This window comes from Pinus tabuliformis, chromosome 4_1 (genome assembly GCF_031772625.1).
Source record: "Pinus tabuliformis cultivar Carrire ecotype Pingquan chromosome 4_1, CPIR1, whole genome shotgun sequence".
NCBI lineage: Eukaryota > Viridiplantae > Streptophyta > Pinopsida > Pinales > Pinaceae > Pinus > Pinus tabuliformis.
The window spans coordinates 36408831-36697188 of record NC_142303.1 but is presented as its reverse complement, the minus strand read 5'-3'; the positions used below and the strand labels follow the sequence as shown (position 1 = coordinate 36697188).

Sequence of the window (288358 nt, the reverse complement as noted above, 5' to 3'; positions counted from 1 at the left end):
CAGTAGCCTTTGGAATAAAAAGACTTACCCTGGTTGACAATTAATGTGGTACTTGAATGTTTAATTCATAAACAATTCAACTAGCCAACATTTTGGCGCCGTTGCCGGGGAAGGCAACTAAAGAATTCTAAAAGCATTAATGGTTTCTTTGTGAAAATAACAGGTGTATGAGAGGACGCAAGAAACCTAATTTTACAGGCGGCAAAGGAGGAAGGAAGACTTACATCGACGAAATCATCTCTAAGGCCGAAGCGTCACAGAGGATGAGTTCCCGGAGACCCCAGATCCAGTACTCCTCACAAACAGACCAGCAGACGGAGGAAGTAATAGGACCTGAGAGGAAGCTGGAAGCACCAGAGTACACTGAGGAACCGGTAGAGGAACCTGAAGAAACAGAAGACACAGAAGATAAAGCGAGTGATTCAGGGAAAATACCGATGGAGGATAACAGAACAGAAGGGAGAGGGGAAAACTCGCTCTCTACCCTGGAATTCCCTATTGGGGAGCTCCCGAGAGGAACAACCCCCATGAAAAATATTCCACTCTCGGCATTACCCAATTTCCATGGGTTGTCCTCCGAAGACCCGGACGAATTCCTCTTTGAATTCGACATACTGTGTAGAAGCTATGATTACATAAGTTCTAATCAGAAGCTGAAATTGTTTCCAGCAACGCTAAAAGGGAACGCATTGAGGTGGTTTATGAGCTTAGGAGCTCAGGCAATTACCACCTGGGACCAGATGAAAGAGGGATTTCTGGCTAAGTATCAAGACTACTGCCGGACAAGAGAAAGAAAGGAAGAATTGTTTAAAATGGTCCAGAAAGAGGACGAGAATTTGGAAGATTTCGTGGAAAGATTACAGTATAATCTATAGCGGTCTGATCATCCTAATATGAGCAAGGATATTTTGAAGACCATACTGCTGAAAGGGGTAAGAGATGATTGCCTGGACATGCTGAACATGCTTGGAAAAGGGGATATTTCTAAAGAACCTTTTGATGAGATTATTAGGCTCTGTATGCGGTGTTCAAGGGGAGCGGCAGGCAGATCAAAAAGCAGAGATAATGTGTATTCAAGGGTTCAGAAGTCAGCCAGTGGAGGAGCAACAAGACCTGAGATAGGTAACTTATTAGAAGAATTTAAGACTGAAATGCTAAGTTCCTTTGCTTCACAAATTGATGCTCTGCAGGTCAAGAAGAAACAGGAAGAAGCAGAAGCTGCTCTGGCAATTTTCTGTTCAAAATGCAGAGAAAAACATCCACTTAGAGAATGTCCACTGGATAGGATGCCTATATGCACAATCTGCGAGAAGGATCATGAAACACAGCAATGCCCCTGTCTGCCTGGAATCAAAGCAGCACTGCAGACAACTGAAGAAGAAGCTGAAGCAGTGTACCTAATGACACAGAGGAGGCAATGGCCGCAAAGACAAGGTACGAGCTCTAATACAACATTCAATCGTTGGAATAATAATTCTCCTTTTTACCCACCCATGAATCAAATGCAATACCCACCCTTCAACACAATGAACTTTCCACTTATGCAGCAACCAAATATCCCTTTTCCTGACCCTACTATGTGGAATCCTTGGGCTCCCCAGCAACCATACTTTAATCAATGGAACCCAAACTGGGCAGCTCAACAGATACCCTTTCCTCAACAACAACAATCTCTTTCCTTACCATCTAACAATCCTCCGAATAATCAGACAATGAGACCATAGCTGCCTGTACAACCTAACCCTAATCCAAACAATAATAAGGCCCTGCAAGTTATTGACATTCAAAATCAGCCTATTTCTCCCCTGCAATGTAATGATATTCACCTTCGCTCAGGGAGAATAGTCGAACCTATTATAGATGATATCACGGACTCTGACAAAGAGGAGACTAGAAAAGAGAAACCAGCTAACCATAGTGCTGAAACAGTAGAATCAGCACCTAACAGTAATGACCAAGTGGTAGATCCACCATTCCCTGAAAGGCTGACTCTCACTAAAACACCTGAACAACCTACCTTCAATCTTTTAGGAGAGTTACAGAACTTGTATGTCAAAATTCCATTATTGCAAGCACTAAGGGATGTTCCTATATATGCTAGAACTATTAGAGACATTTGTGTAAAGAAACTTGGAAGGAAGGCTAAAGACCCCCTCACAGTTCATGTGATGGGGGAATTAACTGCCTTAATGACTGAAAAATATTATCCTGTCAAGTATGGTGACCCTGGTCACCCTACAGTAACAGTCCAGGTCGGAAAAACCTTTATCTCTAAAGTCTTAGTAGACTTAGGAGCTGCAATAAATATCATGACACTCGAAACAGCTCAATTGCTCCAGCTAAAAAACTTTATCAGGGAAACTCCTACTATCTTAGAATTAGCTGACCATTCTACGATCAAACCTGAAGGGGTCATTGAAGACCTTATAATCTCTGTAGAATCCTGGAACTACCCGGTTGAATTTGTGGTCTTACAAACTAAAACAAAGTTGGGGGGTCATCCGTTGATTCTAGGGAGACCTTGGTTGGCTACAGCAGATGCTTTCATCAGCTGTAGATCTGGATCAATGACCATCTCCAATGGACAAGAGACTAAACAGCTGACCCTCTATCCCATGCCACTCCCATGATTAACAGTGAAAATTCTATATGGATGGACTATGAGGATGAGGAAACCCAACTGATATTAACTATTGGGCAAGCTTTGACTTTTAAAGACTCCACCGAAGATGAACTAATTAGAAGTTTTATCTCTGAACCCTCTTCGGTTAATCCAGAAACATTTAATCACTTCGCTGCAATCCTAGAACCTGAATCCCAGCAGAATATGAAAGATGAAAATTTATGCCAGACAGCATTAGGCAACTCTTCCAAGAGCACAACAGTTGAAATTGAACCTGGTAAAACGTTGAACATAAATCCTGATTTGACTGATGATGAAAAACAGAAATTAATAAGGTTACTCCAAGCAAACAAAGAGGCATTTGCATGGGACTACACAGACATGAAAGGGATCTCCCCTGAATTATGTACTCACTGTATATATATTAAGGAGGGATCCCGGCCAGTCTGTCAACCCCAGCGAAGAATGAACCCTAACCTTAGAGAAATTGTGAAGGAGGAACTCCAAAAACTTTTAAATGCAGGATTCATATATCCAATATCTGACAGTGAGTGGGTTTCTCCACTCATAATTGTACCAAAGAAGAATGGGAAATGGCGAGTATGTGTAGACTATAGATCATTAAATAAAGCAACTCAGAAAGATCATTTCCCTTTACCTTTTATTTATCAAGTATTGGATAATTTAGCAGGTAAGAAATTCTTCTCATTCTTGGATGGGTTTAATGGATACAACCAAATCAGGATTGCACCCCATGATCAGGACAAAACCACATTTACCAGCCCATGGGGAACCTTTGCCTATAGAGTACTTCCATTTGGGCTGTGTGACGCTCCAGCGACATTTCAAAGAGCGGTGATAGGAATATTTTCTGATATGTTAAATGATTCATTAGAAATATTCATGGAAGACTTTACTCCTTATGGAGTGACCTTTGAAGATGCTCTGCAAAACCTTGAAAAAGTACTTAAGCGGTGCATAGAAGCACATCTCGCTTTAAGCACTGAAAAGTGCCACATGATGATGAATCAGGGCATTGTATTAGGTCATTTCATTTCATTTTTAGGAATCCAAGTCGACCCAGCTAAGATTCAGGTGATTCAGAACCTTCCTATCCCCAAAACACAAACAGAGGTGAGAAGTTTTTTAGGACATGCCGGATATTACAGAAGATTTATTAAGGATTTTTCTAAAATAGCTTCTCCTTTGTTTGTGTTATTAATGAAAAATGCTGAATTCAAATGGACTGATGACTGTGAGACTGCATTCAATAAACTTAAGCATCAGTTGTCCACAGCTCCTATTTTGAGAGGACCTGATTGGGCATTACCCTTTCATATTTCCTCTGATGCCTCAGATACGGCAATTGGAGCTGTCCTGGGTCAGGAAGAAAATAATCTCCCCTATGCTATCTATTTCATCAGCAAAAACATGACACCAGCTGAGTTAAATTATACAGTAACTGAGAAAGAATTTTTAGCAGTTATTTATGCTATTAATAAATTTCGGCATTATATCACTGGCTATACTACCTTTGTGCATACTGACCACTCGGCTATCAAGTATTTAATGAATAAATCAATTACAAATGCTCGAGTCACCAGGTGGTTATTACTATTACAGGAATTTGATATCACAATTGTAGATAGGCTAGGAAAAGAAAATGTAGTTGCTGATTTTCTTTCTCGTTTAAAAACTGATGAAAATGTTCCAGTAGATGATTCTTTTCCTGATGAGTATCTATTTGCAGTCTCTGCTCACTCACCTTGGTGTGCAGACATTGCCAATTACCTAGTTGCAGGAAAATTACCATCACACCTATCACACAGGGAAAGAAGGAAGATCATCCAGCAAAGTGCTAGGTACAGCTGGATAAGCGGGTGTCTGTTCCACACAGGAATAGACCAAGAAATCAGGAGATGCGTTGGGGAAGATGAGATTTATGACATATTGAAAGCTTGTCACGATGGTCCTTGTGGAGGACATTTTGCAGATAAAAGAACAGCTCACAAGGTACTTAGAATGGGTTATTACTAGCCATCACTTTTTAAAGATGCTAGAAAATATGTGAAGGCTTGTGACAACTGTCAAAGAATGGGCCAGCCCAACCATAGGGATGAAATGCCACTCAACCCTCAGGTAACTCTCGAACCCTTTGAGAAATGGGCATTAGATTTTGTAGGTCCCATTAATCCTCCATCTAATCAAAGAGTTTATATTTTAGTATGCACAGATTACATGACTAAATGGGTAGAGGCCAAAGCATTCATTAGAGCTAATGAAGAAGCAGTACTAACATTTTTATTTGAGGAAATCTTTGTTAGATTTGGACTACCCAGAGAATTAGTCACTGATGGAGGACCTCCTTTCAATTCTCATGGTTTCAAAGATACGCTCCAAAAATATCATATCAAGCATAAGATGACCACACCTTACCACCCCCAAGCAAATGGGCAGGTGGAAAGCACAAATAAGGTCATAGAAGCTATCTTAACAAAAACAGTAAAGGAGAATAGAAGGGACTGGTTCCAACGCTTGCCCGAGGCCCTTTGGGCCTACAGAACTACTTGGAGAAACACAACAGGATTTTCACCCTATGAATTGGTTTTTGGAAAGAATTCTATTTTTCCTGTAGAATTTGAAATTAAAACCTTAAGAACTGCCTTAGCTGTTAACCTTGATTTAACTGATGCACAGACAGCCAGGTTGCAGCAGTTGCAGGAATTGGACGAGAAAAGACTGGATGCCGTCCACCAAACAACTATGATACAGCAACAAAGGAGCAGATGGCATGACAGAACCATTAAGCAGAAGCAGTTCCAGAAAGGTAACTGGGCTCTCCTTTATGACTCACGTTTCGAAAATTTTCAAGGGAAGCTGAGAACAAGATGGCTAGGGCCGTATGAAGTGGATACTGTTTTCCCAAATGGAACGGTTAGATTATTAACAATTGATGGAAGCAGAACACCACTGTTAGTGAATGGCTACCGACTTCGGCTATACCAGCGACCGGTTTCCAAAGAGGACTTTAAAGCCACTTGCATGGCAATAAAACAGTATTCTTTTCCAGGGGAACTTGCTGTCCCTCAAAGCACTTGAACTTTTATTATGCAATATTCTTAGGTTAGATATTCTTGTTTTTTTTCTTACTAATAAATCCTGCCAAAAGGATTGCAGTATTATATGTCAGTATTTTGCAGGTGTTAGTTTGGGGAAGTAGCTGAAGAACAAGAAGTCTCAAGGGAATTATTATGCGGGCTCGGAATCTCTGTTGCTGCAACACCATTTTCTGTTGCTGCAACACCATTTTCTGTTGCTGCAACACCATTTTCTGTTGCTGCAACACCATTTCCTGTTGCTGCAACACCATTCTCTGTTGCTGCAACACCATTCCCTGTTGCTGCAACACCATCCCTGTTGCTGCAACACCATCCCTGTTGCTGCAACACCATTTTTCCACTCCTGCAACACCACTCTTGTTGCTGCAACACCCTTCCCCTGTTATGACAGCACCATTTCCGTTATTCCAACATTATTTTCCTGTTGCTGCAGCACCATTATCCCTGTTGCTGCAACACCGTTTTCCCATTACCGCAATACTACTTCCATCACTCCGACAAATTCTCCGTTCCTACAACCATCTTTCTCCTAATATTTGTTCACCCAACGGAAAATTTCTGTTGCTGCAACACCCATCCCGGTGCCACGACATTGCTTACCAATCACGTAATATCCTTCCCCGCAAAACTTCCTGGCGTACGACAACCTCCGTCGTACCACTTCAGCCCTAAAAGTACAAATCTCGATAAAATATATCACTCTCTGTCATGATTACACTACCCAGCCATCACTTTCCGTCGCCATCATTACAAATTACTTATATTTCCCATGCTTTTGGATCTGCGGTAATTATAACGATCTGGCAGAAGACAAGAAGGGACTTTTTGGCGCAGCGATCAAAAGAGGTAAGTACGAAGGTACGCACGTTTATGAATGAGCATTAAATAGTAGATAACGCGGAAAAGTTGACAGGACTATTGAATGATTGCATTCCCAATCATATCATGTACACGTAGGAAAGGGGGGGGATTACCGAAACAATTCCCATAATGATATACCACGCCAATTACTGCCACCCTCAATTCTCCCGGTTGTATGTAAAAGCCATAGCATGGTACCATTCGCGATGTATGCTCTGAGTTGAAATCGGTAGCTTGGGTCTGAATTCTGAAGATTTACTGAGGCAACAGCCATGGGAGGAACCCTCATCACTCATGAACCAGGCACAACAGCAGTCTTGGAGCTCTTTCCGGAAATCTATCAAATTTTCTCGCAAGCCGGATGGATAGAATATTTTAGGAGGCTGCCGGAATTTGATGAGCAGCAAGTTCTGGAATTCGCATGCAATCTAACAGAAGGTTTCTCTGTTGTCCAAGGAATTCAAGTCCCGGTCACAGAAGAAATTATAGCCGAAGTCACCGGACTGCCAGCCATTGGCACACGCTGGTTCAGCAGAAAACATCTGATTCTGAATGCACAGCAAGATTTTCTCCGTCCGGGTGAGAGAGTAGAGACCAAGGGCAGAGGTGTAGCATTGCGGTCGTTACCCCCACCATGGCCGAGAATCGCCGAATTCGTCAAGCAGTATTTGACGTGCGAAGGTCGCTACCAGGTAATCTATCAGCATGACTTTGTCCTGTTAAATCACTTAAGGAATGGTCAATTATTAAACATGCCTTACTATCTGATGGGTTGTCTTAAAAACATGGCACGATATGCTATCAAAGCGAAGCATCCAGTTCTCTCCTTAAAACATCATCGCCTAGCCCAATTGCTGATCAACAGAGCTTTCGCTCTAAATCCTCCACCCCTTATCAATCCTCATCCGGAGGAAGGGACTTCACAACCACAGCATGAGAGCCCTCATCAAGAAGAGCTTCCTCAGCAAAAGGATGACATGCGTGAACAAACCCCTGTGGAAAATCCTCAGCAAGCAGAACATACCCCAGAACAACCAGCAGCAGAATTAACCTCGTCCCCAAGAAAAACTAATCCTTCCGCTCCCATACTCAGTATTTCGACTGATGATTCCGACGATAACGTCCCAATCTCTCTGCTTAAACGAAAAAGGCCGCAGGTAAAGAGAACCCCAGCAAAAAGAAAAAGAACTAGGGTTCCAACTAAAGCCCCTGCTACCCCGACTACCGTTCCTACCCTAAAGGCTAGCAGGAAGAGAAAAACACCTGAATTCCCTGCTTCTCTACCAAAACGAAAGTCGGTAATAGTCGAATCCCCTAACTCCTCCAGTTCACCGCCCATCGCTTTAAGAATCCGCACCCCAACCACTCCTCCAAACTCTTCTCCCTCACCCACAGAGGCTGAGATGCAGAAAGTTCATAGCTTCGTGACATCATATCTTAAGACAGCTGATACACAAGAACCAGCTGCCGACACCCAGAGTGATAGTGACCAAGTGGCTGCAACACAAGAAACAGCCACTACCCCAGGTGATACACAAGAACCACCTGTGGGGAATTTTGACCACTTTGACGAAGCACAACCTCTGTCTCCACTGGAATCTACTGTTCCACAAGATCAGCCCACTATATCTGCCTTACAAGAAGAAATTGAGTTCCTGAAATCTCAGATTCAGGACTATCAGGAAGAGATAATAAGGGTTAAAGAAGCATATGAGAAAGAATTCAGCCTGCATATTTTAGCACAAGTAGCGACTGCAGCAGAGAAAAGTAGAAATAATGAATACATGTGTGCAAATTGTGGTGAAATATTTGCTCAGGCAGGATATAAGGTAGTAGAAGAACCGATAAAGGAAGCCTCCGATGCTGAAAATGAAACAAAGGAGTCCGCTGATGCTGAAGTAGAAATCCCACAATTCTCTGTTGAGACAGAAAAACCTGTTGCTACACAAGAACCAACAGGATCTTCAGAAGAAGTGCAGACAGAAAAACCTGTTGCTACACAAGAACCAACAGGTCATCCAGAGAACACACAAGAACCAGTGAGTTCATCTGAAACTGCACAAGACCAGGAGCTTACTGACACACAAGAACCAGTAAGTTCCTCAGAGACTGCACAGGAACAAACAGAGAAGCTTCCCGACACTATGCAGGAAGAAAAGAAAGAAGAAAACAAAGATTCACCACGGCCTGCCCAGACTATTATGGAAGAAGAAATAATCTCAGGAGAAAATGAAGAGAAACCGGACTCACCTAGCCCTGTTCAAGTTGCTAAGGAGCTAGAAGAAGAAGAAAAAGGGACAGATTCATCACAGCCCACCCAAATCACCATTGAGCAAAATGAATTAGCACAACAGGAGAAAGAGATGCAAGTTAGAAATGAAGAAGAAGATGCTGGAATGTCCCAGCCCATTTTAACAGAACAGATCATCTTGGTTGATGCTTATATGCAAACAGAACCCCCCACTGCTAGTGATGCATGCATACAAACAGAAAGTTTCCAGGAAATAAAAAGGAAGTGGTGGAGGGAATATCAACAGTCTCAAGGCAGGGCATTCGAGCAACAGAAGGGAACCTGGTTTGATCATGCTTATAGGAACTGGGAGGCACTGGAGCAGTGTAGGGCCCAGTATAAAGAAATCAAGGAACTGAAGGCCAGACTCTCTCAGATGTTTGAATTGTGTCAAAGAACGCTTGCCACAAGGAAGCCTTCATTTAATTATGCTACATTTTTTAGGGAAAGGCTTGCATTTATACAACTAAAGGCTCTCAAAGAAGGGAGGCCTCATCAAGTGATCACAGCAGAGCAGTTTATGCAGACTTTTGCACAAGCACCTAAAAACGACCAGAACCTGCTATGTGAACTATACCTTCATAATGAGGCTGTTTCAGAAGAAAGAAGCATGAACATGATACCTGTAGTCGGCGATATACAGTTGAGAGCCTTTGTCTCCTTTTTGGCTAATCAACTTACTTGGCAGAATGCCTTTGTCTCAGCCGACCAGAATGAGCAGAATTGTCTTCTGTGGATTCGAGCCGAACCACAGAACGCTGCTACTTTCATTGCCCAACACTTAAAAATAGTAAGCAACAATGATATGAAGGATCATGTCATAAAATTGCAAGCAGAGGTTCTAACAGACTGTCAGCAGTATGTGAAAACTAAAGCAGCCTTGGCTGTTAAAGCAAATAAATTCTTTTGGGACAACTGCCCCACAGAAAGGCAAGAGTATCACCCATATAACCCATCAAATCTGCAAGTAGCACTCTCAAGGGTACCCCAGTATGTCAAATGCGTGCAGCGTTGTGCTGAAAATTGGATGGGTTACAAATTCAAGTTTCCACTTTTATGGTTGTCTGGTGATCAGTATAAGGGCCAGTTTGGTTTATCCAACAGGGAAGAAGCAGCAGCATGGAAGCACATACAAACTGTTTTTGGATTCAGGGATAAGTTTGAGGCCACTCCCTACAGCTATTGTCTTAGTAATCTGCATTGTTCGTCCCAGTTCTCCGACTCAGACTCGGAGTAGCCATTGCATGGGGACATGCAATCTCCTCAGTTGGGGGGGATGTTGAGACTCAGTATTGACCTATTTTGACCCTATCTTTTTGTCGTATTATTATCCTTTTGCAGTCATAAGTTGAAGCTTTTGATTTTATAATGACATAATTACCCCAAGGTACAAACTAACTCTCCGCATATCTATGTTTAATCGTTCATTGCATATTCGTGAATATCTTTGTATTTATCCTTGGAAAAAGCTGACTAAACTGTCAAGTAATTGTCATAAGCTTGCAGGAAATGTAAAGTATAGTTGCTGTAACACCAGAAACAGCAACTACGCAGTTGCTGCAACACCAGAAGCAGCAACTCCGTAGTTGCTACAGTCAGCAACAATAATCAGCTAAAGCAAGCCATTTTGTAACAGCCGCTAGCAACTATTTAAAGAACCATGACGCGGCGTAATTAAGCGGAAGTCTAAAGCAGGAAGCGCACAGTCAGCATTGTCTAAAGCAGAACAGCATGGGGAAGCGGCAAAGGAATGTGAAGATCCCGAGAATATGGTCAAAGTCAGTTAATCGGCTGTGTAACAGCCAGAACTTAAGAAAGAATATAATGCCATACTGTTGTAACAGCACTCTGTAATTTTTATCTTTGATTAACTGAATGAGCTGTAATACGCTATTGTAATAGATGTCTCCTCTATAAAGAGGAGACATCTACATAAGAAAGGGGATTGATCAGGCTGATCAGAAATCAATTTGTAAAGGGAGATTTTGAGAGCTTCAGCGAAGCTGAACTTATTGTACTTGGATCTTTTTGGCAGATGAATATAAAGCTGTTTTGAGCACTTAATTCAGTCTTCTCGTTCCTGGGGAATCTTGTGAGAGGGACTGGGCCCACCTTCCTCACAAGATTCACCCATTTACTTTCTTGTCAGTGTGTGAGTTTGCAATAGTTTCTTTCTGGTACTCTGCTTGGATTTGATAGCATTACCTCTGGTATTCTTTGTTTTGCTAGTACTCTGTTTCATTTGAGTTTGTTTCTCACCGGTGAATGAGAGTGCAGTGTGCATTAGTAAATCTGATTACAGGGGCAGGTGCTGAACGTCCCCATCTGGAGGATAGGGTCCTGATCCTCTACCAACAGAGCATCCGTCATTTTGCTTTCCAAAATCGTAGTTTTAATTAATTGCTTTTACTTTAACAAGTACTGTAATGACATAGCGTAATAATTACGGCTTTTCAATGCTTTTAGATTTTGAGTACATACAGTACGCAGTAGCCTTTGGAATAAAAAGACTTACCCTGGTTGACAATTAATGTGGTACTTGAATGTTTAATTCATAAACAATTCAACTAGCCAACAGTCATCTACCGTCTCCACCAACCTTTGGTTCTGCAACACCAACTCATTTTGCTGCAAGCTAAGCTGCTCCATATTGGTCTTCTGTTCACTAAGAACTTGGATCATGCGGTTCTCCCTGGCGCGCAGCTCTGTTGTGATCCCATCCTGGAGCTAATAGAGCGTTTCCCTTGGAAAGGTAGCTAGATTAAAGGCCTTTCATCATGCTAACTATCATTCGGTCCATCGCATCTAATGATACTATTGCTCCCTCTGACAACACTATTATGTTGGCCATCCTCGCGCACAACATCTGTTTTGCTGCTGAAGTACCTGCTCCGACACGGGTAGACAGGGTACCTTCCTGAAGGGGCCACACCTGTAACTCCTGCAGCTACGCCGTGAGGGTCCCCAACACACTCTGGTGCTCCGTCATAAACTCTTGGAGCACTTCATTGGTGACATCGCGAACCGTTACGCTGATGTCATGGAGATCACCTTCGGTCAAGGTGATCGGGTCAATGGCCCGCTTCAAAGCCTTAACCTTTTTCCTTGGACCCGATCTCTCTACGATGCGCGGTCGTTTGAGTTGTGTAGACATGGTCCTTGGGTCTACGCTCCCTTCTGCTATTTTACTGTCCTTTGGCTCCTATCCTGAGGACGTTGCTTGGCCCTCCTCTGTTGCTACCTCTGTTGTCTATGCTGTTGATGCTGCTTCTGCGGCCTTCTTTTGCTCCACGAATTTCTGTGCCACTTCGCGTACTGCCCTTACCTCAGCTGCTGCTTTTTCATTCCACCTTCTCTCGGTCAGTTGGGTGACGCGCAAGTTGGCATCATGCTTCTGTTTCTGGGCTGCTTCTTTCTCTAGCTCCACCAAATCTAGGGCGCGCAACTCGGGAGGCCATGTCTCCAATACTGTAAAGATCGCGTCATCAGTGGCTACAAATCGTAGCTTTGTCCACTCCTACGCCGGATCCTTTTGTGCCCTGATGTATATGTTGTGCATGTCCACCTTAAAGTCTAGAAAACTCTGTAGACTGTTGTGCACCATAGGTGACAGGTGCAACCTCCTATTGATCCACATTCGGATGCTCGCCTCCATGAGCACCTAGAAAATTTTAGTATCGAAAATCCATTTCGCGTCCTTGGTGGCTCAGAGCGAAGCATGCTTTGTGGCCTCTGGTAAGTCTCGGTCAATGTTCGGGAACTGACTATCCTCCGGTAGTTCTCCCACTACCATTAAAATTGATAAGAGCAACCATGCGTAGTGGAAGGTCTTACCCTACTCTTGGGCCTCGCAACAGTTTAACAAAAACTCCTCATAGAGGAACTCGACCCAGTTGAACTGGACCTCCTCCACGCACTATTCGTCCAACGTGACCACCGGTGTTGGTACCTCATCGGCACGGAATTTTCTCATTACTTTACCGACCAGGAGTTGAGTTGCTACACGAACCCCCTTATCCTTGATGCTGAATATGGCATAGCCCCTCTTCTTTTTCTCCAGTTTATAATTTGCCTTCATGGCTTCCGCGAGACCCAAATCGTTTCCTTTTCTGGCTATAGTCACGGGGTCCTTTCCCTGACAAGGGAGTTGGGAATACTGTGGATGAGGTCTGTCGTGATGGGAATAGGCTCCTCCAGCCATAGATACCCATCATGCACCAAGCAGAGCAGCTGCCTGATGACGAAAATGGTGATGGGTGAGCGGTGGAAATATGGTATCCATAACAAATGTAGCAACCCAGCCTTTTCCACACTGCGCAACCATTTTCGCGGCTCTAATGTTATCATTGTTCCTTTCGTATTCTGCTTCATTAGATTTTCCATCTCTAGGTACAGAATCTTCTCGCTGTCCGCGAGGTCCCAATCTTTAAATTTCATGGTGGGCATGCGGCCTAGGTGCAAGCCCTCAAAAACAATTCCATCGGGGAGGAGCGGGGTTTGGAGTGCACTATTCGTTGCATCCAGATCCTTCGGTATTTTGGTCTTCCCTCTCTATGGAGGGACATACGCAGGAAGTTTCGCTGCAGAGCGCAACGGTTGGATGTCTTCCTCCACGTCTTCTTATTCTTCTGCAGTGGCAATTCGGGCCTGCAAGTCTTCTTCCTCCTCATCTATTTCAATGGTGATTGCCTTCCCTTTTTCTTCCATTGATAAGTTGTTGTGCCGCGGATTCCTCGAGGACATGTGTACTGGTCCCATTGCCTGCTTGTCTTTCTTTAGCCTCGGCGTCCGTGGTGATTTGGGGATTTCTGTCACAACCCCAGCACCTTCGGGAACATCTTGTACCATGGGGGTCTGCGCGACCTCATCGGTAGTTCCTTCTTCAATGCCCAACCCATCCTAAGTGGTCGTCATCATTTCTACACTATATGTTATCTTTCACAAACTCAGGGGCTCTATTCTCGCTCGGCTCTCAACACTCTGTGCTCTGCTCAACTGCTCAATTCTCAAATGACTAAGTGTTGTCTGCTGGCTAGCCCTTTGAGTTTTATAGTGCCTTTTGAATTCAAATTTGACCGTTCCCCCCAATTCCAGGCCATCAATGCTCTCTTGGCGGCATATTTTCCCAAATCTTTCTCATAAATCACATCTTAAATGCACGCCGCCTACTCCATTTGGCCTCAAATCGGATGTCCCGTCACGAAAAATGATACCAATGGTCACTTCCCAGCCAACTCACATGGTAGCACAGCCCTTCATGCGTGGTCGCGAACCCTGTGACATTCTGCTCCTGCGCGCACTTCTCAGAGCACATAGCTCCCAGACAGAATAATTTATAGTCCCACGCTCCCTTTCAACTGCCTGGAGCACTAAGACTGTGCTTCCTATGGCTAGTCAGGTGGTTGCACCACCTGTGCGGGGCTCCATCCCAACCTCCAGCATAGTATGCAGAAAATCCTCATCTGTCATTGTGGCAATCGACGCCGCGTGTTCTACTATTTGCAATGCGCTTCCCTGGTTACTGCATTTGGTGATATGTCGTCCTAGCCATGGCAACAGACTAACCAATTCCCAGCGATAGTCCTCTAAATCATTAGAATGATCATATGCACCTTGCCTTGTTGTCCTTGGTCTGTTGACGAGAAATTCTCCCTTTATTTCGTTTTCCAGCCGCATGACCTCTGCATCCGGTAAAACTCCTTTCTTCCTTAGCCATACGCGGTCCTTTTCAAGTTCACGAAGTCTAAAGTTTCCCCTTCATATTTCTTCCTAAAGTCTTATATGTTCTGCTTTGCATAGCTATGTGATTTCTTCGTTTCGAGCTTCGCGCATGGTCAAATCTATGGTTGTTGTTACATGTAGACTCAGCTTCGCATGCTCTTCAGAGATTACAACCCCTGCTTCATACCACGGCTTTGAAATTTCTCTCGCACTCAGGGTTTTGCACATGGTCATATAGGCCCATCAAACCACTGGTACGTGCAAGTCCCATTCAATGCGTTTCACATGGTGGACCCTGTTCAGCACTTCACACACCTTGTGAAAGGCTTCCCTGCTGATAATCCTTGGTGCGCTTCATCTTCGTTGCTTCTGCGTTTTGTTCCTGTTTTCTATTAGGAGAGCGGTGTGCGTTGGTGTGGGCTGCGTACCACATGCCTGTATCCATCTAGAAAGGTGGGCATGAAAACTGTTTCACCCCTCAAAACTGGCTCTCATCTGTAGCTGAGGTTTTCCAAATCGTGTAAGCATCACCTTTCTGCAGTGGCGCCAATCCCCGAAACTCTCCTGGTGTGTACCCCACAACCTTGCGGGCGTAGCGCGCAGTGCCCATTTTAGAGCATCGAACTGTTGTTGTTCTGGTACTTCACTTTCAAATTTGTTTAGGAATTCCTCCACGGATGTCAATCCATCATACATGGGCAGATCCCTTGCCTTTGTTGCTACATAGCATAATGACCAGTTCTACCATCATTCTATTGTCTCGTCTGAATCCGAAGTACAGGAGTTGTCACACTCCCACGAAATCCTACCATCTGCTGTCGGATTCACTCAATCCTGATCTCACGCGGTTATCTTGTAGATACAATCGAGATTGTCATCACTATTGTCGCTGCGCACCGGTTCTGTATATCGCACTCCTTCGGCAGGATCTAGCGGTACTACTACGTGTAGTGACTTTTTTTTCAAAAACCATTTTGCGCTTCTTCAGGTTTATGACTCCATCCATATCAGTGGCCCAATCTATGCCCAGCATCGTGGGATAGGGATTGCTATCGTCAACAATATCTATCACTTCGAATCCGCCAGCGTGATCATGCCTTCAATATCGACCGTTACTCCTTGCAATCTTCCCATGGGTAAGAACGTTTGTTGGTTCGCCATTTGCAATTGAATAGGAGACCATTGCAACACGGGCCTGCCCATGCATTCCCATGTCTGCTTTGGTAGTACATTCGTGTCTAATCCTAGATCCAAAATTACTTGATCCATTTCATACTCTTCGATTTGCGCAGTCAACCTCATTTCCCTTCCTGTTCGTGATATATGTTTTCCGAGCTTTTGTACTACGCATGGCTCTCCTAACCCAGCACACCTAGTGATAAGTTCCTGCAGTCCCTTCATAGCCCTGCTATCATGCAACAGCTTCATACATGTCTCCAGAAAGGTAGTGAGCATTGAAGGATCCATATCTAGTTCTAGTTGATTCTTACTACCTGAAGTGGAGGCCTCCGTGAAGCTCTTCTTAGCTTCCATGAATGTCTCCTTCGCGCACTCCAAATCAAATTCAGGTTCCTTTGTAGGAGCCTTGCGAACCCACGTACTTTCTTCAGGCTACTTACCTTTTTCATCTCTTGTTGTGATACTTCTCCGAAGCACAATGTTCACATTCGGATCCTCTTCGCGCGTCTCGGCCCTCATCATTTGTAGATTCTGAGTTGGGGGAGGCTGGATTATTCCCTTATCGCGCAACCTCGCTATCAGGGTAGGGAAATCCTCTATCTCATGGTCGAACTGAGTAAAATATAAACATGATGCTCTTGTCAGATTTTTACAATCACGAGCATAGTGTCGCGACCCTCCGCAATTGTAACAAATCAGTTGTCTGCGACCTCTTCCTGGGCCCATTCCACCTCGACCTCAGTCGCACCCCTGAAATCCAGCGCGCACCATTCCTGCATTTTGATCGAGGGCTCGTGTTTCAGTCTGCACCCTATAGGTAGGGGTTTGATCCATCATTAGCTCATAACTTCTGCAGGTGCACTCGTCATGGCCTACCGACCTGCAAAAATTATAGAACAATTGTTGGGACGTCTGCGTATACTTCTGTAAGAGATGACAATTGTCAGTAGCATGTTTTCCTCCTATTTGACAGATCGCGCACCATAATGCAGGCGCTGTGCTCAGCCCTGCTTGTGCCTCCGGTCTTAATGGCATCGACCCTCCTGCCGCCAAATAGGTCGCGAAGCCTAGACAGTGATCTTTGTCAGGTCCCTATCCCTTGCATTTGATGCACCATACCTCCTCACACACCTCGGGGCAAAGTGTCCTGTCCTGTTTTAGACTCTGCATTTCTAGACATAAATTTTTCAGTTGTGCGTGGATTTGTTGAACTCCTAGGCTAGGATCTTGTATAGGGGTTTCGTGTAGTCTCATTGCAATCTCCAATGCTTCAGCCTGGGTGGATAACTTCTACTACGACAGCGTTGTCCTTAGATGCAACGTTAGGGATGTTACAAACCATGCGCAGTGCTATGCATCCGTCAAGGTCATGTTGGCTTCGTGAATCATTCCCTTCAACCTCTGATCCAGTTCCCAGGGAGTCTCACCTGGAAGCATCGCGATCTCCTTGAACCCAATAATCGATTGTGTCTCGGATTTTGGCTTGCTAAACTCCCTATTCAGCACGGCTTGGATTTCTGCGATCCCTGCGTTTGGATTGTTATTAGAGGCTTTAATGTACCACGTCAGTGTGTGGTCCTGCAACATTCTCACCAGTGTTGCCTTCATTATGTTTTCATCCGCGACTCCGTGCGCTTCCAATGCTACCTTTACCACTAACCAAAATTGGTCTGGATCTTCATTTCCTACTCCTTTGAATACCGGTAATTTTTTTGCAGTCGCCATACTGAACTGGGTGGGCGGCAGAGGTGGTGTGGGCGGAGATGGAAGTGATGATGGTGAAACCGGTGGTGGTGTAGGTGGGGGTGGTATGTGCGGAATTCGCTGCCTTATCAGACTGATAGCGCTTCTCGAAGAAACTTTCGCGAGCTCCTCCTCACTCTCTCGCGAGGGTGAAATCAAGGGAGTAGTCTCTAATTCTTTGCTACTTCCGTTTCTATAGATCTTTCCACTTTGCGTAGTCCCAAACCTTAATTTATTTGCATAACCCGCATTTCGCACAGTAGCATTTTAATCCAGGTATTCAAATATTTAATGTACTTACCTCGCAGTCCTTTGAGGAAACGTCGTTCTACCTCGATGTAGTTGATTGATGTGTCTATCGCGAACTCGGTGATGAACCCTCCTATAATCCGATCGAGCCAATGGTCCATAGCGTGCGCGATCTTATCTTCCGATGCATCTAGTCTGCGCACCAATTCCAAAGTCCACACGATTGGTTTGTCGAGCCTACACCTCCCTTAAATGTCTGCTAGCTTTGCGATCCATTAATACAACTCAGAAGGGAAGGATGCAAAGAAAATCTCGTGGATTTCCGTATACACATAGCGCTCTAACCACTGTTCCTTTGATACTTGCAGATTCCTATTTTCCTGCACCACGAACTCGTGAATTTTTTTGTCCAACCACTTTTCAATTTCTTTCATGGTCGAATTCTAGTGGCACGACATCAGACATCCCTTATGCAGATCCCAGTCCCGGCAACGAAACCATTTGTTGGCTTAGTGGGGCCTGACCCAAGTTCAGAAGTGATTTAGCCAAACAAATCTCGGTACTACTGGCCCTTTCAGCAATAGTCTGTGGAACGCAGACTAAGGTCTCACCCGAAGTAGTATGGGAGGGTGCTAGAACCAAGTTTCTATACCCTGGGGATGTATGATGATTTCAAGTGGTCCACGGTTTTATCCAGCACGCACATCGCTAAGCGCACTTACCCTGGGGATGTATGATGATTTCAAGTGGTCCACAGTTTGATCCAGCGCGCACGTCGCTAAGCACACTTACTCGTACCTTGCAGCCTGAGATGTCGCCTTCGCGCAGCCCTATTCAGGGGCCGAACAGTGTTATTACCCAAGTCCCTACTCACCATCCGATATTAGTTGATTTACTTAACTTACTTGTATGCTTTCAGTTACACTTAACAATATTCACAATACAAGTGTGCGCAATAACTAAACAATATAATTGCAAGTAACATAAAACATGTAATAACTTAGAACAGATACACATAATTGGTAACAGAACTTCTCTTTATTATTCTCTTCCTTTAGTTACAGACTTGACTCTACCCTGCACACTCAGCTGCAGGGGTCCGCGCACTCAGCTGCAGAGCCTCTTCCTACTACTACGACCCAAGACACTTATACTTTTCCTCTACACTTCGCTAACCATCAGATTCCATCCATTCATTCAATTCTTATTTTCTTCTCTACTTTACAACTTAGAGCCTCGCTCTATTTATACAATCCCATTGTTTGCGGACCATGGGTAAGTCGACACTACATCCAAAACTTAGGGCGGACGACCCTATGACTCTAACATACAATCTGCGCTCCGCACCCACAATTCGCGGAGCTTTACAATAATATTCCTCAAAACTTGGGCATTGAACCCCAAAACATGCTGTGAGGGGATTCCATGCCCAACACAAGGGGCAACATAATGATGTGTGCATGTCGTAGGGCCATCCAAAGGCTCAATAACATCTTGAAGTGCCATATTGAGGAATAAATTCCTCATAATATGATGGGCAAGGGGGTGGCCCCTTGTTTTCCAAGTAGAAGACATGTCGTGCTCTCAATGGGTCCAAAGACACATCAATGACTCCATGGGTCTCCATATGAATCGGAGATGCCTGTAGATCCTCCACAATGGTCCAAGTGGTGGAATGAATGCTACCATAACATCGTACAAGTGTTGAGATGATCCGGACTTAAACAGGAATGCAACAAATTACAGAGATAACCATAAACACAGATATGTAGCGGAAATAATACTTCATTTCATTAATGTAAAATATTGAAATATGCTTACAAACAGTAATGGAAAGAAACTAGCTAGGGCGATGGTAGCTTATCTCTGAGAAGAGATGTGGTGGCTACATGTCTCTGAACTGTATTACAATGAGGCTCAAAGGCCTATTTATTGTTGAGAAACAATGGAAAACCCTTAACATTCCAAAACCTAACCCTAGAAGATGAAACGCCAAACTGTGGGCCCCGTTTTGGTAAATTGGTACACCAACTTCCCGGGGTCGTAACTTTGGCATACGATCTCTGTTTGACTCGTACAATAGCTCGTTAGAAATATCTATCAGAGCACTAGCACTTTGGGAGGCAACATCGGTCTAAGGACCCATGTTGCCCCAGATTTCCCAAAAAACGTCGTTTAGGGCCTCAAAACGGCTCCGGAAGTTCAGGACCCGAAAAACTGCTGAAAATAGTAAGTTGTGCTACAATTAAGGAAACTTAAAATGCTGAGAGAAACAATGGTGGGGTCCAGGTGGACTTGACAGGTGGCCACCAATATCCACCTGGATCATTCCTCCCCCCTTAGGAAGCAATGGTCCCCATTGCGTTGAGTTCCTCCATGAGATGAGGAAACTTATGCTGAACTTGTTCCCTGGTGAGCCACTTGCCTTGGTGAAGGAGTTGGCCTGCTTTGACAACTCGATACAGTTGGATATTCTGTTGGCGAGTGTACTTGATCTGTGTGTCCATGATCCGATTAGTTGCAGCTTGTTCCATGCAATCTGGATTTAATTCTGTGGGTGTGAGCTGTTCTGCAATGTCGGATGTGTCTAGCAATGGTGGAAAGTATGGCCGAAGGCGGTCCACATTGAACACTGGGTGCAGGCCATGGAATGGGGGAATACTGAGCTCAAATGCATTGTCTCCCATAGCCTTAGTAATGGTGTAAGGACCATATCGGAGTGGTATCAGTTTCCGATAGGCTCCAGTAAGGCGTTCCTTTTGCAAATGCAACCAGACTTTGTTGCCCACCTGAAACTTGTGTGGCACCCGATGTTGATCATGTCGCTGCTTGTACTTGGCATTTGATTTCTCCATAATTTCATGGACCTGCTGGCGAATATGTTGGATGCGCTCAATGAAGCTGGTGGCCTTATCTGTTTCGGACTGGACATGAGCTGAATTTATGTGAGTAGCTGCAAGTGGCATGGCCACATCAATGGGGCATAATGGCTGGAATCCCAAACCCACTTGAAAAGGGCTATGGCCAGTGGAGCTGTGAAGAGCTCGGTTGTAGCTGTTCTGAACATAGGGGAGGCTCTCATCCCATGTGCGTGGATGCTTTGAGTTATACATGCACAGAATGTGCACAATCATCCTATTGACAACCTCTGTCTGGCCATCAGTTTGAGGATGGAAGGCTGTGGACTTCGTGAGTTTGGTGTCCAGCATTGACCAGAGACTGGACCAAAATGTGCTGAGGAACTGACTGTCCCGATCTGAGATGATAGACTGTGGGATCCCAAAGTGTACCCACACTCGTTCAAAGAAGAGTTTAGCAGTGGCTTCTGCTGTGATATTCTTCTTGCAGGCCGCCATAATGGCCATCTTCGAGAACCTGTCGACGACCACAAAAACACAGTCATTTCCATGCTTAGTGGAAGGAAGGCCTGACATGTAATCCATGGACATGGATTCCCAAGTTCGACTAGGGGTAGGCAACGGGGTGTAGAGGCCATGCTTCTTGATGGTCGGTTTGGCAATGGCACAAGCAGTACATGATCTGATGTACTTCCCAACATCCTGTCGAAGATTCGGCCAATAGAAATAATTTTGCAGTACTGCCACTGTTTTCTCAACCCCAAAATGCCCAGCAGCCCGACTATAGTGTGCTTCCCAAATCATCTTGGCACGCTCGCTTGAAGGAACACAAAGGTGACCCAGGTGGCATAACAGGGCATCTTGGAGGTGAAAATCTAGAACATGCCGACCCTCCAAGAGTGTCTGGTATGTGTGGCCGAATTCTGGGTCGCTTTTGTAGAGAAGTGGCCAATCAAAAGTCTCGTGCCCACAAGAGTTGAGCATGGTGGTTAACGCCATGATCGACGGTTGACTGAGTCAATCTGCAACATTATTGGTGCTGCCCTTCTTATACTTGATATTCAAGTGGAACTGTTGTAGGTATGTAGACCACTTCTGATGGCAATCATTCTGCAATTTCCCTTGGGTCTGTATGAACTGCACAGGTCAGTGGTCTGTGTGGATGACCGTTTCCTTCCCCAAAATGTAATGCTTCCATTGTCGGCAGGTCTGCATAATTGAATACATCTCTTTATCATAAGTGGGGTACTTCCGGACTGTGTCTGAAAGTGTTTCACTGTGATATGCCACTGGATGTCCATGTTGAGTAAGGACTGCCCCAATAGCATAGTCAGAGGCATCTGTCTCGACCTCAAATGGTTGTTGTAGATCTGGTAACGCGAGCACTGGTGCCGTGCAGAGGCGATCCTTCAACTCTACGAATGCCTTCTGTTGAGATTCAGACCAAAAGAATTTTGCTTTCGCCCCTCCCTTGGTGACTTGACTCAAGGGCCAAGTAATATGAGAAAACCCCAACACAAACCTGCGGTAGAAGTTGGCAAGACCTAGAAAGCTACGGAGCTCTGTTAGAGTGGTTGGAGATGGCCAATCCCGAATGACTTGGATCTTGGCTGGGTCCACATGCACCCCCTGTTCATCAATGATGTATCACAGATACTGAACCTGGGTCATGCCAAAAGTGCATTTCTCCAAATTGGCACATAGCTTGTGTTGCCGCAGTGTTTGGAGAACCTGTCGGATGTGGTGGAGGTGCTCTTCCCAACTCTGGCTGAAGATCAAAATGTCATCCAAGTATACTACTACAAATGAGTTGGTGAATGGCCACAAGATGTCATCCATTAGCCTCATGAAGGTTGCAGGAGCATTCGTCAATCCGAAAGGCATAACCAACCATTCGAAAAGGCCCTCCTTGGATTTGAAGGCAGTCTTCCACACATCAGAGGGTTCGATTGGTACCTGGTGATATCCTGACTTCAGATCGATCTTGCTGAAATATTTCGGCCCCTTTAGTTGGTCCAGGAGGTCATCAATCCGAGGGATCGGGTACCTATTACGGACAGTGATCTTGTTCAGCGCCCGATAGTCAATACAGAGTCTCCACGTCCCATCCTTCAACACGATCGAGCTCCGACAAGGCGATGAACTCAGACGGATGTGACCTTTCTGCAGGATCTCCTGAATCTGCCTCTTGATTTCATCATTCTCCAAAACGGAGCGCCGATAAATTGGTCCATTGGGTAGCAGTGCACCTGGGGTCAGATCGATGTAGTGCTTGACCTGACAGTGCAAAGGAACCCCTGTGGGGGAGGTGAAGATGTCCTCGTACTCCTCCACGACCTTGTCCATCTGTAGTTGTCGTGCAGAGGGGCCCTGTCTGGAGGCCGCAGCCACCGTCTTCTTCTTTCCTTGAGGGCGTATCATCAGAAAAACAAATTTCCTGGTTTTGGAAATGAGCTTACTGCATTATTTTGCAGTAATCAAAGAGATGGCAGTAGGTGGTGCTACCTCTGGTATCTTGTACAACTTATTTCCCAATGTAATAATAACAGCACGGGGCCTTGATTCATACACAGCATGTCGCTTCCACAAGTATGGCTGTCCTAATAATACATCACAAACTTCAAGGGGAGCAATGTCACACAATACCTCATCCGTGAAGGGCTTGATGTTGTATGGAAGGTGACACTGCTGGCTCACGCGAAGATCTCGTCCTTGGTGAAGCCACCCAATGGTGTACGGTTGTGGATGTGCTGTGGTTGGTAAGCCCAACTGCTTCACGACCTCTGCCGAAATGAGGTTCTTTTGGCTCCCGCTGTCAACAATGAACTGTATCGAGGAGCCCTTTACCCACATCTAGGAGTGGAAGAGACGCTCCTCCTCTTCTGGATCTTCGGGTTCATTTTTCATCAAACCCTCATTCCCTGGTGAGCCTGCTCCCATTTGGCATACAATCTCTTCAATGATTGAAATGGATCTTGGGTCGTAACTTTGGCATACTGATCCAGATCTTGGGGGAGACCCCAAGATCTGAAAACTTGGATTGCCAGAAGAAAAATAAGGAGAATGCCCAATCAACAAAACCACAAAGAAACTTTTATTTAAAATAGTAATGGAAATAAACCAGCTAGGGCGATGGTAGCTTATCTCTAAGAAGAGATGTGTGGCTACATGCCTCTGAACTGTAAAGGCTACATTGTGGCGAACAATCTGTCCTTTTACAAAATGTGACATGTTACTTATAGTATTTTTCAGTTACAATACCACGGGTCAATTCCATGGGTGAATGAATACCATGGGTTGATGCCATTTTCCATTCGGATCATTCCTCCCTCCTTAAGAAGCAATGGTCCCCATTGTGTAAAGTTCCCTCCTGCGAAGCCTTTGTAGAATATGAAGAGCCACTAAAGATAAGGGTTTTATGTGGTTAACCAAAAACCCTGATAAACGAAGATCCGAGGATAAAGATACCCTGTAATGCTTGTGACCAACTGTGATTCTGACAGTGTGCGGCCTAGCAAATGGACTTCGATGACAAGGATTTTATGCGGTTGACCCATAACCATGATGTTGGTTGCTGATGAAGTAGCAGGTGCCTACATAGCCTGGGGTGGGAGGGCACATCTCCAAATAACCCAAGCCGAATGATACTATGTTGAAACTGATGAATGTGAAGTAGGTGCCTACTAAAGTGGGGTGGGAGGGCACATCTCCAATGGAAACCCACTCCGAATGCTGCTCTAGATTAAAATGGACATAACTCAGCCAATATAACTCAGAATATTTATTATAACCCGTTTTTAGAAGCAGAAGGATCATTTTGCATCTTTCCATGAGTTGGAAATCCTTATCTAGACACTCTAAGATCTCAGATTCGCGCTACAACAATTCTGTCATCACAAAAATTCTGATAAAATAGCTTATTTTAAATCAGCGATATCTCCCACATCTAAACTCCGATTCGACCCATTTTTTTTTTGAAATTGGGTGATTTTTCGAGAGGAATCCAGATCTGGTATTTGTTTTTGTAAATTTTGTACCAAATGTTTCAGATCTGATCTGCAAAGTCGCCGCCCAAAAAAATTCTTGCAAAAAAATGAAAAAAGAAAAATTCTTCCTGCTTGACCCAAGAAAGTGCTCTGTGGAGGTTGTAGCACATGCCTGAAGTTTGTTGAATATTGCTGCAAAATTTGAAACTGAAATATGCATCAAACCCTCATTCCCATGGAATCATAACCTGCTCTGATACCACTGATCCAGATCTTGGGGGAGACCCCCAAGATCTGAAAACTTCGATTGCTAGAAGAAAAATAAGGAGAATGCCCAATCAACAAAACCACAAAGAAACTTTTATTTAAAATAGTAATGGAAATAAACCAGCTAGGGCGATGGTAGCTTATCTCTGAGAAGAGATGTGTGGCTACATGCCTCTGAACTGTAAAGGCTACATTGTGGCGAACAATCTGTCCTTTTACAAAATGTGACTTGTTACTTATAGTATTTTTCAGTTACAATACCACGGGTCAATTCCATGGGTGAATGAATACCATGGGTTGATGCCATTTTCCATTCGGATCATTCCTCCCTCCTTAAGAAGCAATGGTCCCCATTGCGTAAAGTTTCCTCTTGCGAAGCCTTTGTAGAATATGAAGAGCCACTGAAGATAAGGGTTTTATGTGGTTAACCAAAAACCCTGATAAACGAAGATCCGAGGATAGAGATACCTTGTAATGCTTGTGACCAACTATGATTCTGACAGTGTGCGGCCTAGCAAATGGACTTCGATGACAAGGATTTTATGCGGTTGACCCATAACCATGATGTTGGTTGTTGATGAAGTAGCAGGTGCTTACATAGCCTGGGGTGGGAGGGCACATCTCCAAATAACCCAAGCCGAATGTTGCTATGTTGAAACTGATGAATGTGAAGTAGGTGCCTACTAAAGTGGGGTGGGAGGGCACGTCTCCAATGGAAACCCATTCCGAATGCTGCTCCAGATTAAAATGGACATAACTCAGCCAATATAACTCAGAATATTTATTATAACCTGTTTTTAGAAGCAGAATGATCATTTTGCATCTTCCCATGAGTTGGAAATCCTTATCTAGACACTCTGAGATCTCAGATTCGCGCTACAACAGTTCTGCCATTACAAAAATTCTGATAAAATAGCTGATTTTAAATCAGCGATATCTCCCACATCCGAACTCCGATTAGACCCATTTTTTTTTTAAATTGGGTGATTTTTCGAGAGGAATCCAAATCTGGTATTTGTTTTTGTAAATTTTGTACCAAATGTTTCAGATCTGATCTGCAAAGTCGCCGCCCAAAAAAAATTCTTGCAAAAAAATGAAAAAAGAAAAATTCTTCCTGCTTGACCCAAGAAAGAGCTTTGTGGAGGTTTTAGCACATGCCTGAAGTTTGTTGAATATTGCTGCAAAATTTGAAACTGAAATATGCATCAAACCCTCATTCCCATGGAATCATAACCTGCTCTGATACCATTGATCCAGATCTTGGGGGAGACCCCCAAGATCTGAAAACTTGGATTGCCAGAAGAAAAATAAGGAGAATGCCCAATCAACAAAACCACAAAGAAACTTTTATTTAAAATAGTAATGGAAATAAACCAGCTAGGGCGATGGTAGCTTATCTTTGAGAAGAGATGTGTGGCTACATGCCTCTGAACTGTAAAGGCTACATTGTGGCGAACAATCTGTCCTTTTACAACATGTGACTTGTTACTTATAGTATTTTTCAGTTACAATACCACGGGTCAATTCCATGGGTGAATGAATACCATGGGTTGATGCCATTTTCCATTCGGATCATTCCTCCCTCCTTAAGAAGCAATGGTCCCCATTGCGTAAAGTTCCCTCCTGCGAAGCCTTTGTAGAATATGAAGAGCCACTGAAGATAAGGGTTTTATGTGGTTAACCAAAAACCCTGATAAACGAAGATTCGAGGATAGAGATACCCTGTAATTCTTGTGACCAACTGTGATTCTGACAGTGTGCGGCCTAGCAAATGGACTTCGATGACAAGGATTTTATGCGGTTGACCCATAACCATGATGTTGGTTGCTGATGAAGTAGCAGGTGCCTACATAGCCTGAGGCGGGAGGGCACATCTCCAAATAACCCAAGCCGAATGCTGCTATGTTGAAACTGATGAATGTGAAGTAGGTGCCTACTAAAGTAGGGTGGGAGGGCACGTCTCTAATAGAAACCCACTCCGAATGCTGCTCCAGATTAAAATGGACATAACTCAGCCAATATAACTCAGAATATTTATTATAACCCGTTTTTAGAAATAGAATGATCATTTTGCATCTTCCCATGAGTTGGAAATCCTTATCTAGACACTCTGAGATCTCAGATTCGCGCTACAACAGGTCTGCCGTCACAAAAATTTTGATAAAATAGCTGATTTTAAATCAGCGATATCTCCCACATCTGAACTCCGATTCGACCCATTTTTTTTTTGAAATTGGGTGATTTTTCGAGAGGAATCAAAATCTGGTATTTGCTTTTGTAAATTTTGTACCAAATATTTCAGATCTGATCTACAAAGTCGCCGCCCAAAAAAATTTCTTGCAAAAAAATGAAAAAAGAAAAATTCTTCGTGCTTGACCCAAGAAAGTGCTCTGTGGAGGTTGTAGCACATGCCTGAAGTTTGTTGAATATTGCTGCAAATTTGAAACTGAAATATGCATCAAACCCTCATTCCCATGGAATCATTACCTGCTCTGATACCACTGATCCAGATCTTGGGGGAGACCCCCAAGATCTGAAAACTTGGATTGCCAGAAGAAAAATAAGGAGAATGCCCAATCAACAAAACCACAAAGAAACTTTTATTTAAAATAGTAATGGAAATAAACCAGCTAGGGCGATGGTAGCTTATCTCTGAGAAGAGATGTGTGGCTACATGCCTTTGAACTGTAAAGGCTACATTGTGGCGAACAATCTGTCCTTTTACAAAATGTGACTTGTTACTTATAGTATTTTTCAGTTACAATACCACGGGTCAATTCCATGGGTGAATGAATACCATGGGTTGATGCCATTTTCCATTCGGATCATTCCCCCCTCCGAGTGGTATCAGAGCAGGTTATGATTCCATGGGAATGAGGGTTTGATGCATATTTCAGTTTCATATTTTGCAACAATATTCAACAAACTTCAGGCATGTGCTACAACCTCCACAGAGCACTTTCTTGGGTCAAGCAGGAAGAATTTTTCTTTTCTCATTTTTTTGCAGGAATTTTTTTTGGCGGTGACTTTGCAGATCAGATCTGAAACATTTGGTACAAAATTTACAAAAAAAATAATAGATCTGGATTCCTCTCGAAAAATCACCCAATTTCAAAAAAAAAATGGGCCGAATTGGAGTTCGGATGTGGGAGATATCGCTGATTTAAAATCAACTATTTTATCAGAATTTTTGTGACGACGGAACTGTTGCAGCACGAATCTGAGATGTCAGAGTATCCAGATAAGGATTGCCAACTCATGGGAAGATGCAAAATGATCCTTCTGCTTTTAAAAATAGGTTATAATAAATATTCTGAGTTATATTGGCCGAGTTATGTCCATTTTAATTCTGGAGCAGCATTCGGAGTGGGTTTCCATTGGAGATGTGCCCTCCCACCCCACTTTAGTAGGCACCTGCTTCACATTCATCAGTTTCAGCATAGCATCATTCGGTTTGGGTTATTTGGAGATGTGCCCTCCCACCCCAGGCTATGTAGGCACCTGCTACTTCATCAGCAACCAACATCATGGTTATGGGTCAACTGCATAAAATCCTTGTCATTGAAGTCCATTTGCTAGGCCGCACTCTGTCAGAATCACAGTTGGTCACAAGCATTACAGGGTATCTCTATCCTCGGATCTTCGTTTATCAGGGCTTTGGGTTAACCACATAAAACCCTTATCTTCAATGGCTCTTCATATTCAACAAAGGCTTCATAGGAGGGAACTTTACGCAATGGGGACCATTGCTTCTTAAGGAGGGAGGAATGATCCGAATGGAAAATGGCATCAACCCATGGTACTCATCCACCCATATTATTCATCGACCCATGGAATTTACCCATGGTATTGTAAATGGCATCTGCCCGTGGTACTATAAAATCCACCCATGGTATTCATTTACCCATGGAATTGACCCGTGGTATTGTAACTGAAAAATACTATAAGTAACAAGTCACATTTTGTAAAAGGACAGATTGTTCGCCACAATGTAGCCTTTATAGTTCAGAGGCATGTAGCCACACATCTCTTCTCAGAGATAAGCTACCATCGCCCTAGCTGGTTTATTTTCATTACTATTTTAAATAAAAATTTCTTTGTGGTTTTGTTTATTGGGAATTCTCCTATTTCTCTTCTGGCAATGCAAGTTTTCAGATCTTGGGGGTCTCTCCTCCCAAGATCCATTTCAATCTTTTAGATCTTGGGGGCCTCCCCCCAAGATCCGGATCAGTGGTATCAGAGCAGGTTACGATTCCATGGGAATGAGGGTTTCATGCATATTTCAGTCTAGGAAATTTTTTTGGGCGGCGACTTTGCAGATCAGATCTGAAACATTTGGTACAAAATTTACAAAAACAAATACCAGATCTGGATTCTTATCGAAAAATCACCCAATTTCAAAAAAGAAATGGGTCGAATCGGAGTTCAGATGTGGGAGATATCGCTGATTTAAAATCAGCTATTTTATCAGAATTTTTGTGACGGCAGAACTGTTGCAGCGTGAATCTGAGATCTCAGAGTCTCCAGATAAGGATTTCCATCACATGGGAAGATGAAAAATGATTCTTCTGCTTCTAAAAACAAGTTATAATAAATATTCTGAGTTATATTGGCCGAGTTATGTCCATTTTAACTTTGGAGCAGCATTCGGAGTGGGTTCCAATTGGAGACGTGCCCTCTCACCCCACTTTAGTAGGCACCTGCTTCACATTCATCAGTTTCAACATAGCAGCATTCGACTTGGGTTATTTGGAGACGTGCCCTCCCACCCCAGGTTATGTAGGCACCTGCTACTTCATCAGCAACCAACATCATGGTTATGGGTCAACCGCATAAAATCCTTGTCATCGAAGTCCATTTGCTAGGCCGCACACTGTCAGAATCACAGTTGGTCACAAGCATTACAGGGTATCTCTATCCTCGGATCTTCATTTATCAGGGTTTTGGGTTAACCACATAAAACCCTTATCTTCAGTGAATCTTCATATTCCACAAAGGCTTTGCAGGAGGGAACTTTACGCAATGGGGACCATTGCTTCTTAAGGAGGGAGGAATGATCCGAATGGAAAATGGCATCAACCCATGGTACTCATCCACCCATATTATTCATCGAACCATGGAATTTACCCATGGTATTGTAAATGGCATCCACCCGTGGTATTGTAATATCCACCCATGGTACTCATCCACCCATATTATTCATCGACGCATGGAATTTACCCATGGTATTGTAAATGGCATCCGCCCGTGTTATTGTAAAATCCACCCATGGTATTCATTCAGCCATGGAATTGACCCGTGGTATTGTAACTGAAAAATACTATAAGTAGCAAGTCACATTTTGTAAAAGGGCAGATTGTCCACCACAATGTAGCCTTTACAGTTCAGAGGCATGTAGCCACCACATCTCTTCTCAGAGATAAGCTACCATCGCCCTAGCTAGTTTCTTTCCATTACTGTTTGTAAGCATATTTCATTATTTTACATTAATGAAATGAAGTATTATTTCCGCTGCATATCTGTCTTTATGGTTATCTCTATATTTTATTGCGTTCCTGTTTAAATCCGAATCAGTCAGTTTTAATAAAAAGTTTCTTTGTGGTGTTGCTTTTTGGGCATTCTCCTCTTTTTCTTCCAGCAATTCAAGTTTTCAGATCTTGGGGGTCTCTCCTCCCAAGATCCATTTCAATCTATTAAATCTTGGTGGCTCCTCCCAAGATCCAGATCAGTGGTGGAGGGTCTCTCCTCCCAAGATCCATTTCAATCACTGAAGAGATCGTATGCCAAAGTTACGACCCCGGGAAGTTGGTATACCAATTTACCCAAACGGGGCCCACAGTTTGGCGTTTCATCTTCTAGGGCTAGGTTTTGGAATGTTAAGGGTTTTCCATTGTTTCTCAACAATAAATAGGCCTTCGAGCCTCATTGTAACACTGTTCAGAGGCATGTAGCCACCACATCTCTTCTCAGAGATAAGCTACCATCGCCCTAGCTAGTTTCTTTCCATCACTGTTTGTAAGCATATTTCAGTATTTTACATTAATGAAATGAAGTATTATTTCCACTGCATATCTGTGTTTATGGTTAAGACAATTGGGATCGCTCTGCAAAAAAAAACCCATGTCGCGGGTTTTTAAATTCCTACTCCATTTGTTCAGAATGTTCACTTAAAACTCGCTGTCTGAATAAATCTGCGTTTTTTTAAAATGCTTCATTTTCCATGACATGAAGTTCATAAATAACGTTATGATCCTTGTTTGAAATCTCAGTCAACAAAGTAGTCTCTACAACTGTCTCTACAACTGTACCAGAAATATTGACAACCTACAGTTGGACAGACTACACATTTGATAAGGAATAAAAGATCTTTTTGCAAGTGCAGGTTTATATTAAGCTGACAAGCAGGTCTAAGAGAAGTTCTGAAATTTCAGGCTTACAAGATTCAGTTACAACACCAGTCCTGGTGCCCCTACGGCTGTCCATGGCCTCGTCCCTGCCATAATAGTGCCCCTACGGCTGTCCATGGCCTCGTCCCTGCCATAATAGTGGCGAAAAACATTGAAACCACACACAGGCAATTAAGGAGAACCAAATCTCCTTCACAGTCCATACCTCCTATGTCATAAATGAGATCTGAGATGTGTTACATAGCATTAATTTCTTCAAGCAATCAATTGGTTGCTAGTAGTGGACAATTAATGACACAAATCGTTAGTCAGAGGTCGAGTTCTTTGTATATAGAAAATCATATGAAAATATTTAGATTTGATAGGTGTATTGTTTAATAATTGTTATGAGATTTGGTAATATATATATATATATATATATATATATATATATATATATATCTATATATATATATATATTATTTTTAAATAAATAAAAAAATTTGAACATTCAATTTTAAATTACATAAAATTAATTATTTAATGTAAATGAACCAATCAGAAAATAGAAATTTAAATTTTAAAAATTTAAAAATTAATTTGTAATTTTGAAAATATTTAGTTTCATGTTTATTTTTTTTCAAAACTTTAAAATTAAAAGTCAAAATTTTTTAACCAAAAACAAAAATACAACCAGACTGGGATGCATTCATAGTGGATCTAACTTTGTTGTTCATGTTTGTATGTAATTAACAACAACGATTTATGCACAGTATAAAAAAAGAGATATAAGATTCAAATTACTTCATGGTTTAGCTACACAACTACCAGTTTGTTACAATAGACTAAGATGTTGAAGAACTTTGACCTTCACAAATGCTGTTGACAATAGTGCTTGTACTACCCAGCAAATGTGTTATATTTTATTGAAATTTGGGAATGACATGTAATCAACAACAACAATTTATGTACAAAGAAGGAAATGGAAATAAGATTCAAATTACTTCATGGCTTAGCTACACAACTACAAGTTTATTACAATAGACTAAGATGTTGAAGAACTTTGACCTTCACAAATGTTGTTGAGAGTAGTGCTTGTACTACCCAATAAATGTGTTATATTTTATTGCAATTTGGGAATGGCACCAGGGCTCAAAAAAGTGTCTCTAATGTTTTGCAGCATGCGTAGAATGACCATCATAGTAGGTCGTCCTTCAGGAGATTCATTTGTGCAAAGCAATCCCACATTTATTAATGAACTAAGACAATTGAGATTATTATCTTCCTCAGTACAACTAGCCGTCCCACTTAGTAAACCCAAGTCCACCACATCCATTAGTCGGTTTGGAAAACTATTACCCACCCATTTTTGCAAGTTCATTCCTTCTACAAACATGTCGTGGGTGGGCTTCTTTCCAGTGAGCATTTCCAATAGCACTATTCCATAACTATAAACATCACCATTTGTTGTGACTTGTCCACCCACTCCATATTCTGCATTCATAGATCATCATCTTAAGGTTTTTAATTCACAATGGTTAATAAAGATTTAGAAAAAAAAATCACAAGATTAATTAAAATATTGTATTTAGTTTAAATAATACCTGGAGGAATGTAGCCTGTAGATCCTTTGAGTGCATTTGTAGAAGTGATATCCTCATCTTCATTATTTGCAAAACATACAGTAGCAATGCCAAAGTCTATTAAATATGCAGTCATATCTTCACCCAACAACACATTGTTGGGTTTCAAATCACAATGAATCACTTGCACAAAACAATGGTGATGGAGATATGTCATGCCTTGGGCGACATCTATTGCTATATTCAACCTTTGAATCAAATTCAAACCACTTTGTTCTCCATCATCGGGATATAACCACTTTTCTAAGCTTCCATTTGGCATTAATGGAAATATCAAAGCTTTGATTTGGAGATCTGAATAACAAGTTATGACCCGAATCAAATTTCGGTGTCTAACTCTACCCAAAACTTTGCACTCTTTATCGAAACTCTTTTGAGCCCCTTCATTTTGTAGATTGAGAAGCTTGACAGCGACCATTGTGCCATCATTCAAAAGTCCTTTGTACACTTTCCCAAAACTACCAATGCCTAACAAGTTGGCATCACTAAATTCATTTGTTGCAGTGATGAGTTCTTCATAGGAAATTCTTTGATGCCCCACATTTAATGATGGACCAATCTCTCTCTGAATATTTCTCCTGCAATTCCGTCTCCACAAGATTGCAAGAAACAAACACAATACAACAATTGCTACAACAACAACAGGTATGATAACTCTTTTGAGATTCGAAACACTTTTATGTTTATGAGCATAGCATGGTGGTAGATTTACCCAAGGTCCACATAGACCAAGATTTCTCATAAACGCTGTGGCGCCAATCTTTTTGAAAACTCCACCTTTAGGGACTTCTCGTGATAGCTTGTTGAAAGAAAAATTCAAGTGTTGGAGCATTTTGAGATTTGCTAGTGATATAGGTATTCCACCTGACAAATTGTTGGAGGAGAGGTCTAGGTCTTGAAGACTTAGAAGTTCACTGATTGACACTGGAATCGGACCTTCAAGTGCGTTATGAGAAAGATTCAGATATTCTACTTCTTGGCAGCTTCCAAGACTATTTGGAATGTAGCTAGTTATTTGATTTGCAGAAATATCTATGGCTTGAAGCTTATTGAACTTTCCTAATTCTAAAGGTACATGGCCACTTAATAAATTGTTTGACAAGTTGAAATAGAAGGCTAAATTTGCAAGGCCTGCAAGCTCTTCAGGTATGTGCCCACTAAGCTTGTTGTATGATAGATCTAGCAGTAGTAAGTTCACACATTTCCCTAAACTTGCAGGTATGTTTCTTGAAAACTGGTTATGGTTAAGATCTAAATATCTTAATTGTTGGAGGTTAGCCATAGAATCAGGGATTTTTCCAGACAAATTATTTCCAAAAATAGATAAGAGACCTAAACCCTTTAGCTGCCCAATTTCCATTGGGATGTTCCCTTGTAAATTATTGGAATCCATATATAACCTCTCCAACTTCTGAAGCATACCAACTGAAGATGGGATTGACCCGGTAAAAGAATTACCATCTAAACCCAGGAATATTAAGCTACTTAAATTTCCAATAGCAGGAGGTATTTCTCCAGCTAATTCGTTCAAACCCAAGTCTAAGAAGTAGAGTTTTGTAGAGAGGTGGCCTATAAAAAACGGCAATTGCCCAGTGAAGTTATTCTCAACTAAGTCTACATCTTGCAGATCGGAACAGTTACCAAGAGTAGTAAGAATGGAGCATGTCGTGGTGTTGCCGCTAATAAGGTAATTGCCGCCCAAGTAAAGCAGCCGGAGATGTGTCAATTTACCCAACTCCATAGGCACTATTCCACTGAGCTGATTCACTGATAAGTCAATCGATTGTAACTTGGTACAATTGAAGAGGGATGAAGGAACGCTGCCACTCAGCTGATTAGCACCCAAATAGAGTCCCTTTAACTGGGCGGTCTTCTTGCTACACAATTCCGACGGAATGTGGCCAACTAATCGGTTAAGAGATATGTGCAATACTTCAAGATTGGTGCAGTTAGACAACGAAGAAGGAACACTGCCCTGAAGGTTGTTTTGATTCAAGTCTAAGTATTGCAAAGAGGATATGTTTCCCAAGCAGCCCGGTATTGTTCCCATCAAATTGTTAACTCCCAAGTACATGGTTATTAGGTTGGGGAGAAGGCATAGTTGTGGGGGAATGTTTCCTGTCAGATTGTTATAGGAGAGAGTCAAGTTCCGTAAACTGCGGCAGCTACCGAGAGTGGGCGGAATGGAACCCTGGAGTTGATTATAAGACAGGCGAAGCATCTTTAAGCGAGATAAGGTTCCCAATTGATAGGGAATGTTACCGTGGAAACTGTTATTCTTTAGGCTGAGTACTCTAAGAAAGGAGAGATTGGCGAGAAGGGGAGAGATTGTACCTTGTAATCCCATGCTTGAAACATTTAAGGAAACGACTCTCTGTCTGCGCCTGCTGCATATGATGCCCCTCCACTGGCAGAATGAAACATTTGGCATCCAAGACGTGGCTAAGGACTGGAAGGGATCATATGTGATTGCAGACTTGAATGCAAGCAGAGCGTTTTGATCGGAAGCATTGGTGAGACGAGGAGGATGGTGAGGGAAATGGGCGATGGGTGTGGAAAAGACAAAAGGAGAATTGAGAAAGAGAATGGAATAAAAGAGGCAATTACCTAATTACTCAATTTAATGGCAAAAATTATGATTATTGGGCTATTACAATGAAGGTCCTAAATTCTTCTAAGACATTTGGGATTTGGTGGAGAATGGTTTTCAAGAACCAACAGATGCAACAGCATACAATGCCTTATCTCAACAAGAAAAATATGTGTTAAGGGACAAAAGGAAGAAGGATTCAAAAGTCCTGTTTTATATTTTCCAAGCAGTTCATGAAAGTATTTTCCCAAGGGTTGTAGCAGCAATGAAGTCCAAGCAAGCATGGGACACCCTCCAGACAGCCTACCAAGGCATGGCAAAAGTCAAGACATCAAAGCTGCAAATGTTAAGGTGAAATTTTGAAACACTTTGTATGAAAGAGTCTGAAAATATAGACTCGTTTTTTACACATATAAGTGGGTTGGTTACTCAAATCAGGTCTCATGGTGAGATACTTGAGGAAAGAAGAATAGTTGAGAAATTTTTGATAAATTTTCTAGCAAGGTTTGAGGCCATTATTGTGGCCATAGAAGAGACAAAGGATCTCTCATAGTTCTTAGTGGATGAGCTTAATGCATCACTGATTTCTCATGAACATAAATTGAATAGAGCAGCAAGCTCCTCATTGGAGCATTCCTTCAAGACACAAGTATCATTTGGTCAAGGATGAGGCAGAAGAAAATCATATGCTAGAGGAAGAGGAAGAAGCCCACATAGAGGTGGAAGAAGCAACCCTTCAAGCTCAAATGGAAGAGGCAGCAATCAAAATCCAAGTCAAGGCCCAAGCCAAAATCAAGCACAAGGTCAGAGGTATGATAAATCTCAAGTTCAATGTCATTACTGTAAGAAGTATGGTCATTATGCAAATGAATGTAAAAAGAAGCGATATGATATTAGTAACAAACCAAGTGTAAATTTCACAAGAGAAAATCACAACCATGATAGCATGTTTTTAGCTTGTAATGTAGCACAAAAAAAACAGAGTGATATATGGTATCTAGATTCAGGGTGTAGCAACCACGTGTCAGGAAACATAGAAATGTTTTCTGATCTAGATGAAGTGTGAAATTTGAAGTGACATTAGGTATTGATAGCAAAGTATCTATCATGGGAAAAGGAAGAGTTAATATCCTAACAAAGAAGGGGGAGAAGAAATACATCTCAGATGTTTACTTTGTCCCCGGTTTGAAACATAATCTCATGAGCATTGGACAACTCATGCAAAAGGGCTACAATGTCTTCTTTAAGAATGATGTATGCACAATTTTGGATAGGCCTCCAAGCAGATAGTTGATTGCAAAGGTTCAGATGACAATCAATAGAATGTTTCCCTTAAAAATAATATCAGATTTGCAAAAAGAAGGTGCACAAGCACAACTCTCAATGAACTCACAAGAAGCTACGCGAAAAGAGGCAGTTTTCATACAAGTAAACTTTCAAGCAGAGGTAAAAGATGAAAACTGGTTATGGCATTTGAGATTTGGACACCTCAACTTTGGGGGTTGAATTTGCTGCATAGGAAAGGCATGGTGAAGGGTTTACCACTCATAGAAAAACCAGATAACATATGTGAAGGATGTATCTTGGGCAAGCAACATAGAGAGACATTTCCAGCAGGAAAGTCAGTGAGGGAAAAGGCACCTTTGGAGATTGTCCACTCAGATTTATGTGGACCAATGCAGACACCATCAATTGGTGGCAGTCACTATGTATTGACCTTCATAGATGACTACACAAGGAAGACATGGGTCTTTTTCCTAAAACAGAAAAGTGAAGTGTTTGAGCGCTTTCGACAATACAAGGCTCTTGTTGAGAAGCAAAGCAGACATTACATCAAAATACTTAGGATTGACAGAGGTGGAGAATACATCTCAAATGATTTCCTTCGTTTTTGTAGGGAGCATGGAATTCATAAGCAATTTACAACAAGATATACATTGCAACAAAATGGTGTGGTAGAAAGAAAGAATAGGACCATTATGGAAATGGCAAGGAGTATGTTGAAGGCAAAACATTTGCCAAATGATTATTAGGCTAAATCTGTCGCTTGTGCAGTGTATATCTTGAATAGATGTCCAACCAGAAGTGTCCAGAACATAGTTCCTGAAGAAGCATGGAGTGGAAGAAAGCATAGTGTCACTCACATTAGAATTTTTGGATGTGCGGCTTATGCACATGTCCCGGATGAGTTGAGAAAGAAGTTGGACAACAAGGGGGAGAAATGCATATTTTTTGGATATAGTGATGAGTCCAAGGCATAAAAACTCTACAATCCATTAACCAAGAAAGTCATAATCAACAAAGATGTGCAGTTCGTAGAAGAGGAAGCATGGGATGGAAGTTTAGAAAAGACAATCAATGTCAAAGCATGTATACCACATGAGGATAAAGAGGAATTAACAGCAGCAAGTAATTCCTCAACAGTGACTCCCTCTACTCGTATTCAAGCACAACAAAGCAGGTAGCAAGCAACGCCATCAACAAATAATAGGACAGTTTCGTGCAGCCAAGCAAGTGCTTCTCCAAGAACACTGCGAAGCGCGACACCAAGTGACATGTCAAGCCCATCTTCAACAAGCAGAAGAAGACCAAAATTCATAAATTTAAATGAGATTTATGAGCATGATGAAGTTTATAGTAGCGCAGGTCTAAATTCCTTATTTGCATTATTTTGTCATGTAGATGATCCAATACACTTTGAACATGTGTTTTTCTAGTTTATAACTGTCATGGAACACCAAGGATGGTGTTCCCCCAAGGGGGAGGGGTTTGCAACAACCCCTAATTGATTTTTCATGTAAATAAAATAAGACCAAGGTCATGGGACACGTATTCCAAGATGAATGTTGGGCACATCATGATGAGTATCACTTGTGATTAATTTATAGCTATGGAAATTGGCGAAGGAAAAGTGGCAATAATTGGTATTTTATTTATGAAAATAGAGAAAAATAAGATAAAAGGGAGATGAAGGGTCACAAATTTGCATTAGAGGAAAATTTAGGGAAAATGGAGAAAAAAGAGGCCTCAATGATAAAAAGGCTTATGAGGATCAGTTCACAACCTTTTTCCAGTTCATTTTTGGAGATCTCTTCTATTCTCTAATTATCTCATACTCTTGCACACTTAGAGCATTCTGGGAGCATGCTTGGAGCACTCTAGTATTCTCTTGGATTTGGAAAAATAAGGCAAAGGAAAGAAGGAAGGTGTAAGAGAACAATTGGATCAATAGCTACAACTGGATTGCTTTGTAGGTAACATGTTGCATGTGTGATGAATGGTATATTTATGTGATTATCTGGTTATGTGTTTTCATTGGCATATAGATTTTCTTCAATTGACAATGGTTTTATCCTTGACTTTCCATTTCCTAGATAGCTATGGTGTTGTGGGTTTTCCACTTGATTATTTTCTGATTGGTGCTCATAATTCCTTATGGTTGTGGGTTAGAACAAACCCTCTGGAATCCCTGTAACAAATTAGGTTGAGCTACTAGTCCTAAAGCCTAGGTTGGGACAAACACTTTGGATCCCTTGGTTTTTTGAGTTACTATTCCATGGAGTCGGGTTGGACAAACACTCTAGAAGTCCTAGAAGGTTGTGGGTTGAGTTTATTGTTTTGAGATCCCTAGACAACTTGGGTAGAGAATGATAAGGTTGGTGTTAAAGATGTCTAACCCTAAGGTGGAATCCCTGGTTGTGGGTTGAGGTGGTTTGGCCTTTGGAAGCCCTAGTTTGGTTTGTCTTAGTTTATTCCATGATATCCCACATTCATGCTTGGAATATGGCATGGGGGTGATTGGTTGAAGGAAAGATTTTGTTCAACAAAATCTATGGTCGAGTGGTATGCAGAAGTCCTTAACTTGGTTGACATTTTCCTATGATGATCTATGAGTTTATGTATTGATTATGACGATAATCTTATGCCTATTCTGCCATGGTTTATATGTTGGTTATTTTCTGGTTATAAGTTGGTTTATGATGTGTAACATTTATGTCTCTTGTCATGAATTGTTTAGATATTGCTCGATTGATGAATATATGGACTAATAAATGTTATTACAACAATTTGGAGAGGACATAGGGCCTTCTCGGTGATTCTCAGATGAATCCTAGACTTTTATGATCAGATATGCATTCATGACCTGTAGCTTACATGTTTGCCATGTGTTTGACGAAATTCTTAGTATGTTCTGGTTAGTCTAAGTCACATTTTTTATTTGAGATGAATTTTTAGCATTGTTTTCATGTAATTAATGACTCCGAGAAGTCTCAAGAAGTTTTGGACAGTGGTTTGGAGGTTGACCTAGAATTATGGCTTAGATTTCGTGACTGCACCCTTTGAACTAGACAATTTGGGTCACAACTGCACTTAGGAAGTGTTGTGAATGTGTTCGGAGGCCTATAACCATATGGATGCCTTGTCATGCATGTGGTTGGGGATTAAATTGTGAGAAATGTAGACCCAGCTCAAGGCTTGGTCAGTTGGGGTGGTCCTTTGGCTCCTGAGTTTCTTGTATCGCTAAGGGATGTTGTGAGTTGTCAATTTGGGGTTAATATATAGGTCCCACTTCCTTAACTTGAGCTAGGATGTCAGGCCATGTCATAGTAACTCTTTGTCTCATTTTTACCCTCGCGAGCTTGTTATACGAAATCTACAGCTGTAGACATAAGTATATTCCCTAGGCCTGGTGGACTAACCTAGAACAACATAAATACAAAGGAACTAATTTTTTCCTTAAAGTAAATAGATAACGGGATGAATCCTACCTAGAATTTGTCGTATGCTTCTCTCCTTCCTTGGCTTGTATGGTCCAATCCTAGCTCTGATTGCTATAATGAGAACCTACACAGTCAGACAATGCCAACCAATGATCTACAAAATCTATGTAGCATCATCTAATCACTTTGTTCAATAGATTAACATAGTATTGAAATACATGAAACCATAACATAATGTATAGGAAAACAAGGAACTCTTTGCATTAATAGAAATGGAGTGAGTTATAACCAAAAATAGGTGTTGATCTTGTACAATAACTCATCCAAGTTGACTTGTCCTTTCCTTGCCACAAAGTGCACCTCTAAGAACCCTAATGCATGGAATGCTATCTCTCACATCAGCTTCATAAGTGTAGAATCACTCTCCAAAAGCCAACCACTTTCTTATGGATGGCAGTAAATATATAGGCAAAGGAGGTAGTTCATGAATTCTTATCCTCTTACCAATATGGGCTTGAGATCCACTCTTGATGGGAGGATGAGCTCAAGGGATAAGGGATGAAAACTCCAAGGTAGGATAGGATAGGATTCAAGACTTTTATATGAGGTAAATGGTTACAACAAACCTTGGAATCTTCTCGAAGAGGAAATTTCAAGATTCTTTTTTGTTTTCCTGAATTTTTAGAATCAATGCACCCCCAACACTCAAAAACCTGTTGGTGATCATTGTAGGTGCAGAGTAGGGAAACCTGGTAGTCAACACTGGCTTGTAAGGGGCCAGGGTGCGTTGGCCCTAAAAATGATTGAAACAAGGTGCTTTCAAGCAGAAACTTAGGGATTGGGAAGAGTTATACTTAGGGCTTTGTGCAAGGATGTTGAAAATGGGTGAAGGATGTTGATTGATCTAGTTGAAGGTCTATTGACCAGATGTGACAAAATGGCCTGTAACTGGGCTTATGAAATTGGGTAAAAGTGGGAGGAGGTAGTTACAAAGGACCCCTTGGTTTTCAGCTAATATATTTTGCATAGAGATGCCAACAATCCTGGTTTTCATATCTATGCTTTTACTTTTTTTAAAGAAAAGAAATTATAATTCTTTTAGTTATAAGGAAGAAGAATCTTCCCTTTTCACTAACTTCATATCATAATTTTCTTGAAAATATTTGACAAATTCTTCTCTTGTCAAGGGATTATGATATAACTTTAACCTATGACCATTAACAAGGAAAGTAATATTTTCTTCATCAATAGTCTTGATTCTAACCGCTCCATTATAATATATATATATATATATATCTATATATATATATATATATATATATATATATATATATATATATATATATATATATATAGATATAGATATATATATATATATATAGATATATAGATATATATTTCATAGGGACCAAGCCAATGTGTTTAAAATTTTCCTTGAAAATCCTTAAACTTAGAATTAAAAATAAAATCTAAGTCACCTGGCTTGAATTTCTTGACTTTGATGAAAATTTTATGCAATTTGGGTCTTTATTGCTCGAGTATGTTTGTTCTTTGTATGGCATCATGACGGATCTCATATAGGACGTTCAATTGTGCCAGTCTTTCTTTTTGAGCTTCAGATATATCAAACCCCAATTTTGTTGTCGTTCTAAAGGTCTCCACTTGGAATCCAATTTGAAGAAAAACTTGCTTCCCATAGGCAAGCTCATAGGGAGTATGTCCAGTAGTATTTTTCCATGTGGTACGATATGCCTAAAGTGCCTTTGGAATCCTGATCTCTTTTGTGCAAGTGTAAAATCTTGGTTAGGATTGCTTCAAGTAATTTATTGATGGATTCCACTTGCCCATTGGCTTGTGGATGATATGGAGTAAATTTTTGATGTTTGATCTTGTATTGCTCCATAATGTTTTGCACCAACTTGGATGTGAATTGAGCACCTTGATTTGTCACAATTTCCCTTGGGACACCAAAACGAGTGAAAATATCTTCAAAAATAAATGTAACTACAAAATTTTCAGTAGCAGAAGGAAGTGACTTATCTTCTACCCATTTTGTAAAATAATTTGTGCAAACAAGAATATACCTTTTTGTTTAGATGGAGGGTTGATTAGACCAACAAAATCTAGAGCCCATTTTTCAAAAGGATTTATAAGTACGTGAGGGTGTAGAGGCATTTCATCTAATTGAATAGGCTTTCCCATTCTTTGAAAACTATCACATCTTTTAACATATTCCTTGGCATCTCTGAAAAGAGAAGGCTATTAGTATCCTAAAATAAGTGCTTTGAATGTAGTTCTTCTATTAGTGAAGTGTCCTCCACATGGTTCATCATGGAAAGATTTTAATATCTCTAATACTTCATCTTCTCGAACACATCCTCAGATAATCAGATCAGGTTTGGTTCAATACAATTCTCCCTCTATTCGTTAGTAGGGTGCATTAGTCTTAATAACTTTCTGTCTTTCTTTGGCTGATAACTATGGAGGAAACTTTCCTAAGCCAAATGGTTAGCAATATTTACAAACTAAGGAATTTTAGTAGATACTACAAAGAGATATTCATCAGGAAAATTATCCTTCACATGGGTATTAATATTATCATTATGCATCCTCAAAAAGAAATCAACAACGGTGTTTTCCTTTCCTGGCCTATCTAGAATGGTAATATTGAATTCTTGTAGCAATAACAACCATCTAGTAATCCTGCCATTAAGAAGGGGTTGGGTGTTAACGAGATGAGTTAGGCGCAAATAAAGAGACTATGCCCCATGGTGGACAAAGATGAGAGACGAGTGCACCAAAATTTGGATTTGGCCACATCGCACAATACTGCATGATAGAACTACATGATTGAGATGCACATAATCGAGAGAAATGGTCGAGACAAGTTAGCCAAGACTAGGAGCGAGAGGGCATGGTGCAGTGAGACCACATGGCAACATGGTAAATGGAATGATGCAACAACTAAGAGGTTAGCTCGAGGATCTGGAGGGTTGTGACCCTTTGCATTACACCATGGGCCACATATATATAGCCAAGAGGTGAATGAGCATAGAACACAATTGAACAATCAAAGAACCAAATGGGGGATCAAACCAAGAAGACAAGAATGAATAGAGTTGAAGAAACAAAGGGGCAAGGGATTCGCATGGCTGAAGTCAAGAATCAAATGTGTATGGGGGTCGAGTCATTCCTACCCACCTAGGGTAAGATGACGGGCATAACTTTGCCAAGAGACATGGGTTCATTGACAAGGAAAGCGAAGAGTGTTGCATGTTCAAGGAAAGGCTTAGGAGTAGGTCCATGGTGCATGTATGAGTTGCAGGTCTTAGACGTGTGTTTTTGAGTCTATCCTGCCACTTGATGGGTGGATAGGTCGAGTAGGACTCACCTTGGAGATGAATGGAGTTCAATTTTGAAGTTATTTTTGTATTGTTTCTTGGTGACGTAGAGTATGGGAGTGACTCTAGCCTTGTGCCATGTTGTATCAAAGAGCATTGTATATTGAGTTTATAATTAAAGGATTATAAAAGCATTCAAAGGTTACAACCCTCCATCCCATATATATTGTGTGTATTTGTTGTTACATGATTATATGGTTGATATATATGATGTGAATTGTATAACTAGATGATAAATTTTCATGTGGTACTTGTGATTTGGTTACTTTTATTTCTGCTACAAGAATTAACTAAACACATAATAAGTATAAAGAAGAGGTGGTCATGTCATCGTAAGGAAACATGTTGGTGTTGTACTCTTAGAGGGCATGATGCATCTTGACTCATGGGAACACTCTAGGGGTATGATAAGGGAGGATACCAATCATTCCTCCCAAAGACCCAAAATAAGATGAATTGACATTTCTCACTTCAATACATACATAGGTATGCATTTATTTATTTTTACTTAAATAATTTTCAAAATCTATTTTTATTTCTATTTTTTAAGAAGATAAATTGAATTAGAAAGCATTGGTTTCCCCTTGAACTTTGAATAAACAAGACAAACTTTAAGCAATAATGCTAAATACCTATTTTTTCTTAAAATTAAGAAAAGTGTAGCACTTTAATTATAATTAATAGATAAAAAGATTACATGAAAAAGCATCCTCTATTATAATTAAATAACAGTTTGTTTTATTTTGTTTTTGTTTTTTGTTTAAGTTAATAGTGAAATTTGAGAAGAACATGATAAACAACAAGAATGAAATGATAATTTTGAAAACTATCCATAACCATTAGTGGTGAAAATTGTTTCTAACTCCAACCATAACACAAATAAAACTGGTATCAAAATTCTAATTCTTAATTAAAAAAAAATAAAATGTTATAAAATATTATTACATTGAAATTCAAAACAAAATTACCACAGAATAAAAACTTTTTCTATATATATATAAAATAAAAAAATTTAATAAAAAAACATTTTTTTTAATTTATTTATATATTATATTAAATTAATTTTATTCTATTACTTATTAAGTGATATAAGTGTCATTCTCAATAATTTGATATATATAAATTTTTTATACACATTTTTATCCTAAGCATATTTATATTATTTTTAATATATATATGAAAACAGTGTTTAAAGTTCGAAGTCCGAAGTCACTTGATACGATTAATGTGTTTCGGGAACACGATCCAACAGTATTTGATTCTGAAGATTTTTCCAAATCTCCGTGAAAAGTGTGGTGAGAAAAGAACCACTTATATTAAATTAATTTAAGTGTTTTACATCTCCATTAGGTATATATTTCAGATTTTTTTATATCAAATTTCAGTAACATAGACATTAAATGGATCACGTCTCAAATAAAAACTGGGGAAAGCCCTAAAACTGTAGAAAGCCATGACATAGTAGAAAAAAGAAATAAAGCCAATACTTTCTCCATTGGAAATTTCCAGGTTCGACTCCAATAAGTCAAAAACAAAAAGAAATAAAGCCAATACTTTCTCCATTGGAAATTTCCTCACGTAAATGTGTCCAAGTTCAAATAAATATGGATCAAATAAATATTTAGTATAGTATAGTTACACATCATATTGATGAGTCTTTTTATTCTATCATAGTCTTATTTATTCAAACTTAAAATAGATGGTATTTTTTTTGGAAAGCTAAATAATTTTATTGAAATTGTGTCTTTAGTAAAAAAAAATTGGAAGCTTTTCTGGTGGGTTTTTCCCATAATTACCAAGTTCGAATTCGAATTGAATATAATAAAAATTTGGATTAAAATTTTTCAATTCGAACAAAATTTGAAAATATACATCATAAACATTTAAATATATATACATTTTTGTCAGTTTCTTCCCATTCATTTTGAAATTTAAATCACTTTTAATAATTTTAAACAATATAAACAATTTTAAAACTGCAATTTAAAAACCAAAACTACAACCACACTTATTTATTATCTACAAAATCTCTTAACTTTTCAAAACTCAAAACTTCCTTCCCTACTTTCAAATTTTATCTAAAATCCTTTTGTATTTAATATTTATTTAAAAATTAAATATTCAAAACTCAAAACTACATCCCTCCTTACTTTCAAATTTTATGTAAAAGACATTTTGTAATTAATTCTTCAGGATTGTTATTGTATATTGTATAATATGTAATTAGTTTTACATTCTGTTTTTACAGTTAATAAGTTATTGAGATACAACTGTCTTGTACTTAGATTTCACGTGTATAAATAAGTAATTTTATCATTAATATGACGCTCTTTCATTGTGGAGTTTATTTGGACTTGTACAGTGGTATCAGAGCCCTAGTTGGGTTGTTCCTAAAATACATGTATTTGAAGTCTATAGTAAAGGAGACGCGGTGTGTGAAGACTGTGAAGATAGAGTGATTATGAAGACAGAGTGCAACAGAAGGTTAATCCATTGGAGCAATGCAGTGGGATGCCCAAACTATTGACTCTCTGTAAGTTTCATATCTTTCAGTCATAATGAAAGATGATTGGAGAAATTGAGTGGCATAAACCTAGCTCTTTGCTAGGCTATTTTTGAAACTTACCACTAAACCACAAAGCCAACTTTGTTAAAATAAGAGGAGAAACAAATTTATATCTTGAAGAATATTTGGCTACATAACAATTATGACTTCAATAGTTTCCATAGTTGGAGTTGTTCTTAATGGAAAGGAAAATTATCAAGAGTGGTTTAGAAAGCTTAAAAGCACCCTTAATATGAAATTATCATATGTTAAAACGGATGTAGAATTGATTAACCATTAATGAACAAAATGTTAACTGAAAGTGCTAAAACCGTGAGAACTGCTCAAGAAAAAGACTTTATGACAGATGAGAAAACATAAATAAGATGCAAAACAGTAATAAAAATAGCAAATACACAACGATACCAAACAAAAAAATTGATTACAGAGTTCGTCCTTGATGGACTACGTCTCCGGGTCCGCTTTTAAGATGGGCGGCCACTTTATTAGGATTGAAACCAAGGAGGTCGATTACACAGAAATTTGACCAAACTGAATATGCATGCAGGCACTTCTAGTCACTGTTAAAGGATAGCTCTCTGAACCAGATTTCCAACACCTATCATGGTTCCCAATTCCGACTCCGAATGCTCCTGTTACACTGAAAACAAAATCAACTATAACCTCCAGAACCTGCACATGAAACTCAAAACCACTCGTCCCTTCTTTCAATGAACAAACTGCCTCTTAAAACCCACCAGGTGCATTCAAACTCCCTCCACTGAGTTTAAGAATGCATTTGTTCCAATTTGGGTTACAAAAAGTCTCAGTCTAGTCATAATTTTCCACCTAGGGATAAGGTACATGGTGGTTGAATTAGTTTTAAATGTCAAACTTAACAAAACCCACAAATAGACTTTGTATTAAAGCCAAAACTGTTGGCAGTTTTGTTGACTAGGCAGAGGGGAGACAATGCATGTGAACACTGTTAATATCCTACGGTTACAGTCTGGTGGTTCTGTTCTGCCGTTTGAAAACCTGATGGTTAACATCTCTGTTCACATGTTACAGTTGTGACTTCTCCGTTGTGGTTTAGTTTTGGTGTAGTTTAGAAACCCTGATGGTTAACATCTGCTTTTTTCACATGCCAACCAATCTCCACCGTAGTTTAGAGATTGTAACCTCTACCCGACTGTTCACATGGCTGCTGCCATGGTCTCCATACCCGCGTAGTTTAAGGCCCGCGGTTAAGCTCCGACATCCTGCTTGTTCACATGGATAACGGTCCCCGCACGGTTTAGTCCAACGGTTAGGGGACTGTTATGATATTTACAATGTTTTTGTAATGTTTAACATAGGCCGAGGGTTATACAACTTAGGGTTTATGCATTTGATACATGGTTTTGATAGGTGAAGGACTTATGCATGGTGTAGCCTTAGGTTTGATGTATTAGGTGTTAGGTCTTAGGTCTTTAGACATAGGTTCTAGGGTTTATGTTTTAGGATCCAACATTTAGAATAGGAGTATTATAATGTTGTAAAACCAGAAACCATCACCATGTCAGAAGAACCTGAAGAAGTTCATGACAACCATGACAACCATGAAGACCACATCAACCACTTACATCAAATTGTCACAAAGTGACATTTGCGACAAACATCATATGATGACGAACCCATATCAAACCCCTGCAACAGACGACACACCCATGTCGATGATCAACCCTGGCAGAACTGACAATGAACACTTGTCGACAACCAGGTACAACACCATATCAACTGAACACCATGAAAAACCATAAACATCACCTGAACAACCTGATCCATAACCAACACTGTCGAAACTGAACGACACGAATGAATGTTGTCGATGACACTGAACCTATGTAACTGATCTGACGAGATCCTCCTGGATCAATCCTCTTCACTTGAAAGCTTTTGGACCACAAAAGTTTGACTAAAGAAATAGTCAATGAGGGTAGAGCTCCCTCACTTTCCACCTTGCCCTGATGATGTACCAATACATTCGATCAACCACCTGACAGTGATGACCATGATGATGCCGACCATGGCACATTTTGAATTGGTGACCTGTTCCATCCATCTACAGTATGTACAACTTGCGACGATGGTCAAACAACCTGTTATGAACATGGAAATTGATTTCTTTCCATGAAATACCATGAGTTAGTGATTCATAATCATCTTTGAAAATAGTCTCTACAGGATATTGTTCAATACCATGGACCTGTATTAACAATCTATATTGAAAAATAACAGAGACAATCAAATATATTCTTGACATCAAACCAACTACTTGACTTGATATGTTGTCCTGATTCTTGATTACTAAGTGAACTTGCTGCAAGGAACCCATAAAACTGTAATTTGAAAATTGCTGCAACTTAGTTTGTCTTTGAAAGTATTGAATTAGCTATTGATTTGTTTGAATCACTGTTTCTTCATTTATTAAATGATGTTTCCATTGATTAGCACTTTCCCCTAATGCATAAGTTTCCCTTAAATGCTTTGACACTGTTTTAGGAAAGGCTTTGATATGAAAACAAATAGATTTCCTCTCCACTTGAAGAGAGTCTTCCAAACTGTTTGAAACATGAATTGGTGAAACAATACAAGAGAATTTTAACATTGACTTTCCCCAATACTGACCTGCATCCTTGTAACTGTTAATTTCCAAACTTGGACTGAATTGATTCATTCTGACATTAGGAAGAGGAGCTTTAGGCATCAATTGTAATTCATGTTGTATTCCTTGCTTATGAGTAAGATGTTTGATTTCTTTAAATAGAACTAGAAAAGTTTCTACTTCTTTGATCAAACTATGTTTAAGCAGAGACTCATAACTTGAAAAAACATCATGTTGATTCTTATGTTGTTCCTTTACACACATGATTATAAATATTTTATTTGAACTTATTAATCACTTCATCTGATTAGAAACAACTAAATTCAAATGATTTTTACTTTTATGTGCCCTGACAATAAATTTAACCCCACCTTTCTTAAGGTGATATTTATGCTCTCTTCTGTAAAATACTGCATTACGATCATAAAGATAAGGACTTCCTAAGACAACTTCACATATGTCTACTAGAACCACATCTAATTCCACTTCATCAATGTAATTAGTTGTAATGGAAAATCTTAATTGACATTGTTTTGTGACTTTTATCTGAGTTGATTTATTTAGCCATCCTAATGGGTAAGGTCTTGGATGATTCTGTGTTTCCAAACCCAAAATCTTAACTAAATATTCAGATATTAAATTGGCCTGTGATCCACTATCAAACATTGTATCTATCTTTGTATGCTTAGAAGTTATCCTTATTTTAAACAATTCAACTCTTTTATCCTCATTTGAAGGATTTATGTTTGATGAAGATGCAATAGTATTCGAACTTGAACTAGTGTCAGAAGTTTTACCTACCGTAACCATAGCAGTTATCCTCCTTTCATCACCTGAATCTAAACCTAGATCTTGCTAGATTGCTGCAATTGCCTTCTTTTCATCCTTCTCCTTAAGGAACTTTTTGGGCTTAAGTTCTGGATGAAGTTTCCAACACTTAGATTCATCATGACCGATTCTCTGGCAATGAGAACAAGTAGGTCTTTCCTTCTGAGCTATCGCTGATTTCTTTCTCTTTGAATTGTTCTTCCCCTTATTGTCATTGGAATCTTTGATTTCCATCTCTTTTGATGATTGTGATGAAAACTTGAATCATTTGCCACCTAATTCAATATGTATGACCTGAACACACACTTCATCAAAATCATCAAGATTAAACATCAATAATGTATTCTGCAAATATGAATGTAAACTGCCGATGTATTTTAATAAAGTTTCACGTGTATCCAATGAAATATTCTGAACTCCTAAGTAAAATCTTGAACACTCTGTCCTTTACCTTGCCTCAGATGCTGCCAATTAATAACAGCTTGCTGCATGTATCCTAAAGGATAGAATTTTTTCCTAAGAGCTTTTAAAAACTTAGACCATGAAGAGATGACTTTCCCTTTTTGCTTTACATCTATCTGAGTTTTACTTTCCCACGAGATTAAAGTTGTTCCCCCCATTCTAAGTGTAGCTAACTGAATTCTCGTTTTATTATCAGAGATGTTTTGAATACGACAATACATTTCTAACCTCTTAATCCAGTTATCTAACTTTTCAGGATTCATTTCACCATCATAAATAGGTAACTCAAATTTTACATCAACTTTCAAAAGAGATGTTTTCTTAGGTTTATTTTTTGTTTCAAATTCGACACTGGAAGAATAAGAAGAAGAAGAAGATGATGATGGAGATGATGGAGGTGAAGGTGGTTTATCAGCCTTGCCTTTACCTTTGTCCTTCTTTGATGTCTTTGAAGAAGAAGCTACATCTCTCACCTTCTTGTCTTCGTAGATTTCTCCCAACATCTGATGCATAGTCAAGAATGCTTACTGAAACTGTTCATCACTCATCTTAGTTTTTAGTATTTTCACCTGCATCAAATCCTATCATGGTCGAATTATGAACGACTCGTCACTTTCCAATCTCTGGATCAATCTGCTCAAGGATTCCTTCTCCACGTTACGACTTTGACCTGGTTAACATTCAATGGAGAATTATACAAACGCAACCTACTCTGATACAAAATGATATGATCTGAGATTATCATATGATAAAACTGATGTAAAATTGATTAACCATTAATGAACAAAATGTTAACTGAAAGTGTCGATACCGTGAGAACTGCTCAAGAAGAAGACTTTACGACAGATGAGAAAACATAAATAAGATGAAAAACAGTAATGAAAACAACAAATACACAGCGATACCAGACAACAAGATTTATTACGGAGTTCATCCCTAATGGACTACGTCTCCGGGTATGTTTTCAAGATGGGCGACCGGTTTATTAGGATTGAAACCAAGGAGGTCGATTACACAAAAATTTGACTAGACTGAATGTGCACGTAGGCGCTTCTGGACATTATCAAAGGACAACTCTCTGAACCAAATTTCCAAACCCATGTCATGGTTCCCAATTCAGACTCCGGATGCTCTTGTTACACTGAAAACAAAATCGACTATAACCTCCAGAACCTACACATGAAACTCGAGACCACTCATCCCTTCCTTCAATGAACAAACTACCTCTTAAAACCCACCAGGTGCATTTGAACTCCCTCCACCAAGTTTAGGAATGCATTTGTTCCAATTTGGGTCACAAAAAGTCTCGGTCTAGTCATAATTTTCCACCTAGGGATAAGGTACATGGTGGTTGAATTAGTTTTAAATTTCAAACTTAACAAAACCCACAAATAGACTTTGTATTAAAGCCAAAGCCATTGGCGGTTTTGCTGACCGGGCGAAGGGGATGTAGCGCATGTGAACGCTGCTAATATCCCGTGGTTATAGCCTGGGGATTCCGGTCTGTCATTCGAAAACCTGACGGTTAAAATCTCTGTTCACATGTTACAGTTGTGACTTCTCCGTTGCAGTTTAGTTCTGGTGCAGTTTAGAAACCCCGATGGTTAACATCCGCTCTGTTCACATGCCAACCAATCTCCGCCACGGTTTAGAGACTGTAACCTCCACCTGACTATTCACATGGCCGCTGCCATGGTCTCCATACCCGCGCGGTTTAAGGCCCGCAGTTAGGGACTGCATTTAGGCTCTGATATCCCACTTGTTCACATCGATAACAGTCCCCGCACAGTTTAGTCCAGTGGTCTGGGGACTGTTATGATATTTAGAATTCTTTTGTAATGTTTAACATAGGTCGAGGGTTATACAACTTAGGGTTTATGCATTTGATACATGGCTTTGATAGGTGAAGGACTTATGCATGGTGTAGCCTTAGGTTTGATGTATTAGGTGTTAGGTCTTAGGTCTTTAGACATAGGTTCTAGGGTTTATGTTTTAGGATCCAACATTTAGAATAGGTGTATTATAATGTTGTAAAACCAGAAACCATCACCATGTCAGAAGAACCTGAAGAAGGTCGTGATGACCATGAAGACCACATCAACCACTTACATCAAATTGTCACAAAGTGACATTTGTGACAAACATCATATGATGACGAACCCATATCAAACCCCTACAATAGACGACACACCCATGTCGATGATCAACCCTAGCAGAACTGACGATGAACACTTGTCGACAACCAGGTACAACACCATATCAACTGAACACCATGAAAAACCATTAACATCACCTAAACAACCTGATCCATAACCAACACTATCGAAACTGAACGACACTGGACTGAATGTTGTCAACGACACTGAACCTGTGTAACTGATCTGACGAGATCCTCCTGGATCAACCCTTGTTTTTAACGATTTGTGGTAAGTTTTTCAAGGCAAGAAGGATAGTGATGGAAAGTAAATTACACTAGAGCCGCCTGATAATGAGAATCAGCGTGCAATTTGGGAGACAAAAGACAACAAGGCATATGCATTAATAACTACATCGGTGATAGAAGAGGTAATCAGATATATCATTTCTTGTGGTAATGCATTCGAAGCACTAAAGAAGTTGAAATAATTGTATGATTCAGACACAGAACTCGAAATTATTCAGTTATTGTTAAAGTTGTTTAATTTGGAGATGAAGGATAATGATCCTTTGAAGAGTGCCTATGAAATAAAAACCATTTTTCATGATATAGAAGCCACTGGAATTAAAGTAGATTTACAACTTACAACTTTTATAAAAGTTCTTCACCCTGTCTATTCAAACTATTTGGAATCTCTCCAAGCTAGTGGGCAGCTAAAAGACATTACATTTGATAAACTAGTAAGAAAAATATGTTGGGTGTGGAGCCTGATTATCTTCTTTATTTTGAGGTATCGCCACATTGGACCCCAGTTCGTAATGTGGCAGAAACGTCGCTGTTGGGTCCCTATAATACTAGTGATTACCCCATTACTATTGTAGTTATACCCCTTATTTATATTGTTGTGCCCCTATTACCCCCATGTTGTTATTTCTGTGCCCCATAGAATCCCTCTATTGTTATTTTTGTGGCTTTATATTATTATTGTTAGGTCGGTTGGATTATATTGTGACTCCTTAGACTCCTATATATAGAAAGGAGGTTTTGTCATTTGTATCATCCAAGAATTGTTCATTTATGTAATGTAAAGGAGGTTTCCCCCTCGAAGAGGCTGAATTCTAAGGCGTGGATCTCTCTTTTCTATCTTTTTGTGAGCTGGTTTCATAACATTTGGTATCAGAGCTTTGGATTCTAGGGTTTCGCTGCTCCAAACAGGTCATCGTGGCATTTTCGCTATAACTTTTTTTCTGTGACGTTTCAGAAGTCGCAAAAAAAACCCATTTGAGAAGAAATCGTGTTGAACCTTGGGTCCAAATTTCAAAGCTTTTAGCGCGATATTGGCGGAGATATGATCTGAGGAAGTTGGTCTTTTTGCAGACTCCTGAATTACATTCAAAACAGGTGACCTGGGGAAAATCGTCATAACTTTCTCTCTGGGGATCAGATTGAAATTTCGTAAGAAGTTACAGAAAGAGGACAGACTGTAGTTTCTGTATGTGTGTTTCAGATTCAAAGGTTGAAACAGTGACTCGTGGCACGTCGTACAAGTTCGCTCTACTGAACTAGTCTAAAAGCAAGTCACTGTGGGAGATTTCACATAACTCTTCCTTGGAGAATCCAATTTGGGTCAGACTTGTGGCATTGGAAAGAGGACACAGAAGGCTACTACAGGTCACAATTTCAAAACTGGATGATCTGAAATTACAGAGATACATCAGATTCAATATCAGGCTTCTATAAAGTAAAAAAAAGGTGTGTAGTTTTTTTTTAAATTTTTGTGTAAGCTTGGTTTAATGGAATTCAAAGGGCATAGTAAAGCATTATTATCGGTAACTGATGCCCCGAGGAAAGAAAATGCAAACACCTAGTAAGGAACCTGAAAGCTCTAGCATGACTCATGAAGAAGAGGAAGAAATGCTACATGATATATCAAAATTACAAGAACAAGTGCAACAAATGTCACGCTCACAAAAGCTAACAGAAGCTAAGATAAGTGGCGTGGAATCTAAGATAAATGGTGTGGAATCTAAGATAAATGGCATGGAAGCTAAGATGGATGATTTGAAGATAGATTTGAAGACAGATTTGAAGAAAGACATGGCAAATTTGAAGATAGATTTGAAGACAGACATGGCAGATTTGAAGACAGATTTGACAAATTTTCTACAAGAGATACTTACTAATGGTGAAAAGGTTGTAAAGGAAACTCATGATGTGAACAAAAGTAATGTTAATCATGATTCCATAGATTCTAATGTTGGATCGAAGACCCACCATATTCCAAAAATCGATATGAGGAAGTTTGATGGCAAGGATCCCGCCACATGGATATTACAGATGGAGCAGTTCTTCGATCTCAATAATGTGCAAAACACACAAAAGGTACGTATGGCAACTGTATATTTGGAACCAAATCAGTTTGTAATGGCTTTTCTCTCGTAAAAAATTTATCACTTGGGCAATTTTTACGGAAGAATTGATAGCACATTATGAAGATACAAAAAGCAACACTTTTTTTAGCCAATTGATAAGTCTCAAACAAAAGGGTTCAGTAATGGAGCACATTGAGGAGTTCCAAAAATTGAACATAAGGGTAAAAGATATTCCAGAGGAGCATAGGATTGATGTGTTCATAGGGTCTTTAAAGGATAATATCCAACATGATGTTCACCTTTGGGAACCTGATTCATTCGAGAAGGCATTCAGGTTAGCAAGAAAAATGGAAAGCAAAATTATGGCAACCAGGAAGCATACCACTCACAACTATAAAGACGGAAGTGTTGTTGCCCCTAGTCTTCCACAACCTATAAGGTTGACACCACAACAATTGGAAGAAAAAAGAGCAAAAGGGCTTTGTTACAGTTGTGATAGCAAATACACTAAAGGTCATAAGTGTGCTGAGAAGAAATTATTCTACATAGATTGTGAAGAGGAAGAAGAAAAGGAGCAAGAAAGGTCAAAAGAAGAGATATACTCCAGGAACAAAGCCTAGATGAAGAACAAATAAATCCGACCATATCTTGTAATGCATTGGCGGGAATTACCACTCCTCAAACCATCAAGATAGAAGGACAAATCAAGAAGAAAAAGGTAATAGTGTTGATTGATTCAGGAAGCACCCACAATTTTATTCATTGTAGGGTAGCAAAAGAATTGAATTGCTTCCTATATCCAGCACCAGAGTGTCAAGTGATGATTGCAAATGGAGGAACAATAAATTGCTCTGGAAAGTGCCATAATATCAAGCTATCCATGGGAGAATATGTATTGACTAGCCCAATGCTTTCCATTCCAATGGGAGGTGCTGATGTTGTACTAGGAGTCCAATGGCTACAATCCTTGGGTACAATAGCTTTTAATTTTCAAGAACTTTTCATCAAATTTTCTATGGAAGGAAAGGAAGTTGAATTAAGGGGTATTGCAGGGAAACCAGGAAAGATAATCAGCTCTAATGGTATGACAAAGCTTCTAAAAAAGGAGCAAAGAGGTGTAATTGCACAATTATGTTCGCTAGATGTTTCCACATTGGAATCATCTATTTCTCCAGATCTCCAAAAAGTCCTGGACAATCATTCCAAGGTATTTGAGACTCCCAAAGGTCTCCCACCTATGCGTGATCATGATCATGCTATTCATCTGATTCCAGGAAGTGTTCCTCCAAACATCAGGCCGTACAGATATCCCTATGTCCAAAAAAGTGAAATTGAACGTATGGTTGCAGAAATGCTAGAGGCTGGTATAATTCAACCAAGTCAAAGTTCTTTCTCTGCTCCAGTAGTATTGGTGCACAAGAAGGATGGATCATGGCGCATGTGTCCGGATTATAGGGAGCTCAACAAGCTCACTATTAAAGATAAGTTCCCCATTCCTGTCATTGATGAATTACTGGATGAATTGCATGGATCAATTTACTTCACCAAGTTGGATCTTCGTTCGGGATATCATCAAATCAGAATGAAGATTGAAGACATTCCGAAAACGGCATTTAGAACTCATGAGGGTCATTATGAATTTTTGGTCATGCCTTTTGGCCTTACCAATGCACCTTCAACATTTCAAGGTTTGATGAATTCAATTTTCAAACCATTCCTTAGAAAATTTGTGTTAGTATTTTTTGATGATATACTAATCTACAGCAAGTCTTGGAAGGATCATGTTGAACATGTTGACAGGGTGCTACAACTATTGGAGGAGAAACAATTATATGCAAAAAGATCCAAATGTTTCTTTGGAGTCCAGGAGGTGGAATATTTGGGTCATATTGTATCTCATGAAGGAGTTAAGGTAGACCCTAGCAAAATTAAAGCCATTAAGGAATGGAAAATCCCCACATCCATAAAGCATCTGCGAGGATTTCTTGGGTTGACAGGGTATTATCGCAAGTTTGTTAAGAATTATGGGAGAATAGCAGCACCTCTAACAACATTATTGAAGAAAGATGCATTTTCATGGACTCCGGAAGCAACAAAGGCCTTTGAACATCTTAAAGAGGCAATGTGCCAAGCACCGGTCTTAGCTACACCGGACTTCACAAAAACCTTTATTGTGGAATGTGATGCTTCAGGAAATGGAATTGGTGCTGTTCTAATGCAAGATGAAAGACCCATTGCTTTTGAAAGTCGTCCAATCAAGGGAAAGTTTTTAAGCAAAGCTATTTATGAGAAGGAAATGTTGGCAATACTCCATGCACTTAAGAAATGGCGACCCTACCTAATGGGAAGACACTTCAAGGTAAAAACGGATCATGATAGCCTTAAATACTTTTTAGAACAAAGATTATCCTCTGAAGAGCAACAAAAGTGGGTCACAAAGATGTTGGGTTATGACTTTGAAATCATCTACAAAAAAGGGAAGCAAAATGTGGTGGCAGATGCACTCTCAAGAAAGGATGAGGATGTGGAAGCATTGTTGTGCGCCATTTCTATTATCCAACCAGATTGGATAAACGAAGCAAGGGAGGAATGGAAGAATGATGAAGAAGTGTGGGCACTTATTCAAAAGCTACAACAAGATTCCAGTACGTCTGATACATTTAGCTGGAAAAATGATTCGTTATGGTACAAAGATCGCTTATACCTCTGTAAGAATTCCCAGCTAAAACAAAAGATTCTTATGGAATTGCACACTTCTCCCTTAGGAGGGCACTCAGGATTTTTAAAAACTTACCACAGGGTTAAGAAGGAATTTTTTTGGGATGGCCTTAAATCAGATATTCAAAAGTTTGTGGCGGAATGTTTGGTTTGCCAACAAAATAAAGTTGAAACAATTAAGACACCGGGTCTATTACAACCTTTATCCATTCCAAGCCAACGTTGGGAGGAGGTTTCAATGGATTTTATCACAGGTTTACCCAAGTCTGAGGGAAAGAGTGTCATCATGGTGGTAGTTGACAGACTTACCAAGTATGCACACTTTTGTGCATTATCACATCCATTTAAAGCCAGTACAGTTTCTACTGCATTTATGGAAACAATTCAAAAGCTACATGGAAACCCAAAGATTATTGTAAGTGACAGAGATCCCATTTTCACTGGAAATTTTTGGACATAATTATTTTCTTGTCTTGGTACTCAGTTAGCTCATAGCTCATCTTATCATCCTCAATCTGATGGGCAAACTGAGATAGTAAACAAATGTTTGGAAGGATATCTTCGTTGCTTTGTATCTGATAAACAGACACAATGGGTCAAATGGTTGCCTCTGGCTGAATGGTGGTATAACACTTCCTTCCATACAGCAACAAAAATGACCCCATTTATGGCACTTTATGGGTATCAACCACCATCCATCACATCATATTTAAGAGAAAATTCTAAGGTTCAGGCAGTGGAACATCACATCGAACATCAACAACAAGTCCTCCAACTCTTAAAGGATAACCTCGTGTTGGCACAAAATAGAATGAAACAACAGGCAGATCAACATCGCAGTGAAAGAAGTTTTGATGTAGGTGATTGGGTATTCCTACGGCTACAACCATATAAGCAAATGTCCCTAAAGCAAGCTAAGAAGGATAATAAATTATCACCAAAGTATTATGGTCCATACAAGGTGTTGCAAAAGATTGGTACTATGGCATACAAATTGGAGCTTCCTGCAGCTTCTCGATTGCACCCAGTTTTCCATGTTTCATGTTTAAAGAAGGTTATAGGCGACAAGCTCCCAGTTCAAACAATATTGCCAGAACTTGACGAGGAAGGAAAAATTATATTGGAACCGAAAGCAGTCACAGAAACAAGAACTCGACAGCTACGAAATCGATCAATTTCAGAGTATCTTATCAAGTGGAAGAACTTATCCGCTGAAGATTCCACATGGGAGGATGAGAATTTTATGCAGAAGTATCCAGAACTACTCAAGCGTTGAGGACAACACTTTTTTGAAGGAGAGGGGCATGTTGGGTCCCTATAATACTAGTGATTACCCCATTACTATTGTAGTTATACCCCTTATTTATATTGTTTTGCCCCTATTACCCCCATGTTGTTATTTCTGTGCCCCATAGAATCCCTCTATTGTTATTTTTGTGGCTTTATATTATTATTGTTAGGTCGGCTAGATTATATTGTGACTCCTTAGACTCCTATATATAGAAAGGAGGTTTTGTCATTTGTATCATCCAAGAATTGTTCATTTATGTAATGTAAAGGAGGTTGCCCCCTCGAAGAGGCTGAATTCTAAGGCGTGGATCTCTCTTTTCTATCTTTTTGTGAGCTGGTTTCATAACAGTCGCCCATAAAATATACGCTGCAGAGCGGGTCCAGGGGGGGGCCACCTACGACCTTTAGGAGCCCCCCCCCGGCGGGGGATTCAGGTGTAGCACCCCTGAAGCTAAAAATAGATGTAAAATTGCCTTGTAAAATGTTGTAATTTCGTAGTCAGTTTGAGTTGTTCATTAGGCGGAGATCTAACGGTAGAAGTCATGTTTAATTTAGGGTTTTTTTTGCCCTAGAAGGAAACCCCTCGCTATATATGAGGGAATTGTATTGCATCTATGTATATCTGTATTTTGAGTGAGGAAGAGAGAGGAGATTGAGCGAGAGAGAAGAGGGAATTACAATGGATTTGTTGTAGGTTATATCTCTTCAGTTTGCTGGATAATATAAAAGGAAGGACTTGATGTTTCTCCATGGATGTAGCCCAAATTGGGTGAACCACATATATCTGTGTCTCTCTTGTTTTATGTGTTTTTTGTGTTTGTATTTTTGAAATATATTTTATGTGTTCCATTGCTCTATAATATATAGTTTTCTATCAAAATAGCTGAGAGAGAAAAAGCCTTTGGGAAGAAAGAGGCTCCACCTAACTCTAATGTAGAAACTTTGTGCCTTGCACAAAAGAATCAGAAGTTTCATGCTGAAACTTCTAGAGGTGATAAAAGTAGTAGAGGTCATGGTAGGAGAAATTATAGAGGAGGGGGGGAAATATAATCAAGGAGACAGAAAACAAAATGATAAACAAAAAAGGAATTTTAGTGATAGACCAGCTATCAAATATTTTAGATGTGGTAAAATTGGTCATACTTCTACTAACTGTAAAATTCCTTGGGAGAAAGTCAGTGAAAGGAGAGAACAATTAAATGAAAAGAAAGATCAACCACCTCCAAATAAGGGAAAATCATCAGAGTCTACACATTACATTGTTTCTCACTATAATTTTAATATCAATGATGTTTTCAAAACTACATTTTCTTCATGGAAAGATACTTGGATTTTAGATTGAGGAGCCACTTGTCACATGACATTTAAGCGATATTTTTTTGAAACTTTTAGTGACGATATTGATGGTGTTATTTACTTTGCTGACAAGTCTCAAATTAAACCATCTGGCATTGGGTCTATTCGTTTGAAGATACCGAATTTTGCAGATTATGTTCTACAGGATGTACTTTATATTCCATAGTTTCAGCGAAATTTGATGTCTCTTATCCATATTCGGCAGCAGGGGAATTCTATTCATATATTTGATGGCATCATCGAGATAAGAAGAGCATCTGATCATGCAGTTGTTATGACCGGTGTGGAAGAAGGTACGCTTTTAAAATTAAATGGTACTTCATCTACTAATTCTCATGAAAATTCTGTTCTTTTGGCACAACAAAGTGATATCCTGTCTCCCAGCTTATTGTGGCATGCTTGATTTTGTCACATCAATTATGGCAACATCAAAATTATGAAAAAGAAAGGTATTAAAGGTCTTCCGATAGTTCCAAGAAATATTATACCTTGTGATGCTTGTATTATAGGAAAGAATTGTAAACAACCTTTCATAGTTCTTCTTTCATATCTTCACAAAAATTAGGTCTCATACATTCAGATTTATGTGGACCTATGCCTGTTGCAACTGCAAATGGAAATAAATATGTGCTGACATTTATTGATGATTACTCGAGAATGTGTTGGGTGTATTTGTTGAAGAATAAGTCACAAGTATTTTATGTTTTTAAAAATTTTCATTTGATGATTAAAAATGAAACTCAACAGAATATAGGCATTCTCAGAATTGATAATGGTGGCGAGTACACTTCTCATGTTTTTGAACAATATTTGAAGCACAATGGAATCAAACATCAGACTACCATACCTTATAATCCACAACAGAATGGCGTCGCAAAATGTATGAATAGAACTTTGCTTAATATGGTTAGATCTATGATGTTCTTTATGAATGTTAAGTTGATGTTTTGGGGAGAAGCAATGCTTTGTGCAGCTTATATTCGCAATCATTGTCCTTCTATCATCAATAATAAATCTGCTTATGAAATGTGGTATAATCGTCTTCTTGTTGTTCAACACATTAGAGTCTTTGGTTCTCTATGCTATGCATTAATTGCTAAACATCAGCTCCTTATGAAATGTGGTATAATCATCTTCTTGTTGTTCAACATTTTAGAGTCTTTGGTTCTCTATGCTATGCATTAATTGCTAAACATTAGCGCAACAAGTTGGGTGCTAGGAATCACAAATGTATTTTCTTGGGATATTCTACTACTTCCAAAGCTTATAGATTATATGATGAGGAGAATAAGAAGTTCATTCTTTCCAAAGATGTTATTTTCCTTGAATCAGATAAAAGTAATTCCACTGTTGATAAGCAACTGGATCATTTGGAGAAATTTGCATCTAAGAAGTTCTATTTTGAATCTAATAATGTTGTTCCACACACTGAAGGGGGGGTTCCCATTCCGGATAATTTTGTGGTTCTTCCATATTTGACTCATGAGAATTTTATTGCTAAAGAAAATTTTGATGATAGTAATGTTTCTGCAGGACCAGAAATTTCTCTTGAAGAGCCCATTCTTGAGCCTGTTTTTCAAGATGAGCAACCATCACAACCACTTCAACAACCTTTACGAAGATCTATACATGCTCGAAAATTTCCAAGCAAGTATGACGATTTCTAAAGGTGATTCAGGTAATGTTTCTCATGACTGTGAATTCAATCATTGTACAATTAGCGAACCTAATTGTTTTAAAGAAGTTGCAAATTATGATGAATGGAGGGATGCAATGCAAAATGAATATGATGCACTTATTAAGAATGGAACTTGGAGGTTAGTGGATCCTCCTGCAGGTGTCAAACCCATTGGTTGCAAATGGGTCTATAAGATCAAATATAAAGCAGATGGTTCACTTGATAAATACAAGGAAATACTTGTAGCAAAAGGCTACGCTCAGAAGGAAGGCATTGACTACACAGAGACATTTGCTCCTATAGCAAAATGGGGCACAATTGGAACTCTGTTTTCTCTTGCACCTCAGAATAGTTGGAAGATACACCACATGGATGTTAAAACAACTTTTTTGATGGAAATTTGGAGGATGTTTATATGTTTCAGCCTGAAGGTTTTGTTGTTAAAGGAAAAGAGAAAAAGGTATGCAAATTGGTTGAGGCTTTGAATGGACTGGAACAAGCATCTCGTGCATGGTATGAAAATTTAATTGAACACCTACTCAAGTTGAATTATAAGTTATTTGATCTGGATGATGCAACTCTTTTTGTTAAGAAAATTGGAAAGCCAGTTGTATACTTGGTTGTGTATGTAGATGATTTGATGATCACAGGAAACAATGATGACTATATAACGTCCATTAAAAGAGAATTCTTGAAAGTTTTTGACATGATATATTTGGGTTTATTACATTATTATTTAGGGATTGAAGTTGACCAGAAACCCAAATATATTTTCATTTCTCAAAAAAAGTATATTGGACAACTATTGGATAGATTTGGGATGCAGGATTGTAATCCTGTCGCTACTCCTATGGGACAGAATTTGAAACTTACTTCCACTGAAGGAAGTATGTTTGAAGATCCAACAAAGTATACGAAACTTGTTGGAATAAAAGAGGAGAAGGTCGCAACACCAGAAAAGAGAAGGGACGTAACATGTATCCATCATTTCCTTCTCTGAAACGCAACAATCACAATGCTTCAGAAAACCAAATTGTGATTGTTTATATAGACGCATAGGTACATTAGAATTCATCGAAATTAGAACTTGGAATAAAGTTGTCTCGAAATCGTCGAGTCCGTTGAATTTTTGGATCAACAATGATGGTAAATACCCAGTTTTGTGTGGAAGTTTGAATAAAGTAGGCACTGACTTATAAACAATGATGGTAAATACCCAGTTTCCGCGAAAGTAAGAAAGAATATCACTAATAAAATAAAATTAATCAAAATGCATTGGTTGCATACACCACGGGAGTAAATTTAGTGACGAAAAGACCGTCCTTGCATTATCAAAAATCTTTCCGAGATTTTCTCCGCTGCTAATTTTAAAAAAGAAAGACCGCACTCACATTAATTAAATCTTTCCGTTTGTTTGAAGTTTGAATAAGTGAAAAAGCATTTTCATTTTCAAAAAGAAAGACCTCACTTAAATTAATTAAATCTTGTCACCTGTTTGAAGTTTGAATAAATGAAAAAGCATTCTCATTTTCAAAAAGAAAGACCGCACTCAAGATTAATTAAATCTTGTCGTCTTTTTGAAGTTTGAATAAAGTAGGCACTGACTTATAAACAATGATGGTAAATACCTAGTTTCCGCAAAAGTAAGAAAGAACATCACTAATAAAATAAAATTAAAAGAACATCACTAATTGGTTGCATACACCACGGGAGTAAATTTAGTGACGCAAAGACCGTCCTTGCATTATCAAAAATCTTTCTGAGATTTTCACCGTTGGTAATTTTAAAAAAGAAAGACCGCACTCATATTAATTAAATCTTTCCCTTTGTTTGAAGTTTAAATAAGTGTAAAAGCATTTTCATTTTCAAAAAGAAAGACCTCACTTAGATTAATTAAATCTTGTCACTTGTTTGAAGTTTGAATAAATGAAAAAGCAATCTCATTTTCAAAAAGAAAGACCGCACTCGAGATTAATTAAATCTTGCCGTCTTTTTGAAGTTTGAATAAAGTAGGCACTGACTTATAAACAATGATGGTAAATACCCAGTTTCCGCAAAAGTAAGAAAGAACATCACTAATAAAATAAAATTAATCAAAATGCATTGGTTGCATACCACGGGAGTAAATTTAGTGATGAAAAGACCGTCCTTGCATTATCAAAAATCTTTCCAAGATTTTCGCCGTTGGTAATTTTAAAAAAGAAAGACCAGTCACCACACTCACATTAATTAAATCTTTCCCTTTGTTTGAAGTTTAAATAAGTGAAAAAGTATTTTCATTTTCAAAAAGAAAGACCTCACTTAGATTAATTAAATCTTGTCACCTTTTTGGAGTTTGAATAAATGAAAAAGCAATCTCATTTTCAAAAAGAAAGAGATTAATTAAATCTTGCCGTCTTTTTGAAGTTTGAATAAATTAAAAAGCATTCTCAGAAGTAGTGAGCAAAAAGATTGCTTTTTAGGAAAATCAATTAAAAGTAATTTTATAGTTTTCTAGAAATTTATCAATTACATTAATAATTATTAGATATATAGTGTTAATTTGCTTATTAGAAAATGAATATTCATACTTATTAATAATTATATAAATAGTAACAACCTTTATATATATATAAACATTTATATATTTAACAATAACAAAATTAACATAATATAATAATAGTATACAGTTATTACTAATAGTACTTATTTATTTCTCATCATTATCCTAATGATTAATATACATTTATTAACATATTAATATAACTATCAATATTCTTTATATATACTTAGATTATAATCACAATGTTAATAATATTGACCCATATATAAATAATATAGTATATTAATAACATTAATAGAGATTAATAAACCAAAGGCTCAACATATTAATATTATAAACCCTGTTGGAAATAATAATCCCAACAACCACAATAAACAGCCTAACAACAGCCATACTTGAGAGACGTATTTTTGCAGGGTGCGTCTCTCTTTGAAGATGGAAGGACTGAAGCCAGACTTGAGCCATTCTGAAAAGCAGCAAAGAATTTAAAGCAGCCAATATATGGACAAGCATTCATTCAGAGACTATTGCCCAAACTCCAGAAACCCCTGCGTGATTCTAATCACACTCAACGACAACATCATATTAATTTCGCTCTGTCATGAATTAAATGTAAACTTGTATGTTGAGTTAAATATGAATGTAAAAATTCATTTTGACAGGTTAGAGAGTAAGAGAGTTGGAAAAAAAAAAGAGTTCAAGGCTGTAAGAAGAGAATCATGGAACAAATTTTGGTGGGCACGTGAAAACAACACTTACTGTGTGTTATTTCGTGTGAAATTTTTGTTTTTACTTGGTGAATGAGCTGCAACCTTATATGAATGTATTTTCATGTTTTAGAATTCAATACTAAGTTTTTATTGTGTTGCTCCAACCTTATCTTGTTTATCTTTGAGTCTGTGTAATAGCTCTGCGAAATCCAGGTCCGCGAAATCCAAGTCTATGAAATAGCTCCACGTGCACGAAGGTAGCTAGGTGAAATCAGCTACGCATTGCGCCAAGTTAGTTGCACGAAAGTAGCTTCGCGAAAATCATAACTCTCTGCCCCTCTACGAAAATTAAATTTCCTAAATATTTCTAACATGGTATTTCTAACATGGTATCTGTTATCTCAAAATCAGGCCCTGGAAGGCTGCTGACCAGGAAGACTTCAGGTAACTATTGCAGACCTACTTTAGGCTGAGGCTTAGCCTCCTCAACCTGAGAGGGCTCTCTCTAGATGGGTTAATGATATTGATCAAGATAAGATGGCTAACTCTTTGTGAAATAACTGTGACAAATATAGATGCTGGAAAAACATTAAACAAGTTTCCATTGGGCCTATGGAGTCAACAACACTTCAATAAACAATGATCTTGACTTTACATAGAAGTCAGGGCACTCTGCATTTGAATATTCAGAACATAACTCATATAGAACCACAGTTTATAAATGCATACAGGAAATCAGAGCACAATCAGTGAATTCTGAGTGATTATGCATCTATACAACTGTAAAAAACATTAAGGAAAGGATGAAATCACACATTCTGAACATAGAAATCCTTCATGAATCCTGAGAAGTAAAGCAGCCAAATTATATTACTGAAACTCTGTCTTTACATAAGCCAAATACAAGTTGTGTCATAAAAATTTCCAACCCTCATTACATTGCTCTTTCAGCTATATATAGAGTCCTTATTCTAACTGATTCGAGCTTCCTCCTGCAGCATGAGGGGAGCTCGAAAACTACTTCTAATGACACCTATCAACCATTTAACTAACTAATAAATACAATAAAGTGCTGACTGGAGTTTTTTTTTACAGTTCTAAATCAACTATGACTCTAACTCCATATTACATGCATGATGACTTTAATTACAATGATCCTCGTTCTTTGACGCTTGCTCCCCTTTAGTTTGGCTGTAATGGATGTTCAACGCTCCATGTTTGATCTTTAATGACACATCCTTTCCAATACCCTGAAAAATATGAAACTGTCCCTGTGTATCGGTCTTTAGTCTGCCTTAACATGTCCGGATCCAACGAAGTATATCCTTTATCTTTTAATTACCCCAAAATGGAGCAAACTGCCACGTCCTTGATGTGTTGTAAGCCTTTCCCATGTACCTGTGTGATGACAAAACCTTTCAAAAAGATTTGCTGCTTTGTCAATCATAATTGATAAACTCAATTGTAACATGCAGCTACAGCAGTTTCGTAGCACGCTACGAAACTGCTGTGTAATTTCAAAAACACAGTCTTAGACTCTACTCTGTTTGTATACCTTATTTTCAATTTCATTGCCTGAAAAAGGAGCACCAGATTTGTCTTGTCTTTTAATATCTGAATTAGAAGTGACACAGCTACCATTGCCAAAAACCTGTTCAAGTAAATTGAAAAGGTCCTTATCATGCTTGTTGAATTCTTGGATATCACTCTGCTTAATACTCAAGTTCCTGTACTTCATGCTCCTGCCTTTAAAAATTCACTTCACACAGCTGGTGCAGAATGTTCATTCCATGGCATGTGTTTATCATTACTTTCATTCTGGAAACCTTTCTTCTATTATACACCTGTGTGCTTTCCTTGCTATGATTGGCACTTTTTTCAAAAGCCACAGGATTAGTGGTGTTAATGATGAACTTGGAACAGCACTGATTTTTACACGGGCACCGTGTTTGGTTTTTGGATATTGATATTAAGACATTATCAACCTTCTCAATTCCATATTGGCAAATATGGTTATCTTTTGAGCTTAACAATCCATTCCATTTAACATGTTGAAACATGTCTACCTTTTGTCCACTGTCTTCTTTTCCATTTAATGACTTCAAATTGGACTCCAAAGAAAACATCTGGTCATAAACTAGTATTTTATCTAAAAATTCTCTTGCAACATTCACAGAACCCTTTTCAGAGTCTTCAACTAATTCTGGAGGATTTTCCACTGAAACGCCTTTCTCTGGTAAGCTACCTTCTGCAACCAACCCTGGAGTCACAAATTTCTGCTTTAACTCCTTACAATCCTCTCCTTTTGCACTTGCAGTAGAGGTCTGTTTCCCTTCACACTTGGTTGTTGAAGTTATGGGTGAACATGATGAGCTGGAACTATGCCCTGCTGATTTTTTATTTATGAATTTTCCACAAAGATCCACCTCTGACTTATCCTTCAAACTATTCTGAAGCATCATCTTGCCCATATTTTCATCATTTCTAACACCAATGTCTGAAGCAAAATTTCTCTGTCAACTATCCAATTCGAAAATCCTTCCCCTCAAGCTTTTCTGCATCATTAAATTGCCTTCCCTTTTCATTTTCTATCAATAATTCCTCTGGCCCAATAACGTTAATGCTACTCACTAGACTTTGATCATATACTGGAGGACCAGTGGAGCTTATGTTATTGCTTCTTGGATGTGAAGAAGATAACGCAGATGAGAAGACTTGAAGTGATGTTGAAAGAGTAAGGCTATCGGGTAAGAAGAGCCTTGGTGTGGTTCCAGGATGAGAACAAGCATTGTTAGACATAGTTTCATTCTTTTCCAAATTAACAAATGGATCAGGAGCCTGTTTCGTAAGGATTCTGGACTGCCTAGGCATCTGATGATGAGATGGAACAGTGATGTTTGAGCTCAAATCTTTATTAAATTCTTTCTAAACGCTTTGTATTTTCTCCATTAAGCCACATTCCAGAGGAAAGAGGCTTATTCCACGATGGTTGGAGGAAAACCACAAATGTTTCTCAGCTTACATCTGCTCTTTCTGAAGGTCTGCAAACACAATGAACTGTGGCACGAAGCTTCCCATCTGACAAAATTTGTGCTGCCTCGCCAACTTGGATGATCAGACCACCTGAAGCGGCACTTGCAAACATTTCCTTTCCATTAACAGTGTTGAGGATCTTCAAATATGTATGACCATCGGGAGAGGAACACTCTCGAGCATCTTGATTCGTTATAGTACAACCATTTTCAATATTTCTAGTAGAAAGCTCAAAGGTTGAAAGAAACAAAGGTGCAGTAAGCAAAGTAAAAATTCCGTAATCATAGTGCCACTGTTGCCAGAGATCACACGCGGGAGGGCTGGGCAATATGTCAGTCTGCTTATGAAATGAAGCATTCTTTTCAAGCACAGCGTGGTGACCTTTCCCTTCGATATTTTGGTCTGAACTCACTGGCAAACAGTTTCTTGAATGTGCACATCCCAATTGAAATCCAACATCCTTAGCAGAAAGCCCTTTTTTTAGTTCTCTTTGTATTTACAGAGTTCATCAACAGAATTCTTTCACTGAGTGAATGATAGTGGATGAGACGACCCTTTGCTGTGGAAGATTCCAATATTGTGTTCTCCAGATCTATGCCACCAATAGCCCGATCACATAGTCGAGCCAATAAAAGTCCAACCTCTACCATGCAAAATCCCAGTTGCCTGAAACTATTCCCAAGCTTTTCAAAGTCACCACCGTGAGGTCTTTGTGAAAAAACTACCTCAGCATATTCTCGATCAATTACCTTGGGTTTTGAATTCCCTTCTGGTGGCGAGGCTGGCCTTTTCTTATGATCTATATCACCTTTCGGTGATTCATTTTCACGTTCCAATTTAGAACAAAGATTTCTGAAAGCAACCCCTCAATTTTCGAGCTACTGCAATCTCTGTAATGTGGAGGTGGTACGGCCTCTGTATCTGCTCCAAGCATTGTGCCTTTTCGATCTTTCTGTTCTTCAAGACATTTTGCAAATTAGAAACAAAGGAAAGTGACAAGAGCCCATTCTTCCCAGAAGTCATACTGCCAGATTGATCACAAATCGAAACCAGAATCAGAAGTTTCGGTCTTAATAGAGAATTTTCAAATTTGGTTTTGGATGGAAATCTCGATTTGAATAGTACAGGCAAGAATCAAATTTGAAGGCTACAGAACACGTGTCAAGACCGACATGTAAGACCTTGCACATGTTATCCCCGTAAAATTCTTGCAGAAAATATGACAGCTGTGGTGAGATGTGCTATGGATCAGCACGAATTCCCCATTTCGTAGCGCTGTTAGTGCAAAATTGGTGTTTTCCGCTACGAAATCACCTAAACCGAGGTTTCTGCGCTATGAACTTTGAAATAGGATTGGCATATGGAGCTTAGGTGCGGTGTGAGACCAGTGATGGACTACAACAGAGAATTGACCCCTTTATACATACCAACAATACTCTTAACAAGACTCCTATTCAAACTATTTAGACTCTAAAACCAGATGAAAAGACTAGACCCGAAATTGACACCAACCCTTTGACAAACAATCGAACTGATGTGAAAAATTTAGAATTTTTTCTTGAGTGATAACAGTATCAGAGAGGGTTAAATATTGTTAGTGTAAAAACAAGTGTTTTTACTAGCAATAAGAATTGTTTTGAGGGCAGACTGTTTTTAGCATATTTACCAACAAGTAGAAAGTTTTTTTTTTACGCTCAGAAATGGCAACATCAAGTACAAGCTTGACTAATCCTCAAATAACTCAGTTTAATGGAAAAAATTATGATTATTGGGCTATTACAATGAAGGTCCTGTTTTCTTCTAAGATATTTGGGATTTGGTGGAGAATGGTTTTCAAGAACCAACAGATGCAACAGCATACAATGCCTTATCTCAACAAGAAAAATATGTGTTAAGGGACAACAGGAAGAAGGATTCAAAAATCATGTTTTATATTTTCCAAGCAGTTCATGAAAGTATTTTCCCAAGGGTTGCAGCAGCAACAAAGTCCAAGAAAGCATGGGACAACCTCTAGACAGCCTACCAAGGCATGGCAAAAGTCAAGACATCAAAGCTGCAAATGTTAAGGAGAAAATTTGAAACATTTTGTATGAAAGAGTTTGAAAATATAGACTTGTTTTTTACACATATAAGTGGGTTGGTTACTCAAATCAGGTCTCATGGTGAGATACTTGAGGAAAGAAGAATAGTTGAGAAATTTTTGATAAGTTTTCCAGCAAGGTTTGAGGCCATTGTTGTGGCCATAGAAGAGACAAAGGATATCTCATAGTTCTCAGTGGATGAGCTTAATGCATCACTGATTTCTCATGAACATAGATTGAATAGAGCAGCAAGCTCCTCATTGGAGCATTCCTTCAAGACACAAGTATCATTTGGTCAAGGATGAGGCAGAGGAAAGTCATATGCTAGAGGAAGAGGAAGAAGCCCACACAAAGGTGGAAGAAGCAGCCCTTCAAGCACAAATGGAAGAGGCAGCAATCAAAATCCAAGTCAAGGCCCAAGCCAAAATCAAGCACAAAGTCAGAGGTATGATAAATCTCAAGTTCAATGTCATTACTGTAAGAAGTATGGTCATTATGCAAATGAATGTAAAAAGAAGAAATATGATATTAGTAACAAACCAAGTGTAAATTTCACAAGAGAAAATCAGAACCATGATAGCATGTTTTTAGCTTGTAATGTAGCACAAAAAAAACAGAGTGATATATGGTATCTAGATTCAGGGTGTAGCAACCACATGTCAGGAAACATAGAAATGTTTTCTGATCTATATGAAAGTGTGAAATCTGAAGTGACATTAGGGACTGATAGCAAAGTATCTGTCATGGGAAAAGGAAGAGTTAATATCCTAAAAAAGAAGGGGGAGAAGAAATACATCTTAGATGTTTACTTCATCCCCGGTCTAAAGCATAATCTCATGAGCATTGGATAACTCATGCAAAAGGGCTACAATGTCTTCTTTAAGAATGATGTATGCACAATTTTGGATAGGCCTCCAAGCAGATAGTTGATTGCAAAGGTTCAGATGACAATCAATAGAATGTTTTCCTTAAAAATAATATCAGATTTGCATAAAGAAGGTGCATAAGCACAACTCTCAATGAACTCACAAGAAGCTGCGTGAAAAGAGGCAGTTGTCATACAAGTAAACTTTAAAGCAGAGGTAAAAGATGAAGACTGGTTTGGCATTTGAGATTTGGAAACCTCAACTTTGGGGGTTTGAATTTGCTGCATAGGAAAGGCATGGTAAATGGTTTACCACTCATAGAAAAACCAGACAACATATGTGAAGGATGTATCTTGGGCAAGCAACATAGAGAGACATTTCCAGCAGGAAAGTCAGTGAGGGAAAAGGCACCTTTGGAGATTGTCCACTCAGATTTATGTGGACCAATGCAGACACCATCAATTGGTGGCAGTCACTATGTATTGACCTTCATAGATGACTACACAAGGAAGTCATGGGTCTTTCTCCTAAAATAGAAAAGTGAAGTGTTTGAGCGTTGTTGAGAAGCAAAGCGGACATTACATCAAAGAACTAACAGAGGTTGTGAATACATCTCAAATGATTTCCTTCGTTTTTGTAGGGAGCATGGAATTCATAAGCAATTTACAACAAGATATACACTGCAAAAAAATGGTGTGGCAGAAAGAGAGAATAGGACCATTATGGAAATGGCAAGGAATATGTTGAAGGCAAAGCATTTTCCAAATGATTATTGGGCTAAATCTGTCGCTTGTGTAGCGTATATCTTGAATAGATGTCCAACCAGAAGTGTCCAGTACATAGTTTCTGAAGAAGCATGGAGTGGAAGAAAGCATAGTGTCACTCACATTAGAATTTTTGGATGTGTGGCTTATGCACATGTCCCGGATGAGTTGAGAAAGAAGTTGGACAACAAGGGGGAGAAATGCATATTTGTTGGATATAGTGATGAGTCCAAGGCATACAAACTCTACAATCCATTAACCAAGAAAGTCATAATCAACAGAGATGTGCAGTTCGTAGAAGAGGAAGCATGGGATGGAAGTTTAGAAAAGACAGTCAAAGTCAAAGCATGTATACCACATGAGGACAAAGAGCAATTAACAACAGCAAGTAATTCCTCAACAGTGACTCCCTCTACTCCTATTCAAGCACAGCAAAGCAGGCAGTAAGCAACGCCATCAACAAATAATAGGACAGTTTTGTGCAGCCAAGCAAGTGCTTCTCCAAGAACACTGCGAAGCGCGACACCAAGTGACATGTCAAGCCCATCTTCAACAAGCACAAGAAGACCAAAATTCAGAAATTTAAATAAAATTTATGAGCATGATGAAGTTGATAGTAGCGCAGGTCTGAATTATTATTTGCATTATTTTGTCATGTAGATGATCCAATCCACTTTGAATATGCAGTCAAAGAAGAAAAATGGGTTGCGGCAATGGAGGAAGAAATAGAAGCAATAGAAAGGAATGACACATGGGAGTTAGTGAGCCTTTCGAAAGGAAAACATGTCATTGGAGTGAAGTGGGTCTATAAGACCAAAAGCAACATTGAGGGAAAGATTGAAAGGCACAACGAAAGACTAGTTATCAAAGGATACAAGCAACAACATGGAAGAGATTACGCAGAGACGTTCGCGCCAATCATGGGTATGGAGACAGTGCGCACAGTTGTGGCGATTGTCGCGCAGCATAAATTGACAGTGTATCAGATGGACGTAAAATCAGTGTTCTTGAATGGAGAGCTGAAAGAGGAAGTGTATGTCGCACAACCGCCTGGTTATGAGGTTGAAGGCCAAGAAGACAAAGTGTATCGGTTGAGGAAAGATCTTTATGGATTGAAGCAAGCACCGCGTGCATGGTACAACAGGATAGATGCCTACTTGTTGGACAATGGTTTCGACAAATGTGACGGTGAGCCTACTCTCTACATCAAAGAGAGTGAAGGTAAGATTCTCATTATCGTCTTATATGTAGATGATTTGATTTTTACAGGCAGTGATGATTTCCTCATCATTGATTTCAAACAAGTCATGAAGAGTGAATTTGAAATGACTGACTTGGGGCTGTTAAGATATTTTTTGGGCATAAAAGTGAAGCAAATGGAAAATGGCATTTTTATCTCTCAAGTGAAGTATGTGGCAGACATTTTGGAGAGTTTTAAAATGTAGAACAACAATTCCGCACCAACTCCAACTGTCATAGGGTTGAAGTTGAGCAAAGAAGATTCTAGTAGCAATGTCAATCCGACATTATACAAAAGTGTGATAGGCTACTTGATGTATTTGACCGCCACTAGACCAGATATAATGTATGCAATAAGTTTGGTGTCAAGGTTCATGGAGACACCCAAGGAGACACATTGGCAAGCAACGAAAAGGATTCTGAGGTATGTCAATGGGACAAAACAGTATGGTGTTTTGTACACAACAACAAGTGATTTCAGGCTGGTTGGTTACACTGACAGTGATTGGGCAGGCAATGTCAATGACAGAAAGAGCACGTCAGGATATGTTTTTAATTTGGGTTCTGGAGCCATTTCATGGGCCTCCAAGAAGCAGCCAATAGTGTCACTGTCAACAACAGAAGCTGAATATGTCGCAGCAACAATAGCAGCATGTGAGGCAGTTTGGATGAGAAGGATGTTGAGGGATCTTCGTCATGACCAAGAGGGAGCGACAACTATTTTCTGCGACAACACCTCAGCAATTGCATTTTCAAAGAATTCTGTCTTCCACAAGAGGACCAAGAATATTGATGCTAAATATAATTTTATTAGAGAGTTGATTAACAATGATGAAATTGTGTTGCAGCACTACAGGTCACAAGAACAATTTGCTGACATCTTCACAAAGCCATTGGCATGTGAAAGTTTTGTTTATCTTAGAAACTGTTTTGGAATTGTCAATGGCGCAATTGTAATTAAGGCGAAGTGTTGGAAATAATAATCCCAACCACTGCAATAAACAGCTTGACAACAGCCATACTTGTTAGACGTATTTTTGTAGGTTGCGTTTCTGTTTGAAGATGGAACAACTGAAGCCAGACGTGAACCATTCTAAAACTCAACAAGGAATTTAAAGCAGTCAATGTACTTTGGTAAATAGATATGGGCAAGCATTCATTCAAAGACTATTTCCCACACTCTAGAAACACCTATGCGATTCTGATCACACTCAACAACAACATCATATTAATTTCGCTCTATCATGAATTAAATGTAAAATTATATGTTGAGTTAAATATGAATGTAAAAATTCCTTTTGACAGGTTAGAGAGTAAGAGAGTTGGAAAAAAAAGAGTGCAAGTCTCTAAGGAGAAAATGGCGGAGCAAATTTTGGTGGTCGTGTGAAAACAACAGTTACTGTATTTTACTGTTTGTTATTTCGCATGAAATTTTTGCTTTTACTTGGTGAATGAGCCGCAACCTCATATGAATGTATTTTCATGTTTTAGAATTCAATACTAAGTTTTTATTGTGTTGCTCCAACCTTATCTTGTTTATCTTTGAGTTTGTGTAATAGCTCCACGAACTCCAAGTCTGTGAAATAACTCCACGGTGCGCGAAGGTAGCCGCACGAAATTAGCTCCGCGGTGTGCGAAAGTAGCTTCGGGAAAATCATATCTCTTTGCCCCTCCATGAAAATTAATTTTCCTAAATATTTCTAACAAACCCAAGGGAACAATATTAAACCCTAAGATTTATATTGTAAGCACAAATCATTATAAACTTTAGCAATAATATTATAAATCCAAGAGATTAAAAACCCTAGGATTACTATTATAAACCCTACAATTATAAACCTTAAGATTATAAACCTAAGGGATTAATATTTGAAATCCAAGGGACTAATATATAAACCCTATGATTATAAGCCTTAAGAGAATATTGAACCTTAAGATTAATAAAAAATAAACCCTTGGGAAGACCCAATGGGTTAATATTATAAACCCAAGGGATAAATATTATAAACCTTTAGGATTAGTAAATCCAATAGATTAATAAACCTAAAGGATTAATATTAATATTAATATTATAAACCCTAAAATTATAAAATTTAATATTATAAACCCTAGTATTAAAAATCCAACATTTGAAACCCTTACACTAGAAGCGATATTATAAATCCAATATTAAAAACCCAAATATTATAAACTCAAAGGATTAATACTATAAACCCAAGGGGAAATAAACTCAAGGAATTAATATTATAGACCCAAGATTATAAACCCTAGTGTCAGATCCAAGATTAGTATTATAAATCCTACTATTATAAACCGAAGGAATTAATTTTATAAATGCGATAATCTGACATTGGTATTAATCACCTAAATATAAATATAAATATTTATAATTAAAACTAAAAAAATAAAAAATAGTATAAATATTGATATTAAAAATGAATAATCCTAAAATTAATATTATTAATTATTAATTATTAATTATTAATTATCAATAATTATTAATTATTAAATATTTATTATCAATAATTACTATAATTATTGTTCGTAAAAGGGATAAATATTATAAACCAAATGGATTGATACTATAAACCCAAAGATGAATATTATAAAACAAAGGGATTAATAAACTCAAGGGATTATTCATATTAAAAACCAAACATATTTAAAACCCAATGGATTAATATTAAAAGCCTAAGGGAATAATAAACACAAGGATTGAAATTATAAACTTTGGGGATTATGAACACAAGCGATCAATAAACCCAAGGGATTAACATTATAAACCCAAGGGATTAATAACCCCAACTAATTGTTAATGGTAGAAACCCAAGGGATTAATATTATAAACCCTAGGGATTAAAAACCCAAGGGATTAATGAACTCAACTAATTATTAGCATTATAAACTGAAGGGATTAATAAAATCAACATATTAATATTATAAACCCAATGGATTAGTATTATAAACCCTAATATTAGAAATTATAAATCCAAGAGATTAATATTACAAATTATAAACCCAAGGGATTTATATTAAACTTTAGGATTAATATATAAACCCTATCATAATATTATACCATAAGAATATGAACCTTCATATTAATAAACCCTAGGGATTGATATTATAAACCCAAGGTATATAAACCTTAAGGTAACTATTATAAACCCTAAAACAAGCATGGTTGACCATGATTGATTTTCATATTGACACAATATTTGTCACAATGCAATGTTGGACCATGGTTGATCATAATTGATTTTCATATTGAAAGAATCATTGTTACAATGTGACATTGTACCATGGTTGACCATGATTGACCAAGGTTGGTTTTAGTATTGACAATATTTGTCACAATGCGATGTTGGACCATGGTTGACATAACATTAAACTTTAGGTTTAATATTGAATCCAAGGAACATAAACACTAGGATCAATAAACCGAAGGGATTAATATTATAAACCCAAGGGGCTAAAAACTAAAGGGATTAATATTATAAACCATAGGCTTAATATTAAACCCTTAGAATATAAACCCTATGATTAATATTGGAGACACTAGGATCAATATTATAAACCTAAGAGATTAATAAATCCATTGGATTAATATTAAAAACCCAGGGGATTATAAATCCAATGGAATAACATTAGAGCCTACAATTAATATTAAATCCTAGGACTATAAACCATAAGATTAATATTATAAACATTAGGATTAATATTATAAACCCAAGAGATTCATATTATAAATCCAACGAATTTATAAACATAAGGGATTAATATTATAAACTCAATTGATTATAATCCGAGGGGAATAATTTTAAACGCAAGGGATTAATATTATAAACCTAAGGGAATAATTTTAAGCCCATGGGATTTTAAATCCAAGGGGATAATATTAAACCCTAGGAATATAAACTCTAAAACTAATAAACCCAAGGGATTAATATTGTAAACCCTAAGCTTAATATTAAACCCTAAGAATGCAAACCCTAGGAATTTATAAACATAAGGGATTAATATTATAATTTCAATGGATTATAAACCAAGAGGAATAATTTTTAAACCCAGGGGAATAATTTTTAAACCCAAGGGATTAATATTATAAACCTAAGGGAATAATTTTAAACCCAAAGGAGTAATATTGTAAACCCTAGGCTTGATATTAAACCCTAGGAATATAAACCATATGATTAATATTGTAAACCCTAATAATTTATATTATAAACCCAATGGATTATAAACCTAAGGGATTTATATTAAACCTTAGGATTAATATATAAACCCTATCATAATATTCTACCCTAGGAATATGAACCCTTAGATAAATAAACCCAACGGATTGATATTATAAACACAAGGCATTAATATTAAAACACTAAGGGATTAATATTAAAAACCCAAAGAATTTTAAATACAAGGGAATAACATTAAAACTTAGGATTAATATTAAATCCTAGGAATATAAACCCTAATATTAATAAACCTAAGGGATTAATAATATAAACCAAAGGGGTTTTAAACTAGAAGGATTAATATTAAGCCCTAAGATTAATATTATAATCCATAGATTAATATTGAACTTGTTGACACCTAATCATTGGGATTGTGTGAACACTTGTAAATAATGTAAATAGTAAATAATGGAAAATGAAGAGTCATCGGGAGGTGAAGCCCAAGAGTCACTCCCTCATATATATAACCATGCGTAATCTTAATGAATACACATAATTCATTTGAGGATTTACCTCCTCGCCTAACATGGTATCAGAGCCAACTCCTAAAATGATCTTTTGTGTAACTCATGGGATCAGTTTCTGGCCATATTTTGTCCCTATATTCTCTACCGCTCTGTGCGATCTCTGTCATACTGTCCCTATGGTATTTTTTTAATAACTGTCGTATTATATTTTCACTATCTGTTGTGGCCTGAACGCACCATGACCCAAGAATTAAAGAATAGATGTCCATTTAATGCTACTAGAAACAAGACTCCTTATGAAATGTGCTATGGCCACATTCCTTCAGTAAAGCATCTCAAGGCCTTTGGTTCCACCTATTATGCCTTGATACCAAAGGTACATAGAAACAAACTTGGTGCAAGGAGTCGTAAGTGTATCTTCTTGGGGTATTCAAATACCTCCAAAGCATAAAATCTCTGTGATGAAGTTAATAAAAGGTTTGTTGTATCTAGAGATGTAATCTTTCTTGAATATCCCAAAGATGACAATGTTATTGAGCGAAAAATTGATCGCTTGGATAGATTCGGACATGAAAAATCATTTCAAGAATTTGATAATCAGATTCCACATCTTGAAGGGGGGATTTCTATAATAGATCAATATGTGGAATCTTCTTTTGAAGCACTCTCTCCCCCACATGAAACTCCAACCACTGATGATACTTTGAGTGATGTGATTGACATAATTGGGAGACTCAATCTTGATTCAGTCCCAACTTTGTCAACTGAGCAACCTAGACCATCTCAGAAAGGTCCCCCACAGTGGCTGACAAAGACACTTGAAAGTCTTCATCTTGATGAGGTTGGAAAGACAAGAACAAGAAATTCAACTAGGCAAAATGGAGGTGATGTAGATGATTCTGATTCACCTATTGATATGGATGTTTCTTATGATTGTGAATTGAATTTGTCTACAGATTTTGAACCAAATTCTTTCAAAGAAGCCACTTCTCATGATGAATGGAAAGAAGTGATGCAAAAGGAGTATGATCCCTTCATAAAGAATGGCACTTGGAAGTTGGTTGATCCTCCACTGGGAGCCAAACCAATTGGCTGCAAGTGGGTCTACAAGAACAAGAATAAAGCTGATGGCTCACTTGACAAGCACAAAGCCAGGCTTGTGGAAAATCATTTTGCACATAAGGAAGGGGTCAATTATGAGGAGACTTTTCCCCTATAGAAAAATGGGCTACCATTCAGACACTCATTACTTTAGCATCTCAAAACGGTTGGAAAGTCCATCAAATGGATGTAGACACTGCTTTCTTGAATGGAGATCTGAAAGAAAATGTTTTTATGTCCCAGCAAGAAGGATTTGTTGTGAAGGGACATGAACATAAAGTATGAAAACTTGTGAAATCCTTGTATGGCTTCAAGTAAGCATTGCGAGCCTGGTATGAAAATTTAATTGAGCATCTTCTGAAAGTCAACTTCAAACATTATGATCTTAATGATGCAACTTCGTTTGTCAATAAAGTTGGGAAAATAGCTGTATATATTTTGGTATATGTAGATGATATTTTGATGACAGGGAATAATTAGAGCTACATTTCATCCATAAAAAAGGAATTGAGGAAAGGCTTTGAAATGACTGACTTGGGCTATGTTCACTACTATCTTGGTATTGAAGTAACTCAACATTTGGAGTCTATATTCCTCTCTCAAAAGAAGTACATTGGAGATCTTCTGAATAGGTGTGGCATTGCTGAGTACAATTCTCTGACTACTCCAACAGAAAAAAACTTAAAGCTCACATCCATTGAAGAAAAAGAATTTGAGGATGCAACAAAGTATAGACAACTTGTAGGAAGTCTCAATTCCCTGACTACTACAAGACCAGACATTTTGTTTGTTGTTGAAATCCCCCTTATGATTCATCTATGTTTCCTAATAGAACCAGGCATATTACTACTATCCTATCCTATTTTCTTGGTTATCACTCTGATCAGTCTGTTAATGAAGCCATCCTTGATTTCTTATCCATGTTTTCTTCTGATTCTAAGCCTATTGTTACTTATGATTTTGGTAATTTCATAGCTGAAACCATACATCAACAGTTTGTCAAATTTAACACTGAAGAAGTATTCAAGTATGCTTCAGTACTTGTGTATCTGTTTATATATTTTCAGGGGGACAAATTCTCATTTTATTTGCAGAAAATTGATGAAGAAGGATCACCACAATAAGTGATTTTCTGAACTTCAATGGGGATGAAGGATAAAGAAGAATTCACATATAAGTAGTTCATAGAACTGTTTATTCATCCAGCCCTCAACCTTATGAGCAACACACCATTACCAAGGATCAGTGAACAGATTGTCAAAGAACTTTAGTTCATAGATCAAGCTGCAACAGGAGATTGGCATTGCTACCAGAAGTACACAAAAATCAGGGATTTTGGTTGTGAGCTTCCACCCTACAAACTTCCAAAGTACCTCCCTGTTAGAATCTTTGCACTGGATTACTTGAGGCAAATATTGAATGCAGATGAAGTAAATTTTGTAGCTGCCAAAAAGAAATCGTAATTTAAGCTCAAAGCTCAAGTTGGTCCCTTCATTTGTAATACCAGGGCAGCAGGGGAGGAAGCTGATAAGTTTTTAAAAGAAGTGAAATTTGCTCTCAGTTTTTCTTGGTCATATGATCCATTGGGAGTCATCTCCAAACTCAGGGTGGAAAATAAGTTCACACCATATCATCATACAACTAGGCCTGAGATATAACAGTTCAAGAATCAGTTGGAATGGACAGATAATACCCTCCAGGAGGCTGAGGAGTAGGTAGTCTCTACATCAAATATGCAAACTCCAATTGCACAAGAAAAGACAACCAAGAGAGGGAGGGAAGAAAAATATTCACCTGTAACAGAGGAAACAAGCCAAGGCTTCAAGGTTTTTCACAGGAAAAAGAAACAAAGAGTCTCTATGAATGTTGATTCACAGTCTGGTGAATAGTCTATACAATCTCCAACTCAATCTATCACTTCTCATGAACAGCAGATAGTCCAAGTTGTTGGACGCATTCTAGAGAATAAAGAGGAAGACATATTCCATGTCTTTAGTGAAATCAAAAGAAAGAATGAGGAATTGAAGTTGAATAATTACATCTAGTTCTGGAAGCATTCTTCCAGCTCTCAAGCAAGGCTTCTCTCAGTCTTTGACTCTGAGAAGGGTAAGATGCAAATGGCCTTCTTGCAGGCCCAAGTTCCCCAGCCCAGGACTGCAGCACAATATCAGAAACACACTTCTTTTGAGTTCAATGTTCAGGATGTGCATCCAATTGATCAAATTGAGATGCACAAACAAACCAGACAAAAGATTGCTTCAACCTTGACAAACACTGCTATGAGTTTGTCAAAATTGCAGGTTACATTGGCCAACATTCAGTCACAATTAAAGTTGGAGAAGGTCTCCTCATTAGAAAAGGATAGCAAGATTCAGTCCCTAGAAAATCTAGTGCTAAGGATGGGATATGATCCATTAAACATAAATGTTGTAGAGGAGCTCATTAAGAAAAAGAACACTGAAGTTGCAGCACTAAAGAAATAGTTGAAACTACCAGTATCTAAGGATCCAATGGCCAAAGAAATCGAGGAGACAGAGACTCAAAAGTCAGACATGATGAAGCTCATCATAGAACATAATTTGCAAATAAAACAAATGGAGGAGAAGATGGAGAACTTGGTTAAGGAGAAGGAGGAAGCTATCAAGAACATTCAAACTTCAATAGATGTATTTTCTCTTGCAGTAGCTACCATCACTATAGTTTCTACTACAACCACTACATCAGCAACAAGTACAGTAGAAGGAGCTGAATAGCTTACTGAAGCTGTTCAGAACCTGTCTATCCAGATAGGAGAAATCAATAAATTAAAGGATGAACTCAAAGAGTTATGGCTTATGAAGTCTATATAGACAATTCACACACAACTGAAACAAACAGACTCAAAGGCCAAGTGGAAATGTTGAAGAAAGAACTCACATATTCTTTCATAGGAAACAAGTTGGGTTTAGTAAAAGAAATTTTGTGGGAAGAAATCACAGAGGCAATCAAGGAGATTTGGCCCTCCATTAAGATAATATTCAATCAAAAAGATCTCTTAGAGAAAGCTTAGGAAGCAGTGGAATCCATAACTAGGCAGCTGGAGGATATGCCATAGACTACCTCTAATATAATCAAGTTTCTGAATTCCAAGGATGACTATGAGCTTAAGGAGTTAAGGATAAGTGACAGAACTGCAAAAATATTAGAAGTAAAGAAGATTATCACTAAGAGAAATCTCAACCTTTAGCTACAACAAAAATGTTGCAATGTTAACAACATGGTTCAAAGATTCTTCAACAAAATTGAACCTTTGATCAACAAAGTTTTACCTTCTATGATGGTTATTTATTAATGGTAAATTGATGCCAATTGAGGATTATGTCAAAACGTTAATAGGGGTGGGCACCCATGCAGCTTCAGTAGCCAATATCAAAGGATCAACAACACCATCTCTCATAGTAAAAACACTTGGGGATTCTTTCTTCATCCTGGATGAAATCAAGCATATATTTTTGGTAAAACCCACTTTTACTAAATACACCGAGATGGATGAAATCTACAGGAGGGTAACAAAGATTCCTATCCGAGATAAGAAACGTTGGGAAGAATTAACAGATTTACTTGATTAAGGATTACTGAACAACATTCAGCTTTTGAGGGAACAATCAGCCAGCTTTAACCACTTTTCAACATTTTCAGTGATAGTCATCAAACAACACAACACCAAAGCAGTGCCAAATCATTAGATAGTTTTATTTTTGATTGTGTAAATAATATATTTTTGTAAAAGCAGTTTAGGATATTTTTCGTCCTACCGTTGTATAAATAACTCTCTTCACGAGTTATCAAGGGTTGCACCCTTAAAGAAGCATTTATAGACATCTGATGTAATTGATCTTTCTGGATCATTAATACGAAGCAAAGGATTCTGAATTCTCTTTTGCACAGTTTGTGTTTCCAGTGTCATTCATTATGTTTTTCTTCATATACTTGTGTCTTGCAGAGATAACTAGGTAGAAGTAATTGTATTTCAATCTATTCCTATAAGCTTTCTAAAGTGATAATCTATAAAGAGAATGAATTAATGGACTATTTGTTTAATTATTTCCCTCAAAATTAATAAATCATCAACATATTTTGTAAGCTCATGTATATTTTCTCAAACCTGTAAACGTAGTTTAAAGGTTTTTATACTTATGATTATCTAGCTTTCTATTTGAAAATTGTGGCAATCATATTAATTTTCTGTTTCTACTCATCATCATAAAATCTATTTCACTTTGTAAATATTTATAGCAGCCCTTTGCTGAGATATTGATATTATTAAAAAGGATAGGCACATCAGTTCTATATCTGTTTCATCCATTGGTCCCCCAAATTAAAACAAAACCCCCAAAACATTTATCTTAGATGCTCTGGCATAATAGTTGATCATTATTATCTCAGAGGTACAACATCAAACTGGCATCGTTGTTAGGGGCTCGAATTTCATTAAGTTTTCCTAGGGCAATGATATGTATTATATTCCTTTAAGGTGATTAAAGGTCTAGAAAGGTTATAATCCTTCACCTGGTGACTCCACTCTCCCAAACTGGCACCTTTTAAGCACACTAGATCTCGTTCAGAGGGTAACTTAGTTGATCCTTTGTCAGACCCTGGAAAAATTCCGAGGAACACCAGTTCTAAAAGGGGACATCAACCCTCTTCTTCTTCCTCTTCAGTCTTGTAGTCTGAAGATTTACCATCATTTGATCCTTATAGTAACATTCCATCCAATCCAGATTACTCCCACCTATCACCTAGGGTTGTTGAACTCTTAAACAGGGGAGTTGATTTTAATCAGCATTCCTCATCCATTCATTTGAAACTCATCCAGAACCCTCACTACCATTAGGATCACCTAAAACTGAGTCTGACTTGGGCGTTAATTTACCAGAACACAAACCAACAGATTTCATATCCCCTACCACTTATTCATTTCCTCCCACTTTTGGGCAACCTGAAGCTTCTAATTCTGAACAACCCAAAGAGACCTTCTCTGTGTATTCAAATCCACTCTTTGAAATAGAGGAAGGTATTCATCCATAGGGCCAGAATTTAGTTCTTAAGACTCCTTTGAAATCATTCAGGAGATCCTCTCCTTCCTCAACTCCAACTAGTTCTTCACCCCCTCAACCACCTTCTTCAACTCCTTCTTCATATTCTTCGACTTCTTCATCCACACAAACACCTCATACACCACCTCCCATTATGGCTTTCCAACCTATTGTACAGATTAGATACGCAGCTTTAGTCTTACCTCTTAATCTCGATGCATTCCCAGCTGGATACTTGAAATACCTTCCCAGGTATAATGGAGAAACCAGTCCTTCTGCTGAAGGCCATCTTCAATCCTTTCTAGACTTTGTAGATAACATCAATATTGAACAATAAAATGTTTACATGAGGTTGTTTGTACAATCACTTGAAGGAAATGTAAGAATTTGGTTTAGGCATTTACCTACAAATACCATTAGAAATTGGGAAGAACTTACAAATATATTTAAAAACTAGTGGGGTGTCAAAAAAGATCCTCTTTACTTTCTCACTGAGTTTGATGAACTTAAAATAAATTTTGGTGAACCTATATCAGACTTTATCAAAAGATTCAATAAGCTTTATCATAAAATGCTCATTGATTGTAAACCCCGTGTTGCAGTAGCAAAGTCTAGATTTTCTAAAGCCTTTGATGATGATTTTGTTGTTATGATGAGAGAGAGAACTTCAAGAACTCTTGAAGATATGCAAACAAATGCTATTGAAGTAGAAGCAAACAGGGTTGCTTCAACTTCTTTGAAAGCTAAAGAGGAAAATGCCCAAAGAAAACTCAAATCGACACCAGAGGCTTCTAGTTCCTCTAAGACTAAAACTGAAGATTCTAAAATAGATTAAATAAATTCTCTTCTTAGAAATCTATCTAATAGAATTTCCAATATTGAGACTCAACCTAGGACAATTCAACAAACAATTTCCAGGCCCCAAAATCAAAATCAAGGTCAGTATAAAAGAAACCCACAATTACAAATTCTTTAGAGACCTAATAATGATCAGCAAATTCCCACTCCTTTGTTTATAGATGATCAACAACCTAATGATAATATTATGACCATCACTGAAGATATAAATAATATGGATACTTCCTCTCATCAAACAGTTATTATTCCTCTTACACAACAAAATCAGGTTCAAGAAGATCAAGAATCTTCACAGGTTTCTAAATACCATTCCTTCTCTGAATTTTTAATTGCAGAGTTGAACAAAAGATATGACCTTAGACCTAGGCCTGGCCCTGGAAGACCTCCTAAGGAAACTCTAGTAATTGAACCTTGTGCCAAAACTGCTCAAACTCAAACAAATTTTATTCGACCATTAGAACAGCCAATTGATATTCCTCAAAATGACAAAAATACATTGACTACATTTAATGTTGAAAAAGAGTTAAAATCCCAATTCCTCTTTCAGAACTTTCTAAAAACCCTGGTGTTGCACAAAAATTGTCACCTTGACATTCTGCAAGCTATGTGAGTCTATCACCACTCATACTTTCCTCCTTTGCAAGTCTTAAGCCTCAGTTCTTCATATCAAGCCTTGAAAATAAGAGAAAGCCCTTAAAAGTCTCTAAAACTCTAGTTTCACACTTTCTCTTAGCATTAACTGCAGTCCCGCAACTAATGGTCATGTCCCTTGCGTGCCTGACCGCTCTGTCTCTGTGTTATGGGTGCGGACCCATGTAAAAGTTAAAAACACGCAAGTATATTCTTAAAAACTCACTTTGAGTCATTTTTGGAAGCTTCTAGAGGGAATCTTGAGGTGGCAAGTTCGCTCCTTTAAGGTTCATGCATCCCATACCTTAAGGAGCTAACCCCTTGATGTGAGGAGCTTATCCCTTTGAAGGAGGACTCTATCCCTTCATAGGTGGACCTTAACCTCCTTCCTTTGCACTATAAAATGAAGCATTGGGCTGGTTATTGGGGAAGTTAAAAGCTGAATATTTTTGAGGTGAAATGTTGTTGGAACTTAGTCTTCCTAATTGAGCTTTTGTGAGGAAAGATTACATACCTCTTGATCTCATTTGGAAGAGTGTGAGGCTTGTCAAAGTAGAGGAGATTTCTGTTTCGGACCCTGGGAAGAGCTAGTACAACATCAAGGCACCAAAGGTTGTAAAGTTCTTCTATTTCAAAGTTAATACAATCAAGTTTATTTTTCTCAATAAGCTGTGTTTTATGGTTTATTTTATGGATTCCTTGATCACCATGATGAACATGATTTATTATATTAGCTATGCAGGTGTTATTTGATGTGTGCTTATTTGTGATTGCAGGTTCTCAAAAGGAAACTCTTTCAGACGGTTGAAGCATGGCTGCCATAAACTAGCGTTGGTCTTAAGGTAGGGTCTGAACACCTCTTTAGTTTTTATTAATAAATTGCAGTATGTTTATAGAAAGGTAGATTTGCTAGTCCTGCTTGTTGCTAGATATCTGTTGATACTAGGGAGATCGGCCCTGTCCGCAAGATCGATTTATCCGACCAACACCTGGGTATAAAAATCAAGTCTCCAAATGGATACAAAATACCTCAGTTGATGCTAAAGGTGATATCATCAGTCTGCAAGATGAAAAACCAACAGTTGTTTTTGGCCCAAGCTCAGATATGATAAATGAAATAGTCCCTCCTTTCTATGTAACTCTTAAGACAAATGATTCCATGTTGTATAATTGTATGCTTGATTCTGGAGCATCACATAACCTCATGCCAAAAACTATCATGGATCATTTGAAACATGACATAACTAGATCCTATCATGACTTTTACACCTTTGATTCTAAAAGGGTGCCTTGCATAGGATTGATTAAGGATTTAGTAGTCACCCTTGCCCAAATTCTAGTGAAAAGTGTAGTACTTGATATAGTTCTCACAGATATCCCTCCCAAATTTGGAATGCTCCTTTCAAGGTCTTGCTATGCCAAACTAGGGGGAACTCTTCATATGGATATGTCTTATGCTACTATTCCAGTTTATGGGGGAGAACAACTAATATTTTATAGGGAGGTGAGATTTGTGCACACTGTTTGCAAAACAGACCAACCAAGGAACCATCCCATTTATGCAATTGACCAAGATTTTGGTTGCTTTCAACTCTCTTCAAACCAAGTGCATGAATCTCAAATTAAAATTGAAGATGTAATTGAAAGTCCAGTACCAAATCAAACTGATATATGGAAACTATTCTTTTATGGCTCCTGTACAAAAGATGGATAAGGCGCTGGAGTAGTTTTAATATCACCAGAAAAAGAAAACATTACCCAATTATGTAAGCTCAACTTCAAATTTACAAATAATGTGGCTGAATATGAATCTTTCCTTTTGGGATTGCAATTAGCCAAAAGCTTAAAGGTTCAAAACTTAAGTGTTTTTACTGATTCAGAACTTATTGTCAAACAAGTGAGAAATATTTGCCAGACTAAACACCATAGACTTAGGTCTTACCGAAATTAAGTATGGGGTTCAGTTGAAAACTTCTTTGATGCTTTTAATTTGACTTATATTCCAAGAGATCAAAATATGCATGCAGATGCCTTAGCTGTTTCTGCTAGTTCATTTAAAATTCCAGATCAGACTAATTTACTCTACCAAATACAAGTCAAGTATAGACCATCTATCCCAGACAATCTGAAACACTGGTAGATATTTGAAGATGATGAACACTTGAAATCTTTTCTGCAAGTTGTAGATCAATTTTATGTTCTACAAATTGATGAAGATAGATCCGAAATAAATGAAAATACAAATGAGAATGATACTTCAGATTTTAGTTCAAAAATTGTTGATCATGATATTATTCAATTGTCTAACAATTTTATTCCCAAAGGCTTGATACCTTTAGAAAAATTGTTTGATCAAAATGATTTCCTCCGAAATCCTCAGTCCATTTCTTTAGAAGAGGACATAGAAGAAATTAACATTGGAACAAATGATGATGTTAAAAGCATCAAAATCTGTGTATCTCTAGACCCTGAGATTAAAACTCAATATCTTAAGTTACTTCAAAATTATAAGGATGTTTTTGCTTGGACTTATGCTGATCTAAAATATTATGATACTTCATTAATACAACATAAGATCCCTTTGAAGCCAGAAGAAGTACCTTATCAACAAAAACTTGGAGGATTAATCCAACCCTTCTACCAACTGTTGAAAAGGAAATTAAGAAAATGCTAGATGCCCAGATCATTCTCCCTCTTAGATATTCTAATTGGGTTGCAAATTTAGTTCCTGTTAGGAAAAGGAATGGAGAAATCAGACTTTGTGTGGACTTTAGAAATTTGAACAATGCATCATTAAAGGATAATTACCCTTTGCCCAAAATGGATCGGTTACTTCAAATGGTTTCAGAAGCAAAAATACTTTCTATGCTTGATGGTTTTTCAGGTTATAATCAGGTGAATGTTGATCCAGCAGACAGGGAAAAGAAAACCTTCGCTACACCCTGGGGTACATTTATGTACACTAGAATGCCATTTGGCTTATCAAATGCTAGAGCAACATTTCAGAGAGACATGGATGTAGCTTTCATGGGTCAAGTAAATAAATTTGTGGTTATTTGTCTTGATGACATTACTGTTTTTTCTAAATCTGATCAGAAACATGTAAAGCACTTGATCAAGGTTTTTGACAGGTGTAGGAAATTTGGGATATCATTGAACCCTAAAAAGTCTTTGTTTGCTATCAAAGAAGGAAAACTATTGGGCCATATAATTTCAAAGGAAGGAGTGGTAATTGATCCCAAGCATGTGTCTTCCATTGAAACATTGACCTTACCTAGAAACAAGAAAGAAATTCAAGCTTTTCTGGGTAAGATTAATTTTTTAAGGAGATTCATCCCGAATTATGCAGAGATTGTAAAAGATATAACTGACATGCTCTGAAAGGATCATGAAGTTAAATGGACTATCTCTTCCAGGCATGCATTTGAACAGATCAAGAAAGCTATTTCTGAAGCTCCCACCTTGGCTAGCCCTGATTATACTAAACCATTCAGTATCTTTTCTTTTGCCTCATAAACAACCCTTGCTGTTGTTCTATTACAAAAGAATGAAGATTCCCATGACCAGCCCATAGCCTTTTTCAGTAAGGTTATGAGAGATGCTAAGCTTAAGTATGACATAATCGAGAAGAAAGCCTATGCCCTCATTCAAGCCCTGAAATATTTCAGGAGGTATGTCCTACATTCACCTATTATTGCTTATGTTCCTAATGGTGCTGTAAAAATAGTTTCAACTCAACTTGACACTGATGGGAAAAGAGGTAGGTGGATCACTCAAATACTTGAGTTTGATCTAACTATCAAAACTACAAAGCTAGTAAAAGGCCAAGGATTAGCCAAGATTCTAGCAGAATCCAATTGCAAAGTGCTTGGAATCAATTCTATTTTAGAAGTACAAGGGAAGAATCCACAAGAACCTTCCATCATTGTACAAGGGAAGAATCCACAAGAACCTTCTCTTCAACCTGAAGAAAAGAATCCACAAGAACCTTTACCTTCAGATTAGATTAGCCCTTTACATATTGATGACAAATTTCTATTATCAGATTGGTATCAAGAAATTGTAAATTTTCTGCTCCATTTTGAATGCCCCGCATCATTTTCCAAAGCCCAGTGTAAAAATCTTAAATTGAAAGTGGTCAAGTACTGCATCATAAATGCAAATTTGTACTGGAAAGATCCACTGAATATTTTTTTATTATGTTTAAAAGAATAAAAAACTGAAGGAATCATTAATCAATTCCATACAAGATTTTGTGGAGGACATTATGCTTGGAGAGCAACAACATACAAGATTTTAATGGGAGGGTTTTATTAGACAACATTGTTCTTACAAGTGGGGGCAAAGGTCAGAAGTTTTGTTCCTTGTCAAATGTTTGTTGGTAAGTAGAAACTAGTAGCTCTTCCACTAGTACCATCAATAATCTCAGCACCTTTCCTTCAATGGGGATTAGATTTTGTTGGAGAAATCCATCCCACTTCAAGTAATTAGCATAGATGGATCCTCACAACAACAGATTACTTCACTAAATGGGTAGAAGCAGTTCTGGTAAGAAATGCTACCGATTTGGTAGTAATTAAATTCATTGAAGAAAATATCTTATATAGGTTTGGTTTCCCAACTCAAATTGTCACAGATAATGCAGCAGCATTCTCTAGTGTTAAAATGATTGAGTTTTGCTAGAAATATCAGATTCTGATACATCATTGAACTCCATACTACCCTCAAGGTAATGGCCTCACAGAATCCTCAAATAAAAGTTTGGTAAAGGTAATAAAAAAGACCCTAGCAGATCATAAAAAGAGTTGGGACTCTCATTTAATTTATGCGGTATGGGAAAACAGAAAACTCCAAAAATATCTACTGGGAAATCTCCTTTTCAGTTAGTCTATGGGAAAGATGCAATTTTTCCCACCAATTTGGCTTTCGTAGTTTTAAAATTCTTGCAGGACTCAACAGGTGAACCTAATTATTTTTCAAGAAGGGTAAATCAGATTATTGAACTAAATGAAAATAGAGATGAAGTTCAATACAAATTGAAGAAATATCAAAATAAGATGAAAAGCATGTTTGACAGAAGAGCTAGAGAAAGGGACTTCAGGGAAGGTGACCTAGTTCTAAGATGGGACTCCAAGAGGGAGGAAAAGTGAAAGCATGGTAAGTTTGATAACCTATGGTTTGGTCCTTTAGAAATTGCTGAAGTAAAGGATAACAACACTTTTGTGCTACAAAATCTTGAGGGACTATATTCCGCTTATCTTGTAAATGGAAGGTTTCTCAAACATTTCATTCAGTACTAAGAATTTGGGGTACATTTCATTGTAAAAACTCTGGTTTCTTTTACTTTTTAAGCTATCAGTGAGATTTTTTACAGCAAAGGACACCATAGCCTGAGAAGGCACATGGATCTGCAGGTTCTCTGCATTCTACAAGAGAAAGCAGTCCCCTGTTGGAGCCAATGTTGTAGAATTTTTTGGTTTTGATAAGTTAGAATAAATTAGACAAAAAATGAAAATGTGTTTACAAAATGTTAAGATAGGATATGGACAAAAAGAATATTGAATAAAAAAATGTTAGGAAAATATTTTGATAAATATGTCCATATCAAAGAAAATGTTAGGGTAGATGCCCTAAAAAATAAAGGCAAAATAAAATGTTAGGTTAGATAGAAAGGATAAAGAAATCAACTCTGAAAGTGTTGCAAATCTAAATGCCACTATTTTGTTCTAAATTCAGTTTGAAAAATAATAGTGGTGTGTAGTTTGTTTAGATGCCACACTAGGTTATTTTATCTGATTATACAGTTGCATCATAATTGGATTTGTTTTAAATTAATTATCATAGGTAGAAAATAAATTGGTTCAACAGTTTAATCTGAGCCAATGGAAGAAATAAGGTATAGAGATAGATTGTTCATAAAAATAAAATATTGGGTTGCTAGTTCAAATGCACTCTGGAAGGATAAGTAAAAATGTTAGGAATAGAAGGGTAGGTAGAAATGTGAAAGTTTGAGAGGCTAAAATTGTTTTTTCCTATTGATCAATATTGCATCTCATCATTCATGAGTGAATGGACGTTGGGCAAAAGAAAGTGCGATTTTCAATTCATATCCTATCACTTCATTCATTAAAACACCTGGACCCATAGCCAGCGCGTCTGCCTATCATATAGCGACCCCACTGTTCATTCCCCACTCACACGTTAAACTCCCTCCAACTCACCTCTCATCCTGCACACTCCTCCGCAAGCATACAACCCACACTCCCTTTCAGCCCTCATTCACCATCTGAAGTTTATCAGTGAGGGAGGGGGCGAAATGGACAGTCTTTGATACCACCTATATAAACCACAAAAGTACCTTTTAGTCTTTCAGGACTAAAAATCCCAAAACCACAAACTGCTCTGTCTTACCCCTGAACGCGGTATCCTTCATAGTCGTTACCACCACCCCCCAACACCTTAGTTCATTTCATCCGTGTACCTCCCTCACCCGAATGTTGTCCGATCACCATCCCCCTCATCCGACGGTCCACAGCCATATCGGTCATGCCCAATGGCCAAACGATACCCACCTGATAAAGTGGTTTTCCCCGACCCCCTTAAGGCTACGTGTCAAGCTATGGACTATATCGGGTGACCCCTCCTGAAAATCACTCGACCCTCATAAGTGATGCGATGGCTTGGAAAACCGCCTCCCTGCATAAGACAAGACCGTCATGTTCACTTCATATTTTCCGTCCAATCATCTGCCGCCTATCTGTTGCCCATTCATTTTTGCTCCCGCACATTTATAACCAAATGACCATTAATTAACCCGTTGGATAACTAATGAACTTTCAAACTTTCGGCACCACCTTCCTGTTAACACCCAGGTTGTTCCCTTTGACTCCCAAGGGAATACGGCCGAGGTAACCACTAACCAAGCTTTGGATTACAGGTTCTAGCCAACCTGTAATCAGAGAGGGCTCTCTCTTTTACTGTTTAACTTTGTTCTTAAGAATCTTAGGCTAGATATGAGGTGAGGGTTTGGTTTGAAATTTTGGTTGAATGATGTCTTTCAGTACCTAAGATGAGATCTTCAGACAGTTTTAGTCCATTGGGCAATGGAGTCTATGGCTGTAGGTTGTTTGAAATGTTGAGTGGGATTGTTTAAACTGCAGGGCCATTTAAATATTCCATGAAACAAACTTAAAATTGTGGTGATGAAATATGATTAGCCAGTGGAAGGCAATTAAGAGTTTTCCACTAAACTGGTGGTGTGAGAATGAGATATATTGCACAGGAGCAGGCTTGAATTCCTGAACAATGATCACTGTGAAAATTATAGTCTGAAGGTGCAGCAATTAAGAATTACACTATCATAACTATAACTGAGGAAAACATTCATAACAGCATAGATTGAGTTCAGGGTATTCCATGAATAAATCCTGAAGCTATTCTTTTTCTTTGCTGTCAAACTGTAGAACATAGAACATGAATGGATTATGAAGGAATGAAATACATAATGAAAAGGTTAAAGAAAACTTATTGTGTCATGAAATATACAGGAATCCTGTAACATTCGGCAAGCACACCACAACGCATCAAACAACCCAGAACTTTCGAAATTCCATCAGCTCTTTGTATTAAACTCTGAACATTTACAACATAGGATGTCTTCAAGAGAAAATCAACAACCTCTGCAAACTTATGCGAGGGGATATATATACAATGAGTTTAACAAAATATCTAAACGCTGAGTCAATTACTCAATAAATGCGTTCACCAACTTTCAGAACAGCAGATAAAAGAGTTATTGCTACTCTAAATATACAATAAATGGCTTTCCAGTTCTGTCAGAGATCTTTTTTACCTTTGGTGGCCACTGAGTCGGTTGAGTGCTTCTGCGTTAATACTGAATGATATGCTTTTAATGTTCTGTCGAGCTGTAGCTTTCTCGGCCCTGTCATCTGTATCTGTCAATTTTGCTCTTAGTGGCCGAATTGGTTTGCTGAGTTGGCTCAGTCCACTCTTTTACTGTCATAGTGAATGTGTCCACTGTCTGAACACAATGACTTGTTTTTAATGCAAAAACTTGGTGAAAACCTGTTTGTTCACAACAATGTTTGTATCATGCTAGTCCACCACTCCTGTGTAGGCAATTGATGCCTCAAAATTGCACCTAAGGTTTCATCTGCCTCTGTATATTTATAGAAATTGGGAGGCACTTCAAACAAATGTCTGATCTCATTCATGATAAAAAATAAGTTCTCTACTCTGTCATAGAGACTTTTCCCAGATGCTGGCCCTGTTTCCTCTGAGGTACTTGATCCTGCAGTGATCTGATTTGTAGCAAAAGTATTCACCCTTTTGGCATAATTTTCATGTGATAGTAGCCTCCCTGCGTTGTTCAGTAAGCCAGGAAGGCCTCTGCTCTGTAATGCTGCAAACTTATCCATGAATTTGTTTACTTCTGTTTGCATTTCTTGGCCTCTTCTATCCAATGTTTGCACTAGGCTTCTCAATGTGAGGACCCTCTTTATCATCAGGATGGTTTCAGTTCTATTGGGAATTCCCATTGCTGCTAGCTGAGGACCTATGCGGTTATTGAGAACATTGATCATTCTATTGGCTATCTCAGGCATATTGCCTAGAGATGCCCTTGCTCTTTGGACTTCCTTGTGTGCTTTGCCTATAAGCTCCATGTGCTCATGAATAGTCTCTATATACTGCCATTGGTCTGTTATAGATTGGCCAATGTTGGCCCATAAAACTTTCTTGATCTCAGTCACCACTTTGTCAAGGGTGAGCTCTTTCTCCAGCTCCTTTATCTTCTCCTTAAGAGCCTTTATTTCTCTTCCTTTTTCAGCTACACTTTGCTTAGATTTGTCATATTTTTCATTAAGGGTAGCTAATTTCTCCTTGGCTTGATTCAGCTCTGCCATCTGGGCTTCTAGGGCTTGAATCTCATTCATCAACTTCTGCATGTCAAGGCTTGGAGCCTGCTCTGATGTTGGTGTTGGTGCTGATGTTGATGGAGCTGTCTCAACTGTCTGCACTGTGGGAGGAGTAACAATTTGAGGGGGTTCCTCAAGGTTGATTACTTGTGGAGGGGGCTGAGATGTTTGGCCTCCTTCTTTCTACTGTAGGGCTGCCTGCAATGCAGCCTCTGTCTCTACTAATTTTCCTTCAGTCTGCACCAATTGTTTGTGCAGTGTTACCAGCAATGTTGCTACATCCTGGTCCTTTCTTTGCTGGGCAACCTCCTCTGTTTGAGGGTGAAGGGTTGCTGGGATTTTCACCATCTTTCTTAGAGCTGCAATATCTGCATCTCTTACTTTCAGCAGCGCTTGTATAGCTTTTGGATCCTTTGGGTCATGCCCAAGCTCTATGATTATATCCTCCAAAGACCTGATCCTGTTGTCTTTGGCCTGAGAGGATGCCTTCTCCAACTCAAGTTGGGCAGTTGTATTGTTCAGGCTGTTTTCCAACCTATGTGCCAAGAAGGTTTTGTCTGCAAGTGTCGAATAAACCATCTCACCCGTCTGCTTGTGAAGTTCTATTTGGTCCATAGGGTGGATGTCTTTTGCAAGAACCTCAAGGTTGGTTCTTATATAGTCTGCAGCTGACTGTGGCTGCAGCATTGTTGGCATGAAATGACTCATGGTCATCTTCCCCTCTGTTATGTCATAAGCTGACATAAGCCTCTGTTGGTTGGTAGGGGCCATCTTAAGCAACTGATTGTAGAGCTGGAGCCTGAGTGGATCATTTCTCTTTTTGATGTCAATGAATTGTTGCTTGATGCCTGTTTCAACTCTCCTTTGCTAACTTGAGGAGCTGACCTCTCCTCCAAGGGTTCTTTCTTGTTCCTGTTGAAAGGAACTGGCAGATGCCTCCATGCTCGCTGGGCCCATGCCCAATGATTTCCCAATAGGCATTTCTTCTTCGGAGAGGGGATTTAGTCTCTGCCTTTTCTCCCCTTGATTTGTGGATGTGGTGAGGGGAGTCTCCTGTTCTCTATCCCTCTTCCGGTTTCTTTCTTCATTCTGTGGAGTTTGGAGCACCGAGGCCTCCACTGTCGTTTCTTGCCTAGGAGGCACATTCTCTTGAGCCTGTTGCTCAGTGGATATTTGGGCCTCAGCTGTTTGTTCTTGCTGCATTGGCTGCTCTTCTTTTTGCTGTTCTTTTTGTTGTTCTGCTGTAGGAGGTGGTTGTTCCTGCTCCATCTGCTTTTCTTTACCCTTGCTGGCTACTTGTTGAGTTGTTTGAGCTTCTTGCTGGTGGGCTGTAGAGGATGAGGCAGCTGCTCCAAGTTGCCTTTGATAGGAAGAGGAAACTTGCCCACAAGTTTCCAAGTCAGCCTCTTTCTCAATATTCTTTGCCTCTCTTTGTAGCATTTTCTCTCTAGTAATTGCCTCTTCTAGAGTGCCCTCTTTCCAACTTAACAAATTGGCATATTTCTCAATATGAGGCAATCTGATGTGACCATAGCCACCCAATTTATATTTCACCCTCCTGAGAGAAATGAAATGATTAGGGTCATAAGGTACCCAGCGGAAACTAGTTTGCAATTGGAGGGTCTCTAGGATCCTATCTGCTTCCTTCCATCCCTCCTCCCTTTGGTTGTAAAGAAATGGGCCTAGCTGGTTCCTGACTTTTAGTTGCACCTTCTTGTTTTTACTGTGGAAATGGACCTGGTCTGCATTTCCAAACTGCCTGAAATACTCTAAGGCAAAGAGTCTCATAGGGGCATATCAATTCTAATTCCATCCTTTGAAATGATGTGACCTAACAGCTTACCTTCTTCCAAACCAAATAGAGACTTCTTAGGATTTAAGGAAATCCCATATTTTCTACATGTTATGAATATCTGTCTCAAGTGTTTCAGATGTTCTTGGTCAGATTTTGAGAAAGGTGTGAGGTCATCTAAGTAAATGACAAGAAAGTCATGGATCTCCTTAGCAAAAGCAATATCCATTGCTCTTTGAAATGTAGCTCCCACATTTTTCAGTCCAAAAGGCATTTTGACATATTTGAAAGTTCCCCATGGGGTTGTGAATGCTGTTTTATCTTGATCATCAGGGTGGACTAGGATCTGATTGAAACCTGAAAATCCATCAAGTAATGAAATTCTTGAAGCCCCCACCACTCTTTGGAGAATTTGATCCATTTTGGGTAAGGGATAATTGTCTTTAAGGGACACTTGATTCAAATTCCTTAGGTCAACACAAAGCCTAATCTCCCCATTTTTCTTTCTTGTAGGGACCAAGTTTGAAATCCAATCTGAGAACCTGATTGGTGCTATGATACCAACTTTAAACATTATTTGTACCTCTTTTTCAATTGAAGGGAGAAGCATAGGATTGATTCTTCTCAATTTTTGATTAAATGGCTTTTGATTAGGCTTGAGAGGGATAGTATGTTGAATAACAGAGGTGTCATAGGATTTCAAATCCTCGTAACTCCATGCAAACACATCTTGGAACTCTTTAAAGAGATCAATGTATTTAGGCTTCTGGCCAGGAGGTAAAGATGCAGACAATTTTATTATCTTGGGTTTTTCATTAGTTCCAATGTTGCATTCTTCAATGGCAGCATTAAGGGGTTGCATTTTTGGTTTTCTAGGAACATCATTTGAGTCAAAAATATCCTCTAATGGAGTTAGGCCTGTTGGTAGAAAGTTGTCTTTTAGCTCTATAATTTCAGCCTCTGTACCAGGCACTTCATCAAAATGCAATTGTTCAAGTTGCAGCATATTTTCCTTGTCAAAGTTTGTTAGACAAAGGATTTGATTAGCTGTTTTGAGCGACACTGCTGTTTGGTCCTGTTCATTTAGTGGCTGTGTGTCTTTCACAGAATCAACATCAATGTTTAAGCCTGAAAATTCATGTTGTAAGGTTAAGAAACTGTTTATTTGTGTGTCATCCTCAAACACCTGCCAATCTTTGACATTGTTTGGGACCGAAGGTCTGTGTTTTATCTCAGTTGTAAAACAATGATTGGGTTCAAAAGGCAATTTGCATGTGCTAGCGAATGTAGCCAAACTGTGTGCATGAAGATTGTGGGTTCTAGCTATTTTGGTTATTTGAAATTCAGTGAAGGTTTTAAGCATTTCAATAGCAGCAGACCTGTATGACCTTAGTCTTTTGTCATTGGTGACAAAATTGCCTTTCACTTGTTGGATAATAAGGTTTGAATCTCCCATGATTGAAAGTTTTGTGGCCTGTAATGATTTTACCAGTTTGAGGCCTAGCAAAAGAGCCTCATATTCTGCCATATTGTTGGTACATCTGAAATTAAGCCTATAGGCCCGACCTTGTGCATGATTGCTTTGTTTGTTATGAATCCACACTCCAGCTCCTGTCCCTAATTTGTTGACTGATCCATCAAACTCAAGAAACCATAATATCTCCTGATTTAAGGGATTTTCAACATCCTTTCTGTAACTTGGGATTATAAGTTGGAGTTCTTGTCTTTCATCTGGTTTATCTTCTAGGACTGATTCATCAATTGGTTTCTCAATCTTGATTTCTTGGGGACTTGGTTGCTCACTCTCATGCATATTTTGTTCAAGTGTGACAGATTTATTATCACTCTCTGGACTTGTATCATCATTGAACAGAATAAAGGAATCCATATCTGAATGGACTGCATAAATGGGGAAATTTTGAGGTTTTTCTTCACTGCTCACCATGTATTTCATAAGTGACTCTCTATATAGCCTCTTGGGTTGGCCAAAGACTGAGATGGTGGCATATGACATGTCTAATTGCAGGGAACCTTGGAGTTTAGCCCCCCATGATCTTGATAACAACATTCCATATTTGGGTGGGATATCAGCAACTACAACATCCATTAAGATTGTTTTGTTTGGATACTGGACAAGGGATACACATAGATCTTTTATCAAACCTAAACACTTGACTTGGCTGGAGTCAAATGAAAATAGGTCCTTATATGGTCTTGTAATGTCTAGGTTGAGTCTCTCCATCACTGATTTAGGCATAAGGTTATGAGAGGCGCCTGAATCAAACATTGCATTGTGTATGTTGGTGGCCACCCACCTATTCCATTTGGATAATAAGGTGGCCACCCACCTATCCCATTTGGACCCCCACAACTGTCTCTTTTAGTTTTTCAGTTTCCTTAATTATAGCATAGTTTACTATTTTTCGCAGTTTTTTAGGTCCTAAACTTCTGGAGCCGTTTTGAGGCCCTAAACGACGTTTTTTGGGAAATCCACCGCCAGCGATTTTTCTGATAAAAATCGTCTTTTCCGTCGTAGTCCTCGGAGAGATCTTTCCAACGGGCTATCATGCGCGTCAAATGGAGATAGTACGACCAATTCGCGACCCCGGGAAGTTGATGTACCAACTTACCCAAAAACGGGGCCCACAATTTGGCGTTTCATCTTCTAGGGTTAGGTTTTGGAATGTGAAGGGTTTTCCATTGTTTCTCAACAATAAATAGGCCCTCGAGCCTCATTGTAACACAGTTCGAAACAGTTCAGAGGCATGTAGCCGACACATCTCTTCTCAGAGATAAGCTACCATCGCCCTAGCTGGGTTATTTCTATTTGTAAGCATATTTCAGTATTCTCCATTAATGAAATGAAGTATTATTTCCGCTGCATCTCTGTTTTTTATGGTTATCGCATCTCTGTATTTATGGTTATCTCTGTAATCTATTGCGTTCCTGCTTAAATCCGGATCAGTGGTATCAAAGCGGTCTGCTTTTTCTCTGTTTTTCTTTGCATGTCCCCAACGAGGTCGGGATATAAGGAGTTAGGGCTTGAATTGGTCGAACCTTTGCAAGACCAGCCTCGCAAATCTCGACGACTTCCCATGGCGGATGAGAAGAAAGACGAGGGGACAGGAGATCCTATCAGAATATTGCTCGAAGAAGCCCTCGAGCGACAAAGGAACGTGATGATGGACAACTTTGCCCAAATCCTTCAGCGGCTACCTAGAGGTGACGCATCGGCTTCCAACAGCTACTCTGGAAACGCCACACCGTTTAAGGTACAAGTTAATTTTGAAATCCCCATCTTCGAGGGTCAAATAGACGCAGATGCCGTAGATAAATGGTTAAATTTGCTAGATGGGTATTTTTCTGTTCACGAATTTTCAAGTCGGGAAAAGATTGTTTTCGCTCTTCTCAAAGCAGCCCCCCACGTCAAGGACTGGTGGGAAACCTACTGCGAACAGAAGGATGAAAGTACAGGCTCACTGTTTTCAGCCGCACCCACTTGGAATGACTTCCGGGATGCCATCAAGGAGCAGTACTACCCTGTCAAAAGCTATGAGGACAAATACATCAAATGGACCACCCTACGGCAGGGACGAGACCAAGATGTGCCGGAGTTCACAAACATTTTTCATACCCTTCGCACACAATTGGGTATCAAAGGTTCTGAGTTGCATCTGGTACTCAAATACCGCAGCTGCCTACACAGATACATCCAGGAAGAGATGGAGTTCTTGAACATCTCCTCACTCGGCACAACATACCGATACGCTGTCAAAATCGAGCAAAAGTTCAAACAGAAGAAGCGAGACTTTGGATCTGCAAATCCAAAGCCCAAAGGACAAAGCCAAGGCGGGGTGACCCAAGACAACCCGTTAGAAAAGAACAACACCACGAAGCCGAAGAAGGACATAGGAAAGTCGTGTGAGTTCCACAAGAGTCCCACTCATAACACAAGTGAGTGTCGGACCAAGCAGTCGCTGGTGGCCGAGTTGAAGGCTTTCGAACCAGATGCATGTTCCGACTCTGAGTCAGAACCCGACAAGGGGAATGACAAAGAAAAGCAGATCATTGATGCAGATCCCAGCACCACTATTGCTACTGCCAAGATCCAAAAAAATGAGCCCGAAGATCCAGAGGAGGGGGAACGTCTTTTCCACTCACAGATGTGGGTGAAGGGTTCGCCACTGTAATTCATTGTCGACAGTGGCAGCCAAAAGAACCTCATTTCAGCAGAGGTCGTGAAGCGGTTGGGCCTACCAACTACAACACACCCACAGCCATACAGTATCGGTTGGCTTCACGAAGGACGAGATCTCAAAGTTCGCCAGCAGTGCCGCCTTCCCTATAGCATCAAGCCCTTCACAGACGAGGTATTGTGTGATGTTACACCTCTGGATGTTTGTGATGTACTATTAGGCCAACCATACTTGTGGAGGTGACATGCTGTGTATGAGTCAAGGCCTCGCACTGTCATCATTTCTTTGGATAATTCATTATACAGGATACCGGAGGTAGCCCCACCTACCATCACCTCTTTGATTACTGCTAAGAAAGGCAGCAAGCTCATCTCACAGACTAGGAAATTTATTTTCTGTCTAGTTCGCTCCCAAAGTAAGGGGAAGATCGTTGCTACATCCATGACCCCCGCCAAGGGTTCCTCCACACAGCAGTAGCAACAGAGAGATACAGTCGTGACAGAACACAGGAACAACTTCTCCTTACCTGGAGGGGTACCACACAAGTTTCAGGTGGACGACAAAGTTTGGTTACATTTGCAGAGGGAGCGCCTTACCAGAACCCATCAGAAACTTAGACCACTTCGACATGGTCCTTACACCAGTAACAAGGCTACGGGAAACAATGCTTTGAAGCACAATGTTTCTCCATTCCTTCGTTTGCCCCGAGTGTTCAATGTGGACCATCGCCGACCATGCTCCCCACCATTTCTAGACACATCAGAGATTGTAGAACAGCTCACCAGAGACCCAGCTCAGCAGAAGCTTGCTCATCTCAGGGAGGAACTCAACGCAATGGGGACCATTGCTTCCTAAGGGGGGAGGAATGATCCAGGTGGATGTTGGTGGCCACCCACCTATCCCATTTGGACCCCCACAACTGTCTCTTTTAGTTTTTCAGTTTCCTTAATTATAGCATAGTTTACTATTTTTCGCAGTTTTTTGGGTCCTAAACTTCTGGAGCCGTTTTGAGGCCCTAAACGACGTTTTTTGGGAAATCCACCGCCAGCGATTTTTCTAATAAAAATCATCTTTTCCGTCGTAGTCCTCGGAGAGATCTTTCCAATGGGCTATCATGCGCATCAAACGGAGATAGTACGACCAATTCGCGACCCCGGGAAGTTGATGTACCAACTTACCCAAAAACGGGGCCCACAATTTGGCGTTTCATCTTCTAGGGTTAGGTTTTGGAATGTGAAGGGTTTTCCATTGTTTCTCAACAATAAATAGGCCCTCGAGCCTCATTGTAACACAGTTCGAAACAGTTCAGAGGCATGTAGCCGACACATCTCTTCTCAGAGATAAGCTACCATCGCCCTAGCTGGGTTATTTCTATTTGTAAGCATATTTCAGTATTCTCCATTAATGAAATGAAGTATTATTTCCGCTGCATCTCTGTTTTTTATGGTTATCGCATCTCTGTATTTATGGTTATCTCTGTAATCTATTGCGTTCCTACTTAAATCCGGATCACTCCATCACTTATTTAGGCATAAGGTTATGAGAGGCACCTGAATCAAACATTGCATTGTGTAATATTTTATCATGAACATGCAAGCTGACATAAAAAGGTAAGATCCCTGTAACTGCTGTCTTTCCATCAACCTCTGGACCAAAAAGCAATTCTGGGGTGTCATCCAACACATTAACATCATCTTTATTATGGGTAAGTTGAAGGGACTTCTTGATTTGTTGTTTGTAAATGTCATGCTTGGCTAGCTCTGAAAGAGGAATGGCTATCTTCAATTTACCAATTTCAGCTTCTAAGTCAAAGGGTTTTTCAGATTGGACCTTGGTATTGTGATTGACAACCTTTTCTTTGTTATTTAAGTTTTCTTCTTGGTTTTCAGTCTGATCTTGAGGCTTGTCCTTTTTACTGATCTTTTGGGAAGTAATGCTTGGATTAGGCTGCAAGAGTGATGTAGCCCTTGGTTGTTGATTTGAGGGAGATGCTTCAGTTATTTCTTCAACTGTTATTTCATTTGTAATTGAATCAGTTTTGTCAATTGGCTCTGTGACAATGGTTTTCTTAGGCAGTGGAGTGTCGCTCGTTTTCTCAGGCTGTGTCACATTTATAGTTCTGCTCCTTAGCTTGTATTGCTTATGAACTTCATACACAGCTGTGTCATAGCCTTGTTTAAAGTCAAATGACTCACCTGACTTGGTTTGGAACTACTTAATGTCATCATCCTTATGATCTTCTTGACTCAGAAAAACTTGTTGATCATCATTCAGGACCATTAGGTTAATGTGGGTGTCATCTATATGTTCATTAGAAGTGGATGCTTCTATATAATTTTCTTGGAACGGAGGTCTAATCTCTTGTTCAAAATTTGCTTTACTAACATTAGGACTTTGGTTTCTTCTGAAATTGGGCTTCCTGATAGGATTATTCTGTGGTGCTTCCCATGATGACTTCATTTCAACTGATTCCACTCTGTCACCTAATCTATGCATCCCAGTGATTATTGCATCTAATTTCTGATCCCAACCTGAAGGCTCTTCTTTGAAGGTGGTTTTTCTTTCTATTCTAGTCCTGTTCCTCTTGGCTATCAGGTTGGCTTCCACACTTACTGCTATGTCTTGCATTTTGGCTAAAGTCCGAGGAGCTCTTTCTCTTAATTGGTGTGGAGCGATAAAAAGGTGTCTTGTGAACTCCTAATTACCTCACATTAATTATCAACCCAGGGACGACTTTTTATTTCAAGAGTGTACTCTGTCTGAGGCGGCTATTTTCTTAAGAGTAATGTTTCGCAGTATAGTGCTTAAAACCCAAAATTAAATGAATGCTTGAAAAAGAAATCTAATTGAAACAACAAGAAACTAAATCATTCATTCAAACAACCATCAATCGAGGATATGGTAGCAATAACTCAGTCCTCTAGAAATCGATGAAAAAAGAATTAGAGTATGGATCATGGATCTGGGAGCATAATAGCGTCTGTTGTGTCTCACGACAACCTTGATCCTCCTCCCACACCAAACCAATGAATGCAAGTAAAAAGGAACAGCAAGAAAGCAGAATGGAATGGCAATTCAGAAATGGAACAGCAGTAAAAAGGAACGGTAGGAAAGAAACTAAATCTCGCGAGTTCAACACTCTCAATTCTCGGCATCAATTTACATACATTCGACAATAAAATAACAATCTTCAAAAGTAATTTCAATGAACTTTACTTTATGAGACAATATTTACAAATGGATTTTAGAACAGCAGTTCATTGTAAAACAAGAACATCAATCATATATACAAAACACACTAATAGAACAGCAACCCTCAACCGTATGTACACGTTCTACAGCAATATGAGAGTAATGGATGATATGACTATGTTTCTGAACGAAGTAATATTGCTTTCAAGTCTTACAAATACTATTTCACATGGATCTGATAACAATAGCATTCATACCAACATTCCGCTACAAAAATAGCTGAAAGATGCAATTCGAATAAATGCAGAGACATGAGACAAGGAACTCATTCAGATTCAGATATCAATTATGAAGCATAGCATATCACATAAAAGATATATCAGATTACTATGTAAGAAAGATAAACAATCCACACGCAATTTACCATATAACAATACAACGACAAGTGTCTGTCGGAGCTGGGCCCTTGGCTACCGATGGTACACTGCCGTAAGTTACTCCAGATGCAACAACAGAATGAACGCTAAGTCTTTATATTAATCGCATAAGCAAAAGTATAACAAAGTCAGGTCTTCAGCAAGACTCTACGATCACCATTGGTTCTGAAACTATAATTATAAAAACAGTCGTTCTCCATCCCCCGTCTCTGATCTTGGGTTTCATTTAAATAAAGAAGATCAGAGCATAGATAATTACAATCATGATTTCTCTTACAAATTTAAGTTGATTCTAACCCATTGATCAACAAGAACAAGGAGGATTTGGGTTTGCAGCTAAGATTTGGAGGGCGGCCGCAACAGCAAATCTCAGAAAATCGTGCTCAAAGAACCCTGCGTTTCTCCCTGTACAAGCCGAATTTGGGCAAACTGTTCTTTTGGAAGATAATTGGGCCCGTTCTGGACAAAACCCATGTTCCGGATTTTCCAAATTCGTCTTCATTTTCTCAGAATCTTAACCGCAAAACTGTCACTCCTTAAACCAGCGAATTTCTGAGTTGGCTGATTTAAAAATCAAATCTTCAATCTGGAAGTTACTTTGGAGGCTAAAAATGGTAGATAAGGTTACAACCAACTTATTAGAACTATCATTGGTAAAATAATGCATAATAATCAATTTATTAAAAATAAAAGAGAATAAATAACATTCATCCATGAGAGCATAAATTATTTATAAAATGGGTTTAAATGATAAATTATAATAAATGTCATGATGAAGAATGGTGGAAATGGGTGGAATAAACCTTCTCAAGTGAGAATAATCATGGCATATTAACGACCCCACACACCCCCACACTCAATATGTTGCATGTCCTCATGCAACGAAAACTGAATATATTGCATGTCCTCATGCAACCCAAAGACAAAAACCATGTGTTAACCAAGCAATAAAAAATATGTTCCTCTCAGCTCATGAAATGGATAGAACAAATGAATTCTTCCTTCACTTTTAGTAATCTTGATGAAGGCATAACAATTTTTACATTGACATTCAACTATATGTATGAAGTTGCAGCAAAATATGATATAGATAACAGCAAACTTCATTAAGCATTTTCTCAAAACTACAAACCAGATTTTGTTGAAATGTTGCAAGTAAATTTACAATACATGAATGTCTCTATGATCCAAAAATCAAATCGTTTTGATGCACGGATCATGGAATATAAACAAAATGGCTGTAGGTGAGAGTTCATGATTTCCGAAATTTTATGAACCAATATTTCTTGAAATTATCTAGGTATGTGTATTTTAATAGTATGTTTGTGTTTCCTAGAGATCACACGAATTGAGTTCATAGTTTTTTAAAAATATGTGGAAATCAAAAAAATGAAATTGTATGCCTTAAATAAGGAAGAAAGTAGAAAATATCCATCATGCATAGCAATTCCTCCCCCTCTTTGAAAAATTAGCATGCCCTCATGCGATGCTAGAAAACAAATTGAGGTGGTTGCTACTATCTGTTGAAGTCTATGCTTGGTGTAAAACAACATGGAATAAGGGAGGCGTCGAGAATGCATAAGAATAGCAATGGATGATAAAGAATATGAATGACATGGTCATAAGAGAGAAATGAAGGAACACTCCCCCATACTCGGAAATGATATGCTGCTGAAAAAGGGAAAGTGGTAAAGATGTGGAATGAAGGATGACAAATAATTCTCAAAATGAATTTTCAGTAGATTCTCCTAAATTTATAATAAATTAGAAAACTATGCAATTTTACCTCAAGTTTTACCTCCAAAAAATGTGGAACGACATATAAATACTGGCAGTTGTTGAAGCTGATGTAGGCAGAGTTGGTGCTGAAAGTGATGCAAAAGGTGGAATCCAGGTAAGCACATAATGTCTGAAGAGTTGTTCATGTTCGCAAGTTGCTCAAGCCACATCTGTTAGTTGCAATAGTGCGGTCATGCTGTGAATAGAATTTTTCCCATACTTGTTGTTCTCCTGTAAACAAAGCATACTTGTGCATACAATGTTCTTGAAGCCATAGGGTTAGCTTTGAATAGCAATAGATAAAATGCATGCAAAATTTCAATGAGAAAAACTTATGTATACATGCAATACTAGTATGTTGTCAAATCAACAAGGTATGGCAAAGTGTAGTAAGCATATCGCATGCAATCCCATAATGCATACATTCCCCCCTCCAATTGGAAAATGGGTTCCATAACCATAAAGCATATGAAAGGGGTGGTGCTGACGGCAAGGCAATGGAATGAACAATATATCAGTAAGGGAAGCAGAGTACACGTATTAATGATAGGACGGTGAAATTATGGTGATATTGAGAGCAAAGTGTGTAAAGAGAGTTATGAATAAGAGATAGGACGCTTTGGATTGATGATAGTTTATACAAAACGAAAAAGGACAACAATATGCTAAAAAGATGCTTTGCTGATAGTATTCTAGCTGAAAATGATGCGGTTGATCATAAAACAATTGCTCATGCATAAAGGTTCAAAACAGGGAAAAAGTTAAGGAAATAACTTCTCTGATAAAAAGAAAATAAGAAAAGGGTATTATAATAATAATTGACGAAAAGATATAACTTCAATACCATAAGCAGAGCCGCTGCTGCCAGCAGGCGTCCATAGCCTCGGCAGGGTTGCTTTTTAACCCATATGAGCCAGAATCCTCAATTTATAACTAGAGAGTTTCAATGTTGTTCTACAGAAGAGATCAATGTGCTGGCATGGTAACCAGATAACCACACTGCCATTCACTAGGATGTAGCAAAAGTGATCAGGCCGGCTCGTGATGAGACCTCCTGTTCCATGGATAATTTGGCTATCCAATGGATCATAACCCTGGTGTGGTGGCCATAATGGGAATGTCACTTTCTTACAACCTTATGAACATGGTAGGCTGGCTCGTAATGAGACCCCCTATCCTCCATCTGCGAACAAAATTTTGTTGTTATTACATATTTTTATGATAAAAAGAGGGAGGCTCAGTACTCCTTAAGAGCAGGGATGGCGGAAGAAGTTGAACATGTCAATATAAAAAAATATACCCATAATCTCATTCATTACAGATAGAGAAGATTATAACCAGGAAGGGTGGAACCAGCATGGTATTAAGATGATCAATCAGTATCATGTACAGCAGAAAACAATGCAGTAAAAGAATATATAAATAATTGTGTCCCTTTTAAAAAAGAATCTATCATCAAGGAGCTGTCATTTTTAAAGATCATAACGTGAATAATATTAACTTTGCTTCAAAAGAATCCATAATTCCTGTCCTCATAAAAGTAGTGTACTTCATGCCGTGAAAGAGAATCAGGAGAATGTGGTTGAGCTGAACTATGAATAATCCCACAAGAGAAAAGAAAGGGTTGCCCTCAAAAATATTCTCAAAGTGTTGCTCTTTTGAATGAACAGCAAAAACACTCAAAAGGTGGTGTTCCAAAGAAAATGCACACCAAAAAACAAAAATACACACAGAAAGCGCGAAAATGCAAATGTCGTTCCTTTTGAAAGAGAAGAATCCATGCAAGCAAAAACTCGAACTGCTGTTCCTTTTGAAAAAGGAACAACAAAAACTCAAACTGTTGTTCCTTTTGAAAAAGGAACAGCAAAAACTCAAATTGTTGTTCCTTTTGAAAAAGGAACAGTAAAAAACTCAAACTGCTGTTCCTTTTTCAAAAAAACTCAAACTGCTGTTCCTTTTGAAAAAGGAACAGCAAAAAACTCAAACTGTTGTTCCTTTTGAAAAAGGAACAGCAAAAACTCAAACTGCTGTTCCTTTTTCAAAAGGAACAGCAAAAAAACTCAAACTGTTGTTCCTTTTGAAAAAGGAACATCAAAAAAACTCAAACTGTTGTTCCTTTTGAAAAAGGAACAGCAAAAAAACTCAAACTGCTGTTCCTTTTGAAAAAGGAACAGCAAAAACACGTACTGTTGTTTCTTTTGAAAAAGGAACAGTAAAAACTCAAACTGCTGTTCCTTTTGAAAAAGGAACAGCAAAAACACACCAAATGTTGTTCCTTTTGAAAAAGGAATAGCAAAAACACGCACTGCTGTTCCTTTTGAAAAAGAAACAGCAAAAACTCAAACTGTTGTTCCTTTTGAAAAAGGAACAGCAAAAACACACCAAATGTTGTTCCTTTTGAAAAAGGAACAGCAAAAACACGCACTGCTGTTCCTTTTGAAAAAGAAACAGCAAAAACTCAAACTGCTGTTCCTTTTGAAAAAGGAACAGCAAAAACACACCAAATGTTGTTCTTTTTGAAAAAGGAACAGCAAAAACACGCACTGCTGTTCCTTTTGAAAAAGGAACAGCAAAAACACACCAAATGCTGTTCCTTTTGAAAAAGGAACAGCAAAAACACACCCAACGTGAAAGTGCAGAAGTGCTGTTCCATTTCGAAAAGGAACAACAAAATGTAAAAGTGCAAAAAGTGTTGTTCCATTTCGAAAAGGAACAGCAAAATGTGAAAGTGCAAAAAGTGTTGTTCCATTTCGAAAAGGAACAGCAAAATGTGAAAGTGCAAAAAGTGCTGTTCCATTTCGAAAAGGAACAGCAAAATGTGAAAGTGCAAAAAGTGCTGTTCCATTTCGGAAAGGAACAGCAGCTGTTCCATTTCGAAAAGGAACAGCAAAATGCACTGTGAAAAAGGAACAACAAAATGAATGGCTGATCAAAAAAGTGTTATTCCTTTAGAAAATAAAAAACGAAAATGATGTTCCTTTGAAAAAGGAACAGCAGGAACGACAAAAATGCACACAAACGCTGTCCCTTCAGAAAAGGAACAGCAAAATACAGGACCATAAAATGCAAACACGCAAAGAGTGAATTAGCTGTTCACTGCAGTGATGCTGAGGATGAGTTGCACTTTGAATGAAGCGACACCTGAAACACAAAATATAAGAGAAATTAGAAAAGAAACAACAAAAAGCAGTATGTAAATAAATAAATTGAGTTGCAACAGCTATGATGTTATGTCAAAAAAAATGATCTATTTGAAAAATGTTTTGGCAGCAGTGACAAGACATGAATCTTGAAATTGAAATCAATTCTTCATTTGTTCTATTATGAATCCGTTGGGTAATGATTTGGATAAAATTCCTTTGTTTTATAAAAATTTCTTTGAAAAATCACTCGTCCATAAGTTGACCTTCTTTATTTTCCCAGGACCTGTAAAAAACGAGTATCTTCCTGCAATAAAACATTAAATCATGGATAAAGAGAGGTGATCAGGCTCCCCTAATCCAAGAATTATGCAAAAAATAGCAAGTAGTTATTCTGTATAACAAATCCATAGAGAAAATAACAAAGTAAAATTTATTTGTTACCTGCGGGAGAGCAGTGGCCAATCATACTAACCTGCAGTGTTTTAATCACAACTTCTTTGTTTTTCGTCGAAATTGAGTGATTCCAAAGCCAAATGAGAGCTAATTCAAAGGTGTATCTCCAATAGAAACAGGTTTTAAAAATTCAATGATATGATATGTCAATTTTAGTTAGAACAACCTGCATAACATAGTCATTTTCGATTACCCGGCTTAAACCAACAGTTGATATTTCAAGCGTAACTTTTTCGTTTGATGTCGGATTCGAATGATTCAAATTGGAAATGAAAATAGATTCATTTATTGATCTCCAATAGAAACAGGTTTTGAAGAAAAGAAGAATTGATAGGTCAAATATTGTAAGGAACAGCCGGAAAAACATAGTTTTAAGGGTGCTGATTTACGATAGACAGTCAGTATTTTGATCATAACTTCCCCATACGATATCGAAAATGAGTGATTCCAATTGCATTGTAAACTAGATTCATAGGGGAATCTACCATAGAAACAGGTTTTAAAAATTAATTCATTTAGGCCTCCAAAAACTGACTGTCCCAACTCTGTTCCTGAACTGCCCGCTAGACATCCGGTCAATGTTTTGGCTCTAACTTTTTCGTTTCAAATCCAAATTGAGTGATTCAAATTGGGTTAGAAAGTAGACATCAAGGGCTACCTAGGGTAGAAACAGGTTTTAAAAATATTCTCTTTGGGTCCCTCAAAACATGACTGTCCCGACTGTTTTTCCCGAAAGTTCATCAAGCCCGCAAGCCAAAAAAATGAAATTCAAGCATTTTTTCAAATTGGTGATAAAAATGAAAATGAGTGTTTGTAGAACTTATTATTTCCATTATGATTCATCTACATACACAAATTATAAAAAAAATTATCACCGATGTTGATTTGCATAGCATGTTGCAAAAAAAACCCTAGTTTTACATGGAAAAACAAAATGCATTTATTTATTCCCTTATTTATTTTATTTTCTACCCTAACCTATTTTGATTTGAAAAATGAATATAACTACGTGTATGAGTACTTCCAGTGAAGCCATTTTCGACATAAGGCTTCATGTATACGCATACCCAAATTTGAAAAATGGATGTTAATGAAAATTAGGGTATGAGAAGGTGGCTTCCCTTGAAAAAATGATATCAAAAATTGTTGAAGCATAGAGTGATGTTGCAAACAAATGATGGAGTGAAACCAATCTTCAATGTATGCGTTACTTTGTTGATTTCTCATATCCATCAGATCATGAAGTCCTTGGTCTTTTAAAATAACTTGTTGATGCATCCTACAAGAAACCTCATTTCCTTCCATAGCTTCTACAATTTTTGCATTTGAAACATTCTGAATCTCATTGTAGGTTTTCTCTAATAACACATGTGAGATAGAATGGGTGGGAAGGGTGGGTAAATTTGCCAGCTCAACATTGTAAGCACGTTGTACTGGTTTATTATGGTGAGGGTGTGGAATTAGTTGAGCAGGAAAATGTGTATGGAATGGAGCATTTTGATGATGTGGTTGATTGGGTTGTGTGAATGGTTTTGATGGGCAAGCAAGATATTGTGGAAGAGCTGGTGGAGAATATGGAGAATGTGCTTGTGCTACAAGATGAGGGAGAGTAGTCATGCCATCATAAGATGAACCATGCCCAACTTGTAAACAAGATAGGTGGTTATATTGAAATTGACATGGCTGCCCTAACACATTAGCATTCGATAATGGATTATGCAGGTATGACAATGGAGAAGAAGTGTTTTGAACCATACCTGTAGGCCATGATTTCTGTGGTTTTGACCTTGTTACAGCTTCCTTACCTCTTTGATATGCTACTTCCATCCTAGATAAGGAAGAGTGAGTATCTATGAGATGCTCCTTTCGGTCATGAGAACAAAACACTTCATCAAATTCTTCATTTTTATGAACCTGCAAAATATCCAATTTTTCATTTAGAGAGCTAATAAAATCAACTTTAAAATTTTCAAATAAAACATTGATTTCAGCTCTTATGTCTCCTATTCTCGTCGCTGATTTGGAGAACAAAGAAAAAACATCTCTAGGATTCTTACCAGCCTTGGAGATTCCTCTTGAATACCTTATGCACAACTCACAAACATCATCATATGATAACTGAAAAACATCACCTTTTCCTATCAGATTTAGGGTTTCTAAACATTTATCTTTGATTCCTTTAAGAAGGCGTGTTTTTAAGATCTCTTTTTCCAAATGCTTATATTTTGATTTTTGAAGGTTATAATGAAATCGATCTACATAGTCCTCCAAACTTTCATCTTCCCCTTGTATCATACTGAAAATATCTTCATTAGATTTGCAATAGTCCTGGTACTTCTTCAAGAATATGTTCTTCATGTCCTCCCATGTTTGGATGCAATTCCCACCTAGGCTCATGAACCATCGGAAAGCTGCTCCTTTTAGAGTAAGAGGAAACACTTTCAATCTTTGATCATTAGTACAATAATCATATCCTCTACAAAGTATTTCAAACTCAAACAAGAATGTATGTGGATCTTCATTTGCTAAACCATGAAAATTTGGTAAAGATGGGGGAATTATGTGCATTTGTGTCACTCCTAGATCTTTGATAGGAAATTCAAAAGTAGAAACGTGAGCCATTTCTTACCATAATAGAAGATGTTCTTCATGTGTTTCTTCAAAGCTCCTTCTTCAAATGTTCCTGTCAATTAGTTAGTGAAATGGGTGGTGCTTACATCACCACTTAAGTGAAATCATGTGATTCATTTTTTTTTTTTTAAATTTCTATTTTTCCTAATAATTCACACAAAAATTCAAACATCTATTTCTACTCTAGGTTCTTTAAGAGTCCTGCTGGAAAGCGGACGGTGGAGCAGGGCTTTTACATGCTCCGTACGCAGGTTCTTACCTTCCGTTTTTAAGATCCAACTCTTCCCTAGCAGGCACTCATCAGGTTCACACTACTCTTTAGAAATGGCTACACTCTCCCCGGCAACGGCGCCAAAATGTGGAGTGATGAAAAGGTGTCTTGTGAACTCCTAATTACCTCACATTAATTATCAACCCAGGGACGACTTTTTATTTCAAGAGTGTACTCTGTCTGAGGCGGCTATTTTCTTAAGAGTAATGTTTCGCAGTATAGTGCTTAAAACCCAAAATTAAATGAATGCTTGAAAAAGAAATCTAATTGAAACAACAAGAAACTAAATCATTCATTCAAACAACCATCAATCGAGGATATGGTAGCAATAACTCAGTCCTCTAGAAATCGATGAAAAAAGAATTAGAGTATGGATCATGGATCTGGGAGCATAATAGCGTCTGCTGTGTCTCACGACAGCCTTGATCCTCCTCCCACACCAAACCAATGAATGCAAGTAAAAAGGAACAGCAAGAAAGCAGAATGGAATGGCAATTCAGAAATGGAACAGCAGTAAAAAGGAACGGTAGGAAAGAAACTAAATCTCGCGAGTTCAACACTCTCAATTCTCGGCATCAACTTACATACATTCGGCAATAAAATAACAATCTTCAAAAGTAATTTCAATGAACTTTACTTTATGAGACAATATTTACAAATGGATTTTAGAACAGCAGTTCATTGTAAAACAAGAACGTCAATCATATATACAAAACACACTAATAGAACAGCAACCCTCAACTGTATGTACACATTCTATAGCAATATGAGAGTAATGGATGATATGACTATGTTTCTGAACGAAGTAATATTGCTTTCAAGTTTTACAAATACGATTTCACATGGATCTGATAACAATAGCATTCATACCAACATTCCGCTACAAAAATAGCTGAAAGATGCAATTCGAATAAATGCAGAGACATGAGACAAGGAACTCATTCAGATTCAGATATCAATTATGAAGCATAGCATATCACATAAAAGATATATCAGATTACTATGTAAGAAAGATAAACAATCCACACACAATTTACCATATAACAATACAACGGCAAGTGTCTGTCAGAGCTGGGCCCTTGGCTACCGATGGTACACTGCCGTAAGTTACTCCAGATGCAACAACGGAATGAACGCTAAGTCTTTATATTAATCGCATCAGCAAAAGTATAACAAAGTCAGGTCTTCAGAAGGACTCTACGATCACCATTGGTTCTGAAACTAGAATTATAAAAACAGTCGTTCTCCATCCCCCGTCTCTGATCTTGGGTTTCATTTAAATAAAGAAGATCAGAGCATAGATAATTACAATCATGATTTCTCTTACAAATTTAGGTTGATTCTAACCCATTGATCAACAAGAACAAGGCGGATTTGGGTTTGCAGCTAAGATTTGGAGGGCAGCCGCAACAGCAAATCTGAGAAAATCGTGCTCAAAGACCCCTGCGTTTCTCCCTGTACAAGCTGAATTTGGGCAAACTGTTCTGTTTGAAGATAATTGGGCCCGTTCTGGACAAAACCCATGTTCCGGATTTTCCAAATTCGTCTTCATTTGCTCAGAATCTTAACCGCAAAACTATCACTCCTTAAACCAGCGAATTTCTGAGTTGGCTGATTTAAAATCAAATCTTCAATCTGGAAGTTACTTTGGAGGCTAAAAATGGTAGATAAGGTTACAACCAACTTATTAGAACTATCATTGGTAAAATAATGCATAATAATCAATTTATTAGAAATAAAAGAGAATAAATAACATTCATCCATGAGAGCATAAATTATTTATAAAATGGATTTAAATGATAAATTATAATAAATGTCATGATGAAGAATGGTGGAAATGGGTGGAATAAACCTTCTCAAGTGAGAATAATCATGGCATATTAACGACCCCACATACCCCCACACTCAATATGTTGCATGTCCTCATGCAACGAAAACTGAATATATTGCATGTCCTCATGCAACCCAAAGACAAAAACCATGTGTTAACCAAGCAATAAAAAATATGTTCCTCTCAGCTCATGAAATGGATAGAACAAATGAATTCTTCCTTCACTTTTAGTAATCTTGATGAAGGCATAACAATTTTTACATTGACATTCAACTATATGTATGAAGTTGCAGCAAAATATGATATAGATAACAGCAAACTTCATTAAGCATTTTCTCAAAACTACAAACCAGATTTTGTTGAAATGTTGCAAGTAAATTTACAATACATGAATGTCTCTATGATCCAAAAATCAAATCGTTTTGATGCACGGATCATGGGATATAAACAAAATGGCTGTAGGTGAGAGTTCATGATTTTCGAAATTTTATGAACCAATATTTCTTGAAATTATCTAGGTATGTGTATTTTAATAGTATGTTTGTGTTTCCTAGAGATCACACGAATTGAGTTCATAGTTTTTTAAAAATATGTGGAAATCAAAAAAATGAAATTGTATGCCTTAAATAAGGAAGAAAGTAGAAAATATCCATCATGCATAGCAATTCCTCCCCCTCTTTGAAAAATTAGCATGCCCTCATGCGATGCTAGCAAACAAATTGAGGTGGTTGCTACTATCTGTTGAAGTCTATGCTTGATGTAAAACAACATGGAATAAGGGAGGCGTCGAGAATGAATAAGAATAGCAATGGATGATAAAGAATATGAATGACATGGTCATAAGAGAGAAATGAAGGAACACTCCCCCATACTCGGAAATGATATGCTGCTGAAAAAGGGAAAGTGGTAAAGATGTGGAATGAAGGATGACAAATAATTCTCAAAATGAATTTTCAGTAGATTCTCCTAAATCTATAATAAATTAGAAAACTATGCAATTTTACCTCAAGTTTTACCTCCAAAAAATGTGGAACGACATATAAATACTGGCAGTTGTTGAAGCTGATGTAGGCAGAGTTGGTGCTGAAAGTGATGCAAAAGGTGGAATCCAGGTAAGCACATAATGTCTGAAGAGTTGTTCCTGTTCGCAAGTTGCTCGAGCCACATCTGTTAGTTGCAATAGTGTGGTCATGCTGTGAATAGAATTTTTCCCATACTTGTTGTTCTCCTGTAAACAAAGCATACTTGTGCATACAATGTTCTTGAAGCCATAGGGTTAGCTTTGAATAGCAATAGATAAAATGCATGCAAAATTTCAATGAGAAAAACTTATGTATACATGCAATACTAGTATGTTGTCAAATCAACAAGGTATGGCAAAGTGTAGTAAGCATATCGCATGCAATCCCATAATGCATACATTCCCCCCTCCAATTGGAAAATGGGTTCCATAACCATAAAGCATATGAAAGGGGTGGTGCTGACGGCAAGGCAATGGAATGAACAATATATCAGTAAGGGAAGCAGAGTACACGTATTAATGATAGGACGGTGAAATTATGGGGATATTGAGAGCAAAGTGTGTAAAGAGAGTTATGAATAAGAGATAGGACGTTTTGGATTGCTGATAGTTTATACAAAACGAAAAAGGACAACAATATGCTAAAAAGATGCTTTGCTGATAGTATTCTAGCTGAAAATGATGCGGTTGATCATAAAACAATTGCTCATGCATAAAGGTTCAAAACAGGGAAAAAGTTAAGGAAATAACTTCTCTGATAAAAAGAAAATAAGAAAAGGGTATTATAATAATAATTGACGAAAAGATATAACTTCAATACCATAAGCAGAGCCGCTGCTGCCAACAGGCGTCCATAGCCTCGGCAGGGTTGTTTTTTAACCCATATGAGCCAGAATCTTCAATTTATAACTAGAGAGTTTCAATGTTGTTCTACAGAAGAGATCAATGTGCTGGCATGGTAACCAGATAACCACACTGCCATTCACTAGGATGTAGCAAAAGTGATCAGGCCGGCTCGTGATGAGACCTCCTGTTCCATGGATAATTTGGCTATCCAATGGATCATAACCCTGGTGTGGTGGCCATAATGGGAATGTCACTTTCTTACAACCTTATGAACATGGTAGGCTGGCTCGTAATGAGACCCCCTATCCTCCATCTGCGAACAAAATTTTGTTGTTATTACATATTTTTATGATAAAAAGAGGGAGGCTCAGTACTCCTTAAGAGCAGGGATGGCGGAAGAAGTTGAACATGTCAATATAAAAAAATATACCCATAATCTCATTCATTACAGATAGAGAAGATTATAACCAGGAAGGGTGGAACCAGCATGGTATTAAGATGATCAATCAGTATCATGTACAGCAGAAAACAATGCAGTAAAGGAATATATAAATAATTGTGTCCCTTTTAAAAAAGAATCTATCATCAAGGAGCTGTCATTTTTAAAGATCATAACGTGAATAATATTAACTTTGCTTCAAAAGAATCCATAATTCCTGTTCTCATAAAAGTAGTGTACTTCATGCCGTGAAAGAGAATCAGGAGAATGTGGTTGAGCTGAACTATGAATAATCCCACAAGAGAAAAGAAAGGGTTGCCCTCAAAAATATTCTCAAAGTGTTGCTCTTTTGAATGAACAGCAAAAACACTCAAAAGGTGGTGTTCCAAAGAAAATGCATACCAAAAAACAAAAATACACACAGAAAACGCGAAAATGCAAATGTCGTTCCTTTTGAAAGAGAAGAATCCATGCAAGCAAAAACTCGAACTGTTGTTCCTTTTGAAAAAGGAACAACAAAAACTCAAACTGCTGTTCCTTTTAAAAAAGAAACAGCAAAAACTCAAACTGTTGTTCCTTTTGAAAAAGGAACAGCAAAAAACTCAAACTGCTGTTCCTTTTTCAAAAAAACTCAAACTGCTGTTCCTTTTGAAAAAGGAACAGCAAAAAACTCAAACTGCTGTTCCTTTTGAAAAAGGAACAGCAAAAACTCAAACTGCTGTTCCTTTTGATTCAAAAGGAACAGCAAAAAAACTCAAACTGTTGTTCCTTTTGAAAAAGGAACATCAAAAAAACTCAAACTGTTGTTCCTTTTGAAAAAGGAACAGCAAAAAAACTCAAACTGCTGTTCCTTTTGAAAAAGGAACAGCAAAAACACGTACTGTTGTTTCTTTTGAAAAAAGAACAGTAAAAACTCAAACTGTTGTTCCTTTTGAAAAAGGAACAGCAAAAACACACCAAATGTTGTTCCTTTTGAAAAAGGAACAGCAAAAACACGCACTGCTGTTCCTTTTGAAAAAGAAATAGCGAAAACTCAAATTGCTGTTCCTTTTGAAAAAGGAACAGCAAAAACACACCAAATGTTGTTCCTTTTGAAAAAGGAACAACAAAAACACGCACTGCTGTTCCTTTTGAAAAAGAAACAACAAAAACTCAAACTGTTGTTCCTTTTGAAAAAGGAACAGCAAAAACACACCAAATGTTGTTCTTTTTGAAAAAGGAACAGCAAAAACACGCACTGCTGTTCCTTTTTCTTCCTTTTGAAAAAGGAACAGCAAAAACACACCAAATGCTGTTCCTTTTAAAAAAGGAACAGCAAAAACACACCCAACGTGAAAGTGCAGAAGTGCTATTCCATTTCGAAAAGGAACAGCAAAATGTGAAAGTGCAAAAAGTGTTGTTCCATTTCGAAAAGGAACAGCAAAATGTGAAAGTGCAAAAAGTGCTGTTCCATTTCGAAAAGGAACAGCAAAATGTGAAAGTGCAAAAAATGCTGTTCCATTTCGGAAAGGAACAGCAAAATGTGAAAGTGCAAAAAGTGCTGTTCCATTTCGAAAAGGAACAGCAAAATGTGAAAGTGCAAAAAATGCTGTTCCATTTCGGAAAGGAACAGCAGCTGTTCCATTTCGAAAAGGAACAGCAAAATGCACTGTGAAAAAGGAACAACAAAATGAATGGCTGATCAAAAAAGTGTTATTCCTTTAGAAAATAAAAAACGAAAATGATGTTCCTTTGAAAAAAGAACAGCAGGAACGACAAAAATGCACACAAATGCTGTCCCTTCAGAAAAGGAACAGCAAAATACACAACCATAAAATGCAAACACGCAAAGACTGAATTAGCTGTTCACTGCAGTGATGCTGAGGATGAGTTGCACTTTGAATGAAGCGACACCTGAAACACAAAATATAAGAGAAATTAGAAAAGAAACAACAAAAAGCAGTATGTAAATAAATAAATTGAGTTGCAACAGCTATGATGTTATGTCAAAAAAAATGATCTATTTGAAAAATGTTTTGGCAGCAGTGACAAGACATGAATCTTGAAATTGAAATCAATTCTTCATTTGTTCTATTATGAATCCGTTGGGTAATGATTTGGATAAAATTCCTTTGTTTTATAAAAATTTCTTTGAAAAATCACTCGTCCATAAGTTGACCTTCTTTATTTTCCCAGGACCTGTAAAAAAATGAGTATCTTCCTGCAATAAAACATTAAATCATGGATAAAGAGAGGTGATCGGGCTCCCCTAATCCAAGAATTATGCAAAAAATAGCAAGTAGTTATTCTGTATAACAAATCCATAGAGAAAATAACAAAGTAAAATTTATTTGTTACCTGCGGGAGAGCAGTGGCCAATCATACTAACCTGCAGTGTTTTAATCACAACTTCTTTATTTTTCGTCGAAATTGAGTGATTCCAAAGCCAAATGAGAGCTAATTCAAAGGTGTATCTCCGATAGAAACAGGTTTTAAAAATTCAATGATATGATATGTCAATTTTAGTTAGAACAACCTGCATAACATAGTCATTTTCGATTACCCGGCTTAAACCAACAGTTGATATTTCAAGCGTAACTTTTTCGTTTGATGTCGGATTCGAATGATTCAAATTGGAAATGAAAATAGATTCATTTATTGATCTCCAATAGAAACAGGTTTTGAAGAAAAGAAGAATTGATAGGTCAAATATTGTAAGGAACAGCCGGAAAAACATAGTTTTAAGGGTGCTGATTTACGATAGACAGTCAGTATTTTGATCATAACTTCCCCATACGATATTGAAAATGAGTGATTCCAATTGCATTGTAAACTAGATTTATAGGGGAATCTACCATAGAAACAGGTTTTAAAAATTAATTCATTTAGGCCTCCAAAAACTGACTGTCCCAACTCTGTTCCTGAGCTGCCCGCTAGACATCCGGTCAATGTTTTGGCTCTAACTTTTTCGTTTCAAATCCAAATTGAGTGATTCAAATTGGGTTAGAAAGTAGACATCAAGGGCTACCTAGGGTAGAAACAGGTTTTAAAAATATTCTCTTTTGGTCCCTCAAAACATGACTGTCCCGACTGTTTTTCCCGAAAGTTCATCAAGCCCGCAAGCCAAAAAAAATGAAATTCAAGCATTTTTTCAAATTGGTGATAAAAATGAAAATGAGTGTTTGTAGAACTTATTATTTCCATTATGATTCATCTACATATACAAATTATAAAAAAAATTATCACCGATGTTGATTTGCATAGCATGTTGCAAAAAAACCCTAGTTTTACATGGAAAAACAAAATGCATTTATTTATTCCCTTATTTATTTTATTTTCTACCCTAACCTATTTTGATTTGAAAAATGAATATAACTACGTGTATGAGTACTTCCAGTGAAGCCATTTTCGACATAAGGCTTCATGTATACGCATACCCAAATTTGAAAAATGGATGTTAATGAAAATTAGGGTATGAGAAGGTGGCTTCCCTTGAAAAAATGATATCAAAAATTGTTGAAGCATAGAGTGATGTTGCAAACAAATGATGGAGTGAAACCAATCTTCAATGTATGCGTTACTTTGTTGATTTCTCATATTCATCAGATCATGAGGTCCTTGGTCTTTTAAAATAACTTGTTGATGCATCCTACAAGAAACCTCATTTCCTTCCATAGCTTCTACAATTTTTGCATTTGAAACATTCTGAATCTCATTGTAGGTTTTCTCTAATAACACATGTGAGATAGAATGGGTGGGAAGGGTGGGTAAATTTGCCAGCTCAACATTGTAAGCACGTTGTACTGGTTTATTATGGTGAGGGTGTGGAATTAGTTGAGCAGGAAAATGTGTATGGAATGGAGCATTTTGATGATGTGGTTGATTGGGTTGTGTGAATGGTTTTGATGGGCAAGCAAGATATTGTGGAAGAGCTGGTGGAGAATATAGAGAATGTGCTTGTGCTACAAGATGAGGGAGAGTAGTCATGCCATCATAAGATGAACCATGCCCAACTTGTAAACAAGATAGGTGGTTATATTGAAATTGACATGGCTGCCCTAACACATTAGCATTCCATAATGGATTATGCAAGTATGACAATGGAGAAGAAGTGTTTTGAACCATACCTGTAGGCCATGATTTCTGTGGTTTTGACCTTGTTACAGCTTCCTTACCTCTTTGATATGCTACTTCCATCCTAGATAAGGAAGAGTGAGTATCTATGAGATGCTCCTTTCGGTCATGAGAACAAAACACTTCATCAAATTCTTCATTTTTATGAACCTGCAAAATATCCAATTTTTCATTTAGAGAGCTAATAAAATCAACTTTAAAATTTTCAAATAAAACATTGATTTCAGCTCTTATGTCTCCTATTCTTGTAGCTGATTTGGAGAACAAAGAAAAAACATCTCTAGGATTCTTACCAGCCTTGGAGATTCCTCTTGAATACCTTATGCACAACTCACAAACATCATCATATGATAACTGAAAAACATCACCTTTTCCTATCAGATTTAGGGTTTCTAAACATTTATCTTTGATTCCTTTAAGAAGGCGTGTTTTTAAGATCTCTTTTTCCAAATGCTTATATTTTGATTTTTGAAGGTTATAATGAAATCGATCTACATAGTCCTCCAAACTTTCATCTTCCCCTTGTATCATACTGAAAATATCTTCATTAGATTTGCAATAGTCCTGGTACTTCTTCAAGAATATGTTCTTCATGTCCTCCCATGTTTGGATGCAATTCCCACCTAGGCTCATGAACCATCGGAAAGCTGCTCCTTTTAGAGTAAGAGGAAACACTTTCAATCTTTGATCATTAGTACAATAATCATATCCTCTACAAAGTATTTCAAACTCAAACAAGAATGTATGTGGATCTTCATTTGCTAAACCATGAAAATTTGGTAAAGATGGGGGAATTATGTGCATTTGTGTCACTCCTAGATCTTTGATAGGAAATTCAAAAGTAGAAACGTGAGCCATTTCTTACCACAATAGAAGATGTTCTTCATGTGTTTCTTCAAAGCTCCTTCTTCAAATGTTCCTGTCAATTAGTTAGTGAAATGGGTGGTGCTTACATCACCACTTAAGTGAAATCATGTGATTCATTTTTTTTTTTTTTAATTTCTATTTTTCCTAATAATTCACACAAAAATTCAAACATCTATTTCTACTCTAGGTTCTTTAAGAGTCCTGCTGGAAAGCGGACGGTGGAGCAGGGCTTTTACATGCTCCGTACGCAGGTTCTTACCTTCCGTTTTTAAGATCCAACTCTTCCCTAGCAGGCACTCATCAGGTTCACACTACTCTTTAGAAATGGCTACACTCTCCCCGGCAACGGCGCCAAAATGTGGAGCGATAAAAAGGTGTCTTGTGAACTCCTAATTACCTCACATTAATTATCAACCCAGGGACGACTTTTTATTTCAAGAGTGTACTCTGTCTGAGGCGGCTATTTTCTTAAGAGTAATGTTTCGCAGTATAGTGCTTAAAACCCAAAATTAAATGAATGCTTGAAAAAGAAATCTAATTGAAACAACAAGAAACTAAATCATTCATTCAAACAACCATCAATCGAGGATATGGTAGCAATAACTCAGTCCTTTAGAAATCGATGAAAAAAGAATTAGAGTATGGATCATGGATCTGGGAGCATAATAGCGTCTGCTGTGTCTCACGACAGCCTTGATCCTCCTCCCACACCAAACCAATGAATGCAAGTAAAAAGGAACAGCAAGAAAACAGAATGGAATGGCAATTCAGAAATGGAACAGCAGTAAAAAGGAACGGTAGGAAAGAAACTAAATCTCGCGAGTTCAACACTCTCAATTCTCGGCATCAACTTACATACATTCGGCAATAAAATAACAATCTTCAAAAGTAATTTCAATGAACTTTACTTTATGAGACAATATTTACAAATGGATTTTAGAACAGCAGTTCATTGTAAAACAAGAACGTCAATCATATATACAAAACACACTAATAGAACAGCAACCCTCAACCGTATGTACACGTTCTACAGCAATATGAGAGTAATCGATGATATGACTATGTTTCTGAACGAAGTAATATTGCTTTCAAGTCTTACAAATACGATTTCACATGGATCTGATAACAATAGCATTCATACCAACATTCCGCTACAAAAATAGCTGAAAGATGCAATTCGAATAAATGCAGAGACATGAGACAAGGAACTCATTCAGATTCAGATATCAATTATGAAGCATAGCATATCACATAAAAGATATATCAGATTACTATGTAAGAAAGATAAACAATCCATACGCAATTTACCATATAACAATACAACGGCAAGTGTCTGTCGGAGCTGGGCCCTTGGCTACCGATGGTACACTGCCGTAAGTTACTCCAGATGCAACAACGGAATGAACGCTAAGTCTTTATATTAATCGCATCAGCAAAAGTATAACAAAGTCAGGTCTTCAGCAAGACTTTACGATCACCATTGGTTCTGAAACTAGAATTATAAAAACAGTCGTTCTCCATCCCCCGTCTCTGATCTTGGGTTTCATTTAAATAAAGAAGATCAGAGCATAGATAATTACAATCATGATTTCTCTTACAAATTTAGGTTGATTCTAACCCATTGATCAACAAGAACAAGGCGGATTTGGGTTTGCAGCTAAGATTTGGAGGGCGGCCGCAACAGCAAATCTCAGAAAATCGTGCTCAAAGAACCCTGCGTTTCTCCCTGTACAAGCCGAATTTGGGCAAACTGTTCTTTTGGAAGATAATTGGGCCCGTTCTAGACAAAACCCATGTTCCGGATTTTCCAAATTCGTCTTCGTTTGCTCAGAATCTTAACTGCAAAACTATCACTCCTTAAACCAGCGAATTTCTGAGTTGGCTGATTTAAAAATCAAATCTTCAATCTGGAAGTTACTTTGGAGGCTAAAAATGGTAGATAAGGTTACAACCAACTTATTAGAACTATCATTGGTAAAATAATGCATAATAATCAATTTATTAAAAATAAAAGAGAATAAATAACATTCATCCATGAGAGCATAAATTATTTATAAAATGGATTTAAATGATAAATTATAATAAATGTCATGATGAAGAATGGTGGAAATGGGTGGAATAAACCTTCTCAAGTGAGAATAATCATGGCATATTAACGACCCCACACACCCCCACACTCAATATGTTGCATGTCCTCATGCAACGAAAACTGAATATATTGCATGTCCTCATGCAACCCAAAGACAAAAACCATGTGTTAACCAAGCAATAAAAAATATGTTCCTCTCAGCTCATGAAATGGATAGAACAAATGAATTCTTCCTTCACTTTTAGTAATCTTGATGAAGGCATAACAATTTTTACATTGACATTCAACTATATGTATAAAGTTGCAGCAAAATATGATATAGATAACAGCAAACTTCATTAAGCATTTTCTCAAAACTACAAACCAGATTTTGTTGAAATGTTGCAAGTAAATTTACAATACATGAATGTTTCTATGATCCAAAAATCAAATCGTTTTGATGCACGGATCATGGGATATAAACAAAATGGCTGTAGGTGAGAGTTCATGATTTCCGAAATTTTATGAACCAATATTTCTTGAAATTATCTAGGTATGTGTATTTTAATAGTATGTTTGTGTTTCCTAGAGATCACACGAATTGAGTTCATAGTTTTTTAAAAATATGTGGAAATCAAAAAAATGAAATTGTATGCCTTAAATAAGGAAGAAAGTAGAAAATATCCATCATGCATAGCAATTCCTCCCCCTCTTTGAAAAATTAGCATGCCCTCATGCGATGCTAGAAAACAAATTGAGGTGGTTGCTACTATCTGTTGAAGTCTATGCTTGGTGTAAAACAACATGGAATAAGGGAGGCGTTGAGAATGAATAAGAATAGCAATGGATGATAAAGAATATGAATGACATGGTCATAAGAGAGAAATGAAGGAACACTCCCCCATACTCGGAAATGATATGCTGCTGAAAAAGGGAAAGTGGTAAAGATGTGGAATGAAGGATGACAAATAATTCTCAAAATGGATTTTCAGTAGATTCTCCTAAATTTATAATAAATTAGAAAACTATGCAATTTTACCTCAAGTTTTACCTCCAAAAAATGTGGAATGACATATAAATACTGGCAGTTGTTGAAGCTGATGTAGGCAGAGTTGGTGCTGAAAGTGATGCAAAAGGTGGAATCCAGGTAAGCACATAATGTCTGAAGAGTTGTTCATGTTCGCAAGTTGCTCGAGCCACATCTGTTAGTTGCAATAGTGCGGTCATGCTGTGAATAGAATTTTTTCCATACTTGTTGTTCTCCTGTAAACAAAGCATACTTGTGCATACAATGTTCTTGAAGCCATAGGGTTAGCTTTGAATAGCGATAGATAAAATGCATGCAAAATTTCAATGAGAAAAACTTATGTATACATGCAATACTAATATGTTGTCAAATCAACAAGGTATGGCAAAGTGTAGTAAGCATATCGCATGCAATCCCATAATGCATACATTCCCCCCTCCAATTGGAAAATGGGTTCCATAACCATAAAGCATATGAAAGGGGTGGTGTTGACGGCAAGGCAATGGAATGAACAATATATCAGTAAGGGAAGCAGAGTACACGTATTAATGATAGGACGGTGAAATTATGGTGATATTGAGAGCAAAGTGTGTAAAGAGAGTTATGAATAAGAGATAGGACGCTTTGGATTGATGATAGTTTATACAAAACGAAAAAGAACAACAATATGCTAAAAAGATGCTTTGCTGATAGTATTCTAGCTGAAAATGATGCGGTTGATCATAAAACAATTGCTCATGCATAAAGGTTCAAAACATTGAAAAAGTTAAGGAAATAACTTCTCTGATAAAAAGAAAATAAGAAAAGGGTATTATAATAATAATTGACGAAAATATATAACTTCAATACCATAAGCAGAGCCGCTGCTGCCAGCAGGCGTCCATAGCCTCGGCAGGGTTGCTTTTTAACCCATATGAGCCAGAATCCTCAATTTATAACTAGAGAGTTTCAATGTTGTTCTACAGAAGAGATCAATGTGCTGGCATGGTAACCAGATAACCACACTGCCATTCACTAGGATGTAGCAAAAGTGATCAGGCCGGCTCGTGATGAGACCTCCTGTTCCATGGATAATTTGGCTATCCAATGGATCATAACCCTGGTGTGGTGGCCATAATGGGAATGTCACTTTCTTACAACCTTATGAACATGGTAGGCTGGCTCGTAATGAGACCCCCTATCCTCCATCTGCGAACAAAATTTTGTTGTTATTACATATTTTTATGATAAAAAGAGGGAGGCTCAGTACTCCTTAAGAGCAGGGATGGCGGAAGAAGTTGAACATGTCAATATAAAAAAATATACCCATAATCTCATTCATTACAGATAGAGAAGATTATAACCAGGAAGGGTGGAACCAGCATGGTATTAAGATGATCAATCAGTATCATGTACAGCAGAAAACAATGCAGTAAAGGAATATATAAATAATTGTGTCCCTTTTAAAAAAGAATCTATCATCAAGGAGTTGTCATTTTTAAAGATCATAACGTGAATAATATTAACTTTGCTTCAAAAGAATCCATAATTCCTGTCCTCATAAAAGTAGTGTACTTCATGCCGTGAAAGAGAATCAGGAGAATGTGGTTGAGCTGAACTATGAATAATCCCACAAGAGAAAAGAAAGGGTTGCCCTCAAAAATATTCTCAAAGTGTTGCTCTTTTGAATGAACAGCAAAAACACTCAAAAGGTGGTGTTCCAAAGAAAATGCACACCAAAAAACAAAAATACACACAGAAAACGCGAAAATGCAAATGTCGTTCATTTTGAAAGAGAAGAATCCATGCAAGCAAAAACTCGAACTGCTGTTCCTTTTGAAAAAGGAACAACAAAAACTCAAACTGTTGTTCCTTTTGAAAAAGGAACAGCAAAAAACTCAAACTGTTGTTCCTTTTGAAAAAGGAACAGCAAAAAACTCAAACTGAACAGCAAAAACTCAAACTGCTGTTCCTTTTGAAAAAGGAACAGCAAAAAAACTCAAACTGTTGTTCCTTTTGAAAAAGGAACATCAAAAAAACTCAAACTGCTGTTCCTTTTGAAAAAGGAACAGCAAAAAAACTCAAACTGCTGTTCCTTTTGAAAAAGGAACAGCAAAAACACGTACTGTTGTTTCTTTTGAAAAAGGAACAGTAAAAACTCAAACTGCTGTTCCTTTTGAAAAAGGAACAGCAAAAACACACCAAATGTTGTTCCTTTTGAAAAAGGAACAGCAAAAACACGCACTGCTGTTCCTTTTGAAAAAGAAACAGCAAAAACTCAAACTGCTGTTCCTTTTCAAAAAGGAACAGCAAAAACACACCAAATGTTGTTCCTTTTGAAAAAGGAACAGCAAAAACACACACTGTTGTTCCTTTTGAAAAAGAAACAGCAAAAACTCAAACTGCTGTTTCTTTTGAAAAAGGAACAGCAAAAACACACCAAATGTTGTTCCTTTTGAAAAAAGAACAGCAAAAACACGCACTGTTGTTCCTTTTGAAAAAGGAATAGCAAAAACACACCAAATGCTGTTCCTTTTGAAAAAGGAACAGCAAAAACACACCCAACGTGAAAGTGCAGAAGTGTTGTTCCATTTCGAAAAGGAACAGCAAAATGTAAAAGTGCAAAAAGTGTTGTTCCATTTCGAAAAGGAACAGCAAAATGTGAAAGTGCAAAAAGTGCTGTTCCATTTCAAAAAGGAACAGCAAAATGTGAAAGTGCAAAAAGTGCTGTTCCATTTCGAAAAGGAACAGCAAAATGTGAAAGTGCAAAAAGTGCTGTTCCATTTCGGAAAGGAATGGTAGCTGTTCCATTTCGAAAAGGAACAGCAAAATGCACTGTGAAAAAGGAATAACAAAATGAATGGCTGATCAAAAAAGTGTTATTCCTTTAGAAAATAAAAAACGAAAATGATGTTCCTTTGAAAAAGGAACAGCAGGAACGACAAAAATGCACACAAATGCTGTCCCTTCAGAAAAGGAACAGCAAAATACACAACCATAAAATGCAAACACGCAAAGAGTGAATTAGCTGTTCACTGCAGTGATGCTGAGGATGAGTTGCACTTTGAATGAAGCGACACCTGAAACAAAAAATATAAGAGAAATTAGAAAAGAAACAACAAAAAGCAGTATGTAAATAAATAAATTGAGTTGCAACAGCTATGATGTTATGTCAAAAAAAATGATCTATTTGAAAAATGTTTTGGCAGCAGTGACAAGACATGAATCTTGAAATTGAAATCAATTCTTCATTTGTTCTATTATGAATCCGTTGGGTAATGATTTGGATAAAATTCCTTTGTTTTATAAAAATTTCTTTGAAAAATCACTCGTCCATAAGTTGACCTTCTTTATTTTCCCAGGACCTGTAAAAAACGAGTATCTTTCTGCAATAAAACATTAAATCATGGATAAAGAGAGGTGATCGGGCTCCCCTAATCCAAGAATTATGCAAAAAATAGCAAGTAGTTATTCTGTATAACAAATCCATAGAGAAAATAACAAAGTAAAATTTATTTGTTACCTGCGGGAGAGCAGTGGCCAATCATACTAACCTGCAGTGGTTTAATCACAACTTCTTTGTTTTTCGTCGAAATTGAGTGATTCCAAAGCCAAATGAGAGCTAATTCAAAGGTGTATCTCCGATAGAAACAGGTTTTAAAAATTCAATGATATGATATGTCAATTTTAGTTAGAACAACCTGCATAACATAGTCATTTTCGATTACCCGGCTTAAACAAACAGTTGATATTTCAAGCGTAACTTTTTCGTTTGATGTCGGATTTGAATGATTCAAATTGGAAATGAAAATAGATTCATTTATTGATCTCCAATAGAAACAGGTTTTGAAGAAAAGAAGAATTGATAGGTCAAATATTGTAAGGAACAGCCGGAAAAACATAGTTTTAAGGGTGCTGATTTACGATAGACAGTCAGTATTTTGATCATAACTTCCCCATACGATATCGAAAATGAGTGATTCCAATTGCATTGTAAACTAGATTCATAGGGGAATCTACCATAGAAACAGGTTTTAAAAATTAATTCATTTAGGCCTCCAAAAACTAACTGTCCCAACTCTGTTCCTGAGCTGCCCGCTAGACATCCGGTCAATGTTTTGGCTCTAACTTTTTCGTTTCAAATCCAAATTGAGTGATTCAAATTGGGTTAGAAAGTAGAAATCAAGGGCTACCTAGGGTAGAAACAGGTTTTAAAAATATTCTCTTTTGGTCCCTCAAAACATGACTGTCCCGACTGTTTTTCCCAAAAGTTCATCAAGCCCGCAAGCCAAAAAAAATGAAATTCAAGCATTTTTTCAAATTGGTGATAAAAATGAAAATGAGTGTTTGTAGAACTTATTATTTCCATTATGATTCATCTACATATACAAATTATAAAAAAAATTATCACCGATGTTGATTTGCATAGCATGTTGCAAAAAAACCCTAGTTTTACATGGAAAAACAAAATGCATTTATTTATTCCCTTATTTATTTTATTTTCTACCCTAACCTATTTTGATTTGAAAAATGAATATAACTACGTGTATGACTACTTTCAGTGAAGCCATTTTCGACATAAGGCTTCATGTATACGCATACCCAAATTTGAAAAATGGATGTTAATGAAAATTAGGGTATGAGAAGGTGGCTTCCCTTGAAAAAATGATATCAAAAATTGTTGAAGCATAGAGTGATGTTGCAAACAAATGATGGAGTGAAACCAATCTTCAATGTATGTGTTACTTTGTTGATTTCTCATATCCATCAGATCATGAAGTCCTTGGTCTTTTAAAATAACTTGTTGATGCATCCTACAAGAAACCTCATTTCCTTCCATAGCTTCTACAATTTTTGCATTTGAAACATTCTGAATCTCATTGTAGGTTTTCTCTAATAACACATGTGAGAACCACAACGCATCAAACAACCCAGAACTTTCGAAATTCCATCAGCTCTTTGTATTAAACTCTGAACATTTACAACATAGGATGTCTTCAAGAGAAAATCAACAACCTCTGCAAACTTATGCGAGGGGATATATATACAATGAGTTTAACAAAATATCTAAACGCTGAGTCAATTACTCAATAAATGCGTTCACCAACTTTCAGAACAGCAGATAAAAGAGTTATTGCTACTCTAAATATACAATAAATGGCTTTTCAGTTCTGTCAGAGATCTTTTTGACCTTTGGAGGCCACTGAGTCGGTTGAGTGCTTCTGCGTTAATACTGAATGATATGCTTTTAATGTTCTGTCGAGCTGTAGCTTTCTTGGCCGTGTCATCTGTATATGCCAATTTTGCTCTTAGTGGCCGAATTGGTTTGCTGAGTTGGATCATTTCACTCTTTTGCTGTCATAGTGAATGTGTCCACTGTCTGAACACAATGACTTGTTTTTAATGCAAAAACTTGGTGAAAACCTGTTTGTTTACAGCAATGTCTGTATCATGCTGGTCCACCACTCCTGTGTAGGCAACTGATGCCTCAAAATTGCACCTAAGGTTTCATCTGCCTCTGTATATTTATAGAAATTGGGAGGCACTTCAAACAAATGTTTGATCTCATTCATGATAAAAAATAAGTTCTCTACTCTGTCATAGAGACTTTGCCCAGATGTTGGCCCTGTTTCCTCTGAGGTACTTGATCCTGTAGTGATCTGATTTGTAGCAAAAGTATTCACCCTTTTGGCATAATTTTCAAGTGATAGTAGCCTCCCTGCGCTGTTTAGTAAGCCAGGAAAGCCTCTGCTCTGTAATGCTGCAAACTTATCCATGAATTTGTTTACTTCTGTTTGCATTTCTTGGCCTCTTCTATCCAATGTTTGCACTAGGCTTCTCAATGTGAGGACCCTCTTTATCATCAGGATGGTTTTAGTTCTATTGGGAATTCCCATTGCTGCTAGCTGAGGACCTGTGCGGTTATTGAGAACATTGATCATTCTATTGGCTATCTCAGGCATATTGCCTAGAGATGCCCTTGCTCTTTGGACTTCCTTGTGTGCTTTGCCTATAAGCTCCATGTGCTCATGAATAGTCTCTATATACTGCCATTGGTCTGTTATAGATTGGCCAATGTTGGCCCATAAAACTTTCTTGATCTCAGTCACCACTTTTTCAAGGGTGAGCTCTTTCTCCAGCTCCTTTATCTTCTCCTTAAGAGCCTTTATTTCTCTTCCTTTTTCAGCTACACTTTGCTTAGATTTGTCATATTTTTCATTAAGGGTAGCTAATTTCTCCTTGACTTGATTCAGCTCTGCCATCTGGGCTTCTAGGGCTTGAATCTCATTCATCAACTTCTGCATGTCAAGGCTTGGAGCCTGCTCTGATGTTGGTGCTGGTGCTGATGTTGATGGAGCTGTCTCAACTGTCTGCACTGTGGGAGGAGTAACAATTTGAGGGGGTTCCTCAAGGTTGATTACTTGTGGAGGGGGTTGAGATGTTTGGCCTCCTTCTTTCTGCTGTAGGGTTGCCTGCAATGCAGCCTCTGTCTCTACTAATTTTCCTTCAGTCTGCACCAACTGTTTGTGTAGTGTTACCAGCAATGTTGCTACATCCTGGTCCTTTCTTCGCTGGGCAACCTCCTCTGTTTGAGGGTGAAGGGTTGTTGGGATTTTCACCATCTTTCTTAGAGCTGCAATATCTGCATCTCTTACTTTCAGCAGCACTTGTATAGCTTTTGGATCCTTTGGGTCATGCCCAAGCTCTATGATTATATCCTCCAAAGACCTGATCCTGTTGTCTTTGGCCTGAGAGGATTCCTTCTCCAACTCAAGTTGGGCAGTTGTATTGTTCAGGCTGTTTTCCGACCTATGTGCCAAGAAGGTTTTTTCTGCAAGTGTCGAATAAACCATCTCACCCGTCTGCTTGTGAAGTTCTATTTGGTCCATAGGGTGGATGTCTTTTGCAAGAACCTCAAGGTTGGTTCTTATATAGTCTGCAGCTGACTGTGGTTGCAGCATTGTTGGCATGAAATGACTCATGGTCATCTTCCCCTCTGTTATGTCATAAGCTGACATAAGCCTCTGCTGGTTGGTAGGGGCCATCTTAAGCAACTGATTGTAGAGCAGGAGCCTGAGTGGCTCATTTCTCTTTTTGATGTCAATGAATTGTTGCTTGATGCCTGTTTCAACTCTCCTTTGCTGACTTGAGGAGCTGACCTCTCCTCCAAGGGTTCTTTCTTGTTCCTACTGAAAGGAACTGGCAGATGCCTCCATGCTCGGTGGACCCATGCCCAATGATTGCCCAATAGGCATTTCTTCTTCGGAGAGGGGATTTAGTCTCTGCCTTTTCTCCCCTTGATTTGTGGATGTGGTGAGGGGAGTCTCCTGTTCTCTATCCCTCTTCCGGTTTCTTTCTTCATTCTGTGGAGTTTGGAGCACCGAGGCCTCCACTGTCATTTCTTGCCTAGGAGGCACATTCTCTTGATCCTGTTGCTTAGAGGATATTGGGGCCTCAGCTGTTTGTTCTTGCTGCATTGGCTGCTGTTCTTTTTGTTGTTCTTTTTGCTGTTCTGCTGTAGGAGGTGGTTGTTCCTGCTCCATCTGCTTTTCTTTACCCTTTTTGGCTGCTTGTTGAGTTGTTTGAGCTTCTTGCTGGTGGGTTGTAGAGGATGAGGTAGCTACTCCAAGTTGCCTTTGATAGGAATAGGAAACCTGCCCACAAGTTTCCAAGTCAGCCTCTTTCTCAATATTCTTTGCCTCTCTTTGTAGCATTTTCTCTCTAGTAATTGCCTCTTCTAGAGTGCCCTCTTTCCAACTTAACAAATTGGCATATTTCTCAATATGAGGCAATCTGATGTGACCATAGCCACCCAATTTATATTTTACCCTCCTAAGAGAAATGAAATGATTAGGGTCATAAGGTACCCAGCGGAAACTGGTTTGCAATTGGAGGGTCTTTAGGATCCTATCTGCTTCCTTCCATCCCTCCTCCCTTTGGTTGTAAAGAAATGGGCCTAGCTGGTTCCTAACTTTTAGTTACACCTTCTTGTTTTTACTGTGGAAATGGACCTGGTCTGCATTTCCAAACTGCCTGAAATACTCTAAGGCAAAGAGTCTCATAGGGACATATCTTGGCAGCCTATAAGGGTCCAACTCACAGCCATATATTCTGATTACTGTATGATGTTGGTAAAAGTACCAATCACCAATGCTGTAGGCCTTTGAGAGCTAGAGTATTCTTTGCATGTCATCGGTCTATCTTGGAGGAGGGACACCCAATAACAAGGTCATAGCTGGATGGATAAAAAGGTCTATGAATTCACAGTAGGTGTATGGTGAACAGGAGGTGTGATGAAAAATTGAAGTCCAAAATACCACAGACCTTGGGTTTCCCTGAGCATCAAGCTTCTTTAGAGGAATAGGGAAACTGTCAGGCTGATAAAATAAGAACAAGTGATAGATGTATGAAGTGTATCTAAACACCTTTTCCCTTTCTAGATTCATCAATTGCTCATGAATCTTATTGGCAATATATGTAGCATAATCATAGTGCACAACAAGAGGCATTCCAGGGGAAAATATGGACAGCATGGCCATAATGGTGTCATCAACATCCTCACATGACCTGTACCCCAGGACATAACTGATCAAGTCCACCAGCATTTTGCCTAGGTCATTGAGATATGGATTTCCAATAGGAGGTGTTCTCACAGCTTCAGAGCTTGGCTGGACAAATAATTGATTAATCTTGATGATCTGGGAACTGGACAGCTTGCCCCCTTTCTTTAACAAGTCCATCATGGAAAGAGGAGTTAGTGCCTTTGCAGTGTGAAAGTGCAACATCTCATTTATGGCTTCAGGGGTGATATGGAACAGAACTGATCCTGAGGGGCTGAGAACAGCTCTTTGACATGGATCATAGTTGGCACATCATCTATGGATCAAGTCTGGAAGGACATTGACTTGAGGAAGGTTGAAAATGGGCAAACTGGAGTCCCAAATCCCTAAAATATCAGCTCCACTGAGGTGTTGAGCCTTTAACTCATTTAGCATATGAATGTTAAACTTGGAATTCATTGAGAATATCTCTAGCATTTGGTAGTCTCTGTCACCCAGGGCCTTCCATTATAGCTCTCTTTGTGGGGCATTCAAGGGTGGAATGTTCAATGCAACTGGTGTCTCCATGGTTAATTAGTACTATGATTTGTACTAGAACTTGTTTCAGTGGGCAGAACAACACAGAGGGGTATTTTTGCAAAAGTAAGGCAAATTGCAGGGGAAAACATGGTAGATTGTGGTGAGAGCAATTGAAATGCTCCAAAGAGAGTTGAATGAGCGAATGCTGGGACTAGTAACATTGTTTTCCTGGTGAATTAGTGCAGCTCAGGTTTTAAGTCCACGAATGCGCGGACTGACTGTAAGTTTTATGAAAACTTGGCTAAATGTGGATTGTGCAGGTGAATTTCGACCCTACAACTGAAAATGAATGCTGGTCACCAGGGATTTGCTGGTAAATACACTGTTCTTCACTCTTTTTAAGCTAGCTTTGGAGAATTATGGACACAACCAAGCGCGGAGGGAATGATTTGGATAAATACCTGGTGAATTACCGGCAATGGTTACAAATGCAGGTGGATTGGAAGTGCCCACGGTCTTTGGATTGATTTCTGCAGGTTGGCGACGGAATGGTCGTAATTCGCATGCAGAGGGGAGCAATAGTTCTTTAGGCAAAAGTGACAAAAACACGAATTTTGGCGAAAATATGGACTTTTTGGGTTATTGGCGCTTTTTTTGGATGACGTCAGCATGACGTCATCGGGTGGGGTCGGGTACGGAAAGGTGACGTGGCGGCCTGCGAGTGGTCCACGGGGACTGGTGAGGTGGCGGACAGGTTGGAACAGTGGCGGGCCGGGCGCTGATGCGATGCTGCGTTAGCACGACGTGGGGATGACGTAGCGGTTACGTGGGCAGGTGGTATAAAAATGGTGGTAAGCGGTTCCATCGGACCGCTTATGGTACGGTGGTGGTATTGGCAGGCGGCCTCCCGATAAGACGTGGGAGCGATGCGTGGCAAAGGCCTGACGTCACCCTCTAACAATTTCTCGGGAGGTAACGTCCGGTCATCGGGGGCGACCCGATATGGATGTGGGCCGTCGGATGGGAAAGCCCAGATCCGACGGTCGACGGGTCGATAAGGTGGCAGGACAATACGACAGCGGGGCGCGAATATTTTATTGTTTTTCTGGAAATGTGCGCCCATACTGAACTTTGAAACTTTGGCGGATTTGCGGGTTTTTCCATGTTTTTGCATTCAAACGCGCATCGCACCAAAACTTTGGATAAAGCGGAAAAATGGGTTTTTTAGTGTATTTTGCAAATAGCGCGGGTTAGGGGTAATAGTGGGTTTTTACAAGGCTGCTTGCAAAATAAAGTGGATAAATGATTTCAGAGGGTTGTAGAGGGAAAAAGGGGTAGGGCTTAGGTTATTAAACTAACATGGGGTTAGTCTAATCCCTGACTTTGGACATATGGCTATAATGCCAGGGGGAAGGGAATATACATATTGCTGGGGTTTTATACACCATGGTGTTATAGTAATAGGGAAAGGGGAACATAGGGAATTAAGTATAGATAGAGTTAGTAGTTAGTTTTGGAGGGGAATAGGAATGGGAAGTGATAGATACTAAGTTTTAAGGAAACAAACTTAGTTAGGAAGTAGATCAAAATGAAAAGAATTTTACACAAGAAATGTGGCTCTTAAAGAAACAAGAACCAAAAAAAGACTTTGACTTCTTTCATGAACATAGGTAGTATTGGGATGTTAGTAATGAATGTAATGGGGGATACTCAGGGAGTTAGACATGCTTCATTGTATTGCTGCAAAAACTGTTGAATAAGAGACCTGCACTGGCACCATGTTTTTCCTTTGCTTGGGCCAGTGACATAAAGGAAATCATGCTTCTGCAACCCCATCTACCTACCCACTCTATTGCCTAGCATTTTTTGTTACTCCAAGGAGGGTGCACTTAGACTTGCAAACCCTTATGTGCCTTTTCTTTTCCTTTGGCTTTTTCTTTTGATTTTCTATCTAAGGCTAGCCTTATTGCTTCCAAGGCCCTAGATTAAACAGTTGGGAACCTTCATTCTCTACCTAACTACTTTATCTGCCAAGATTGAACTGTTTGGACAAATTTCTTTCTCTAATCTACAACAAAAAATTGAAACATGGCATGACTCAGCTTAGACTGTTGGATCACCCATTCAGAAGTAGGACAGCATCAACCAACTGTAAACATGTGCCTTTCACAAGAATATGAGATCTTTGGATCACCAAAGCAGATCATATTGGCATTTCCCCTGCCAATCATGAAAAATGAAACCTATTGGTATAGGTAGCTAACACTTCCCACTCCATTTTTCCCTTTATAAACACAATTTCATGCATTTCAAAGGTTCATAGTTAACTTCTGTGACCGAGAGTATTCTTCAAGCCCACCTACTCAACAACTCAACCATTGTTCGACATTCTAGCAGCCACTTGTCTTGCTCACAAGCACACCTTCCAGGTCCACTTATCAGTTACCTATCTCCACCCTAGTAAGTCCTTTTACCATTTTGTCATTTATAGTCTGCAGTTTCGTTTGACAAAATGCCTCCCAAGGGAAAAGCAATTGCAGAAGTTTCAAATCCTCTAATTCAACCACAGATTGATTTCCACCATACTCCATTAGTTGACAAGGATTACAAAATCATTAAGACCTCTTCTCAATTTGATTTATTTGAAATTTATTGTTGGTGGGAAGAGCAGCTAATTGACCAGAGTGATGAAATTGGGATCTGGGAATCCCAATTACCTCACTATATTTTTCCACGAATACACAGAGCTCCAAAGTTCATGAGAAAATTCCATGAATCCTATGATCCCAGCCAGAGAGCCATTATCTCACCTACTGGAGTACTTGACGCAAGGATTGAATGCATATGAAGTACATTTTGTAGCTGCCAAAAATAAATCGCAATTTAAGCTCAAAGCTCAAGTTGGTCCCTTCATTTGTAATACCAGGGCAGCAAGGGAGGAAGCTGATAAGCTGTTAAAAGAAATGAAATTTTCTCTCAGTTTTTCATGGTCATATGACCCATTGGGGGTCATCTCCAAACTCAGGGTGGAAAATAAGTCCGCACCACATCATCATACAGCTAGGCTTGAGATAGAACAATTCAAGAATCAGTTGGAATGGACAGAGAATACCCTCCAGGAGGCTGAGGAGCATGTAGTCTCTACATCAAATATGCAAACTCCAATTGCACAGGAAAAGACAACCAAGAGAGGGAGGGAAGAACAATCTTCACCTGTAACAGAGGAAACAAGCCAAGGCTTCAAGGTTTTTCACAGGAAAAAGAAACAAAGAGTCTCTATGAATGTTGATTCATGGTCTAGTGAATAGTCTATACAATCTCCAACTCAGTCTATCACTTCTAATGAACAACAGATAGTCCAAGTTGTTGGAGGCATTCTAGAGAATAAAGAGGAAGACATCTTCCATATCTTTAGTGAAATCAAAAGAAAGAATGAGGAATTGAAGTTGAATACTTACACCCAGTTCTAGAAGCATTCTTCCAGCTCTCAAGCAAGGCTTCTTTCAGTCTTTGACTCTGAGAAGGGGAAGATGCAAATGGCTTTCATGCAGGCCCAAGTTCCCTAGCCCAGGACTGTAGCACAATATCAAAAACACACTTCTTTTGAGTTCAATGTTCAGGATGTGCATCCAATTGATCAAATTGAGATGCACAAACAAACCGGACAAATGATTTCTTCAACCTTGACAAACACTGCTATGAGTTTGCTAAAATTGCAGGTTACGTTGGCCAACATTTAGTCACAATTAAAGTTGGAGAAGGTCTCCTCGTTAGCAAAGGATACTAGATCCATTCCCTGGAAAATCTAGTGCTAAGGATGGGATATGATCCATTAAACATAAATGTTGCAGAGGAGCTCATTAAGAAAAAAAACACTGAAGTTGCAGCACTAAAGAAACAAATGAAACTACCAGCATCTAAGGATCCAATGGCCAAATAAATCGAGGAGACAAAGACTCAAAAGTCAGACATGATGAAGCTCATCATAGAACAAAATTTGCAAATAAAACAAATGGAGGAGCAGATGGAGAAAATGATTAAGGAGAAGGAGGAAGCTATCAAGAACATTCAAACTTCAACAGGTGTAGTTTCTCTTGCAGCAATTCCCATCACTATAGTTTCTACTACAGCCACTACATCAGCAATAGGTACAACAGAAGGAGTTGAACAGCTTACTAAAGCTGTTCGGAACCTGTCTCTCCAGACAAGAGAAATCAATAAATTAAAGGATGAACTCAAAGAGTTACGGCTTATGAAGTCTACATCAGACAGTTCACACACAACTAAAACAAACAGACTCAAAGGCCAAGTGGAAATGTTGAAGAAAGAACTCACAGATTCTTTTATAGGAAACAAGTTGGGTTTAGCAAAAGAAATTTTGTGGGAAGAAATCACAGAGGCAATCAAGGAGATTTGGCCCTCCATTAAGATAATATTCAATCAAAAAGATCTCTTGGAGAAAGCTCAGGAAGCAATGGAATCCATAACTAGGCAGCTGGAGGATATGCCAGAGACTGCCTCTGATATAATCAAATTTCTGAATTCCAAGGATGACTATGAGCTTGAAGAGTTAAAGATAAGTGACAGAACTGTAACAATATTAGAAGTAAATAAGATTATCATTAAGAGAAATCTCAACCTTCAGCTACAACAAAAATGCAGAAATGTTAACAACATGGTTCAAAGATTCTTCAACAAAATTGAACTTTTGATCAGCAAAGGTTTACCTTCTATGATGGTTATTAATGATAAATTGATGCCAATTGAGGATTATGTCAAAAAGTTAACAGAGGTGGGCACCCATGCAGCTTCAGTAACCAGTATCAAAGGATTAGCAACACCAACTCTCATAGTAAAAACACTCAGGGATTCTTTCTTCATCCTAGATGAAATCAAACATATATTTTTGGTAAAACCCACTTTTACTAAATACACCGAGATGGATGAAATCTATAGGAGGGTAACAAAGATTTCTATCTCAGATAAGAAACACTGGGAAGAATTAACATATTTACTTGATTAAGGATTATTGAACAACATTCAGCTTTTGAGGGAACAGTCAACCAGCTTCAACCACTTTTCAACTTTTTAGTGATAGTCATCAAACAACGCAGCACCAAAGCAATGCCAGATCATTAGATAGTTTTATTTTTGATTGTGTAAATAACCTATTTTTGTAAAAGTAGTTTAGGATATTTTCCGTCCTACGGTTTTATAAATAACTCTCTTGACGAGTTATCAAGAGTTGCACCCTTGAAGAAGCATTTCTAGACATCTGATGTAATTGATCTTTCTGGATCATTAATACGAAGCAAAGGATTCTGAATTCTGTTTTGGACAATTTGTGTTTCCTGTAAGTGTTTCCAGTGTCATTCATTATGTTTTTCTTCATATACTTGTGTCTTGCAGAGATAACTAGGTAGGAGTAATTGTATTTCAATCTATTCCTATAAGCTTTCTGAAGTGATAATCTATAAAGAGAATGAATTAATGGACTGTTTTTTTAATTAGTTCCCTCAAAATTAATAAATCATCAGCCTCTTTTGTAAGCTCATGTGTATTTTCTCAACCCTGTAAACGTAGTTTAAAGGTTTTCATACTTATGATTATCTAGCTTTCTATTTGAAAACTGTGGCAATCATATTACTTTTCTGTTTCTGCTCATCATCATAAAATCTATTTCATTGTGTAAATATTTATAACAGCCCTTTGTTGAGATATTGATATTATTCAAAAGGTTAGGCACATTAGTTATATATCTGTTTCATTCATTGGTCTCCCAAATTAAAACAAAACCCCCAAAACATTTATCTTAGATGCTCTGGCATAATAGCTGACCATTATTATCTCAGAGGTACAACAGAATGAAAGACTTACCCAACTTACAAAAAAAATCACATTTAAATTAATGCATTTGAAAAAACCATTAATAAACTTGTTAATAATCAAGTTGTCATATTTAATGACCTTTCATATATATACAATGATAGCTTCTTTCACTATAGCTTTCTAAGATTATAAAATATTACTATATATTAATATTTTTGTGAAATAAAATGTGATAAGCGATGGTCTTGATAGTGAAGAGATAGTTCCCATGAAATTACCAGTTCAAACCTTTTGAGTCAGTATATGTATATTATATATGGGAGTTAATTCTCATAAAATTAAACACTATGGGTTAGTCTTCAAAATATATATTTGAAATAGAAAGTTGAAATATTTCACTTATTTATTGAAATTACTTTTAATATAACTAATATATATGGTTCAATCATTGCTAATATAGAAGTGTTAAATTAGTTAATTTTACAGAGATAAATTCGTGTCTCCTAGTTGTCCACAATCTTTTCTGAATGTTTAGGGATAAGTCTTAGGGTCACGTAATTGTCCATAAATATTTCAACGAATTTATATATGGTTCAATAATTACTAATATAGAAGTTATCTTTAAAATTAGAATAGTTGAAAAAAGTTACTCTACAAAGCCAAACACCTCTCATTTCACATTAGTAAACAACTTTTCTGATCAAGTTTATTTTTGGAATTTTTTTTTAAAATAAAAACACAATTATCAATTTTATAAAATTAATTAATTAAATTAAAATTATAAAATAATAATAACAATAATATATTCTTAAAATTATAATATTTAAATTAATTTTAAATAAATTATATTAATACTAATATAATTATATTAATATTAATATTAAATATATTAATATTAATATTAAATCTTTTCATAGACGCGCTCTTTTCGAATATTCGGGTCACCTAATTACCCATCAGTCTTTTCATAAGAGAAATATTCGGGTTACCTCTCTTTTCCTTCAAGCGTTCCTTTCACAATGTTTACGCAGAAATATTAGGAGCGCGTAAATCTTTTCATACAAGCGTTCCTCACACAATGTTTGAGCCTACGGAAAACCAGCCACTGTGTGTAAACGTAGTGGGAGGAGAATTGAGAGTATAATCACTTTTTAAAAAGTGGAACATCACGTGGTAGGATCAACGCTCAGATAACTTCAAGTAGGATCAAAATATTACTATACATGCACCTGTGAGTGGACCATGTGTTTTTTCAAGAATACATGGAAAGGAATAACCATAAATCTAAAAGTTTGTAATATAAGAATGATATTCATCTATTCTATCAAAATGAGAAAACAACATTGAAGCATGCTTGATTTGAGACTTTTGTGATCCATACTGATTTTGATAAATTCTTTCCAATTAATTACATCATGAGTTTTTGGTCATGTGATAAGATGATGAAGTATAGATATTAAAGAGCTATAGAATAATTTCATTCATGTAAAATCATAAGACCATGAAAAAAACACTCACCAGATCCATACAACTTTAAATCAAGTTTTCAATCCACAGGTGAAATGCTTTCGTGAAAAGAATGTCTAGTGAATAAGGCACTCAATAAAATCCTATACTTAAACGTGATTAAAATGAAATATTCCTAAGGAGGATTGGACTTTGGCTCCCATGAACCAAAGCCTAAATAAGATACCTAGAAGAAAATAGGAGGTGAGGTGTGGTCAGGGATCAGTTTAGATGATAAAAAATACAATCAAGCAAGCTAAATGATCAATGACTGGGAAGAAAAAAGGAGAAATGCTTTAAGACTTAAAAGTACTCACAAAATGTAGACTGATGGAATTCCATTGATGTTGAAGTATCAGTGATGCCTTTTATCGCTAGAGATGCAATCATTATAGTAACTATGTTGATGGTTACTTGGGATTAATGACTTCTTGAATTGACTTCTTTAATCATTATTCAATGTAGTATTTTAATGGAGGAATTGTGATGCCCATCTTGACACACTGATTAAATATTTCCTCGATTTCTTGGGCATATTCTTGCAATTGTGCGACTATGGCAGATTTATCTTCATTTACATTGACAAAATTAACTAACCATTTTTTAATTTCCTCTTTGGAAAAATCAATTATATTATCAAATTCCAATGCCATTGACTCATTAATATCATTCAACTCATTCTTTAATATATCCTTTGTAATTAATATTCAATCTCTTATCATACGAGGACCACATAAATCATCAACAACTTTTATTGCCTTGAGAAGGAAATCACTGCTTATATCATTAATCTTAATAATAGTATTGTCTTTTGGATTAATTACATCCTTGGGATTTGGTCGACATTTCGAACCAACTAATGTGGTTCGAACCTTTGTCCTGAGGATGAACCACATTAGTTGGTTCTAAACGTCGACCAAATCTCAAGAATTTGATTCATCCAAAGACAATACTATTATCACTATGGATCAAAAAATTCTAAGATGTAACATCATTAATCTTAATACACTCATAAATAATCTCCTCTAGTACATTAATTCTTACAGACCATCTAGCTTTGATTTGCTTTAGTATTTTGGCTCCTATGAGATTCAGTTGTGATTTACATAACTTGGTGATGAACTGAAACTTTGAACAAAAGTAGATAGTTCATTATCTACAAAATGTCGATCATGCTTGAAGTCTGGTTAGAGATAGTCAAAAAATGAAGAAATTATTTGCACCAGATTTCTTAAATGGAAAGTTATTTCCCATATATCTTCGAAAATCAATCTTTTATTAATATAATTGAGAATATAGGATTTGACTCCATTAAGGAGGTGGGAAGGTTTTATGATCTTGTGAGGTGTCTCAATGGTACATAGGGCTACCACTAGTGCTTTTATGGCAAGGGGGGTCATAAAAAAACACGATTACATTAAGAGATTCTTCTAGCTCCTTTATTCTTCTTTTTAATCTCATTTTTTCTACCTCTTACTCATTAACTGAATGTGCTAATGCTTCTTCCGTGGTATGATGTAATTTCAAGATCCCAATGGATCTGGCTTCTGAAACATCAACATCCATATGAGTCTAACCAATAACATTTTTATTATGAATCTTCACCTTCTCAATTCTTAACTTTTTGTTATTCTATCATAATTTGTGTTTTACAAAGTGAAAGGGCGATCTTCAAATGTGGTTGCATATTCAATGATTTCTTTGATTATTCTCTAGCTTTCAGTCATGTAGGTTGCAACCCAATCAGGTATTACAGTACTATCATGTTATGAAACCAGCTCAAGAAAAAGATAGAAAAGATAGATCAATGCCTTAGAATTCAGCCTCTTCGAGGGGGCAACCTCCTTTACATTACATAAATGAACAATTCTTGGATGATTTAAATGACAAAACCTCCTTTCTATATATAGGAGTGTAAGGAGTCACAATATAACCCAGCCAACCTAACAATAATAATATAAAGCCACAAAAATAACAATAGAGGGATTCTATGGGGCACAGTAATAACAATATGGGGATAATAGGGGCACAACAATATTAATAAGGGGTACAACTACAATAGTATTGGGGTAATCACTAGTATTATAGGGACCCAACATGCCCCTCTCCTTCAAAAAAGTGTTGTCCTCAACGCTTGAGAAGTTTTGGATGCTTCTGTATAAAATTCTCATCCTCCCATGTGGAATCTTCAGCGGATAAGTTCTTCCACTTGATAAGATACTCTGAAATTGATCGATTTCGTAGCTGTCGAGTTCTTGTTTCTATGACTGCTTCCGGTTCCAATATAATTTTTCCTTCCTCGTCAAGTTCTGGCAATATTGTTTGAACTGGGAGCTTGTCACCTATAATCATCTTTAAACATGAAACATGGAAAACTGGGTGCAATCGAGAAGCTGCAGGAAGCTCCAATTTGTATGCCATAGTACCAATCTTTTGCAACACCTTGTATGGACCATAATACTTTGATGATAATTTATTATCCTTCTTAGCTTGCTTGAGGGACATTTGCTTATATGGTTGTAGCCGTAGGAATACCCAATCACCTACATCAAAACTTCTTTCGCTACGATGTTGATCTGCCTGTTGTTTCATTCTATTCTATGCCAACACGAGGTTATCCTTTAAGAGTTGGAGGACTTGTTGTTGATGTTCGATGTGATGTTCCATTGCTTGAACCTTAGAATTTTCTCTTAAATATGATGTGATGGATGGTGGATGATACCCATAAAGTGCCATAAATGGGGTCAATTTTGTTGTTGTATGGAAGGAAGTGTTATACCACCATTCAGCCAAAGGCAACCATTTGACCCATTGTGTCTGTTTATCAGATACAAAGCAACGAAGATATCCTTCCAAACATTTGTTTACTATCTTAGTTTGCCCATCAGATTGAGGATGATAAGATGAGCTATGAGCTAACTGAGTACCAAGACAAGAAAATAATTCTGTCCAAAAATTTCCAGTGAAAATGGGATCTCTGTCACTTACAATAATCTTTGGGTTTCCATGTAGCTTTTGAATTGTTTCCATAAATGCAGTAGAAACTGTACTGGCTTTAAATGGATGTGATAATGCACAAAAGTGTGCATACTTGGTAAGTCTGTTAACTACTACCATGATGACACTCTTTCCCTCAGACTTGGGTAAACCTGTGATAAAATCCATTGGAACCTCCTCCCAATGTTGGCTTGGAATGGATAAAGGTTGTAATAGACCTAGTGTCTTAATTGTTTCAACTTTATTTTGTTGGAAAACCAAACATTCCGCCACAAACTTTTGAATATCTGATTTAAGGCCATCCCAAAAAAATTCCTTCTTAACCCTGTGGTAAGTTTTTAAAAATCCTAAGTGCCTTCCTAAGGGAGAAGTGTGCAATTCCATAAGAATCTTTTGTTTTAGCTGGGAATTCTTACAGAGGTATAAGCGATCTTTGTACCATAACGAATCATTTTGCCAGCTAAATGTATCAGACATACTGGAATCTTGTTGTAACTTTCGAATAAGTGCCCACACTTCTTCGTCATTCTTCCATTCCTCCCATGCTTCGTTTATCCAATCTAGTTGGATAATAGAAATGGCGCACAACAATGCTTCCACATCCTCATCCTTTCTTGAGAGTGCATCTGCCACCACATTTTGCTTCCCTTTTTTGTAGATGATTTCAAAGTCATAACCCAACATCTTTGTGACCCACTTTTGTTGCTCTTCAGAGGATAATCTTTGTTCTAAAAAGTATTTAAGGTTATCATGATCCGTTTTTACCTTGAAGTGTCTTCTCATTAGGTAGGGTCGCCATTTCTTAAGTGCATGGAGTATTGCCAACATTTCCTTCTCATAAATAGCTTTGTGTAAAAACTTTCCCTTGATTGGACGATTTTCATAAGCAATGGGTCTTTCATCTTGCATTAAAACAACACCAATTCCATTTCCTGAAGCATCACATTCCACAATAAAGGTTTTTGTGAAGTCCGGTGTAGCTAAGACTGGTGCTTGGCACATTGCCTCTTTAAGATGTTCGAATGCCTTTGTTGCTTCTGGAGTCCATGAAAATGCATCTTTCTTCAATAATGTTGTTAGAGGTGCTTCTATTCTCCCATAATTCTTAACAAACTTGCGATAATACCCTGTCAACCCGAGAAATCCTCGCAGATGCTTTATGGATGTGGGAATTTTCCATTCCTTAATGGCTTTAATTTTGCTAGGGTCTACCTTAACTCCTTCATGAGATACAATATGACCCAGATATTTCACCTCTTGTACTCCAAAGAAACATTTGGATCTTTTTGCATATAATTGTTTTTCCTCCAATAGTTGTAGCACCTTGTCAACATGTTCAACATGATCCTTCCAAGACTTGTTGTAGATTAGTATATCATCAAAAAATACTAACAAAAATTTTCTAAGGAATGGTTTGAAAATTGAATTCATCAAACCTTGAAATGTTGAAGGTGCATTGGTAAGGCCAAAAGGCATGACCAAAAATTCATAATGACCCTCATGAGTTCTAAATGTTGTTTTCGGAATGTCTTCAGTCTTCATTCTGATTTGATGATATCCTGAACGAAGATCCAACTTGGTGAAGTAAATTGATCCATGCAATTCATCCAGTAATTCATCAATGACAGGAATGGGAAACTTATCTTTAATAGTGAGCTTGTTGAGCTCCCTATAATCCAGACACATGCGCCATGATCCATCCTTCTTGTGCACCAATACTACTAGAGAAGAGAAAGAACTTTGACTCGGTTGAATTATACCAGCCTCTAGCATTTCTGCAACCATACGTTCAATTTCGCTCTTTTGGGCATAGGGATATCTATACGGCCTAATGTTTGGAGGAACACTTCCTGGAATCAGATGAATAGCATGATCATGATCACGATTAGGTGGGAGACCTTTGGGAGTCTCAAATACCTTGGAATGATTGTCCAAAACTTTTTGGAGATTTGGAGAAATAGATGATTCCAATGTGGAAACATCTAGCGAACATAATTGTGCAATTACACCTCTTTGTTCCTTTTTTAGAAGCTTTGTCATACTGTTAGAGCTGATTATCTTTCTCGGTTTCCCTGCAATACCCCTTAATTCAACTTCCTTTCCTTCCACAGAAAATTTCATGAAAAGGTCTTGAAAATTAAAAGCTATTGTACCCAAGGATTGTAGCCATTGGACTCCTAGTACAACATCAGCACCTCCCATTGGAATGGAAAGCATTGGGCTAGTCAATACATATTCTCCCATGGATAGCTTGATATTATGGCACTTTACCGAGAAATTTATTGTTCCTCCATTTGCAACCATCACTTGACACTCTGGTGCTGGATATAAGAAGCAATTCAATTCTTTTGCTACCTTACAATGAATAAAATTGTGGGTACTTCCTAAATCAATCAACACTATTACCTTTTTCTTCTTGATTTGTCCTTCTATCTTGATGGTTTGAAGAGTGGTAATTCTCGCCAATGCATTACAAGATATGGTCAGATTCATTTCTTCTTTATCTAGGCTTTGTTCCTGGAGTATATCCTCTTCTTTTGACCTTTCTTACTCCTTTTCTTCTTCCTCTTCACAATCTATGTAGAATAATTTCTTCTCAGCACACTTATGACCTTTAGTGTATTTGCTATCACAACTGTAACAAAGCCCTTTTGCTCTTTTTTCTTCCAATTGTTGTGGTGTCAACCTTATAGGTTTTGGAAGACTAGGGGCAACAACACTTCCATATTTATAGTTGTGAGTGGTATGCTTCCTGGTTGCCATAATTTTGCTTTCCATTTTTCTTGCTAACCTGAATGCCTTCTCTAATGAATCAGGTTCCCAAAGGCGAACATCATGTTGGATATTATCCTTTAAAGTCCCTATGAACACATCAATCCTATGCTCCTTTGGAATATTTTTTACCCTTATGTTCAATTTTTGGAACTCCTCAATGTGCTCCATTATTGAACCCTTTTGTTTGAGACTTATCAATTAGCTAAAAAAAGTGTTGCTTTTTGTATCCTCATAATGTGCTGTCAATTCTTCCGTAAAAATTGCCCAAGTGATAATTTGTTTACGAGAGCAAAGCCATTGATACCATACAAACTGATTTGGTTCCAAATATAAAGTTGCAATACGTACCTTTTGTGTGTTTTGCACATTATTGAGATCGAAAAATTGCTCCATCTATAATATCCATGTTGCAGGATCCTTGCCATCAAACTTCCTCATATCGATTTTTGGAATATGGTGGGTCTTCGATCCAACATTAGGGTCTATGGAATCATGATTAACATTTCTTTTGTTCTCATCATGAGTTTCCTTTACTACCCTTTCACCATTAGTGACCATTTCTTGTAGCAACTTATTCATATTTATCTTCAATTCTTCCATGTCTGTCTTCAAATCTGTCTTCCAATCGTCCATCTTAGCTTCCATGCCATTCATCTTAGCTTCCACGCCCTTTATCTTAGATTCCATTCCATTTATCTTAGCTTCTGTTAGCTTTTGTGAGACTGACATTTGTTGCACTTGGTCTTGTAATTTTGATATATCATGTAGCATTTCTTCCTCTTCTTCATGAGTCATGCTACTGCTTTCAGGTTGCTTACTAGGTGTTTGCATTTTCTTTCCTCTGGGCATCAGTTACCGATAACAATGCTCTACTATGCCCTTTGAATTCCTTCAAAATAATTTTTCAAACCAAGCTTAAGCAAAAATATAAAAAAATCTACACACCTTTTTTCACTTTGTAGGAGCTCGATATTGCCTCTGATGTATCTTTTTAATTTCGGATCATCCAGTTTTTAAATTGAGATCTATAGTATCCCTTTATGTCCTCTTTCCAATGCCACCAGTCTGATCCCAATTGGATTCTCCAAGAAAGAGTTATGTCAAATCTCCCACAATGACCTGATTATAGACTAGTTCAGTAGAGCGAACTTGTACAACGTGCCACGTGTCCCTGTTTCTACCTTTGGCTCTAAAAACGATATACAAGAAACTACAATCCATCCTCTTTCTTCAGCTTCTTACGAAATTTCAATCCTATGCTCACAGAGAAAGTTATGACGATTTTCCCCAGGTCACCTGTTTGGAATGTAATTCAGGAGTCTAAAAAAAGACCAACTTCCTTAGATCATATCTCTGCAAATGTAGCACGAAAAGTTCTGAAGTTCGGACCTGAAATTCAGCGCAATGTCTTCTCAAATGGGTTTTTTTTTTAACTTCTGAAACATCGTAGAAAAAACTTTCTAGCGAAAATGCCACGATGACCTGTTTGGAGCAGCGAAACCCTAGAATCCAAAGCTCTGATACCAAATGTTATGAAACTAGTTCAAGAAAAAGATAGAAAAGATAGATCAACGCCTTAGAATTCAGCCTCTTCGAGGGGGAAACCTCCTTTACATTACATAAATGAACAATTCTTGGATGATTTAAATGACAAAACCTCCTTTCTATATATAGGAGTCTAAGGAGTCACAATATAACCCAGCCGACCTAACAATAATAATATAAAGCCACAAAAATAATAATAGAGGGATTCTATGGGGCACAGTAATAACAATATGGGGACAATAGGGGCACAACAATATTAATAAGGGGTACAACTACAATAGTAATGGGGTAATCACTAGTATTATAGGGACCCAACATATCAACTTCAATATCCATAACTTCTTGTACATCTCCTGCTTCCCCCTCGTCTCCTCCACTTGAGAGTCTGTCATTACTTTGTCTTCAAGTAAAAAAAGTATTTATTTTTCATTGAGTGGAAGGTGAACTCGAGCAAGTCTAGCATGTATAGGTTGAAGTAGGGTCTATGGGCTTCTTGCTTCTTTCCTTGTTTCTTCCTCCCATGTGTGTGATATTTTTTACAATGGCTTCTTCAACATGGTTGGGCAATTTTTTCTCTCTCAATAGGCCAATATGACTTTTGTCGACTTCTTCTCAAATCCTTGTGAACAAATCATCATATCTTACAATAGCCAAGTGTTTGGAAAATAACCCCTCTAGGTCAAAACCTTGAATAGTCTCTTCACTTCACTTAAATTAAAAGGACTCGACAACTAAGCGTATTCTACAAAATGAGTTGCATTTCTCACTATTATCTCTCCTACAGTAAAAGGAAAGGTAATAAACTGATTCTTCTTTTTTTGCTCAAAAAAATTAGCCAAGGGTGATACTTCCTACAAATTTCAAAAACAATATATTTGTCCATCATGAATCTGGGTAATCACAATGAATTGTCCTACAATCCATAAATTTACATTATCATATTATCTTGTCTTTCTTCATGGCTTCCCTTTCCCCATAATAAAGCTTGTGTTTTTCCTGATACAATTGTATGTTCAGATCTAGTTATTATGTAATTGACTTCTTTCACAAGAAAACCTTGAATTTGGCAGAAATGAAAGGGACCTTTATGTCTCCATAAAACTAGATAACAAAGTTGAAATGGCTCTTCATCAGGATTAAAATTGGGTTATGGGGTAAGCCAATAAAAAAATGAAAAAGATACAAGGGTTGTTATTAAAATACGTTATCATGAAAAATATATGCGCCTTCGACAAATTCATCAACTCGAAGGCTAGCTCATTTGAAATGAGGTCTTCCTAATCAAACAAAGATTTTATTTTATAATAATAATAGAGAACATAGAGTACATACCTTAGAACATTGGATTTAGTTTCTTGGCCCTTTACTCAGGTGAAAAGCCAAGAAAAAAATCTGTAAGGTTCTGTGAATATTAAAATATCTAGGAAAAAACTGTTAGAAGGAACTTGTGAGGCTAGTGAGCTGAATTCTTGAATAATGCTAACTACACCAACTTGAGAGTCCAAGCAACCATCAGCTTCAGGAAATTTTAATAGTTAACTCATTTGGCTTTGGAAATTTGAATATCTTCTTCAATTCTTTGGGGGTTAGAGGAATTGGATTTAGCTTCACTCCTACTTTGATTTTCCTTGTCTTTAGATCAAAATTTTGTGCACAAAGGTAGAATATTTCTTTGAAGTCAAAGACTTTAGGGATAGTGCATGCAACATTTGCTAACCCATTGGTCCATATTTTGTTGTTTTTCTTCTATTCAGCCAATAAATTTACATAACATTGGTACACAGTTGGCTAGTGAGAGCTTTTGTCCTGGTGAGTAAGTGAGTTAAAAGTGTTGCTATAATTTGCTTCCTTCTTTATTCTAGTATCCATATTCCCTTTTTATTGGGAAATATGTTGTTAGCTATCGGCATTCTTAGTAATTATGAACTATGAATTTCTCAATCTTTGATATATTTACGAGCTATAAATCTTTTGCGTGTGAATTCTATTGGGCAGGATGGGCCAATAAATGGAAATTTAATACATTAAGGCCACCATTTGTGTGATATGATGGAAAATAATATCAAATTTTTAAAACCATCATGCCCCCTTAATTTTTAGATTAATTTTCTTTTAACATTCTTAATATTAGTGCCATGAGAAATAGGGAAATTAATGACCCAAGACAACCATTCTACTACAAAATCCTTACTATTGTGATAGGTGGCATACAGGTAATTAATTCAACATAGCTGGGAGAGTATGGGAGAGTGGTGTGTAGGAAATAAAATTTGTGAAAGTAGGATATATGCGGAAGGGATTTTGTGTGTAGAGTGGAGGGATGTGCAAAACAAGGAATATGATGTAATATCCATGGGTTAAAATTCCATGTAATAAAGTTAATAAAGGAAAAAATAAGACCAAGGTCATGGGACACATATTCCAAGATGAATGCTAGAAAAACATCCTAGTGTGGGTGTTCATTTGGTTTATTGTGGCTAAGGAAATTGGCAAAGGCATTGGGAAAATCTTTGAAAAGGAAAAGAGGCAATAATTGGTATTTATTTATGAAAATGATGGAAATTAGGAGAGAAGGAAGGCGAAAGGTCATAGGTTGCATGTGAGGAGGAAAATGAAGGAAAAATAATGGAAAATGAAGAAAATATATCCCTCATTGATAAAAAGGCTTCTGAGGATCAGTTCATGGCTTTTTAACAATTTTTGGGTGGAGCTCTCTCTCCATTCTCTCTCTCAAATACTTGGAGCATTCTTGGATCACTCTAGCATTGAAGGAAGGAAGCTAAGGAAGGACAAATAAGGTAAAGGGAAGCAAATATCAAGAAAGTAAGAGTGGTATCAAGGAGTTACAACATGATTACTTGCAGGTATCGAGTTGCATGTATGATTTCCTTCCTAGTTTTGGTATGCATGGTATATGCCTGTGTGCATTTTCTTCTCTTGTTGTCATTGGCATGGGTTTTTCCATGTGTGATAATGGTTTCCATCCTTGCCTTGCCATTTCTAGATAGCCATGGTGTGATGGAGTTTCTCTTACTTGGTTGAGCTAAATTGTCAGATGGTTTCGAAACCAAGTGGGGTGGTCACAGGAGGAAACACAAGGCCTAGGAATCCCTAGATGGTCAAGGTGAGATTACGGTAAAGCATGAATTTGTATACCCTCGATGGGCCTACTAATCCTTGACCAATGAATGACCAGATATATGGTAAATCCCAAAGCATGGAGACAGACAAATTCCTCATGGTTTAGGTGGAGAGATCTGAAGGCATCCATCCTTGTATAGGCCTAGTGATCCCTGGACCGGTATGTGGTGGGATTGTGGTAAAGTTTGATTGTATAGATGAGGGCTTGGGCCTTAGAATCACTTGGTGGATTGCGGTAAAGCCTGAGGAATACCTGGTTGTTTTATTGTAAGTCCCACATTCATGCTTGGAATATGGCACAGAGGTGATTGGCTGAAAGAAAGAATTTGTTCAGCCCAATATATGGTTGGGTGGTACGTGGAAGTCCCTGACCTATTTGCATTTTGCATATGTTAATAAGAACTATTTTCCTCTTGTGTATTATCTGTAAATGTGTTTGTTATTATGTGGTTATAATGGTTTTTCTATCATTGTTATTATGTTGGTTATACGCTGGTTATAAGCATGGTTTATGACAGAATTGAGTTATGGCTCTCATCTTGTTTTGTTTCGTAAATGACATGTTAATGAATGTATGACCTAATAGATGATATTGCATCTATTATGAGAGGGAATCAAACCTTCTTGACAAATATCAAATAAGTATGAAGTCCCTATGCTCAGATGTGTTTATATGACCTATAGATTACATGTTCATGATGTGTTTGACATAATTTTTGTCATGGCTATGCCTTGTCAAGTCAGGTCCCTATTCACATTTTTCATTAGAGGCCTTGTCATCATGTTATTTATCATTTCTATAAGTTTCATTAAGTTCTAGGTAGATGGTTGAGTCCTAGCCTTGAAAAAGTGGCTCAATATTCAAGGTCACTAGCACATAATTTCTTGTAAAAGGTTGCAGTCGCATGGATGCCTTGTTGTGGAAGCGACTAGTGGGTTACAGTCACTTGGGTCTATTTTAGTCAAAAAGAAGGTTAACTTAGAGGTTTGGCACCTAGAGTGGTTGGTTAGCCTCTAGGGGTCCTTTAGCTCTTGAGGAAGCTCACTTTGGTTTTGGTTTGTCCATTCCAGTTCCTTAACTATACTTGGGGAGTTGAATCATATAATAGTAACTCTTCATCACATGTTTACCTCAGTGGATTAGTTATCTTGGTTAAATGTGGGAGGAGGGTGTTACAGAGTGGTATCAGAGCATGGTTCAACCCTTTGACTGGATGGATGGAATCTCTTTTTTCATGCATATATGTAGGTTGTATATGTGTGTGTTATGTATGCATGGTCATGGTCATTTTTGTAGTTGTGTTTTTGTTGGGATGTGCTTGTCATGAATGCATGTCAGTTGTATATTCATTTGTTATGCATGTCACTGTCTATATGTTCTTGTGCATGCATTTTTATTGATTTGAAAATCACTCATGAGTGTCCTCAGTTAATTAATTAATAAATGAAGGTATTACAGACTCATGTGCTGGTGTGTGTCTATGTTATATTAGGCAACGAATCGATCAGATTACAAAATACACAGACACTGGAAGAATGGAAAATAGTAGGAGAAAAACAGTAAGCAAATACAAGAACACAACAAATTAATAAGTAGTTCACCCTATCCTCCAGGGCTACGTCTCTGGTCCAGCTTTCAATGGTGGCCTTCTTTTATTGTGTCTTTAAAGCAGAGATTTATAATCAGGAGCTCAATTTGAGTCTCCTAAAACAGATAATGTTTGGTAGGGTGGTTCTTGGATCCCCCAAGCCACTAGAGTACACAGACTCTTTTCCTTACCAGAACTTGACCTCTCTGGTCTTTAATGGGAGAAGCCCAATGTGGTGCTCAATTCCTGACAGATCCTCTCAGGGATTGCTTGAACCTCTCAAGCTTTCTATCTGCTCGATGCTACCTTAGGTCAACTCGGCTCTCTATTTTCTGCTTTTTGCTTCACTGTCTCTTCTTTGCTCTCGATCTTTCTATCTTCGTTCTATTCTTCGTCGTCTATTCTCTATCTATTCATGGCTTAAAGCAGACCTATCTCATGATTGTTCAATTCCTCTTCCGCCCCTTCAGATCACCTGCTGATGTTCGCTTGGAGTTCCCTGCCTTCGCATCATAACCATCGTCCATAGGGAAGTGGCCACTTGTCCTCTCATGAACTGCGCCAACTCTTCCTCGACACTTCAATAATTCAGTTACACTGTGGAATGACTCATCCGCCAACTCATTGGTCAAATCGGACTTCAAACTTCTTTATGCCACGGATTAATTCCCCTGTCAAATCTGGTTTCTCAATCAGGCGCAATCTCTGCCATCAGATCTGGAGCCCCTAGATTCTACATTATTCGCTCATTTCATGCAGTTGACTTGCTTAACCGTTAACGCATGATGAGAGACATTTTTCTCTCTCATCCGCTGGACACACGTCGTGCAATGAATGGAATCACTCGGTTTTAGCCAAATCTGCTTACCGCCCAAGGGTGCCCCCGATATACCGCTGATTTTGGAGTGTGGGACCCGCTTTTTGCCTTAGCACTTTCCCCATGGTTTCCTGGCTTCCCATGTGACCGAGCACTTGGGGCCTTTCCTTCTCAAGGGGTTTTGCCTAGAAGCGCTAATCGCGCATCAGAAATGGCCTCCGTTTCCTGATCCAGGCTTCCCAAGTGCTAGTTTTGCCTCCTGTGCGGACTCCATGGGCCTCGGTTAGCACGCTTTGACTGAGGTCCTCGTTGTTCCTTGCTGGCTGCAATCTGCCACTGTCCAGAGGTCTTCCTGATCACTCTGTGTTCATAAATTCGAAGTCTATCCTGTCTTAATACAGTCATGGCACTTTGATAATCTTCATGGATCCAATTCGGATCATAGCCTTCCCACTGAAAAAGCTTTTGGACCACCAAAAGTTGGTTTTCAAGAATCGATTAAGTGAGGGTACAATTGTCTCACTTGTCCAATCTCTATCCACTTTGCACTACTTGGGTTTGAACCCTTGAGCCCTACTATGAGGTACTCAACATCTCCTCTGCGCGTCGTCCTCACCTTCCTATCCAGAACTGTGTCTTCCTGCAATTCATTAAGATATTCAGGTAGCAGGTCATCAATAGAAGGAAATTGACTCTGCTCTTCGGGATCCTAAATTTGAGAGGGTTCAAACAATCTCAAGTAATCTGCATTTACAACTGAGTAGATGTGCATGTAAGCTAGTAGATCAAGGCGAAAAGCATTTTCACCAATCTTCTCAAGTATCTTGAAGGGTCCATACCTGATAGGCTTTAGTTTTTTACCTTCACCTTGCATCCTGTCCTTGCTGAGATACAGCCAGACTTGGTCACCAACTTGGAAACTATGCTCCATCCGATGCTTGTCATGCCTTGCCATGCATTTGGCTTGTCTCTTTTCCAACTATTCCTGTACTGCCTGGTGGATCTCTTGGATCTATTCAATGAACCTAGTTGCCCTGTGCACATCACTGTGTCCACCAACTGTGGTATCTTTACCAAAGACAAAATCCAAAGGAGACCTTGGTGTGAAACCAAAACAAGTCTCAAAAGGAGATCTCTATGTAGAAGAATGTTTTGCTCTATTGTAAACATGTTGCACATAACACAAATGTTCATCCCAAAGCTTAGGATGTTTGCTGCAATATCCTCTGAGCAACTAGATCACTGTCCTGTTGACTACTTCTGTCTGGCCATCGGTTTGTGGATGAAAGGCTGTGCTTTTCTTCAGTTTGGTGTCCATCAATTCCCACAGACTTGACCAAAACTTCCCCACAAATCAGGTGTCTCGGTCAAATACAATGGAAGTGGGTAATCCAAAATGAACCCATACATGTTCAAAAAATAGTTTTGCAGTTTGTTCAGCTATAATTTGTTTATTACAAGGTATCAAAATACACATTTCGCTGAACCTATCCACAACAACATATAGATAATCATAACCTTTCCTAGATTTAGACAGTCCTCCAACAAAATCCATGGAAACACTTTCCCAAGGGTGAGAAGGAACTGGTAATGGAGTGTACAAGCCTAGTTTTCTGTTGCTGGGCTTTCTTTTAGCACACATAGTACACCCTATTACATATCTAGAAACTGTCTCATTCATTTTTGGCCAATAACAAAATCTTTGCAGTTGTGCAACTGTTTTACGTACCCCAAAGTGACCTGATATCAGAGAAGTGTGTGCTTCTCTAATTATCTTTACTCTCTCAGTTCATGGAATGCATAACTTCCCACAATGGTATAAGAGTCGGTCCTTTACATGATAATCCAATTCTTCTACTCGTTTGCCTTGACTTAAAGTTACATATACATCTTCAAAGTCTATATCTTGAGCATATTGTTCAATGTAGCTTTCATGTAGCACAAAATTATGCTTAAGTATAGTAGATGCATTTATAATAGGTCTAGATAACATGTCTGCAACTTTATTGTGTATGCCCTTTTTATATATGATGACTAGATGAAATCGTTGTAGAAAACCCATCCATGTATAGTGCCTTGATTGCTGCAACTTAGCTTGGGAGTGTAGATATTGAAGTGCTTGATGATCAGTGTGTATTACTGTCTCTTTGCCCATTAAGTAATGTTTCCACTTTTTCACACTCTGAACTAATGTATACAATTCTTTATCATATGTAGGATAGTTAATTACTACAGGATTAAAAGTCTCAGAATGATAACATATGGGTTTACCGTGCTGTGTCAACACTGCTCCCATGGCATAGTCACTAGCATCTGTTTGGATCTCAAATGGTCTTTGAAGATCAGGCAGTGCTAGTACAGGTGCTGTACTAATCTTTTCTTTCAAGGTGTCGAAGGCTTTCTGCTGTTTGCCTCCCCACTGAAACACCTTGTTCAATCCTGTTAAAGCATGTAAGGGAGCTGCAATTAAGGAAAAGTTAGAAATGAACTTCCTCCAATATTGTGCTGCTCCTAAGAAGCTTCTAACTTCTATAGCAGATTTGGGTTTAGGCCAGTTTATAATGATTGCCACCTTAGAGGGATCTATCTTCAATTCACCACCCCCTACTATATGACCCAAATAATTCAGAGATGTTTTGCCAAATTCACATTTTGAGAGTTTAACATGAATTTTTTCTCTTTTCAAAACATCTAGTGTCTGCTTAACATGCTTTAAGTGTTCTTCCCACATTTTGCTAAAAATTAGAATGTCATCCAGATACACAATAACAAAATCATCAAGAAAAGGTCTGAGTACATCATTCATTAATCTCATGAAAGTAGCAGGAGCATTAATTAAGCGAAAAGGCATAACCAGCCACTCATACAATCCTTGCTTTGTTTTGAAAGTAGTCTTCCATGCATCTTGTTCTGCAACTCTGACTTGATGGTATCCACTGTGCAAGTCTAGCTTGGAGAAATAAACAGCTTCCTTCAATTGATCTAAAAGATCATCTATACGAGGAAGGGGATAATGATTTTTTATTATTATCTTATTCAGTTCTCGGTAGTCAATGCACATTCTCCACAAGCCATCTTTCTTTCTCACCAAAACTATTGGTGACCCACATGGTGATGTGATAGGTCTGATGAACCCTTTCTCAAGCAACTCCTACACCTGCTTCTTGATTTCAGCATTCTCTAAAGTGGACAACCTGTACATTCCAATGTTAGGCAATGGAGCATCTTGCTGCAAAATAATATCATGTACTAATTCCTTTTTGGGTGGCAGACCTTTAGTTTCTCGAAACAAGATATCATACTCTGAAACAACCTTTTCTAAATCAGCTTGTTGTTTAGCATTACAACCCTCAAATACATAGGTTTTATCAGGTTTCTTTTCCTTTCCAACCATCAGTAAGAATTTTTTGCATGAATTTATCATTCTTTTCATTTGCCCTGAGTTTATGAGAGTATAATTATTCTTGAGCTTATGAGCTCTTACAAAGTATTCGATTCCATCTTTAACAAGTAGATACTTGTTCTCAACTCTATAGAAAATAGCTTTCCTATCATACAAGTAAGGACTTCCTAAAAAAATTCCACATATATCCAAAGGAATTATGTCTAACTCAACCTCATCTACAAATGCTGACCCAAAAGAAAACTTGAGTTTGCACTGTCTAGTCACTTGTAGTTGTGCTTTATCATTTAACCATCCTAATGGGTATGGTTTCATGTGAGGTGTAGTTGTTAATCCCAACTTCTTTAAAATTTCTTCAGAAATTAAATTTACTTAAGAGCCACTATCAAACAAAGTATCAATCTTTTGATGTTTGGAAATAACTCGAATATGGAAAAGCTCATGTCTTTTTCTCTCATTTTCTTCATCAACAGTAGATTGTGCAGAATTACCAATAGATGCTTCAAAATTCTTACCTCTTACACTTGTGGCTGCAATGGTTGTTTCATCTCCTGAGTCTGACCCCAAATCTTTCTGAATAGCTGCAGCAGTCTTCTTCTTCTTGCCCTCAAACTTCTTAGGTCTCAGCTCTGGATGCAGAATCCAACAATGTTCATCATCATGCCCATCCTTTTTATAGTGAGTGCATGAAGCCTTGCTTTTCTGTGCAGTGTTAGCCTTCCTTGCTTTCCACTTCTGCTTTCTTTTCTCCTTATTCTTGCTTGCAGTGGGTTGGGATGATCCCCCAAATTCTGAACTTCCATTCTTTCCTCTAGCTTCTAGATGAGTAGCTTGTACAGATACCTCATCTATACTAGTGGGATTAAACATGAGGATGGCGTGCCTCATGTAGCTGTGTAGACCACCAATTTACTTCAACAGAGTCTCAGGTGAGTCTAATGAGATTCCTAGAATCAATGCTCTCTTTCTAAATTCTTAAGTGTACCCTTGCACACTTTTCCCTTTCAACTTTCGAAGAGTTTGCCAACTCATCATGGCTTGCTACATGTAGGCCAATGGATAGAACTGCTTTTTGATTGTAGAAACAAATTCACTCCAGACAGAGATGGCCTTACCATGCCTTTTCATGTCAGCTTCGGTTTTGCCTTCCCACCAAACCAAGGCAGCGCCTCCAAGGCATAGGCTTGCCAGCTGAATCTTGCTCTCGTCTGAGTCGATATTCTGCACTCTGCTATAAACATCAATTTTTCTAATCCAAGTGTCCAGCTTTTCTACATTCAAATCTCCATCATATATAGGTAGATCAAATTTAACGTCTAGTTTGATCAAGGATGCTTTCTTTTTAAGGCTATTAGGAGGTGTGAGAAAGCTTTCCTCTTTCCCTTTTCCTTTTGATTGGTCATGGGAATGTGACTCATCTTCTCCTTTTTCTTGCTTAGAGCCTGATGAATCTTCATCCTTATGTTTTCTAAAGTCCCTATACATTTCTTCTACCATGGACTTTATGGCTAGGAAACTATCTATGAATTGAGGGTCGGGCCCCATAGAACCTTCCTCTGACATTGTCTTCCGAGGATAGACTCTCCCAATTTCAGAATTAGTTTCAACCAACTCTCCTTCTCCTAATTTGAGCTTTGATCTAGTTAGCATTCAACAACTAAACCAACACAAGCTTGTCTAACCTTAATAGCCTAAATCTCTAATACCACTTGATCTGAAAATCACTCGTGAGTGTCCTCAGTTAATTAATTAATAAAATCAAGGTATTACAGACTCATGTTCTGGTGTGTGTCTATGTTATCTTAGGCAACAGATCGATCAGATTGCAAAATACAAAGACACTAGAAGAATGGAAAACAGTAGGAGAAACACAGTAAGAAAATACAAGAACACAACAAGTTAATAAGGACTTCACCCTATCCTCTAGGGCTACGTCTCTAGTCTAGCTTTCAGTGGTGGCCTTCTTTTATTGTGTCTTTAAAGCAGAGATTTACAATGAGGAGCTCAATTTGAGTCTCCTGAAACAGATAATGTTTGGTAGGGTGGTTCTTGGATCCCCCAAGCCACTAGAGTACACAAACTCTTTTCCTTACCAAAACTTGACCTCTCTAGTCTTTAATGGGAGAAGCCCAATGTGGTGCTCAAATCCCGACAGATCCTCTCATGGATTTCTTGAACCTCTCAAGCTTTCTGTATGCTCGATGCTGCCTTAGGTCATCTCGGCTCTCTGTTTTCTGCTTTTTTCTTCACTGTATCTTCTTTTCTCTCGCTCTCTCTATCTTCGTTCTCTTCTTCTCTCTTCTTCATCTTCTGTTCTCCGTCTGTTCATGGCTTAAAGCCAATCTATCTCATGAATATTCGATTCCTCTTCCGCCCCTTCAGATCGCCTGTTGCTATTCGCTTGGAGTTCCCTGCCTCTGCGTCATTGCCATCATCCACAAGGAAGTGGCCACTTGTCCTCTCACGAACTATGCTGGCTCTTCCTCGATAGTTCGTTAATTTAGTTACACTGTGGAATGACTCATCCGCCAACTCAGTGGTCAAATCGGACTTCAAGCTTCTTTATGTCGTGGCTTAATTCCCCTGTCAAATCCATTTTCTCCATCGGGCGCAATCTCCGTCGTCAGATCTGGAGCCCCCAGATCCTACGTTATTTGCTCATTTCATGCGGTTGACTTGCTCAACCGTTAGCACGCGATGAGAGGCGGTTTTCTCTCTCATCCGCCGGACACACATCGTGCGATGAATGGAATCGCTCGGTTTCAGCCAAATCCACTTACCACCCAAGGGTGCCCCCGATATACCGCCAGTTTTGGAGCGCGGGTCCCACCTTTCACCTTAGCGCTTTCCCCACAGTTTCCTGGCTTCCCATGCGACTGAGCACTCGGGGCCTTTCCTTCTCGAGGGGTTTTGCCTAGCGATGTGCGATTAGCGCTAAGCGTGCATCAGAAATGGCCTTCATTTCCCGATTCGGGCTTCCCAAGTGCCAGTTTTGCCTCCTGCGCGGACTCCATGGGCCTTGGTCAGCACGCTTTAACCAATGTCCTCATTGTTCCTTGTTGGCTGCAATTTGGCACTGTCCAGAGGTCTTCCTGATCGCTCTGCGTTCATAAATTTGAAGTTTGTCCTGTCTTAATACAGTCATGGCACTTTGATAATATTCATGGATCCAATTCGGATCAGTTATGGTTATGGTTATGCATGCATAGTAGGTTAGATATGCATTGTGGTGGTCATCATGTAGTTTGTGTCATCATTATGCTCTTGGTTGTTATGATGCTAATGTGTTGGCTAAGATAGAGGAGGAGATGCAAATCATCAAAGTGAGGTTGAAGCACTAGACCTCAGGGTAAGCGAAGATCCTCATATAGGTTTGTATGGTGGGTATGCAGGTATGTTGGTTAATGGTTGTTATAAGAATTAGGGTTATGAACATGTCTATCAGTCTATGGTTGTTTTGGTTACATGTATGATATATTTTAGTTAATTAGTGTGATCATATGTACATGTGTCGGTTAGTCATGAAGGACAGTAACTTGTTGTTATATGCATTGTGGTCATATGCATGATGGTTATGGTCATTATACTTAAGGTATTGATGCTATTATGTATCATTCTAATTTGGATTGGCTTGTGCAGATGGTTATGGTTATGATATTTAGGTATGAGTTGATATATTTGTGATATTGTGTCATACTAATATGGACTTGTGTAGATGTGATAGTGTCCCCTGAGATACATTGAGGTATGAGTTTGATTATGTCATGTATTTGGTGTTTGAGTGTTTGATTATGTCGTTTATTTGTTGTTTGAGTGTTTAATTAATTGCATGATATGAGTATGTGTTTATAATATTACATGAAGGAACGATCTTGTTTAAGACGGTTGTACTAACACAGTATGTGCTGACATTTGATATGTACTTGAGTATAAGTGGGTACTAGTTGTAGTATTATGATTAATGACTGTGACTTTATTATGAAATGGTCATTAGTATTGGTAAAGGTTGATTTCAAAATAATAGACATGATGTCTTGATCTTTGGAACGTGTGACTGATATGTATGAACAGTTTTGGGGAAACTGATATTTATGAGGGGCTGGATCAGTAATTCAATATTATAATTTATGCTCAACTTAATATTCTTCTTATGCAATTAATGGTTTATGTTTGTGCTCAATTATTATTGACTTCCTTCCACAGGTATCAATGAGATAAATTTGTATATTTATTTATCAAGTATTCAAAACATTCACACAACACGCAAGAATAAACACATGAAGACACCAGATATAAGTGGAAACCCCGAAGGGAGAAAACCATGAATTTTGGGTTGAAAGTGATGTGAAGGCAAGCTGTTATTCCTTATTACATCATATTTTTGTAGGATCCAACCTACAAGAGGCTCCTACCTCGAAGGAAGCTCCAACTCCCACAAGTTTTCTGCAGGCTACAACCCACAGGAGGCTCCTACCTCAACATGCTACAAATTGTTCCTTTTCAAGATACAACATAAAAAGGGACAGAAATTTCTCAATCACAACATCACGTCACAAATGATGGTTACCTCATTTAAATTTTTGTTTTCAAGTCTACTACTGCACTGCTTTTCCTCTTCACTGTGTATCTCTTCCCTTGCTACTCATCCACTTTCTTATGCAGATTGTTTTTCTTCCAAAAAGGTTCTTTTACAATTCCAAATTGTATATTTTATAAGCAAGCCATCTTAGTTGTTTGTATTCTTTGCAAGAATATAAAATGAAGCATTGTCTCTTGGACTTTCAAAAACTTCTCATGGACTTATCTCTTCACTTTCAGTTCTGAAAAACTAATTTGTAATATAAAATATAGTTGAATTAAAACAACTCAATTTGTAATGATTACAAGAGACAAATCAAATTTTATTTTATTGTCTACATTTTTTGTTCAGTAAGAAACATATATCTATATATATATATATATATATATATATATATATATATATATATATATATATATCTATATGCATTTTTAATGTCCCATTTTAACAATGTTCAACCTTCACATTCAACCTTTTCACTTCACATGACTTTCAACCTCTGCAATTAAATTAACAATATTCATCGACATTAATCAGTCAACTCCTCTTCCTATGTTTCTCCTTCATACCTTGGTTCTTCTCCTGCATACATTGCTTTTTCTGGCCTTTTTCGATCAATGACAATAATTCCATCAATCTCCCCGTTTGGCGTTGATGGAGAAACACTTCTCCTCTCCTTTCTCTTTTGTTGACCTCCCCCTTTGATAGTAATGACAAGGGGTATTGAAGAAACCCATATGTGTGCATATAGTATTCGAACATATGTGAATAATAAAGTAGATTTTCAAAATATGATGGAAGAAATATACCCATAAATGCTTTTAATATATTATTCCAGCATCTTTGATGAATTAGGGCATAACACCCTAAATTCAATGTATATAATATATATATATATATATATATATATATATATATATATATTTCAAGATTTCAAAATTTCCAGGGATGAACATTGAAAGTTGGTCCATGATGAACACTGCTCAACAATAACTAACCTCAATGCTCTTTAATGATGCATATGAAAAATTGATCATAAATGGGAGTAGGTTGCCCAAGATACCTATTAATTCACCTTCCATAGCAACTAAAATTATCAGCTTTGGCCTTGGATTGTGGCATTATTTCATTCATAGCTCTTGTTGCAGCTACTTATTCTCCAACCAGACGTATTCATCGAATTAGTTATATGATAAAATATCATTAATTGATCTCCTCCAAGGAAAAAAAATTACCTTTGGTTTGATGCGCAATAGAAGGTTCTGATTTTTCACCATCCATTCCAAATCCTAGTGCATGCTACCGATGTTTTTTAGTGTCCAACACGCCCATCCTAAGGAAGCTTCCCCATACACTTGTAATTGTGCAGCTCGGTACAATGAAGAAATGTACCAAATGAGTTTTACATTGCCATATTTATTGGAATTACAAGCTAAGTAGGTGACTAAAGATGACTAGATTAGAATCGTCATTATGATGCCCAATAGTCTCCACTAGCGCACAATGTTTCTTATAATGGACATATCATTTACATCAACAACTCACCAACATTAAGCATGAAACTCTATTTCCTTAATACATTAGTCATGCCAAACTTTGAATGACAACAACATAAACTCTTGTAGCAATAGCATCTTCATTCATCTAGGATAGTCAAGACCTTTAATGACTCACTCGAGCACCTGCATATGCATAAAATTATTTGGGTCACACAGGGAAATTGGCTTTAGAAGGATTAAAATATTCACACAATTGATATTATATGCAACGTTCAAGGCTTATCAAGAGGCCGCAAGTCTGCACCTCAAATGGCTTAGCCAAAAATCTCAGAAGGCATAAATTTAGGTCTGTCAAATGGGCTAAACAATTTTGATGTGTATTCCTCAGAACATGTTGTAGCTTCCTACTCCAACACACATGACAAATTGATATCTGATGAATGTTAATTAATAGATGATGTGCCAATGTAACAAGGTAAGTATGTGTCATATTGATTACTGCAAATCGTGAGAGTGCTACAAGCCAATGCTTATATTTGAATGGTGTCTTCTTGTGTATAAAAGCACATTGTATCCTACATATAACATTGCATATGGTGCATATGGATTATTAAATACGTTGGACAAAATATATACGATGAGTAAATAATACACTTTGACCATTGGATCTTGGATTAAATGACTATCCATTTTTATACGTTGGAGCTTGGATCTTGGAGCATATACTTTGAGTAGCAATAAATATTCGTTGGGCAACAATACATATACATTGAAATGATAATCAATATACATTGAAACAATAATCGTCCAAGAACTATATTGATATATGTTGAAATGATTATCGATAATAAGTTGAAACAATATCGATATATATTGAAACAATATTTGTTCAATCAAGAACTATATCGATATATGTTGAAACAATATTCGTTCAAGAACTATGTCGATATATGTTGAAACAATATTGATAGATGTTGAGATGATAATCAATAATGCATTGATATGATAATCACCCTATGAGTGACCTCAGTTGAAGATTTATTAAACAAAAGGTATTACAGACTCATGTGGTGGTGTGTGTGTTATGCGTTATTTAAGCAACGGATCGATCAGATTGCCAATACACAGAAAATAAGTGGAAAGACAACAGAGAAACACCGTAAGCAACACAAAGACACAAAACAGTTTTTAATAAGGAGTTCACCCTATTCTCCAGGGCTACGTCTTCGGTCCAACTTCAGTGGTGGCCTTGTTTTATTGTGTCTTTCAGCAGAGAAATTACAATACAGGGACTCAATATGAGTTCTCCTAAAGCAGATTTTGCTTGGTAGGGTGGTTCTTGGATTCCCCAAGCCACTCGGAGTACACAGACTCTTGTTCTTCCTACCAGCTCTGTGACCCTTGGTCTACAGTGGAAAGAGCCAACTGTGATGCTTAATCCAGACAGATTCCTCTATGGGAAGGCTTGAATCTTCAAGCTCTCTGGTGCTCGATGCTGCCTGTGGTTAGCTCGGCCCTCTGTCTCCTCTGCTTGGCTTTACTGTTCTCTGTGTTCAATCCTCCTCTCAGGGTTCACTATTCACTGTCTCTCTTGGTCGCTTGGACTCCTCTCTATTCCCCTCTTCTTCTGAATTTGACTATCTCTCTTCATGGCTTTAGCCATTCGATCCTTATGCCTATTCGGTTCCTCTCCTGCCTGCATCGATTCTCCTTCCACCTATGTGCTTGGAGTTCCCTGTTCGGTGTCAGCATGAACGCTCGGGAAGTAGCCACGTGTCCTCATTTGAACAGCACCAGCTTGCTCGTCGATCCATTTCTTCCGTTACGTCGTGTATGCATTCTTTCTCCACCGTGGCAGTCAGACGGATTCCAAATCCCTTTAGAACACGGCTTAATTCCCTGTCGATTCCGATTCTTTCTATCGGGCGCAATCTGAGTCGTCCGATCTGGGCTCCTCCAGATCCAACGTCATACGCACGCTAAGCGCGGTTGACTTGATCGACCGATAGTGCACGATCAATGGTGGTTTTTCTCTCTCCTCTGCTGCCACGCGTCGATTGTTGAGTGTGATCACTCCGCTTCCTCCAAAAACTCTTACCGTTCAAGGGCATCCCGATCAAAACCGCCAGTTTCTAGGGTGCAGGTCCCGCCGTCGTACTTTAATGCTTTTTCCTTTTTCCGCCCGCAGTCCTCTGGCTCCCAACGTGACTAAGGGCTTAAGGCCCCTCCATTTCTGCCTTGTTTTCCCAGCGATGCGTGATTAGCAGTAGTCATGCATCAAAAATCAGCTCCTTTTCCTGGTTCGGGGCTTCCAGGGGCTACATTGACCTCCTGCACAGTCTCCATGGGCCTCGGTCAGCACGCTTTGACCGAGGTCCTCGTCGTTCCACGCCGGCTGCCATGGCCATTGGTTCAGGGTGTTTTCGATTGTTGTTTTGGATTTCATTAGAGATTTGTTTGACCTGATTTAGTCAAGGTTCGTTGACAGTCATTTATGGATCTGATTCGGATCACAGCCTTCCCACTGAAAAAGCTTTTGGACCACTAAAAGTTGGTTTTCTTCAAGCATCGACTAAGTGAGGAAACTGTTGTCTCACTTGTCCAATCTCAATCCCCTTCGCACTACTCAGCTTCGAACCTTTAAGCCCAATCCTGAGGTATTCCACTTGCCCATTGCACGTCGTCCTTACCTTCCTGTCCAGCATTGTATCTTCCTGTAATTCACTAAGATATTCAGGTAACAGGTCATCAACAGAAGGTAATTGACTCTACTCTTCAGGGTCCTCAACCATTGAAGGTTCAAACAACCTCAAGCAATATGCGTTCACGACTGAGTAGATGTGCATGTAAGCTGGTAGATCAAGGCGAAAATCATTTTCACCAATCTTCTCAAGTATCCTGAAGGGTCCATACCTGATAGGTTTTAGCTTTTTACCTTCACCTTGCATCCTTTTCTTGCTAATATACAGCCAGACTTGGTCTCCAACTCGAAAACTATGCTCCATCCGATGCTTATCATGCCTAGCCTTGTACTTGGCCTGGCTCTTTTCCAGCTGTTCCTGTACTGCCTGGTGGATCTCCTGGATCTATTCAATGAACCTAGTTGCCTTGTCCACATCACTGTGTCCATCAACCATGGTATCTTTAACAAAAACAAAATCCAAAGGCGACCTTGGTATGAAACCAAAACAGGTCTCAAAAGGAGATCTCTATGTAGAAGAGTGTTTGGCTCTATTATAAGCATGTTGCACATAGCACAAGTGCTCATCCCAAATCTTAGGATGTTTGCTGCAATATCCTCTCAGTAACTGGATCACCATCCTGTTAACTACTTCTGTCCGGCCATCTGTTTGTGGATGAAAAGCTGTGCTTTTCTTTAATTTGTGGTCCATTAGTTCCCACAGACTGGACCAAAACTTTCCCACAAATCGGGTGTCTCGATCAGATACAATAGAAGTGGGTAATCCAAAATGAACCCATACATGTTCAAAGAATAATTTTTCAGTTTGTTCAGCTGTAATCTGTTTATTACAGGGTATCAAAATACACATTTTGCTGAACCTATCCACAACAACATATAGATAATCATGACCTTTCCTAGATTTAGGCAGTCCCCCAACAAAATCCATGGAAATGCTTTCCCAAGGGTGAGAAGGAACTGGCAATGGAGTGTACAAGCCTAGTTTTCTGTTGCTGGGCTTGCTTTTAGCACACATAGCACATCCTTTTACATATCTAGAAACTGTCTCACTCATTCTCGGCCAATAACAGAACCTTTGCAGCTGTGCAACTGTTTTACTTACCCCAAAATGACCTGATATCAAAGAAGTGTGTGCTTCCCTAATTATCTTTGCTCTCTTAGTTTGTGGAATGCAGAGTTTCCCACAATGATATAAGAGTCGGTCCTTCACATGATAGTCCAATTCTTCTACTCTTTTGCCTTGACTCAAAGTTGCATATACATCTTTAAAATCCATATCTTGAGCATATTGTTCTATGTAGCTTTCATGCAGCACAGAATTATGCTTAAGTATGGTAGATGCATTTATAATGGGTCTAGATAACATGTCTACAACCTTGTTATGTATGCCCTTTTTATATCTGATGACTAAATGAAACTGTTGTAGAAAACCCATCCATCTGTAATGTCTTGATTGTTGCAACTTAGTTTTGGAGTGTAGATATGGAAGTGGCTGATGATCAGTTTGTATTACTATTTCTTTGCCCATTAAGTAATGTTTCCACTTTTTCACACTCTAAACTAATGCATACAATTCTTTATGATATGTAGGATAGTTAACTACTGCAGGATTAAAAGTCTCAAAATGATAGCATATGGGTTTACTGTGTTGTGTCAACACTGCTCCCATGGCATAGTCACTGGCATCAGTTTGGATCTCAAATGGTCTTTGTAGATTTGGTAGTGCTAGTACAAGTGTTGTACTAATCTTTTCTTTCAAGGTGTTGAAGGCTTTCTCCTGTTTGCCTCCCCACTAAAACACCTTGTTCAATCCTGTCAAAGCATGTAAGGGAGCTGCAATTGAGGAAAAAGTTGAAATAAACTTCCTCCAATACTGTGCTGCTCCTAAGAAGCTTCTCACTTCTATAGCAGACTTGGGTTTAGGCCAGTTTACAATGATTTCCACTTTAGAGGGATCTATTTTCAATTCACCTCCCCCTACTATGTGACCCAAATAATTTAGAGAGGTTTTTCCAAATTCACATTTGGAGAGTTTAACATAAAGTTTTTCTCTTTTCAAAACATCTAATGTCTGCTTAGAATGCTTTAAATGTTCTTCCCACGTTTTACTAAAAATCAGAATGTCATCCAGATATACAATAACAAAATCATCAAGAAAAGGTCTGAGTACATCATTCATTAATCTCATGAAAGTAGCAGGGGCATTGGTCAAGCCAAAAGGCATAACCAACCATTCATACAATCCCTACTTTGTTTTGAAAGTAGTCTTCCATGCATCTTTCTCTACAACTCTGACCTGATGGTATCCACTGTGCAAATCCAGCTTGGTGAAATAAACAACTTCCTTCAATTGATCTAAAAGATCATCTATGCGAGGAAGGGGATAACGATTTTTTATTGTTATCTTATTCAGTGCTTGGTAGTCAATGCACATTCTCCACGAGCCATCTTTCTTTCTCACCAAAACGATTGGTGACCCACATGGTGATGTGCTAGGCCTGATGAACCCTTTCTCGAGCAACTCCTGCACCTGCTTCTTGATTTCAGCATTCTCTAAAGCAGATAACCTGTACATCCCAATGTTAGGCAAAGGAACATCTTGCTGCAAAATAATATCATGTACTATTCCCTTTTTGGGTGGCAGACCTTTAGGTTCTTGAAACAAGACATCATACTCTGAAACAATCTTTTCTATATCAGCTTGCTGATCAGCATTACAGCCCTCAAATACATTGGTTTTATCAGGTGTCTTTTCCTTTACAACCATTAGTAGAAACTATTTGCATGAATTTATCATTCTTTTCATATGTCCTGAGTTTATGAGAGTATAATTATTCTTGAGCTTATGAGCTCTTACAAAGTATTCGATTCCCTCTTTAACAAGTAGATACTTGTTCTCGGCTCTATAGAAAATAGCATTTCTATCGTACAAGTAAGGACTTCCTAAGACAATTCCACATATATCCAAAGGAATTACATCTAACTCAACCTCATCTATAAATGTTGACCCGAAAGAAAACTTGAGTTTGCATTGTCTAGTCACTTGTAGTTGTGCTTTATCATTCAACCATCCTAATGGGTATGGTTTCTTATGAGGTGTAGTTGTTAATCCCAATTTCTTTACAATTGCTTCAGAAATCAAATTCACTTGTGAGCAACTATCAAACAAAGTATCAATCTTTTGATTTTTGGAAACAACTCGAATATGGAAAAGCTCATGCCTTTTTCTGTCATGTTCTTCATCAATAACAGATTGAGCAGAATTACTAGTAGATGCTTTAGAATTCTTACCTTTTATACTTGTGGCTGCAATGATTGTTTCATCTCCCGAGTCTAACCCCAAATCTTTCTGAATAGCTGTAGCAGTCTTCTTCTTCTTGCCCTCGGACTTCTTAGGTCTCAGCTCTGGATGCAGAATCCAACAGTGCTCATCATCATGCCCCTCCTTTTTACAGTGAGTGCATGAAGCTTTGCATTTTTGTGCAGTGTTAGCCTTCCTTTCTTTCCACTTCTGCTTTCTTTTCTCCTTACTCTTGCTTATAGTGGGTTGGGATGGTCCCCCAACTTCTGGATTTCCATTCTTTCCTCTAGCTTCTAGATGAGTAGCTTGTACAGATACCTCATCTATACTAGTGGTATTAAACATGACGATGTTATGCCTCATGTAGCTGTGTAGACCACCAATGTACTTCAAAAGAGTCTCTGGTGAGTCTAATGAGATACCCAACATCAATGCTCTCTTTCTAAACTCTTGAGTATACCCTTGTACACTTTGCCCTTTCAACTGCTGAAGAGTTTGCCAACTCATCATGGCTTGTTGCATGTAGGCCAATGGATAGAACTACTTTTTTATTGCAACAACAAGTTCACTCTAGACAGAGATGGTCTTACCATGTCTTTTCATATCAGCTTGGGTTCTGCCTTCCCACCAAACCAAGGCAGTGCCTCCTAAGCATAGGCTTTCCAGCTGAATCTTACTCTTTTCTGAGTCTATGTTCTGTACTCTGCAATACACATCAATTTGTCTAATCCAATTGTCCAACTTTTCAGCATTTAGCTCTCCATCATACATAGGCAAATCAAATTTAACATCTAGTTTAATCAAAGATGCTTTCTTATTATGCACAGGGCTATTAGGAGGTGTGAGAAAACTTTCTTCTTTCCCCTTTCCTTTTGAGTGGTTATGGGAATGAGATTCATCTTCTTCTTTATCTTGTTTAGAGCCTGATGAATCTTCATCCTTATGCTTTCTAAAGTCCCTATACATTTCTTCTACCATAGACTTTATAGCTAGGAAGCTTTCTATGAATTGAGGGTCTGGCCCTATAGAACCTTCCTCTGACATTGTCTTTCGGGAATAGACTCTCCCAATTTCAGGATTAGTTTCTACCAACTCTCCTTCTCCTAATTTGAGCTTTGATCTAGTGAGCATTCACAGCTAAACCAACACAAGTTTGTCTAACCTTACAGCCTAGAGCTCTGATACCACTTGATTTGATAATCACCCTATGAGTGACCTCAGTTGAAGATTTATTAAACAAAAGGTATTACAGACTCATGTGGTGGTGTGTGTGTTTTGTGTTATTTAAGCAACGGATCGATCAGAGTTCCAATACACAGAAAATAAGTGGAAAGACAACAGAGAAATACAGTAAGCAACACAAAACAATTTTTAATAAGGAGTTCACCCTATTCTCCAGGGCTACGTCTCCAGTCCAGCTTCAGTGGTGGCCTTGTTTTATTGTGTCTTTCAGCAGAGAAATTACAATACAGGGACTCAATATGAGTTCTCTTGAAGCAGATTTTGCTTGGCAAGGTGGTTCTTGGATTCCCCTAGCCACTCAGAGTATGCAGACTCTTGTTCTTCCTACCAGCTCTGTGACCCTCAGTCTATAGTGGAAAGAGCCAACTGTGATGCTCAATCGAGACAGATTCCTCTATGGGAAGGCTTGAATCTTCAAGAGCTCTGGTGCTCGATGTTGCCTATGGTCAGCTAGACCCTCTATCTCCTCTGCTTGGCTTTACTATTCTCTGTGTTCAGTCCTCCTCTCAGGGTTCACTATTCACTGTCTCTCTTGGTCGCTTGGATTCCTCTCTATTCCCCTCTTCTTCTAAATTCGACTGTCTCTGTTCATGGATTTAGCCATTCGATCCTTATGCCTGTTCAGTTCCTCTCCTGCCTGCTTCGATTCTCCTTCTGCCTATGTCCTTGGAGTTCCCTGTTCGGTGTCAGCATGAACGCTCGGGAAGTAGCCACGTGTCCTCATTGGAACAGCGCCACCATGCTCGTCGATCCATTTCTTCCGTTACGTCGTGTATGCATTCTTTCTCCACCGTGGTGGTCAGACGGATTCCAAATCCCTTTAGAACACGGCTTAATTCCTTATCGATTCCGCTTATTTTTATTGGGCGCAATCTCAGCCGTCCGATCTGGCCTCCTCTAGATCCAACGTCATACGCACTTCGAGCGCGAATGACTTGCTCGACCGATAGCATGCGATCAACAGCGGTTTTTCTCTCTCCTTCGCTGCCACGCGTCAATCGTTGAGTGTGATCGCTCCGCTTCCTCCAAAACCTCTTACCATTCAAGGGCGTCCCGATCAAAACTGCCGGTTTCCAGGGCACGGGTCCCACCGTCGTACTTTAACACTTTTTCCTTTTTCTGCCCGCGGTCCTCTGGCTCCCAATGTGAATAAGGGCTTAAGGCCCCTCCATTTCGGCCTTGTTTGCCCAGCGATGCATGATTAGCGCTAGTCGCGCATCGAAAATCAGCTCCTTTTCCCGGTCCGGGGCTTCCAGGGGCTACATTGACCTCCTGCGCAGTCTCCATGGGCCTCAGTCAACGTGCTTTGACCGAGGTCCTCGTCATTCCACGCCAGCTACCATGGCCACTGGTTCAAGGTGTTTTCGATTGTTGTTTTGGATTTCATTAGAGATTTGTTCGACCTAATTTAGTCAAGGTTTGTTGACAGTCGTTTATGGATCCGATTCGGATCATGCATTTAAGCAATATTCGTTCAAATAATATACGTTGGACAGATAAACATTGAAACAATATAACGTTGGAGCATTACATTGAGCAATATACCTTGGATCATAAACATTGAAACAATATAACACTCGAGCTCAAAGGAAATTTCCTGGAGAAAATAATAAGAGCTACAAATAATATAGGTTGAGGCATGTACGTTGAGAAAAAGATAGGTTTTCTAGCTGCAAATAATAGGTTTTTCTGGCTGCAAAATACCCATTTGTCTCTTGCTACAACAATAACATTGGAGAAAATAATAATAATACTATTTGTGTCTTGGTTTAGGCCACAAATAATATACATTGAGCTACTCTCCAATAGGATCAGGTTGAGCTGTAGGTGGTAACCTTCAGCCTATCTATATTAAGAAATTCAATGTTGGAGCATGCATCAATTTCATCATTATATTCCAACACTATCCATTCAACCATTTGCATTAGTAACATATTTATGTTGGGTTGTCCATTTTTATTATCTTTATGTCTCTTGTCATAATATTCCCATTCTATCTTCTCTCATTCTTTACCTATCATTATTAATCTTCTATTACTTTTATTTCTGACACCTTTTCTTCAACAACTCATTCTATCCTGCACACGGGTGAATTATTTTGAGCACTCAATTCTCTTTGTGTTTCCATTTCCTTCTTGGTGCTTACTCTAAGTTTTTCTTGAAATATTAGGAATCTCCCTTTTTCTTTTAATATTTTTAATGTATGTAAACAATCAAAGCTAGTGATTCCCTTTTCAATGGCATGCAATGGTAGCCTTTTGTTCAACAAATTGTTGTTCTCGAAATTTTCTTAGTATTGGATGCCCATAAATTGCATCTCGATGACTGTAGAGAATAGACTTGGAAACACAGTGGTTTTGAATGTCTATTCATTTGTTTGCAATGAGATATATGAGTTTTATTTTCTGCATCTTGAATAGATATGGAGAATTCGCTATTTGAATTTAAATGTTATGCTTTAGAATAGTTGTAAGCTCTTGATAGTGGATCCTCATATGATCTTTATTTTCAACTAGGTTTTTGATGCTTTCCAAGAGATTTATTTTATTGATGATGAATACACTTTAACTCTTCTTGCATCCAAACCATTGAGTTCATAATAACAGTGTTGAAGGATTCAAATACATCCTAGTGATGCAGTGAACTGTAGCAATGTAATTGTTGAGAAATGGCAATAAGAAATTCTAGTTTAATTTGTCCTTGAATTAAACCGAGAATTAAAATCAAATTCTATTCTCATAGAAACTTGTAAATAGTTAATTAAGTTTAATTAACTTAATTAGCTTAGGAATTTTGATTTGGAAGTCTTTCTATAGTCATGTATATGTTCTCCCTAAGTTTTAGGGGTCCAGTATGATTTTAAATTGTGTTGGAAATTAGATCACTCAGTTTACTGAGTTAAGTTCAGTTAAATTAGTTCCAAACTGTTTGTGGAACTAATGGAGAGTTAATAGTCAGTCGGTGCACTGGTGCATCCACAAGTGTTACTTTAGTTAACTGAAGATTCCCTCATCATAAACTCATGCATGATGATTTTGAGAAAGACCCAGTTGAGACTAGAGTGCAAGGACAATGTTCTATCAGTTGTATTATTTACTAGAGTGTAAATATCATGCATGCATTAGAGATTGATCTTATGTTTGGATTGCATAGTTTTGGAAGCATGAATTCGCTTTAAATACGGGTTATTCATCCTAGGAATTACGCAAGAGATTAGGGGTTTTGAGAGTTGTAGAATTGGTTAAGTGTTGGCCAAGAGCTAGCTTGTGAGCTAATAGATTTGAGCATACTTGTGTAGAATTGTTCTAGTGACAACAAGATTTGTATCTTCACTCATATTTTTTATATATGCAATACAACTAGTGGGGTTTTGAGAAGTGGATTTCCATAGATACATCTTGTGTTATGTTCCATTGATTTATCTTCTTGTTGTTCATATTGTTTTCATCAATATATTGGCTTTCGCTATTTGAAAGTAGAATTAGATTCGTGTCCTGTGTTTTAGTACATTGCATGAGCTTGTGAATCTACAAGATTTTCTACATGGTATCAGAGTTGAGAACAGTATACTAGAGGAGATTTCGAAGTTTTGAGTTTTGGGTTACATGTGAAATTCGAATTTGCAATACATACTTCAGGATCGGCAGATGGCGTTCTACGGTTTGCAGCTCGAGTATGCCTTGGAAGGCAACTCAAATTTTATAGCCTGGATGGATAGAATGGAGGTTTTGCTAGAGGATAATGGCTTGAAGGAATTCGTTGATCAATAAATTCCTAAGCCAACAACATCAGATGCACAAAATTTGGTTGAATGGAAGAAGTGTGTGGCGAGGCGGATAATCCTTGAGGGAGTTTGAGGCCACATTGTCTCAAGTCTCCATGGCAAGGAAACTTTGTATGCTATGTAGAAAACATTGACAGAATTATATCATAACAACAGTGACCAAAAGGAAATTGGTATTGAAGGACAAACTTTGAAAAATCAAAATGGAGAAAGGTGAGGCGATTCCAAAATACTTAACCAAGTTCACTCAATGTCGTGATGAACTTGGAAGTGTTGGAATCACAGTTGCCAAGGATGATATGGTGAGTATTGATCTTCTAAGACTCCCAAAGAGTTGGCATAGTTATCAGGACTCTGTCAATGGTTGGGAGAAGTTGTCGGATTTGATGTAGGAGGAGATGAGGAGGAACACTAGGGATGGCTCTTCATCAAAGACTGATGATGAAGAGAATTGTGCGTTAGTGATTAAGGAGAAGAAGGGGAAAGAGAAATCTTCCCATTCCAAATCGGATTCTTATCATGGAGGTAAGAATAAAGACATGAAGAAAGTTCAGTGCTTTCATTGTCATGAGCTGGGCCATTTTGCTACAAATTGTCCACTCAAGAAGTCCAAGAAGAAGTCCTCGGGAGGAGTGGTGGATAAGCCTTTGGCCCCTCAATTGGAATTGGACTTTTCCCTCATTGCATGCATGGTGTCATCAATGATGGTAAGTGTATGGTATTTAGACAATGGAGCTTCATTCCACATCACTGGCGACAAAGAGTTATTCAGTGACCCGGAGGACAAATATCTCTAGATGCATATCGAGATGGGTGACAACAGGAAGTATAGTGTTACTGTATTGGGCAAGATTACTTTTTAGAGGGAGAATGCGGCTCCACTCACCTTGCTGTGGGGAAAAATGCCTATGCAGGACGATCCTATCCACCTAAGGTGTGACAGTGCCTTAGCAACAAACAGAGACAGCTATTCAAGTATTTCTTCCTTTATGAATTGAGAAAGAAGAGAGATCAATGGACTTACCGATGTCTTCCGTTTGTCCCTCGATCTGGATCCTCTTCTCTTTGGGTGTTCACAGCTACTTGCCTCCTCGCTTGCCCAGCTTCAAGAGAACAGCTACTTGATTCCTGCGAGATCACAAGAGAACAGCTACTTGCGACAAGAGAAGAACACAACACAAAGAAAGATATTCATATTCATAAATGATTCAGGATTAGAAATAAATCAAATACACTAATGCAATCATACATCAAGAATACATCAGCATATAGGAGAAAACAAGATAGCTTTATTGATGAATAACAAGGTTCGGGAAGAGATACAACCCAAAGGGCTCCAATCCAGCGCCTCCTTCCCAGCAAATGAAATTCCTATCTTCACCCCCTTCAAAGCATTAAGCACCCAATGATTCAAATCTCAAACTAGCAGCAATTCTTTGCAATCACAACATTCCAGCCTCTAGATCTCATGGAGGACAGATCCATATATAGATATTTGGAGAGAGGATGAGTCAACTTGAGATATGACTAGTGTCCTCTCCCTCTGTCAGTTCTTGATTCCACTTGGAGGTTCTTGCTTCCACTTGGATATTTGGAACCTCTTACTCATCACCAGTCGAATTCCCTGAGGCAAGTGTCATTTTGGAAGCTTCCTGGGTTTTGACACCTTGAGGAATGAGCCTGCCACATGTCCAATCTCGCTCAGCGCAGGTAGCCAGTGTTCCCTTTGACATTCAACGCAGGTAGCCAGTGTTGCAGTTGACATTCAGCGCAGATGGTCAGTGGAGCCATTGACATGATCCTGATTTGACTTGTTTTTGAGTAGTTTTTGGTGGAGAACTTCTGTGAATTGCTGTAGTTTGTTAGCCTTGTTCCTCTAGGGGTAGGAACAACATGTTTAGGGACTTTGGATCCCTTAGATTATGGACATTTCATGCTCAATGCTGTAAGGCACAAAAATGTCTATAACAGTTGCCCCCTAAAGTATGAGGCTGTTTATCGGGCGAAATGCTTTATCAGGGGGATCCGAAGTTCATTCATTGCCGGGAGTAGACCTATAATACAATACATTATTTTTCATACTGCTTTCATGATCTAGCTGAGTCGGGCATTCCCATGCTCAGCTTTATAAATTCATTTTTCTGTACATAGAACAGACAATCGTCTGATGGTAGACTGATGATTTTGATGAAATCATCATCCTTTTCTGTAGGATGATTATCTGCTGCAATGTTGTACATGTCAATGTCTTTATTTCTTGAATATATATCGCAGCCCGGATGGATGAAACTAGATCCGGGGTCTTCAATCTCGTCCGATCTTCACTCGATGTACAAGTCGATCCATGTGAGAATTTTCTAAAGTCGAACATGGAAAGACATCGCTTGATTACCAGTCAATGATGTAAACTGTTAACAAGCGCGAGAGGAATCACCGATAAGGATGATGACCCTCAAGGTACTGCAGTACAATTCACGTGGTGTGAATAAAGGACTTGGCGTCGAACACCACGCAAAATCTTTCGGTCGAAGGTCATTGATGTATACCTGTCGCCAGAAGTGAGAAACTTGCCATTGAGGCATGCAAGCTTCAAAGTACTGAAGGGGTTGTTCCTAGATCAACTTCTTGGATAATGAGCTGATGTCGACAAGAAGCGATCCATCAAAGGAGGGCCTTAATGAATCCCACATCAATGACACAGAACGGAGCTAATGATTTTGATGAGGTGAAAACGATCTGTGACATATGATTCAGGGTGGCGGTCATGAAAGGATGAAGGATAATGTATGGCAGTGGATGGGACACGGTTGACTCTTCTAAATGACTTCTCTTGAACATATGGTGACACTGATGCGATGGATCGGTAGCATTACCCCAATATGTGGATGGTATGGCAAGACCATGGTGATGTGACCGGTGAATGAAACAACCCAACCCGATTGTGGTACGGAGGAAAAGTGTCATGTTCAAGAGCGACTTGCTACCATCAAAGTTTTCTTCTTTCTCCCAATTTTTCCCCAGTCATTGCTGACTAGTACCTCTTTATTTTTTTCAAGCTTGAGGAGGATAACATATGCTTGTTCTATAACCTGCCCTTCGGGCAAGCCCATCGCTATGTTTTAACGAGCCTAGCGATAGGGAAACTCGTTCTCGTCTAAAGACAAGTTTGTCGCTATTTAATGCTTTTAACGAGTCTAACGACAAAGATAACTCGGTCCTTTTCAATTTTAGAGAGTCTAAAAAGGTACATAAAGATAACTCCAAAGTTCCTTTTTCGTCATCTAATCCCTTAAGTCCGAAAAAGTATAAAACAATACAGAAGGGATGAATTTTCGATAGTTTTAACGAGCCGAACTAAACAAGCGCTCGATCTTTTTGTGCAATAATCCCTCAGGTCCAAAAAGATTAAAATCTAGAGGAGGGATAGCTCTTCCGGTCGTTTAACGAGCTGGTAGGCCAAAACTCGGCAATCTTTTCATATTTTACGAGTCAGTTGAAAAGAGCTTAAAGAAGACTCGTCTTTTGAGGAACGAGTGATGAACAGGGCAGCAGCAGATTCCAGGTACGGCTTGGAATATTCCAATCATGGCAGTGTCACAAGGATGGCTTAGTGAAATCACTCTTCGCAGCTGTTCCTCAAAATGGGTAAACAATCAAATGGAGGTGAATGATCGGCCAATAGAAAAGTGGAGGTGACGGTGCAAACACGACCAAGGCTTTAATGGCTGATAATTTTACTTTCGCAGTGGTTATTTACCGGATAGTTCATTTTTTAACGAGCTTAAACATGGGTTGAAACACTTGCTCGATCTTATGTTTATTTTTTAACGAGCATGAACTATGTGCTAAAACTGCTCGGATCTTTGCGTTTATTTTTTAACGAGCATGAACTGTGTGCTAAAACTGCTCGATTACATGGTCTACTTTTGATTTTTTACCATAACTAGCTTTTCTCTTTTCAACGATAGTACTGCATTTTTCAAATTGCTGCATCAAACTAGTTAGAAATGAATAACATTTGCTTGAAAATGAGATTAAAACATTAATTTTTACTTTGAACTACGTAAAAAGCAAATAAAAAGTGTTTTTACCTCTCATTTTACCATTTCATTTGAACTTGGTTTGTTGGAGCTTTGGAGGAGCCTCTTTCCCCTTGATTTTCATCAGCTGATTCCGGGAGATTCTGCGGACGATTTTCGGCACCGTCTGGACCAGGTAGGAGCTAAACGATAGCTCTTTCTTTTCATGGTTTCCTTTTTCCATTCTGTGCCTGTTTTCCTGTTCCCCTGAGCCCCTGGGGTTTTGTTAGGGCGCTGTACCTTCAGCGCAGGCAGTCCATTCGAAACCTGCGTTGAATGTCAAGCTGCATGAAGGCAGTTTGACCTTCAACGCAGGTGGGACACTAGCCAGTTGCGTTGGGCATAAAAAACAGTTCTTTGGCACAGTTTTTGATGAAAATTTTGCCAGTTTCTCATCAAATCCAGGATCTTACTCCTTCTCTTGTTTGTTTTGCAGGGACTTTTGAGCAAAATGACCCTTACATGGCGAGAATGAGAACATGAAGAAGAGGATATGATTGCCCTCCATGACCCTGTCACGGTGAACGCGCTGCGGGACTGTGGCCTGCTGAAGTTTTTCCGTATCTCTAGCATGAGAGCACAGATCTCCTTACTGCAGTATATGCTTGATGCTTGGGATCCTATCAACCAAGTATTTCAGATCAGGAGCAAACCCATTCCTTTGACCGTGGTAGACATTTACTTCTTGACTGGTTTGTCGAGGCGGGGTGCCCCCATTTCTTTGTCAGGTTCGGCCCGAGGGAATGACTCCGTGAGAGATTATGTCCATCAGTATTGCAGGGAAGGGTCCCAGCCGAGTAGAGACGGCAAGGTTGTTATCCGTGAGATTACTGGCAGGCCTCTCAGGTCCATTCTGTATACTATTGGTAGGATGGCCGGCAGCGCATCTCTTCATGTTGCCAACAGATCTTATGTGCAGCACGCCTTGGAGTGTCTCCAACCGAAAATATTCAACTGGTGTGATGCAGTACTTCTTCAGATGAAAAGTCAATTGAACAAGGTAAAGGACGGGAAGCTGAAGAACTTTGGATTTGGTTCTATTCTGACTGCCTTTGCCTTGGAGAAAATACCACTGATGCAACCACAGTACATTGATCTCGGCTTGCCTTCTCCCACTGAACCACGCATGCAGCGATGGGTTGATCACATGTCTAGGCATGCTGGTCAATCTCAGATTTCTTTCACTGCTACCTTCTTCAGGTGGTTCGAGCGTCAGGAGATGGTCTATTCCGAGTATCCATATGTTGGTATGGATTTCCGGGGTGATCCGGATTTGGTACTGCCAGACGGCGAGCAGTGGGATGCTACTGGTAAGAATTTCAACCATATCACTGTTTATTGTTTTTATCCATAATGTTCCTGTGCTTTATTCTATCAAGACTTTAATCAAACTCATGTGTGCTTGCAGATGTTGGTCCTGTTTGTCCAGCAATTCGCCCGAGAGCGCCAGTTGCTGCCCCAGCAGGGGAGACTGTTGGGAGGGTTATTCTCCGCGACCTTGACGTGGCTGAGACCCTTACAGCTGTGCAGGAGCAGGTTGAGAGCCTTACTCTCGGCATTCCTGATGTGAGGATCAAAGAGTTACCTTTACAGTTGCAGCGGCATACTACTGGTGTGCCTAGACGATGGACTCATCTCTTGCGCATGATTGCACAGGCCGTGACGTGCTATCATAAGCATCACTAGACTAGGGTGCCCCCTAGCATTTTTGAGTTTTTGGGTCATGTGACCGATTTTGTCTTGGTTACAGAACATTATATGTAAACCATAAACAGCTTTTATATATATTTTTTGATTTTCGGGGTTTTATTCTGGTTGAGTTTTATGATCCATATGTACAACATTGATGATGTTTTTCCTTTTATAAATGTTGCAAATGTCTATCTAACACATAGTTTGCTAATGAGTCGGTTAATGTGTTTAAGTTTCTGGAAATATGTTGGTATTGAATTGAATCAAATTGTCTTTCCAAAATCTTAACCCTTAGGAACATGCGATAAATAGTTGGGTTGCGGACGGAATATATACCGTTTAGCTGTAGTATTACGAGCTGTGAGTCTAGCCTGACAACTAGTCGGCGTATACCATGGGTGATGGCATCAGAGAGTAGTTCTATCAACGCGCTATATTCAGCGATGTTGTTCGTTGATTGACCAATACATACCCCTCTGAAACTTACTAACTCGCCGCTTGGATCAAAAATGGCCCAGGCTGCGGAGGATAGGTTCCGCGAACTACGACTCGCTCCGTCGGCATATCCCACACATGTCTCCAAAAGGTTCGACATCTGCAATGAATGTAAAAAAGGTGGATTACTCGACCAATAACAACCACTTTAGCGAAAACAAAATACAACAAAAGCATGTTGGTTACTATTTAAGCATAGTAACGCTTGAGGTACAACCCGTTACGAGGTTGCGCCAGTGGAATTCCGTCATAATCCATTAACTCGTAGGCTCCTTTTGCTAACACTCGTTTGAAAATATAGGGGCCCATCCATAAAGAATTAAATTTACCTGCTCCCAATTTATCGGATTCTTGATTGTAAAGCAAGACCAAGTCACCTTCTGAGAAGACACGGGATTTGACATTTTTGTCGAACTGCGCCTTGACTCGTTTCTTATGGGCTTCGTTAGCCAAAGCGGCATCACGACGGGTTTCATCCAATTGGATTAATTCCAAGAAACGAGCCTCTTCTTCTGAAGTTCCGGGGAGAAGATCAATTGCGAGTTTAAGAGACGAGATTTCACACTGGATTGGTAAGACTGCTTCCAGACCATACACCAGTTGAAAAGGTGTGAATCCGGTTGCGTTTCTTACCGATGTTCGGTAAGCCCACAAGGCTGCGTACAGGATTAGGTGCCATCTTCTTTTGTGAACCCCGATCATCCTTTGCAACATACGCTTCAGGACCTTGTTGATTGCTTCAACTTGTCCGTTGGCTTGCGGATAATACGGAGTAGAGCTGTCGTGAGATAGCCCTAGTTTGGCAGCTAATTCAACCATCATGTGATTGCGGAAGTGCGATCCATGATCTGTAACTATAGCCTGTGGTACGCCGAACCTGGCGACTACATGATTGAAAAAGAATAGGGCAGCTGTTTCACCAGTATTATCCAATGTAGGCATCGCCTCAGCCCATTTGGTAAAATAGTCAACGACGACTATAATATACCCATGCCCCCTGGTCGAGGTGGGGTTACATTGCATGAAATCGATGCCCCATTTGGCGAATGGCCCAACTGCAACTATCGGCTGCAGAGGTGCGGGTGGTCTTCTGGTTTTGCTATCAAATATTTGACAAGCATGGCAACTTCTGACTACGCTTATGCAATCTTTGAACATGGTTGGCCAGAAGTATCCTACTCTTAAGATCTTTTGTGTTGTAGCAAAACCAGATTGATGCTCCCCACACGCGCCTGAATGACACTCATTCAGGGCTTTTTCGGCTTCCTCATGAGTGAGGCACCTCCTCAGAACTGTATCGATACCACGACGGTAAAGAGTATCACCGACGATCATGTAGTCTTTTGCTTGGTATCGAATACGTTTCTTTTCAGAGTGCGAGGTGTTTGGCCAAAATTTTTGGGTTTGGAGATAAATGATTAGATATCCATATCACTCATCGCTTGTAGATATCAGAAACAAAGTCTCATCCACGATTGATTCCTCAGAGGTTTCATCGTTGGACGACGATGGGAGATCGCATAATAATTCTGCGAATACTAGAGCTTTCTTTGATTTGGATTTCACAAATTCCAGATCAAACTCTTGAAGGATTGCTATCCATTTTGAATATTTGCCCCCCAGCAACTGTCGCGACAGTATATAAGTCATGGGGTTGCAATCTGACAGAATGGTAGTTTTCCGAAAGAGGATATAATGTCGAAATCTCTGTACCGCTTGAACAGCAGCAAGTGCTAGCTTTTCAACGTAAGAATATTTACTTTCTGTATCATTTAAGTTTCTACTTAAATAATATACAGGATGTTCAATTCCATCGACTTCTTGAACTAAAACCATCGCAATGGTCGTATCCGCTGCAGCCAGATATAGGTTAAAATCCCTAAGATAATCATGAGCATACATTAATGATGCCTTTACTAGAGACTCTTTCAAAGCATCAAAGGAAGCTTGCGCGACCTGGTCCCAATCGAAGGGTACATCCTTTTTCAAAAGACGTGTATAACCTTTAGCAAGTTCTGCGTAATTTGGAATGAACCTCCTCAGAAAGTTTGCTTTCCCTTGGAGTTTCTGAATGATCCAGGTGGATATTGGTGGCCACCTGCCAAGTCCACCTGGACCCCCACCATTGTCTTTCTCAACATTTTCAGTTTCCTTAATTGTAGCACAACTTACTATTTTTAGCAGTTTTTCGGGTCCTGAACTTTCGGAGCCGTTTTGAGGCCCTAAACGACGTTTTTTGGGGAATCCGAGGGAAACATGGATGTTGCCCGTTCCAACAATGATAGTGCTCGTATAGATCTTTCTAATGAGCTATTGTACGCGTCAAACGGAGATCATATGCCAAAGTTACGACCCCGGGAAGTTGATGTACCAACTTACCCCAAAACGGGGCCCACAGTTTGGCGTTTCATCTCCTAGGGTTAGGTTTTGGAATGTTAAGGGTTTTCCATTGTTTCTCAACAATAAATAGGCCTTCGAGCCTCATTTTAACACAATTTAGAGGCATGTAGCCATCACATCTCTTCTCAGAGATAAGCTACCATCGCCCTAGCTAGTTTATTTCCATTTTTGATTGTAAGCATATTTCAGTATTTCCTATTAATGAAATGAAGTATTATTTCCGCTGCATCTTTGTGTATATAATTATCTCTGTAATTTGTTGCGTTCCTGTTTAAATCTGGATCACTGAATCTGAAGCAAATTTGAAGGTGGAGGCAAATTAATGATTGCCTGAACCTTACACGGGTCGAGACGAATCCCATCCTTAGAGACTACAAAGCCAAGTAAACGACCAGAACCTACGCAAAACACACATTTGTATGGATTGAGTCTTATCTTGTAGTGTCGGCAACGTAGATATATCACTCTTAAATGCTGCGGATGATCAGTCCGCTTTCGCGAGTGAGCCGGAAGGTCGTCGAGATATGGTTGAACGATGCTCTTGATGTCATGGAAGGCATAATTCATCGCCCTCTGAAACGTCGCCCCTGCGTTCTTTAAACCAAAGGGTAATTTTCGATAAGCGAATGTTCCCCACAGACAGATGAATGCAGTCTTTGACTGGTCCTGTGGGCGGATATTAATTTGATTATACCCGGAGAATCCATCCATAAATGAAAAGATTTCACATCCGGCGCATTCATCAATTATCTGGTCGATGAAGGGTGTAGGGTAGTTGTCCTTTGGACAAGCTTGATTTACATCCCTATAATCGACACACACTCTTATTGTTCCTTGTTTCTTCATAACAGGGACAATATTCGATACCCAATCGGTTAGAGGAACCGGGTAGATGAAACCAGCATGTAGGAGTTTTTCAACTTCTGCTTTAATGGCAACGGCTTTCTTGGGGTGCACCTGCCTAAGCCGTTGTCTTACCGGTTTGACATCTGGATACATCTTAATTTCGTGTTCAACAATACTCGAGTCAATGCCGGGCATTTCATCATATGACCAAGCAAAGACATCTCTGAATTCGCGAAAAAGAGCGTTATATATTTCCAGTTCTGAAGGAGAACAACCTTTGCCAACATGAATATTCTCTACAACATCTGTTTTGGTCGAGATATTTATGGCTATAGTCTCTTCAATATTGGATAAGTTTCGCTCGGAATCCACCGTATTTACAGTATTTGAAAGGAATTCAAAGACTGAAGGGTGATAAAGGTCTTCTTGAGTATCTTCTTCGCAATTTGGAAGAAGGGAACGATGGTGGTAATCATTCCATGGTTTTCCTTCAATCATCATTGATTCGATAATTCCTTCGTCGGTTCCATGCACTCTCGACCAAGGATCTGAAGGGGTACCATATTCTCTAGACCTATCTACCCAAACGCTTGATGAGCGTTGATTTGGGTTCGCCTCCCATGCCCGAAACATTGATTGCTACAATACTTCTATGGGGCTTGGGGGCAAAACCATTGCATGATCCATGTTGATATCGTCTTTTGAGATCTTCGTAGAAGATATCATATTGCAGGCTCTTACCATTGCTACTTCCCCTATATAGATCGGAGGTGGAAGTGCGAAAGTTCCCATTAAGGTGGGGTCTTTCAGTAGGCCTACTCCAATATCTTGAAGCGAATGGTCGCTTGCATGGATCATAGGAATGCTTCCTGTAACTTGTGAACCATTAGGGAGGAAGTTTTGTTGGTCAACGATCGTAATCCCTCCTTGAAAAGGGAATGCGATTTTTCTAAAATAGGTCGACACAACAGCTTGCATGGCATAAATCCACGGCATTCCCAGTAGGATGTTGTAATCAAGATTCCCATTGATGACTTCAACATCTATTTCTACTGTTTTTCCCCCCAGTTCAACCTTCAAGTTATTTAGGATACCATATGGGGTATATGTCCTTCCGTCGAATGCTTTCAATGTTGTCGAGGATCACGACAAGGTTGGAGATCCTAAAGTTTTCCAGCAACTCATCGACATAATACATGTCGATGCCCCCTCATCAATAATTGTTCGATGAACAGTTTTGTTGAGGGCTTTCACTTGGATGAGGAAAGCTAGTTGAGTTGGTAACTGTAGATCGTATCCTTTGTGGTCAAAGGATACAAGATTGGAATCTTTAGGATCAACCCCACCAATGGCTGATAACAGCGCCTGCCTTTGGGATGGACAATTTTGCAGTACTTCAAGAGTCGACATAGCAGATGGCGATTGGGCCAAATCTTCCACTATGTTATAATGATGCGCTGCTCTGGCGCGAGGATTAAATGTCGACTTGTGTACTACTCCCTTTGGCGGTTTTATTGTTAATTCAGGAATGATGGGTGGTACAACTTCTGTCGAAGTTGTTGTCGAACCGCTCGGTTGATCTTTTTCCTTGCCGTTCGACAGCTGCGGATTCCCATAATCTTTGTTCCTTGTCGAAATCAAAGCATCATTTTGTTGCTTGGAGATCGACAACATTAGCACTTGCGACGGGGAAGCATTTCCACTATCAACCAGATTTTGTCCTGGATTCGGAAACGGGTCAGTTAATACAGCTGAGGTTTGCGAACTCTTAAAGAATCTTTTAAGCTCAACTTTGTATGGACACTCTCTTGTCCAATGGTGTTCATCACATATCTGACACAGATAAGGTGGTTTCTTATCTCCAGGAGGGTTTGAAGAAGGTTTTTCAGGAGATGACTCTCCTTGTTTCTTCTTCTTCCCTTTACTTTGTTTCTTCTTGCTTCCTGGTTGTTTGGTTTCTTTGCCCTTATCTGTTGATACGGCATTTACTTCCGAAGCAAGAATTTCTTCTTTTGCATTTTGATCTGAATTCTTACGGGCCTTCTTGGAGTTGGCCTTTGTCGATTTCGCGTTTGTCGTGCCAATCATGCCATCGCCGGCATGAGAGTCACTATTTGATTTAGGAGGATGAGGAATTGAAAATTCCGGTCTAGGGGCGTCAGGTATTTTGTCGTAGAGCGTGCCAGACTGAGTATAAACCAAGTCTAGATATTGCGCACGAGCTATAACTTGCTCTTCTGTTACGACTCCCCCCTTCGCCACATCTTCCGTTATGGCCGGAAGTAACGACTTGATAAACCATTCAGCTAATAGCTGATCGGGAACATATGTTTTTACCATCCTACGACGACGTCGCCACTCATGTATATGATCAGATATATGAGTAGCCGTTGTCTGTTTGAAGTTGGTTAATATTTCCGTTCCCGTTTCATACCTTATTGGTAATTGAAAATGGGTTAAGAATGTCGTGGCGAGGGAGCTAAAATTGTCGAACGAAGCTCTAGGTAATTCAATATACCATTTTGCTGCTGGACCCGTTAACGTCCTCTGAAAAAGGCAAAGCCTTATCGAATCATCGTTTAGGGTGTTTGATGAACACCACAGATGAAATGTCATCACGTGATTCGATGGGTCTTCTCCTGGATTTCCATTGAATTTAGGAATGTCTGATGGGAGTTTGTGAGGAATCGCTGGCCACCAAGGGGCATAAGCAATTGGATCGTTTGTTAACCTGTGTAAATCTGGTAACTCTAGAGTCGCCACAAACGGTAACTGTTGATTCAGGTTAGGTGAAGCGTACCCAGGATACGATGGGATTGCCTGAACAGTTGGTCTTTGCATACCAGCATAATGGAGTTGATGTTGGTATGACTGATACGGCTGGTGGACTTGACCACTGTAAAGTGGTTGATTTTGACCGTTTTGGATGTACGGTTGTCCACTGTTCGCAAAGATCTGCTGCTCAGAACCTTGGTACACTTGTTGGAATTGTGGTTGTTGGTATTGCACCAGCCATGGTTGTGAAGCCATGTTCTGTTGCGCTATACTAACCGTTGGACCAAGATGTGGGGTAATTGTACCCGTTTGGACCTGTGTCGCCCCACCAGTAGGTGATTGTGGTTGAGTCGCAGGGTCAAGGGGCTGTTGCATTACAACCTGAGAAATCTGAGGTTGACATACAACAGGCATCGTTTGAACTTGCGACACGGTTACAATAGCCGGTGTAGTTGGGATGTTCGTCACAGGTACACATTGTTGCATAGAATACACAACTCTTGGTTGTTGGGGCAACATAGGTACCCAACTACTCATCACAATTCCAGTATAACCTAAATATGGTTGAGAACTCCCGTATGGATACCCACCCGGAGGGGGTAATGAAAGGGCATACTGCCCCCCATACGGTGGTAATCCGGAACTCAAGGGAATTACTTGCCCTTGTGGACTGGATGGCCCAAATTGACCTCCAAAGGGATCAATTTGTCGAGTCTCAACATAAGAGTTACCGGATATTACTCCGGATGAACAAACAGGAACAGACCACACTGTCGAAATAGTCCCTGGATGGACTCCTTCTAGCGGTTGAGAGCTAGTTGGGACAGATGGTATGCCGGCAAACATTGTCGGATTGACGGCAGGGAGTTCTGCTGTCGCTGTGTCATTTGACACAGTCCTAGATGTTGACGGTTGCTCAGACATTTTGAGTCTATCCAATTGATTGCCTAGCGATTCTACAGGAACTTCCACTGGTGATAGACTAACTTCTGATGTAGCAGGAAATAGAGTGACCCCTACTCCAAAATGTGTTGGAGTACTTGCTTGCGGATCTTCTACAATTTCCTCTATCGCAATCAAACCAGGTGGAAGAGGAAGACCGTCAGGTCCGTAAAATATTTCTGGTGCCGAAGAAGGGGTTGAATCGACAGCGACAGATGTTTGAGGAGCAAGACTCTCTGGACCGGTTACAGATGGAACTGGTTCAGTGACGCAAGTGTTTGCTCTCAGACTAGGATCAGTATCACTGTCCCTCTGTGGCTGTTGAACTTCTTCTATAGAGGCAGGGTTTCCAGAAATGTTTGGAGTAACCAGAATCTCAGATGTTGTTGGAACACTTGTTCTAACTTTTATAGGAGCTTTTGAACCGGTTAAACGAGTTTGCTTTGTCCGTATTGTTTTCGATTCCGGAGACAAAGACGGTTGACTCGTAAGCCTTCGCGAACGACGGGGTTTCAATTGACTTTATTCCACGATTGCGGATTACTCGATCAACCAAAATACAAAAAGGGGAAAATGTGTTTCCGAATTAAATGAATTTTTTAGACGCTTTTAGACACAACTTGCTTTTTCAGTTTTAAAGAGTCGAGAAAAAGCTAAAGATGACTCTAGTCTCCTTCGATGTTTTAACGAGCCCGAAGTGACAAATGCTCAGATGGACTTTTTCTGTTATAGAGTCTGAAAAAGGCCAAAAGAAACTGCTCTGGAGTTCTAGGTAGAGGGTGTGCCAAACTTTTCGCAAAACCGCAGAATACTTTTTAAGGTACGGGCGGTCAATCTTCCCGAATGCTGTGTTCAGTGCATTGCGATCAGTAGGGCGGCCGACACAGCTTCCTATGGATAAAGGCTTTATTCCTATAGGGGTCTCCCAATATATACGCGACGGTACGTGGGAGCACAATCCGTACTGATACTTATCGCTTCACCGTGGAGGAATCACCCAACCACTCAACGGTAAGATACCAGGTTTTACGACGCCGGAACACGTCTCTAGCCTAGACCTCTATGTTGTGCGTTATGTTACAAAGCGTTGTTAAGTTCATTCAGTTTATTTTAGGTAGATCTTGTTTATCGGTTTGCCTTTATGGATCACCACGAGATGTATGATACAACTTCCTAAATGCAGTCTAAAGATGATAAGCAAGCTTTATATATCTTTTCAACAGATGAAAATCCTAACTACAAAGGGAAAAGAAAGACATCATCTTTTCTCAATGAGCAATCAGCACACTCTAATGCACTTTTCCTAAATCAGACATGCAAACTATCAAGATGCAAAATGCACAATGCAGGTGTTTGTTTTCCGCTTTCTTAGTATTGATGCCTACAAAGAAAGCTTTTTGTACAACTTTGAATTTGCTTTTAAATGATCAATACAAACAAGTTTACTTTTCCGAAATCAGAGAGGGTAGAAGAGATTACAACACTTAACGATTTCCGAAATGAATACTTGTTTTGACACTTAAAAGAGACAAACTCAAACCATAAGCAAAAGTAAATGTATAATCAATCTGCAAACAGCCAATGAACTCTCTCCTAAGATCACAATCAACAGATCTGAATCAAGGGCTACAGGATGACTATTTCACTCTTGCAAAGGAAAACTTTGAATGACGCCACAAACACATAAAAACACTCAAAGTCTTTTTGCACAAAAGGAGGCGGAATGCAAGCAGAGAAAAGGAGTTTTCAGATCAGTACCTATGCTGGTTAAAGGCTGCAAAAAACAGAGATCAAAACAGGGCAACAGAGAGCAGAGAACCCCAGCTGCACAAGGCCTAGCTGGATCAACGCACCCTCAACACAGGGGTTTTGACATTCAGCGCAGGTGTCCCATTCGGGAACTGCGTTGAAATGCAGAATCCATTCACTGGGTCTGCGCTGAAGGAGAAGCTCTCGTTTCTCACTGGTTCTAGGTCACAGTTTGCTCAATAATCAATGGTTTCAGGCCAAATCAAAAACACAAGCAAGGTATAATCAAAGGGATGATTTGAGGAGGGTACTAAGATCTATCACAAAGGATCATCAAATCATTTGTGAGTCTATTGTTCAGATCATAGACAAAATCCAGTGAAGGATCAAGGCAGCAACTATTTACTTTGCATCCGAGAATGCAGTTCGATTGTTGCTGTTGAGTCTATGAAACAAACAATGATAGAAACACAAATAAAATGAATAAATAGATCTCCCCAGCGGAGTCGCCAATTTGTTGTGGTGAAAAATACCTATGTAGGATGATCCTATCCACCTAAGGTGTGACAGTGCCTTAGCAAGAAACAGAGACAGCTATTCAAGTATTTCTTCCTTTATGAATTGAGAAAGAAGAGAGATCAATGGACTTACCGATGTCTTCCGTTTGTCCCTCAATCTGGATCCTCTTCTCTTTGGGTGTTCACAACTTCTTGCCTCCTCGCTTGCCCAGCTTCAAGAGAACAGCTACTTGATTCCTGCGAGATCACAAGAGAACAACTACTTGCGACAAGAGAAGAACACAACACAAAGAAAGATATTCATATTCATAAATGATTCAGGATTAGAAATAAATCAAATACACTAATGCAATCATACATCAAGAATACATCAGCATATAGGAGAAAACAAGATAGCTTTATTGATGAATAACAAGGTTCAGGAAGAGATACAACCCAAAGGGCTCCAATCCAGCACCTCCTTCCCAGCAAATGAAATTCCTATCTTCACCCCCTTCAAAGCATTAAGCACCCAATGATTCAAATCTCAAACTAGCAGCAATTCTTTGCAATCACAACATTCCAGCCTCTAGATCTCATGGAGGAGAGATCCATATATAGATATTTGGAGAGAGGATGAGTCAGCTTGAGATCTGACTAGTGTCCTCTCCCTCTGTCAGTTCTTGATTCCACTTGGAGGTTCTTGCTTCCACTTGGAGATTTGGAACCTCTTACTCATCACCAGTCGAATTCCCTGAGGCAAGTGTCATTTTGGAAGCTTCCTGGGTTTTGACACCTTGAGGAATGAGCCTGCCACATGTCCAATCTCGCTCAGCGCAGGTAGCCAGTGTTCCCTTTGACATTCAACGCAGGTAGCCAGTGTTGCAGTTGACATTCAGCGCAGATGGTCAGTGGAGCCATTGACATGATCCTGATTTGACTTGTTTTTGAGTAATTTTTGGTGGAGAACTTCTATGAATTTCTGTAGTTTGTTAGCCTTGTTCCTCTAGGGGTAGGAACAACATGTTTAGGGACTTTGGATCCCTTAGATTATGGACATTTCATGCTCAATGCTGTAAGGCACAAAAATGTCTATAACACACCTTGAAGAATGTTATGTATGTGCCCAGACTGAAGAAGAAATTGGTATCTATTTCCATGGTTGAGGATAGAGGCTATGATGTAATGTTCTCAAAAGGAAAGGCATTCCTTCGACACATAACCATGGGTCAAGTAAATAAGATAGGGATTCAGGTGAAGAATCTTTATAAGCTGGAGGTAGAGGAGTGTGCTTATCTGAGCACTAAAGTAGAAATGGTACAAATCTGAGATGTTCGCGAGTTGTGACACAGGTGATTAGGCCACTTGAATCATGGGGCTTTGAAGATATTGTAGCAAATCTCTACCGATCTTCCCAAAGGTACGCTTGAGAAAGTTGATACATGCAAGGGGTGTCCTTTGGGAAAATACACCAAGTCTTCCTTTCATGACAGAGACAATTGAGAAGAGGCTATTCTAGCGCGAGTCCATTCAGATGTGTGTGGACCATTCTCAACAGCATCCATGGCCAAGCACATGTATTATGTTATATTTGTTGATGATTATTCTCGTAAATGCTGGATATTTTTCATGAAGAAAAAGGATCAAACTTTCACAAAGTTTTGTGAGTTTAAAGCATTGGTGAAGAAAGAGTCAGGCAAGAAGGTTATATCTCTATGGAGTGATAATGGTGGTGAGTATGTCTCAAACGAGTTTAAGAACTTCTGTGCGGCGAAAGGGATTAACTGGGAGTTGATGACACCCCATAACCCTCAGTAGAATTGAGTGGCCGAGAGGAAGAATAGAAGCATAGTAGGGGCAGCAAGGGTGATGTTGCATGATTATGGCCTACCACTAAAGTTGTGGGTTGAGACATGCAATACAACAGTTTATGTTCAGAACCGTAGCCCACATCGGATACTTCAGATGAAGACACCAGAGGAGGCTTATTTTGGTAAGAGGCTAGATGTTGGTCACCTCAAGATTTTTGGGTCATTGGTATATTTCCATGTGACCAAATATGCAAAGAAGAAGCTTGAGCCTACAGTAGATTTGGGGATATTTGTGGGGTACACTGATAAACCTCACAACTATCAGGTGTACTTGTCAACTAGCAAGATGACAGTGGTTCACAGGGATGTCAAATTCGATGAGGAGAAGGTCATGCGAGTTTCACTTGAGAGGGATCTTGAGCTACATGCAGATGAGGAGCTTTTAGCTCCTAAGGTTGAGGAGCCTCAGATTGATGTGGAATAACCACATGTAGAGGATCTGGGAGTGGAGACATCCACTCAAGCAGAGTCTTCCAAAGAGGGAAGAAATCACACTAGAGAGGCTAACATATTATTGGATGATGCACAGGTGAATGTGGGAGCACCCACTTCTCAGCGCAGACAGGGGAGGTCACCTGAGAGGTACACTAGATACATGTCTCTTATGGGCGAATGTGTTGTGACAGAGCCATATTCCTTTAAGGAAGCAGTGCAACAGTCAGTTTGGGCTGATGCCACGGTGGAGGAGTATGACTCCATAGTTCATAACAGTGTTTGAGATGTGGTCCCAAGACTGGAGGAAAATTCATTGGTGAGCTCACGTTGGCTTTACAAGGCAAAGAAAGTTGCATAGGGTAGTGTTGAGAAACATATGGCTAGATTTGTGGTCCATGGATTTTCACAGGTAGAGGGGATTGACTATGATGAGACGTTTTCTCCTGTTGCAAGGTACTCATTGAAAAAATCTATATTGGCACTACCAACATAGATGGGTTGAAAGATACATCAGAGGGATGTGAAGAAAACCTTCCTTAATGGCATGATTGAGGAAGAGGTGTACATAGATTAGCCTGAAGGTTTTGAGACCTTTGACCATGAGTCACATGGGTGCCGGTTCACGAGAGCATTGTATTAGCTAACACAAGCACCCCATGCTTGGTACACCAGGATAAATGACTACTTCACTGGGTTGGGCTTCACGAAGAGTGAAGGAGATGCGAACCTGTACCACATAGTGGTGTGGATGTTAAAATGTTGATCATTTTACTTTATGTTAATGATCTCATATTGACAGGTGATGATTAGTTGATCAAGTCTTGCTAGGAGGACCTTGCAAGGGAGTTTGAGATGAAGGACATGGGGCTCAATGCATTATTGTCTTGGCATGGAGGTATGGCAGGGAAATGGGGATTTGTTTGTGTCTCAGGGAAAGTATGCCAACGCGATACTCAGGAGATTCTGCATGGAGAGCAGCAAACCCATGGAGACTCCTCTAGCAGGTAACTGGAGGAAGGAGGATTCTACTTCAAGGGAAGTAGTGGAAGCTATTGTTCATAGGCAGCTTGTGGGTTCACTCATGTACTTAGTGAACACATGACCAGATATGTGCTATGCAGTTAACTAGCTTAGTCAAGTGATGTTAAGGCCTACCAAGCTATATTGGAAGGCGGCAAAACATGTGTTGAGATACCTCAGGGGCAATTCCCAATATGAATTATGGTACAAACGGAAAGAGCGAGTGAAGCTTCAAGGCTTAACCGATGCAAATTGGGCAGGGAGTCCATCCGACAGGAAGAGCACATCAGGAGGCATCTTCAGTATTAGGTCAGCGGTAGTTTCTTGGTACAATAGGAAACAAAGACCGGTTGCACTCAGTTCAGTAGAGGAAGAGTACATGGCTATGAGTCAAGCAGCATGTGAGGGATCCTGGTTAGTTTGTTTGGTCAGAAGATGGTTTCAACTATGATTTACTGCAATAATAAGAGCTGTATAAAACTCTTTGAAATCCAGTTTTTCATGATCGGTCCAAGTATATTGATATCTAATATCATCATCTCAAAGATTGTGTATTGAAGCGGATTATGTTGTTAGAGTACATTCCCACGGAGGAGCAAGATGCTGACATTTTGACAAAGGCATTGTCAAGATGTAAATTTGAGTTTAACAGAGACAGGATCGAGGTAGTTGATAATCCATTTCTTGTTGAGAGGGAGTGTTTAGAAATGGAAACAAGAAATTCCAATTTAATTTGTCCTTGAATTAAACTGAGAATTAAAATCGAATTCTATTCTCATAGCAACTTGTAAATAGTTAATTAAGTTTAATTAACTTAATTAGCTTAGAAATTTCAAGTTGGAAGTCTTTTTGTAGTCATGTATATGTTCTCCCTAAGTTTTAGGGGTCCAGTATGAGTTTAAATTGAGTTGGAAATTAGATCACTCGGTTTACTGAGTTAAGTTAAGTTAAATTGGTTCCAAACTATTTGTGGAACTAATAGAGAGTTAACAGTCAGTTGTTGCACTAATTCATCCACAAGTGTCACTCTAGTTAACTGAAGATTCCCTCATCAGAAACTCATGCATGCCGATTTTGAGAGAGACCCAGTTGAGACTAGAGTGCAAGGACGATGTACTATCAGTTGTATTATTTACTGGAGTGTAAATATCATGCATGCATCAGAGATTGATCCTATGTTTGTATTACGCAGTTTTGGAAGCATGGATTCCCTTTAAATATGGGCTATTAATCCTAGGAATCACGCAAGAGATTAGGGGCTTGGAGAGCTGCATAATTGGCTAAGTATTGGCCAAGAGCTAGCTTGTGCGCTGAGAGAGTTGAGCATACTTGTGTGGAATTTTTCTACTGAGAACAAGCTTTGTATCTTCACTCATATTTATGATATATGCAATACAGATAGCAAGGTTTTGAGCAGTGGCTTTCCCCAGATACATCTTGTGTTATGTGCCATTGATTTAATGTCTTCTTGTTCATATTGTTTTCATCGATCTATTGGCTTTCGTTGGTTGAAAGTAGAAGTAGATTCTTGTCTTGTGCTTTAGTACATTGCACGAGCTTGTGAAAATCCACATCTACGAGGTCTTTAATAATATGCTCTTCTTCATAATTTTCCTACAATACTCGGTGGCCATTATCTGGAACAATTTCACTATCTAAAGCCTTTATGCATGCAAATTCAAAACTCTGATTTTCATAGAATTCTTGAAATAATAATTCAAAAAATGAATGGGCTAAAGAACAACTCAAAAGAATATCTTGATATTCTTCTTCGTCACTTAAAAATTGGCAAGGTTTTTGAATATACCCATTAGACTCAGGAAAAAATACATGAGATTCATCATCAAGAGTATATTCTGCTTCATTTCCAACAAAAGAAGAAACCTTTGTTTGCTGGATTTTTTTCTTGAAAACAAACTAAGTCTCCATCACCCTGTTTTCAGACTCACAACCAGCTAAAGGAGGAGAACTTTGACTTCATAAATAATCCAAGTAATCAGCTATTGGATGATCAAAAATTGAGAAGGATATTGCAATATTTGACTGAAAGAGTCTTCAATGTAACAAGTAACAGAGTCCTCAACTATATCAGAAGGTTGTTTCCAAGTTATGCGAGCTTCAACTTGCTTTCTTGCTTTCTTAGCGATCTTATAATTTTCTCTCAGCAATTCAAATGTAGCCTAACATAAGGGTAGAGAGTTACCTTCAAAAAATGAATTGTTTTCTTCATGTTCAATGTCAAAATTATAAGACTGCTCACCTAAATCAAAACTTTCATCATATTATTAAGGATGATTGCTTTCCTTAAATTGTTGAAATTGAACATCCTCTTACTGAGAACATGACACTAGATGCTTTTTAGCACTCTATTCAAATGAATAAATAAAACAATTAGTGTATAACTCCTTGTGATACAAATAACCAATCTCTCCTTTTTATGCCCATTTTTCTTGGCAAGCAGGCTTTCTTCGTTGTTTTCTGACAATAGGTTCATTTTGCAAGGTGAATGCTTCCATCATCTTTTCAATGGTTTTTATCACTATGTCTAGCTTATGGTCTGACAATGGAGAAATATCCTCCTTCGCTGCTTCCTTCCTTTCAACTTCCATACTGGCCTTTTTTATCAATAGATTGGTTTCTACATCAACCACAACTTTTTGTATGTCCTCCAAAGTGGCAAGGTTCCTCTCTCTGAGCTGACAAGAAATCTGGGCCTCAAATCTTGAAAATGAAGCATAACCAATCTAGGAGGAGGTTTTATATCTGAAGGTATGGCATTAGAAAATTTGTTAAATCTGGTTGAGAATCCTTGGACTGTCTCACCAGGCTGCCTCTTTAGGTTCCGATATTCATCCATAATCTAAAAAGGGTTCATTTTGACCTCCCATTTGTCAATGAAAACATGTTCAAACTATTGGAAAGAAGGAATACTTCTAGCTGCCAGGATTTTATACCATGTCCTGACTTATCTTGTAAGGCTTTGAGAAAACAACCTTCATTTCACATCCTCATAATCAACTTCCTCTAAAAAACGATAATTTTGTCAGCATGCTTTCAAACTATGACTTTGCCTGCACTATCAAATTTAGGAAGCCTTTGCCCATAATTCTATGGTAATTCAAGCAAAGCAGCTAGAAAATGTAATGGGGCATACGGGGCAGCAAAGAGGACTGATGTTTGAAAGGAAACTATATCAATTGGGCTATGATTATCAATTTGACATTGTTCAGGAAAACTCGTACAAATAAGAGATACACTTGCAACTTCAGGAGAATGATGTACATCTCTCAAAGAAGACTCATGTGGATATTTATAGTCTACATTCAAGTTTAACAGATAAAATAAAATCCCTTTGATATACTTAGGAAAAAATAGGAGGCAATTGATACAATATAAAATTATATCCTACAAAAAATTCAAGTTCAAGTACCTGACTCTCACAAGCTATTTTTCCATCCTTCCTTGATGAAGTTTGTCCTTCTGTAAATATATTTTGAAGTCTTGGAGTCACCAAGTGAATGATTTCATCCTTCCTTTGTCTGATTGTTGTCCACCATCAACAATAATATCTGAAACTTTAAAGCTCTTTCCTGGAGAAGATTAAAAAATTTGTTCGTTCCCTGGCAACGACGCCAAAAATGTTAGCACTCCGTAAATCCCTTAAGGCTGAGAAAAGGGATCTCAAAGGTAACGAAAAACCACTTGTAGGTTAAGGTCTAGTCCCCCTAACCTTGGAGATGGCTCTCTCACTGGATCAACTATCAGTCAAAAAAACTGATAGGATATGGATTTGAGACTAGTTATTAAGCTTAGAGGTAGATGACATAAGGTTTGATGAAAATTGTTGGGAGTGGCGGCCACTGAAGTATAGGATTATAGAACATTAGGGCATGCATGATCCATCTAGATAACAGAGGCAAGGTAGGCATATATTTCAAGTCAATTATCAATTGTAGTATAGCGAAGAACGATGGAAACACAAAAATATTTAGTCAGATGCAACAGAGCATATAATTATGAATTCTGCTACACAAATTATAACCAAATATTCAGAAGAACCATGACAGAGAAACAAAGAATTATATCATGTATGAGATCCACAATTATCATGAACATCTAAGGATGAATTCAAGATAACAGTTTCATAAATGAATATTAGAATAACATAGAGGAAACATAGACTTGAAACCACACACCAAAGGAATCTCTAAAAGCTGATAACCAAAGTATGCTATGAGATTTTATTAAAATGTTTTGATATAGGGCCTCTTCTTCTCAACAATTCTCCATTCTCTATTACATTTTATATTTAGCCTTTAAATACGATTTCGACCAAGGACCAGATACCTTGCATTCATCCACCTAAGTAGATCAAAGGTGCATTCTATCATTGTTTCTAACAGAAACAACAAGATTAAGGACAATTATATGAACAACATTAACTCAGGAAATCATATTCATCCTCATCTGCCCGTAGTCCTCTAGAAAATCCCGAACTACTTGTTATGATGCTAAAATCCTACTAAAAATCCTTCAGATGCCTTAGCGATCTCTTTCAAGCTTATCAATTCAATTATGAATAGTCAAAACCATAAAACATGGTGGATTATAGGCTGTGACTATAGGCTCAGTATTCTGAGGCTAAACCCTTTAGCTGGGGACACGGGGACGATTCTTTGAAATACTGCCACAACATTTGGTCCTTTGGAATAAAGATTCGGGACTTGGTGAAAATGGGGGCCGATTCTATGGAATATTGTGCTACATGGTACCACAACATATGTTCCTGGGACTTTTATAATATCAAAGCTTTTCTAATTGACGATTTCTAATCGGGGGATGTAACTTTGGTGCAGAACATTTTACTTTCACCTTGACGATCATCGATCACCTGATGTGTTTATCCCTTGGTTCTGTGGCTTTTCACGCAACAATAGGCCAGCCCCCATATCGGAGCCCCTTAATTAGAGGTTTTCAATCGGTGATTTCACTTAGATGCACAATACACCTCAACCTACAATTGTCGATCTCTGATACGTGACATCATTACTACCATGTGCATCATGTGAGTGGTGACATGCGTCACCCTTTTTTAGCCTCTTGTGACCCCTGAAAATGCCAAAACTACCTGCCACGTGTCCATTATACTACTACATCATGATGACATCAGCCACCATGTGGCCTTTATCGGAACCAATCGCAACCCACCACATGTACCTTATCATATCCAATAGTTGTTCACCCTCTGTACTTTATCAAATCCATTATTTTGCTGCCATCTGTCTCTTATTGGTTCCAGTCTCTATTTTCTGAGTGTCTCTTATCAGATCCAGCCTTTGCTGACCACATGTCCCTTTGGAGGAGAGAGAAAAGGCCTGAACTACCCTGGTTTTGCCGCAAAATCCTTTGTTAACTTGTAATCAGCCCTCCCTGACACTTTAACACTAGCGGCATATTCCCGACGATTTAATCACATATCAGAAATTTTTTAAGTTCGACACTTTAAAACCACTGATCATTGATCGCTGATATACCTGGACCCACTAACTACTGATATGACCATGCACCTCTGATTGTCGATCTCCGATATCTCTTGCTGATGTGCCTAATCGGTGATCACAATTCATTGATATTATCATTGTTGTGAAGTGTTTCGAAACCTCTGATTCACCGATATGAGATATCGATGATCGTTGATTGCTGACCTTGCTCTGACCTCCACTACTGCTCTCTCCAAACCTCCGATATGTGGGATCCGAGATTTTATACTTAGGCAAATTTCTCCTTGTTTCTAATTTTCAAAGCGGAACTTCAATCTACTCTAACTTTTGATCCATAAGTCAGTTTGAAGAAATGAATATACCATTGGAAAGATGCTTCCAAGAAATTTATCATGAAAACACATGCAAGATCATTTTATAGAAGCTTAAAAAGAAAAAATAGTTCCCATCCTTACACTAGTTTGACTACGGAACTTCAAGGACTGAATGACATCTTTGACAACTAAACCTTTAGGCTATGAAACCTAGTGATTCACAAGCTAAACTGACCAAAATTAATAGTAAGATGCCAACACCATTAATTCCTATTATGGGACCCTAATAGGACCCATCCCATAGAGGGGGATTTCCAAACCCTTTTTGTAGATCTCCTTCACCAGGTGTTTTCAATAAAGAATTTATTCAATTAAAGTCTTTCCATTTGGGTTATTGCATTGGATAAATTCACTGCTTCTTTTTATTTTGAGTCGTATATGTTTTTTTTGTAGTTTTTTCCATTTTTATTGCAAATATGAATCATAAGTAGCCATCAAATCATTGTTAGGGTCACTTCTCACCTAGTGACTTAAGTGAAGTGTTTTTGGTACACCTTTCAAGAAATATCACACTAACAAATGGTGACTCCACTGGTCTAATAATAGTGTTCTTAGGTGACTAAATTTCAGTAAATTTTAGTGTTTTCTATAGCTATTTTTAGCCTCTAAATTTCTATTTATAGTACCTTTTTTTGTCAAATTTTCAAATTCTAGTGGTTTTCTAGTTCTTTCCATAGGTCACAGGTACCAGCCAGGCAAGAGAAAATAAAATTTGTGCAATATATGCTAACTAGGAGTCCCGAGAAAAAAAAAAAAAAAAAACACTTTTTAACCCCTGATCTGCGCTCCAGAGCACACTATTTGGCCCAGAAACTGTGTTTTCCATTGTTCCAGGTCAATACATGCATTTTGGTATTTTTCTGGAAAATTTTCAATTTTTTTTAGAATTGCCAAGAGTATTGTCTGCAGACTAGGTAGGGTACTTCACCTTTATTTTCAGTCTCCCCTAGACCTAGATACACTTAATTTTTCTCTTTGAGGAAGGAAATAGCCCCTTAGGGTTTAGAGTACACCTCCACATGTTATGAAGATATTGGTTAAGTGAGGAGTCTAGGGTTTCGGCATTTTCAGCCATTGATTTTCATATTCTGATCCATTAATTTTCAACACTTTTGGATAGGTTTATTTTACCTTTTCTCACTTTAGAGTTTGGGTTTTCCCTTTCCCCCTTAGGATCCCCTTGAGCATCCTAGGTTTTATAGCTTCATTCCTATCCTTTGCAGCATTTTTCAACTCTAATTTTTGTTCTTCGTCTGCACCATTTACAATATATTAGTGCCTCTATATATTTGTCCCTTGATATTAGATATTTTAGGTATTTTATGTGTCTTTGAGTAGCTTGTTTTTCCTCTCTTGCTTAGTTGCTTACTAGCCTTTGTGGGTGAGGTTTTGTGTGCTTGATTGGTTGTTTATTTTATGTCATTTTCTGATTTATTTACAATATTTCAGCACTTAATTTTTAGCAGCACATGGCATCAAAAAACATGCTCAATTAACTCACCCACTTGACACATTATTTTGACACACTCACGCCCTAAACAAACGTGAGCTTGGTTAACACTGCCAAGCCAAGACCTAAAACACTGCACCTTAATAAATCAACACACATAGATTAAGCCCACTTGGGCACTAGAGCCCAACGATATTTATAGTGTAGGTGTAGGATCAGTGGGATGGGATCCCAATAGCACTCAACAATTTCTTTCATTGACACATAAAAGTTGACTTATTAGGGAGTTTAAAATCCTTCACCATTCCACGGTCCAAAGTTGGAGTGTGTCAGAAACCCAATTAAGAGGGGGTTAGGCTAGGTCATTGTGTGAGTGGTTCTCCTTGGGGATACCCAACCTGTGGTAGGGAATCCCATGTGTTTTTTGACTACCAAAAAGATCAAGAATCGACCACCCCCATGGTAGGAAGATAATATTAGTGACCAATCTTAGAAAACACCCTATAGGACTGGCTGTGGGAAGCATTTGGTTCTCTACCCCACCTCTCTCTGCTTGCGAGGATAAGATTCTGTCAAGAAAGAAGTTCTTTGGAAGGCCATCTGAAACGGTAGATCTAGGATTTTTTGAGGGTTTAGATCACCTATAAGCTAGAGTTATTTTTCTTTGATAGGACGTGTTTTATTGTATTAGAGTAACATCATTAATATAGTTAGTTTACACTTTGCATCACTACACTAGGTGTTTGCTTATTGTTTGTTGCTCTTTTATTCCTATCATAACCCTTTCTTCCTTAGATCATTATTGTCTTGACATCATTGCACCCCCTAGGCATTTTTCACGGAGACTTTGAGGTCTTCACCCTTAGTTCCCATTAGGACATATTACTCTTCCTCATTGAGTTAGAGTACATCCTCGTAATCTTTCATTGAGTCATCATTCTGATTCTAATTCTACTAATTCTTCCAATTCCTCATTTGATTCTGCACCTTCTCAACCCCATATCGCCACCATGTCAGGCACTAATGTGGGTGCGGGAAACCAGGGTGGTAACCAAAGGTGGTAACCCAGGTACCAACCAGGTTACCCCCACCGGTGAGGTCACTCCTACTCCATTGATTCCTTTTATGGTTGGTTTGAGTCTCCCCGATTTCATCCAGCTCATCGACGAACCTCTTCCCCATGATCCCACTTGGCCATCTATGCCTACTGAACTCCCTTTAGACATCCCAAAGTTTGGAGTTAATCCTGGAGAAGATCCCACTAATCATGTTTTCTCATTCCACATGTGGTGTTCATCAAATTCCATTACTGAAGACTCCATCCTTCTTCGTTTGTTCCACCGCATGCTTACTCAAGCAAGTGGTATGTTGATCAACCCAGAGCCACTCATTCCACTTTTGCAACTCTTTTCAAAGTGTTTCTTGCCTATTTCTAGTTACCTCTCCATTATGAAACTAGTAATGAAATATTGACTTATTTTCATCAAACTTCTACCACTCGCCTATCCAACCATGTTCAGGAATGGTGTAGAAGGAGGAGCATCTGTAGAGCTCCTGAATTTGAAACCGAATCTATATCAATTGGTTCCTTAGATTTCTTTTTTCCCCCATTTCTAAAGATGGGGCATCACACCTCCCCTAGTCTGAGGAAGATGTACTCCAAGTAGCCTTAAAATTTGATCTGATCTATGCCCAATCAGGTTATGTCTACATTGTCCTCCCTGATCTACCTCAGCCTAGTGCTGCTAATGCACTGGGGGCATCGCATGTCACGGATGAAATAGTTGGAACTATTTCACACCCTCAACCATATGCTCCACCTCCGATGAGTTATGGTCCACCTTAGGGAGGGACCAATTCCTCTTACAATTATCCCTCCCCTAATCCTCCACATGGAAACTCTTATCCAGGTCCCAACACGCCATCATATCCCCATCCACATCAACATATGTTAGGGCCAGCTATTGCACCCCCTGTTTATCCCAATGTTTCTCCTTCTCTTTATTATCCATATGCACTGCCTAGCAATCCAGTGGCTCTAGCACCAGTGCCCCAACCCCCTATGCCTACTCCCCCTCTGCACAACAGCCACCTCCTCCACAGGGTCAAGTGTATGCTTAGCAGAGCGGACCCAATCCCCCGAACCAGAAGAAAATTAACAAGGGGAAGGGTAATTGGAACCTGCAATATCAAGGTAATAAAGGCAGCCAGGGTCCTCCACCTAATGCACCTCAGGGTCCTCAACCTAATCCAGTAACCCAGCAATAGGGTGTCAGCCTAAGAAAAATAAGGGTCTTCGTACAAACAAACTTTGTGCCTGTTGCGGTGTATATGGTCATTATAATTATGAGTTTCTCCTTTTACCTCAGGTGTGTCAAGTATGGGAAGCTCAAGCAGCTACTTCTATAGGACTGCAACCCATCGCTCCTCCTCCCCCTCCTGCTTCATCTCAATCGGAAGTGCTTACGATTCATTTTCCTCACCAAGGATACATCATTGCCCAACCACCACTAGGTCAGGTAGCTCATCCAACTCCACCATCTGGTCACCATGATTATCAGATTCTTGTGATGAATTCTGATGAGGTCAATACTGAGTAAGTCAACCTCCAGAATCAATCGCGCCAATATGAAAATCCATCCACTAAGTCATGGACTAAGTCCCAATGCCAAGTTTCCACTGAGCCTCTATCGTCTTCCAATGGTACCTTACATATGCGTCGGCCTAAGGTTGAGGTTATTCCCAAGATTCATAAAGGTCCATTACGTTGAAATGTTTCTTTTGCTAAAGCTACCCATACCTATTGCATAGTAGATGATTTGGTGTAGTCTCCTACTACAATGTCAATGGTGTAAGTCCTCTAGATGTACCCATTCCAATGGAAATCTCTACTCTCTACTTTAGGTGTCATGGATCCTCAAGATGATAAAATTATTGTATTTCATGTTGACAAGTTGGAAACTCCTCCCCTACCTTCATCTGTTGCATTTCAAATACCAGTGTCCATTAGAAATGACACTGTTCAGTGATGTATAATAGACGAAGGCGCCTCCACTTGTGTGATGGATGCTAGTGTTTGGAAGTAACTTAGTTCCCCTGACCTATCCCCATCCGCCATCACTCTTCGTGCATGGGATGGTCATCCTTCACAGCCCCTTGGCTTATATTGGAATTACCCAGTCACAGTTGTGGGCAAGATTGTTTGTATTGACATTGAAGTCATTGATGCTCCCTTAGAATATAACATCCTTTTGGGTCATAGTTATACCTATGTTATGCCAGTTGTCACATCTGCAGTTCACCGTAAGATGTTATTTCCCCATAGTGGAAAGATCATCACCATTGATCAGTTGACGTACTATGATCCCAAAGCCCAAACTTCGCCTCAATCCAACATCTCTTATGTGACTGAAAATAAGGTTGTCTTGTCCCTCACCAATGTCTCTCCTAGAGTCTACAAAGATCCCACTCTTCTTGATTCTTATTATGGTCCACCACCTACTCCTTCTGAGCCTATCTCATCCAGTGTTTGCATGCTCCAAGCATCATGGGCCACCCACAAATATTCTAGTATGCCTTCACAACAAACAACACCTCTGCAACCTGTTGTTCATAACTCAACCTAGCATTCTGGTACTACTCTACAAGGATCATGTCCTTCTACTGGTGTCTCTCCTAATCTGTTTCCGCTCGGAACCATTCCCGCAAATCTTAACTATCTCGGAGCAATCCCTCCCGGCCATTATCTCGTTGGCCATATATAATTCTTATTCCCCACCCCCTGGATTTTATTCTACACATGTGATGGCTACATTGAGTTTTCCTAACATTACCTTAGGGATCCTAGTTTGTTACATTGATCTTCTGGCAAACAGTCCCCCCAATAAACTCAAACCTTACACTTCTTTGACCTCAGTCGAGCCTGTTGTTCACACCGTTGTCTTTTCTTTAGTTCCACAACAACCTCAAAATTAACCCACTGCTATTTTAAAAGCATCTGGTGAGGGAGGTAAAGCCCAGAAAAAGGGAACCAAAGACAAGGCATCCCCAACAACTCCAGCTCCTCCTAAGCCGTCAAGCCCTATTCCTCCATGTATTTTTTGTGATGTTGTTGGTCATGCCACCAATAATTGTCCTGAACTCCGTCATATCAATAATGTGGTCTTTGATACCTTCCTTGATGCTAACATTCCTGAGGTCCATGTCACCTTACCTGAGTCAATCAATAAGAACAGATCATTATGCACAAATCACCCACTGCTTTGTGCGATAATTATGGCCATTATTCTCATCAATGCCCCCGTCTCGAAGATTTTCATGGTGCACTTCAAGTGCTTCACGAATTAGACGCCGATCGTAGTGAGTCCACCTCTCCTCTACCTTCAGATTATGATCACGCCCCTGTATCGGAATAAAAGGTCTCTCAAACACCCATTGTGATCCCTCCCCCTAATGTCGAGATGACAAATAGTACTTCTCCCATTATCTACCCATCGTCAGCCATGAGATCGATGCATTGGAACTCCCTTAATATTTTCTATTGTGATTCTATTTAACCTTCTTCGATGAACACCCCGGTCTCAACATCGGTAGATATTCCATCTACTTGTCATATGTCTCCCACCCCTGATGATGCATATGTGATTAGCCTCGGTATTGCAACAATGAAGATGAAACTTCCAAGGCTACCAACTTTAATTATCAACCTGAGGCTCATACAAACTTAAGAGGTATCAACACTATATGTACAACATACAATGTGTCCTTACTTTGCTGTCATGATGTAATGGAGTGCATGTAATGAAATCAAATCCTAAACTAATTGCAAAAAATGAAATGCTCGAAATGGAAACCTTAACCTATTGCAAGAAAGAAAATACAAGGAAATAAACCTATTCTATTTTCATAAAGTAAATATCATGAACTAAATGTCAACCATTACATTTCAAAGAGTTTAGATCCATTAACAGAGTTCAATGGATGTGGCAATCATCATTGTATTATCTATTTCATAAATTTGTCCATTAGCCCAAATCACTAAAATATTTTGCATGGGTAAAGAGGAAAGTCCTAAGTGGTATTTATTCTTCCCTAATCATTGATTTAGATCCTAGGGATCATGATTAAACCCTGAGGGACCAAAACCAATCTTTTTGAGAAAATCTAGGCAAGTATATACACGTTGGAAGAGTACTACAGGAAACAACAGATTTACTACAGAAAACTATAATTCACCAAATGAACAAGAAAATCAAATCAAAATTGGATGGGACAAATTTTGTGATTGACTAGGATGTCTTAGGTCTCCATTTCAAGTGGAATCAATCAAAAATACCTCTGTTAACCCATGCTAAAAAATAACAAAAAATTACTAGTCTAAAATCTAAAAATTCAAGAACTAGTGAGCTAGTAAATCTATCAAATGCCTAACCTAAACAAGTGAAAATGCAATGGGGTAATTTTTGTTATTAACTGGAATTTTTTTGTGATCTAATTAAATTGGAATAAACTCAATTGAAGCTCATTATCATGCTCTAAAAAATAGCATAAATTTACGGTTATTTGCCACAAGGGACTTCCAGAAATCTAGATTTTGGAATAAGCAAGCTAATCCAAGTAAATCAATGATTAATATGACCTTCAAAAGCTATTACAATGATTAAATGATTCTTTTATCCTTAAAAATAACTTACTTCAACTATTTAACCCAATCCTACAACAAGAAATCATTAATACTAAATGCAAAAATAGAAAAAAGACAAGAACAAAAGATGCATGTGAATAACAAGTGAAAAGAAGAAAAGTAAATGATACAAAAGGGCTCTGAGGCTCCTAGGATGGCCAAGACCAAGCAAACTCAGATTCCTATGGAGAAGACCAAGATTTAGAAGCTGAACATGGCACCGATCATCATTATTTCCATCAGTACAATTACTTCCCTGTAAGAAATGAAAGTGGAGCTGCAAAAATACAAGTTCTCTCCACAATAAGACTAAGAAAAATCCCCCCCAGAGGAAAATTCGATTTAGTACTTATTAAAAATGACTAGGAATCATTCCCCATGAAAGGAGGAAGCTTTCCCCACCAAAATCCCTTGATTAGTGGATCTGGCTCCCAATACTAGGAATCTACATTAAATGGCAGGGAACACATTCCTAGATTTTCTCAATCATTGGAGCTCCTCAATCTGTGCCATAATTCCAAAATATCTTGTTGATTTATTATTTAATATCGATCCTCCTGTAGTAGGGAGCAGGTCCCTGGATTATCTCCTCCTCCAAATTTCCATAATCTTCCCAATATTCTCACAATATTCCATAAAAATAAATAATATTAGGCACAAATATGAAATTATCGATAAACCTTCCTAATGAACATATTAAAGTTAAAAATAAATTATCTAATGCAAAAAGAGAGGATTAATGTTTTGAAGGATGGTCATATGGGCCTTAATTTATGTCTAATTTAGAGGCATGGGCCTTACTTTATGTCTAATTTAGAGGCCCATCAGTATGTGAACCTTGTCTCTCATGAAGATGCCTCAGGTAGCTCTTCTCTATCATGTGGTCCTTCTTCCTCCCATCCACCCATCTTCCATTCTAATGAAGACATCATGGAATCTATGACCACTCCTAATTATCCTTGGGATGATATGCACCATCTTGTGTACTTCCTTCCACATCAGACACATGACCAATATGTTGTGGAGTCCAGAGACTTCATTCATGGTGAAGTCGACTGGTCTAGAAATCCCATTCCTGCACCAGATACTTTTGAAGAAGAAAATATGGCTAAAATTTCCCCTACCATCAAAATTAACATTTCAAATAAACCAGGGATTGAAGAAAATATCATCTTGGGGGCACAATGCACCCTGGAAGAAATTGATGCTTACACCAAGTTATTCAAGGAATTTTGTGATGTTTTCACCTGGTCTTATTCTGAAATGCCTGGACTTGATCCCGCCATTGTTGAACATCACATTGATAGTTGGCCCGATGAAATACCTATCTGACAAAAGAAAATGCCTATCCATCCTTCCAAACGTGAAGTTATTAAAGTTGAAATAAACAAGCTCAAGCAGGTTGGTTTTATATATCCCATTAAATACACCACATGGTTGTCCAATCCTATTCATGTTCTCAAGAAACAAGGCATCATCCGTGTCTACATAGACTTACACAATCTGAACAAAGCTTGTCCCAAAGATAGCTTTCCCACACCCTTCATTGACCAAGTCATTGATGAGTGTGTGGGTAATGAGGTCCTATCCTTTATGGATGGATTCTCCGAATATAACTAGATATGTATCTGTTATGTCAATCAACTTAAAACCTCTTTCACTAGTCCATGGGGAACTTTCGCCTACAAGGTCATGCCTTTTGGTTTAAAGAATTTTGGGGCCACTTTTTAGCGTGCCATGTCCTATCGTTTCCACGACTTGGCACATATTATCCTTTCATATCTAGACTATCTCACCTCTCGTTCCAAACTTTGGCCACAACACCTTCATGATTTATGTACCATGTTTCTTTAATGTCACAAGTATAACATTCACCTCAACCCCCTTATGTGTGTCTTTTGCATTCCTTCTGGCTGACTTTTGGGCTTCATCATGTCCAAAGATGCTAACACTCTTGACCCACTCAAAGTTCAAGCCATTCTTGAACTTCCTCCTCCTCGTACCCTTCACCAATTACAAAGCCTCCAAGGCAAAACTAATTTTCTTCGTAGGTTTTTTCCTGACTGTGCCACCACGACGCACAGGTTTCTTATACTCCTTCGATCTAACATTCCATTTGTTTGAGATGACCAAGCTCAATAGTCTTTGATGCCCTCAAACGTGCTCTCACTTCCTATCCCTTTATTTTTCCACCTAAATTTTAGAGGGATTTCATCTTGAACATCTCTGCACCTACCTATTCAGTCACTAGGGTCCTCATACAAGAATATTTTACAAGAAATGAGCATGTCATATACTATGTTAGTAAGAACCTTAATGGCCCCCTTCTATCCTATTCCCACGAAGAAACATTGGCATTAGTTGTCGTTATTTTTGTTCAAAATCTTTGTCATTATATCCTTACGTGTACAACCAAAGTTGTTACCAATTCCAACCCCGTGGATTTCCTATTGAGTCAATGGATCATTAATGGGAAGTACGCCCATTGGATCGTTATCCTTCAAGCATTTGACCTTGAATTTGTCACACCCAAAAGTAAGAAAGGTTTATCCCTTATTGAACTCATTTCCAAATTTCCCATCGATACGACTAATCCACCGATGAATGATGACCTTCCATATAAACACTTTTTCACCATTACTACCGATGATCCTTGGTATGGCGACATCCTTACCTATTTTCAAACCCATAAATCCCCACCCCCACCTCACTCATGATGATTGACAATGTACTCGACATCAAACAACTTGCCACCTCCTCATCGGTGATGACCATTATCGTCTCAGTGTCGACACTTTCCTTTGTCGTTGTCTCACCCATGGTAAAGCTGAGAAAGTGCTCAATGCCTGCCAGGGTGGCGCTTGAGGTGGAGACCTCTCCGGAATGGCCACTTCCCAGAAAATCATGCGCGTTGGGTACTTTTTTCCTTCATTCTTTATTGATTGTATTGAGGCAGTTAAACATTGTCCCAATTGCCAGTTATTTTCCCCTAAGGCACCATGTTTCCGGGAAAACTAGTGTTTATTTGATCTACTAGTCCCACTAAGACAGGTAGCTATCTTAGAAACAAACAATTCAAAGAAACTTGTGTTTTCCTTTATGTATGATAGATAAGAGAGTAGCAGAGAGCACCAAGCTTAATCTTTCGCTTGGCTCCTTGCTAGTTTTCTCTCTCCTTTAATAGAGCTTGCTGCTCCTTTCTCACTTGTCCCACTTTAAAGAACACTTGTAGAGACAAAGCAACAAAACACCATCAAAGAATATAGATCTATAATACCATAAACAATGCAGAATCAGAAGTACATTAACCATACAATTGTATCCACAAATACAAGATTCACAAGTACACAAGTATATGGAGGAAAACTCAAATAACTTTATTGATAGTAGAAGTAGAAGAGAGGATTACAACCTAGCTGTCTGATCCAGCATCATCCTCGCAACATGAAAGCCCTCTTCACCTCATGAAAAGCAAGATCACCCAAAAATGCAATGTCTCAAAAGAGAAACCAACAACACTTCCTTACAAATTACAAAATTCCAGCCTTTGGATCTCTGAGATGAGGGATCCATTTATAGATATTTGCAGAGGGGTGAGTCAGCTTCTGGGCTTTTGATTAGTTCCATTTCACTGATAGTTCTTGGTTCCACTTGGAGATTTCATGATCTCTTACTCATCCCTGGGTGAATTCAGAGAGGCAAGTGTCATATGAGAAGTTTCTAGAAGATTCTCTGGGTTTCCACTTAGCAAACTGTCTCTGCCTTTTGTCTGCTCTCGCCAATCACACCCTACAAAAGGCTCTTTCAGTATGCATCGCACCTGGGCAATGTAACAACCAGTATGCATCACACCCCTAGCATGGAGTAGTCTATATGGTCCGGTTTTGGCCAGTTTTGAGTGGTTTTTCAGGTGGAACTTCTAGGAAATGATGTAATCAGTTGACCTTGATCCTTTAGGGTGGAAACAACACTTTTAGGGGTTTAAGAGCCCTTGGTTTATCGACATATGTGATTGGGGTTGCAATGCCCAAATATGTCTATAATAGTTGCCCCCTAAAGCATGAGGTCGTAAATCTTCTGATGTCGGGTGAAATGCTTTATCATGAGGATCCGAGGTTTTTCGAACTAGAAGGTGACCTGTATAAAATACAATACAATACATTATCTTCATATTATTTTCATGATCTAGCTAAGGCGGGCATTCCCATGCTCAGCTTTATAAATTCATTTTCATGTACATAGGACAGACAACCGTCTGTGTTGCAGACTGGTGATTCTTGTAGAGCCATCATCCCTTAGCTTGGATGATCATCTGTGCAACTATGGTGTACATTTGATGTCTTTATTTTCCTGAATATATCGCAGCCCAGATGGATGAAACTAGATCCGGGGTCTTCAAACTCGTTCAATCTTCGCCCGATGTACAAGTTGATCCATGTGAAAAGATGTTCTGAAGTCGAACATGGAAAGACATCGCCTGATTACCAGCCAATGATGTAAGTTGTTAACAGGCGCAAGAGGAATCACTGATAATGATAATGACCCTCAAGGCACTACAGTACAATTCACGTGGTGTGAATATAGGACCTGCTGTCAAACACCACGCAAAATCTTTCGGTCGAAGGCCATTAATGTAAACCTATCGCCAGAAGTGAGAAACTTGCCATTGAGGCATGCAAGCTTCAAAGTACTGAAAGGGTTGTTCCTAAGTCAACTTCTTGGATAATGTGCTGATGTCGACAAGAAGTGACCCGTCGTAGGAGGGCCTTAATGAATCCCACATCTATGACATGAAACGAAGCAAATGATTTTCTGGAGGTGAAAACGATCTGATGATACAAGGTTCAGGAATGGCGGTCATGAAAAATGGAGAGTGAAGGTATTGCAGTGGATGAGGCGTTAGCTGGGTTGGTGAATTCTCTAAACGACTTCTCTTGAACATATCGATGACACTGAGATGGATTGGTAGCGTTAACCCCAAAAATGGATGGTACGGAGGACCAATGGTGATGTGACCGGTGAACAGAATAACCCAACCCGACTCAATCATGGTGATGGAGTGAAAGTGTCATGTTCAAGAGCGACCTGCTACCAATGAAGTTCTTCAAGTTTTCTTCCCTTTTTCCCTAGTCATTGCTAACCAGTACCTCTTTATTTTTTTCAAGCTTGAGAAGGATAACATATGCTTGTTCTATAATTTTCCCTTCGGGGAAACCTGTCGCTATGTTTTAGCGAGCCTAGCAACAGTGAAACTCACCCTTGTCCGGATGGATAAGTTTGTCACTATTGTTTTAATGAGTTTAACAACAAAGACAACTCAGTCCTTTTCATATTTAGAGAGTCTGAAAAGAGACAGAAAGGAAACTCCAGTAGTCCTTTTTCGTGGCATAATCCCTTAAGTCCAAAAAAGTATAAAATAATACGAAAGGGATGACTTTTCGATAGCTTTAGCAAGCCGAAAAGGAAAAGCACTCGATATTTTTGTGTAATGATCCCTCAAGTCCAAAAAGATTAAAATGTAGAGGAGGGATGGCGCTTCCCTTTACTTTAACGAGCTGGAAAGGCCAGTAGCTCAGCAATCTTTTCATATTTTACGAGTCTAAAAAGAGCTTAAAAGAGACTCATTTTTTAGGAACGAGTGATGTTTTCGGGTAGCAACTGGTTCCAGGTAAGTTTTGAATTTCTCAAACATGGCAGTGTAACGAGGGTGGCTAATAGAATCACTCGTCGCAACTATTCCTCAAAAGGGTAAACAATCAAGTGGAGGCGTATGATTGGCTAAAAGAGTGGAGGTGACGGTAAGAACACGACCAAGGCTCAAAAGGCTGATAGCAATGCGATCACAAAGGTTATTTACTGAGGGTGGATTCATTTTTTAATGAGCTTGAATTTTTAGAAACTATGCTCAGTGGCGGGTTTATTTTTTAACGATCTTGAACCCTGCGGTAACATTGCTCGTGACGGGTTTATTTTTTAACGAGCTTGAACCCTGAAGTAACATTGCACCTAGCGGGTTTATTTTTTAACGAGCTTGAACTCTGCGGTAACATTGCTCGTGCCAGTCGTCTTTTAAAGATGTCTCTTTTCAGTAGGTTCATTTTTTAGTGAGCTTGCCCCATGCAAAACTTTGCTCATTGCCTTTTGTATGTAGGCTGGAAACGACCAACTACAGAACTAACTACACTAAGAGTTAATGAACTACTGAGGTTAGGTAGGATAGTTTAGAAAAAAACGTCTCCTTTGCTTTGCCTGTGTGCTGTTGACAAAGGTGAATGGTGGATCAGACCAATCACCTAACCTAAGCAATTGAAATAAAAGTTAGACTAAAATACTACGAGGTTAGAGTTACGCTGGTCGCTTTTCACTTGTGTAAAAAAGGTTTGCATGCCCCCAGGTGTTGAGAAAACTAGAATTTCCAATTCCCTTATGGAAGTTCCTGCATTTAAGCAGGATCATTTCATCTGCGGAGTAGACAAAACACTTCCTCAACTCTGTCCATTGAAATAGACAAAGGTGAATGGTGTGAGCTTCTAATCACATAATGTGCGAGGAGATCCTGTTCCAGACTGATCCCATATCCTACATGGAAATGGCGTTTCAGACTGGTCATATAACCTACAAGGAAATCTGTTTTTTCATCTGGGTTCGCCTGCTGAAGCAGACTAGGGTGCATGCCCCCTAAGCTTCGTCACATTCACCGAATCACTCGCGGTAATTAGGTGGATGAACTGGAGGTTGAAGAGACATTCCTTGTGCAAAGAGACCATTTAGGGATGGTGTTTGACTCGTAGCCATGTTTGAACCGGGAAACGAAAGCTGGTCGACAAGCTGCACCATTCTACCTTCATACGGGAAACACATCACCCGAAAGAGTGAGGAAACAATAGCTCCCATGCTATAAATGTAGTCACGCCCAAGGAGTAGATTGTAATCTAGTGGCCCTTGGACTACCAACAAATTCAAGTGAACAGTGTTCCTTCTCAAAGTTATAGGCAAATTTGGAAGGATCCCAAATGGTCGAGTGGTTCCTTTGTTGAAGCCTAACAAATTTCGATTCTCAGGCAGAAGCAATGGTGAACCAAGCACTTTCCAAGTAGTTGAGGAAAGGATACTCACAGAAGCCCCTTCATCTATGATAGTGCCAGACATGATCATTCTTTAAACTTGTACTATGATTCGGAATGGTACATTAGATGGAAGGTGGGGTCCCGCTAGTAGATTCCAATCAAAGGAAACGATTAGATTGCTTGGAGGGGGGACCGAATAAATGGTTGGATGAATCTCTTGAAATGGGAAACTTCCCTCCTGTCGTAAAGGAATCGGTAGATTTCCCCCATGTTCATGAAACTCTGTGTTAACAAAAATAATTTGAACGGTGTCGTTCTCATTCACTTTGGAGACTGTATCATCTGAAGGTTGACCTTCTGAAGGCAAGACTGGGCCGGCTGTTGTCCCGACCTGATGACTTTGGTCCAGTATGGACTTAGAGGGGTTATCTTCAATTATAGGCGTTTCGACCGACAACTGAGATGTGTCAGTAAGATTTTCAACTAGCGATGGACTTGGCAAGAGTTTCTTGTATCTAGGTGGAAGTCACTGCGGTGAAGCAGGACGGTTATCCAAGACACTTTTAGCTTCGTCCAGAAAAGGACAACAATGGAGGGCATGATCGCCTTCACACAACCTACAAGGAAATCTAGATCTTCCTTTTTGTCCATTGACTTCACTTCCACTAGTCCATGGTGAGTTCTCAACATGATCGACAGAGGTTGATGACACCGGATGGTGCAAGCGGGGAGACCAGTCTCTCAAGATCCGTGGAATGCAAGGAAAATCTCAATGAAAGTGGTTTCCTTTGCAAATTATGCATGGATATTTCAGTTTGGAAGGTGCAATGTGCAGATTTTCGCCAGACGATGCATGGTTGCCCCATTGCTTGACTGGATTCTTCTTCTTCTTCTCCTTCCCTTTCTTCTTCTTCTAAGTTACTTCATTTTTAGTATCACTAGTTTCACCAAGCGAAGAGGAAGAAGGAGAGGGAGAAACAAACGAAGTAGAATGTGAGGGAGAAAATCCAGTATCATCTGGTTGCTGATACGATTGCTGAGGAATTATGGTGTTTTGAATGACAGAGGTTGAGAATAGCCATACCGACAGGCCAATTATGATTCCTGGAAGGGACAATGTAGCCATATGTGGAGCACCAATATATCCCCCAGAAGAGAAAGGACTAGGATTTCCCCCAAGGGGAAATCTTTGATTGGTGGACTCCATTACCTCAACCTAAGATCAACGAGGGAACAAGGATGTTATTCCGAATTAAATAAATTTTATGACACTTTGACACAACGTGCTTTTTCAATTTTTAAGAGTCGAGAAAAAGCTAAAGGCAACTCTAGTCGCCTTCGATTTTTAATGAGCCTGAAGTGACAAGTGCTCAGATGGACCTTTTATTTTAAGGAGTCGAAAAGGAACGAAAGTGACTACTCTGGAAATCTAGATAGAGGGATTACCAAACCAATCGCAAAACTGCAATATACACCTTGGTGGTAAATTAAAGAGAAATTACCAAGGACTTTATGTACGGCAGTCAGTCTTCCCGAATGCTATGTTCAGTGCATTGCAATCGATAGGGCGATAGACACGGCTTCCTAAGGATAAAGGATATCAGCCTATTGTGGTATCCCAATATATACTCGACGATACAGGGAGCACAATTCTGTACTGGCACTTGATGTATCAAAGAGGAGGAATCACCCAACCTTTGATGAAAACAATAGTTACCAGGCTTTACGACGCCGGAATACGTCTCTAGCCTAGACTTCTAAATGTTGTGCATTAGCTTCCAAAGCGTTTTTATGTTCGTTGAGGTTTATTTTAGAGTTGATCTTTTTTAAGAAGTTTGCCTTTCAAGGTTCACTGCGTGATGTAGATGTAAAATTCCTAAATATGCAATCTAAAATGATAAACAACAGGTTTTTTTCTTTTAGCAATGAAAATCCTAGCTACTAAGGAAAGAAGAGTATGATTCTTTCAACAAAGAGCAGAGAGCACACACTAAATGCACTTTTCCTAAATCATTTTCCGCATGCAGTCTAAATGCAAATGCACATGCATGTATTTGTTTTTCTGTTTCCTTAATGTGAGAATGCCAAAAAGAAAACTAAGTACAGATCTGAACTACTTTTCTTCAAAGTGACATTTTAGCGATTTCTTTTCAAAATGAAAGGAAGACTAAGACGACACTTTCAATTTCGAATGGAAAACTGCTTTCGGCACTTCAAATATTTATAATTCAAATCAAATACAATGGAAAAATTACAATCGACTATCTAGAAGAGGAAGACTTTACGACACTCTTCTTTTTGACTCACAATGACAGTTGTGACACTTTTGAATCAAAAGACGACAGTTCGATTAAGATACTCTTTGCAAAGGAGCACTGTAAATGATGAAAAGCACATAAAAAAAATTCACAATTCCTTGATCAATGGAGGTTGAATATTGTAAAGGAAGAAGGCTTCAACAATAATATACTGATCATAAGCAGCAAAACTACTGAATAGAGCTGAAAACAATGAAGAAAAAACCAAATTCCAGAGAAGGAAACAGTGTCATTCAGTCATCGCACCTGTCCTTAAGGGAAATAGGGATGCATCTCACTTGCAACACACGGGAGGTGCGATGCATCCAGACTACCAGTTAGAGACAGTGCGATGGACCAGGGAACGAAACTGTGCTTGGTTTTTGCTCAAAATTTGTAGCTAAGTTCAGTGATTTAGGTTGAGCTATGATGGACAGTAACAACAAAGTATAGGGGTATGATCTTATGAGGTTATTGAGCTACCACCAGGGCACTTAGGATGTTTGCAAGTCAGATGTTCAGTTCATAAACCAACCCAGAGATTGACTGAAGCAACGTTGATCTACTTTGCACTTGCATAGCAAGTGCAGTTCGAAGGCTAGCTGGCTTAACTTCAGGCTCTGTCTGTAGTTTATAAAGCAAACAACAGTAACAAACAAACAAACTATTCGCTCCCTAGCGGAGTCGCCATTTTGTTTCTGGGAAAACTAGTGTCTATTTGATCTGCTAGTCCCACTAAGATGGGTAGCTATATTAGAAACAAACAATTCAAAGCAACTTCTGTTTTCCTTTATGTATGATAGATAAGAGAGCAGCAGTGAGCACCAACCTTAATCTTTTGCTTGGCTCCTTGCTTGTTTACTCTCTTCTTTGATAGCGCTTGCCACTCCTTTCTCACTTTTCCCGCTTTAAAGAACACCTGTAGAGACAAAGCAACAAAACACCATCAAAGCATAGAGATCCATAATACCATAAACAATGCAAAATCAGAAGTACATTAACCATACAATTGTATCCACAAATACAAGATTCACAAGTACACAAGTATATGGAGGAAAACTCAAATAACTTTATTGATAGTAGAAGTAGAAGAGAGGATTACAACCCAACTGTCTGATCCAACATGAAAGCCCTCTTCACCTCATGAAAAGCAAGAACCCAACAATACAATGTCTCAAAGAGAAACCAACGGCACTTCCTTACCAATTACAATATTCCAACCTTTGGATCTCTAAGATGAGGGATCCATTTATAGATATTTGTAGAGGGGTGAGTCAACTTCTGGGTTTTTGATTAGTGTCATTTCACTGATAGTTCTTGGTTCCACTTGGAAATTTCATGATCTCTTACTCATCCCTGGGCGAATTCAGATTGGCAAGTGTCATATGAGAAGTTTCTAGAAGATTCTCTGGGTTTCCACTTAGCAAACAGTCTCTGCCATTTGTCTACTCCCGCCCATCGCACCCTACGGAAGGCTCTTTTAGTATGCATCGCACCCCTAGCATGGAGCAGTTTGTATGGTCTAGTTTTGGCCAGTTCTGAGTGGGTTTTCAGATGGAACTTCTGGGAAATGATGTAATCAGTTGACCTTGATCCTTTAGGGTGTGAAACAACACTTTTAGGGGTTTAAGAGCCCTTGGTTTATCGACATATGTGATTGGGGTTGTAGTGCCCAAATATGTCTATAACACACGAGTTCCACTTTCTCCCCTCCATCCCATCATCACAACCAATCCTTTCTATAAATGGGCTATTGAATTTATGGAGTGTCAACCCCATCTGCTAATAACCACAAGTATGTAGTGCCAAAATATGTCTATAACACACGAGTTCCACTTTCTCCCCTCCATCCCATCATCACAGCCAATCCTTTCTATAAATGGGCTATTGAATTTATGGAGTGTCAACCCCATCTGCTAATAACCACAAGTATGTAGTGCCAAAATATGTCTATAACACACGAGTTCCACTTTCTCCCCTCCATCCCATCATCACAGCCAATCCTTTCTATAAATGGGCTATTGAATTTATGGAGTGTCAACCCCATCTGCTAATAACCACAAGTATATTATCATGGTCATCGAATATTTTACCAAATGGGCCAAATCCATGCCAAAGTTCAATAACGTTGTGGTTAATGCAACTCTCTTCTTCTTTAACCATGTTATCACTCAATTTGGGGTTCCGAAACAATTGGTCTCTGACCATGGCCGACACTTTTAATATGAGATATGGCGTGAGTTGTCCTCTCTATTGGCCTTCAAACACCAATATTCATCATCTTATTACCCCCAAGGAAATGGTCAAGTTGAAGTTGTCAACACGATCCTTAAGGTTATGCTTCAGCGGACGGTGAATAAACACAAGACCAGCTAGAATTTAATTCTCTTTCCTTCTTTGTGGGCCTATAAAACTTATATCAAAACTGCCACCAGGTTCACTCCTTTCCACCTTATTTTTGAAGAGAAGGCAATCTTACCAATCAAGTGTGAGATCCCTTCCCTTCACCTTTCCATCGAACTCCTCCCAAACACCCAACCTTTAGAAAAATGACTTATCATGTTTAAGTGTGCCAATGAAGACCGTTGTGTTGCATTGTAAACCATCGAAGAGGCCAAAAAGTGCACCAAATCTCAATATGACTGAAAATTCCACCCTCATACCTTCCATGAAGGTGACCTTGTTCTTTTATATGACCAAGCTCATGATATCTTGGGCCATGGGAAGTTTGAACCATTAGGTCTAGGACCTTATATCATCTGTAATTGTTTGGGCAAGGGGGCATACCCTTTAGAGTGTCCAGAAGGAGAAATCCTTCCCAATCCTCAAAATGCAATCTACCTCAAGAAATTTTACCCATAGAATTTCCCATTGAAATGTGTTTATCTGTTTCTTTCTTCTTTCATTTAGGTAGTTTTCATTCCCCACCAACTTATACATTGTCTTCTTGTGTCTTTTAGGTGGACCCATCATCCACACCTTATATTGGTTATGCGATGGTGTGAGTCGCTTCACTGAGAATCTAGACTCGGCAACTTGGGCCATTTTCACCCCCTTTCATTTGTTAGTCCACTCCAATGGAGTTTGCATTGGATATACCACCAATAACTAGGAAGAATATGATGTTGTGATAGGTTTTTTAGCTGATGCCCTTGACCGTCGCATCGTTCACATTCATGTTTGTCTTGATTCCTTGCTACTTTTCATGCAATTAAACGGCGTTTATCATGTGCATAATCCTGTCCTACTTAGAAAATATATATGAGTTATGTGTTTGGCACGTGAATTTTAATCAAAGAGCCCATAATCAGTGTGTAGATACCATTGCAAATAACATTCTAAATTGGCATTTATCACATGTAAGAAGACATACATAAACAAATGGTGAACCACAATTGTCACACAAAAAAATGCATAACCATAAATATGTATCATAATATAGTGTTTTGAGTCCACTATTCTAAATACATTCAACATGCTCATTCACATGTTATCATAAAACAAAAATGAGGACCCACATGTCCCTATGCCTAATCACTGTCATCTGGATGCTCCTAAGCCAATGGCTCCATCCCACCAGCACATAGATCTTGTACAGCCTAACCGGTCATATCAATGTGCCACTTGATTCCTCACCACTTTGAGGGAAGACACATATACTCATTCATATACCAATCTTCTAAATCATGCCACTCACGTTTTGTCATCTCAATCAGTAACATGTCGAATCTATGTCGGAGATCCTACAGTAGAGCATCACTCCCCAATATTTGTTGTGATGTGGCCCCACCCGGATCTGCAACCCAAGGCACTGCAACTTGTCCCATGTATCCTGTCGGCCTGACCAGTGCTTTATCTGCATACCACAAAGTTTAGAAATCAGTACCATATACACATATTTATTAAACTATAAATGCATCAAATATATAACAACTTTCACTTACCATCTAGACCCCATGTTCGTCCTAGCTGAAGTGGTAAGTCAGGATCCCCATGACAGTTCATGCCACTATATGGATAGTCATCTATGTACAATGTCATCTGATCCCAAATAGCAAAAAATTTAAGTCGGAACACTCATCTGACTCCCCCTCCTCCACCTCGTCTCAGTAGTTGTGCCCAACAGCACATCCTGAGCTCCTGTGGGCCCCCATCACATATCTGCAAATGAGGTCAAATAGTGGGGATATTCTCAAAGAAGAGTGAGAATAACACTATCCCAAATGAAAAATTATCATTGGCCCTCCATTTGCATTGTTTTAGTTTCCCTTTCAATGATGACAACATCATCTGGGCCCACCCATAGTAGGTCCCTCCCAGCACACTCTCCACCAACATCATCTACCCTCCAGCGATATGGTGGAAGGCATGACTACTCAAAATCCACAACAATTTTGTAGCTATAGCTCATGTCTCAAGCCTCTCTAGGTCACCGATTTGTATGGTCGTGCCCTTTGCACGACTCCCAGGTACACAGTGGTGATAAAAAACTCACCTATATTCCTCCCACAAGGTAGCACTGGATGTATCTCCCCTACCACCCCCAAGGGGGGGAAACCCTCTCAAAAAATATATGTCTTGAATCATGATTTTGATCATGTGCTCCTGTACTACAAAGGCCTCTTGATCTGGGTCTCAGTAACTCAATATCCTCAAAATCAAGGGCTCACTATCCCTCATCATAGGTTTCTCTAATAACTTTAGCACACCATATCGTACCAACACCCCTCTCACTGTTGGATTCCCCTGAATCTCAACACAGAGGGACTCCAAATCTTGTTCTCGCCATGATACCATCAGCTCTATCATACCTACAAAATATCATTATGTTTTTTCAGTCCAAAGTCAAAGTCATGCATGTCTAGTACTTAGCTTCAACTCACAACAGGCCACCAATCCTGCCAATCCTCTTAGCCCAGAACATAGTGTTTTCCCTCAAAAATGTGTTGGATGCACTTGCGGGCCCATTTCCTGTGCTCCAAAGTGTAGAACAGGCTCCCAAAAGTGCGTTTTGACCGTCAGGATGAGCATAGGTAACCCACAATGAATTGAAGCCCTAATTTGAAAATCTGATCCACCAAAAATGATGAGTAAGGTTAGGCCACCTACCTCCAACTTGCAAATCCTGATTCAAACGGATGGTTTGTCTGCTAAAATCTCCACAATATTTATGACCTTCTCCTCCTCTCCAAATTTTCCATAAATCACTATGAAAATGAATTGGATTTGGGGTCAAAAAGCCCTTTTATAGGAAAACCCCTAGTTTTTTCGTCGCCCATTGCAACCAAACCGTAGCTCCATTTGACAAATCGTTAGCACCGTTGGAAAGCTCTCACCAAGTCATATAATGGACCTCTTTTTTTTTTGGTAATTTGACACTTCACCAGGAATCCATTTTTTCCATGAGGTCTCACTTTGTCGCCTATTAAAACAAAATTTATTCATTTGACCCACCCGTACTCTAGTACCACTTTACGTTTGAACTGGTTGATTCACATGTCGATTTTCGTCATGAGTAACCATCATTTACTCATGTTTTCATGGTCCCCTTCAGGCCTCCCCCATGTGGTAGCATCATCGAGTCACCCTTGTGATGAGACTCATTAATAGGTAAATCATAAGGGTCATAATGCCATCCTCCATCAATAGAACTATCCCTTTATCACATTTATTTACAATTTTTGTTATATTATGCTTAATGAGAGGGGTAAAAGATGTATTTCTATCTCATGTGGCCTAATATGGTTTAAATGCAAGAAATGGGGCATTTTCTAGATGATTTCAATGCAGGAGCTCAGAGTAGACAGTAGGGAGATATTCTAGGAGGTTTTCCACCTTCTTAACTCCCTCAATCGGACAAGATCACCACACACTCTCTCATCAACTCGAGGTCATTGGAATCCAAGAAAGATGAGGTCATTGGCAGCAAAGCAAGTATAATTAAAGAATATCCAAACATTCCTATTTTCTAGGGAGTTTCTAGTAGCTACCCTCTTGTATAAATAAACATGCAAAAGAGCTCATTAGGATTCGAACTTTGTTTTTAGCTAGGAAGCTATCGAGCTTAAGCACTTGAGAGTGTTATTTTTGACAGGTTATGTGATGTATTTGACATTCATGTAATGATAATGAGACATTTCTTATTGGTTCACTAAGTTAGCTCCAGAGGCTTGAGGCTCTTCGGTTTGGGCCCAATCATGGTGGCTTAGGTCCCTCTTATGTATTTATATTTCTTTTTATCTTAGTGTTCTTATTATTTTTCGACATTTCAATAGAAAATAAGCCCTCAAAAATCTTGTGATTGTAACCTCTATCTCATCTCTCCCATGGGAGCATGAATGGAAGGATCTACAATCACAGTCCAAAAATACTATGTTTATGGTTTCTTGGAAGAAGATCTATTTTAGTCATATTTTTTTTCACGTGCTTACTGTATCTTAGGAGTTGATTTATTAACTAGATCAGAGTTTTTGGCATAGATTAGATGGCATTTAAATTCAACTCATCTTTTCCACTATTAGTTGTTTCATTTTGTCAATGATAAAAGGGTATATGCATGTGATGTTGCAGGTTTGTTTGGATCTGTAGGTAAGGGTCCTTTCACCATCTCCATCTTGGACTTCCTCACCCTCTTTGATTAATCCCAAATTATTTTCTCAAAGTTTTGTTCTTTAGATCATTCCCTTAGGTCACTGTGAGCAGCTATCCTAGTGCAAAACAGGCCTTCCTAAGGCTCTGAGCTTGGATAGGGGTGTTTACCACCTTTAATCCATCTACCCCAACCTCCATCCACCTTACCATCCCTTGAACTAATAATTCCCACCTCGTAAACCTTCTCGGAAGCCTTCATGTAGCATTACAGGCCTTCGTGTAGCAATACAGGGCACTTGTAGCAGCCTCACGTAGCATACCTGTAGCAGCATGTTTCACCATTTTTTTTACCTTTGATGCAATTTTGACTTAGTTCAAAAGTAGGTTGACCCCCAGCGGTGACTCCATGATCAAGGGCAACACCTAGGCCACTCCAACCATCTTTTTCCTTAACTGCAAAATAGAATAGAATTAGTATCTTGATAACATATTTAGCACAAATAGAACATTGATTTATATGAAAGTTTGAGTGAGATAGATGATGCATGGAATCTTGAGTTATGATTTGGTAGGTTAGCTTCCTATCTGCAAGTAGATTTGGTAGCTAGATGGTTGATTGCAAGATAATGTAGTTCCCTTTCTACAAGTAGTGTAGCTCTTGTCTTTTCATGAATTGATTCAATAACATTTACAAATTGAATTTCAAAAAGAATTTTCCTTTTTATCATCAGAGATAGCCTCTAAATTGCACCTTCATTAGTTGGTTTCCTTCTAATTTAGTGGAAAGAATCGTCTTGGAGCATTATTGATCAAATGTCCTAGTTGAGGGTGGCATGAGTAGAATCCCATCTACTGTGTATACAAAACTATTACCTCGAAGTTTGTATGAATCTTGGGATGATAAATAGAGTTGAGGAGCCCTTGGGAGTTGAAGCACTCTTGGTGCAATACTAGGGCTCACCATTTTTTGGCATCGTTGTTGGGGAGGCATCTAGGTAGATGTTATTTTGGCTTAAGCATTATTTTCTATTTTGCATTTAATATTGAAAAGTCAATAAAAGAAGAAAAAAAATTCTTTCATGCCTCGTAGAAATAGAGATACTCAAGGAAATTTCTTACCAAACACCCCCACACCCTCAAATAGTGAACTTTCACTATTCTTTGGTTACTATCAGCTTCCCCCTCTGACTACAGGGGAGTTAAAAGACCCTTTAGGTGAGCAACCTAAGATCTTCGAAGAACCTATTGGGGAAGAATAAGAACCCATTTCACCTACCCAAACCATGGTTGAAAACAGGAACAATGAGGTTTTTCCTATCAGAGAGACTAATGGAGAGGCCAAAATGAAGAATATAAGCCCTACTGCCCTTCCACACTTCCATGGCTTAACCTCTGAGGATCCTGATACTTTTATGTTTGAATTTGTTGTTTTCTATAGGACCTATGACTATGCCTCTGATGACCAAAATTTGAATTTATTCCCATCTACCCTTAAGGATGCAGCCTTGTGCTGGTTTATGGGTCTGCTTGGGGATATCATCACTACCTAGGCTCAAATTCAACAAGCCTTTAATAAAAATTACAGGGACTACTATAGGTCCAAAGAAACCAAGGAATAAATATTTAGAATGACTCTTGGACCTGATGAATCCCTAGAGGACTATGAGGAGAGATTTCAACTCAGTTATAGGAGGGCCAGATGCACCCTTGATCCTAAATATTTCAAGCTAGTTCTTCTCTGAGGGATCATGGAGGACATGCTGGAAACCCTCAGCATGTTGTCTTGGGGGGCATCTATCAGTTATCCTATGATGACATCAAAACAATGTTCAAAAATCACTCTAGGGCTGCTAGGAAGAAGGGTAGGGCTAGTCAAGGCTTGGTTAGTTCCTCTCCTTCCACAACATCCATCAAGAATGAGATTGGGAACATGTTGGAGGAATTTAAAAGTGAAATGTTGCATACCTTTGCTTTGTAAATGGATACCATGCAGATCAAGAGGATACAAGAGGAAGTAGAGAGATCCCTAGCTATTTTTTTCCCTAAATGCACTAGTAGGCACCCCAAAAATGAATTCCCATTAAATGTCATAGAGGTCTACTCAATCTGTGAGGAAAACCATGCCACATATGCCCTTATTTTCCTTCTTTCAAATCTATATACCAAGGGGCAGAAGGTGGGGCTAAGCAACTGTACTTTCTAAATCAAAGGAGACCTCAAGGACCTCAACCATACTATTAGGGCATGCAAGGTGCATCTTACTCTTATTACCATCCCAACCAGAATGCACCCTGGTATTCTTCCACTCATCCATCAAGGTCCACAAATCCTTCTTTTCCTTATGCTCCTTAATATCCTTCCCACCCTATAAATCAACCATTTCATCCATATGCTTCTCAACCTCCTCAACAGAATAACCCATCACAAGGGTGGAGGCCTCAACTCAACCAACCTCCTACTTTACTGCCTCCACCTCCACCACAACCACAACTCACTCACCCTGCTCCACCCAAACAACCTCAGATGCCTTCTCACCCCAATCTAAATCCGAATAACAATAAAGCACAACAGGTCTACAATGGAGAGACATCTTACCCTGCCTATGTTGTGGAGATTCAAGAAATCAACCTTAGGTTTGGAAGAGTGCTTACAGATAACTGACCTCCATCTCCACCTGAAGAACTTGAATAGGAAAAGGAAGAGAATACCCATCAATTAAATCCACCTCCTTTTCCTAAGAGATTGATCCATCCTAACCAGCACACCCCAGAAGAGACTAAAATTCTGGGAGAATTTAAGAATATGTGTGTTAAAATACCCCTCCTCCAATCTATTAAGGATGTTCCCATCTATAATAATCTTATCAAGGAGAATTTTTCAAACACCCTGGAAGGAGAAAAAGAGACACCCCCACCATCAATGTTATCAGTCAATTATCTGATTTGATGTTGGGGAGAGTGATTTGTCCAAAATATTTAGACCCTAGAAGTCCAGTAGTAGATGTGAATAATGATGGCATCATTTCCCCTCATACGCTAATTGATCTTGGGGCTGCCATCAACGTGATGACTATAGAAACCATGATAAAACTAAACCTTCAAGGAGCCTTAAGAAATACCACTACAGTATTGCAACTTGCATATAGATCCACAATGGCTCCTAAGGGAGTTGTTGAGGATGTAATGGTCAACATTGACTCTTGGGAGTATCCTACTAACTTCTTGGTTCTCCAACCCAAAACCAAATTCAATGGTTATCCTCTCATCTTGGGACGACCATGGTTAGCCATTGTTGATGCTTAAATTAGTTGAAGGCTCAGGAACACAACCATTAAGAATGGGCATTTGTCCAAACAATTGGTATTTTACCCTCCTACCCAGCCATCCATTCAACATGAATTACCATTGTGGCTAGAAGAGGAGGAGGAAGATGAAGTGTATAATACAAAATCCCATCAAATATGTACCCTAGATGTTGTTATAGGAGGGGGGAAACCTGATGAAGATGACCTCATTGACTAGATCCTCCAGAACTAGTCCCCCAATACCATGCCTCTTGATGATCTTGTGAAAGATTCTAAGAGTATTCCTTGGATTTAATTATGCTTAGTTTACCCAAGTCCTTCCCATGTCAAAGTTGTAGAATTTGGTCCATCTAGAACCTTGAAGATTAACCCCTCTCTCTCGGCGAACCAAGAAGAGAAGTTGTGCAAGACGCTGAGAGAACACTTAGATGCCTTTGCTTGGAACTATAAATAAATGAAGGGGGTGCATCCCTCAGTTTGTACTCATCACATATACATCAAGCAGGGATGAAAACATGTGTGCAAAACTCAAAGGATAATGAACCCAACCCTCAAGGTCATCGTAAAGGAAGAATTGGAAAAGTTGTTGGATGTAGGGTTCATATACCCCATCTCAGATAGTGATTGGGTGTCCCCTCTAGTTTTGGTCCCAAAGAAGAATGGGAAGTGGATGATCCATGTGGATTATAGAGAATTGAAAAAAATCCACCAAGAAAGGAAATTTCCCTTTGCCTTCCATTGATCAAGTTTTAGATGGTATTGCAGAGTAGAAGTTCTTCTCTTTCGGGATGGATTCAGTTCTTATAATCAGATCAATATCAACCCTGAGGATCAAGACAAAACTACATTCACATGTCCTTGGTTTACCATTTCTTATAGGTTCCTTCCTTTCAGTCTATGCAATGCCCCTGCCACTTTTCAAAGGGCAGTTTTGAGCATCTTTGTTGAGCTTGTCCATGACTCTGTGGAGATCTACATGGATGATTTCACTCCCTATCAATGTGACTTCCTAGAGGCTCTCTCTAATCTAGGAAAATTCCTGAGGAAATGCATTGAAATGAACCTCTCACTTAGTCCTGAGAAATGTGCATTCTTAATGAATGTAGGGACTGCCCTCGACCATTCAATATATCAGGAGGGAATACAATTGGACCCAAACAAGATTGCCATCATCAAAAGGGTCCCTTCTCAAAATCAGAGGTATGTTAGGAGTTGGATATTATAGGATTTTTATCAAGGACTTTAGTAGAGTGGCTTCACCATTGTTTGGATTGTTAGCCAAGGAATCAAAATTCAATTGGACAAATAGCTTCCAAGAGGCCCTTTAGATTTTGAAAGAGAATTTAACCACTGCACTCATACTTAGGCATCCAAATTGGGCTCTACCTTTCCATATCCATGTTGATGCATTCGACAAAGTTTTGGGGCCAGTCGTGGGACAAATAGATGATAAGTTATGCTATTCCATTTATTTCATTAGTAAAAATATGTCTAAGGTTGAATTGGAATACACTATGACTGAGAAAGAACTTTTAGTTGTTGTACACTCACACAAATTTAGACACTACATCACTGGATACCAAACGTTTATACATACCGACCATGCAGTTATTAAATATTTGATGAATAAGCTTGATGTGAATGCTAGAATCATTAGATGGTTTCTATTGTTACAACAATATGATTTAACTATCATTGACGAGCCAGGAAAAGAAAATGTTGTTGCAGATTTTTTGTCTAGACTTGCTTTACATGCAGGTGATGAAGGGATGGTCGATGATCATCTTCTATATGAGAAACTATTTTCTATATCAGTGCTCTATCCATGGTTTTTTGACATAGCCAACTACCTAGTTGCTACAAAATTTCCCCCAAATCTGTCATCTAGGGATAAGAGCATAATTATAAGGAAAAGCGCCCCTTTCACTTGAATTGGGGGCAATATTTTCAAGTTGGGACTAGATCAGATATTATGGATATGTGTCAAGGAAGAGGAAGTCTTTGACATCCTCTCGTCTTGCCATGATGGGCCTCATGGAGGTCATTTTGCTGCCAAGATAAAAAATTTCAAAGCTTTACAAGTTGGCTATTATTGGCCCATTCTCCACCAAGATACCAACATATGTGATCAATGCTTGAGGATAGGAAAAACCACACCCAGGGATGAAATTCCTCTACAACCTCAGGTTCCCTTGGAGCCATTTGACAAGTGGGGCATGAATTTCATTGGGCCAAATGATCCACCATCAGGGGAAAAAAAAGTACATCATTGTGTGCACTGATTACTTAACAAAGTGGGCTGAAACAAAGGTTGTCAAAGCAACAAAAGAGGAGAAAGTGGTTGATTTATTAAGAAGAAATGTCTTCTACAAATTTGGGTACCCCAGGGAGATAGTCACTGATCATGCAACTCAATTTACATCATCTTTGGTTGAGAATCATTCAAGGAAGCATCATATAAAACACAGAACATCTACTACCTATTACCCTCATGCAGATGGGAAAGTAGAGGTTACATATAGGGCATTGGAGAGCATCCTCACTAAGGTTGTGAGGAGCAGCAAGAGATATTGGGAAGACGGATTAGTGGAGACCACTTGGGCCTATAATACAACTTGAAAGATAACTATAGGGTTCACTCCATATGATCTGGTTTATGGAAAGAAATATTTTCTTTCTATTGAGTTCGAGTATAATACTTTGAGAATGGCAACCCAATTAGAATTATATGTCACCAAAGAACAACAAGAGAGGCTCCTAAAATTCAATGGCTTGGATGAGTTTAGAATGCAGGCCCTCCTACCCACTAAAGTTATACAATTACAAAGGAAGGTCTGGCATGATAGGCATATCAAGGACAAGGATTTTCAAGAAGGGGATTGGGCATTATTATATGATTCTAGGTTCAAGGATTTCAAAGGAAAGTTAATGACAAGATGGTTAGGCACAAACCTGATAGAGAAATATCATGACAATGGAGCTTTTCAAATCAGGTCCATTGATGAGGAAGGGATTCCCTTGCTTGTCAATGGCTACAGGCTGAAGGTATACAAAAAACATTTTCCAATAAAATCAGCAGAGAAGTCAATGTGAATGAAAGTGTCATAGCTTCTAGTCCACAACATTTATAGATATATTTGTAAAAAGGAAAAAAAAAAAGGTCTAGATGAAAACCTTTATGAGGCATTTGGGGCCAACTCCTGGGTTGAAAACCTCTCTGAGGCAACCCAAGAGCAAAAAAAGAGAAGAAAATAATAAATATCCTTAGGTGAAAATATCTCTTGAGGCACCTAGGGTGGGCCTACAGGTTGAAAACCTTCTCTGAGGTAGCCTGTGTGTCTCAAAAAATGAGAAAAAACAAACAAACAAATACAATAAATGGATCTACACCATGTCTGCTAATTTTTGTCATTTTGTAGGATTAAAGATAATAGTAGATTCCATGGCTACAGGGCCAAAATTCTCAAGATTTCCTTTGCTCCTCCATACATCCACTTCATATCCATCATCCACACTCATGTAATCACCCCTATCCACCATCCCATTAGTCTAAAATTCAAGTTTCACCCCTTTTCTAGACTGCTACAGGAAGGACCTATAAATGCTACAGAAAGGTCTTGTAGTGCTACAAGAGGTTTCTGAAAAGCTACAAGAGGGAGATCTGAGGAAAAGGATAGCCCAACATGACCTTGAAAATCATGAATAAGTTTTCCCCACCATATTCCAGCACCCATCCCATTTCATAAAATAAAAAAATATTTTCCACTAAAATTCCTCCACTTTGTCCTACCCCTATTAAAATTTTGAGAAACACATAGAGGCCATCATCCTCGTTTCTAAAAATCTAAACCTCTCCCTTAAAGTCCTATAATTATCCTCAAGACCTGTCACATCCTCTATCATCACCCCCATGCAACTTGAAGACCCCAAAGGAAAAGGAGAGGACTGCTACAGGAAGAAAACCTCCTCCTGTAGCAACATGTGCACACATCACATAAAGCAATAATCTTATTTTTTTCTCATCAGTAGGGGGTGATGGAACCTTATGAGGCCACTCTGTAGTAGTCATATCACTCCCAACAGGAATCTCCACTAGCAGTGGAAACTTGGACATCAATAAGGTACCTGCACACACAACAAACACAACAGTCAAATATCATGAGGAGAAATGAAGAAATACACAAGAAAGAAACACAACAAGTCAACTCCCTTGATTCCATCAATGTGGTCCTGCTCCAGCATGCAAAGCCCTACATCAGTTCTATCATGAGGTAGGAACAGGTATAGAAAACTCTCACCTCCTATCTATGTGTGAATAACAAAAATGTGTAAATATCAAGAGGAGATGTTTTAATAAGCTGGAGGTGGCTAGTTAACTTGGCCACCCTCGACTGGTAAACTAAAAGTGATGGTAAGAAATCATGCAATGTGGAGGTGTCACATCAGTAAATTTTGGATCACATGTAGTGATGCAGAGGAAAACTGCCTAAAGGCAATTTCCCCTTTATTCCATAATTTCCTTAGGTGAACTTGTGGGTTATGGCCCACACTTACATCGGAAGCGTTTACATTGGTGGGTTTTAACAAAATCCTGACCAATCACCAAACATCGAAACAACACATAATCCGCCAACGAACATCAGTCCCACTCTGAACGCACAAGACCGGACCCCAAATAAAATAAACCTGCGTTGATAAACTTCTCGGGTCCACTCAGGCCCAAGTCTTATCGGCTTCAATCTTCGTTGTTAATCTCACCTTCCAATCCAACAGTTGATAGTACACCCAATCAACAAAACTAATCGTTGATCCTCCACCATTTGATCAAGGCACACTTGATCCAACGGTCAGCAGTGATATCAGACGAGGATCATGTGTGACGTTTAACCACCCTTACAGAGCCGATAAGGAATATAAATCCTTGATCTATAGTATTTTTGAAATTAAGGTTCGATCACTTTATGACTCGATATCTGTTAGATATAAGAGGCCTTCAAATCTACAACTTGCGGTACTTCAACTAGCACACGGATTAAAATCGGCTTAATCCCTGCAATTAACTGTGACCTAAGATTTGAATATGAGATAGACGGCTACGAGTGAGTGCGGGACTTCAGCCATGATCAAGAAAATCCGTACTCTCCTAACCATGTAGTTGCTGATCGTCGTCGATCTAATAGATCTGTCGATCTGACAATCCAGATCTATTCCTCCGCCATTCTTCTTCTGCCATTAACATTCGTCGATCTAAACGATCTGACAGTTCCCTCTGCACTTGTTTGCTTATGATGGAATTTGCCTTTCCACACAGATTAACTCTGCCACACTCTGTTTAAACACTCACACACAAATATCATATTAACGCTGGATCGCTATCGATCCTTATAGTGATCGATGGTCAATCAACAATCTCGTAACACGAAGTTTAATTCACAGTAAAGAATATACATGTAAATTGTACACAAACACACAGAAATCCACATAACACGTATATTTCTATTATATACAGAATCGGTTACAGTCTAAGGCATTTCAGCCTTAGTCACAAATTCTCCTTCAACTACATTGTATCCTATCTCTCTGTCTATGCTCTATCTATCTCACAATACAGACTCTCTTTATATAGGAAATTACATAAGTGTGGATTATCTCAGATCCATGATTTCCTCTCACAAATTGCCTAAATCTCTCTATTCGTATACATGGCAGATAATTACATTAAATTAAGTCTTCTCGAGACTTATCAATTCCATGAAATTAGCTTTGACTTTGACTTTTGATTAAGGGTGTTCGGATGCTCCTGCATTACTCTGAGTGGGGAGAATGGTCCAAAAGAGGAAACCTCGTGTGACTTCCAGGTCACCACAACGCTCCAAGCCTAAGCCAAAAATGGCATATTATGTACTAGGGCTCGAATTATTTTGCATAATAATTCATTTCAAAAACAGTTAAAGAGAGGATTATGTTAGGGTGCGATCGAGGAGTTTCAAACCCTGTTCTGCCATTACTATAGGAAGGAGCTACAAGCAAGCGTGTAACTACTACAGGAGGGTTGAGAAACTGCTAGAGGAAGATTGAAAGGGTGAAGGAAAGCTACAGAGAGTGGAATTGGTACCAAAATTATTACCTTCATCCAATACCACTTGATAAAAAGTAAGTGTCACAATCTCCTGCATCCATCCATAAGATTGTATGCAAATTTCACTCCAAATTCTACATACAGTAGCAGTCTAATTATGAAATTAAAAGGTCTCTTCGGTCAATAAGGGGAATCTAGGCAATTGTCATCAACAAGGAATTTAAACTCACTTTTGTCACTGAATTATACACATGAACTATTAAAAGAATTTTCTCTCCCTCACTTTGCAAAAAACATAGAAAAGAGATGGGGGGAGGATTTAATAGAAGGGAACCCTCATATACCAAAATAATTGACCTACACCCTCCTCTGATACACATTTTTAGAAGACACCAGTGGCTAGTATTCTTCGAGTTGTTGAAAGGGTATGATGATGACATTTCCTTTGAATTTGCCATGACCCTGAACTCACAAATAGAGGACAATGTCACCACTGTGGTAAGGCGGGTTAGCTATCTCAATCATTCCTGAACTACTTAGCAGAGTGACAACCCTACCTCTAGGGATCAAATGGAGCAGAGAAGACAAAGCCACCAATGGCACTGCTAAAAATAATTTCTTCACTACCAATGAAAAGCCTATCAAGGAAAAGAATGGAGTTAGGAGGGAAAGCCTACCTTATCCTTGGGATGAGATGGCCTACCATATCCTAAAATACATCTCTTGTGAGGGAAGGTTGAGTGTGGTCTATGCCTACCACTTTAGATTACTTCATGAACTCAAATTTTAGGCAGAATTGCCTTTGACTCAAAGACTTAGTGTGCCATACTTCCTCCTACAATCCATCAGGGACATGAGTCAAAAAGTGAGAGAGGGAAAACACCAACACCTAGGCCACCATGACCTCATTAAACTGATAGTGGTGGATGCCTTGAACAAATTGAGAATCCCTATCCTTTGGTCCAAATTCATAGACATGGATAGAGAAGCCTTCATTGACATACAGGCCCTTACACCAGGTGAGACCCTAACCTTCAGTGTTGGAGGAAGAGATGGAAAAATAGAGGAAGAAAAAGAAGGGGCAAGGATAGGAGGGGAAGAAGCAGTAGGGTCAGAGGAAGAGGAAAGAGAAACAAATTCATAAAGGACAATGGAAGAACCAGAGGCATAGGTTGGAAAAGAACAATATGAAGAAGAATATGGGGAGAAACAAGAAAAATTAAGTCCTAAGAAGACTATTGAACCCAGAGAAATAGATATATCCCCAAAGCAAGCAAGTTTGTCTCCAGGACCCACTGAAAAAGAGGTAGTTTCCACTTTAGCCACCTTGAGCACCCTAGTCAAACCTAAAAGGAAGAGACAAAGGAAAGCCCCCTATATTTTAAGACCAGGAAAAGCACCCGGATCAAGCAAGGGAAGCCACAAATTCCCACAAAGGGCTCTATCACAATTAAATAGTCCCCAGGAAAGAAAGAGGAGGTGGGGTCAACTGAAAGAAAAATCCAAGAGGTAACCTCTCCAAAACCCATAACAAAGACTCCTATAGCATATGTAAGGAGACCCACCACCAGATCAACCTCCTTCAAACAACCCAAGACACCAACCACCCTCCAACAAGAAGAAAAGGGGAAGCTACAGGAGGGGAAGAGTATGGTACAGGAAAAACATAGTGTGCTACAGGAGGAGTATAGGATGCTACAAGAGGGGCAGAATTAGCAACATGAGGGGAAGAATGTGACACAACAACTACAAGAGGTAGTATCTTCCCCAAAAACATTTGACAAGGAATTCCTAGAGCTCCAGGAGCCTAGTCCACAACCTAACCTAAGCTCCTATTATAAATTCATTGAAGGAGGGAGAATTGTTCCCCAAAAATTTGCAGTCCCACTTTTATATGAGCTAGAAGAAAAAAGAGGAAGAACCCACAGATGGATGCAAATTGATAAGTCGAAGAAGGTTCAAAATGTGGGCCTCAAGGAATAAAAGGTACTTGAAATGGGCGAGGAATTAAGTGAGCTAAGAGAGAGGGAGTCCATAATGAAGGAGTAGCTATAGGAAGAAAATTGGTGGTTGAGGGAGAAGTCAGAGGAGAAGGAAACCCAACTTGCCACAATGGCAAGCCTCTCCATGGAGGCCTTATAATGCAGACATCCATCCAAGTTTTATGCACTCTTTCTCAAGGAGAAGTGGCTGAAATTCCATATCAAAACCTTAGCACAACATGGGTCTATGCCATTTCAATGTTACAAATAGTTCATTGAATTTTGCAACCAATATAGCATGGAGGAAAAAGAAAAATTGGCTGAGTTTTACATTCATAACCTCACCAAGACTAATATGAATATTTGGGATCCCAATGAAAAATTAGGGGATACACAATTGATGGCCTTAGCATCCTGGATGACTCATAAGGAGGTAAGAGCTAAGGAAGTAAAGAGAGTCGTGGCAAAGGAAGAAAAGGAACCATTATATATAAGGGCAAAGCTAATGAGCCCAATGGTTGTCATTAGCAATCATAGCATCATCTCTAATGATGCTGACCTATCACCGAAATACCTTGCCACCCAAGAACAAGCCATCTCACATTTTTGTAGAAATTTTGAATAATATGACACTTATTCACAGAGATTATCCCGATTATACACTATTGCGGAATACATGCATAATACATAACCTCCTCTACGTTGATCATCAATTTAGCAGCATCAAAAACAATGAAACATCAATCGCATGCACACATTAACACAGTATGTAACCTGGGGAAAGCTTACAGCTGAAAACGCCACACTATCTGTATATTAATGATTGAGAACATGTAGCATTACATAGTACAATACTCCTCACAAGTAATCAGTACTATCTCCACCTGTTACACACAAAACTAGCTCAGATCCGAACGAGTCACAGGTTCAAATCTCCTCCGCTACTTTGCCAGCCTCTATTGCACAATGCCTAGTGAAAATCATCCACACTGGAAATCACGTGAGCACAGGCTATTCTACTGGGCAAATCTGCGCAATACTCATTGGCATACTCAATCTATGCTTGTGCAAATCCTCATGCACAACTGATAGTCACAACTCACCCTTTCACTTACCTCTAACACCTGTCTCTGTTGAACTGTCCATGCACTGAGTTAACTGATGTATTATTCAGTTACTTTATGAGTTAATAATTAGTGAATTAATTAACAATCAATTCAAACAACTCATCACTAGTCTATTTGCAGTTAGACTAAGTACAACTAGTTTAACCAAGTCAAACTGAACACAACTCCATCAACTCCACATCGAACTCCACCAAACTCAACTGCTTGAGTTCTAACTGAAGTCCTGCATGCAATAGCTCAACTGACCCACAAATAAAACGTATTTCCTTCTGACAGCTGCATGTGCCACATCCGTAGCTCGAACTGAAGTTCTCCAAGAGAATAAGATAAAGTTTATAGTCCAAATATTACTAAGGGCTAATAATATTTGGTTGTTTCTATTTTTAGATTGGCAGTCTAAAAATAGACTTTGATCACTCCTGCTATGAACCAAAAATAGAAGTCCATCTATTTTTCCCAACATGACCTATCATCCATAAACAACATTCTACAACTCATAGACCATGATCCATATGTCTAAAAATAGACATAGTCTAAAAATAAACTTTGCGCCATAATTTTCCTGCGGGCCCACTTAGTGAAGGTGACTCCTTTCCACTAAGCTCCATCATCTTGTTGCATTCTCAACATTTTTAAGACACACTCAGGTTGTTGGGAATAGAAAGCCAACAAGCCTGCCAAAGGAATAGAATGCCTTACCCCACAGTCTCTAGATTAGAGAATATCACTCTCCTAAAAGGCTAAGGAATGCATTGGAGAGGACACCCTTGTACAAAAGAATCAAGCTCAATCCACCTTTGTTGTTAGGCCTATGGGAAGGAAGAAATGAAGAAAAGGAGAAGGAGTGGAAAGAGATAGAAAATAATTGTAGGATTCTATCCCCAAGAAGGCACACCATATGAGGAACCTTCTTATGTCAAGGAGTCCACGAGGGCCATGAAATAAATGGACATAGATGACTGAGTTTCTTAGAGGATAAGCGACAATTTCAGTGGGGGGGTGATGATGAGGCTCATCAATAGGTACATCATAAGGGTCATAATGCCATCCTCCAGCTTTAGAACTATCCCTTTCTCACATTTATTTACAATTTTTGCTATATTATGCTTAGTGAGAGAGTTAAAATATGTTTTTCTATGTCATGTCACCTAATATGGTTTAAATGTAGGAAATAGAGCATTTTTTAGATGATTTCAATGCAAGAGCTTGGAGTAGACAACAGGGAGAGATTCTAGGAGGTTTTCCACCTCCTTAACTCCCTTAATCAACCAAGATCACCGCACTCTCTCTCATTAGCTCGAGGTTACTGGTAGCTAAGCAAGATGAGGTCATTGGCATCCAAGCAAGTGCAGTTAAAGAAGATCAATATCCACCCTTCTCGAATATTGGGAGAAAAACATTCATATTTCTAGGGAGATGCTAGTAGCTACCCTCTTGTATAAATAAGAATTCAAAAGATCTCATTAGGATTTGAACATTGTTTTCAACTAGGAAGCTATCGAGCTTAAGCAATTGATATTGCTATTTTTGACTGGTTATGTGATGTATTTGACATTGATGCAATGATAATGTGAAGTTTTTTATTGGTTAATCACTGAGTTATTTCTAGAGGGTTGAGGCTCTTGGGTTTGGACCCAAACCTAACGGCTTAGGTCCCTCTTATGTATTGATATTTCTTTCTATCTTAGAGTGCTTATTAGTTTTCTGCATTTCATTAGAAAATAACACCTCAAAAATCTTGTGAATGCAACCTCTATCTCATATCTCCCATGGGAGCATGAATGGAAGGATATACAATCATAGTCCAAAAATAATATGTTTATGATTTCTTTGAAGAAGGTCTATGTTAGTCATGTGCTTACTGTAGCTTAGGTGTTGATTTATTAACTAGACCAATGTTTTTGGCGTAGATTAGATGGCATTTAAAATCAACTCACCTTTTCCACTATTAATTGTTTCATTTTGTTAATGATAACAGGGTATATGCATGTGATGTTGCAGGGTTATTTAGATATGCATGCAAGGGGCCTTTCACCATCTCCATCTTGGACTTCTTCTCCCTCTTTGATCAATCCCAAATTTTTTCCTTAAAGTTCTATTCTTGAGATCATTCCATTAGGTCACCGTGAGAAACTCTCCTAGTGAAAAACAAGCCTTCCTAAGTATCTGAGCTTGGCTAGGGGTGTTGGCCATCTTTCATCTATCTACCCAAACATCCATCTACCTTATCATACCTTGAACTCATCATTCCTACCTCTTAAACCTTCTCGACATCCTTCATGTAGCATTACAGGCCTTCCTGTAGCAATACAGGGCACCTGTAGCAGCCTCATGTAGCATACCTGTAGCATCTTGTTTCACCATCTATTTTGACCTTTGATGCAATTTTGACTTAGTTCAAAAGTAGGTTGATCCCCAGCTGTGACTCCATGATAAAAGGCATCACCTAGGCCACTCCAACCATCCTTTTCCTTCATTGCAAAATAGAATAGCATTAGTTTCTTGATCACAGATTTAGCACAAATAGAACATTGATTTATATGAAAGTGTGAACTAGATAGATGATGCATGAAATCTTGAGTTATGATTTGGTAGATTAACTTCCTATCTGCAAGTAGATTTGGTAGCTATATGGTTGATTGCAAGATAATGTAGTTCCTTTCTGCAAGTATTGTAGCTCTTTTCTTTTCATGAATTGATTCAATAGCATTTACAATTTGAAGTTCAAAAATCATTCTCCTTTTTATCAATTATAGATAGCCTCTAAATTTCACCTTCATTAGTTAGTTTCCTTCTAATTTAGTGGAAAGAATGGTCTTGGAGCACTATTGATCAAATGTCCTAGTTGAGGGTGGCATGAGTAGAATCCCATATATTGTGTATACAACATTGTCACCTCGAAGTATGTACGAACCTCGTGTTGATAAATAGAGTTGACGATCCCTTTGGAGTTTCTGCATTCTTGGTGAAATACCAGGGCTCACCACCTTGTTCAGAGCATTCGAGATGAGTCACCTTTATATCTACGGAGTTTGTTCTGAGTCCCCTTGAGTGCAGTTATAGTGTTCCATACATCGTTGTGTCACATCCATCCCATTATATTCATATTTTGCCTCCATCTCTACAACCCCGTCTTTACCAAACCCCTATTTGATTCATTGACTGTCCCCTCCGGAATCGAGTCAGTTGCTGCCAGGTCAACCATACATATCATGCTCTGACAAGGGAACTCGTCAGTCTGCCACCCATATTGTTCCCTCCATCATCGTCCCTGTTATCAGTCCCCCAGTCACTCTACTATAGTTTCTCGTGCCTTGGTTAAGGATTCCTCACTGCCTTAACTTTGGCAGGTCCTCTTCTATCGACCTCGACACATTTATTCTAGAGTAGTGGTCTCAAGGGTGATGTACCTTGGTTCCAGTTTCCATCTTTTTTCAGTGCCTATGATCAATCAAAGGGAATCATCATTTCCCTTTGACTTAGTTGTTTCTCACGTGCTCGACACCAACTCCTTATCGCATGATTGAGATTCATGCACTTAATGGTTCGGTGATCCAAATGATTGTCCTAGTCATTCTCGGGTGTTTGTGAGAAGTTCTAGACCTCATGAGGGGGTGGCCCTTCAGGTAGCTCCCCATGTGCCTGGATGACCACAGATGTTGATCCAGCCTCAAATGCAGTTCTGCAAATGCAATGGGTTTGGTTTCCGCCGCTTGGAGCACCCACAACACGCTTGTCTCCTTCAGATGATCCATTCATATCTTCATGGTTCTTTCTTATTTAGCAGGGCTTCTTTTGTTGTGATCCCCAAATCACCATGTCAACTTGAGGGGCATTATGTCTCATGTACTTAGATGTTATTGTATTCAGTCATGGCCTATGTTTTTCCAGGCGCATTATGTATATGGTATCCATTGTATTATTTTCTAGACCTTTGGTGCTAGTGTATCATGTATCATGTACTTTATAGCTCAATCCTACATTGTTGGGCTCATTATTATTCTTTGTACATAGTTATCTCGATGGGTATGGGTATGCCTCCCCCACCTCATTTGATATCATGTACTCCCACATAAAATGAGACTTCTATCAATTTTGTAGGTCTCTCCTGCTCCATGTTCATCTATCCTTACATTGCTTCAATTATCTCTCTCTCTCTCTCTCTCTCTGACTGACTCCCCTTTGGTGTCTCGTGGAAGTGTAACCTACAACATAGTTCAGTCATATAATTTGCTCCTAACACTCATACGTTGGGGGGAAATCTATTATCACTAAAAAATGATCACATAGCCATTTCTAAATAGGCGGATCAAAATACACCATATAGGATTAATTTTACCATAGTAAAATCACTTCCACTGTGGAAAATAATCTAGTAAACTGCTTTTATTAAATTATTTTCCGATTCAAATAAAAAAACCCATGAGAAAAATCAGATAAATCATTATTTATTTAATTTTCTCTGGGAATAATTATTAAATCATTGTTTAAATAATTATTCATTTTCACACTTGACTAACTCCCCTGGGAATAATTAAATAAATCACTATTTATTTATTATTCCTTATTTCCATTACTGGAATAATTGTTAAATCACTATTTAATAATTATTTCAATTTCACATCATTCTTAATCCTCGTGAAATAATTAATAAATCATCTTTTTATTAATTATTTCTAAATAAATATATTTAACCATTTTAAATATATTTTCCCTCTCCAATAAATATAACGAAGTATTCCTAATGGTTAGATCTTGATTTGGTCAATATTATTTTATATTCTCCATTTTCGACATTAACATAATACTTTGTTATAAATAGGAGGGTTTTCCACTCATTCTTCGCCATGATCATTATCATCGTCACCATTATCATCTTCTTCTTTTTTGAGCTCCCATTTGAGTTCTCCACATTGTTTGGGTTTTTCACATATTGAGAGAGAAGATCGATTACTGAAACATAAAGGACATCAAAGGACCCATCCCATAGAGGGGGATTTACATACCCTTTTTGTGTATCTCCTTCACTATGTGCTTTCATTAAATAATTTATTCAATTAAAGTCTTTCCATTTGGGTTATTGCATTGGATATATTTATTGTTTCTTTCTATTCTAGATCGCATATGTTTTTGTTGTAGGTTTTTCCATTTTTATTGAATATCTGAATTGTAAGTAGACATCAAATTGTTGTTAGGGTCACTGGTCACCTAGTGACTTAAGTGAACTATTTTTTGTACACCTTCCAAGAAATTTCACAGTAACACTAACATTCTCCCCCTTTCGCATTGATGGAACACCTTTATAAAAAACCCAAAACATCATCATGAAGACAAAGTGGGCTATAAACCAAATATGTTGGTGCTTGTTATAAATTTCTTCTCCTTTAGATGTTGCTCATCATGTGATGCACTTCTCCAAGACTTCTCCTCCTTTTTTATTTTTGTGGTTGGAGACACTTCTTCCTTTTGTTTGACACCAAGATGTATCCCCCTTTAACATCAATGGAAAAGACACTAATGGACTCCCCCTGCAATGTTACTCCCCCTGCCAACAATATTCCCCTATCTTGCTGATCCCGTGGACCTGGAAGTTTCATCTTGATATGTTGAATATTGTTGGTTGCCTTTCTTCCTCTTGAAGGAAGATATAATGGAGAGAGGCAAGAGGAACTACTCCTAGTCTCTTCCCTAGTACTCAATTTTATCTCTGGGGAGCAGTATGGTTAAAATATCAGTAACATGTTCTTTTGTAGGAAGTTACTCCAACTTCACAATTTGATGGGTAACTTTCTCTCTCAAGAAATGGTACTTGATTGGAATATTTTTTTTATTTGAGTGAAAAACAAGATTCTTTGACATGTTGATGGCACTTGTATTGTTAGAAATGATAGGAATAGGCTGATCATAAAACACTTGTACATCTTGCAAGTCTGCTTCATCCAAAAAATTTGAGTGTAGCAAGAAGTTGTTGCAATATATTTTGCTTCAGCTTTAGATAAAGAAATTGAAGCTTGCTTCTTGCTCAAGCATGAAGCTATACATTCTCCAAGAAAGAAAGCACCACCACTAGTGCTCTTTTGATCATCGACATCACTTTCCCAATAAACATTAGTATAAATAGTTAGTGAAAAATATTTACCTCTTGGGGATCATAGTCCATAATCCATTATGGCTCTGAGATATTTGAGAATCCTCTTGGCTACTAGAATATGGCTCTGTCTAGGGGTTGCTTGAAATCTTCCAATAGTACCAACTGCTTGCAAGGACCAAGAGTATGGGGGATACTCATAGGTCCTACAACCATGAAGAGGAGACTAGAGCCATGAACGTGAGTATGGATAATGTTAGAACATAGTCAAATGGGCATGAAGAGAGGCCAGAAGATAGAGACCTGCTTGACACTGTAAGGAGCCTCAAAATGGAGGTGCTAAACTAAAATGTTGATAATGAGAAGATGATAAAAGACCATTAATAGATTAATACCTAGATTTTACAGAACTTGAATAAACTGAATAAAAGAATAGTCAAGGGGCCTAATTCTAGAGATGTAGAGGAGAAAGACTTAGGAATTAAAGGGAAATATGTCATATATTCAAGAAACTCTAAGAGTGTTGTTGGGTAGCCTCACCACGCATCCAGAAAATAAACCAAGAGAGCCCATGTTTACTTAGGATCAAAAAGTAGTTCAAGCATGTCACCAGCAAGGCATGCAAGAGGGAAACCAGACTTTGAGAGTTTACAAGGGGAACTCAGAAAGATTAAGCCAGCCACATTTAATGGTGAACATAAGAAGAGAGAAGAGATTGAATCTTGGACGTTGGAAATAAGAAAGTACCTTTAGCTACATTATTATTCTTCCAATTTGGAGGCAAAAATTTCCAAATATCACTAAAGGGAAACCCAATTTATGGTGAGAGTAAATCAAGGGGGGAAATATCTCAATGAAAAGAAGATTTCATGGAAGAAATTTTAAAATTAATTCCAAAGTAAGTACCTATTTGAACATTGGTATGAGAAACAAATGCAAGAGTTCTTCAAAGACAAAATTAGGAAACATGACAATGGAAGAATATGGAAAAACATTCATTGAGTTATTGAGATATGTGGACTTTATTAAAGACAAAAAGCTAAAGATACAAATATATTTGAGTGAATTAACACCATTCCATGGTGACATAATTATATTTGATGAACCAAAGGCTTTGGATGAGGCTATGAGGAAGGCAGAGTACCTCTATGAGTAGGGTAAAAATAAATAACTTTTCCAAAGGAATTGGGATGACAGGAACATAAACAAGATGGAAGAAATGAAGAAAGTCTTCAAAACTTCATCTTTCAAAAATGATTCTCAAGCATAAAAACAAACACAACCAACTAATAATGAAACAAAGGGGACTGATTTATTGATCAAGAAACAAAAAATTCAGCCCATTTAGTGTTGGGTTGTGAGGGAGAACAGAGGGATAGGGACTACCCACACAAACAGGTAAAAATAAGGAATGTACATCGAATCCAATGGGTTGATATAGTGAAGGACATAGGTAAAAGCATGCCCATAATTTATGCAACATTAGATAACAAGAAGGCTGAACATCAGGCACATATGATTGAGGTGGTAGGTAAGTTAAATAATCATTCCATTGCTATTTTAATTGATTTTGAAGTTAGTCATAGTTATATTGATCCTAAGTAGGTTGAAAGATTTAACTTGAACAAAACCAAGCATGGCAGGGCTTGGTTAGCCCAGATAGCCATAAGAGATAAAAGAAGAATAACTGAACTAGTAAAGGAATGCCCCATTAATGTGAATGGACTACATACAAATGAAACTTTAAACATAATACCATTGGGATCATATGATTTCTTAACTGAAATGGATTGACTAGAAAAACATCATGCAATACTAGGCTATTACAACAACACATTTATGTAGCTTGATGAAGAAGGGAAACAAAGGAAAGTGCAATGAATATCAAGGCCAATTTTCGGTTAGGGAAATATTAGATATGTAGTTGAAGAAGACTTTCAGAAAAGGGTGCCAAATTTATGCAACCCACACGGAGGAGATGGTTGACGAGAAGGCACCAAATCTATAGGACCACTTAGTACTTACGAAATTTGAAGATGTCTTTTTTGAAGTCCTTATTTTTTGTCTAAAAGGGACATGTACTTCTCTATATATTTGGTACCTGGAGCTACACTGATATCCAAAACATCATACAAAATGAGCACACCATAACTAAAAGAATTACATATGAAGCTAGAAAATATTTTGAGGAAAGGATACACATGCCCAAGTGTATCATCATGGGGGGGAAAGGATGGTACACTAAGAACGTGTGTTGAAATTCATCAGCTGAACAAGTTCATAATAAAGAATAAGTATCCAATGCCTAAGATATATGATTTTTTTGACCAACTTAGGGGAGCTAGAGTATTTTATAAAATTTACCTAAGGTCAAGATATCATCAGCTAAGAATTAAGGAAGAAGACATCAGCAAGAAAAAATTTTGAACTAAATATGGGAATTATGAGTTCGTAGTGTTCGTAGTGGTACCATTTGGGATATATTTCCCTGGGTGTCTTTATGTACCTAATGTATGGTTTTTTCCGAGATTTTTTGGATAAGTTTGTGATTGTGTTTTTAGATGATATCCTCATATATTCTAAATATGAGGAAGAGCATGAACAACATTTAAGGATGTTGTTGTGGATATTTAGGGAGAATCATTCATATGCCAAACTGATGAGGTGCTCATTTTATCAGAGAAAGATCTTATTTGAGTCATATTATTTCAGAAGAAGAGATAACAGTAGACCCAACAAAGATCAAAGAAATTAAAGAGCGTTTAGCACCTAAAAATGTGACAAAGATAAGGTCTTTCATGGGCCTAGAAGGTTATTACAAAAGATTTATCAAAGAATTCTCAAGGATAACCCATCCTATTATGTCCTTGCAAAATAAAGGTAAAAAAATTGATCAGTCTCATAAATGTGAAGAGGCTTTTCAGCATCTAAAGAAACTATTGAAAATTGCACCTATATTGAAGATAGTTGACCAAGATGAAGACTTTCTCATGTCCAAAGACGCATGTAAAGAAATACTTGGATTAGTTCTCAAGTAGAATGGACATGTGATATGTTATGCATCCAAGAAGCTTAAGGAGCACAAAAATAATTATGCCACTCATGATTTGGCGTTGAAAACCATTGTACATGACTTGAAAATGTGGAGGCATTACCTCATGGATAAGAGGTTTGAGTTGAGGACTAACCATAGTGGGTCAAATCATTTTTTTGGATAACCACATTTAAATGCTAGACATATCATATGGCTAGAAATTTTTGGTTGATTACCATTTTGATATTAATCATATAAAGGTAAAGGAAAATTATTTGTTGATGCACTCAGTAGGAGGGTGCATGCAAGGCATGCTACAACCATAAGAACATTTAAATATGATTTAAAATTCAGAATTTTAGAAGCTAGGAATTCAAATCAGCAATATATAGAAATGATAGTGTTGGCATTATGATACAGGTGTTGTCCTTGATGGTAACTCACTTAGAGGTATGATACAAGTGTTGTCCTTGGTGGCAACTCAATCAGATGACAAATCATAGTACAGTAGGTCAAGAGAGAGGTAGACGCAGGTTAACCTTGATGAAAGTGCGTATACATGCGGATGAGCTGAACAAAAGGCGCGTATACGTACACACGCAGGTTCACAGAAGGAAAGGCGCGTACATGATGGAAAACTACGTACACACGCAGGTTCACAGAAGGAAAGGCACGTACATGATGGAAAACTAAGTTTTGGTCCGTGGTATTTGGTCCATGGTATTTTGGTACTAGTCCGTAGTATTTGGGCCGAAGTGTTGACCCCAGGTATTGGGTCCAAGGTATTGGTTCTACATGGTTTTGGACCATGGTATTGAGAAAGGCCTAAACCTATATAAGGAGAAGATTATTAGGCCAAGGGAGGGAAGTGAGCAAGTGATGAATATCTGATGAAGTGTGAAATCTAGTATGCAGGTTATGGGTTTGTGATGCTTTGCTTGATCTGAGCCAAGGATGCTCATGTGGATGATGATGGACGATGGATCGGGATCTTAAGACTTGGAATGTTTATCATTATATGGTTTGATTATGGATAGACTAGATCTGAATTATTGATGCGTGTTTAATTATATGAATGTTATGATCTGGGTATGACTGATGTCTGGAATAGCTGCAAAGCTATGAGTAAATATTTGCAGATTTGTACGTGTGTTGGCTTTGGTGAAAGCGCGTATGTACGTTGGTTCGGTTCATCATAGTAGTGTATACATTATGAGATATGATATTTTAAGTTGCAGTTGGGTCTGGTTATTGTTGCAGAGTTCTGTTGTCTGTTCTTTGTTTTGGTGACTGTGTTGTTGACAGGGTTTCAGTGTTTCAATATTGGGTGATTCAGAGATTAATGATGCAGGTGTAGTTGATAAATGTATTGCAGTGATGATTAATTATGTGCCTCAATGTTGTTGATGGGTCCAGTATGAAAATTGGATGAAACGTGGCCTTCAGATTATGGTGTTGTGCTTCAAGAGTATCCAGTCTGAAAATTTATGAAACATGGTACCTGGAGGAAGAAAGAAGACAGTAGGTCAGCGCCTACGTACTAGTAAATGGATCGGCTAGTACAAGAGCCAAGGGGGTTGTAGCTCCATTCCAGTAGAAACTGGAAAATGAGAGAAGGTTGTAGCCTTCTGCAGGGAGAAGCCTGCGTACTGGTATAAGACTGCTCCAGTACAGAAATATTGTAAAAAGAAGTTTCTTATTAAAGGAAGATAGAAACGAATTGCAGCAGGTGGTTTTCACCCACATTGGGTTTCCACCTTATATCATGGTGTTCATGTGTGCTTCTTATGTGTGATGATCTGTTCTGTATTTACTGCACCCGTTTACTGTTCATATGGTTAATAATGTTCTAATGCACTCATTGAAGATCAACAAACTGAATCAAAAGTTTACTGGATATACGCTAGTTGCATTAAACATAGTTGTGTATATACGCGGGTATCCTTAACTGAAGTAGCGTATATAAATTTGAGTATGAAAATGAAAAGATTATTGATTTGCTAATACTAATTCACCCCCCCCCCCTCTCTCTCAGTATTATTTCCAACAGATAGCAACCTATACCAAGGTGAAATGCGACCAAAATATAAGGATTGTGAGATGGAAGAAGATAGGTTTATTTTGTTTAAAGGTAGGATTTATGTGCCAAATTCCTAAGGGTTGAAAATTTTAGTATTGAGTGAGATGCATAGAGTGCCTTATGTTGTGCACTTAGGGTATTAAATGACAATATTAGTTGTCATAAAGTGATACTTTTGGCCAGATATGAAGAAAGATGTGGTTGATTATATAGCCAGATGCTTGGAATGCTAAAAGGTTAAAATTGAGCGTAGACACCCAAAAAGGTTGCTATAACCAATACCCAATCCTAAGTAGAAGTGTGAAATCATTTCCATTAAATTCATTACAAATCTGCCCAGAACAATGAAGTAGCATGATTCCATCATGGTTGTGGTGGATAAAATCACCAAGGCTTCCAATTTCGTTCCAATGAAGTCAACACACAAGAAAACCAATGTTGCTGAAAGTTACATGAGGAAAATTTCCAGGCTACATGGTGTGCCCAAGATAATTATTTTAAATGGGGATCCAAAGTTTACATCCAATTTTTGGACAAGTTTATTTAAGCGATTTTGGACTTATCTAAATTTTAGCACAACATACCATCTAGAGTAAAATGGTCAAACAAAAAATAGTTAATCAGGTCATTGAGAACATGTTAAGGATGTATGTGATGGACTAACGCTCAAAATGGGAAGAATATTTGCACCTAGTGGAATTTTCTTATAATAATGGGTACCAAACGACTTTGAAGATGAGCCTATTTGAAGAATTTTATGGCAGGAAGTGTAATACATTAGTTTGTTGAGACAGTTTAATTAACAAGGTCATTGTTGGTCCAAATTTGCTCAAGGAAATGGAAGAACAACTAGGATATATTAAACAGAATTTGAAATCTACCTAGGATAGAAAAAAAAAGTTATGAAAATAGGAATAGGTCAAATAGGGAATTCAAAATTGGTGACCATGTCTTCCTAACGGTGAGGGTAAGGAAAATTTCTTTGAAATTAGGCTACTGTGAAGAATTAACAACAAGATGTTGTGGACCATTTTATATCCAATATAGGATCATTCAATTTGCATATAGGATTGCATTACTAGAAACCATGCATATGCATAATGTATTTCATGTTTCATTGATGGAAAAGTATGTTTCTGATGCTAACTATGTAACTGATTGGAACATGATTTAGGTGGAGCCCGAGGGAGACTTTTAGGTCTATCTAGTATGTATCTTGGATGAGAAAGTCAAAGTTCTTCGGAACTGAGTCACTGCCTTAGTAAAGGTGTAGTGGACCCATTTTGATCCTGAAGATGCTACTTGGGAGCATGAGGATGTAATGAGGGAAGAATACCCTCATCTTTTTGAATGAACCTGTGTGTGTGTGTGTGCCACACTGAGGATAGTGCCTAAATATGGGGGAGAGTAATGTAACACCCTTACTCAACCCCGAGAATGTAAATAGTATGTAAATGTGGAACTAGGATGGTGAGATAAAATGTACCTAAGAAGGTATGTGTTATGTTTAGGGGCTCATATGCCCATGTACACATGTTGTATATTTTGAGGCTAGAAGACCTAGTAATGTAATTATTTACATATATTAATAAAAATAAACTGACTGCAAATATAAAACATATAAACGAGAATGGGGGGTTGAGACTTCATGGATGGATGGAGGATGACCATGGAAACATGAATTCCATGGTTGAAAAGGAGGCTTGGAATGGTTCTTGGAAAACCTATGAGGGCAATGGAACTCTTGGAAGCCACAGGGCTACTCGTTGGGGGATACTGGGCTTGGTACCTTGGTTGTGTGAAACCTAGAAGGCCTGTGAGGGTAGTGGAACTCCTAGAAACCACAAGATTGTTGGCTAGAGGTTGTTAGGCTTGGTACCTTGGGCGGTATTTGTTAACACTAGTGCCAATTTTTTGGGTAAGCTATTGTTGATGTCATTAATTCAAAGCCCTAGCTTAGGGGTGACCCATTGTTGAAAGAAAAGAACAATGTGGTGTATGATTGGGTGGAACATCGAAAGTCTGTAGCTAGTTCTATCATTTAAAAGATAAGAAAATGTCTTGTGTGTTGTGTTTTATTTTCGACTGCAATGTTTTGTGTGTGTGTGTGTGTGTCATTGTTTCGTTATGCTTTTGAAACATATTTGCATATTAATTAGATTAATTATGCTAGATTTCATTTGAGCATGTGTCGTGTATATGAGTGTACATTTAGATATGCATTACAATATGCTGATAATTCCTAGAAAAGGGAAAATTTCAAAGCATATATTTCCAAGGGATATCTAGCATAGAAATTGGGCCTTGAGAGAGGCAGGGGTGAGACAACAATGGTTGAGGTATGTTACAGTAGGAATAAATGTTAAGTAATGGAAAACCATATGTAAGTCCTCTAGATTGCTCAAAGAAGGTCAATATTGAGCCGCTAATGAAAAGGAAGTTGAGCTTAAGCACCATTATATCTAGTTATCCAAGGGAAGGATGCCAACCCCACATGAATTAAAATTAATCTAATATATAACCATGACACACTAGTGTATGATTCAAAAATATACAACTTTTTTATGAAGGTTAGAAACTAGTCTTGTCTTAACAAAGTGTCATGCTTCTTGTGCCACCCCAATCACTTCATGGGTCTATCTCCCATTCAAGAAACCAAATTGTTGATACGAGATATATTTTGATAGTATTGGATTTATCGGCCTTGTTATTACTTTGGCAATGTTTTTTTTATATGGCATTGCATAATGAAATCAACTTGAAGTCCTTAAACGAATCTGGATATATGGATTATTTTAAAAATGTGGACTTGAAAACTCATAGACTCCTCTACAATTGATAGCAAGTCATCCTTGATAAGTTCATAAAACTAGGTCCATATAGAGTTAAATAGGCTGAGTATTCGCACTAGGACTTCTTTCTCTTTTTGAAATAAGTACACTACCTTATTCAACTTCTCCTTTGAAAATGCATCTATCAAATGTTCATTTCGATTTTCCTCCTCAAACTTTGGAAAGAGGGAGGAAATTTTAAAAATCTCCATTATATTTGTGACACTTCTTATTCCTTAACTAAAGAGCGTATAGTGTCATAACTACGTAAGAAATATTTTGAAATTTTTTGGCTTGACCCCTTTGACATTTTGATATCCTAAATTGAATGCATACTTTCCTCATATTAGTAATGTTATGAAAAGGCCCAGTACTTTCCTCTCCATTAGTAACCCAAATGACTCCGATTTTTATTCTTCATTAAGAAATTTTCTAGTTTTAATAATGCCCTTCTGTAGGGTCTTCCAATTTAATTGTTAGTCTTCATTAAAGATTTCATTGGTGTTCTACTCATATGTCTATACAATATAATTTTCCATTGCTTACAAGGCCATATGAGAGCTATTGCGTTTCTCCTTTACCCAATCCACAACTAGTCTCTTAATATTTTTAAACATTCATTCCCCCTCTTGGTGTTATTCTACCCAAACTAATTGTTCCAGAGTTCATTTTGATTCCCAAAAGGACACTACATACTGAAAATTGAAAAAGTCATACCTAGGTTTAAGATTGAAGATTTGCTTTTATTCTTGATTGAAATAGTTCTAAATTGAAAACTCACACCTCTTATTCCTTGCTATAATTAGGAACCTTGAGCTCCCCTCTCAATCTAAAGCCATAAATTTCCATCCCCTAGGAATCCGCGTTAGGGTTCAATAGCTACACTCCCTACCATAATTGTTTCTTGTAAGCAACTAATATCAATATTATGTATACTAAGAATTGTATGAGTTGCATTATTTTTTGGGTTTGCACAGAACACTTGAATATTCATAGATAAGAGAATCATTTTTTAACCTTTTTGTAGGGCTTCCTTACCCTAAGGGTCCCTAGTATGTCCCTAGTATAGTGCTTTTCTTTCTAGCATTAACTTCTCATTCAATGTTTTCCATTGCTTTGTGAATATGAGATTCCTCCCTTGCAAGAATCCTATACCATTTTCACCTCCATCCTCCCCTGAACAGAAAAACTTTTTCTGTTATTCCTTAATGAGAAATCCTTCTTTGTATGTCCATATTGGCAACACAGTGGTTGCAAATAGGGTCATTGTGCTAAATTTCACAATTTCAATAATGTTCTGCCTCCCATATGCAATCTCCGTGGGCTTTGGTAATTTGTTCCTTAATTCTATTTCAGCACATATTTTATCCACTATTCTATTCAAATTTGATCAATGACTAAGATAGAGGCAAATTTACTTACCTATAGCATTCCCAATGTACAATGAGATTTGGTCCTTTCATAGTTCAATTTGGTAATCTTAGACATTTAATCCACAAATCTTGTGAAGTCACAAATTCCCTTCCCAATTTTTTAAGGTTGGGTGAGGAATACTCTAGAATTGGTGCAAACCCAAAAAATAATGCAACTCATACAATTCTTAGTATTATCAATAACAAATTTTAGTGGGGAGTTTCTATGGGACATTTTGTAAACAAATCTCCCATAAAAACTCCCCACTAAAATTTGTTATTGATAATAAATAATCTTTTCTAACTTAACTCCCTCGGCCAGTATCAATATCAATATCTCCTTACTCTCCTTAACAACTTCCCCTTTTCTTTAACCTATTCTCATCCAATATCTTTATTATTTTCTTTAAGAAAAAATTCTATCCCATCCAATATCTTTGTTATTTTCTTTTAAAAACAATCCTATTAATAAAAAATAGAGTAATTCACTAACAAAGTTTCTTAACCATGAGTTTTGAACACTAATCTTTTACATCTAGTTGTAAACTTTCTAAATCTAATAAGAGCTATATGTGATTTGTGAAAGCGAATAACTTCACTCTCCCTTCAATAAGTTCACATATGCACGTCAATACTCGATAATCATCCTACATCTTATCAACGTAAGTTTTTCGAATTGATTTTGTTTTTTATTTGTATTTTTACATTGTTCTACATTGACAAATAAAAATAAAAGCTAAATTTATTTTTGAATAACTGATGGGCAGTGGCAATGAATTCCATCGGTGTACCTTTTTCTCGAAAGAGTGCGAAAAAAGTGTGGACCCGAATATTTCTCCACTTGTTATGTTTGAATTTCTTCTATTGAAACTGTATCTATGGGTGCTTAATGAATCCATGGAGTCTCAAGAAATTCCATCCTCCTCATTGTTATCCTTCATAAACCATTCTCTTCTTCTTGCAGGGAGTAATGGAATCCTGTTTCCTTGCTTCTCTTTTCTCCTCTATTATGACCCTATTTTTGCTCCTCTTTTATTTGAATCTCTTTGCCATTCCTTCTGGCTCTTCCGCACTTCAATTATCTAATCTTCGGCATCCCCATCATCTCAGCAATGCGTCCGATAGAGAGGCTCTGTTTGGATTCATGTCTGCAATCACATATGATCCATACCACTCATTAACCACTTCCTGGAAACCAAATGTTTCGTTCTGCGAGTGGAGAGGGATCAGATGCAGCCGACGTAGACAGAGAGTGGTTTCACTCGATGTTTCAAACATGGGATTGCAAGGTACAGTCTCTCCTTTTCTTGGCAATCTCTCCTTTCTTAGAGTACTCGACCTTGAGAATAACAGTTTTCATGGTGACATTCCTTATCAACTGGGGAATTTGTTTAGCTTAAAGGGACTTTACCTGTTTCTGAATCAACTCCAAGGTTATATTCCCCCACTCTTGCTGGATGCCGTAATTTAGAGGGGTTATCTATAGGCACTAACCATCTCATAGGAAACATTCCCTCGGAACTTTGCGTTCTCCCCAGATTACTATTCTTTAACTTAGAGGATAACAATTTGACTGGTACAATCCCGGCCTGCTTGGGAAACATATCCTCTTTGCACTTCATAGATTTGGGCAGTAACAACCTTCAAGGGAGTGTTCCTTCCCAATTGGGTCTGGCAACCAACCTGAGACATATAGTTCTACATTTGAATAATTTAGAAGGACAAATTCCATTTTCCCTGTATAACTGCACCAATCTTCAAATATTGGATATCACTCTTAACCAATTGACAGGTTACATTCCAGGGGAGTTCTGCAGCAAGAACACCATGTTGATGGGACTCTATCTGGGAGGTAATCGGTTGAGTGGCACTATTCCTGCCCCTCTCTTCAATTGTACGAACCTTCAACTTGTCGAATTAATGGATAACCAACTTAGCGGAGTAGTGCCCATGGAGTTGGGTAGGTTGACTCAACTCCGTCGACTTTCCATAGGACATAATCAATTGGTTAGCGGGAGCACCACGACCTTGCCCATTTTTACTGCTCTGGCTAATTGTTCCACCCTAAACACAATAGCTTTAGATGGTAATCATTTTACGGGACGTTTGTCCTTTCCCATTGGCTACCTTTTTACAAAATTGAGAATGATAACCCTGACCAGTAATGAATTAACAGGTGAAATACCTCCACAAATAGGAAACCTAACTAGTTTAACAACTCTTGATTTTAGCAACAATTTTTTTGAAGGGGCAATACCTTCTTCATTTACCATGCTTCAAAAATTGGAAAGGTATTTATTCAATCCACCAATTTACAGGGAAACATTCCAATGGAAATTGGCCGACTCAAAAACTTAGGGCTATTAGCACTAGGTCAAAATAATCTTTCTGGAAGAATTCCTAATTCTATTGCCAGCCTCCGGCAATTGAGATATTTATATCTGGGTCAAAACCAGTTATCAGGCACTATACCTGCAAATATAGGGAAATGCCTGAACTTATTACTACTAGATTTATCATACAATAGGCTTACAGGGCACATACCTCAAGAGGTTGCAGGCCTTGAAAATTTAGCTTTCTATTTCAACCTTTCACACAATTTATTACATGGATCCATACCTTCAGGAATAAGCAAGATGACAATGGTTCAGGCTATAGATATTTCTGCAAACCAATTACTGGTAACATTCCAAGTGCATTCCAAAGCTGCAAGGAAATAGAATACTTGAATCTTTCTTACAACAATTTTGAAGGTCTGATTCCGGTTTCACTAGGAGAACTTCCAAATCTTCAAGATATGGATGTCTCCTCGAACAATTTGTCTGGTGAAATACCCATGTCATTGGAAAATCTCAAAATGCTCCACCACTTGAATTTTTCTTTCAACAAGTTGTCAGGGACAGTGCCTAAACTTGGAGTTTTCAAAAATCTTGGTGCCACAGCTTTTATGGGCAATCTTGGTCTTTGCGGACCTTGGGTAACTCTACCACCATGCTCTAATCACAAACACAAAAGTGCTTCACATCTAAAAAGAGTTATCATACCTGTGGTTGCACTTGCAATCATTGTTGTATCATGTTTGTTTCTAGGGACTTTGTGGAGACAAAATTGCAAGAGGCATATTCTTATAGAGGTGGGAACTTCCTTAAAAGTGGGGTATCCAAGGGTCTCCTATGGAGAGATTATCACTGCAACAGATGAATTTAGCGAATCCAACTTGTTGGGAATTGGTAGTTTTGGGAAAGTGTACAAAGGGGTCCTAAATGATGGTACAATTGTTGCGGTCAAAGTTCTCAATTTGGAAAATGAAGGAGCTCACAAAAGTTTTGACAAGGAATGCAAAGTGTTGGCTAAAATTAAGCATAGAAATCTGATTAAAATCATAACCTGTTATTCAAACCTCCAAATGAAAGCTTTGATATTTCCATTAATGCCAAGTGGAAATCTGGAGAAGTGGTTATATCCCAATGGTGAAGAAGAATGTGCTTTGAGTTTGATTCAAAGATTGAATATTGGAATAGACATTGCACAAGGCATGTCATATCTCCATCACTATTGTTTCGTGCAAGTGATCCACTGTGATTTGAAGCCCACCAATGTACTTTTGGGTGAAGATATGACAGCTTATATAATAGACTTTGGCATTGCTACCATATATTTTGCAAACTCAGATGATTCAGCTCTCACTTCCACACATACACTTAAAGGTTCTGCAGGCTATATTCCTCCAGGTATTGTTTCTAACTATATAGCACATTAAACAATGCCATGAGTTTTCTATTTTTATTGAAACTATGAATTAGAAACCTTATTGTGCCAATTTTTGAATGTAGAATATGGATTGGGGGTAAGTGTCACAACAAAAGGTGATGTTTATAGCTATGGAATAATATTGCTGCAAATGCTCACTAGAAAGAAACCCACCAACAATATGTTTGTTGAAGGAATGAACTTGCAGAAATAGGCGAGTGCCAGTTTTCCAAACCATATTGAAGAAGTTGTGAATAAGATTGTACTGAGAAATGTTAGTACCATCATTGAAGAAGAAAAAAAACTCACTTGCCTCCGTCACCTCATGAGTGTCGGTTTGCTCTGCACAAAAGAATCTCCCGAAGGACGACCCAATATGATCGACATTGTAAGCCAACTGCAGAACATCAAAGACATATTTTTGGGCAATGCTTGCAATCCAAAATTTCACTCAGATATAAAGAATTTGTTGGGTGATATAAGTACTACTCACACTGATACTCTCACTGCTCTTGATTGCCAAAGTTCTTCAACTTTCTAGTTTGATGGACAGGTGTAGTGATTGTATCACTGAAACATAAAGTTATTTGACTCCATTGTCACATATCCATGTAGTTTGAATTTCATCTTTTATGAAAACCTTTATGCATTATAATTTTATTGTTCAATGTCCTTCTGCATGACAATAAAATCCACCACCTTCCTGGTGCCATCGATGGGTTTGTTCGGCCGTTAGCGGTCTGATGTCAGAGGACGAGCTCATATCTAGTCCCGGGTAGTTGAATTACTGTTTGCCCCATGTTAATCGCAATCTGAGGTTGCAGGCGGTGCGCCCTCCGCCATTAAGTGTTCTCTTGTAGACTTCATCATCTTGGGATCTGCCCATATTATGAAGAGATTAATGTTTTCTTAACATCTGAATTTTGTTTAATTTGCAGAGCTTTATGAATCGTCTGTATGTTGTTGAAATGCACAAAATTTATATTTGTTGAAATGCACAAAATTTGTTTAATTTGGCGAGTCGTTTGAGATTGTGTAATTTGAGAATGATATGGATTTGCAATTATTTCTTCATTCCAAATATAACTTTGGTGCAGTTGAAAATTTCCACGGCTTTAGTCCACATCTTCTCTTATAATCAAAATCCCAGAATATCCACGACAGGGGCAAAATCCCATACCTAGGTTGAAAATAGATATAGTGTTCAAATAGCTGTTCAAAATTTTCTTGTTTAAAACAGATTGCTGTTCAAATTTTAAAGTATGATTAAACTAGCTTTTCAAATTTTGGAGTATTGATTAAAACTAAAATTAGTTTTAGAGTATTGATTAAAACAGATTTTAGTTGTTACTTAAAATTTTTGAAAATGAAATCTTCACGTACCCATTAAAATCTGTTTCAGTAGTTGAAAATTTGAGCGTCTATTTTCATGAGTGAAAATTTAAACAACTATTTGATAAAGGGTATATGTTATAGGTATTTTCAATATAAGTATGGATTTTATTTCTTTCTCATTAACTTAAAAGATAGAGTAGAAAGTTTAAATAGATTTGATGGTTAAAGAATATGTATTTTATCTATCATATGCTTACATAAATTTTAATATTCAAATAATTGTTAGAAAATTAAATGAAATTTAACAGGATTATTATTTAATTATTATCTTCTTAGGAATGAAATGGAAAGAAAATATATCATATAGAATAATCACTAAAAGCCAAGAACCATGAGGATGATTCACTAATGTTAAAATGTGCAGCTCGTTAACAAAATGGGTTGAAGTGTGGTGGCGCCTTGCCCTTAAAAGTTGGGTGGAAATGGTGAGAGTTGAACATTGATTCCCTTCATTATATTTGGAATAGGAGAATGTGAAACTGTTAACAAATTATGCTTTATCTACTAACACGTGAATACAAACTCCAAGCATGTTGATCACCATATAAAGTATCTTCCACCTATTCATTGCCCCATTGCTTTTGGACTAGATAAATGTCAAGTTGCTAATAAAGTACAATCTATATACAAGCTCAAGAATCAACATTTTTGAAATATGTTGAGTACCATATCTTCTATCTACAAATGGACTTTTCTATACAACCATTTTGAAACTCAATAATGAAAAGTGAAATTTGATTGAGAGAGAATATGGTAGAAAGCAAATTCTTTTGTTTGAGATAAATTTGATCTTTTTATTATTCCACTAAGACTATTTTGATCTAGAGGATAAGGCATTAGAAGATTGGGATTAGAAAGCAAAGATCTATGATCTTAATACATTTAAAACCATAAAGGATGGTTATATGGCGAACCCAAGGAGATCAATGATTTTTAAGTTAAAAAGCTAGATGATTGGGATCATGGGGAATATGCAAATCTGTCATATCCCCAATTTCGTGAGCATGGGAATCACTAAGTAATTTGGGCCAATTTTGGTAATATTAATTAAAAGGGGGCCAAAATTATTTTATTGGAGAAAGGTATCAAATATTATTTTATTGGAGGATGGTGACAAATTATTATTTTATTAAAATGGTGGCAAAAAGTTACTTAGTAGACAGTGGCTTCCACCAGTAAAATAATAGGGAAAAGGGGAGTCTATAAGCATGGGGAGAAATTATAAAAGGAGGATGGATCCATTTGCTAGGCATCCTATTTTATTGATCATTCTTTGAATTTCGACTTGGCTCAAGGGAGTGATCCAGGTGGATATTGGTGGCCACCCGCCAATTCCACTTGGACCCCCACCATTGCTTCTTTCAGCTTTTCAATTTCCTTAATTGTAGCATAGTTTACTATTTTTAGCAGTTTTTCGGGTCCTAAACTTCTAGAGCCATTTTGAGGCCCTAAACAACGTTTTTTTGGAAATCTACCGCCAACAATTTTTTGTTTAAAATTATATTTTCTGTCGTATTCTTCGGAGAAATATTTCCAACAAGTTATCATTTGTGTCAAATGGAGATAATATGACCAAGTTGCGACCCTGGGAAGTTGGTTGTCCAACTCACCCCAACGAGACCCATAAACTCTTGGTGTTACATCTCCTTGGGTTAAGGTTTTGGTTGTTTAGGGTTTGCTCTTATTGCTCAATAATAAAAAGGCCCGTGAGCCTCATTGCAAGGGGTTCAACGCCACATCTCTTCTCAGAGATAAGCTACCATCGCTCGAGCTAGTTTATTTCCATTTCTATTTGTAAGCATATTTCAGTATTCTCCATTAATGAAATGAAGTATTATTTCTGTTGTATCTTTGTATTTGTGTTTATTTCTGTACTTTATTGTGTTCCTGTTTAAATCCGGATCAGTGGTATCAGAGCGATCTACTCTTTCTCTGTTTTTCCTTGCATGTCCCCAACGAGGTCGAGATATAAGGAGTTAGGGCTTGAACTGGTCAAACCTTTGCAAGACTAGCCTCACAAATCCCGATGGCCTCCCATGGAAAATGAAAAGAAAGACGAGGGGGTAGGATATCCTATCAAAATCTTGCTCGAAGGGGCCCTCGAGCGACAAGAGAACGCGATGATGGGCAACTTTGCCCAGATCCTTCAGCGACTACCCAGGGGCAACACATCTACTTCTGGCAGCTACTCTAGAAGCGCCACACCCTTTAAGGTACAAGTTAACTTTGACATTCCCATATTTGAGGGCCAGATAGATGTAGACGCTGTAGATAAATGGTTAAGTCTGCTAAAAGGGTATTTTTCTGTTCATGATTTTTCCGGTCGGGAAAAGATTACTTTCGCTCAAAGCCGCCCCCTAACTCAAGAACTGGTGGGAAACCTACTACGAGCAGAAGTATGAAAGTATGTCCTCACTGTTTTCAGCGCACCCACTTGGAATTCATTCCAGGTTGCCATCAAGGAGTAGTATTACCCTGTCAAAAGCTATGAGGATTAATACATAAAGTGGACCATGCTGCAGCAGGGAAGGGACCAAGACGTTCCGAAGTTTACCAATATTTTTCATACCCTTCATACAAAGTTGGGTATCAAGGATTCAGAGCTGCATTTGGTACTCAAATATCGTGGTTACCTGCACAGGTACATCCATGACAAAATAGAATTCCTGAACATCGCCTCACTCGACATGGCATATCGATATGCTGTCAAGATCGAGAAAATTTTTAAACAGAAGAAGCGAGACTTTGGATCTACAAATCTGAAGCAGGGGAAAGGTGCCCCCAAACCGCAAAACAAAGGACAAAGCTAAGGCAGGGTGGCCCAGGACAACCCGCCAAAGCCACAAGCAAAGAACAGCATTGCGAAGCTGAAAATGAACACGGGAAAGTGGTGTGAGTTCCATAAGAGCTCCACTCACAACACAAGTGAGTGTTGGGCCAAGCAGTCACTGATGGTCGAGCTAAAGGTTTCAAAATCAGATGCATGTTCTGAATCTAAGTCAGAAACCGACAAGGGGAATGACAAAGGGAAGAAAATTATCGATGCGGAGCCCAACGCCACTGTTGCCACCACGAAGATCCAGAAGAAGGAACCCGAAGATCCAGAGGAGGAGGAACGCCTCTTCCACCCCCAAATGTGGGTAAAGGGCTCCCCGCTACAGGTCATTGTCGACATCGGGAGGCAAAAGAACCTCATTTCGACAGAGGTCGTGAAGCAGTTGGGCATACCAACCACAACACATCCACAATCGTGCACCATCAGGTGGCTTCACCAAGGACATGATCTTCGTGTGAGCCAACAGTGTCGCCTTCCATACAACATCAAGCCCTTCATGGATGAGGTATTGTGTGATGTTGCTCCCCTTAATGTTTGTGATGTATTATTAGGCCAACCATACTTGTGGAAGCGACATGCTGTGTATGAATCAAGGCCTCGTGTTGTTATTGTTACTTTGGGAAATAAGTTGTATAGGAAACCAGAGGTAGCACCGCCTACCGCCATCTCTTTGGTTACTGCAAAACAATGCAGTAAGCTCATTTCCAAAACAGAGAAAGTTGTTTTCCTGATGATACGCCCTCAAGGAAAGAAGAATATGGTGGCCATGACCTCCAGACAGGGCCCCTCCGCACAACAACTATAAATCAACAAGGTCGTGGAGGAGTACGAGGACATATTTACCTCCCCCGCAGGGGTTCCTCTACACTGTTAGGTCAAGCACTCCATCGACCTGACCCCAGGTGCGCCGCTGCCCAATGGACCAATCTATCAGCGCTCTGTTTGATCTGAAATCACCCCTAGGTGACCTCAGGAAATTAATGAAGGTATTACAGACTCATGTATTGGGATATGCCTATGTTATTTTAAGCGACGGATCGATAAGATTGCGAAATACACAAGCATTGGAAAACAATAAGAGAAACACAGCAAGCAAATGCAAAACACAACAATTTAATAAGGAGTTCACCCAATCCTCCTAGGCTACATCTCCTGGTCCAGCTTTCAGTGGTGGCCTTTTCTATTGTGTCTTTAAGCAAATTTTTTACAATGAGGAGCTCAATTTGAGTCTCATGTAATAGATGATGCTCAGTAGGGTGGTACTTGGATTCCCCAAGCCACTAGAGTACATAGACTCCCCCTTACCGAGTCTCGACCTCAACTGGTCTTAATGGGATGAGTCCAATATGGTACTCAGTTTCTGACTGATACCCTCACAGGGATTGCTTGAACCTCTCAAGCCTTCTCGGTTCTGTCTACTTGATGTTGCCTTAGCTCTGTAGGTCAGCTCGACTTCTTTGTTCTCTGCTTCTTGCTTCACTCTCTCCTCTGTCTCTCTCTACTCTTTGTTTGTTCGTGGCTTAAAGCCAATCTGTCCCGTGACTGTTCGCTTCCTCTTCTAGCTCTTCGGATCGCCTACCTCTATCCATTGGAATTCCCTGCTTCTGTGTCATCGCCACTGTGTAACATTTCACAGAGAGGTGGCCACTTGTCCCCTCATGAACTGAGCACCAGCTCTTCCTCGAATGGTCGTTATTTCGGTTATTCTGTGAAATGATTCATCCACCAGCTCATCGGTCATGTCGGACCCCAAATTTCATATGCCTTAGCCTATTCTTCCGTCAAATCCGGTCTCCCATCGGGTGCAATCTCCGTCGTTGATCTGGGGCCTCCAGATCCTACGGTCATCGCTTTTATCGCACGAGTGAGTTGCTCGACCGTTACCCTGCAATGAGAGCGGTTTTCTCTCTCATCCACCGGACATGCATCATTCAGTGTATGGCATCGCTTGGTCCTCTGCCAAACCCGCTTACCGCCCGAAATGCCTCTGATATTCCACTGCTTTGAGCGCGGGACCCACCTTGTCAGTTTTATCGCTTTCCCGCAGTTTTCGGGTTTCCCTTGTGACCGAGTGCTCGAGGTCTTTCCTTCTCAAGGGGTTTTTCCTAGCAATACTCGATTTGTGCTAATCGCGTATCAGAAATGACCTTTGTTTTCAGATCTGGACTCCCTATTTGCTAGTTTGCACCACTGCGCAGTCTCCATGGGCCAACGGTCAGCGCGCTTTGACCGAGGGTCCTCATTGTTCCATGCTGGCTACAAACTGCCACTATCCAGAGGTCTTTCCTAATAGCTCATTTGAAACAGTCATAGAAACTCTGATAATTTTCAAGGATCCAATTCAGATCACGGCCTTCCCACTGAAAAAGCTTTTGGACCACCAAAAGTTGGTTTTCAAGCATCGACTAAGTGAGGATACAACTTTCTCACCTGTCCAATCTCTATCCATTTTGCACTGCTTGGCTTTGAACCCTTGAGCCCAATTCTGATGTACTCAACATCTCCCCTACGCGTCGTTCTCACCTTCCTATCCAGAACTGTGTCTTCCTGCAATTCATTAAGATATTCAGGTAGTAGGTCATCAATAGAAGGCAATTGACTCTACTCTTCAGGATCCTCAATTAGTGAAGGTTCAAACAATCTCAAGCTATCTGCATTGACGACTGAGTAGATGTGCATATAAGCTGGCAAATCAAGGCAAAAAGCATTCTCACCAATTTTCTCAAGGATCCTAAAAGGTCCATACCTTAATGGTTTCAACTTTTTACCTTCACCTTGCATCCTGTCCTTGTTGATATACAGCCAGACTTGATCACCAACTTGGAAACTATGCTCCATCCGATGCTTATCATGCCTTGCCTTGTATTTGGCCTGGCTCTTTTCCAATTGTTCCTATACTTCTTGATGGATCTCTTGGATTTGTTTAATGAACCTAGTTGCCTTGTCCACATCGTTGTGTCCCTCAACTGTTGTGTCCTTACCAAAGACAAAATCCAAGGAAGACCTTGGTGTGAAACCAAAACTGGTCTCAAAAGGAGATATCTGTGTAGAAGAATGTTTGGCTCGGTTGTAAGCATGCTGCACATAACACAAATGTTCATCCCAAAGCTTAGGATGCTTACTGCAATATCCCCTGAGCAACTGGATCACTGTCCTGTTGACTACTTCTGTCTGGCCATCGGTTTGTGGATGGAAAGCTATGCTTTTCTTCAGTTTGGTTTCCATCAGTTCCCATAGACTTGACCAAAATTTTCCCACAAATCTGGTGTCTCGATCAGATATAATGGAAGTGGGTAATCCAAAATGAACCCATACATGTTGAAAGAACATTTTTACAGTTTGTTCAGCTATAATCTGTTTATTACAAGGTATCAAAATACACATTTTGCTGAACCTATCCACAGCAACATACAGATAATCATGACCTTTCCTAGATTTAGGCAGTCCTCCAACAAAGTCCATGGAAACACTTTCCCAAGGATGAGAAGGAACTAGCAATGGAGTGTACAAGCCTAGTTTCCTATTGTTGGGCTTGCTTTTAGCACACATAGTACACCCTCTTACATATCTAGAAACTGTCTCATTCATTTTTGGCCAATAACAAAATCTTTGCAGCTGTGCAACTGTTTTACTTGCCCCAAAGTGACCTGATATTAGAGAAGTGTGCGCTTCTCAAATTATCTTTACTCTTTCAGTTTGTGGAATGCATAGCTTCCCACAATTTGCCTTGACTTAAAGTTGTATATACATCTTTAAAGTCTATATCTTGAGTATATTGTTCAATGTAGCTCTCATGTAACACAGAATTATGCTTAAGTATAGTAGATACATTTATAATGGGTCTAGATAACATATATACAACTTTATTGTGTATGCCCTTTTTATATATGATGACTAAATGAAACTGTTGTAGAAAACCCATCCATCTATAGTGTCTTGATTGCTGCAACTTAGTTTGGGAGTGTAAATATTGAAGTGGTTGATGATCAGTATGTATAACTGTTTCTTTGCCCATTAAGTAATGTTTCCACTTTTTCACACTCTGTACTAATTCATACAATTCTTTATCATATGTGGGATAGTTAACTACTGCAGAATTAAATGTCTCAGAATGATAACATATGGGTTTACCGTGCGGTATCAACACTACTCCCATGGCATAGTCATCGGCATCCGTTTGGATCTCAAACGGTCTTTGAAGATCTGGCAGTCCTAGTACTGGTGTTGTGCTAATCTTTTCTTTCAAGGTGTTGAAGGCTTTCTGCTGTTTGCCTCCCCACTGAAACACCTTGTTCAATCCTGTTAAAGCATGTAAGGGAGTTGCAATTAAGGAAAAGTTAGAAATGAACTTTCTCCAATATTGTGTTGCTCCTAAGAAGCTCCTAACTTCTATAGCAGATTTGGGTTTAGGCCAGTTTACAATGATTTCCACCTTAGAGGGATCTATCTTCAATTCACCACCCCCTATTATATGTCCCAAATAATTCAAAGATGTTTTTCCAAATTCACATTTTGAGAGTTTAACATAAGTTTTCTCTTTTCAAAACATCTAGTGTTTGCTTAACATGCTTTAAATGTTCTTCCCATGTTTTGCTAAATATAAGAATGTCATCCAGATATACAATAACAAAATCATCAAGAAAAGGTCTGAGCATATCATTCATTATTCTCATGAAAGTAGCAGGAGCATTAGTTAATCCAAAAGGCATAACCAGCCACTCATACAATCCCAACTTTGTTTTGAAAGCAGTCTTCCATACATCTTGTTCTGCAACTCTAACCTGATGATATCCACTATGCAAGTCTAACTTGGAAAAATAAACAACATCCTTTAACTGATCTAATAGATCATCTATGCGAGGAAGGGGATAATGATTTTTTATTGTTATTTTATTCAGTGCTCGGTAATCAATGCACATTCTCCACGAGCCATCTTTCTTTCTCACCAAAACGATTGGTGACCCACATGGTGATGTGCTAGGTCTGATGAACCCCTTCTCGAGAAACTCCTACACTTGCTTCTTGATTTCTGCATTCTCTAAAGTGGACAACCTTACATCCCAATGCTAGGAAATGGAGCATCTTGTTGCAAATTAATATCATGCACTATTTCCTTTTTGGGTGGTAGACCTTTAGGTTCTTGAAACAAGATATGATACTCTAAAACAACTTTTTCTAAATCAGCTTGTTGTTTAGCATCACAACCCTCAAACACATTGGTTTTATTAGGTTTATTTTCCTTTACAACCATCAGTAAAAATTGTTTGCATGAATTTATAATTCATTTCATCTGCCTTGAGTTTATGAGAGTGTATTTATTCTTGAGCTTATGAGCTCTTACAAAGTATTCAATTCCATCTTTAACGAGTCGATACTTGTTCTTGGCTCTATAGAAAATAGCTTTTCTATCATACAAGTAAGGACTTCCTAAAACAATTCCACATATATCCAAAGGAATTATGTCTAACTCAACCTCATCTACAAATGCTGACCCAAAAGAAAACTTGTGTTTGCATTTTCTAGTCACTTGTAGTTGTGCTTTATCACTTAAGCATCCTAATGGGTATGGTTTCTTGTGAGGTGTAGTCAGTAATCCCAACTTATTTACAATTGCTTCAGAAATTAAACTTACTTGTTAGCCACTATCAAACAAAGTATCAATCTTTTGATGTTTGGAAATAACTCGAATATGGAAAAGCTCATGTCTTTTTCTCTCATTTTCTTCATCAATAATAGATTGTGCAGAATTACTAGTAGATGCTTTAGAATTCTTACCTTTTATACCTGTAGCTGCAATGGTTGCTTCATCTCCTGAGTCCGACCCCAAATCTTTCTGAATAGCTGTAGCAGTCTTCTTCTTCTTGCCCTCGAACTTCTTAGGTCTCAGCTCCGGATGCAGAATCCAACAGTGCTCATCATCATGCCCATCCTTCTTATAGTGAGTGAATGAAGATTTGCTTTTCTGTGCAGTGCTGGCCTTCCTTGCTTTCCATTTTTGTTTTCTTTTCTCCTTATTCTTTCTTGCAGTGGGTTGGGATGATCCCCAACTTCTGGGTTCCCATTCTTTCCTTTAGCTTCTAGATGCATAGCTTGAACAGATACCTCATCTATACTAGTGGGATTAAACATGAGGATAGTGTGCCTCATGTAGCTGTGTAGACCACCGATGTACTTCAACAGAGTCTCAGGTGAGTCTAATGAGATTCCTAGAATCAAATATCTCTTCCTAAATTATTGGGTGTAACCTTGTACACTTTGCCCTTTCAATTAGCGAAGAGTTTGGCAGCTCATCATGGCTTGCTGTATGTAGGCCAGTGGATAGAACTGCTTTTTGATTGCAGAAACAAATTCACTCCAGACAGAAAGAGTCTTACCATGTCTTTTCATGTCAGCTTGGGTCCTGCCTTCCCACCAAACCAAGGCAATGCCTCCAAGGCGTAGGCTGGCCAGCTGAATCTTGCTCTTATCTAAATCGATACTCTGCACTTTGCAATAAACATCAATTTGTCTAATCCAATTGTCCAGCTTTTCTGCATTCAACTCTCCATCATATATTGGTAAATAAAATTTAACATCTAGTTTAATCAAAGATGTCTTCTTTTTATGTTCAGGGTTATTAGGAGGTGTGAGAAAGCTTCCTTCTTTCCCTTTGCCTTTTGAGTGGTCATGGAGGAGAGACTCTTCTTCTCCTTTATCTTGTTTGGAGCCTGATGAATCTTCATCTTTATGTTTTCTAAAGTCCTTATACATTTCCTCTACCATGGACCTTATGGCCAGGAAACTATCTATAAATTGAGGGTTTGGCCCCACAGAACCTTCCTCCGACATTGTCTTCTGAGGATAGACTCTTCCAATTTCAGGATTAGTTTTGACCAACTCTCCTTTTCCTAATTTAAGCTTTGATCTAGTTAGCATTCAACAGCTAGATCCAGCACAAGCTTGTCTAACCTTAACAACCTATAGCTCTGATACCACTTGATCTGAAATCACCCCTAGGTGACCTCAGGAAATTAATGAAGGTATTACAGACTCATGCGCTGGGATATGCCTATGTTATTTTAAGAAACGGATCGATAAGATTGCAAAATACACAGGCATTGGAAAACACTAAGAGAAACACAACAAGTAAATGAAAAACACAACAATTTAATAAGGAGTTCACCCAATCCTCCTGGGCTACGTCTCCTGGTCTAGCTTTCAGTGGTGGCATTTTCTATTGTGTCTTTAAGTAGAGTTTTTACAATGAGGAGCTCAATTTGAGTCTCCTGTAACAGATGATGCTCAGTAGGGTGGTACTTGGATTCCCCAAGCCACTAGAGTACACAGACTCCCCCTTATCGAGTCTCGACCTCAACTGGTCTTAATGGGATGAGTCTAATCTGGTACTCAGTTCCTGACCGATATCCTCACAGGGATTACTTGAACCTCTCAAGCCTTCTCAGTTTTGTCTGCTCGATGCTACCTTAGCTTTGCAGGTCAGCTCGACTTCTCTATTCTCTGCTTCTTGCTTCATTCTCTCCTCTATCTCTCTCTCCTCTTTGTCTGTTCATGGCTTAAATCCAATATGTCCCGTGACTGTTCGCTTCCTCTTCCGGCTCTTCGGATCACTTACCTCTGTCCGCTAGAATTCCTTGCTTCTGTGTCATAGCCACTATGTAACGTTTCACAAAGAGGTGACCACTTGTCCCCTCATGAACTGAGCGCCAGCTCTTCCACGAACGGTCATTATTTTGGTTATTCTATGAAATGATTCATCCGCCAGCTCAGCGGTCATGTTAGACCCCAAATTTCATATGCCTCGGCCTATTCTTCCGTCAAATCTGGTCTCCCATCAAGTGGAATCTCCATCGTTGATGTAGGGCCTCCAAATCCTACGGTCATCGCTTTTATCGCACGGGTGAGTTTCTCGACCGTTACCCTACGATGAGAGCGGTTTTCTCTCTCATCCGCCGTACACGTGTCATTCAGTGTATGGCATCGCTTGGTCCTCTGCCAAACCCGCTTACCACCCGAAATGCCTCCGATATTTCACCGGTTTTGAGCGTGGGACCTACCTTGTCAGTTTTAGTGCTTTCCCATGGTTTTCGAGTTTCCCTTGTGACCAAGTGCTCGAGGTCTTTCCTTATCGAGGGGTTTTTCCTAGCATACGCGATTGCACTAATTGCATATCAGAAACGGCCTCTGTTTTCAGATCTGGACTCCCTATTTGCTAGTTTGCGCCACTCTACGGTCTCCATGGGCCAATGGTCAGCGTGCTTTAACCGAGAGTCCTCATTGTTCTGTGTTGGCTACAAACTGCCACTGTCCAGAGGTCTTTCTTGATAGCTCATTTGAAACAGTCATAGAAACTCTGATAATTTTCAAGGATCCAATTTGGATCACTATTCTGGAGAATGATGAAATCAAGAGGCAGATTCAGGAGCTGTTGCAGAAAGGTCACATCCCACTGAGTTCATCACCCTGTGGGAGCCCGATTGTGTTGTACAGAAGAAGGACAAGACTTAGAGACTCTGTATTGACTATTGGGCACTGAACAAGATCATTGTCCGAAATAGGTACCCGATTGTTATAGACATTTTTGGGCACTGCAACCCCAATCATACATGTCCATAAACCAAGGGCTCCTAAGTCCCTAAAAGTGTTGTTTCATACCCTAAAAGAACAAGGTCAGCTGATTACATCATCTCCCAGAAGTTCTCCATGAAAAACTGCTCAGAACTGGTCAAAACTGGACCATCTCACCTGCTCCATGGTCAAAGTGCGATGCATCCCACCTAAATGCACATGGGAGGTGCGATGCATACTGAAAAGCCCTTCTATGGGGTGCGATGGGCGAGAGTGTACAAATGGCAGAGATAGTTTGCGAGGTAGATGATCATGGAATCTTCCAGAAACTTCTCCTGTCACACTTGCCTCTCTGAATTCACCCAGGGATGAGTAAGAGATCATCATTCTCCAAGTGGAATCAAGAACTATCAAAGAGAGGACACTAATCAGAATCCCAGAAGCTAACTCAACCCCCTACAATCATCTATATATGGATCCCTCATCCCAGAGATCCAGAGGCTGGAATTTTGTATCTTGTAAGGAAGTGTTGTTGGTTTCTTGTTGGAATATCATAGTGTTGGGTGATCTAAGCTTTTCATGAGGTGAAAGAAGGGCTTTCATGCTGGAGGATGACACTGGGTCAGAACAATTGGTTGTAATCCTCTTTGCTTATTCTTGATATTAATAAAGCTATTCAAGTTTTCCTCCACATTCTTGTATGTTTGATGATATATGCATTTGTGTGGTCAATATACATCTAGTCCTATATTGTTTATGATTGTAGATCTCTGTTCTTTGATAGTATTATGCTGCTTTGATTCCACAGGTGCTCTTTGAAGCTGGGTAGACGAAGGAGAAGCGGCAAGGATCTGTCAGAAGGGAGAGGAACCAAGCAAGGAACCAAGCGCAAGACTGAGGTTGGTGTCCATTCCACTCTTATCTACTTCTCATAAAGGAAAACGAAAGTGCCTTTAGTTTGTTTTTTTCTAAGATAGCTACCAATCTTAGTGGGACTAGCAGCTCTGAGTGGACACTAGATTTCCCGATAACAAAATAGTGACTCCACTGGGGAGCGAATAGATTGTTTGTTTTTCTATATTTGTTTGTTTTATAAACTTACAGACGGAGCCTGAAGTCAAGCCAGCTAGCCTTCGAACTGCATTTGCTATGCAAGTGCAAAGTAGATCAATGCTGCTTCAGTCTATCTCCGAGTTTTGTTTATAAATTGAACAATCGATTTGAAAACTTTCTAATTGCCCTAGTGGTGGCTCTAGTAACCTCATTAGATCAGCCCCTGTGATTTCTATTTACTGTACATCATTTGCTCAGCCTAAATCCCTGAACTGAGCTGCAAACTGTGACCAAGAGCCAAGTAAAGTCTCGTCCTGGTACCATCACACCCTCTCTTCAAGGAAATCTGGATGCATCGCACTTCCCGTGTGCAGTAGGTGGGATGCATCCCTGTTTCCCTGTGTTACAGGTGCGATGATCAGAAAAGGCTAATTTTGCCTCCAGGTTTTGGTTTTTCTTCACTCTTTTCAACTCTATTCTGGAGTTTTGTTGTCTGTGATCAGTATACCACTGTGGAAACCCCCTTCCTTTCCATCATTCCGCCTCCATTGTGCAAAGAACTATGAATGTTTTTATGTATTTTCCGCCATTTTCAGTTCTCTTTTACAAAGTAGTAGCATAGTCGAACTGTCGTCTTTTTATTTGAAAGTGTCGCAAGTGTCGTTTTCAGTCAAAGAAAAGAATTCTATTGTTCTTGATGGTCGATTATACAGTTACTCTTGTATTTGATTTGAATTAGTAGTTTTTCAAGTGTTGAAAGCAGTTTTCAATTCAAAACAGTAAAGTGTCGTCATTATCTTCCTTTCGTTTTTGAAGAGAAATTTGTTAGTACTGTCGCTTTGAAAAATAATTCAGATTTGTACTTAGCATTCTTCTTGTCATTCACAAATTAAGAAAGCTTAAAACAAATACATGCATGTGCATTTTCATTTAGACTGCTTGTTGGTTTGATTCAGGATAGTGCATCTAGTGTGTGCTCTCTAATCTATGTTGAAAGAATATCATCTCTCTGTCTTTAGTAGCTAGGATTTTCATTGCAAAAAGAAGATTAAACGATTGTTTATCATCTTAGATTGCATTTTAGGAATTGTACATCTACATCACGCGGTGAACCTGAAAGGAAAATTTCTTAAGAAAGATCAACTGTAAAATAATTTTAATGAACCTAAAAACGCTTTGGAACCTAACGCACAACATCTATAAGTCTAGGCTAGAGACTATCTCGGCATCGTAAAGCCTGGTAACTGTCGCTTTCATTGTTGGTTGGGTGATTCCTCTACTTTGAGATGACAAGTGCCAGTACGGACTTGTGCTCCCACGTACCGTCGAGTATATATTGGGAGACCACAATAGGCTATATCCTTTATCCATAGGAAGCCGTGTATGCTGCCCTATCGATCGCAATGCACTGAACACAACATTCGGGAAGATTGACTGCCGTACCGTAAAAAGTATTCTGCAGTTTTGCGATTGGTTTGGTAATCCCTCTGTCTAGATTTCCAGAGTAGTCTCTTTCATTCCTTTTCAGACTCCTTAAAGGAAAAGGTCCATCTGAGCACTTGTCACTTCAGGCTCATTAAAAATCGAAGGCGACTAGAGTCATCTTTTGTTTTTTCTCGACTCTTAAAAATTGAAAAAACAAGTTGTGTCAAAGTGTCTAAAATTTATTTTAATCGGAATAATATCACCATTCCCGCATTGGTCTTAGGTCAAGAAAAATGGAGTCCACCAACCAAGGAGTTCCTCTTGGAGGAAATCCTAGTCCTTTCTCCTCTTGGGGGGATGTTGGTGCACCTCATATGGCCACATTGTTGCTTCCAGGATTGACGATTGGCTTGCCCGTATGGCTTTTCTTGACCTCTGTCGTTCAGAACACCGTGATTCCTGAACAATCAAGTCAGCAACTAGATGATACTAAAGTTACCCCCCAACCTTATACTTCATCCGATTCTCCCTCTCCTCCTTCCTCTTCGCTTGACAAAGCCGGTAAGGCCCAAAATCAAGTAACTAAGAAGATGAAGGAGAAGAATAAGAAAGATAAGAAGAAGAAGGAGCCAAAGGCGAAAAGGGATAGCCATGAATCGTCTAGCGAAAATCCACACACTGCACCGTCCAGGCCTAAATCGCCATGTGTCATTTGCAAAGGAGACCACTATCATCGAGATTGTCCTTGTATCCCTCGGATCTTAAGGGACTGGTCTCCTCGTTTGCACAATCCGGTGTCTTTGACCTCTGAAGATCATGTTGAGAGTACACCGTCAACCAGTGAAAATGAAGTCCCTGGACAAAAAGGAAAATGTAAATTCCCTTGTAGACTGTGTGAAGGCAATCATGCCCTCCACCGTTGTCCCTTCCTGGATGAAGCTAAAAGAGTTTTGGATGACCATCCAACTTCACCATTACGGCTTCCTCCTAAATATAAGAAACTCTTGCCAAGTCCATCACTAGTTGAAAATCTGACTGACACGCCATTGTCGTCAGTCGAAGCATCTATCATTGAAGATAAACCCACTGAATCCATACCAGATGAAAGTCAAAAGGTTGAGGCGGCAGTTGACCCGGTCTTGCCTTCGGAAGGTCCATCTTCAGATGACACAGTCACCGAAGAGAATGAGAATGACACCGTTCAAATTATTTTCATAAACACCGACTCCGATGAACATGGGGGCAGTCTACCCGTTCCTTTACCATAGGAAGGAAGTTCGTCAGAGTCATATCCAGCCGTCTATTCGGTCCCACCTCCAAGCAACCTAGTTGTTTCCTTCGATTGGAACCTACTAGGCAGACCCCGTTTACCAGCTAGTGTACCATTCCAAATCATTGCACAAATATACAGAATGGTCATGGCTGGTACCATCATAGATGAAGGGGCTTCTGTGAGTATCCTTTCCTCAACTGCTTGGAAAGCGCTTGGTTCGCCATCGCTTCTGCCTGAGATGAGAAATCTGACAGGCTTTGACAAAGGAACCAGTCGACCGTTAGGGATCCTTCCCAATGTGCCGATAACATTGAGAAGGAAAACCGTTCACATGAACGTAATGGTAGTCCAAGGACCTCTAGATTATAATCTACTCCTTGGGCGTGACTATATTTATTGCATGGGAGCCATTGTCTCCTCACTCTTTAGAGTAATGTGTTTTCCGCACGAAGGCAGAGTGGTCAAGCTCGTAGACCAGCTGTCATTTCCCAGCTCACACATAGCAAATAGTCAAATACCATCCCTAAATGGTCTTTTCACACAAGGAATGTCTCATCAATCTCCAGTCCGTCCACCTGATGAGCGCGAGTGATTCAGGAGGACATGACTGAAACCCAGGGGGCATGCACCCTGGTTTGTTTCGGCAGGAAAACCTTGGGTATAGGGTAGGTTTCTGCGGAGGATATATGACTAGTCTGACACACCCGTCCATTTAGGAAAATGGGATTAGACTGGAATAAGATTCCCTCGTCAAAGTTATGTGAGTGGAGGCGACCGCGCCACTCACCTTTGTCTATTTCGGTAGACATCGCCAAGGAATCATTTTGTCTGCAATGCAGATGGAGAGCTTTCATATGGTAGCCTGGAAATTTTTCGCTATACCTGGGGGCATGCAAACCTTTTTGCATGCAAGCAAAGAGCGACCATTTATTTTATTAGTTTGTAAGTTTCTCATCCATTTAAACTCGTAGGATTGGTCGTTCCTAACTTGCTTGGAGAAAGGATCTGGGACAAAGCTTTGTAAGGTGCAAGCTCCATAAAAAATGGCATCTTATATGAGATATCCTTATTATACAACTGGCTCAAGCAGTTTTTATGTGGAGTTCAAGCTCGTTAAAAATTAAACATAAGCAATGAGCAAACGTTCCCCAGAGTTTAAGCTCATTAAAAAATGAACCAATTTCCGGTAAATAACCATTGTGAATGCATTATCATTAGCTTTTGAGCCTTGGTCGTGTTCTCATCATCACCTCCACTCTATTTTAGCCGATCATTCACCTCCATTTGATTGTTTACGCCTTTTGAGGAACAGCTGCGAAGAGTGATCCTGTTAGCCATCCTTGTGACATTGCCATGATTGGGAAATTCCAAACCTTACCTAGAATCAGCTGCTACCTGAAATTATCACTCGTTCCTCAAAAAATGAGTCTCCTTTAAGCTCTTTTCACCTGACTCGTAAAATATGAAAAGATTGCCAAGCAATTGGCCTATCCAGCTCGTTAAAGCGACCGAAAGTGCTATCCCTCCTCTAGATTTTAATCTTTTTTGGACTTGAGGGATTATTACACAAAAATATCGAGCGCTTGTTTTGTTCGACTCATTAAAATTACCAAAAATTCATCCCTTTCGTATTATTTTATACTTTTTCAGACTTAAGGGATTATATGACGAAAAAGGATTATTGGAGTTTTCTTTACGTCCCTTTCAGACTCTCTAAAATTGAAAAGGACCGAGTTATCTTTGTCGTTAAACTCGTTAAAACCGAATAGCGACAAACTTGTCCATTCAGACAAGAATGAATTTCACTGTCACTAGGCTCGTTAAAACATAGCGACAGGTTTGCTCGAAGGGAAAATTATAGAACAAGCATATGTTATCCTCCTCAAGCTTGACAAAAATAAAGAGGTACTGGTCAGCAATGACTAGGGAAAAATTGGGAAGAAAACTTGAAGAAACTTTATTGGTAGCAAGTCGCTCTTGAACATGACACTTTCGCTCCGTATCCGAGTCGGGTTGGGTTGTTCCATTCACCGGTCATATCACCATTGGTCCACCGCACCATCCATATTTGGGGTTAACGCTACCAATCCATCATGTCAGTGTCGCCGGTATGTTCAAGAGAAGTCGCTCATAGAATTCACCTGTGTCTCATCCGCTGCAATACATTCACGCTCCATTCTTTCATGACTGCCACCCTGAACCCTGTATCATCAGATCGTTTTCACCTCCAAAATCATTTACTTCGTTTTGTGTCTTAGATGTGGGATTCATTAAGGCCCTCCTATGACAAGTCGCTTCTTGTCGACATCAGCTCATTATCCAAGAAGTCGACTTAGGAACAACCCCTTCAGTACTTTGAAGCTTGCATGCCTCAATGGCAAGTTTCTCACTTCCGGAGACAAGTTTACATCAATGGCCTTCGACCGAAAGATTTTGCGTGGTGTTCGACGCCAAGTCCCTTATTCACACCTCGCGAATTGTACTGTAGTACCTTGAGGGTCATCATCATTATCGGTGATTCCTCTCGCGCCTGTTAACAGCTTACATCATTCGCTGATAATCAGGCGATGTCTTTCCATGTTCGACTCCAGAACATCTTTCACATGGATCGACTTGTACTCCGAGTAAAGATTGAACGAGTTTGAAGACCCCGGATCTAGTTTCATCCATCTGGGCTGCGATATATTCAGGAAAATAAAGACATCAAATGTACATTGTTGCTGCACAGATGATCATCTGAATCAAAGGATGATGACTCTATTAGAATCATCAATCTCCCGCACAGACGGTTGTCTATCTTATGTACATGAAAATGAATTTATAAAGCCAAGCATGGGAATGCCCGCCTCAGGTAGATCATGAAAAATATTATGAAGATAATGTATTGTATTGTATCTTATTACAGGTCGCCTTCCATCTCGAAAAAACTTCAAATCCTCATGATAAAGCATTTCACCTGACATCAAAAGATTAACGACCTCATGCTTTAGGGAGCAACTGTTATAGAAATTTTTGGGCGTTGCAACCCCAATCATACATGTCCATAAACCAAGGGATCCTAAGTCCCTAAAAGTGTTGTTTCATACCCTAAAAGAACAAGGTCAGATGATTACATCATCTCCCAGAAGTTCTCCATGAAAAACTACTCAGAACTGGTCAAAACTGGACCATCTCACCTGCTCCATGGTCAAAGTGCAATGCATCCCACCTAAATGCACACGGGAGGTGCGATGCATGCTAAAAAGCCCTTCTATGGGGTGCGATGGGCGAGAGTTGACAAATGGCAGAGACAGTTTGCGAGGTGGATGATCATGGAATCTTCCAGAAGCTTCTCCTGTCACACTTGTCTCTCTAAATTCGCCCAGGGATGAGTAAGAGATCATCATTCTCCAAGTGGAATCAAGAACTATCAAAGAGAGGACACTAATCAGAATCCCAGAAGCTGACTCACCCCCCTGCAATCATCTATATATGGATCCCTCATCCCAGATATCCAGAGGCTGGAATTTTGTATCTTGTAAGGAAGTGTTGTTGGTTTCTTGTTGGAATATCATTGTGTTGGGTGATCTAAGACTTTCATGAGGTGAAAGAAGGGCTTTCATGCTGGAGGATGATGCTGGGTCAGAACAATTGGTTGTAATCCTCTTTGCTTATTCTTGATATTAATAAAGCTATTCAAGTTTTCCTCCACATTCTTGTATGTTTGATGATATATGCATTTGTGTGGTCAATATACATCTGGTCCTATATTTTTTATGATTGTATATCTTTGTTCTTCGATAGTATTATGCTGCTTTGATTTCGCAGGTGCTCTTTGAAGCTGGGTAGACGAAGGAGAAGCGGCAAGGACCTGTCAGAAGGGAGAGGAACCGAGCAAGGAACCAAGCGCAAGACTGAGGTTGGTGTCCTTCATTCCACTCTTATCTACTTCTCATGAAGGAAAACGAAAGTGGCTTTAGTTTGTTTGTTTCTAAGATAGCTACCAAACTTAGTGGGACTAGCAGCTCTGAGTGGACACTAGATTTCCCGATAACACTAATCCCACGGATTAATGAACTCCTGGACCAACTGAAGGGGGGAAAATATTTTAGTAAGATTGATTTGAAGTCAGGATATCACCAAGTAACAATTGAACCCTCCAATGTGTGGAAGACTGCCTTCAAAGCCAAGGAGGGCCTTTTCGAATGGTTGGTTATGCCTTTCGGGTTGATGAATGCTCCTACAACCTTCATGAGGCTAATGGATGACATCTTGTGGCCATTCACCAACTCATTTGTAGTGGTATACTTGGATGACATCCTAATCTTCAACCAGAGTTGGGAAGAGCACCTCCACCACATCTGACAGGTTCTCCAAACACTGCGGCAACACAAGTTATGTGCCAATTTGGAAAAATGCACTTTTGGCATGACCCAGGTTCGGTATCTAGGATACATTATTGATGAACGGGAGGTGCATGTGGATCCAGCCAAGATCCAAGTCATTTGGGATTGGCCAACTCTAAACACTCTGACAGAGCTCCACAGCTTTTTGGGTCTATCCAACTTCTACCGCAGGTTTGTGTTGGGATTTTCTCATATCACTTGGGCCTTGAATCAAGCCACCAAGGGAGGAGTGAAAGAAAAATTCTTTTGGTCTAAACCTCAATAGAAGGCATTCACAGAATTGAAACATCGCCTCTGCTCAACACGAGTGCTCGCATTACCAGACTTGCAACAACCATTTGAGATTGAGATAGATGCCTCTGACTATGCTATTGGGGCAGTCCTTACTCAACACGGGCATCCAGTGGCATATCACAGTGAAACACTTTCAGACACAGTCCAAAAGTATCCCACTTATGACAAAGAGATGTATTCCATTGTGCAAGCCTACCGACAATGGAAGCATTACATTTTGGGGAAGGAAACGGTCATCCACATAGACCACTAACCCGTGCAGTTCATACAGACCCAAGGGAAGTTGTAGAATGATCGCAATCAAAAGTGGTCAACATACCTGCAACAATTTCATTTGAATATCAAGTATAAGAAGGGCAGCACCAATAATGTTGTAGATTTCCTTAGTCGACCACCAATCATGGTGTTAACCACCCTGCTCAACTCTTGTGGGCACGAGACTTCTGGTTGGCCACTTCTCTACGAAAGCTTCCCAAAATTTGGCCACACATACCAGCCACTCTTGGAGGGTCAGCATGTTCCAGATTTTCACCTCCAGGATGCCCTATTATGCCACCTGGGTCACCTTTGTGTTCCTTCAAGCGAACATGCCAAAATGATTTGGGAAGCACACTACAGTCGGGTTGTTGGGCATTTCAGGGTCGAGAAAATGGTGGCAGTACTGCAGAAGTATTTCTATTGGTTGAATCTTTGATAGGATGTCAGGAAGTACATCAGATCTTGCACTGCTTATGCCATTGCCAAACCGACCATCAAGAAGCAAGGCCTATATACCCCACTGCCTACCCCTAATCGACCTTGGGAATCCATCTCCATGGATTACATGTCTGGCCTTCCTTCTACTAAGCATGGAAACTACTGTGTTTTTGTGGTCATCGACAGGTTCTTGAAGATGGCCATTATGGTGGCCTACAATAAGAATATCACAGCAGAAGCCACTGTTAAACTCTTCTTTGAACGAGTGTGGGTACACTTTTGGATCCCATAGTGTATCATCTCAAATCGGGACATTAGGTTCCTCAGTACATTTTGGTCTAGTCTCTGGTCGATGCTGGACACCAAACTCACTAAATCCACAGCCTTCCATCGCCAAATTAATGGCCAAACAGAGGTTCTCAACAGGATGATTGTACATATTCTGCACATGTACAACTCAAAGCATCCACACACATGGGATGAGAGCCTCCCCTATGTTAAGCACAACTATAACCGGGCTCTCCACAGCTCGACTGGCCATAGCCCTTTTCAGGTGGGCTTGGGATTCCAGCCACTATGTCCCATTAATGTGGCCATGCCATTTGCAGCTACTCAGGCAGATTCGACTCATGTTCAGTCTGAAATAGATAAGGAAAACAACTTCATTGATCACATCCAACATATCTTCCAGTAGGTCCATGACATTCTGGAGAAATCAAATGCCAAGTACAAGCAGCGACATGATCAACATCGAATGCCACACAAGTTTCAGAGGGGAAACAAAGTCTGGTTGCATTTGCAAAAGGAATGCCTTACCGGAGCCTATCGGAAACTCAGACCACTCTGATACTGTCCTTACACCATTACCAAGGTTGTGGGGGATAATGCATTTGAGCTTGGCATTCCCCCATTCCATCATTACTAGACACATCCGACATTGCAGAACATCTCACACCAACAGAGTTAAATCTAGATTGCATGGAACAAGATACAACTGATCGGATCATGGACATGTTGTTCAAGCACACTCGCCAGCAGAAGATCCAACTGTATCGAGTTGTCAAAGAAGGCCAACTCCTTCACCAGGGCAAGTGGCTCACTAGGGACCAAGTTCAACAGCAGTTTCCTCATCTCATGGAGGAAATCAACGCAATGGGGACCATTGCTTCCTAAGGGGGACGAATGATCCAGATGGATTTTGGTAGCCACCTGCCAATTCCACTTAGACCCCCACCATCGCTTCTTTCAATTTTTCAGTTTCCTTAATTGTAGCACAGTTTACTATTTTTAGCAGTTTTTCGGGTCCTAAACTTCCGGAGCCGTTTTGAGGCCCTAAACGAAGTTTTTTTGGAAATATACCACTAGTGATTTGTTCATTAAAATAATATTTTTCATCATAATCCTCAAAGATATCTTTCCAACAAGTTATCGTGCACGTCAAACAGAGAATATGACCAAGTCGTAACCCCAAGAAGTTGGTTGTCCAACTCACCCCAACGGGGCCCATAAACTCTTGGTGTTACATCTCCTCGGGTTATGGTTTTGGTTGTTTAGGGTTTGCTCTTATTTTTCAATAATAAAAAGGCCCTTGAGCCTCATTGTAAGGGGTTCAGAGGCATGTATACACCACATCTCTTCTTAGAGATAAGCTACCATCGCCAGAGCTAGTTTATTTCCATTTCTGTTTGTAAGCATATTTCAGTATTCTCCATTAATGAAATGAAGTATTATTTCTGATGTATCTCTATATATGTGTTTACCTTTTATACTTTATTGCATTCTTGTTTAAATCCAGATCAGGGAGTCCAGTGCAAAAGTTTCAAGTGAAACTCTAAGCTGATTTCAATGGACTTCGAGTGCCACCCTAGTTAACTCTTGAGGAAGATCACTTCAAGTCTCACATTTGTGTCTATTGCAAGTGTTAAAGTGAATTTGTTGAAGGAGAAGCTATGAAGGAAGAATTGTTGAGCAATAATCATTATATTTATAGGAAAAATTGTTGGAGAGGGGTTGAATTACCATTCATTAGAAGGGTCAAATTTGTTGAACCAGTGAGGCCAAAATTCTTTGAGGCCATGTCAATTTTCTAAGTGGGTCGAATTGGTGGGAGAGGTTGAGTTCACTACAAGAGGCCGAATTAATTTTTTGGAAAAAGGGTCGATATCCTCTCATTTACCTGGGGCCAAGTTATAAAGTGGAGGCCAAAATTCTTGAGGCCAAATTGTGTGCTTTCCAGGGGGTCAATTTGTGGGGAGGACAAGTTTCCTCAAGAGACTGAATTCATCTTCAGTGGTGAGCTGAGCACAATTTCTAGAATTAAATGAAGGGGCCAAAATAATGATTTGCAAAGGGTTGAATTCTTTCTCTTAGTGGTTGAGCCTATCTATCAATTGTGAAGTGTACCAATACATTTGAAAGTGAAATATTTAAATGGTTTCTCTACTGGAAGAACCATTAGTTACCTCTGCATTATACATGACTGGACTGTGAAGTATTGGTGGCATTTCACTGCTAGTATTTTGATACTTTAAGGGCTAAATACATTTTATAACCCCTGTTGAAGCATATATTGTCTTGGTGGTGGTGTTTTGGCCTTGTACATATATCTACAACTGTCACATCTTCTATTACTCACAAGTATTTTGAATCCTGGTCCTCTTTTTATGGCTAAAATGTATGTGTCAGAGATGGGCATGCATTTAAACTTAATATGAATTGGATATCAACCTTTCTAAAACATTCCTCTCTTGTATATTTATCATTGTCCATGTCATTCTTATTCTAAGTTGTAAAGGAGACATGTACAGAACATTGCCATTAAATTGTTTGTGAAAACTCCTTAGTGAACTGAACCTTACAAACTCATAGATATGGACTAATATTTAATTTTATATGTTGCCCTGAGATGTTCATCTTTCCTAAGTTACTTGCTACCATTCACTATGTTTGGAACCATCATTAGAGTAGCATTAATTTATGGTGTCCCATTGTTTGGGAAATGAAAATTATTTAAACGCACTTACAACATGTTGACGCGGGCATTGCCATGCCTACGTCAACAAAGGAGAAACAACCAAAACCAAGGCTCTTCACATAGCCCCAACTGTTTGGGATGGTTGTTCTCAACAGGTTTGAAGGCTTTGTTGGCCTTATGCCTCTCCCTCTCACAAAAGGAAAAGACAAGGGAATCCTACAATTATCCTAAATGCATATAATGACATATATGCAATGAGATTGAAACTAGTTTGATCTATACAATTGTACACATATACAAGCCTAGATCCATATTAACCTAGATCTATCAGGTGCTGAGAGGGATCCAATCTCTCGAGGTGCAAACTTCTTTTTTGAGTGCAAAACTTGAGGAAACATTTGTTGAAAATAGCAACAAGAAATGCTAAATATAGAAGTGCTAAAAATAACACTATTATAAATAGCAGTTTGGATACTAGTGCTGGATTGAGCAATAGGGAATGAAAAATGGAAGTGCTAAAAATAGCATTGCTATTTTTAGTAGTTCAGGATAGATTCCAATTTTAGTCAGTCCCTGGACTAAAATAGGAAGTAAAATTCGAATTTGAACTTAACAACTATTTGAAAATAAATTAATTAATTCACCATGAGTGAATTAGTTATGAAAAATCAAAGATGAAGTCTATGTGAGGACATGCAACAGTTTCTCTATTAATTGAGGAATTTATCCATCAGTTAAAGAGATAAGGATGAGTTCTAATTTGAGTTGTAATTAGTTGGCTCAGTTAACTGAGTCAAGTCCAGTTAGATTGATTTAAACAGTTTGTTTAAATTAATTTGAGTTCAGTTAGTTAATGCATACTTGCATATAACTATTGGACTTCAGATAACTAAATATTCTCTCATGAATAACTCATGCATGTCAGTTCAGACAAAGACCCAGTTGAGATCAGAGGAGGGACAATGTACTATCAGTTGGATGGATTTTTCCTATAAAGGAAGCTCATCCATGGAGAAGGATTTATCTCCTTCAGGATTGCACAGTTGGATCAGAGGTTAGTTTGTGTGTGAAGAGGCCAATTCAGACAAGTGGCTGCACTGGACCCCAAGGAAAATTGTGCAAAGAAATAGGAGGTTTGGAGGGTAGAGGAGAAGGTTTGAGAGAGGCCTTTGACTGTCTATGAGCAGCAAAGGGATTGCAGAGAGAGCAGCATAGCTTGTGAGCTGATTCTTTTTGTAATCCGGAATATATTTCCACTTGTATGATAATACAGAGTTGGGGTTTTAGGCTGAGGCTTTCCCTAGGTTATTTCTTCTGTGTTATGTGTGATTGATTTCTTCTTCTCAGTTATGTGTGTTCAATTGATCTTGCTCAATTCGCTTAAGCTTCCGCATAATTGTTTGTTGTAGAAGTGGATCAAGTATTTTGCTTTAGTATATTGCATTATCAAGTGATCTACAGTGGGAATTTCAGGTGTTGAGAGGGATCCAATCTCTCGAGGTGAAAACTTCTTTTTTGAGTGCAAAACTTGAGGAAACATTTGCATCTTGAGAGATTTGATCCCTCTCAGCACTTGATAGATCCAGGTTAAGATTGATCTAGATTGGTTATATAATACTATATAATATCTATATTTTTATCGATGTGTCTCTTTCTTATTCCTTCTCTTTATCTCACCCCCCAAATATACACACTCTCTCTCCATGTTGATCTATCTCTCTCCCTCCCTCTTCCTCTCTATCTCGCTCTCTTCCCTCCCGCTCTCCTCTGAAGCAGGAGGTTGATCAAAATAAGGTGGTAGTTTTCCTTTTTAGATCGCGTTCAGTCCGGTTGTGCTTATCGCATATCACATGCGAGAGGAGAAGTCTTAGGAATGCGATGAAGAGTCACATGTTGGTGTGATCTATGATATTGTGATGGATTTATGCGAAGGAAACTTGGGCCACAGGAACAATATCATTGCACTTTGATCAACGCTGGATAGTGATATCGGACGAGCTACTTGCACAATGTTTAACCGTCCTTACAGAGCCAATAAGGAATATAAATCCTTGATCTATAAATGTTCCGGTCTGATTTTGAATTTAAAGTTCAATCACTTTATGGCCCAATATCCATTGGATATAAGAGGCCATCAAATCTACAACTTGCGAGACTTCAACTAGCACACAGTTTAAAACAGCCTTAACTCCCACAGTTGACTGTGATCTAACAAATTGAATATGAGATCGACGGCTAGGAGTGAGTGCAAGACTTCAGTGACGATCAAGAAAATTTGTACTCCCCTACCCCCGCAGTTGTTGATCACTGTCGATCTGACGATCCAGATCTATTCCTCCGTCATTCTTCTTCCACCATTGATACTAAATGACCATGATTAACACATAAACACTGAGATTTACAATTAAAGTGTGAAAATAGAGAAAATACCCAGTTAAGTTTTAGAACGCAGATACACAGAGGTAAATGAGAGTCTTCACCAGGATTAACACACAGTTGCACACTGAATCAATTTCTTCAATATAATAGTAGTTACAGAGTCTTGGCCCTCTCAGCTCAATTACAACAATTTATCTAACCTCTGTCTCAATCTCAAAACCCTATCTATCACTCAACTCTCGCCTCTCACTCAAATCTCAATCATCTCAGCTAATCCCTTTCCATTACATTTTCTTCTCTTTTATGAGTCAAATCCTATTCTAACTGTACTAACAACTCGATCTCTATTTTAATCAATCTAACAATCAAATCTCTCTTTTTAAGCTCTTTTACACACATATGCTAACAACTTATCCCTTAGCCTAAAATAAGACAATTTTCTAATTATTACAATAATGAAGTAAATATCATTTTTGAGAAATCCAACCCTCTCTACCAAAATTGACTTTTGACCACTCATGTCAGTGAAATTCAACTCATTTAGCCACAAAATGTGAACAAACCATCACATTGCTGGCTAAGTCCAGATGCTCTTGCATCAGACTCCTAGGGAAGAAAAGAATCATCCCCCAAACTTTCAGGGTTTACTCCATACCTCTGCAACTCTGCTATTGTCAACCAACTAGCATCCTACATTGGCTGTCCTTTCCATTTTACTAGATATTGAAAATAAACCTGTCCTCTGGTTCTTTTGGATACTCTTTTCTCCAAAACAACTTCCACCTCTTTCTTAACTGTCTTTTGCATTTTTATTTCCCAGCTCAAATTTTGAAATTCATCTTCTGTAGTTTCATCCTATAGTTATGTATCTGTCTCTTTGTATGGATACAAATCTGCAACATTAAAGATAAGTGATATTCCAATCCCTTCTGGCAATTCAATTTTATAAGCATTAGTTGAAAACTTTTTTACAATTCTACATGGTCCTATATTTTTCATTTTTAGTTTATTGTAAGTCTTAGCAAGAAATATTTCTTTTCTCAAATACACCATCACTAAATCTCCCACTTGGAATTATTTCTCTCTTATTTTCATATCTACTCTATGTTTGTATTTTCCACTACTTTCCTGCAATCTACCTTTGACATCTTCTTGTAGTCTCTGCATTTGCTCTGCAAACTCTTCAGCTTTTGCACTTCTTGTCTCTTGTTTACCCAAATTTCTGAGCTCATACACACCCCTTGGATTCATCCCAAAAACAATTTGAAATGGACTCATTCCAGTACTTCAGTTTGGAGTGTCATTATAAGCAAACTCAGCCTGAGCTAGTGCTAAATCCCACTGCTTAGGATTTTGATACACTAAACTTCTCAATATGTTTCCCAAGCTTTTGTTTACCACTTCGGTTTGTCCATTTGTTTGAGGATGGTATGCTGAACTAAAACTGAGGTTAGCACCTAGTTTTTTCCAAAGAGCTCCCTAGAAATTCCCTACAAACTTTGTATCTCTATCAAACACAATACTTACAGGCAATCCATGTAATCTTACAATTTCTGAAAAAAATAGATTAGCAATATGTGTTGCATCACTAGTCTTCTTACATGCAATGAAATGTGCCATCTTGGAAAATCTATCTACCACAACATAAATGGAATCATTCCCCCTTTGAGTTTTAAGTAACCCCAAAACAAAATCCATGCTACCTGCATCCCATAGTCGGTTTGGTATTGGCAATGGCTGGTACAATCCTATATTCTGGCTTCTCCCTTTAGCATGCTCACATATCCTGCACTTCTCAGCAAATCACTTAACATCAGTCTGCATCTTTAGCCAATAGTAAAAAGTATTTACTTGAGCAAAGGTTTTGTTTTGTCCAAAGTGACCAGATAATCCTCCACTGTGTTTCTCCCTTATTATGTTTTCCCTCATAGAACATTTGGGAATGCACAACTTGTTGCCTTTAAACAATAAACCTCCTTGGATAAGAGAATCTAACCACTAACTTCTGTTATCAACTATTGGATTTTGTACTGCTGTATAAATATCTTTGAAAATTGCATCATCTTTATACATTTCAACCATTTCTTCAAATCCTACAACACCAACTTTTAATTCTTGCACAATGAAATTTACCCTGCTTAAAGCATCAGAAACTTTGTTCAACTTACCACTTGTGTGTTTTATCACAAAAGTAAAGCTCTGCAAAAACTCTACCCACTTGGTATGTTTTTGGTTCAATTTTGGTTGGTTGTTTATGAACTGTAATGCATGATTGTCAGAATACAATATAAACTCCTTTGGTAGAAATAATATCTCCATTTTTTTAAGGCTTGTATAATAGAATAAAATTCTTTATCATAAGAAGAATACTTCTTCTTAGCTTCATTTAATTTCTCACTGAAGTATGCTATTGGTCTCTGTTCTTGACTCAAAACTGCTCCAATTGCAACTCCACTAGCATTTGTTTCAACTTGAAATACTTTTTCAAAATCAGGTAAAGCTAAAACTGGTTTCTCTATGATTTTCCTCTTCAGTAACTTAAAATTCCTGTCTATTGCTTCTGTCCACTTGAATGGATAATTAGTCTCCTTGATTGTTTCAAGAATTGGTGCACAAATTTGACTAAAACCTCTGATAAATTTCCTATAAAAACATGCAAGACCATGAAAACTTCTTACCTCAAATATGTTCCTTGGAATAGACCAGTTCCAAATTGCTTGGACTTTGTCTAGATCCATTTTCAACCCTTCTTTAGAAACTACAAATCCCAAGTAAATTAATTCTTCTTTCATGAAACTACATTTCTTCAGATTTATTAGTTGTTTTTCTTTCTGCAGAGTCCTTAAAACCAATTTAAGATGCTCTAGATGTTCTTCTTTACTTCTACTAAAAACTAGAATATCATCAAGATAAACAATAACAAACTGGCATGCATATTGCTTCAAGACTGCATTCATCAATCTCATGAACATGCTAGGTGCATTAGTGTGTCCAAAAGGCATCACTAACCACTCATACAACCCACTGTTTATTTTAAATGCAGTCTTACATTCATCTCCTTCTCTAATTCTTATTTGATGATATCCACTCTTCAAATATATTTTAGTAAAATACTTTGACCCACTCAAACAATCCATCAAATCATCCATGCGTGGTAAAGGAAACCTATACCTAATAGTTATCATGTTTATGGCTCTGGAATCTGTACACATATGCCATTCACCTCCTTTCTTTGGACTGAGTATTGTTGGTATAGCACATGGATTAAGACTCTCTTTGATTAGTCCCTTATCCATCAGTTCTTGCACTTGTTTTCCAACATCTGCATTCTCTTGAGGAGTTAATCTGTGTGCTGCTTTGTTTGGAAAACTTGCTCCTAGTATTAGATCAATATGATGACTAATACTCCTGAATGGTGGCAATGCATTTGGAAACTCATCCACAATAATATCAGCAAAATCATTCAACAGAGTTTTGATTTCTTCAGGTAAATCATCTAATTTTGTGCAAGTCAAAATTACCTTAGGTCTCCCTATGACAGCAAAATGCATTTCTTCACCTTTTCCAACCTCTTGCAACAGGTCCTTTCCACTCATCAGCATAACATTGTTTCTAGGTGCTCCTTTGTCAGCTTCATCCTTCAATGGCAGCAGTGTATGTTTATTTCCATCCTTCTCCAGAGTATAAGTATTTTTCCTCCCATCGTGAATAGCTTTCCAATCAAACTGCCAAGGTCTTCCTTGTAGGTCTTAACTCTGTATAGAAATTACCTGCATACGAATTCTAAAACACAAAAAATAAACAATGCGAGAGCACGACACGTAAAACACATATACACAGAGATTTTCCCCTAGATCCCAAAACCGGGACTACCAGCTTGATTTTTCATATGTTCCTTTCAATGTTACAATACATATTTATACATGTCGAAGCATCCAATACCATGGACCGAAAACCATCACGTCCAAAACCATGGACCGAAAACCATCATGTCCAAAACCATGTGCGAAAAACATGCACAAAACCATAGGTAGGTCCACCCAACTTAATATAGGGTCCAAACCCAAAATTTTCTGGGGTGCTGCCCCAAACCCCGTAGAGTGGGGTTACCTGCACCCCTCAAACCCCCCGTGACTCCCCCTGCTATGCAATCAGCACAACGAAGGGGGGGCTCCACCCCCTTATAACCCCCCGATTAACTACGTGGACTAGTCGTGGAAAGAATATAACACAACCCAAAATTCTCCCACTTGTTGTTTTCTTTCCGCAGGGGGCCACAAGAGAGCTTAGTCATTTATCCAGCCCTGCAATGCCCATTGTTTCTCTACACCAAGAGAACTTCTCAGAGCTCATATATTTTGTCAATGCATCTGCAATATTTTTCAAAGTGTCCACCTTTACCAGCAACACCTTTTTGTCTTCTATCATATCCCTCACAAAGTGATACTGAACATCAATGTGTTCTGTCTTTGAATGATATGCAGGGTTCTTTTCTAAGAATATTGCACTTTGGCTGTCACAGTCTATCCTTATAGCTCCCTGTACTAACCCCATACTTGAACACAATATCTGCAACCAAACTGCTTCCTTACTTGCATGAGTGGCTGCCATGTATTTTGCCTCTGTAGTTGATAGTGCCACTACAGATTGTTTCTTACTCAGCCAACTAACTGCACCTCCAAATAGGTTAAACACATACCCACTTGTAGATATTCTCTAATCCATATCTCCAACCCAATCTGCATCAACAAAGCCACGAATATCCAACACTCTGTCCAATCATGGTCTTCCTTGGTGGCACAAACCATAATCACTAGTGCCACGCAAATACCTAAAAACCCGCTTCATTGTTGTCCAGTGCTCCTTCCCTCGTTTTGACATAAACCTGCTCAGTACTCCTACTGCATGTGCAATGTCTAGTCTAGTACAGACCATCGAATACATCAGGATACCGACTGCACTTGCATATGGAACACAGGGCATGTCCTCTTCCTCTTCTTGTGTCTTGGGACACTGTTCAGTAAATAACTTTACACCTACAGGAATAGGAACCTTCACCGGTTTACTAACCTACATATTAAACCTTTGCAATATTGTCTCGACATACTTCCTCTGGTTTAACCAACGCTTCCTATTTGTCCAATCTCTTTTAATTTCCATGCCAAAAATATAGTTTGTAGCACCAAGATCTTTCATGTCGAATTTGGAGGACAAATGGGTCTTCAAATCCTGGATAATTTCTTTATCATTTCCAACCAGCAACATATCATCCACATACAAGACCAGATAAATAACACGGTCACCAATTAATTTAAAATACACACAGTGATCTGCTTTGCTTCTGGTGAAGCCAAGTCCCCATATAAATGTATCAAATTTTTGATACCACATCCTTGGTGACTGTTTTAACCCATACAGAGACTTCTTTAACTTGCATACCAGTTCTTTCTTACCCTTCACCGCAAAGCCTTTAGGTTGCTTCATGTAGATCTTCTCTTCCAAATCCCCATGAAGAAATGTTGTCTTCACATCCATCTGTTCTACCTCAAAATCAAAAGTAGCAACAACAGATAAAAGTAATCTAATAGAAGTTACCTTGGCAACAGGAGAAAAAATATCACCAAAATCAATTCTCGGCACCTGGGAATAACCTTTTGCTACCAACCGAGCTTTGTATTTCTCCACCTTTCTTTTTGCATTTGTCTTCTTCTTGAACACCCATTTGCTACCAATGGGTTTCCTTCCAGCTGGCAACTCCACCAGATCCCAAGCCTCATTTTTGTGCAAAGATTCCATTTCATCAACCATGGCCTCTTTCCAGAGTTTTCAATCCTCTAAATCCACTGCTTCCTTCACAGTTCTAGGATCATCATCAACAATAGATAAAGAAAAATTTGAACAGAAAGCAGATGGAATATACCTTTATGGCTGCCTTCTTTCTCGAACTGATCTTCTCACACCCGGAGTTTGTGGCTCTTCATCTTCTAATTCCTCCTCTGCTGTAGAGTCTGATTCTTCCTTCTTTAGCTCAAACTCTATCTTCTCAGGTTCCTTTGGTTGGAATTCATGTTTAATAACATCTTTTACCTCTCTGAACACCACATCTCGGCTGTACACAACCTTCCTTGTTACTAGGTTCCAAAGCTTATAACCCTTTAAACCATCCTTATACCCAATAAAGATGCACTTTTCAGATTTACTATCCAACTTGGTTCGTTTCTTCTTTGGAACATGTACATATGCATCACATCCAAATACCCTCAGATGTGAAAGAGAGGGTTTCTTACCATTCCATACCTCTTGTGGAGTCTTATCCTTCAACGCTGATGAAGGTGATCTATTGACCAGGTAACATGCTATCTCCACCGCCTCTGCCCAGAATTCTTGTCCTAACCCGGCACCACTAAGCATGCTTCTTGCCCTTTTCATCAACGTCTTGTTCATTCTTTCTGCAGCTCCATTTTTCTGAGGTGTATATGGAGTAGTCTTCTGCCATGCTATACCACACTTCTTACAGAATTCTTCAAATTCCTTACTGCAAAACTCTCCACCATTATCTGTCCTCATCACCTTTATCTTCTTCTATGTCTGGTTTTCCACCAAAGCCTTAAATTCTTTAAACCTGTCAAAGACTTCAGATTTCTTCTTAAGGAAATATATCCATGTATTCCTTGGGAAGTCATCTATAAATGATACATAGTACACAGACTTACCTAGTGATAGAACCTTCACAAGTCCAAACACATTAATGTGCACAAGCTCTAATATTTGTTTCACCCTCTTACCATCAAAGGGGAAACTCACCCGATTCTACTTCCCATATACACAATTTTCACAAAAATCAAAATCCAGAGAGCTATTATTCATACCTTCTACCATACCTTTACCATGAAGTATTCAAAGGCCCTTCTCCCCAATATTTCCAAGCCTTTGATGCCACAGCATGGTCTTCTCTCCAGAGACCACTAGATTTTCTGATCTAATTTCAGGAACCACAGAACTATTGCACCCATCAACAATAATGCTACCTTGCAGCTTGTACATAGTTCCAATCCAATCTCCCCGCATCAATACCAGTGCTCCCCGAACCATCTTGCAGGTATCCTTCTCGAACACTATTTTTGCACCTGCATCATCCATCTTGCTTACGGAAATCAGATTTCTAGCCAATGCAGGAATATGTAAAACACTCGAAAGTGTTATAACCCTTCCACCTTGCAACTTCAACTTTAATTTTCTACGACCAACGATTCTAGCCTTCCTATCATCCCCCAAGAAGACATCACCACCATCATATTTCTCATACTCGCAGAACCACTCTCTATGGGGAGTGAAGTGAAAGGATGCACCTGAGTCAATCAACCATGCCTCATGATCTACATGTGTACTTGAATAAGCCAAGTACACATCCCCACCTTCATCTGAGGTGGTTTTCACCTCTGCAGAAGGAGCATCATTAGATCCCTTTCCTTTGTCACGAGATTTAGATTTACAATCCCTTTTGTAGTGCCTTTCCTTTTCGCATTTCTAGAAAACCACCTTTACAGGTTTTCCT

The 288358-nt window shown here is 38.8% G+C and overlaps 1 pseudogene; it reads right to left on the bottom strand.

The window, feature by feature from the left end:
- Positions 1-67836: 67836 nt before the first annotated feature.
- Positions 67837-219291, bottom strand: LOC149174061 (uncharacterized; annotated as a pseudogene).
- Between the last annotated feature and the right edge of the window lie 69067 nt (positions 219292-288358).